The following is a 288,358-nucleotide window of genomic DNA, read 5'->3' on the forward strand; positions in this document are numbered from 1 at the left end:
AAGCTGCACACCTAGAGGGGGAAGATATACCCTACATTACTCTATTGTGTTTTTCTATGATATCCATAGCTACCTGTGACTCTTTCAAGTCATTTGTGGTTGTGATTCATCTTCTTCCTCCATCTTCTCTCCATCCCTGCTCTCCTCTCCCTGTCTCTCTCTCCCTCTCCCTCCCCTGCCTTCTGTCCACACTGTGGTGATCCGATAGGATGCATGGGATTATTTCAATCTACTTGTACCAGTTGAGGACAGTTTTGTGATCAATTATATGGTCAGTTTTGGAGAAAGTGCCATAAGGTGCTAAGAAGAAGGTATATTCTTTTGGTTTTGGAGGAAATGTTCTATAAATATTTGCTAAGTCCATTTGGTTTATAACTTCTCTTAGTTTCATTGTGTCTCTATTTAGTTTCTGTTTCCATGATCTGTTCATTGATGAGAGTGAGGTGTTGAAGTCTCCCACTATTATTGTGTGAGGTGCAATGTGTGCTTTGAGCTTTAGTAAAGTTTCTTTTATGAATGTGGGTGCCCTTGCATTTGGAGCATAGATGTTCAGAACTGAGATTTCATCTTGGTTGATTTTTCATTTGATGAGTATGAAGTGTACATCCTTATCTTTCTTGATAACTTATGGTTGAAAGTTAATTTTATTCGATATTAGAATGGCTCCTCCAGCTTGTTTCTTGGGACCATTTGCTTGGAAAATTGTTTTCCAGCCTTTTATTCTGAGGTAGTGTCCATCTTTGTCACTGAGGTGCATTTTCTGTATTCAGCAAAATGTTGGGTCCTGTTTACATATCCAGTCCAATAGTCTATGTCTTTTTATTGGGGAATTGAGTCTATTGATGTTAAGAGATATTAAGGAAAAGTGATTGTTGCTTCCTGTTATTTTTGTTATTAGAAGTGGAGTTATGTTTATGTGGCTATCTTCTTTTGGGTTTGTTGGAAGATTACTTTTTTGCTTTCTCTAGGGGGTAGCTTCCCTCCTTGTGTTGGAGTTTTCTATCTGTTATCTTTCATAGGGCTGGATTTGTGGAAGGATAATGTGTTAATTTGGTTTTGTCGTGGAATATCTTGGTTTCTTCATCTATGGTAATTAAAGGTTTTGCTGGGTATAGTAGCCTGGGCTGCCATTTGTGTTCTATTAGGGTCTGTATGACATCTGCTCAGGATCTTCTGGCTTTCATAGTCTCTGGTGAGAAGTCTGGTGTAATTCTGATAGGACTGCCTTTATATGTTACTTGACCTTTTTCCGTTACAGCTTTTTATATTCTTTCTTTGTATTGTGCATTTGGTGTTTTGACTACTGTGGGACGGGAGGAATTTCTTTTCCAGTCCAGTCTATTTGGAGCTCTGTAGGCTTTTTGTAAGTTCATGGGCATCTCTTTCTTTAGGTTAGGGAAGTTTTCTATAATTTTATTGAAGTATAATATTTACTGGCCCTTTTAGTTGAGAATCTTCACTTTCATCTATATCTATTATTCTTGGGTTTGGTCCTCTCATTGTGTCCTCGATTTCTTGGATGTTTTGGGTTATGAGCTTTGTGCATGTTGTATTTTCTTTGACTCTTGTGTCAATGTTTTCTATCGTATCTTCTGCACCTAAGATTCTCTCTTCTATCTTTTGTATTCTGTTGGTGATGTTTGCATCTATGACTCCAGATCTCTTTCCTAGGTTTTCTATTTCCAGAGTTGTCTCCCTTTGTGATTTCTTTATTGATTCTATTACCATTTTTATGTCCTAGATGGTTTTGTTCAATTCCTTCATCTGTTTGGTTGTGTTTTCCTGCAATTCTTTAAGGGATTTTTGTGTTTCCTCTTTAAGGGCTTCTACCTATTTACCTGTGTTCCCCTGAATTTCTTTAAGGAAGTTATTTATGTCCTTCTTAAAGTCCTCTATCATCATCATGAGATTTGACTTTAAATCAGATTCTTGCTTTTCTGGTGTGTTGGGGTATCCAGGGCTCACTATGGTGGGAGAACTGCGTTCTGATGATGCCGAGTAGCTTTGGTTTCTGTTGCTTATGTTCTTGCCCTTGCCTCTCGCCATCAGGATATCTCTGGTGTTAGCTGGTCTTGCTGTCTCTGACTGTGAATTGTCTTTCCCATAAGCTTGTGTGCTAGTACTCCTGGGAGACCAGCTCTCTTCAGGCAGTATTTGAGTATGGAGCTCTGTGGCACAGGATTAGCTCCGGGCTTAGACTGCATGGACTGCATGGGATTATCTCAATCTTCTTGTATCTGTTGAGGCTTGTTTTATGTCTAATTCTATGGTCAATTTTGGAGAAGATTCCTTGAGGTGCTGAGAAAGTATATTCTTGTTTGAGGATGAAACATTCTGTAGATATTTGTTAAATCCATTTGATTCATAACTTCTGTTAGTTTCACTGTGTCTCTGTTTAGTTTCTGTTTCAATGACATGTTCACTGGTAAGAGTGGAATATTGAAGTCTCCCACTGTTATTGTGTGTTATTGTGTGAGGTTAAATATATGTTTTGAACTTTGATAAAGTTTCTTTTATGAATGTGGGTGCCCTTGTATTTGGGGCATAGATGTTCAGGATTGAGACTTTCTCTTGGTGGATTTTTCCTTTGATAAGTGTGAAGTGTCCCTCCCTTTCTTGCTTGATAACTTTTCCTTGAAAGTTTATTTTGTTGGATATTAGAATGGCTACTCCAGCTTGTTTCTTGGGACCATTTGCTCAGAAAACTTTTTCCAGCCTTTCACTCTGAGGTAGTGTCTGTCTTTGTCTCTGAGGTGTGTTTCTTGTAAGCAGCAAAGTGCTGGATTCTGTATAAGTATCCAGTCTGTTAGCCTATGTCTTTTTATTGGGGAATTGAGTTCATTAATGTTGAGAGATATTAAAGACAGATGATTGGTAGTTCCTCTTATTTTTGTTGCTGGACGTGGTATTATGTGTGGCATACCTGTGCTTCTAGGTGTGCCAGCACTCCTGGGAGACCAGCTCTCTCCTGGCAATATTTGGGTATGGAGCACTAGAGCACAAGATCAGCTCTGGGCTCAGACTGCATGGGATTATCTCAGTCTTCTTGTATCTGTTGAGGCTTGTTTTTATGTCTGATATGGTCAATTTTGGAGACGATCCCATGAGGTGCTGAGAAAGTATATTCTTGTTTGGGGGTGAAATGTTCTATAGATATCTGTTAAATCCATTTGGTTTGAGTTCATACTCAAACTCTTTTGAGTTTGTTGTGAACTATTTAGTCTCTTGTGTTTTCTTGGGTGTAGTTACCTCCTTGTGTTGGAGATTACATTCCAGCATCCTCTGTGGGGCTGGATTAGTAAAATGATATGGTATAAATTTGATTTTGTCATAGAATATATTGTTTTCTCTCTATCTATGATGATTGAGAGTTTTGCTGAGTATAGTATCCTGGGCTGGCATTTGTGTTTTCTTAGGATCTAAATGACATCTGTTCAGGATCTTCTGGCTTTTCGAGTCTCTGTTGAGAAATCTGGTGCAATACTGATAGGTCTGCCTTTATATGTTACTTGGCCTTTTCCCCTTACAGCTTTTAATACTTTCTTTGTTTTATGCATTTAGTGTTTTGATTATTATGTGATAAGGGGATTTTCTTTTCCGGTTCAATCTATTTGGCGTTCTCTAGGCTTCTTGTACATTTATGGTCACCTCTTTCTTTAGGTTAGGGAAGTTTTCTTTTATGATTTTGTTGAAGATGTTTTCTGGCCCTTTGAGCTGGGATTCTTCATTCTCTTCTATTCCTAGGCTTCATCTTTTCATTGTGTCCTGAATTTTCTGGATATGTTGGTTTGGGAGCTTTTTCAATTTTGTATTTTCTTTGACTGACATGTTAATATTTTCTATGGTGTCTTCTATGCCTGAGATTCTCTCTTCTATCTCTTGTATTCTGTTGGTGATACTTGCATCTGTAGCTTCTGAACTCTTTTCTAAGTTGTCCATCTCTAGGGTCATTTCCCTCTGTGTTGTTTCTTTATTATTTCTATTTCCATTCTTAGTTTTTGGACCATTTTGTTCTATTCTTTCACCTGCTTGACTGTATTTTCCTGTATTTCTTTGAGCAATTTATTTGTTTCTTCTTTAAGGGCTTCTACATGTTTGCCTGTGTTTTCTTGTATTTCATTAAGGGAGTTCTTTATATCTTCCTTAAAAGTCTCTGTCATCTTCATGAGATGGGATTTTAGGTTATTATCTTGCTTTTCATGCATGTTAGTATAGCCAGGGCTTGCTGCGGTGGGAGAACTGAGTTCTGCTGGTGCCAAATTGCCTTGGATTCTGTCTCTTATGATCTTGTCCTTGCCTCTGGCCATTTGTTTCTCTCTGGTGTCTCTGGCTAAAACTGGGCTTATTGGAAGCAGGTAGAGCTCTGTAACCTGAGTTAGAGCTGGTCTCCTTGGAGGCAGGCAGTGTTGTCTTTGGTTAGTGTGGGCCTCTTGTGTCTCTAGTTAGAAAAGGGCTCCTGTGTCCCTGGTTACTGCAGACCTCCTGGGATGCTAGCAGGCTGTAGAGTTTAGACAGGTATCAGGCTTCTGCTCTGACCCTGGGTGGGTAAGTGGGAAGGAAGGGAGGTAGAGCTCAGGAGGAGTGGAGTGTGAGAGGTTGGTCCTGCATCTGCTGGGCTGTGTGGGTATCCCAGGTGGTGTGGGTATTTAGGTGAAATTCTCTCTTGTGTCCTTGGTCACTGAGGACCTCCTGGGAAGCATGCTGGCTGCAGCGTTTGGGTAAGTATCAGTCAGACCACTAATCTGGCTCAGGTGGAGAAGTGGTTGGAAGCCCAATGCAATTCTTATAAAAGGATTTGGGTATTGCTTACAGTTTCAGATATAAAGCCCAAAGTCCACCATCAGTGACACATTTCCTCCAGCCAGGCCAAATGTACTCCAACAAGACTACACCTCATAATCCTCTAAATATTCCATCAACTGGAGACTAAGCATGCAAACATACAAGCCTATGGGTTTAGACAGAATCTCTTGTGCCCTATGTGGAAGCATCACTGTCAATAAAAAGTCTACGGCCAATGAGCTGAGGCAGGATTAGAAGGTGGGACATCCTAAGGAGAGAGAGATGATTCTGGGAAATAGTCACACACAGGGGATTTGCCCCCAAACTCTGAGAAGACAGTCACATAAAACTGAGAAGAGATAATCAGCCACCTGGAGGGACTTAGAATAAAATAAACAGGATAAGGAGTTATGAGCTAGCTATAAGCCAAAGCTTTTGGCCTAGAAATTTCTTCATAAATAATTCACTCTGAGTGGTTATTTCAGGAACTTGGGCACAGGTGGACACATATGGGTGACAGTCTCTTTCAAACATCACAGGACAGTTTGTTCACTTTCAGCAGAGGGGTGCATTATGAAGTGATGCTGTGTGTGTGACTATGATTCAGGTGTTTGTGTGTGTGAATAAAACTACAAAAACCATCTTTTTACTTTTTATACAGCCTTATTCAGATATAATTCAGAAATACCAATTTTTAACATAGTCACAAGTTTACAAATATATGAAATAATTGTCACTTGTCAATGTTAGAAAACTGTTACCAATTCAAAAAATGATAAAAAAAAAAAAAAAAAAAGCCATAACCTTTGGCTCTTCCTCCCTATCCATCCTAAATTATCACTAATAAACTTTTGTCTCTAAAAGTGTTTCCTTTTCTGGTCCTTAAAATGGATGGAATAATATCATCTGTGACCTATAATAACTGACTTCTTCCACTTTGAAAGCTCTCAAATTCTTCTAAGTTACATTGTGTACTTTGGTACTTTGTGGCCAAACAAATTTTTATTGTGTGTATATTATTCTTTTGTTTGCTGATAGACAGTTGAATTGCTTTTATCTTTTATTTTGAAGTTATAAACACATGTGTAAGCTTCTACACAGACATGTTTTCGTATGTCTATAGGACAGATCCAGTGATGGAACTGCTCTATATTTAATAGTTTGAGAAGTGCCAGACTATTTTATCAAATGGCTGCATTATTTTCCTTCCCACTGGCAGCTGGGGGCTGGGAGGGGGAGTTCTGACTTCTTCACATTCTCTGGATGGATTGGCCTTTGCATGATATCATCGTGCTAAGAATGGCAGACTAGAGAAGGATAACACTGATGCCTTAGTGAAGACTACTTCAAAGCTAGACTGTTGTGGTGATTAGTCTTTGTTGGCGATTTAACTGCACCCAGAATCTCCAGGAAGGCATGCCTCTGGGTGTACCCTGAATGTGGTGATGTAATCCATCCCATTAGCTGCAGTCCCAAAGGGGAAAAAACCAGAAGGAATACATGAGTTAAGCACCAGCATTCATCTCTCTGTGAGAGAATTTAAGGACACAGAAGATAGTCATAAGTTTTGTCAGATTATAGTATAAGTGGCCTCTATTTCCGTTCCCACTAGAGTCCTGTTCTATTTTAAAAGCTGACAATATGATAAGCCAACTCATATTGCTGCTACTATGCTCCATCATATAATAAGAAAAATAACTAATACAGGAAAGTGGTGCTAAGGGTTTGGGTCTTATGTCACTGACCTGACCATGTGGTTAGATGCCTTTGGAGCTGGTTTGCAGACAAATGTGAGTTTGGAGCTGCAGGCCAGAGAAGCCCAAGGTCTGTAAACAGAGGCTAAAGGCAATGGGAAATGCGGACAGCGGAAGCCCGGTACCAAGAACTTTCAAAAATGCAACAGGACTTTACCAGGAACTGAGATAGAGGCCACGAATTGCATAGCATGGCAAAGATTATAACTACCTTCTGCATCCTGAAATCTTGAGTGAGGCTGAAATCAAAAGTAATGGACTCAGATGTTTGGCAGAGGAAGTTTCAAGACAACATGGTATCCAGACTGTGTTTCGGATAGCGCTCACTATTCTTAGCTCTAAAGTGAGAGAGCAGAGAAATAAGAAATATTGGCTCTTTGGCCAGGAAAGGAGTGTAAGGGAATTTAAAGATGTCAACAAAGTGGGTTCAAGCAACTAAAGAGACTGGTGTCATTGAAGAGAAACTTCAGCCTCCTCGCTGGGAGAGTAGGGTAGAACCCAACCTACAGAAAGCTGTAACTTCTAAACTGCAAATTCATTTGAAAGGGGAGAGGTGAACTAAGAGTACCACTGAACAGGTTCTGTTAACAAAACACTAGAGAACTAGCCGCAGGCTCAGCCACCAGAGCACACAGAGACCTCTAACATCTTCGGAAAAGGGCAAAGTACAAGTTGTATGAATCCTGAGCTGTCAGTGGGTCTTAGGATTGCCAACCACATGGTGCTAGTTTTGCAAGTATAAATAACATGAGTTATGAAGTCATGGAAGCTTATATGAAGGTTCCAAGAAGTCTTTGAGACCAGGCAATATGGTGCAGCACTGGAGTCATTACAGGGGGCCTTTGAGAGACCACTGTGTGCATCTCTGAAAGCAAAGTCTAAGTTGCCATGGAGAACTCATGCTGGATGAGATGCCAGGATTTTGGGGGGTAGGGAGGTATCCACAAAGGAAAGTATAAAGAGCATGGGAGAAGCTACAAGAGCTCCTGGTAGCAGACTGGAAGCGGTGGGGCTTCCCAAGTGTGTTGAGTCCAGGGTGATGCCCCCACAAGCCCATGGAACTGCTCAGCATGTTGGTCTTGTTCCAATACCATCCTTACTATGTCTCCATCTGCTCCTTTCAGAATGGGAATGCTTCTTCTGTGCTCTGGTGTATTGGGAGTGCGTGGGTTGGTTGGTTTTTGTTTGTTTGTTTGTTTGGTTGGTTGGTTTTTTTTTTTTTGTTTTTCTTTTTTTTTGTTTGTTTTTTTTTTTGGTTTTTGGTTTTTGGTTTTTCGAGTTTTCGAGACAGGGTTTCTCTGTGTAGCCCTGGCTGTCCTGGAACTCACTCTGTAGACCAGGCTGGCCTCGAACTCAGAAATCTGCCTGCCTCTGCCTCCCAAGTGCTGGGATTAAAGGCGTGCACCATCACCGCCCGGCGCTTATTTTTTTAATCTTTCCGGAGCTCAGAGTTAAAACGTTTCCCCAAGTCTCAAAAGAAGACTTTGAAACAATGTTGGGATCCTTAAGACTTGGCAACTCTTAAAGATGACTAAATGTATTTTCCATTATGAGATTAACACGAACCTTCAAGGGCCAGGGGTGGAACGTTATTGTTAAAACTGATGTTTGGGCATCAAGTTGAGAGGAGTAGACCTGTGACCAGTAAGTCACCACTCTCTCCTGAGGTTAGGTGAGGTCTCTTGATTCAGACAACCCAAGGTTCAACCCTGGCTCTTCACCACTGAGCCATGCCAATGCTATCAGATCCACCAGTCTTCCGTCGGGAACTCTGAGTACTATCTTCACCCTTAAAATGGGATAATTTTACCCACTGTATCTGGCCACTGATTCAGCATGAAAGATTGATACAGTATCAATCCTTGATCAGGAAACAACACTGTGGATTTCTGGCTTGTTTGCATCATCACTCAGTAATTTTTTTCTTTCCACCTACTGAGCTGTTCCTAGCAGCGGTCATTCGACAAACTTATCTATAGATATCAAAGGAGGGATGAGCCTCGTGTCTCTATCAGTATAGACAGCATTAGGAAGCATTATTTGATATTCCTTTCCTGTGATATGCAAGATACTCCAGAAACTGGGGTTTGGTTTTTTTGTGTGTGTGTGACAAAGGATAAGAAGAGATGAAACGCGGTGTCTAAAAGAAGTATAAGTGATGGATATGGCGTATGGATATGAAAAACAGGTGTGTACATACATATCCAGCTGTTTTCTTAACACAGCCTTTAGTCTTTAAGCCCAAATTTGGATTCCAGATGCAAACCTCTGACTGCTTTGGCCCTGACCTCACGAAATCTCCTGTCCATTCAAGCCACCAAACTCTATAAAAGTAGCACGCACCCTTTACACCATATGAGGAAAGAACTCTGGGGTGTTCTTTGCGTCAGCCACCTGTAGACGGGTCATTGTGACGCGAACGCTATGGACACGTGGAACACCTGCCCGAGAGCAGGGGCGGGGTCATCTCTGGCAGCAGGTCCAAACGCTGGATACCCTAGAGATGAGGGTCACGGGAAGACCCCAGGGAGTAGAGAAAGGGACACTCACTCCTCTCATCCCTGATCCGCCCCAAACAAGGTGAGACCACCGCCCTCCCCCACTGGGATCCCTGGGTCCTTCAGAGAGCGGCTGCTCGTCGCTGTCCCCGCAGGCAGGGAGGCGGCGGGTTTTGGCGGAGGGGAGGGCACCCGCTCGGGGCCGTGGCGCTGCGCTGCGGCGCGCACAGGCTCCGCGCTGCCATTCCGGCTGGCGGCGGCCGCTGCAGGAAGGACCGTTTCCTGCGCTCCCCGCCCCTTCCCTCGCCAGTGCTGACGCTGACGTCGGCGCAGGGAGCTGGAGGGACGCTCGGATCTCCGCCGGGAGGCTCCTGGGGGCCGGGGCTCTGAGGTACCTGCCCTCCGGGGCCGGGGCGGGGGCGAGCCGGGCGGGCTGCAAGCTGCAGCGGGAGACGCCCGGCTGCCGGGGCGGTCGGGGGTGCCAAGCCAAGGCCGCCTCTATTGCCCTTTGCCGGCTGCGGGTTCCAGGCAGGTCACCTCATCCACAACACCCCCCCCCCCCATCCGGGTGCCGAGGAGCATCATCCCCCTTCCCTCCCGCAGATCCTCCCTCGGGCCTGGACGAGGGGAGGATGCGTGCGCCCTAGGAACGTGCGTCAGCCCCCAGGGAGCGGGAGGGAAACCGGAGAGCACCTGCGTCCACACCCAAGCCGCTTCCCGACCGGCGTCTGGCCTCCTTTTTTCCGACCTGGTGCTGGTCTACCCATTCACCCTCTCCCAGGTCCCCTGTGGATTGTAATTTGTGTCTAGAGCTGACTTGTTGACAAGTTCACCTGCAGCGGTATCTGACGTTTTACTTTTGCTGTTCTTCCTATGCTGTTCTTTGGCAGGGACGGCTAAGAGCCGATGGGTACCTTTTTTTTTTTTTTTTTTTTTTTTTGGTATGACTGGTGCCAGCAGGCCTGTGGTTGGCCCCCGCGGGCTAGGAAGAGTCACTGAGCATGCCACGTTCTTGCAAACCCTGGCACGCGGGGTTTCTTTGGGTGCTGCGCTGCTGACTCCGCCTTTCCTGCTCCAGGGTTGATGCAGCTCCTGTTTCCTCTGAAAGTAATATCCTGTTATGCCAGTCTTTCTCCCAAGGGGCTCCCGTTAACCTTCACACTATCTTTTGATCGGTAGAGTCCCCAAACCTCTCAACTTCTCTTTGGGGGCCATTAACGCACCATACCCATAATGTTGGCAAATGGCGTTTGGGGGGTTTCTTTGTGGGGAGGCATTAAGATTAGAAAGGAGACTATATTCTCCATTTTTAGATAGCATTGAATATAGCATAAGGAAGGGTTTATCCATCAACCTGAATAGGCGCTAACTAAACATTCCATGGACCTGGAAAAGACATCACCAGCTGGTTTGAAAATGGTTCTGAATGAAGTCACATGGGGTATTTGCTGACCATGATGGTCCTTTAAGCGATAACTTACTGCATGTGTGAGTGTTTATTTCGGCAGTCTCTCAAATTGGCCTCCATGGTCCTCTAGTTTAAATCTAACATCTTGACCGCTCAGAAGTTAAGGAATAAAATAAGACATGATTACCAAATTCACGCCCCAAAATGTTTCTCACCCTTTATTCAACACACACACACACACACACACACACACACACACACAAATATATACACATGTGTTTGTGCATGATGTGTGAACATACTTGCATGCCCCACATGTGAAGGACAGAGAGTAACTTTGTGGCCTTGGTGTTCTAGGTGTTCAATTCAGGTTGCCAGCCTTGTACCACAAGTGCCTTTGACCGCCCCAGCCATCTCACTGCCAAATCCAAATTGCTTCTGTTTTCCTTTTAGGTCTCGGCTTTTATTTGTATGTATTTGTTTATTTTTAGTAATCATTTTATTCCTTTACATTTCAGAAGATATTCCCCTTCCAGGTTACCCCTCCACAAACTCCCCATCCTCTCCCCGCCCACCTTTGCCTCTGTGAGGGTGCTCCTCCAACCACTCACCCACTCCTGCCTTACTGCTCTAGCATCCCCCTATGCTGGGGCATCAAGCCTCCCTCCTCTCCCATTGATGTCAGATAAGGCCATCCTCTGCTACATATGTATCTGGAGTCCTGACTGTCTCCATGTATACTCTTTGGTTGGTGGTTTAGTTCCTGTAAGCTCTGGGTGATCCATTAGCTGATACTGTTCTTCCTATGGGGTTGCAATCCCCTTCAGCTCCTTCAGTCCTTCCCCTAGCTCTTCCATTGGGGTCCCATGGTTGGCTGTGAATATTTGCATTTATATTGGTCAATTGCTGGTAGAACCTCTCAGGGAACAGCCATAGAGGTTCTATCAGCTTTTATTTATAAAACATCTTTGTAGAGATTACTATAGGGTCAAAGCAAGTCTGTGATCTCTAGTCTCTCAAACATGTTTGGTGTTAGCCCATTCATGTGTTTAGATTGCAGGAGCTGTTATTTTATAATATCATTTCTTATTACTTAGGAAAATGGTTCAATGTTATTAAAAATGAATCTTAAGAAAACATAGCAGTTAAACTACAGAGTTCTGCTACATGTAAGAAGTGGAAGAACCTGAGATTAGATCACTGACCCTTGATCCTCCGCTGAAAGCTAACCACACTGGCTGGGAATTGCCTATGATTTTATAACCTTTCCACCATCTGGTAGACCCAAGTGTCAGTCCAACTGCTGTGGTGCCTAGCATCTTTATTTCTGTGTCTAAACTTATGAAAAGTACATTAAATCTTTTCCCCAGTAGAAAATCTTCAATGTAACCATTTTCAGTGTATCAGATGATACAAGTACATTGTTTTCTTCAGGTAGGAACAGCTTTATCAGTGGAAGGGTATGTGTGACAACTGTTACAAGATCTAGTAGAGTAAACTCACGTTGAATATGAACTCTGTGTTACAGAAACCCACAGGAGAGGGTGGGGAAGCTGATAGATCATCCGAACCAGGGAACATGTCCCCACTGTACTGAGTGACACTGGCAGCCGGAAGCCTAAAAATATGCAGAAACAATAGGGCTGGACAGTGCTCACTGATGTCTCATGATTATCAGGTACAGAGATGTGCAATCAAAGGAAGAAGATAGATTACAGTTTATGAGCCTAATTACCCTGCATGCTCATCTAGAATCTGCCTAATATGACCTCACACCCCACAGCTGATAGAGGCAAAACCTTTTATTTCTAACTTTTCTTGGTTCTTGGACCATTGTGTTTCATTCCATAACCACATCTAGAACTGAGGAAGAGTCCAGAGAACTCACGGGCTTTGAATGTCAGTTCCAGCAGGGTTGGGGCCTGTGAAGAAATCTCTCCCAAAGGCTCACATGCTAAAGACTTGGTCACCAATATAGTGTTCAAAGATGGGGTTTAGGGAACAGATTGGATCATGAGAGCTCTAACCTTATCCATGGATTAGTTGACCAATGGACCCATAATCTGAAGGCAGTAGTGGAAGGATCTGAGTGGAAGAGGTGATCCAGTGGGGGCATACCTTTCAAGATTGCACACGTATCAGGTCCTGCCTCTTTTCTGGTCCCTCACTCTGTCTGCTTCCTGGATACCATGAGGTGAGAAGCCCTGCTCTGCCATGCTCTTTATCCTCTAAGTTGACTTTCTCTAATGAGATATTTGTATTAATTCTTTGAGAAATCAAAATTCATATGATGTATTTTGATCATACTTACTCCCTGTCTAACTCCTATCTCAACTCCTCCCACGTCCTGGCATACTCTAATTTTCTTTTAAGTTATGATGGTATATACACACACATATAATATATGTATAAATATTATATATCTATATATTATATCTATCTATATATCTATATTATATAAATATAATATACATCTAATCTATGTAATCTATATTATATATAGATATATCTAATATATATTATATATATATTAATCTGAAACCATTTAGACTTGCTTGTATGTATTTAGAGATGACCACGTGATACTGGATAACCAACCAGGGGACTGAGAAAAACTAAGTCAGTCTCTCTCTCTCTCTCTCTCTCTCTCTCTCTCTCTCTCTCTCTCTCTCTCTTTCTCATTAATTCCCTGTAACTCTTCATCTAAAGGTAGGGCCATGTGAGATATCCCCTATCCACACTGGCTTGTCACCTGATGTTGTCATTGTTTGGGTCTTGTTTAGGCTTCCACCATATTGTTGAGATTTCATGAATGTGGCTTCCCTGTAATAAATCATAAAAGACATAATTTTGTAGGAGACATCCTGGTCCTCTGGCTTGTAAAACCTTTCCACCCCATCCCCCATGGTGTTTCCTGAACCTCAGGTGTAGGGTGTTGTGTTACAGATTTGTCATTTGGGGCTGAACATCCCAGAGCAAGTTGTTCTCAGCATTTTGGTCAGCTTTAGGTTTCTGTAATGGTCTCCATCTGTGGCAAAAGAAGCTTTCTTGATTAGATTTGAGAGCTACACTTGTCTGTAGGAATAAGGATAAGTATTTAGCATGCAGTTAGGAATTATACTGGCTTAGAAAAGTGCTGGTTGTGGGCTCTTCTCTAGGTTTCATGACCACGAAGTGGGAGGGAATCTTTTCCAGCTATTCATTTAATAGAGGATTAATATCCAGAATATATAAAGAATTCAAAATAGTCAAAAGAAGCAATTCATATATAATATAATATATAGAGTTCTCAAAAGAAGAACTAAAAAAAAAAAAAAAAAAGAAAGCCTGAGAAAGATCTCAAAAGAATGTACATTCTTGGGGACACACATCTTAAAACTACTTTGATATTCTGTCTTACCTCCATTAGAATGGCTAAGATCAGGAACACCATTGACAGTAAATGCCGACTAGGATGTGGGGAAAAGAAGACCCTCATTCACTGTTGGTGGATCGTAAACTGGTGCAGGCACTTAGAAAATCAGTGAGAAGAATTCTCAGAAGTCTAAAAATAAATGTACTGTATGGCCCAGATTTACTATTCCTTGGCACATGCCCAGAGAACTGGGCATCCTACTGAAGAGACATGTGCTCAGATATGCCCACAGCTGCTCTAGTCACAGCAGCTAGAAAATGGAACCAACCTACATTTCCTTCAGCTGATGAATAGATCATGAAAACGTGGTCCATGTACACCGTTGGATTTTATTGAGCTGTACAGGAAAATGAAATCATGAAGGTTTTAGGTAAGCGGATGGCAGTAGAAAATGGTATACTGAATGAGGTAACTCAGACCAGAAAGAGAAGTGCTGCCTGTTCTCATGTTTGCGGCCCCTGGCTCTGAATCTCTTGTGAGTACCTAACTTGGAGTAGCCATGGAAACTTGGAAAGGAAGATAATGTGTGAGCCGGGAAGATTAAATGTGCTTATCAGTGTAAACTCACAATCAGTCTCAGTTATGTGCGTAGTTGTGAAAGCGTTGGAGGTATCAGTGGGGAATAGAAGTTGGGTATTTAAAAGGCGCTAGAAATAAAGGGCCTTGCAGGTGTCGATTTTAGGATGTAATTAGCCAAAATACATGAAATTACCAACAGAGGGATTGAAAGTAAAAACCTCAACAACTAAATGCAGTAGAGTGCTGTGGAGTGGAAACCAAAGAATAACTGACCATACAAATAATACTAACTGTTATGACCGTGTCTATTGAAGAGCAGAAAGGTCCAAGAGTTCTGGAAGGTGAGCATAGCAGGAGAAGCCATCCAGCAGCATGCACATTAAACATTCATATCACTGCTTACTCTCTTCACTGTTGCTGCCTTTCACTTCTCTGTTCCCAGATTAGAACATGCTTAATAGTGCTTGAAACGTAATAGTGTTCGGACTCGATGTGAGAAGAAATCTAGCCGTCTATGTGGATGTTTTCGGGGTGGGCATCCTTAGCCAGAGAGCAGTCTGCCAGTCCTGAGAAGCGGTGCCCGTTTTCCCTTATTGGTAGAAGTCCTAATAGTGAGTGAGTGAGTTCGGCATCATTTGAAAGTATTGTTTGTATTGTTGCACTGTAGTGGCCGCAGACCAACAGCACCTGAACCAGTGGTTATCTCAGACTGTGTTTTAGCCTCGTGAGCCAACCTCATTTCAACCTAGCCTAATGTGGAGTCATTAAAAACAGGAAATCAGAAGTCCAAACCTGGCTTGAGCTTACCAGTTATTGGCCAAAGAGGAAATTACTTTCTAATTATTTGTAAAATTTGTTTGATTTCTTTGCTTGCAAAATGGGAATGGAATGGCCTCTCCTTGATCATATCCTGAAGATGAAACCATTGTATTAGATGCTCCTCACGCATAACACGCTCAGTTAGTGACTGCCTACAACATAAACCTTTTGTCCAGTGCTTCCTGGTGCTGTGCTTGGTGATAGAGAAACAAAGGTGAAGTTGAAGGTTCCGGCTCTCAAGGGACCAGCAGGAGACACAAATGGAACCAGCTCATGCAGAAGAACAATGAAGTACAGGGGTATTCCTACCATGAGTCAGTTAAATGGAAGTACAAGGATGGGGAGATCCCTAAGGAAATGGAGTGGAAGGCATGTGTTGGGTTGAGGGAAATTCTTTGAGGAGGTGGCATTTGAGGAGATTCTAGGACTGTAAGTTGTAAGTTAGTCAGCTGTCCTAAAGGTAGGATTTTGCAGCTCTCAGGGTATATTCCAGGAAGCTCTGGCTGTCCTAAATGGCCAGGAGCAGCAAGTCTTAGTGACGTGCAGCACAAGCTGAGGAAAAGGAGTCTTGTGGTTTTGCCAAGAGGTTCAGAGTTTCACTAGTGTCAAGAGACAGTGATGAATGCGTTTTGAGTTGAAGAACAAGCAGCAGATCGAATGTGCATCTTACAGAAATCATGCAGAAAATAGTGTAAGAGAATGGAGCGGGCAGACACGGATGAATAGTGCTGCCTCCCAGGTTCTAGACTGAGGCCTGTCTGTGTGGAGAGAAAGGGAAAAGACATGCCACATGCCGGAGGAGAAGAAATGGACACAACATGGAGGCTAAAACGAGAGAGATGGCGGCTTCTCAAGTTAGGCCACCTGGTGGAGGTAGTGCTGGTGGCCAGTTTAGAGACTGGGTGGAGATGGAAAGAGGGAAGATTGGGTTTTAGATTTACTGAGTTAGAACAGCTTATGGGACTTCTGTATGAAGTCTCAGAGAGGAAGGATGCAGCTCAGTAGTAAAGCTCACTTTAAGGGAGGTAGAAGCGGGGAGACAGAGATGGAGATGATGATGTGGCCCTCATATGCTGGAGAAATGCTTAATTGTGAAAGTCATTGGCATATAGCTGGTGATAAAAAGCGGAAATATAGGAAATCATCTCAATAGAACAAGGAAAGAATGTTGTAAGACAGCTAAGGCGGGGCTTTGCGTAGACATAGTGATATTTGAGATGTGGGCACAGAGGAAGATGGCTACCAGGATGGTTTAGCAAGGGGCGGGGGGTTGTTTTCTTGAGGAGTCCTTCAGTGGTTCTCCAAGAAATGGATAGAAGGAAGGGAATGATATTGTGGTTGGAGGGAATTGAATATGAACAGAGAGCTGAAAGCAAGGCATTGTGAACTAATTTGAAATGGAAAGAACACTAGGTGGCCAAAGTCAGAGAGGCTGGGGCTCACTGTGCCTCTTAGTGAGCAGATAGAGAAGCACAGTCATTAAGACCACATGGTGCTGCATGGTTTTATAGAAGTGAGCAGTACACACAGAGAGCAGACACTGTAACAGAAGCTATCCAGTGCAAGTTCCCTGTGTACAGGAGCGGAGACCACCTCTCATTCCCCTGGGGAGCTTTTTTCCACTTGCTGTTCCCTGAGGCCAGGAGTCTTCTCATCCAGTGCTCTCTCTCGGCCTTGCCCTGAGCAGCATCACAGTAAAACATATGTGTTGGTGCCAGACTATCCCTCCTTCCTGTTTCCTGCTTCTCTCCTCTGTCCTGCTGACCTGAAGGCTTCATGCAACTTCCTTGTTATTATAACTGGGCTAGCCCTACCAAGTATACACACACTGACCTGTCCTTCCAGATTCCTGTTCAAGCAGCCAGCATGAGCCTTGGGCTTCCATATTACTTAATCTCAGGAGTGTATTCACTGAGAAAGTAGAAAGAAACAGGGATAGATATCAAGCATTGGTTCTCAAATAGCATTAACCAGATGGCCCAGTTAATAGGGATACCCCCAAATACTGTTTTCTCTTTCTCTGTTGCTGACTCTCAAGATTTTCATTCCTTGCTCATAAGCCACCCTAACCTCAAACAAGGTTTTGTTGCCACAATTTAACCAAGGAAAGTCCTGGAATATGTGCTGTTTCCAGAGAGAGGAGCTGTGGTGGCTTGTTTACAGGGCCCTCTGCACAGCATTGACATCTTATAAACCGCATCCTGGTGTGTGTTTACTTCAGCTGTCTATGTCTAATGAAAGACGCTTACTCTGTGCCTTGGGAAATTTCCTTCAGCCATGAGCCTCAGTTCCCTTATCTGTGGAAACAGGAGGCTAGGCTAAATGATCTATCCAGCCTCTGTAGTTCTCAGCTTCAAGAGCCTACAGTCAGAGACATCCTAACCACTTTCAAAGGCTTTTATATCATTGTGGTCCCTGTAGCCACAGTCTTGTTCTTTCTACTATGTTAACCACTCCGTTTTCCTCATGGAATATATCTCTGTGTATTTTCATCTGTAAACCTGTATCTATTTTATATTCGTATTTGTAGGTATGTAAAGAGAGAGAATCAGGTATAGAAAGGTATGCCTCTTATACTTTTTAAAAACACAGATTGAACCTTAGAGCCTCTCATATGCTGGGCAAGCACTTTACCGTGACACTACATCTCCCAGCCCACTTTTGTGGTTTTTAATTTGGAGATAGAGTCTCACACAGTAGCACAGACTGATCTTGAACTACCTATCTTCCTGCCTTGGCCTCCCAAATATCTTTTCACTTTTGATGGTCTTTTAGTAGCCCTGTCTGCTCTATAACTTGTACAGATCTTATGTGAACCAGAAAGTTTGATTGATTGATTGATTGATTGATTGATTGACAGACAGATAGACAGCAGACAGACTGGGCCTTTCAGGAGAAGTTAGGAAAATGGGGTGGATGATAATTTTGTAGGTTAAGTCATTTAAGATTGGCATATATGAGTATATATTTTTAAATGTTATCTGTGATCAACTAAAATCTCCAATTTTAGGAAGAAAATGGATTAAAGGAAGGTATCATGTATTTAACATGGAATATTAGTGGCCTAATCTCTTTGCTGATTTGCCTAATGCCTTAGACCAAGGCTGTCCAATAGAAATACTATGGTAGACATACAGATAGGATTTGAAGCAGTCTAGTTGTTATAAAGTATTCTTAATTTAAAACACTAAAAAAGCAGATGAAATGAGCTTTTATTTTATATTACTCAATACATAAAAATATTTCAGCATGATATATAAAAATATATAACACATACATAGACTACAATTAAATATAAATTATCCATATATTTAAATATGTATGGTATATTCCATTTAATATTTGTTTTATTTATTGTATAAAGGCAATGGCAGTATAAAATACAATTTTATAAAATTTAAATACATATAGATATGTAAGTGAACTACAAATGATTTGTATAAACATAAAAAGAGATTCATTAAGGAGATACTTTGCAGTGTTTGGCTCTTTTTGTTTTGTTTTGTTTTCTTAAGTCTTTGAAACAACCTGTGAGTTTTACACAGACTGCACATCTGAATTCTGACTAGCTGTATTTTCAATGTTTATTTGCCAGTGGCTGCAACATTGAACAGTCTTACATGATAAAATTAGCTTATCATAGATTATTTTTTCATTAAAAAATTTAGACTTGGTTTTCATGTTTTACAGTAACATGCAAGAGCCTTCCAAATTTTATATTTGACTCTCAATTGAAATGCAACCTAAGAATATCATCTGGCTCAGGCATTTAGCGATTCCTCTTGCTGACATTTGAAAGGTGTGTTTCTGTACAGAAGTTTATTTGGACATGTGTGTTTCTTGCTAGAGTGTTCTTTATTTGTCACCTTGACATTTCACCTTCTCAGGTTACTGTTTTGGACAAAACACCACCATAAGTACAGATTAAAATCTGTATGTCATGCTTGAATTAGCATTTGAAAGTCATATAAACTGATAAAGTCAAAGGCAGATATAATTTATACTGCAAATCCTCTCCCTCTCTGCTTCAGCAATTACATTTTTATCAGCAAAGGCCAACTCCTTGCTCTTTCCCTGTTTCTAGTGTCACAGTTGACTGATATGCCATCTTACATGGTTCACACTTACAGATTTCCTTCATGGTTATTGTCTGCAAATGTCAGCCCCCTGATATGGCTGCTATGCTTTCTGTAATAAAGAATTTACTTAGGGCCAGCCATTGAAAGCAGGGCTGCAGCAGGGAAGAGGAGTGAGGCCTGTAGAGAGCAACTTGAATTTTCTGGTTTATTTTTACCATTTTCCAGTGTTCCTTCTTGTAAATCTGACCTTGAACATCAACTTAGATGAGTTACCTCATCTCAAAACAGAAGATGTGCTGTTTCCTATCTCTAGACTTCTGTGAAAGAGGGAATCCTTGTGTCAGGTTGCCTGGTTACTTTTTACCCATGGTGGGTAAAGCCACATAGGTAAAGAGATTTGGAGAGGCACACATTTTTGGTGTCGTCATGGATGTTCCAGCTTTTACTGATAGCATTTTAGGAAGCATTAAAATATATTTTTGGGGGGGAGGGTGGTTTTAATGTTTTGTGGAATCATTAATGTTAATTATGCCCTGTATACTAATGCTTGAGTTAATTTAATATGTGAAGAAAAGGATTATTTTTAAATATACTAAGACCCTCATTAACATGAAATACAACTTTAGGAGTGACTTGCATCTGTAAAGGTTAATAGAAACTCAGCCATCTCTTAGCTGCTTCGAATAAGGTCAGAAGTCTGTTTTCCTCATGGAAGATTTTCTGACTCACAAAATTAAGGCATGATCCTGCCTCACATTTACTTGTGAATTTATGAAATGTCAAAACAACATTTCAGGGAACATAAACCCAGAAATAGAAGCTACTGAAGTGTTCAAGTAGTTGTAACCTTATGGAAATCTGAAGGGTAGCCCTGTGATTTGAGGGGAGAGAAAAACACTCACTAAATCTAGTCAAAACCGTCATTGTTAGTTTAGCCTGTGCAAAGATGGCAGGTTAATTCAGCTTCCCATCCTCCATAGCTCACTCCCCCTCCCAATCATGTGAAGACACCATCTGATGAGCCAAGATTTTAAAAACAGAAATGCAATTAATTATGCTTGAAGAAACTGTTACATATTTTTCACCGTTCTTAATATCTAGTTTAATATTTATACTTCAAACACACTTCTAGCTACAAGAATTTATAAAATTCATTATTGACATACAGGCTAATGACAAGAGATACATGTGTAGGATAAACGAATTGAAAACATACTCTACCAAAGGAATTGCAGACACTCAGTTCTATTTTACTTTGATACCTAGACCGCCTGATATTTTTCTAATGCTTACAAGCCCAGGGACCAGCATTGCATACCCAGGCTGGTTAATTTTCTCTGGCTTTAGTTTTTTTCTGGTTCATGTGTCCTCAGTTCAAAAAGGGGGGAAGAGCCTTCATTCCATAATGTCTGTATTATGACTGACATTCATTCAAAGTTACACACCAGAGAAGTAGACTCAAAGTAGGCTTAACTCAGATCATTTGAAAGCAACTAGTGGTTCTAACTAACTCAAGAAGTTAGGTACGGTTGAGTTTTATAAAGTGATTGCTGAACATGTAGTAAGTTTGGGCTTAGGAAAGAAACAAAATTTTAAAACGGCACAGCTGCTTATGGCTGGTTACATACACCACTATATAATTCTATTGCAGAAAATTTTGTTTATGTCTTTCCCTTCATACACATGCACTATTTGCCAGACCATAACCACTAATTCTTCGGGTCTTGGCTAAGTAGCCATATAGCTCACTAGCTCAGCTCCTCTCTTCCATGTCTCTTGGGCAGTGAGGCAAACATACTGCAACCCTGTAAAGGTGCATCTCAGAAAATCCAAGGGGGTTGGGTCAGTTGTCTTAGCAGCATCCATGTGGCAGGTGCTAACCTCTGAGCAGAAAGGCATCCCTCACTTTTACCTCCGTTCTAGAGCAAGAACCAACTGCCTAGGATATCATTACTACCTTTCTAGGATTGTTTTACTATAGTTAAAACTTACACTTCATTATTAACTCTTAGAGCATTTGAATAAGATCTCTCCTCCTCCTCCTCCTCCTCCTCCTCCTCCTCCTCCTCCTCCTCCTCCTCCTCCTCCTCCTCCTCCTCCTCTTCCTCCCCTCCTTCTTCTTCTTCTTCTTCTTCTTCTTCTTCTTCTTCTTCTTCTTCTTCTTCTTCTTCTTCTTCTTCTTCTTCTTCTTCTTCTTCTTCCTCACCACCACCATCACCATCATCACCACCATCATTGGTGAACTGCTTTGCCTTCCTTGAGAGAAAAACACAGATATTCTTTATGGCAAGGTATGCCAGTTGAGATACTGGTGCCTTGTCTTCATGACACCTAAAGTCTGTGATCAACTTGATGCTGTTGACAACTGTATGCAGCTTTTTGGTCCTATCCTATGAGCCTGTTCAAATTCAAATATCTTCTGATTCTCCGAAGTATGTTTTTACATCTGTCTTTACTATTAATTGTACACTCTCTAATACTGTGCTCCCTAATCCCAGGAGGCTGTTGAGTATTTAATGTGGCCAGCCTCAATTGAAATTTAATGTGTGGGTAAAATATACAGCATATCTTGGACTTAGTGCAAAATATGAATATGAACTATATCCTGAAATTTTTTATATTGATTACTTTTTCCAATTGTATTTTTAGAGATGTTAGGTTAAATAACAAATTTAAGTTTCACTATTACTTTTGACTTCTTTAACTATGGCTATCAGATCACTTTAAACTACATTGTAGCTAAGAGTGATTTTCTTTTTTATTGGGCAGAGCAAATGTAGATGTCAAATCATTTCATGTCAAAGGCAATGCCTCTTTTGTGGTTATTACTGTTTCATAGTAATGTTTGCTTAGCTAAACTATTGAGCAGAAATGAAAGGGTGAAACGTTACGATGGTTTTAATGTTATTTTGTCTATTATTATTATTGGTGTGGGTATATGAGAGAGCAGGACACAGGCATGGGTGTGTATAGAGGCCAGTTGACAACTTTGTAAAGTTGATTCTTTGTGTCAGTTCTGGGGATCAGACTCGGGATGTCAGGCAAGCATTTATACTTCTTGAGACATATCATCAGCCCCACAATGATTTTTTTTAACTAATGAAAATGGTACTGTTAGTTTAGAAAATGGTATGGCAAGATGGGATAGGTTAGGGCTAGAAATCCTAAGACACTCATTAGTTGTCTTGGGTGTGTGGTGTCTGAACATGTGTAGAAAGAGATGCAGACTCGGACTGTAGCTGCTTTAGCATGAGATATTTAGATATACCTGCATGGTTTACCTATTTGTTTACCCATGGTTTTATTGCTCCCTGCCACATTGGTTCAAGAAAGACCCACTTCCTGAATGGTTGTCCTTGCATTTAGCCATGGTTCTTAGACTTCAGTATGTTTAGAAATCACATTAATATGTAAACTTTGTTGTAACTATGAGCCTCCAGACCCTCTCTCAGAAACTCTAGTTCAGCAGGGAGGAGCCTCAGAATCTAGAGTTCACTCTAGAGCAGCTCAGTGCAGTGGCTTGGCAACCCTACTGGGGAACACTGCCATGTGATGTGTAATCTGGAAACATCCAGAGAGTCTGTATAGAAGAGGCAGTTCACTCAATGATATTTGTTGTTGTTATAAAGAACTAAAGTGGATAGATAGTTTACTATCAAAATCAATCAAAAATGTCACAGCAAAGCAATCAATCAACAGAAGCAGAATTAAAGACCATCTATGGAATAGGAAAAAAAAACAAAAAACAAACAAACAAACAAAACAAAAAAAAACAAAAACAAAAACAAAAAAACGCTTGCAAACTGTAGAGCTGTAATGTTCAAAGAACTCGATAAAAAGTGTTCGATTCTGAAATGGAGAAAGGTTTGAATGGACCTTCTAACAAAAAGAAACAAATTGTCAGCAAAGCTACAGAAAGATGCTCATCATCACTGATAATCAGGGGAATGCAAATTAAAACCATAGGAGCTGTCAGCTAGTGCTTAATAGTGTGGCCTCTGGAGAAAGTGGTCCTGGGATGTGGAAAACTTGGGGCAGATGTGCTGCTGGAGTAGTTTTCTGTGCAGACACTGGACCTGTAGAAACTACTGTAAAAGATTCAAAAAGAGACAAAACAAAAAAACACCATATGAGTTAGCTATCCCACTTATGATTGTAAATCATATTTATACGATAGAAGAGTCTTGAGGAGAGGTATGATATATATGTTGATTGCATCAGTATTTATAGTAGCTAAGTGGGGGAGCAACCTGTCAGCAGTGCATGCAATGGACTGTTACTCCATTTTGAAGGGGAGGGAAGATTGGACTCTATCACGCTACAGGACATTGTGTAAAGTGAAAGAAGCCAATCACGAAACACAAATACTGCACTGTCACCCTTATAACCAGGTATCTAAAGTTATCAAATTCACAATCAGAAAGTTTAATAGTAATTGCCAGGGGCAGACAGGGGCTGATGATGAGTTGCCAGTTTGGTGGGGATGAGGTTTCAGTCATGCAAGATAAAATATTTTAGAGATTTGTTATGTAGCAATGTCCTACAATATACTGTCATGTACATGTAAAAAAAATGGAAATGTTATCTCAGCCCACAAGGATGTAAGTTTGATCCCAGGACCCACATAAAATGTCAGAAATGGAGGCATATGTTTGTAATCCCAGCTCTGGAGAGATAAAGACTAGGGGTTCTCTTGTGATCCTCAGGTCTCAGTGAGAAATACTGATTCATACAACCAGGTGGACATCTCCTGACAAATGATGTTCACACATACATGCATACGCATTAATGCACACACACCTGCAAATACACACCACAAAAATGAGATGAAAAATGTTTTACTCTAATAACAAAAAATAATCAAAAAAGTACTAATTCCCTTAACAGTGCATGGTAAACCAAACTCAGTGAAAGAATATAATAATTTCATTTTTTGTAGCATTTTATAGTAATTTTTGTTGAGAGTATTAAGTGAATATACCCTTGGAGGGAGTGAGCATGTGTGTGTGTGTGTGCCTGTGTATGTGTGTGTGTGTTTAGATAAGAGAGTTTGAATGTGTAGCTATTCTGTGAATACACAGAATGACCACAAAGTGCACGTACCTTAAGTGTTCTTCCTGAGGCAACTTGTCTCAATAGCTGGATGCCCTCCATGAGGAAGAGGAAAGAGGTATCAATGGGTTGCTGTCATTTCAGATACTAGGAAAAGTCTGTTCTTCCTTCTTATTCCAATACCTGATACCAAGAATTTACATACTCAATCCCATACTCTTAAAACATTTCTAAAGGGGGAAAAAAAAGTAACAACAACTCAAAATAAACAAAAACCCCCTATGATTTTAAGGGTGCTGGCCACCACCCCAGCCTAATTATAGTATCAGTTGATCTGAAGGGCATCTAGAGTGTTGGCACCCATACTAAATGCATACTTGGCAGCCAGAGGTCTTCTGTTGGGCCAGAGGCCCTTTCTTTCTCAGGAACTCCCAGGGAAGTTGAACTACTGTTGAGCATCCAGAGAGGTTTGCCTCTGGGCCCCACCTAAAAAGAGCCATGAGGTCATCAAGTAAAGTGGGACAAAGACATAGGCAACTGCCATGTTCTAAAGAATTGAAAATACATTGCTGGCTTTATATATATATCACCCACCCCCACCCTCTTAGAATCCAGTTCTATCCCACTGAGTCTTTGGGGGGTGGTTTTTAATTTTTGTCTGTTTTTGGTTTTGCAGCGCTAATTGATCTCTTTAAGAACTCGAGTATGAAATGACTCATGTGTAATAAAGAGGCATAAGATGGTAGCACTCACCATGCACCTTAAGCAATAAGGATGGTCCACGTACAACTGAAAGCACTCTGCATCCCTCTCAAACCATATCCCGCACCCTCCCTATACAACAGCATGTGCACTCCATTAGAAAGTATAATTTTTATGTTTCATGTATCAGTTTAAGTAATGTTAGCTTAAAATTAATTAAAAGAGGACAATAAGACTGGACCACTAAGAAAGCTTGGCAGGTTATGGTTCTTGCTACCCATCTAACAACCTGAGTTAGATCTACAGAACCCAGATGGTACAAGTAGAAAATTTATCCTCAATGTCCTCTGTTTTGTGTGTGTGTGTGTGTATGTATGTATTTAAGAATTTTGATTTTGATTTTAACATTTTAACATGCACTGTTGGTGCAAGTCCATATTCCAAATTCTGGCCTCATGACAGCTGGACCCATTTATTTGGTGGTGGTTGTTCTTTTTCAAACAACGCTATGTTTTATTTAAAAAAAAAAAAAAAGATGAGTACTAAAGATTTTGAAGCATACCTTTAAAAATATACGATATTGGCATATGTCAATGATACGTGGTATTATCTCATTATTTTAAGCTTTGTACAAATGACAACACATTTGATATAGTCTTATGAAACCTGCTCTTAAAACCATCATCCTGCCTATGCATTTCCTAAGCTTCATTCGTTCACAGGATATTTACTTTAGTGTTGCTCAGCTGAGCCATTTTTGACACCAATACTTGACATTACTGTAGAATAGTATTTGGTCCCTATCATTGCAACTGGATCTGAGATACACTGGAAATAGTTTCTCAAATTAACGTACAGTTGCAATGTAGTTTATAACTGTTCAATATGTTTCTTTTATTTCAGGTTTAATATAACATATCCTGTCATGCTTTCTCTCTGCCCCTTCTCAAATCATTAGCAGTAGAAAAGAGAAGAAAAGATGTCAGGACACAAATGGTAAGGGATTTGTTGCCTTTTTCTACCTTGGATGATGCCAAATGCAAACTGTATCGTTTGTGCTCAGTAAATGAGGATGGAATGGAACAATCAAGTGACTTTAGCTGTAAATAACCAGCTGCTCACTACCCAGTGTTAATATAGCTTGTTTCAATATCCCTGCTAAATGTGGAATAAAAACCAAGTAACAAAAGTATTATAGTCATGTCATTTGTATTTTCTAAGAAACCCATTTGGATATAAACCTTCTCTTAGGAATCTAAGAATAATATTTTTTTACTATCATTTCATATAACCTAATGGCTTGATGCATTTTTTGCTACTATCTTGTTTAATGACTTCCACTGTTGGAGGCAGAGTACAGTGTTATGTAGGGTGGCTAAAGAATAGTTACACAGTCGCGCACTATTCAGTTTCATTAAATTGTAGACACTGCTTCAGCACTTGTGAACATTCAGAAGTCAATCACAGTTGGACGTGGTATTCATGCTAGCTCTCGAGTACATGCCTGTAAGACATCTAAGCAGCATGTAAGCCTCTTAGAAGTCCTTTAATTGTTATGTCTTAACATGGTGAATCTGTGACTCACCAAACAACTTGAATGCTGTCAAATTTCACTCTCTTTAATTTGTGTCATGAAAAAAACAATAGTTTTATTTTTATATGTTAAAATAGCTTTATAAAATATGTTTTTCAATTCTTCTCTTCTTACCAAGAAAAATACCAGGCTCAAAGTCCTCTATACTATCATACTTAAAACTTCTAAAGACTTTTTTATCTTAAAACATAGTAAGTTTTTAAAAAAAAAATAATTAAAAAGTGGCTATGGTATTTTATGCCCTTGAGCCTTCTCATTGGACATTCATCCAGTGGTTGCCAGATAGTTTTATTATAGTCCTTGCATCTTGCTGCGTTATGTCCACTCACTGGGCTCCATCCATCACGCTTACAGTGACTGCCATGTCCTGGCACACTCAAGTCGTTAGCCATTTGGAAGCTGGAATGTCCCAAGATGTAGGTAAGCCCTTTCAGTGCTCAGCCTTGGGGCTTGTTGAAGATTCATTGCGAGAGCTTGTTTTTTTCATTCTAGGTGACTTTGAGTAAGATCCTTAGCGTTTTGAAACCTGAGGTTCCCATTTGTTAAATGATGGGTGTTTACTAGATTTCTACAGCACCCTCATCTTGTCTGCTCCAAATGGAGCTTTTTTTCCCCTGTTGATCTATGATCATTGAGCAAAAAGAAAAAGAAAGAAAGAAAGATCCAATATGAAGTCCATCCAATACCTCATTTTTTAGGATCTCATTTCCCTGAAATAATCTCCTACTTGAGCTAGATCCTTCCAGTCTTTTAATTGTGCATATCATGTAGAAATGTCACCCTTTTCATGCTGGTATAAATGTTTCATCTTATTTTCTCTAATATGAAATCGAAATAAATCTCTGAGCTGACGAAGAAAGATAAGAAGTAAACCATACCACACTCACGTAATCCTACCTCTCTCACTGAAGATGAGTTTCCTTCGGGACATTATCAGACAGGTTTTTTTTTTCTGACTTTTTAAATCCAAACATGTGAACTGACATTATAAGGAAACATGACGAACGTACAAATAATGAATATAAATCAAGTCTGAGATACAGGCACTTTGCTACAATGTTATAAAGCAACTCCTGCTTTGAAACATCAGCCTGACACGCCTAATGTGGGGGGATGGGCCAGAGTGGGAGGAGGAAGGGTTTTTAGGGATCCTGTGTGGACCTTTGTAGTTGGACGTGAACCCAGTGGGATGCAGACAGCAAAGAGAAGCGGTGCAGCGGAAACAACAAACCTCCTCAGTATCCGGGCACGCTGATCACTTTAATAGAATCCAGTGTCATTCTCAATTGTGATTCTCATTCTCCTTTACATATTTTTATTTGCTTTTTATTACAGTCTTTCTAAGGAATGGCTTCCTATCTATATTTTCAACATTTATGCTGAAGAATTTAGTTTTTAACACTCAGAGATCTGTAACAGATTGCAGAATTTAATTTTTTTTTTTTTGCCTCTATTGTTCCAAGAACAGTTAATAGTACGTCTACACTCTTAAGAAAGTTTTGAAGTGCACAATCGGTATTGTTAACTACAAGTCCAGGGGTAGCAGATCTCCAGAACTTACTCATTCAGCATAACTGAAACCGCCTGACTTGATTAGCCATTCTCCACGTTTCCCTTTCCCCGACCCAGCCACCATTCTTCTCCCCGACTTGGAGTCTGACAGTTTCAGATGCTTCTGTAGCAGATTTTAGACATGCTATTTTTCAGCCCCTTATCTGCTCTTCCGCTGTCACCCCACTGCAGCATAATGGAGGTGTGGAGAGATGTGCTGCTGTCTGCCCTTATCTTTGACTAACTGGGCTGCCTGAGCTAGTTAGCTGGCTTCTTAGACATCACTCTTTGTACCCCCAGAAGGAGTATGTCCAAACTAAGATGTACATATACATTCTTGTTGATATACAATGTCTTGATTTTCTTAAACATTCATTTTTGGGGTTTATTTTTTGTAGAATAATTTTTAGTAACAGAATTAATTTTTTTAATAATTTATTTTTTATTCATTTTATATCTGGATCACAGCCCTCTCCTTCCTCTCCTCTTAGTTCCATCCTTATAAATCCTTCCCCCTATTGCCCCTTCCTCTTTCCCTCAGGGAAGGGAGAGACACCCTTGAATACCACTCCACCCTGGGGCATCTAGTCCCAGGCACATCCTCTCCCAACGAGGCCCAAGCAGGCAGTCTAGGTAGGGGGAAGGAGATCTAATGACAAGGAACAGAGACCAAGACAGTCCCTGCTTCACATGAAGACCAAGCTGCACATCTGCTACAAATGTGTAGGGGCCTAGGTCTAGCTCCTGCATGCTTCCTAGTTGGTGGCTCAGTCTCTGTGAGCCCCTGTGGGCCCAGGTTAGTTGACACTGTAGGTCTTCTTGTGGTGTCCTTGATGCCTCTTCCTCAGTTCTGTCCCACACTCTTCCACAAGACACCTAAGCTCAGCCTGATGTTTTGCTGTGGAGTTCTGAATCTATCTCCATATGCTGCTGGATGAAGCCTCTCATGAGACAGTTATGCTAGGCTCCTGTCTACAAGCATACAGAGTATCTGCATAGTGTCTGGGATTGGCTCTCTCACATGGGATGGGACTCATGTTGGGACAGTCACTGGTTGGCTGTTCCCTCAGCTTCTACTCCAAATTTAATATTCAGTAAAATTCTTTAAAAGATTCAGAATTTTCTCACTCTAACTTTTAAAATTGTGGAGTAAGTTACAATTCATTGTTTTTTCATGGCATAATAACCCCATAAAGAGCATTTATATGTTTATCAATAATGTAAATGTACATTAGAACATTATATCTAGCTAAAATACTTTGTAGTATAATATCTCAATCCTTGAAAGTCATGAGTAAGATATCTCTGTACTGTTCTTAACAGTTATTCCTGGGAGTTACAGGACCGGTTTGCTCAAGATAAGTCAGTTGTCAATAAGATGCAACAAAAATATTGGGAAACGAAGCAGGCCTTTATCAAAGCCACAGGGAAGAAGGAAGATGAACATGTTGTTGCTTCTGATGCAGACCTGGATGCCAAGCTAGAGGTAAGTTCTTCAGAGCTCTTAGGCTCAGCAAAGGCACCTTCAAAGAGGCAAGACCTTCCTGAGAAACACCTAGAATCAGGTCAGTTGAACACTAGCATATTTTTTAATCTACAAATTCTCCCTGCATGCCTCTCTTAATGTGTTGTGTTTTCAGGCACTAGATTGAAATGCATGACATATGGTAAGTTCAAGTAAGCGTTTGTTGAAATTCTAAGCACAATCAAAGATCTACTCATTACATCTCAGAAACCACAGTTGAACACTAAAGCCAGGCAAACGTTTGGTTAACAACAAACAAAATGACCTGCAAAGTAGATTCTGGGAATACTGGTACTAACCCATGGAAAATTCCAGAATGAATTAACTAAGCAATTATGTAGTTAATCTATGTAGCAAAGGTATTAATATCCAGTTGATTACTGGGTTAGTATAATGAACAGAAGGCCTGCTGCATCATTGTCTTGCTGAACATTTTTGGTTTTAGTTTTCATTCCATGTTAAAAGCAAACATCAGTTCTGTGAGTGACTGGGCCCGAGTAGGATAGTGTGTTCCACGGATGATAGTCTATAGGATCTCAAAGTTTACTACAGCAGATAAAGTTAATGAACTAAACATTAATGAGGCTACAATTAAAGGTTCAAGATTTCCAAGCCTTTTCAAGAGTCTTCAAACATTATCAAAGGGCTAAGGGCACATACAGGGTAGCTGTCAGTTATACAGGATGGTCTTTTGTGTGAAAGAATATGACTCATTCTGTGAATCTGAGGGCAGAGGCAGATCTAGGCAGAGCTTTCTAAGGTTTGTTATGAGAGATGGGCTGGCCTTGAGACCATAGATGCCCTGCCCTGCACAGTGAGATCTGAGCTACTGTTGCTTCTGTAACAAGAATTCTTTCTTGTTCCAGCTACTGTGGGGGTTAGATTAGATATGATTCCAGTAATGGATAGTATTGACTGAGTGCTTGTCATATCTTGGCAGTCTACTTCCTGAAAGCTCCTGACATACCTGCCTCCTTCCCCTGGGTTTCTCTTCTCTTCTCTTCTCTTCTCTTCTCTTCTCTTCTCTTCTCTTCTCTTCTCTTCTCTTCTCTTCTCTTCCCTCTTCCTCCCTCTTCCCTCTTCTCTTTTCTCTTTTCTCCCATTCTTACACTACTCACACCACGTTCCAGACACTAAGGTCTTTTCTCAGATCTCTCAGTATAACCAGCTAGTTCAGGCTTACCAAAGCTATTTCCATGGTCTGCCTGGACACTTTTTCCTATATCTTTCTTTGACTGACTTGATCTCATAGTTCTCACCGCCTAAAAGTGAAGTCCCTGGCTGTCTACCCACAGACCAGCTACTTGCTGCCACGTGGCCTTTACTTCTGCAGCAAAAATCCCTCTGGTGGGTAATGCACTATGAGGCAGGCTAAATCCTCTGATGTGCAGCCCATGGAAAAAACCTCAGGTGTAAGTTTGTTTGCCTGCCTCCTCGCCACTAAGAGGTCAAATTCCATGTTAGCCCTTAATCACCACCGTGTCCCCAGCCTGTCCCAGGCACAGTTTCAAACTGAACGACTATGTAAATAGTTGCTATATATTACTACAAACAGTCTCAGTTCTCAGCCCATTCTCTTCTACCTCTGGAAATTGTGAACTAGAAGCCGATGGGGAGCTGCTTCAGAAGAGGTTCGCCATGGAACAGGGTAGAAAGAGGAAATGTCTTTCTGATAATATTTGTATTGTAAATGCAGTTTAAGCCATTCTAAGCTGAGTCTGCTTTTTATATCTCAGAGCTGGTTTTTTTTTTTTTTTTTTTTAAATCTAGTAAATACAAACATTTATCCAAAAAGTAATTTAAGCTTGGCATAATGATAGTCTTGTAATCCCAGGAGGTTGAAGCAGGAGGATTGTGCCTGATTGGGCTTCACAGCAAGAACCTATCTCAATGATATAGTAACTTAATATTTAATTTAACTTACTACTATCTTAAACATATTTACCTGGAGGTCCTTGCAGCAGCATTTTTATGGATGTACCTATGTGTCCATCTAAGAAGCCACCATCATAGTCTATGCATCCAGCATATCTGGACTTAGTGTTTTGTCCACCCAAGGGATTTCTGTTGCAAAAATGTTAATATAGGTACAGATGTTCATAGAGAGAATAGGTCGATCAGTAGAACATGAGAATTGTAGGCAAACTATTATGGAGTGCTCTTATACTGTATGACCGACTAATTTACTCTGCTGGCCCAGAAAATAAGTCCCCATACCAAGCTTGATTAATAATTAGATTTGGGGCTGTGGAAATGTTTGGTGCACAAACATGTGGGATCTAAGTTTATACCTTCAGCACTCATGTAAATCAAGACATGGCAGAGTGTGTGTGTGTGTGTACATGCATGTGCACATGTGCGTGCGCACAAACACACATGTAAATATGCATGTGCAACAATTAAGTCACATGGACTGGCTGGCCTGGCTAGTCAGTGAGAGGGCACATTGTCTCATATGATAAAGGTGTGAGCCATTGTGATGGTTCAGTGAGTAGAAGTGCTTACTGTACAAGCCTGACAACTGAAGTGTGATCCCCAGAACCCATTGCACAAGGGAAGAGCTGACTCCTAAAGTTGTCTTCTGATCTCTACCTACACACCACACACACACACATCACACACACATGCACACACACGCACACACACCCCATACACGCACACACCATATATACACACACACACACATACAAACACACCACACACACACACACACACACACACGCATACAAACACACACCACACACTTTTTTTTTCTAAACAGGTTAAGGATGTAATTAAATAAGTAAATTTGTTTCTTCATTAATTTGGTCATATGTATTATGAAAAGTTCATCTGTTTTTACTCAAAGATCGAAGTGCTTTATGATACCAAGACATATTTTCACGTTAGCACAGCCAGTAAACCACAGGAAGAGGAAAGGCCTTGGCTTGCCTCATTGAGTGGCTCCACAGAGACAAGATGTTTGTCAGCTTTTGTAATTGATACCTGCCTTGGTCTCTGAGTTCATGGACAGGGGTTTGAGAAAATATGAAGTCTATCAAATTAGTTGGCTTTCTGTTACTGCAGAAAGCTATTGTAGAGTTACAGGGAGAAGCCAGTTTATTTTTGGTTCAGGGTCACTCAGTCCCATTGCTTTTAGTGGTATGATGAGGTAGCTTATCGTGACAAAAGTGCCTGGCAGAAGAAACTTCTTTACTGTATAACAGCTCTTCAAGGCCATGTCCTCTGTGAGTGCACTTCCTCCCACTAGGCTCTGCTCCTTAAAGGTCCTGCCACTTCCTACAGGCAGACCACCAGCCTTTAGCATGGAGCTTTAGGGAGACATTTGCTCTCCAAACTAAAGCATCTCTTCTATTTTTCAAGAATGAGCTCAGTTTCTGAGGGAAAGAACAGGCTTACTCTATCAGTTGGGCTTCCCTAAAGGGAACAGAACTAACAGAATGAGTGTATATTTAAAAGGGGGGTTTATTAGAGTGGTTTGCAATTATTTACCTAGTTGTGGTCTGGCTAGTTCTACAATGGCTTCTCTAAGGGGAAAGATCAACAATCCAGTAGTTGTTCAGCCCACTAGGCCGTCTGTCTCGGCTGGTCTTCAGTCTACATTAGAATCATGAAGAAATGGGTTTGACACCAGCAAAGGAGTGTAGTTTAGATGAAATTACTCATGAATGTGAGGGCAAACAGGGAAAAGCAAAAATTTTCTTCACCCATGTCCTTTTATGTTGCCAGAAAGTATGGCACCAGGTTTAGGGTGCTCAACTCAGATGATCTAGTCAAGAATGTTCCTCAGGTGTGGCCAGCAGCTTGGGGTTTAGTTGATCCCAGATGTAGTCAGGTTGACAACCAAGATTAACCATCACAATGACCATGAGCTCAGGTTTAGTTAGATTCTTTTCAGTGTAGTTCTCCTGCTTTCTCCCTGGTTTTCTTCATCATGCCCATAGTCTAGCATGAGATTGTCTCCCTGTGTATTTTATAATATTGTTAGGAAATAGGTGGTGATGTTTGTTCTTAGGCTTACACCATTTCAACAGATGTCTTCTAAATAGATAACATCCAGCTGGTTGATTTGTGTTTGCTTTATCCAGTTGCTTACATATGTGGTAAAAGATACTGGGTTCATAAAGTAAGTTAATGTCATCACTTAAATATGACACTTAGCCTGCACTGGGTTAGAATGAATATTGGATCTCTGGTATGCCAGGCCCTCTAGTTGGGCCCTTCCCTGAAGTTTAGTTTTTCATTTGTTACTTCAAGAGTCTGGGGGAAGTAACTATTCTGTAGAACTTATCAGAGATCATAGAGATGAACAGATTCAGTGAGTCCAGATTTAAGGGCATTGATTCAGTACGTATGGCACCAAATACACTTAGACATGTGTGTCTCCCGCAGGAAAAGGGAGTATTGTGCTGTTGTTCTCCCGTGCACCTTTATACTCACTGGCCCATATATCTTCCTTGCACTGTTGTCTGTCTCACAGCGTTGTCTTGTGTTTCCTTGCAGCTGTTCCACTCAATTCAGAGAACCTGTTTGGACCTGTCTAAAGCAATTGTGCTTTATCAAAAGAGAATATGTTGTAAGTATGGTTTATGTATACTATTGAGCCAATAGTGGGAAACAGCAGGATATTTCCCCTTAGCATATCACTTAATAAGTTCAGGAACTACTTAGGGGTGTGTCTTTATTATGTCAGATGGGGAGAAGGTCTCTCCTAGTTTTACCATTCGTTGATTTATTTAGGCTCTTTTCAAAGCAAGTATCAGATTAGGAGGATTTTTTTTTTTTTTTAACTGAATCATCCATGAATGCAGACATGCTTTTCATTTGCTCAATTATAAACATTCTTTGAACCTTATATCTTGGGATTTTTGATTAGGGGTTAATTTTTACTTGATTTCCTTGGTTATTTTATGTCCTTGTTTGTTTGTTTGTTTTTGTTTTGGGTAGGGGGTTGTTTGTTTATTTTGGTTTTGGTTTTTGCTTTTTATAATGTCAAGAAGGGACAGGAGGCACAATTAGCTATTTCACTGAATATATTTTGTCACCAGAACTTTCTCATGTGCATTTCTTATGTTATCATATAATGAATGGGGTTAAAATTATGTCCCAACCATGGGGCTGGAGAGATGACTCAGCAGTGAAGACCATGTGTTGTTCTTCCAGGGCCTCTGACCTGAGTTTGGTTCACAGCTCACACGCTGGGCAGCCTATAGACACATGTGACTCCAGCTACAGCAGATACATGTGCAGATACAGTGCCCTTTTTGGCACTTTTCTTTCAGGCACCATGCATTGGTCTTCAGAATGTGGCAGCAGGGGCTGGCTGTTGGTTTTCGGGTAGGCCATGCCATCACAGTTGGGAAGGGGAGGAAGAGTTCTCTGCTGCTTAGACTGATCAAGAACCCAACTTTGATGGAGAACTAAAAACAAAAAAGAATCATCAATGTGCAGGTGGTGCTATGAGGCTGCCATAGAAAGAAGTGTAGTCAATCTCTATGAACAGACATGGGTTGATTTTAAATGTAATGTTCTAAATGAACGAAAACAAGCAAAACTGCATATAACATGCCACCTTTTGTGCAGAAAAATAGGATTGATAAAATATAAATAAGTGAAAAGAAGGACACATAAAACTGTACAAACAGTATGTACATTGTGCTGAAGAAAGCCAAGAAAGATAAACTACAAGTGAAAAGAATTAGATCCCAGTTGAACAGTGGTGGAGAGTGATTGAGAAAGACAGAGGCGGAGGAACAGGGGACTGCTGAAGTTGGGGGTGTAGCTTTATCTCAAAAGGTGCACAGTAAGTCTGACTCTTAAAGCTATAGTGTATTTTTCACACTCACAAAGTGCCTAAACCAGAGTACACAGGGGTGGGGGCGGGCGGATAGAGTGGAATACAGACAGTCACTGTTGGGCTGAATTGTATTGCAAAGAACATCTGAGCTGGTGCAGATGAGAGAGAAGAGAACTAACTTCAGTAAAGCAAAACAGAGTATTTTTAAGAGGACAGTAAGGCTAAACACAAAAACTGGAGCAGATAATACATTTATTGATTCTAAGTAAATGGATGAGCATTCTAAAGCTACTTTATATAAGGTTAAACAACTAAATGTGGTGTAGTTGAGAGTCTGCTTTAAAAGAGGCTTCAGGTCAGGGAAGAAGACACAAACACAGGGATTGTATTAGAACCTGGTCAAAAGAATGATCCATGATGACCAATGCCCTGGGGAACTGTGAGAGGCTCCAGGAAAAAAAGGCCTTTTACCTCAGGTGCTTTTTGTTCTTTGGATTGTTCTTGGATATGACTTTGTACCCCTGTGACAAATATTTACATTCAATTTATAAGCCATGTTTATTCTTGTTGGATGGAATAGCTATAGAACCCAATCTGGTTAGTGTACCCTAAACCTGGATATGGCCTTCTATCTTGCTTTCATGCTTTCCCAGATATAATCTATAGCACATGCCAGGCAATTGTGTTTTAGTTGGTCTGTCCTGAGAAAGTTCGGGGAAAGGGCTGCTCTGTTAACATTAAATATGTGCTGCCTAGAATTTATTTACATGTTTTTCTGATCATGATTTTCTGATTATGTTTTTCTGATCTTAAACAACCTTCCTTGGATCATTGTTTTCTTTGTTACATTCATGTATAAAAGTACAGTGAAATGGATGCAAGATTATCTACAGCATTGGACTCTAGTCCATCCCATTCTTTCAGGTCCTCAGATCCCAGATCTAGTAGACAAGATCAGTACAGGACGGCAGGGTCTGATTAAGGCATTGCTATTAACCTGTGCAGATAAATACACACAGAAAGGAACTCAAATGAGCCTGTGTGCCCTGGTTGTTACATTGTCATTTTCCTGTTTCAAAACATTTGGAAGTACCCAGAACCCATAGCACTGAGTGTTCCTTCTGCTCTGTTCTTGTTTTCTAAATACCCTTTTCTATTTGGGGAAATGAGTGATTTCAGACCCAGTACAGAGAAATGGAAGACGAGCCTGGAACACCTTGCAAGGCCACAACCTAAGAAGGTTCTTGAGAAAGGATGGGGTCTTAAAGGACCCAGAGGCAAGCTGCCACAATTTGATCAACAAAATAATGATAGTAATAAACTATAAACCATAAGAAAAATAACTTCTGATTGTGTCCATAGGGAGATAGATGCATGGGTAGACAGATGGATGCATACCTGCCGTGGTATAAGCTAAAAGATAAAATAAATCCTTTCCTTCTTGGCTTGGTTTATGTTGCTGTGATAAATAGTATGACCAAAAGCAGCTTGGAGAAGAAAAGTTTATTTCATTTTAAAACCTATAGTCACAAAGGGAAGTCAGGGCATAGGCTTGGAGATAGGAGCTGAAGCGGAGACCATGGGGAAATGTTGGTTACCTTCTTGATCTTTTCTCTGGCTCCTGTTCCTCCAGCTTTCTTATAGAACCCAGGACCACCTGCCCAGGGGTGGTACCACTTCCACATTAATGTGGTATTGACCCTTCCACAGTAATCATTAACCACAGAAATTCTCCACCAGCCAATTCAATGGAGACAACATCTCCAGTGAGGTTCCCTCTTATAACTCAGGGCTTGCTGTTGTGAAATATAGTGTGTATGGGGGAGTACGTCTGGTGGGCCCATGACAAGGTGTCCCCCTGAGAAATTACACCATGCAACAGATCTTGTGTAAGGGGGTTTGGGGGTGGGGGGGGAAGTGGGGGTGTGAGGACCTAGAGAAGGAGTAGAGGCAGACATGTCGACAGGCAGACAGATAGGACAGAGCCATGAGGGCAGAGACAAGGATGGGGCACAGAGGACAGAAATGGCAAGAGAGAGAAGCTGGCAGGGAGCACATGGGAACAGAGAGAGCTGGGGTGGGTGGCAGTCCTTTTAAATGCTCCCCACCAGGGATGACATAAGCCATTGCTAGGTCCCTGGGAGGAGTCTAGTGGGACAGCCTGTAAGCTAACAGCTATCCTTAGAAAGTGTCAAAGTCTTAAAATGCAAGAGCCTGAGGAACTGTCAGAGCTTGAATAAAATGAAAGAGAATGTCTCACTGCTATGTGTGATCCAGGGCTAAATTCTGGAAACAGAAAACAAACAAAACAAAAACAAATAAACGAACAACAATAATGGAAGATCTGGTAAAAAATTCAAGTAAGTAAGGACTGTACTTTAGTTGATGGGCTTGTTTCTATCTGTGTTAACTTTCTAGTTTTGAACCTTGAGCCATAGTAATATATAAAAAAAGAGGAGAAGCCTGCAAGGGTATTTCACAATTCTGAATATTGTCTACATCCTTTAAGTCTACCATAATTTTAAAGGAGAGTTAACAAATCGTAGGTTGGATTGTAAGTGCCACTTGCTGTAGCACACTATATACAAATTTATCACTGTTTGTAAATTAGGAATGGTCTAGCCCCAGCTCATCCCTTGGGCCCATTGGCCTGGCCTCCCAGGCTATAGGAGGTCTTTTGCTGTTTCTACTGCTTGGAATGTTTGTACCCTAATAATACTAAGAATGTCTCCCTCTGTCACTCAGAACAAAGATGCTGCTGGAGCCTGCCTTCCCTGACTGCCCTCTCTAAAGCAGTCTCTGTCCTACTCAATTTGTCCGGCATTTTTCCTTTTGTGTCTTGTGTCTGTGGTTACGTGTGCTTCACTTTCTATCACCTGCCACTTGAATGTGAACTCTGGAGGGGTGGGGACAACCTGTGTCTAGTTCTTCATTACTGGATTAGCTGTAAACCTGGGCAGGGTTGGTTAAGACTGTTTCAAGAAATTGGTTTCCTAGCTCTTCAGTTTTTGTTTTGTTTTGTTTTGTTTGGTTTTGTTTGGTTTGGTTTTTTTTTTGTTTTTTTTTTTATCTTTAAAGGAAACAATCTGAAAATATAATCAGCAAGTAAATGTGAGTGGGTTTTTATGTGAATTTTTAAAGACCCAGTTAATTAGACCTTTTAGAGAGTGGAGACTTTGAATTATCTAATATACATGTTGCATGAGAATGACCATCATCAGCCTTGACTCTGTTGGAGCTCAAGGTCTCTGCAAAGCACTGCCAATTAATCAGAGGCAGCACAGAAAACATGTTTGCCACCATGTTTCATCCTCAAGTGTGTGAAATGACCAAAAATTATTCCAGGATGCTTCAATCTACTTAGATTATTTGGGAAAGACACATGTCACCAAATAATCATGCATTGGTATCATGGATTGGTTTCTTTTGGCCTAAAGTTAAATGTGTTTGTTTGTTTGCGTGTGACTTGCGTCTTTAAGGTTTGGGGGTTTTGTTTTTTTGTTGTTGTTGTTTTGTTTTGTTTTTGTTTTTTTAAGTGATTGTAGCCGGCTGCTTTTAGAAACAAAAAAGTGGGAAATTGCTCTCCATAGAAAGCCAAAGGTTCTTGGTAGAACTGAAAGAATCTCATATTAGTCAATGAAGAGAAATACATACGGCGTTGAAAAAAGAAATCCTCTAGATACTTTTTAAGCTACATAAAATATGGCATGGATATGAAACATTTAAAATGAAATACAGTGTGCAGTGACAAAAAGGCAAAAATTACAGCTAGTGCAGTTTTATAAACAGTGCCATGAATATCTGGCTCTCTGCTAGACTGGATAGAAAGAGAAGACTAAAGAAGGCAGAGTCTCATGGTACAGACAGACACAGGCCCATGCTCACACACTCTGACAGCCAGCCAACCATGCCCAGGGCTAATGCCTGAGCCCAAAGGGCGCTGCTGTCCAGAAAAAAAAAAAAAGGGGGACTGACCATGCCTCAGCCAGAAGAAGCCTTTAACTGGGCTTGGATCTCTGATGGTTCTGTGAACTTTTATTTGCTTATTTTTGTTTGGTGGTGGTGGTGGTTTGTTTGGTTTTTGGCTTTAGCTTTATTTGAGACCAGATCTCTTCTCTGTAGGCTTGGCTGACCTCAGTCTCTCAGCATGCCCCCCACCCCCAGCTTCTACCTCCTGAGCTCTGGGATTATAAGCATGCCCCATGATGGCAGACTTTGGGAACTTGGATCTTGAGAGGGAAGTATGAAGAGAGGCATTATTTATGTCTTTTTTTTTTTTAGAAATAGGTTCCAAAAATTCTTCCTCCTGCCCCAGGACTTTCTGCTGCAACCCAAGAACTGTAGTCACATGTAGGCAATCAGCAGTGAGCTCTTTGGACTCAGGTTTCCCATCCAACCTTGTATAGTTGCTGGAGAGATTGATACTAATAATGGGGTACAGTTTGAAGAGTGGGGAGACCGATGGGTTGGTGAAACAACTCAGCCTTCAGGTCACACTGGAAGACAGTTTTATAGAGTACACTGCATATACATTGTGTGAAGAACTGGCTGCAGAAGACAATAGTTGTGATCAGGGGCTACATCACTTCCCCCCCAGATAAACCCCCTTATCCCATGGTGCAACTTATCTGTTTCGTGGTATAAAACGGACAAGAATTCTAGTGACATTTCAGCTGTGGTTATAGAGACGGATGATATATGTGTGCACATCTGTATCCTCGGCATGTAGGAGGCAGAGGTCGAAGGATGTGGAAGGATTGGGAAGTTGGGGCCATCCTGAGATACATAGCAACATTCTGCCTCAAAATACCAAGGATAGGACTGAAAAGATGGTTCCGTGGATTAAAAAAAAAAAAACAATTGCCTTGCAAGCAAAACATGAAAATAAATTAATAAGAGGACTTCAGTTCAGATTCCAGGACTCAGAAAGCTGGCTGTGGTCCATGTGTACATGTTACCCTAGAGCTGGGGTAGATTGGGAGAGTTGGAAGGTAGGGTTGGGAGGATTTCTGGGGCTCTAGCCTTGCTCCATATGTAGTACGAGACTTGTCTCAAGGGAATAAGGCACAAAGTCGTAGAGCCGGACACCCAACTTCTTCCATTGGCCTCAGTTCCAGCACTAGGGCACATACACCGCACACGTTACCAGTGATGTAGCTCAATGGTAGAGTAGCTTACATTGCGAGCACACGGTCCTGTGTTTGTGGCTCTGACGATGGTGGATGTTTGGGTCCTTTCTGGTGGTTTCCTGGATGCTCAGGTTTTATTGAATCAGTTTCTAGGACATCGAGAGAGTGTCAACATTATAAATAATGGTGCTGATCATTTTTGTGACTCCTTTGTTACCTCCTGGGAGTGTACTCAGTGCTCCTAACGGTCCAAAAGCAATATCAAAAGAAGCATAACAGCTCCGTGACTTTTTCATATTTTCTACCAAATCAGACAGCAGCGGGTGTGTGCCAAATCACTGTCTTACTAAATTGCCCCATCTGTCCTTGGCTCTAAAAATAAAATCAAGTTTAAGTATAAGCAATCCAGGTTTGGTTCCAGCTCTGTATTTTTAAAATTTACCAAATGGTCTACCTGGGGGCCTCACACACCTTCTGTCCCCACTTCTACCTCCAACTTGCTTCCAAGTGGTTGAGGGATTTGAGTTGATTTACAAAGGACAGAATGTAACTCAGGCAGCAGAGATCAGAAGTCAGCAGGAGAGAGTAATAGGAGGCAGCTAGCCCTGCTTTCTAGGCAGCCACAAAAGGTCCCCACTGGCTGCCTTGAAAAACCCAGCTCCTTCATTTCAGCTGGAAGCAGCACATTGTGGCCTCGCTTTTCAGTACAGAGGTCATTTTCTGGTTCTGATTACAGGGCACCAAACTCACTGACAGATGTATCCGAGTGAATTTGATCTCTCCTATTGTAAATGGAAGACCAGCATGGACTTTAAATGGCTGGGTGGGGGAGGGGAAGGGACTTACCTTGCAGCCCGCCACTTGGATTTAATTTCCTCTTTGCATCTTTGCCCCCAGAAGAGAGAGGGCCTTGTGAGTTGTCTCCCTCACTTTCTTTGTCATCAAATGCTCACTGTTCACCGTCTCTTTCCCTGTTTTCTTCACCAGTCTTGTCTCAAGAAGAAAACGAACTGGGAAAATTTCTCCGATCCCAAGGCTTCCAAGACAAAACCCGAGCAGGGAAAATGATGCAAGCCACAGGAAAGGCCCTCTGCTTTTCCTCCCAGCAAAGGTGTGTGTGGCCTCCTTGGAGGCTCTGTTTTAGGGGACGAACAGAGAATCTGGGACCCACTTCACCCTATGGGGAAGTTGCACAGTCTAGAACACTTTAGCCTAAGAGTGAGGGACTATTCTGTACTTTGCTGGTTCCCACTTCCCTCTGAGTTAGAGATTGTGTGGCCTTTGTTTTCTTCCCTGGTATTTAATCTTGTTTCTCTTCTGCTCTGTGGGAGGCAGTATGGATGCCAATCATTGTGAGTGATTACGTTTGACCTTCAAGTTGCTCATAACAATCAGGCCGATCCCCTTTCAGCATTTGATTAAAGCTAGAGTCTAATGAGACCAACTTGAAAGGTTCCCTCTCTGCTCTCTGTGGGCTAATGAATGGCAAAGAGGTAGTGATCTGGACATCCAGGACCACAGTCGGCAGACCCCAGACCCGTGGTCAGCAGCATCACCTGGGAGCCTGTTAGGCCCTGCCCCCACACCTACAAACTCTAACTCTACATTTCAAACAGATCTACAGTTGATTCTGATGTACAGGAAAGGTTGACAGTCTCCAGGACAGAGGAAATTGTGACAGAGCTGTTGCATTTCAAAACACAACCCCAACTAATGTATATGGCCTTAAAGAAAAAAAAACAGTCCTGAGCGTTTGTGCCCCACAGCTGCTTTTTGTGCCAGAGAGAAAAGACTCAGTCTCTCCTTCCTTACCAACAAGCCCAAGAAAATGTCTCCATTAATATCATGCAGAATTATACCTAAAGAAAGTGTTGCAGATAGTTTCCAAGATTATTTAGGCTTCAGAAATTTACTTACTCAAATTGTCCCACCTGTCTTCCCTCTCGTTGACTCTAACTGCTCCCCCCACCCCCCACACACACACCTGTGATCCAAGGGCAGGACATTGATTGGCAACTGACATAAGTGTTCCTATGGAAACCCAAGAAATGTGTAACAAAAAAAAAAAAAAAAAAAAAAAAAAAGCCAAAAGCCGGCTGTATCTACAGACTTTTCAGTGACCCCATTATTCTTGGACATTCTGGTTCTCGCTAATAGTATTTGGACCTTGACTTGTGTGCAGTAGCAGCACATGATTGAATATTGGCATTCCCAACTGTTTTCTGTCACAGGTTACGTTTTTTAAAAGAGACTTTTCTTATAATCTTGAATTGTACCCTTAATGCTTAAAACCAACAAACCAAAAAAGAGGAAAATTCTAAAACAGGTGCATTATAACCCCTTGATAGATAATTCTTTTGTGTACACAGCCTCTTTTAATCTTAAAAGGATAATTGAATCATGGGAAATCAGAAAATAGATTCTCTTAAGATTGTAAGTACCGCCGGGCAGTGGTGGCACACGCCTTTAATCCCAGCACTTGGGAGGCAGAGGCAGGCGGATTTCTGAGTTCGAGGCCAGCCTGGTCTACAGAGTGAGTTCCAGGACAGCCAGGACTACACAGAGAAACCCTGTCTCAAAAAACAAAACAAAAAAGAAACAAAACAAAAACAAAAAAAACAACAACAAAAAATTGTAAGTATCACTGATTTCAGTGAGAAAAAGTTTGTGTGCCTATACACCAAAACTACTAACCTGTTTATGAAAAATAGCGTTAAACTCCTATCACATTGAAGGTTACTATTATCAATCACATTTATTATTCTTTCTTATGACTATTCAGTTCTAGTCTGGATGATTATGTACCAAAATGCTCTCTCAACGTAAGCATATATCTATCAACCTTAAGTTAATGTCAAATGTGTCTCTCTCTGACTCTGTCTCTGTCTCTCTGTCTCTCTCTCTCTCTCTCTCTCTCTCTCTCTCTCTCTCTCTCTCACACACACACACACACACACACACACACACACACACACACACACACACACACCAGTAAAAACAATCAACAATGCAAGTACTTAAAGCATCTACAGTAGACTAGCAGACAGCAGTCTCCACTGACTTAATGAGGTGCGGCCAGCTGGTTGGGAAGGTGGCCTCTTCCACAGTGGATTTGCTTTCACAGCTGCTTGCCAGCCATATGAAGTCACACCTAGTTCTTTTAAATGTGAAGGAGGTGGCAGGAAAATGCCATGAAATCACTCCAAATGTAAATTCTTAGTTGAGTGAACATGATTTAGAGTATTCCAGAATGTTCTTTTTAGATTTACTTTAACTGTATGTGTGTCTGTCTGTATGCCTATGTATGTATGTGTACATACAGGTGACTACAGAAGTCAGGGGAGGGTTCCAGGCCAGGAGGAGCTGGAGTTACAGGCAGTTGTGTGCCAGTGACATGGGGCCAAAGAACTGAACTTGGTCTTCTGTGAGCTGCATTTGCTTTTAACTGTTAAATCACCTTTCCAGACCTACTGAATATGTTTTCAGCATAAACGTAGCAGGTAGTTTTTATATGTTATTGTGTATGATAATAACTTAGCAAATTGATATTTTATTAAATAATGATAATCTTTTAGATTTTCAATGTACAAATATTTGGGGAAAAAAGAAAAATTAAAGAAACAAAAAGCAACCCCACAGGATTCTATTATCTGGGCATGCTCTGATATACTTAGCTCAAGCCTCCTGTTTTGTTCTTTTTTCGTTTTAAGGGTGTTGGTTGTGTCTGTCTGTCTCTGTCTCTGTCTCTGTCTCTGTCTCTGTCTCTCTCTCTCTCTCTCTCTCTCTCTCTCTCTCGTGTGTGTGTGTGTGTGTGTGTGTGTGTGTGTGTGTGTGTGTTACATAGCGGTACCCACAGAAATCAGAAGCCGACATCCAATACCCTATAAGCTGGAGTTACAGGAATCACCCTGGATGCTAAGAATAGAGTCAGGTCTTCTGCAAGCATAGTACTCACTTTTAACACTGTAATTAATGCCCTCTATTATTTAACTTTTCCTACTAAGGATAAATATCTTGGTGCAGTCCTTTAGTTATTTTATTAACTATTCCCACTGGGTAGATTTTTATAAATGAAAAGGTGAGGCAGGCCTGCATTGGAGGATGATATTTTCAGTTAGAAAGAATATCTTCCTCTGGTCTAGACCCTTTTTTTTAATACTCCAGTGACTGGACTTTCACCATTCTGATTTATATGGATCAGCCTATGGAGTGGTGGCACAGAGGAGGATAGGTGCGGTTTTGTATATGCCCTTTTTAATTTTCAAACATCATGTTATTGTAACATTAAGGTATCTGCGTAACGTCCTGCATTCCAAGGGATCGAGACTAGTTTATTCACAGTATTCATCATTAACCAATGTAGGAAAGTATACAAAATCTAAAGGAAGAGAAAATGAGTCAGAAAGTGAATAACACCCTCTGGGAGCCATCTGAGGACTGTATATCTTCAAATAGACGTCCTCTGTGCTATAAACCTTCCCACTGGTGACGCTTTGCATCTGCTATATGTTATGTTGGATATAAAGCACATATGAAATTTAAACCACCAGTATAAAACATAAACTTATTTCCTGGCACAGTGACATGACTTTTTGAGAAGTCTTCCAACATCTAGGTAGGACATCGTGGTCAAGCTGCTATCAAAGATGCAATCTACATTTAAAACAATACATCACAGGTGACAGGAAACCTGGAGAAAAGAGGAAATGAGACGTTTTCTTAAGGTTTGTTGCAACATTTATAATCTGAGAGTACAATAGACATGTAAGGCATTGGGTACACAAATGGAGTGGCCCGAGGCTTCCTTCAGCTTACCAATTCCGTTGTTCCCTTTGACTGAGTTACTTTGCCAATGGGATCTTAAATGTTCATCTTATGTTTAATGTTGTCACCTTTGGTCTGAAACTTTATAGAGAATATGTTTTATGTGATGGGTGTGAGGGTTTAGTATTGTTCCTGCTTACCACCAGGTGGCTCACAACCACTCCAGCTTCAGGGAGTCTGACATTTTTAGCCTCCAAGAGCACCTATATTCACAGACAGACAGACAGACAGACACACACACACACACACTACACCACACCACACCACACCACACCACACCACACCACCATAGATAACTCAAAATAAAAACAAGTGTTTGAAAAAAGAAAGAATATGTTTTCAAAACGTGAGTCATCTGACATTGCTTCATTGATTTCAAATATGGAAGAAGCAGTATTTTGAAACCCAATAAATATTTTACCTAAAGTTACAGGATGCTCTCCTTTTTTATAAATAAATGACAGTTTTTATGGCCAGTAATTTTACACTTGTACAGTCTGCATTCATTTCTGGTGTGATGTTTGTTTATTGGCAATGCTTGAGAAGGAACCCAGGTCTTTGCTAGCACCAGGCAAAAGCTGAACCACTGAGTTGAAGCTCTGACTCTCCCTTTCTCCCTCCCTCTCTTTCTTCATTTTCTCTCTTTTCCTCTCTTTTAAGCCAGGATCTCAGGTAGCCTAGGTCTGCTGAGGATAATCTTGACCGTCTAATTGCCCCTGTCCTCTGCATGGATTAAGCTGTGTGCCACCACACCCGTTTTTTTAATATCTATGGTGATTGAATCATATAGCCTATCTGATGATGAGGCTGACACACCATAGACCCTCAGTAACTGTGCTTTTCTTCCTTCTCAACTTATTTAAGACGCTGACAATCTCTGCCTTAGCCTTGTTTCTATTAGAGCAAATTGTAGGTTTTGATTGAGGAGTAATAAAAGCGGCCAGGTCAAGGATACCCATCCCATCCCATCCCTCCCTCCACACAGGGCCCAAAATTCAGCAACAGAAGAGACAGGGAGTAGCCAGGAATGGAAATAGGAATGGCCTTGCCTTGACTATCCTTCACCGACAGGCTTAGTTTCAACTTCAAATAAATACTGCCCAGGCCTGAGGCCACCCAGCAACACAAATGGAGTGCTTCCCAATGGTCGCATTCACTAAAAACTGAAGGATCAGAATGCGAGCAATCTCTGGATGATTCCCACATTCACACACATTTTGATTAGTATCTGCCTCCTAACAAGGCAACTGCATTCTAGACAGTGGTCTAAGTTCATTCATGGGTTTATGATGCATGCAGGACGTCAGGATTTGGAACTGTTCCCTTCCTTTGTTTTATGATTATAGCTATGCTCTCTTGGACAGGTTGGCCTTGAGAAACCCTTTGTGTCGATTTCACCAAGAAGTAGAGACTTTTAGACACCGAGCCATCTCTGATACCTGGCTGACAGTGAACCGAATGGAGCAGTACCGGACAGAATATAGAGGGGCGTTATTATGGATGAAGGACGTGTCTCAGGAACTTGATCCAGACCTCTACAAGCAAATGGAGAAGTTCAGGAAGGTAAGAAGTTTTCTTCCTGAGGGTTGTCAAAAGGACCACCTGCTAGAAGGCAACCAAGTGTGATTTGAATCCCTCTGGTAAAGAAGACATAACTCAAAAGCACCAAGGATGCAATTAATCATTGCTGACAGTTTTTAAATGTGACAGAACACCAATTAATGTGATATATAATTCTCTAAGGATAAGAGAAGGGACAGCTGGAAATTGCTGGGATTTCGTAGCTGGTTTTAATTGAAGTCAGATTTTCATATAAATTGTGCACTTTTTATAAGGTTGCCACTTGTAAATGCCTCTTCGTGCGTAACTAAAAATCCAGGGTAGATTACATACATCTAGAAAGTGAGACTAGACTGTTTAGCAAGTCTTTTTAATTGATAATTCATGTCAAAACCAGTAAAATAATAACAATTCTTGTATGATAGATTCAGAGGCATTAGGATGTAGCTGTGTGGTTAGCTAGAATGGTATTGACTCTAACTGCTATTGGTCTCGTCAGAAATTTCTCCGAGGAACATAAGAGCCAAAAAAAATGAATATTCAGTTTAATTTTCCTGAGGAATAATCTCCAGTTTCTTTAAAAATAAAATTTAAAAAAAAAAAACAATCACATTGTGTTAATGTAGTCAATTGGAGCCTTTTGTCCACGGGAATACATCCTACCACTGGGTGGCAGCCGAACACTGAGCATTTAGTGAACATGTGGCCTGATTTACACTGGTTGTGTACATACTCTCTTGATAGTTCTTTGTTTGGGCAACTGGGTGTGTTTGAGGGCATGAAAGAAAAAAAAAAAAAAAAAAAAAAAAAAAAAAAAAAAAAAGGCCAAATGTTAGGTCTGACATAATGTTGTGTCAACTCCCTTAGTCATTTCAACCGATCCATTCATAATTAGAAATGTTGTTTAAAAGGCTTAGATTCTTTTTTTAGGGACATCACTTTGGAACTATGAACCTGGAACCCTGGCTGGTATGTAGGAGGTTACGAGTGGGAGTCAAGGGACAAGGAACAGAAAGAGCTTCTCTTGCTCAAGAGAGTAGGTACCGCTTCTTGACCTAGCTATTGGAGCAACAGAAGTTCCTCTCGAAGTTAAGCTTTCTCTTGGTTTGTCGTTCAGACTCCCTCCCTGTAAAGGGAACCAGCCTCATGGTTTTCTCTCCATGCTTTTTGCATGTCAGCATCAGCCTTCTCTGTAAGGCAGGCTGCCCTACCCAGGCAAAGGTGGGGCTGAGAAGTTTATCTCATTGAGGAGGATATGATAGAACTCATTCATCTTTTGAAAGAGGAAAAAAAAAAATCAGACTTCATGGTAGTGAGCAAATCAAATGTTTATGGTTCGGTAACTAGATGCTGGTGAGCCCACGCTGTTTTGCAAGTTTTCTGACTTCGTAATTAGGCCAGTCATTTCTTTTGTCATTAGTATTTTATTTGGGGATTGAGAGGATAATGGGAGTGGAATTGGTGTTAGAAAAAAGAAAGGATGAGAGAAAAATAAAGCTGCCTCCAGGGCACATTGCTGATGTTTTATTTAGAGCCGCCTTAATGTTTGCCATGCTCAACACACATTTTTGTTTTCTTTTGTAGATGAGATTGAGAGCTAAGGTAGGTAGCTAAACCGAGGTCAAACAAGGAAATGGAAGCCAGAATCCCTGAAAATAGATACAGTTTCCCCACCAAGAGACAAAGGAATTCAAACAGTATACCTAGAAGCGGCAAAGGCAGTTTCACACTAACACCTTGTATGGGAGTTCTTCCATTAGTGAAGAGTTTGGGGGTCCCTCTAATGTGCCAGATAGTACAAGAAAACAGAGTTATTCTAGAAGGCTGAAGAATTTCGTGGGGGTTGTGTTTATTTGGTTTTGTTTGGTGGGAGGTGGTTGCTAGCTGTGTAAGACTGAAACAAAAACCAAGTTCTTCGTCATTTGGTTTGAAGGTTGAAACATTTGCCATCGTTTAATGTCATCAATCTCTTGATCCTGGAAAATATGGGTGGTTTGGGTTCCTTTTAATCCTTTACTGCGCAGTAGTAGCTGAAGCTGTGCCTGCTTCCCTAATCCTGTGTGTGCTGGATCCAATTTAATAGCTGGATGTGGTGGACTTGGACTTGGGGAAAGAATATTTTTGAGAGAAGACTGTCTTCAAGAGTGTATTTGATTATTCTTGACTCAAAGAGGAAAGGAGACTACATTGGTTTTCTCCAGAGCCTGAACCCAGAGTCAGTCCAGTGCCCAGCCCTGAGTTAGCACTTTTATGGCAAATGGCAACCTTCCAGGCAGAGGCCGAGGGACCAGAGCCACCACTCCTCACATCACTCAGCATCCTCACTGTATGTAAGTGATCTCCCCGTGCCTTAGAAATTGACATGTGATTTTGGGGGGATGCTCTAAAGTGTAAGTTTTCTGTTCTGCTACAGTGTCTTTGCAGATTAACTCTAAGTAAGCCTTAGGGTCCTTTCAGGTAAGATTTCACCTTAAAGAGGGTCTCTGCTATCTCTCAGGAATGTGTTACCTAAGTCATTTGGTAGAGTGACCCAGACTGCTCAAAGTGCTATCCCCTTTGCTCTGTCTCCTCCTCTACAGTTTAGCTGATAAAGCCAGGACTTTAAGTTTGGCTGAGTTCACATATTGGTGGAGGAGACAAAGCTCTAATTTTTACTTCATGGTTATGGCCCCCTGTTTGGAATTTTCAGAATGTGTCCATTCGTTCACGTGCACATTCAACAAATGATATGGAAGCCGAGTTCCATGCCAGTTAGCACAGAAGGGTGAAGCTTGGCACTAAGTCCTGATCATTTGGGCGTAAGACACATAAACAGGATACAGTGCGTTGAATGGTTTTCTGGGATGAAATGGTACTACAAATAAAAAGTCTAGATGAGGGATCTCAGATGAAGCAGCACCCCTCCCCCAACAAAAAGAAAGAACGAGTAATAGTGTGGTGGTTCATGTTTGTCAACTTGACATCTAGAATCATCCAGGAGCTGGTCTCTGGGCCACGCCTGAAAAGATAGTGTTATCTTAATTACATTTATTTATGTGGGAAGACTCATCTTAATTGTAGGCTGTATCACCTCACGGCTTGGGTCCTGGAGTGAGTGAAAAAGAGGGAGAGTTGAGAGAGCATACAATCCATGTTCTCTTCTGACTGTGAGACTTATGACCAGCTACTCCAAGCTCCTGCTGCCTTGACTTGCTGCCATGGTGGGCTGTACCTTGAACAAACCCTTCCCCCACTCAGCTGCTTTTGTCAACACTAAAGATACCAAGACAAATAGGAAGGACCCAGATGGAGGGGTGGGAAACAGCAGTGTTTAGCTGAAGAGTCAATGTGGACAGAGGCCCGAGGTGGAAGCAACATAACATCTAGAAGCAGCATCAGGCGATGTACGTGTGGAGACAGGCACCTAAGCAACAGGGCCTGAGAGGGCGCAGGACTAGAGAAGGAGATATAGAAACAGACACAGACACAAAACACACACACACACACACATCTGTAAGGAGGGGATGGAAAAGTCTTGAGAAGAGGATGAGTGTTACAAAATTTGTATTCACAACAACTAGATTTCATGTTAGGACAGGCAGTAGAAGAGTAGAAACCACATAAAACATGGCATGCCTGGGTCCTGGTGGGATGGAGACCAGAGAGAAACACACTGTTCTGACCTCTGGCAGACTCAGTAAAGTGTCACTTTGATTACAGAGCTTTTTATTATTTTTAGAAATAAGCAGAATAAACATAAATGAAAGTCAAATTGGAGGTGACTTTTTACCTCCAACCAAGATTAACTCCCCCACCCCACCCCCCACCCCCGGCATTTCCCAACTGTCATGAAACTTTCCCTACAGCACGGTGACAGTGAGCTAGACAGAACCGGTGAATGAAAGTTAAAATAAACAAAGCCAATGATCTGGCACACTCTGAAACCGAGGGGCTGAAGATGGCTCTGCACATCAACATTAGTTGTTACTAAGTGTTCCTGTAGGGAACTAAGGACACAGAGAGGAAAGCTTGCCCCTAGCCTTCTCGAAGAACCCTGCTAGTCAAAATGACTCAGAGGAAAGAGATATCTCTTAGTTGAGGCCGCAGGGAGCCGCTCTCCAGGCTACCATGAGGGTCTATGAGTGGATTTACATAGGTGGGGCTGCTTGTCCCTGTGCTGTTGGAGACTCCTCCTGACATCTTGGTTCACCCTAGTACCACGAGGTATTTTATGAGCGAAGTTAGTGTGTGATATATGTGCCCTTTGAAGGTAGAGTAAAAGGGTATGATTTAAAAATAGAAGTCAGCTTCTTGTAGCAGATTACGTCAGCGGAAGCTGTGAACTCGGCAGAGCCTCTGAAGCCGGTGCCCTTGAGAGCTTCTGTGGTCAATTAAGTGTCTTGTTTTTCTTGAAAGTCAGAAATGGGATGGAAGGTAATTATTCTAAATGGAATAAAAGCTAGGCTAGGTGTAAGAAAATAGTCCTGAAGCCTCTAAAGAGATAATATGGAAACGTATATGCGGGCATTTGTAGGACTCAGCCTTTATAGACAAGGGTACAGGAGCCACTGTCTTAACCTGAGCCATTTACTAAACAGACTAATGAAATCCTGCAGCATTAGCCTAGTGTTTCATTACAGTAATTCAAACGGATGTCTAGAAGGCATTCTAGGAACTGTGAGTGATATGTGGTAGGATTCTTAGGCCTGTCTGTCTCCATTACAAATACCACCAGGTTGTAGAGCCCTGACACTTCACTAGTCGGATCATCAAAGGACATGTTACAATAAGGCTTATTAACAAGCATGGGTAGTTTACAGGTAGGACCTTACTTAGAACCATCAGTCAGTAGTGACCCTGTGTCCCAACGGTGAAGGTTTGAGTCAAAGAGTTTGGTCTCCAACTGATAAACAGCAGTATTGATAATAGACGTTTCTTTTCTTTTTTTTTCCCCTGTGAACAAAGACTGGGGTTAATTAATTTGACACTTTTATTAATTACTGCTGAAATCATTGGTTCTTGTCAGAGGTCAGGCTCTTTTAGCAATTGAGGGCAGGTCCCAGGGGAGTTGAGCCTCTTAAGTATTATGGGATTGTTCCACTCCCCCTTCCCCTTGCCCTGTGATAGGGGCCTTCAGTTTATGCCTTGCATCTCTGCTCTCTGGATAAAACCAGTTTGTGCTTCAATTCCAAGCCAGAGTAGGTCTGAGACCCACCAGCAACCAGGGTTGACTGAATAGGTAATCTTTTGTTTGGTCTGTACAGTGGGCCGATGTTAAGTATCTAAGCAGAACTTTAACCTTCCTGGGCTTTGCTTTGTTCCTATAAAAGGGGGAAGGGGCTGACTCCATTGTCTCTTCTGCCTGTGCTCATTCTAGAATTCTGCATATGGGTTGAGCCCTTTTATGAAGTGAAGTGAAAATTCCTTTTATAAAGTTAATACTCTTTTAAAATGTATCTGTTTCATAGTTTTTAGCGTTCATTGGCCGGTTTTGGTATGTGCCTGTGTTTGTTTTGCTTTAGATGTTCAACTGGGGCACTTGGTATTTGTGGTCCCCCAAGCACAGTGATTCTTGCTGCCAGAATGCCACAGGAAAAGCCTAAATTTTCACATGGCACAACTTGGAAGGGAACTAATAATTATGGGCTGGCTTTCAACTCTGACTCTCATTGGATGAGGCCTTTGGGCCTTTCTGTCTCTTTATTGATTTTTCTTTCTCTCTGAACTTAGTCAATACCAAACCTCTGCTTGAGGGCTGCACTACGACCCTTTAGACAAACACTCTTAGAAGAGATAACCCTGGCAAAGCTGGTGGCTGCTGCTCCTGACTGAGAACAGGAAGGAGGATGGAGCCTGTGTCATGAGTCAAGCTCCACGCTGTTCCCAGCACTGCCTGCACCATCTGGGGACACTTAGGCCTAAGTCTGATTTTGCCTCTACTAAATGCAATCAGGCTTGCTTTTCTCTCTCTCTCTCTCTCTCTCTCTCTCTCTCTCTCTCTCTCTCTCTGTCTCTGTCTCTGTCTCTGTCTCTCTCTCTTTCCCTCCTTTTCTCTCTCCCTTCTCCTACTTCTCTCTCTGTGACATTACTTTTCTCCAGTTGATTAAGCCCTAAAATCTGTAAGCCTGTGAAGATGTGCAGCCACTGGGATGGGCAAGCACTGACTTCTAAAATGTATCTGCCTTCCACCTCAAGGACATTCTGAGTCCACTTACCTCCTTAGATGGCTGGGGGAAAAAAAAAAAAAAAAACTCAGATGGTTTCTTTCATAGTTCTTGGTCAGAGGAGTCTTTGGTGTTTACAAGCTGATAATGCTCATTGCATACAGATCAGATATTATTGCTTTTATTATTATGGTTGAGGTAGAATTTATTGGGGGTGGAAGGGTATTGATACATATCTTTCTCCATGTATTCCTTACTGCCTAGAGGTGATTTCATAATACCATGGCAGAGTGGAGTGACCACAACAGAGGCCGAAGGCCTGCAAAGCCAGTGACACTCACTCTCTGATCCTTTACAGCTTGCCAGCAGATGCTTATAGCCATGCATGCCACGATGAAGAACTTGATGATTTGTTCACTTTTACTTGTGGTATTTTACCTTCTAAACTAGGTCTCTTTGAACATAATTTCTTTGGGCTGATACCTAGGGGTTGCTGGCTCATACAGTAGTGCTAGTTTCAGTTTTCTGGGAGGGCCTCCTGTGCTTGTTGTTGATGGTAAGAAGTTTCGCATTAGGAAGTTGGCTTGTTCTCTGTCTTCTGTTGTGCAATATTCAAATGTCCTGAAGACAATAGTTCATACAAATGCAGAGGTGTGTCTGGTTTTTACATGTGATGGTTTAAAACAGTACAGCCTTTACCCCTTAAATTTCTAATTCCACACATGGCCATTCTGTGTCAGGATGAAAATTAGAACATTAGAGAGAGGACCAGAGAGATGCTGCTAAGTATCATATAACTCCCTTAGTTCAGGCTCCATGCTTTTTCTTTCCATTTTTTGAATAGTATTTTAACTATCACATATTCATTGTATATGATCCTGCGTTTTCTAAGAGCATTTTAATATATAATGTGCTTTGAACATATCCTCCCCAAACCCCTCTCCTCTCCCTCCCATCTGTCCCCTTTGTAACCCTGCAAAATTTCACATCTACATTTGTGTCACGTCATATACATTCACAATATAGCTACAGAAAATGTAGGATCTTAAAATGAGAGAAAACATGACGCATACCTTTCTTATGCTGTCCGGTTCTTTTCTTTCTTTCTTTTTTTTTTTTTTTTTCACTCTGCATATAACCAAACTGATGATTCAGATCCATTTCTGTGTCTGGGGCCTCAAGGACATTAAAGCATGCAGAGAAAGCTGAGATTGTATGGGAAACAACTCATACTTGTCCCTCGCCCAAGAACAATGGAAAGAAAACCACAAAGATACTCAGTTAAAGCCTTCATTTTGCATACCCATGTTTTCCAGTTGCTTACCTCCTTTAGGCCAGTGCTTAGGAATTGTACCTCAGTCACTGACAGTACCAAGAAGCTTTTCTCCACGGACAGATGCAGTGACACCATATATGTCTGTGGAAGTGGAGGCGCAATGCCAAGCCCCACTCTTTCATTTCACCTACTCTTCATGGAACTGCCTGCTGTGTATCCTGACCAATGGATAGTGCCATGAAATGCATAGCAGGAAGAAAACAGAATGAATATCTTGTTGGACCACACTGCACAGAGATGTAGATATGTGAGAATGCAATCTGGGAAGTGATGGTCATGTACATGACTTAGTTCTTTGGCTGAAAAATGCCAAAGCCTTTGTTATTATTAGATGTACAATAGAGTTAATGCAATGTGCTTGGTATTATTATTATTACTATTATTATTATTATTATTATTATTATTATTATTAAACACAGTGAAATCTTTGTGTCTGGCACTATCCCAAGCTATTTGCTGGTATAAACTTACTTAATCCTGTTAATATACAAACCAAGAGAATAGCATTATTGACATTTTGCAAATGAGGAGACAGGCACACACAGAAGGAACCTAGTTAAGGCTATCCAGCTTGCCTCAGAACTCAGGCCCACGGGCTGCACACTGTGCGGCTTACACAGCATCCCTCTCATGGTGCCTCAGATTCCCATGGGTGAGTTCTTCACTTTGGATGTAACCCAAATGTCACCCCATTTTAGAGACATGAAAATGCCCATCCTTGTGGGGTTAAGAACCTGACTGTGGTCCCAAACAGTGTTCAGTCTCTTCATTTACAGAACACAACAACAAATAGAAATCCAGGAGTACCATGGCTCCTTGACCATAAACCTGAAGGCCCATTCTCTCAGGAGAAAATGCTGGGCAAGGTACTGAGCTCACTAGCCACTCTAAGTCCCACTTTGCAGACTGTGGCTCCCCACACAGGATGACAGATTCCTGAGTATGATTTACAGGATGCACTTAGCACACTGCAGTGCAAGTGCTTGGTACACGTTAACTTTTGTGATAGTCACTGTGTTTATTACTGAGTTTCCAAGAGGAAAATTTGACATCCAGTGAAACACATGCTACATAAACCTCCTATCTAGGGGTCTGGCTGGAAGGGGCCACAGACTTGGGTTGTCTCCTCAGAGTGAACTGAAGGAAGGCTGCTTGTTGTTATGGGCTGTCAGATAAGTTGCCAGATAAGAGTTTCTAGGGATGATGTCACCCCTGTGCCTTATTCCATACCGGGCTTCTTCCATCACAAGGTCCACATTATTTTCAAAGCACCTACACCAAAGTTTTCTTCCTCCCTGTCCCCTCACTGCCTGGAGATGCTGGGATTCATGTAAAAGATGTCTTTTGTTGTAGTGTGAACAACAACCCACCTCTCTTTTCTTAGGACCATTTTTTCCTCTTTCCTATAATCTACTTTCAAGGGTAGAGTCTTTAGAAAAAAAAAAATGGCGGTTGGCTCTAAATCTGACTTTATAAATGAATGGCCTAAGAAATTAAACAATAGTGTCTGGGCCTTTTTTCCTTAATACACCTTCATAACTTTTATATTATTTCTGTTTTTAGTTAGATTTCTTGGCATGAAGGATTGAAATTACAGCAAACAAATGTTCATGGTGTGTTTACACCTTTAAAAGTTTGGGGATATTTTTGTACAAATCGAGTAAACATATTTACACACATCCCCAAAATAACAAGAAAGTTAAAATGCATTCCTGTCACATCCTGTTCTGTTTCCCAAGCTGGAGGTTCATTTTTCAGCACCTGGCAGCAATGAGTCACTTGCCACATGCAGGGGGTCTCCAGTTTGTAATTGTTCTATATCTAAAGTATTTGTTGAATTGGTTTTCTCCTCTCACCCATACTGCTGTTTCTTGAGTAGAGGCTTCTGCAGTATGGACTTCTGTAATGGACTCCCATCCTCCACAGTAACAATAACCCTCATTCTGTACCATGAGCTGGCTGCGTTCCTGGATAAACCTTCCTGTGCCTCCCTCTCAGCCACCTTGCAAGTCCAGACTCTACAGTATGCACTAACTTTCCACAATTTTTCATCGTTCCTCTGGAGCGACACCCCCTGCCTGTTACCTGATGCACATGATAGGTACGCATGAAATATTTAGCCTTGCTAGAAGTTGTGCTCTTCTCCATATCCTTGAACAGTCTGCCCAATACTGGAGATCCCCCCTCATTCTTCTGCCATTCCTATAGAATTCTAAGACACCATTTAAAGCCACCACACCTTATCAGCGCGCACAACCCATCAAATGCATGAACTGGTAAATGCTTGGGTTTAAGCTTCCTTGAAAGCAGAAGCAAGAGAGTGTACATCTTGGAATCCCAATTGTAAAATAAACAAATACAGTGTGTGTGTGTGTGTGTGTGTGTGTGTGTGTGTGTGTGTGTGTGTGTTAAGTATCTGCTTTACTGAATGAAGTTTATTCCCACTATTGATAAAAACAAAACTCTAATATACAACCAAAGAGTCATTGATTGCAACAACCTGGAAAGAATCTACACAAAGTAACTCACAAAAATTCTGTTATCTAAATTCAATAAGAACATTTTCATATGGGTTGAGCAACTAGTATTTTATAAAACTGAAAGTGCTAATATATTAGCTTAAAGTAGTTTTTTTTTAAGGCAAACTTTCTTATGGAGAAGCATTGAGTCTATGCATAGAATACTTGTCTAATTGTTTGAGAGAAAACTTTGCTTAACTCTCAAGTTTCAGAAAGGACTCTGAACAGAAGTGAATTATTTAATCCTGTTCTGGTCTGTGAAGAGTTTTCATTTTGCCAAACTGTCTGGCTTTTCTTCCTAAGACCTCTGGGTATTAGGTGGCCTCTGAGGCAAGCACCCCATTTCTAGAGTTTCATAGATGACAGTATGCAAATCTTCAGAGTGTACCAAGTTGGAACCATCAGATTCTAGGTTTAAAAAAAAAAATGCTGTCATTTATCAAGCTTATTTTTTAAAAAGAGCATCTGTCAGTACCTCAGCAGTTAGAAAGTCTTGGAGGAATTCATTATTTCTGTTTCCATCACATTGTGCTGTTGGCTACAACATCAGGGGTATCTGGAGCTCATGATAACTACCCCAGCCCACAGCCCCCAACCACAGTCTGTTCCATTGGCCTGTGCCTCTTTTGGAAGCTCCTAAAGGAAGTGCCATCTTAGATTATAGATCATTGAAAAGTCACTATGTTCCAGTAATATGATTTTCTCCTTCACTGTCTTTGGCCTGCCTAGTTTCTCTCCAAGTCTGTCATAGCTACACATCCCACCACATCACCGTCTTCTTGGTTACCAGCTCAGATGACAGCTAGCACTTTTATTTTCCATGATGAATTAGTTGCAGTTTTTACCATCTTCTAAAATTCAGCATAAATGAAGACAGTTGCTTCCTGATATGTTAACCTAGCATTCTTATTTTTAAAACTGTTATGTTTTAGGGAATCTATCACATACTATTTACTTTTATTTTTTTAATGATAATTTCTTTTGATCCATGAAATAGACTATGGGTTTTATTTAATCTCAAACAGGAACAGTAAATCCACTATGCCTTCAGTCCCAATAGCTTTACAGAAGTGTACGTTGCTTCTATTCGAGTCAAAAAGAATTTTCTCTGAACCCATTATTTTCCACAGAAGTTCCAGTATAGTGGAAACACCAGTGTAATGTATGCAGATTGTCATTCTCATGTCCAACTGGGTTTATAAATGACTACTGAGAGTCACTGTTCTAGAAAGATTACAGCAAAATTGCTGTTTAAAAACAAACCCACTATTTCCTTTGTTAGTTTGTCATAGAGGAATGATAGTTTTAAATGGTACTTTATGAAATGATTGAATTATTATGTTAATTCTCAGAAAGCTTCCCCAGTGAGATTTATGCAAGAAGCACCAGCCCTGATATGGAGTTATGAAGGTTCTGCAGTTCTCTCTGACAGTAACATTCAGAATCCTTGTGTGTCTGAAGTCCTAAGTCTATTCTTTTTTTTTAAATTGTATATTATATTTACATTTCAGATTTTATCCCCTTACCCCATTTCCCCCACCACCCAGGAACCCCTATCCCATCCCCCCTCCTCCTGCTTCTATGAGGATGTGCCCCCACCTATCCCCCCTTCCCCCTCCCCACCCTCGAATTCCCACCCACTCGGCGTTCAGCCTTCATGGGACCAAGGATCTTCTCTCCTGAGTCTATTGTTACACTCTCATTTAATCTGTCAGAAAAACGACTGAATAGAAAACTGATATTTCTCATTCTGAAGATTGGGATTTCTTTTAAAAAAAATGGATGATTTTTAAAAAAAAATCTGGATGATTGCTTGGTTCTTAGGAAATCAATATAATCTCTGTCTAACAGGGAAATGAGAGGGTTGGGGCCCAGACTACTGATTTGTATCCTAATCAATGCCTTTGAGCATAAATAATTTAGAAGTTCCAGGTATAATAAAATTATCACAGCTGTCAAATTCTGCCTCACCTTCAACCTGATCATTAAACAAGATAAGTAGAAGTCATTAATAAGAACCTACAAATTTAAATGGCCAAATGTCATGTGGTATTGAGCAGCCCTAAAAGAAGGCCCTGTGAGCCCCTCATTATAACTTTGAATGAAAATTTCCATGTTCATTAATTGAGCTATGTTGTTCTCGTCCTGTGAAATATGACTTTAGGAATTGGTAACACTTCACAGTTGATTGGCTCTGTCTATTCAACCACCGTTCTGTCTCTCCATCCATCTTTTCAAATTCTCACCCCAGCTGTGATTGTGAGACAACCATTGTCATCTAGACACTGGCTCCTGACTGGTGTCTGCTGACATTGAAATTAGGGATATTTCTCGAGACAGATGAATTACATAAAGAGATTTAAAGATATGGGTTTCTAATGCTTTGGTCTTTCTTTTCTATTTTACTGAAAATATTTTTAATACAGTATGTTCTGATCATGGTCTTCCCTCCCTCACCTTCTCCCAGATTCGCCTCTCCCAACTCTCCACCCACCCAAATCCACACACCCCCTCTTTCCTTCTCACTAGGATAAAAACAGACATCTAAATAATAATAATTAGATGAAATAAAAACAAACCAGAATAGGACCAAACAAACAGAACTAAAGAAAAAGCCCAAGAAACACATGGTGGAGATGCACCTCATTCCCACACATAGAAATCCCATTTTAAAAATGCAAAACCAGAAAGCATAATAGATTCACAAAAGACTTGTGAGACAAAGAACCTCCAAAAATGCTTTTGAGGTTTTTTGTGTTGGCCATCCACTGCTGGGCATGGGGCCTGGCCTTAAGAGTGGTTTGGTTATGCAGGTCGACTTCCTTGGAGGAAACCAATTATTCATTTGTGAGAAGCTATCAAGTGGAGATAGCCCTGGGTTAGAGATGTGGGCCCATGCCCCCTTTGCCTCTCAGTGCTGGGACCCCATTGAGCCCAGACCTGTGAAAGCCATGTGACTGCTGCCATAGTCTCTGTCATATGTACATTCGTTATGCTGTGGTCAGGTGGCCTTGATGCCTTGCAGTCCTCAATCCTCTCTGACTCTTAAAAATCTGTGTCATTTTTCGAAAGGTTCACTGAGCCTTGATGGGAGAGAATTGATGGAGACATCCCATTTAGTACTGAGTATTCCAAGTTGTGTCACTCTCTGCATACTGTCCAGTTGTAGGTCTCTGTAATAGTTCCCATCTGCTGCAGGAAGAAGCAGTGATGGCCAAGTGAGACACTGATTTATGGAAATGGCAGAGTATCAGTAGGAGTCATTTTATTGCTGTGTTCCTTTAGCAGAACAGTAGTAGTCTGCTTTGGGTTTCCCCTAGGTTCCTGGCTTATTTAGTGTCAAGTTCTTGGCTATCTAAGGAGTATGAGAGATGTCTCTATCTCATACAGTAGGCCTTAAATCCAGCTAGATACTGGTTGGTTGCTCCCACAAGCTCTGTGCCGGTGTTGCACCAGCACTTCCGGTTTCCAGGTCACCATTGTAGATCAAAGCATCTGCAATTGGGTTGATGTTTAGCTTTCTCCTCTGGTAAAATGCAGAGCACCTTGAGTATTGTGAACACTATGTTCCACACAGACACCACCTCGACTTTTCCGTGTTCATTGAGTTGTATAGGCATTGTCTTCACAGTAGAGGCTTACCATCAATTTGTGGAGAGCAATAACTCAGGCTATAGTCTTGACAATAGCCTGAGTTATTAGGGGGTCCTCATGGGGTCCCTTTGGCTAACAAATTGATTAGAGGTAACCTGTTCCCAGAATGGGAGGCTTTGTTTCAATGGATCCCCCTAGGAAAAGGAGAGAGAAGAGATATGGATGGATGGAGGGGGAGAACTAGAGTGAGAAGATGAAGGGGGGAAGGAAAGGGTTCAGGGAAAGCATATGAGGAAGAATAGCTAAAATGAAGGGCCGTTGTGATGGATCGTATGATCAGATTGATCGTATCTGTGCAGTAGAAGCTTCTACAAAAGCAGGAGCTTCTTAGAACATAAGCATATATGAAGGTAATCTAAATGGGATTGCTAAATAATGGAGGACATGGAGTTCCAGCTGGACGTCTGTAGTCACCCAGCACTTTGTTCACTTTGTCTTCGACTCTAAGGATAGAACCCTGTCACACTTAACAGCTGGAGTAGTTTGTGAGCATTTATTTCTTCTTTGAGAAGATCCAGGGCAAAGGTCTTGGAAAACAATATTTCATATACAAGCAGGAAGAAACATAGGTGACAGACCTAGAGACTGAGTGTGAAATAATGCAGACAATTCTCAGACAGGGAAACTGAAGAGAAGCTAGTACAGGAGAATATATTTTACTCGGATATTTAAGTACTGGGTATTTGTATTCCAAGTCTTGTCCTATTTAATTTTCCCCATTTTAAATGCAAGAGGGACAGATACAGGAATAGCTCCTAGGCCAGATGCTTGCAGGCCTGGAATCAGGTTGGGGATGATATGAGAGGAGCAGATATAAAAACAAGCCTAAGCTGAGGGCTCACAATGTGCCTTCTAACTTTTGTGCCATGTGTTAGCCATTAAAGCAATTTATATGAAAAATAATGAGAATTAATGAGATTAGAGTAAAGAACAGATAAGATTTAGTGAAAGAGAAAATAACAGAATCTGTCTTTAGTGGCATAAAATTGGGAATTGTTTATTTTGTTTTGTTATTAATAACAATAAGGGAAGAGAGAAGTCAGGCTGTGGGGGCAGACAGAGAATCTGAGTCGCATGGTGATGTCATGTGGACAGCTGGATGAAGGAGGTGGGGGATGAGGTCATTTTTGAAAGCCATCAGCAGGGAGAGCCATGTGAGGAGGGTAAGTCACTTGGAAATGAAAGGATCAAAAAGGCAGCCAGCGCCCACGGGGAACTCTGTGAAACTGGCGAAGATGGTGGGAACCAATCTTATGAAAGCGTTCTCTGTTCTAGGAGGACCTCGATAATCAGACTGAAACGGGGGAAAGGTGAGAAAGTAAAGAGAGGATGTTCCCCATATCACCCCAGTTTTATCCTAGAATAAACATGCTCTGTGTTTCATACCACTGAAAACACAGAGACAGCCTTACCCAGGAAAGAACTCGAGTCAGAAGTGGGCAACTGTGCAGCGTGAGATCCTCCATCTTCCCAGCAGCTTTGGACAGTCTTTCCTACAGGATCTCTCTCTCTCTCTCATCTTGTGTGTGTGTGTGTGTTTTCACATGTTTGTGTACACATACCTGTGCATGCATACAGAGGCTCATAGTTAATGTTGTTTGTGTTTCTCCATTATTCTCCGACTTACTGATTGAAGCAAAGTCTGGCCATACAGATTGAAGCAAAGTCTTTCTCTGGATGTCAAGCTCACGTTTGGCTAGTCTGCTTGGCCAGCTTGCTCTGGGGAGTCCGTCTCTGCCTCCTCCCATAACTTCTATGCCTGGGATTAGCAGTAGGCCACCACAACCACCCAGCTTTTCCGTGGGTTCTGAGTATCTGAGCTCCAGTCTCTTGAGCTTGCACGCTATATCCGCTGGATCATCTAACCAGCCTCTACTCTATTTTCTACCTTTCATAGTTTTCTCTCTCCTTTTTCATTTGGAGTCTTCCAGATCTTATTCTAAACCCAGAGTATTTGTACACTTGTGAATCCTAATTTTGACACTAAATTTTTTTTTGAAATTATCAACTGCCACGAATCCAGCCACCTGTATTTGGCTTCACAATATTCATTTATTCCTAGGCTAAACTTTAAGATTCTTATCCATTTCTCTTCATGCTCAAGTTCTAAACCAGGCATCTTTCTGTATGTGTGTCATAGACGTGACTCCATCTGACGACATGTGCATATCAGCATAAGGCCCAAGAGAAGGCATAAAGACATGCCACCCACCATCAGGGTTTTCTAAGACTACAGAGAAAACTTAGATTTCACTAGGATTTTATCCTGGCCACTGCAAATTTTTTCAGAGGAAGATGCTGAGAGCATCTCTAAGTTTAAAGATTTCTGTATCTTCTTTGTCCATGTTGCACGTAGCTGCATCCTGAACCTCCTCCCTAAATCCTGCCAGGAAAAGCCAATGGTTAGTGCATTGAAGCTATGTCAGCTGAAGCTTTTATTGGTGCTTATTATCCAGACCTCCGTCTGCTTTTAATTCTCTGTACAAAGAACTGTCTTTGCTCTTTTTCCTCTTTCTTTTTAAAAAACAAATCTTCTCTTCAAAAATTAAAGAGATAGCTAACAGTTGTGATGTGAAGCCAGACGAAGGGTAGGCTTCCTAGGCTCGACTCCCTCTTCTTTGTCCTTGGTGTATTATTAGCTTTCAGGTTTGACATCTTGGATTGTTTAAGGACTTCTCCCTTGTGTCTCCCTCTTTGCCCCTGTTCTTTAATTTCAGATAGTAAATCATGTAAGTAAAGCAGACATGAAGAAATTGATGTGAGGCCAGTGTTTTAAGAATAAAGTGAAGATTTGGTACACTTTTTACATCCTTCAATCTAGAAAATAAGAATAACACAGTAAGATGGTGTTAAACATAGATTGTTCATTTTTTTAAATCTAAAGATGCATCTTTTTCATAGCACAAAAGCACAGCCAATATTTAAACTCCACAATGAATAATATGATAGGTTTATGTAAGATAATTAACATACTTGAGTTTTTTCCCAGCCTGGGGTTTTTCTTTAGCATTCTGTCTTATAGATAGAGATAACAGCCATTTAAATATGTACATAGTACAGCATATTTCTAGTTAAATATTTGTAAAATGCTCTCAAGTTTAGCATGCTGTTTCATATTCATTACTTCATCAGGGCTGCATGGAAGCTCAGTGAGGATGTGGTTTTTCTGTTTCACAGGCAAGACCACTAGGGCCATAGGAGTCTGACTTGTCCATAGCCACAGGGCCTCACTACACTTCCAGCCCAGGTATTAAACTCCAAAGCCAATAATCTTTCTACCGTTTCTCCCTCAGTTTCTTCATGATCCATATAATGTGTCTGTGTGTATAGTAGTAGTTCTCTGTGAAAGACAATGTCCCTGAGATAAAGGGACCCTTCTTTGTATTAGAGTAGTAGCCATGCCTTCCCATGTATTGTGTTCTCTGACCTCCGTATCACAGACCCCATGAGCTGATTTTACTAGCACCCTTAAGGAATGTTTGGATAGTTTTCCCATGAAGGCATTTATCAGTCTCAGTGTCTTCTGAACATCCACACGTGTCTGTTTTGAGCATTTAGCACCTCTCTTCTGCCTTGTCTCACAACTTCCCTTTTGAGGTTAAACTTCTTTTAGAGCATGGATTCCTTAGAGTCATTCCTTCCAGAGTAGGCTTTATGCTTGAGGCCAAAACCTGGAAGAAGGTCAGAGACTTACAGATAGAAAAGTCGACATCACCAAAGCATGCTACTAAGCCTCAGATCCTATGCACACTGGCTGTAACAGACCCAAGGCCAAACTAATGGCTGATCAAACAAACAAACAAACAAACAAACAAAAAGGTAATAGTCTGCTTAAAAGACCCAAAGTATCTCTCTTACAATTTATTTTTAAGTAAATATGACTTACATGCAAAAAAAAAGGCCAATGAAATGACTTCCTAAAAATAGAAATCTATCACCAGTGTTCTCTTTAGTATCTACCATTGCATTAGCCCCAGAACCTGGAAAGTTACATACCATACTCACTCAAATACTGCATGTTAATAGTATTAACTAAGTTAAATGAAGCTTTCTTGTTTTAACTGTTTTCCCCCAACCTAGTGTTTACCACATTGGCTCAGAAAACTGCAAGATCTAGAACAAAGCTGTGGGCCAGGTAATATCTAGAATCCTCAATAGCAGACAACTCCAGGAGTTAATTCAGCTACAAATTGGGCATTTCCCAGGATCAATGAGGTATGAAAATGTCCTGATGTACCCGTTGGAACTGCCCGCTGGGTCGTAGTATGGGTCTCCTCAGCTTCCTTCTACATTAATGAGGTTTGTTGGCCAAAGTTGGCGAGTCCTCTGAGGACTAGATCTACTGAGACACAGCAGACTTCACCACCAAGTCTGAAGATATTTCTGTTGTCTGCTGCAAGCCAGCATGATTCATAAAGAATATCATCCTAGCTCTGAGGCGATGCCTGTACCAATTTGAGGAACAAGATGTCTACTTATCTGAGAGAGAGTATGTGATGGTCTAAAAAGGGAGTCTTCATTTATTCCCGGCATGGCATTTGCATGCCTTTGGGACTGCATGAGAACCTCTAAAATCAGAAATGAAGGAACTTGGGAATATAGTTCTTTGATTATTCTGAATGCTCAAACATTCTTACAATAGGGCAAAGAAAACTTTATTGTTGAATGTAACCGTAGAAATGCTAACAAAATTAGCAAACACATAATTAAAGTTTTATTTCATGCCAGCTACAGTTCTAAGCATTTTATATGAACAGTTCACTAACATTTCCTAAGGGGTGTGTGTGTGTGTGTGTGTGTGTCTGTGTGTCTGTGTGTCTGTGTGTCTGTGTGTCTGTGTCTGTGTCTGTGTGTCTGTGTCTGTGTCTGTGTGTCTCTGTGTATGTATTGTTGGGGGAGGGGTGTTGACAACTATTTCTCCTTCACAGAGAAGGTGCCGAGGCTTAGGGAGGCTTAACTTTCTCAATGTGACACTGTTTGGATGTGTGTGGGCAAGGTGGGAATGGCTCTAACTTTACAAAGAGCGCGTGGTCACACACATTGTGTTCTCTGGAACAAAAGCAGTTTGTCTATAAGCATGCTGAGTCTTTCTAGACCTGCTGATTTACTCAGGTTCAGTAGCCTCTAGTTTCAGTTCAAACGTTGAATCTACTCAACATTTTACTTTGTATGAGTAATACTGGGTTCAGTGGGATCTTTGGGGTTGCTCTTTCAGAAATCTAGCATGCTGTCCTCCTAGGAGGGCAGTGCTATCACCATGTCTTAGAAGTATGCAAGGAACATGGTGTCCTTGTGGCCACTTTGTCCTCCAGGCCCTTTGCTTATTTCACTCAGGCATAACTAGTCTGCACCTGGATGGTGTTTCCTGAAGCCCATGGGCTAAGGTAATACTAAGTCTTTCTTCAACTCGAGGAATGTTCTAGACACCTCAGCCACTTTTCTTGATAAATCTCCTTTGGCTTACATGGACTTACATGGACTTCCCTTTGGCTACCAGATCAGGGTGCTGACTCCCTGGCTAACACCCTTAGCCTCCTTTATTTTCTCCATAGAACATCTGAGATCCTTTGGATTTATTGGTCTCTATTCTCCCAAAATTCAAGGAGCTAATAGGAAGCTAGGTTTTATTTTTTTCTCACCCACTGAATGGTTGGCTGGCTTCAATACAGTTGATCCTTTTGGAGCAAAAACAGACCTGTGCAGTAAAGAGTCATGAATTCCCAAGCAGACAGTGGGTAGACCAGACCATTTGGGGCTTTTATTTTTCACTCAGAACTTTTCTTACATGGCACAAAGTTGGGCTTTGTGTCTCTGTGCTCAATTCTCTGATGTCCCTAGTCCTAGGCAGAGGGGAACAGACTTTTCCATTTCCTTTATTTTATTAACCCATCATCACCACCATTAGAACACAGCTGTTTCCCAAGCTAGCCTTGAACTAACATCATAGTAGCCTTGAACTTGTAACGATCCTGTATATACTTCCTATCTGGGGCTCTAGGTCTAGATCATCAGGCCTGGCTTATTTATTTATTTATTGGTTTATTTGTTTATTGGTTTATTTTTGAGCAGTTGCTCTATACCAAGGATATCCTGAGCACAAGGCATGTGAATGGTCAGTACATAGTTGTCATTATTAACACTTTCTACTGCTCACTATGGTCAGATTCTGGGTGAAAAAAAATTTTACATGCTTTTTTTTTTTTTAATCTCCTTGTCTTCCGGGTGATCCTGTGAACTAAATAGTATTCTAACCCCTGTCTTACTCTTTTGGGTCAAGACATATCTTAACAGCATAGCGGTATATTTTTATGTGCTTCCTTTTAAAACATAACGTCAAGAAGGAAACAGAGTTCTTCATCTTTTCATCTGAATAGCAGAGGGCAGAGTGTGAAGACTTATCAAGGAGGAAGGACAAGGGAAATGGAGTGACTGGAAAGGAAGACTGGTAAAGCTGAAGCAATAGCCTCTTATTGTACACTTCTATTGCCAGGAAATTGAACACTCTGGAATGAGCCATGTTACCACATGGACAGCCATCTTTTTTCCTTCACCCTTGGCATTCGGTCTCTTGTCACGTAGGCTTTCCCTGAGAAGATGTTCCAGACAGACATGAGCCATCCAGACACATACTTTTCCCCTCTTCTCTTTCTCAAGCTGACTGGCCAGAAATTCTTCAAAAGCTTCTTGGTCAATCATTGTCCAGTTCTCTGATCTTCATCCTCACAGTCTATAAGCCACTTAATGGACTCTCAAAGCACACTTTTGGCGCTGACCATCAGATTTCTTCCTTTTCAGAGGAGTCTCACTAAAAGGGGTTTGAGAACTCCTCAAGGTCTCCTCCTTATATGTAGCTCCAAGTCTGGATAATCTTAGACAATTTAGTTGTTGTTTGTAATTTAAGTAGCTTTACTGATGACTCACTTGGCTACCAGATATGCATGCCATGCATATCTTACCTACAACTTTACGTAGTCATCTTTCCTCTCCTACTGGACTTTTTTCATTGTACATCAATTCCTTCATTGGGGATTCAATGAAAAACCCATAGTAGGCAATTTTTCTCTTCTTGACCCTTTCACTTTTTTATACCCATTCCCCATTCTCTTCTTTCTCTTACTCTTCCCCACCTCCTTCTGTCCCTAATCTCTTCTCCTTTCTCAAACACATTAACCCTCAATTTAATATAATTTTGCTGTACTGTGTCTCCTCCAAAAGATAGGTCTGTGAGTCCTCCCAACAAAGTCACCACTCTGTAGCCTTGACAACGTTTCCCATCAGATGCTACCCACAGTCTCCCAGCAACAGTGAAACTGCTCAATTCTGTAATCAGGTAGTTCCAGCACGGTTTAGCCATAGCAATCTTGAAGAAATTAACCATCAGTGTGGAAAGAGTCTGGGGCAGCCAGAGGAATCCTGTCATTCTGTTGCATCTATAGTTTTTAAAGTAAGTTGAGATAGAAGTTTGTTTGGACGTTTTATATATGGACACTGATGCCTGATTCTGTGTCCTGTTTCCTTTATATGTGTCTGCCTCTGTCCACATGGTAGTTGCTTTTCTACTAAAAGATCTCAAAGGCCATTAATTAAGCCAAAGGTATCTAACTAACCTGAAGCATACTTCAGTAATGAAATGTGAGTGTTGGCTCTAAGGCTAGGGTCTAGTACACTCTGTGAGGAATTTGAACTAAACGGACTGTGCCTTGTGACTTCACTGTTTTAATTTTTTTTTTTCCCCATTCTCTATTTCAGTCAGAAATGTGGTCCTTTTTCATTTATTCTGTCAAGTATTTTTACATGGCTTATTTGTACAATAGTTGAAAAAGCCTTGTCATTTAGAGAATACCCATCTTTAAAAGCATTTTCGCCATTATCATCATCCACTGACCCAGGTCAGCAAGGCCTGCTCTGCTCATTTGCACATCTTTTGCTATTCCTACTCAAGGTGGGATTTTTCCTTGAAATCCTGGTGAGAACTGAGTTCCACTTAGTCTCCTAAACAAAATTCCCAGAGGGTTAGACTGCCCCTTTGCTGAGTAGGAGCTGAAGTTCCAGCAGTAGTGAAGGGATTGTTGACCTAAGAAAGGATCAGGACTTTATAAGAACTCATCAAAGCATGAAGGGAATACATATGCCCCTTCTCCAGGACAATCTTTGTGACTTTAGCCATTTTGATTTGATTCTGGAGCAAAAAGTTATATATTCTGCAGAGAATATTCACCTCAAGAATAAATTGACTGTGTCATCAGCAACTCAAGGGTTCTAGTCCTTGATCTTTTTCTGGTGACTTGCCTGGATTATCTCTTGGACCAACCTCTCAATGATGGATGCTGTAAGAATACAAGGCAGTGCCCTCTTTGGTTATCTGGTTTAGTTTGGAAAATAAGATATAAGAGAGGAAAGAGGAGAATGGAGAAAGAGATGAGAAGGGGGAGAAAAGGGAGATAGGAGAGAAAGAGAGAGAGAGAGATTGATTCTTAGAGAAGACATATATAATTCCAAGAAAAGTTGGGAAATTTTGGTACATTATTATAAACTAAGCATATTTCTATAAAAAAAAAAAAAAGTACAATTCTCAAGCGAGATAAATGAAAGAAGAGTCCCTAGTCATTCGTCTTTTATTCTTAAAAGTGTAATCCTTAGTGCCATGAGAAATGTAAACAAAAGACAGAGGCCCACTAGGGAGTTTGAAAGTCACTGGCAAAGCTCTGGTTGCAATGGCTGACTCCAGATGCCATGCCCCTTTCAACTTGTGAATGACTCATAGGTGGTTCTGCCATCACTCATACCAGCCAGGTTGGGAAATGGAAGAGAAAAACTTGAACAGCAAGACTCTGTTTATTTTTAGGGAAGATAACAGGAAAAACAAGTATGTTTATTAACTTAAACAGGAAACCTGGCATTATAGCCAAGCTTGGAGCAAGGGGTTATATGTGCCTCTGTGTGTGTGTGTGTGTGTGTGTGTGTGTGTGTGTGTGAGAGAGAGAGAGAGAGAGAGAGTTGTGGGGGTGGGGGTGGTAAAGAACATGTATGTATACTCATACAAACACACACAATTGTGTGCTCAGAACCAGTAGTTTAGCTGCATTTAGCATTCTTGCCTGTCTGCCAAGGTCTCCACAGCTGGGTTCTGGAAGGCTGACTGGTAGCAAGGAGAGATTAAGAAAGACAGACACAAGTAATTAATATAAAGGTGGGATCATGTGTATGCTCTGAGCAGCCCAGATACTCAGGGCACCTATTATATATTGTGTGATGGAGGAAGTAGATTACCTAAACTCAGTAAGGCAGCTGTCTGGGTGGGAACAGGATCACAGGTCATTCAGAATGAGGGAGCCGTGCTGGACACTGTTTGCATGTACTGTTTTTAGCTAAAAGTCAACCATTCCTCAATATCTGTACTCTGACCAGGAAGCAAAGAGTCTGGGGCACTGGTGTCTCTGACATGGTCATACTCACGTCAGCAACACACACACCCTTGGGATTTGATCTACTCTCCAAGCCTGGCTGTAGGATTAACCCTCAGCTGGGAGCCAGGAACCATGCAGCGCTGTATTTCCACAGGACTCTTGTCTAGCAGCTTTCCTCCTAGGAATATACGTCTGTGTATCTCCATTCTTCCAGATGCTCCTTGTGTTTCTTGTGTCCTCAACATATCTGTTCACATAACTCATTCTCCAAATGTGCCAAATTTCTCCTATTGAACACATATGATATTAGGCAAGAGTTGGATTACTAACGTTGAGGAGCACCCCACTGAATACACTTAGCAATCACCATGACCGAATGAATCATAGATTATTGCAAAGTGAAGCATTCCTTCAGCTTTCCCCACAGATGTCTTGCATCTCACCACCTGGCACTATTCCTGTTATCTTAGTCTCAACAGGCTTCTTTACAAATGATTTTGGGTCCCTTGTAATAATAATGTCTGGGAGAGAACATTGCTTCAGCTCACTGGTGCTTTTAGAGCTTAACATTCATTCACTCAGTGTTTTGAGACCCTGTTGTGTACTCAGCCTTGGGACACAGCACTGAACAAAATAGATACGATCTCTGCCCCATGGACCTAGAAGCTTATAGATACATGATAAAAGATTCACAAGAGAATATGTAGAGGTAACTTGCGTTACCATGGTGTACTATGAGTATATGTGATAGGGGCTCTGGAAGGCCATCTATTAAGCAGGCTTCTGTTGGGAGATATCACTATTGTAAAATATGAGAGACAGCTTGGCCATAGCCAGGAATTGCAGTGTGAGGGCAAATATCATGTAGACATACAGCAGCTTTGTATCCTCACTTAAACCACGCCCTAAGAAGCACCGTAGTTCCTTGCTTTCTCATTCTTTCTTCATCTCAGAAACCACTAGATTTGCAGATTTTGACCTTCTGAATATTTTCTAGATCAGTGTTTTCTGTAAGTGCCCTAATGGACCTGAAGACTTGCCTGGAGCACAAGTCTCTACCTTGATTTCCTACTTTTAAGTAGGAGAAGGGAGGAGGGGATGGGAGGGGTAGAGGAGAGGGGAAAGGAGGGGAAGGGAAGATGGAAGAGGAAAAGAAGAAAGGAGAGGGGAGGAGAAGGGAAGGGAGAGGGCAGGAGAGGAGAGGACAGAAAAGGAGAGGAGAGGGGAGAGGAGAGGAAAGAAGATTGTGATTGTACCAATCTTGTCTGCTCTTGTGATAAGGAACCTGGTCCCACACTAACAGTCATCTATGCATCTATGGAGCTAAGTCCGTATTATTCAGGAAGGCTCTTAAAGGTTCCCAGTCATGGTCCCTTTACATTTGTGATTACATTTCCAATATGAGCTTTGGTAAATACATTTGAACTATAACACTCTCAGCTCTACAATGCCCAGAAAATCAGCCTTGCAGATTGAGGGAAATGGAAGGATCCTGGGACTCCACCTAGATAGACCTTTGTCTAGTCTAATCCAATTATTCCATTATACCATTAATTCTTAAAACTTAAGAATACATTAAGACTACATTAATGTAGTCTTAAGACTACATTAGCCTGATAGTTTCTGGTCCCCTCCCCATGGCCAGATTATTGCTTGGCTTCATGGGTCTGTAAATTACATTTCCATGCTTCCCTTTTGCTCTTCATTTGCATGTGTTTAATTTTTGTGAGTTTCCGTGATAAATAGAGCTGAATGGCTCCAAGCCTTTGCCCTTAAGTGGAATACATCATTGCTTTACTTTTCTATCTTTAGTTTGTCTTAGCAAGTGGTATCTTTCATGTTATCTTTTACGAATTTGAAATATGTCCTTTTCTTATTATCTCTGTTTTTCAACCCTTCTGTAGATTTATATCTTTTAGTTACTTCTTATAAATATATCTTGTACATATTAAATAATGGAGGATATTTTTTATGCACCTTTAAGTTCATAGAAAAATTGATAGGTAAGAGAATTAATTCCCCTCTGCACACCCTCCCTCCCTCTGCACACCCTCCCTAAGGCATCCCCTCACGTGGACACACACAGTCTTCTCCCATGAGCACCCCCAACCAAGGCAGAGTGTTTCAGTTACTGAGCTGCTCAATGGCACATTTCATCAAGCTAAGTCTAGTTTATAATAGGGTACAGAAGTAGTATTTGGGTTTGACATCCTCTAGTGTTTGACTAATGTATGGTGATATAAATAAATCACTATGGTGGCATCCAGCACAGTTTCGCTTTCCTAAAAGTCTCCTGTCCTCTGAGGCTGCACACAGAGCTGAGGCGCTATTGGCAGCTGATGGTTGTTGGGGGAAGGACACTCAGTTTTCTTCAGGGTCATGGCTCCTGGCAAACTTCTGGATGCAGTGAATGCCCCCCCCCACACCTATGCATATGGGTAACATAAATTAGACTCAGTGAGCTATAAAAATATAAGAAAGAGAGGGCATCATGTTGAGGGAGAAAGGAGTCCAGGGGAAATAAAGGCAGGAGTAGGGGTTAGATATTATCAAATATATAGTGTGTATATGAAATTTTCCAAGACTAAGTAATTGTTTTAAAGACAAAAGAAAAGGGATATAGGACCCATGTTCTCTTTTCTCTTTTTACTTTTCACCCATGAGCAGTTTCTTTATATAGCACACCTCGGCATCTTACGCTGATTCCTTATAAGCCCCAAACAACCAGCCCAACTTACCTTAAAAACCTCTCAAACAGTAAGACGAAATGAAGCTTTTCTTTTTACAAGTTGATAATCTTGGGTATTTTGTATAGTAATAGAAGCTGACACAGCACTGAGTAAAAGTCCATTGCCTGGACTCACCGCAGCTCTTCACCTACTGAAGAAAATCTTGGTAGCTTCCATGTTTTGACAATTACAAGAAAACTGCTATAAAACATTGAAGATTTATGTTTTTAATTATTGGGGTAAATATCAAAGAATACAGTTGCTAGGTTATAGGGTAAGGACTTATTCTTTTTTTTATTATTTTGCACATTTGGGTATTCTGTCTGCATGTGTGTCTGTGCACCACATCATGTGTGCCCTCAGAGTCCAAAAGATGATGTCATATGTCCCAGAAATTGGAGTTACAGATGGTTGTGAGCTACCACATGGCTTCCGGAGACAGAACCTCGGTCCCCTGACATTATACAGTTCTCTAAGGCACAACACCATTGCTTCAGGTCCTAGAACTTTAGTTTTATGAAAGTCCATGACACTGTCTTCCAGAGTGACCATTCTACTTTTTCTTACCAGTGGCAAGCATTCCTGTGCATCCTTTCTAGCACGTGATGTTAACTGGTGTTTTATGCTTCATCCATTTCCAGTCAGTGTGTGGTGCACCTTACTTTGTTTTGAATCTCCAGTGATGTCTGATACTGGCCTCTTTTTGTATGCTTGCTCACTAATTGTAGATCATCTTTTGGTGAAGGGTCTGAGTTTGCCTACTTTTAAAATAAAATTGTTTATTTTAAGTTTACTGAAGGATGGCCCTTTATAAGATTTGTCTTTTGAGAATATTTTCTCCCAGACTATGTCCAGTATTGAGAGATCAGCCAAGAGTATGACCAAATCCCAAAATTAAGGGTGTCCATTTGTCATACACATTTGCTGTTCCAAATGAATTAATCTGCAAACCAATGGTGATTGTTCAACATTTCATTTTTTGAAACTCCACTTTCTGTTGTTCATATTCAAGAACCATTTGTGAATAAAATGCCTGAGGTTTTTTGTACAAAAAAAAAAAAAACCCTCAGAAAATCCTTAATTTATAAAGATATTTTCTCTAAGAAAATAACTTGTTGAATAGGCAGCAATGTTTTTAAAGCTCCTGATGGCTAGGTTTTAAGTCAGACTCTAAAATTAAACCAGAGATGGTGGAGATTTAAAGAAGATAGCCTCTTTCCACTAATAATTTTATTTCATAGGTAAAAAACATTAACTTTATAGAAAAGGGCAAATGCTAGTTTAGAGCTAGTTTTATAAGTCATCTTTACTGATACTGATATTGAATGCTTTTGATCTTGAGAGCTGAGCTAAACAAAGTCAAAACATCTTAAAGGTGTTCTAAGTCTATAAAGTATTTTAAAATCAGCTAGAAATCTTAACCATAACCCCTCCATCAGATACAGATTTGGGGAACCAAGATGTAAGGTAGGCATATAAGTATGTACGTGTGTGAATGTGTGTGTGAGAGAGAGTGTGTGTGTATATATGTATGTATGTGTGTATGTATGTATGTGTGCATGTATGATGATGTGTGTGTGTTTGAATAGACAGGATTTCAGAGCAAGACACAGCCTAGAGAAATAGTTTTGTATACAAAATCACTAATAAGAGTCCCTTCAAGGCTGGCTCTGGATCACTTTGATATGTTCCCATTATTCTTTAAGTCATCAAGCCTGACACCATTTTAAGAAGCAAATGTGTTAAGAAAATATATAAACGTAACTGTGTAAACAGAGGTGAAACATGGAGAAAGAGTATCATGGTTATGGTGGAGGTTATTGAGCCACCTTGTCTATAGCTAGGGACAGACAAACACGGACACCCACTTTATAGACTCTTGGCTCCTTCATGAATGCTTTGTAAAAATCCACCTGCCAAATGAACTTCTCTCCATGTTGGGTTCCTCTCTCTCCTTTTTGTGTTTAAATATGTTGTTATTCTCAGGTTCCACATTAAATCAAGTAAAGTGTAATTCAATGATTGAAGAATAAGCATTCTTTGTGGGATCTCCCGATGAGTTTTTAGAAAAGTATGGTATTGCTGATTTTCTAAGATATCTCCCTGAGGCAATGGATGCATCCACTCCTTAAGCCAATGTCATGCCTACTCCCTTGGCCCCTTTAACTAGTTAATAGCCTCTTCCTACAGAAGACAGGTCAATGATCCTGACAGTATTCTATACATTCTTGAATGTGTGTTGGAAGAAGGGAGCTACAACCACAATAAAAGGGAGAGATAAGTGCACATCCTAGCCATTAGACATGCACAGGGATTCATCTAGATACATGTATGTACATATTTAAATAGACATAGATGTATATGACTATGATACATATAATACATATACATCATGTGTTTCTGTGTGTGAGTATATAGTTACATGGTTGATTTGTATGTGTGAGCATCTTCCCAGATGTCCTCTGAAATCTCCTTGAAACACTTTGACTCTGATAATAACTAGCATACCTACACCAGAGGGCTTTGCCTCTACATACCAGATCCTCCACTAAAAGAACTAGGGATCTTGGCAAAATGGCTGTGCTCAACGTTGGACCAACAGATAATGAACAGGATAGGGCTGAAACACTGTTATGTGAGAAACACAGGAAATACTTAAGGAACAATAGGGTACATCAAAATAACACAGGGCCAGTCTGAAGGATATTACTGGCTAAATATAGGATAATTTAAGGACTAATTATTAGGTGAAATAATGATTGCAAGTGCAAAACCACAAGCAATCACAAACTGCTCTAATACAGAGAAGACAGAAATGTTTCTGAAGAAAATGCTGAAAGGAATGCTGGAGTTAGGGACATCAGGGATGTTTTAGTCCCGTGTTCTATTAATTTGAAAAAAAAATCCATGACCATTTTTATAAAAGAAACCATTTAACTGAAGCTTGCTTTCGATTTCAGAGATTTAGTCCATTATTATCATGGTGGGGAACATGGCAGCACGTAGACAGCAGGAAGAAAGATGGGGGCTGGGGAGGAGAGGGAGTGCCCACTGAGCCTATCTTGAGCTTGTGAAACCATAAAACCCACTCCCATTCACACACTTGCTCCAATAAGGCCATACCTCCTAGTCCTTTCAAACAGTACCACTCCCAGGATGACCAAGCATTCAAGTCTACCATTGCTAGTCAAAACACCATGGAAAATCATCTTTCACAAGCCATTATAAAAGCAATTGATTTAGACAAAACTCATAGATACATGTTTAATAAACTGTAGCCATATAATGGGTTAAAGTATATGCTTATGTGCCCAGCAAGGTGGCCCAGTATATAAGGTGCCTGCCAACCTGAGTTTGATTTCTGGAATCCCACAGTAGAAGAGAATCAGTTCCTGCTGGGTATACTGTGACATTCATGTGTGACAGAGCAGACACACACACACACACACACACACACACAAACACTACATGGAGTGGGGGGGGGAAGAGATGTAAGAAGGAAGGAGGAGGAGAAGAAAGAAGAGTAGTATCATATCTTGTCTGTACAAAGACAAAATCAGGATATGTTGTATATTACAGTCTGAAAAGTGATAACTGAATGTAGTGTGTGAGTTCAGATTTTTATTTGCTGTGAAAAGTGTTGTTAAGACAGTTTGTAAATCACAATAAAGTGGATAGATTAGGTAAATTTTCATTGTTAATTTACTGATTTAATAAGTGTGCAATTTAATTATTGTTTATATAAAGGAATTTCTTATTTTTAGGAAATACACAATGAAATATTTAGAAATAAAGGAACATACAAATTTGAATTTCTGAAATACCTTAGGTAATGCACAAAATAGTGTATCCCGTGGTAATTCCGTTGTACTTTGCTCATATACTTCTTACACCCATTATCCTTTCTTGTCTTCCTCCTCTCCCAAATAGTCTTTGCTCTGCTTTCATGCTGTCTCAGTTACTTTTCCATTGCTGTGAAGAGACATCATGACCAAGGCAACTTGTAAAAGAAAACATTTAATTTGGAGACCCATGGTTCCAAAGAAAACATTTAATTGGGAGACTCATGGTTCTGGAGAACTAGAGTCCATGACCACCATGGCAGGTTGTCTTGCAGCAAGCAGGCAGGCAGGCATGGTGCTGAAGCACTAGCTTAGAACTTACATGCTGAGACAACAACCGTAAGACAGAGAGAAAGAGAGAAGGGGAGAGTAAGGGGGTAAGAGAGGATAGGAGAGAAGAGAAGGGGAGGAAAGGGAGAGAGAGGGAAGGGGAAAGAAAAGAAAGGAGGAGAATGGGGAAGGGAGAGAAGGGAGGAAAGGTGAAGGGAGAGGACCATCTGGGAATGGCATAACCTTATGAATCCTGAAGCCCCACCTCGAGTGACAACCCTCATCAAATAAGGCCATACCTCCTAATTCTATCCAAACAGTTTCACCCACTGGGAAACAAGCATTTAAACATATGATCCTAAGGGGACCATTCTCAATCACACTATGACATATACTTTACAGCTTACATGCTGAGACAACAACCATAAAACAGAGAGAAAGAGAGAAGGGGAGAGTAAGGGGGTAAGAGAGGATAGGAGAGAAGAGAAGGGGAGGAAAGGGAGAGAGAGGGAAGTCAAGATCCCACATTTGGGAAGAAACATCCAGTATGTCTTTCTTTCCCTCCATAATTCATTCATTCATTCATCTACAATTGATTGGATGATTGGGGGGGCGGGATTAGTACTTAATCACTGATTCTTTATGGATTCTAAATATCAAACCCCTACAGGTGTATAGTGAGCAGAGATTCTTCCCATTCTGTGGGCTCTGTCTTCATCGGCCATTGTAATTCTTGCTTTTGTTCTCTGAGTTATTGGGGTTGTTTAGGAAGTCTTTGCTTTTCCTATACCTTGAAGTGTGTCTCCTTTTCTTCTCCAGCAGTTTCAAAGTTTTGGGTTTTCCCTTAAGTTTTTGAATTTATTTTTGCATAGAGTTCGAGAGCAGGGATCTAGTTTAATTCTTTTATGTATGGATATTCACGTCTCTCCAGCACTGTTTGGTGTTGTTCAGGGCCCCTTTGTTGAAATTCAGATGACTGTAGCCAGGTGGGTTTATTTCTGTTGTACTCACTGGCTCTTCTTGTGTGAAACCTCACAGAAGCACTGTCGTTAGTCTGTATTTCTCGAGGCATTTTTGAAACACCACTACCAGAATGGCCCATTAAGCTCTGCTCACAGTGCTCAAAAGCTTACCTAACTTACATTTCCAAAATTTTCCACATTCTGAACCAGTTCCAAAGGTCACAGAAAGGGTGCCAATCTTGGTATGTTCTGTATCCCTTCTTTTCTACATAATTTTACTACATAATTGGTGGAAGCAACCTGAAGAGAGTTTTATTTTGGGCCACAGGTCATACATAGAGTAGGGTATACTCCATCATGACAGAGAGTGACAAGCTGCTAGGGTTGCTCATTCTGAGTGGCACAAACCTGCAGGTGCTGCTTCTCTGGCTTGGCTGATGAAGAAGCAGAAAGCTTAGCCTGGAGCCGGAAGTGGTCATCACCCTTCTAGTCTTGCCTCAGCAAGTCTTTTCTCCTAACTAGCACATAGCCTCAAAGGTTCTACAACTGTCCAAATAGCTAGGAGGCAAGTATTCAAATACACGAGCCTATGAGAGGAATGTACATCCAAACTGTAAAAGTTGATGTGTCTGGCTTGTGGCGGTGCCGTGCTAATTTTGTTACTGTGGCTCTGTGGTATAATTTGAAATGAGGTATTTCAGTAATTCTGGCATTGCTTTCTACTTATGGATTTAGCTTTTATGGGATATTGTGTCCTCATATGAATGTCAGGATTATTTTTTATTTTCAATTTGCTCGGTTTTTTTTTTTTAATAATTGACTTTTCATACTTATAAAGAATGCCATTGAACTTTTGGTACGGATTACATTAAATCTGTAGATCTCTTTTGTTAATGAAGCTAACTTTACAAAATTAGTTGTACCAATTCATAAGCATGGAAAGTCTTTTGATCTTCTACTGTCTTCTTCAATTTGTTCTTTGATGGCTTTAAACTTTTCATTGTAGAAGGCTTTCTTTTTTCTGTTTTGATTTACTCCTAGATGTTTTATTTAACTTTATTTTTTAACCCATTGTGGAAATGATCATTTTTTTTTCTCCTTTCTTTCTCATCATGTTGATTACTGTTACATAGAAAAACTACCAATTTTTTAAATGGTGATTTGGTATCTTGCTACAAGAATTTTCTGACTAAGTCTTTTAGGGTTATTTAAATATAAAGTCCGATCATCTACAGGGATAATGTGACTTCTTCCTGTTTGTATACCTTGTGTTTTTATCTTTCCTTAATTTGCTAAGATCTTAAGAACTACACTGAATAAAAATGCTACCACATGTCTTATCCCTGACATTAGAGGTAATTATTTGAGTTCTTGAAACTTTTAAATTATTCAGAATTCCAACTCTTCTCAATCTTCTCAATCTTATCCTTTAGATAAGGAAAGGACCAATATACTGAATGTACCCATTTTAGAAAGCTGGGAGTAAGGTACCCAAGGACACAAAGAATTCTTTCATCCCCTCTGGAAGACATGTTTGGTGACCTCATGGGGTAAATTTGAAAATATTCCTTTCAATATTTAAATTCAGAAAATAAGCATTTAATATACAAAGAGTATAAAAGCAGTTGATATTAAGGTTGTTAGAAGATAATATATCAATACAGAACTGGGCAGTATTATAACATTGTATTCATAATGTAAGCATCACGATACAGTTTTACTGGTGTGTTGACATAATTCTTTGCAAGTTTGGTGAATTTTGGCACATGTCTTTTAGGCCCAGTGCTAAGGGTGGATGGTATCAGTCTTATTATGCACCCATGGAATGGTCTTGCAGGGTAGGCTAGGGTGAAGGGCAGATGGCAGCTATAATCCTGAATGCATAGTGGAGTCGCACAATGGTTCCTCACATCTGTGGGCTGTTCTGTGACTGTGGAATAAACAACGCTGACGGCCATTTAGTCATCGGCATACTGGAGTCATGTCCCTGAGGATTCCCAGAGCAGTAAAAATTTAGAAGCTAAATGTTTAACTTTCCAGAATGTTTAACTTTTCCTGCACTAGACAAAGCAAGACTCGCAGAAGCAAACTTCCTTGTTCACTAAACACTCGGCCCAGAAATTGAGAGATCACACATGCAACTGTGAACTTTGCACCGTTGGATGTATAAACTTCACGAGCCAAAAATAGGCTCTGCTCCTGATCCAAGAGCCTCCATTTCTAACGGCAAACGCATGGTGGTTAAGACCATTTGAGTGTTAGGGTTTGTGCCTTTGTCTCTCTGCCTGTGACTGAGCCAGCCGGGTTAAGTCTCTTTTGAACCAGGAAGAAGAAACACATTGCCTGCCTCTTTAGGGTTTTCAGAGACATCCAAAGAAAGGTACTAAATAACCAGTCCTGTTAGGTTTCAGAATCCTCCAGGGGGCACCAAAACATTCCAGTGTAGTTGACCATATTTCATTAAATCCAGAAAGGCTGTGTTGCTTTATTTTAATCGGTTCCCTATGGTAACTTTTCCAGTTCTGTTGACATTTCTTCTGTGTTCGCTTATGCACCATTTGTGAGTCTATGGAATATTTCTGCTTCTCTGACGAGGAGGAGGAAGGAAAAGTTCATCCCTTGGACGAGCTCTAAGGAACTGGAGCCATTTCTCCTCTGGGCAGATGCAAAGGCTTTCAGCCCACTCTGAGGGAAGGATTTTCCAAATGTTCCTAATCTTGCTGGGGAGAAAAAGTTGAGGAAACTGAGAATTCCATTCACATCCTCAGCCTAATACAGCACATAAGCTACCCTGTTATTATCATTATTAATAATAAACACGAAAAAGTCAGACAGGCATTCACAGGAGATTTTTTTTATATGAATTTTGTGCAAAAGTAAAGGGTTGCCAGGCTACTGCATAATATTACTCAGTTCTGGTCCAGGAGTACAGAATTCCAGCAAGCCTGTCCCTCCAATTAGTGGCTACTTCATTACGAATAAAGAACCCTCATTACTGTGGGCCTTCAAGTGAAATAGGATCCCGTACCTCTTGAAATCCGTCTTTCTAAGTACAGACAGTTCCCAACTTACAAACAATCCACTTAAGAACCACCAAGGCATTCAGAGGCTGCTGGAGCCTCCTGCAGCTGCTGCCCGGGCCCCCTGCCCAGCCCCCCTACCCAGCCCCCGCCTGCTCTCCTGGTCTGCTCAAGGCAGATCCGCCCACCCCCCTGTAGAGCCAGCTGCCCACCTGCCCTTCGGACTGCAGCTCTAGCTGGGGACTCAGGGAGGCCTCTGAGCTACCGCTGGTTTTATAGTTGAGCTCAGCTTTGGGGTAAATAAGCTTTTGTGGCCTGGCCTGGGAACCGAACCACCATTTAAAAAAAAAAAAGGAGAGAAAGACAGGGAGGGGGGTGAGGGAGGGTGAGGGATTGCATCCATGGGAAAATGTATTTTGCATTCCCAACAAGCAGCTGACAAATGACTGTGAGAAGGACTGTGGGAGCTGTCTTCTGGCTCCTCACAGCAGGAGGAGAAGGAGGACCCTGCTGTCCTGGGTTCTGGGTCCAGCTCTAGCAGTACGCTCACTGTTGGGCCTCAACAAACCCGTTAATCCCTGTGGATCTCGCTTAAATAGGGTTGGTGTAAATAAGTCACAAGCCTCTGTCTGGTATAATGACTTCAGTTACTCGGGCTCTGCTCTCATCTCTTTCTTCCTTTCATTCCTTCCTTCGTCCATCCATTCAGAGACATTTTACTCAAAGCCCTTGCATTGTGGCGGATTCAGGGCTTAGTGTTGAGGATACAGTGAGACAAGGCTGATGGCAGCCCTCAATGGACCCAGTGTTCAGTGGGAGAGACACATGTCTAAGCCAGTGCTTATGAACCGAGTGCTGTGATTGAGATGAGCGCCGGCTACTGTGGCTCATTCACTCTGGTTTTTTATTTTAATCATCTCCTCTCGGACTTAGGAACACAGATTCACTGAGAAACCAGGCTTCTGCATCTGTCCTTATGGTTGTTTGGTGTAGGCCTTTGGCCTTCCTCCCTGCATCACTGAGAAAGCAAATACAGGAGACCTTTCCAACAAATTACCAGTACTCCATTTCCTTCCCTGCCCTGGGAAAGCATAGAGGACCATGCATCTTCCTCTCCCAGGGCCCTTTCTTTCCCTAAGGAACTCAGGATTGTCTTTGGATCGACAGAAACTCTAGTGTCTAGTATTTTTTAGATCTTAAAGTATACTGACCCGGATGTGGTGTTTTATATCTGTAATCCCAACACTTTAATGGTAACACAAGAAGATTAAAGTGAGGTAGAGGCTAGCTTGGGGCTACAATTTTAGGGCAACCTGGGCTCCAGAGTGAGACCCTATCTTAGACAATAGTAACAAATTTCTGTGTCCCCAAAATGCTTCTAGATATGTACACATCTCCTGTTGCCTATATTAATCTCTCTCTATTCTACCAAAAATGCCAGTTTTCTACACCTACCCCTCATTATGAAAAATAATACACCTGTGGATGATTCTCACAGGTCTGTCTGTCATTGGGAGGTGACATAGCACAGTGGATCAGCATTGAATTCTGCCTCTGTGCCTTGATGCCTGTTGACATTACATCATTATAAAAGTTCCTGAGCAAGGAAGTGACCATGGGGGAGTGGCTTGGGGGAAGGTTGCTTTGGTAGCCCCATGTATGGTGCTTTAAGACTGAAGAAGAGAGTTGCATAAGAGACACGTTGCTGGTAGAGATAATGAAAATATAGAGCTCAATGAAATATGCCATTATTGCCACAAAATGGTCTAGCTTCCATGCCCATCAGTACAAGCAGTTTGATGATTAGGACAGAAGTAATACTTCAGTGAGCGGTTGAACAAGTAGGTAGGTGGATGGGTAGATGAATGGATGGGTGGGTAGCGAGATGGAGATGGATAAATTTAACCAGACCATTTGCTTTAAAGTTCTATTTTAGTGTGTTCTGTGCTTTAATTAAATGTATCGGTGTGTGTGGGTTTGTACACAAGAGTGCAGGCCTCTTAGAGGCCAGAAGAGGATGTTGAATCCCCTGGTGTCAGAGTCACTGCCAACTGTGAGCCACTTGATATTGGTGCTTGGTGAACTCAGATCCTCTGTAAGAGCAAGAAGTGTGCTTAACTGCTGCTCCCATCTCTCCAGCCCATCTGTTCAAGTCTTCAATTTTTTTTTTTTTTAAAACTCAAACAGAATTTTTAAAATATCCTTTTTCTTGTTTGTTTCCTTTTTGCATCTTAAAGATATTTAGTCCAAAATAATGTTAAAGTAAGCGCGCAGGTTTCTTTCTTCTCCCTTCACTGTGCCTGAACTCCTAGGCACCCAAGGTTTTAATCCACAGTAGGTCATTAGATCTTATTTCAAGTGTGAATTATTCTTGCAGTGCTAAATCTATTCTAGAGGGATTATTTATAAGTGGCCTGGGAAGTGAGAAAGCTATCTTGTGACTTTAAACTGTAATGTATTTCCCTGAGGAGTTTGGTTAAAGCAACCCCCATTTCCACCCGTTTCTGTTGTAGTTCTTAACAAAACGACTAGTTGCATGAATTCAGCTGTTATTTTGAAATCAATAGCAGAGCCCTTTATCTGTAGAATACACTGTCTTATTGATATAGGGTTCAGCTGGAGCAGACAGCGGTATGTTTGCCTTCTCCCTAGTCCTCCTGGAGCCTGAAAATATATACATCTGTAACCTAAGGCCCAACACTGCTCTACAGAAATAGGATGAGGCATGCATTTTTGTAGGAAAGTAAACATTCAAAGTGCACCTGAGGGTCTTCCAATTTAGGTCCTGCTTGTACCAACAGAAAGTATGGTGATTCTGACCTTGGATGTAGAGGTTAAAAGCCTATGGATTTCTAGATGCAGAGAATGCTAGAAAATTAGCTAGCTCTTCTTCTTTTATTAGTAAGAAGAATATCTCAATAAATACTCATGAAAAACTTTGTTAGTGATACTATAGTAGATAATGAAAAATGAAGTTTTATAAATCTCATAATTATTACCTTCCGAAGATACTTTTTTAGTGGATCTTTGTGTTTTTTACACTCCTGTCTCTAATGTTCTCATCAGTTTGAAATTTCCTTGGGAACAAGGACCCGTGCCTGATGCCATAGCTTTTAGTTGTTTTTGACCTTTGTAGCTACCTGTACAGATAGGTGTGGCTGCCTGTTTTGGTGGTAAGTACAAGCCCTTGAGAATAAACCCACATTATTAACACCAAATATGCCTTTGTAAGGAGGCTTCTTGAATAGGTTTGTCTCTTATTTATCTTATGTTGATGGTGGAGATTCAGAAAAGTTAATTTGCCAAAGGCTGCAAAGCAAGGGAGCCTCTTATCGAGGCATAGAACCCAGATCTTTTAGCCCTCAAGTTGCCCTATGTAGCCCAACTGGGGTTAATAACTATTGAATGGATGTTTAAAATTGTATCAATGTAATTATGCCAAAGCCTCTTCTAACATAGTCTGCAGAGAAGATTACTTATTATAGTTTCAAGGCAGAATTGACAGTGGAGCATAAAAGATTCCTCTGGAGTGGTGCAAATGTTCTACGCGTTTCCGAGAGGTAGACGCGGGCACGTGATGTGTGCGTGTGTGTGTGTGTGTGTGTGTGTGTGTGTGTGTGTGTGTGTTCACACGCACACAAGTATCTAAGAGTTCTTAGAACTGTAAATTTAGTTTGTTTTTGCTTAGAGTTACACCTCAGTAAGATCAGTTTAAAAATAGCTGAAGATTTGAAAGAAACAGTAGAATAAATTGAGTTTTAAAAGCTGGATTATTTAGAAGCTCTTGGAAAAGGACCCTGTATCCAGTGGTGTCTTTGGTGTTTCTTTAAGCAACATTTTTATTTCTCTGCCATTTTACATGTATAACTTTGAGACCTAAATATTTAAAGACTTTGTCTCCATACAGTGTAGAAAACGCACCCCGGCTTTCCAAGGAATATATATGTAACATTTGGAAGCTAGTTTGTGCTGCCAGAATAATACACTGAGCATCAGAAATTCACTAGGGAGACATCTAAGACTTCTCGGTCATAAGATTGTGATTAAAGAGAACAAAAAACTTTCTAACATTTCACTGATTTTGGTTCCATCCTGACACAGTCTCCCCAGTAGTTGTACAACATTTCTAACTTTCAGTAGCATTAAAATGAGTGAGGAGAGATGTTGAACATTTTGTAGGACCATGAAGGACAGCCTGGTTTCTGGTCCAACACTGGCTGGAAATCGCCAGAGACCCTGCAGGTTCCCTGCAAGGGACAGCAGGCATTTCTCCACACTCCCAGACTCCAGCTCCTGACTTAAGGCCACAGATCTCCCTAGACTTGGGTCTTTCAGTCACATAGGACAAAGCCCCCTATCCCCTCCACAGGTAGAGGATGTGACTACAGGCCAGGGAGCCTCAAGTCAGGTCTCCATATTAATGAGGTACCTAAAAGCCAGAGGGCATAGTCAATTAAGCATTCCTTCCCAGACCCTCCTCCTTGCAAAAGGTATTTAACTTCAGGCCTGCCCTGAGAAACAGGGGTATGGTTTTCCTCTACTTTCCACCATGACAATAAACATCTTAAGACAATAGACTGTTTCTCTTCTTTGGGACCCACCATGGGGAACAGTGGAGCAAGTCTCCATCTACACAGCCGCTGCCTAATCTCCCACAGAAGAACTCTCTGTGTTCCCAGCCAAGGAGACCACCAACACAAGCAAACAAGCCAAGCCAGCCATGACCCAGCCAAGCTAGACTCCCTTCCCCTCGAATGCAACCGGAGCTCATCTCTCCTCCTCTCCCCGTCAGCTGTGGGATATCTAGCCCATATGCCTCCCACTTCATTCTCGGCCCTTCTGCAGCCTGCCAGCCGTGTCTGGGGGGCCCAAGAGCCTGAGAACCAGCCAGTTCCCGTCTGTTTTTTTGGCCCAGGGACCCCTAAACCAAGAGCTCCGGCTCCATGCAGGACCCCTGAGCGGGGTACCTTGGCTTCCTATGCCCACCAGGCGCCAGTGTGGAGTGAGCACAGTCAACCTCCCATGCCTCCATCTCCACCAGTGGCCCTAGCCCCTTGATGAGACAGATGCAACCCATACACTAACCCAACAACAGATTCCGCACACACACCATAACCCAACAGATTTTGATATTTCATTAATCACCCAATACTACTGATAACATTGTTATTATTGTTATTATTGATAATATTATTATTGTTGCTCACACAAGGGGTAAACAGAATAAATCTTTAGATAGTTGTTCATTTTTTTATGGTTCATTCATTGAACTCTAGCCCACTTCCAATGTTATGTCTAGAATCTTAAGTCACTTGATTGCCCTATCCCTGCGTTGTTAGGATACAGTAAGCTTGATTATGGTACAAAGAGATACCCAAAATAGTCTAAGAATGGGGTCTAGGTTAGAAGGGTATCTTTCCATCAAAAAGTCAAGGTACCCAGGCAAGCAATAGCTTTGTAGTCCTGGACACTCACCTTCTGTTGTTGGCTAGATGTGACATCCCAATCTTTAGGAAAGGGAAAGCACACAAATCTTACAGGCCCCACCTAGAAATGATAGTTGCCATCACTGCCTCTTCCATTGGAGAGACTTTGTCTGGTAGATACACTTATTTTTGAGAGAGTCTAAGAAGATACAGAAGAGCGATTGGGTTTCAGAGAGCAGTTAAGTAACTCAGCCACAGGAGAACTTTCTTATCCAAGTGAGAGGCTCGTGTTGTCAGGCCTGTGCTGTCAAAGGAGTGATTGCTGGTCAAAACATTATGGACTGAGTGTGTACAAATGATATAACCCAACTGTGCCACGGCTGCTGATCTAAAATAAACTGGACGATAGCGATTTCCAGCAGCCTCTCTTCTCTATTCCTAAAAGGAGACAGTCCATAGAGAATAAAGCTCCCCCAGGCAGAAGCATGTTCTGCAGAGCAGCACACCATCATGTGTTGGATGACTTGTCTTTGAGAGTGGCAGTTACCAACAGTAATGGGCCATCTGCAAGCACAGGAACAGAACACCATAATGTAAAGTGCAGACAGGTTCAGTGTGTGCAGCCAAGAAGTAGGAGCAAATTATTTAACTTTTCACAGAACACAAATTTGAATAAATGATGGAAACAAAGTAGCAAAAAAAAAAAAAAAAAGAAAAAAAAAGAAAGAATGACATAATTGTAAAACTCTAGTAAAGGGCCTGTGACATGGCTCAGCAGGTAAAGGTGCGTTCCATGGAAGCCTGGAGATGTGAGTTCCATTCCTGGAACCCTCACAAAGGTAGAAGAAGAGAATAGAGTCTACAGACCTGTCCTCTGACGTCTACATGTGCATTACACACACACACACACACACCAGTCACTCACACTAATTGTTAAAAATCTGTTAAAATTTGCAGTGGAATGATAGGATGAAAAGGAAGTATTGGCCTCTGCCATCTTCTGATTTGTATGCTGCTTGGATTAGAGAGAAATTTATAAAGCTGATATTCTGCCTTCAGCCTTGTGGCCTGAGGTAATACTTCCACCAATGACTTGAAATAGGAAGTGAATCCATTCAGTTATGTTTTCTGATGACAGAATTGGTTTTTTAACTTAAAAACTGAAAATTGGGGGGGGGGATCACCAGCCCAGTAAACATTAAGCACATTAGGATGTGAGAACTAGCGTCATCACTCAGAAATGGAGCCGCATAGTCTGAGCTACAGGGGTTGGGATAATTGAGTTGCCTACGGTTCAGCCAGTTACCTCTGGTTCTGATCCTGTATCTGAGGATGTAATTCCACTGTGAGTGACAGTTGGGGTTCTCACACAAGAAGCCAGATTCATAAACTTTGAAAGCATTAGAATGTTAACATAGTCAATTAACAAAACGACAAGGGAAAGCTGTCCCCAAATCCCTACCACCATCATTTGAGATCTGAGATTTGGCAAAATTAAGCGGTTTCGGTGATGTAGTGATTTAGATTTTAGAAGGTTGAATACACTTGGGCACCTTGCCTAATTCATTTAAAGCCCAGTCTCCTCCTTCTTGACTGAAATAGTAACAAAACCATGTTACAGGGGTGTTCTGCAATACCGCTAGGAGTCTGTGGAGCAGTGATGGCAAAAAGTGACATCTTCAGAGAAAACCATGCATGCAGTACTCTGCAGTGGGAAAGCATGGGTGGAGGGGGACCTGGTCACTGGTTCCAGGAACCTCCCTTTGTCCATCTGTGTCTCGAATGCCTGCAACTGCAGGGCATATCACTTTCCCTTTATAAAATTAGAGAGTGTAACCTCCACTCCCTTGAAGCTTACAATGTGGACGTGCACTGGGCACACACAGGAGGAACATTTATGTAGGTAGTTCTTCGTTAGACAAGGGAAGGCTGTTGTTGGTTTCACTGAGGAGCACTTCAGGGAAGGGTTTTCAAGGGAGCAGAACACAGAGACAGGAACGTGGGAAGGCATTTCAGGAAGAGGAAGTATGAAAAAACAGAGGCAGATCTAGGCCTACCTTAGCTGCAGGTAGTAACGTAACACACACAGAGCCCACAACATGGCGCTGAGGTGAAGTGGGAAGGAGACCACGATGTCCCACTCAGCCTGGGTCCAGCATGGAGTTTGTGTTTACAGGAGCTGGGACAGATTCTGATGGGGGTCAGTCTTCTCTCTGCTCTAGGCTTATTTTAGGCAAATAATTTTCTGTTTTTTTATCTCGTTTCTACTGTGAGGAAAGTACAATATGAAACAGTTATAAAATGGTACGCTCCAAGATGACTTTTCAGCTTACAATCTCCATTTGACCTTTGGTGTGTAACCAAAACACCCCCAGAACCCTGGACCCTGGACTTTGGAGAGCAGAGTAGGGAAGAACTTGGGTGGGTTTTTTTTTCCGCTTGTGATTTTTCTTTTTCCATGTATATTAGAGAATGTGTCTGAGTGTAAGTCACATGATACACTTTACAAATACCTGGGTGAACTGAGTCTCTGGGGCTTTCTGATAGTCCAGGTGGACACAAATCATTTGTCTAGTGTGAAGAGTGTTCATGTGTGGAGATCCTGGCTAGAGGGTTCTACTTATTGTCCTATAAATTTGACACACAGCTGGAAACCTGCCCTTGTCACGACACAACACATTCATTATTGCTGAGTCGTTAGAGGTCCTACATGGCTAGGCAGAAGTGAAATCGGTAACAATCACATCCTTGTGTGTGAAGTATCGATAACCGTCAGAGCTGCAGCATGAAATATGGACAGGCTCCCTTTTCTTCTCTTCACTTCTTTATTGACTTCAGCTTTTCCTCTCTCTCAGATCTACCTGTTTACCAAGCTGCCCCAGTTAAATCAAAAGTCAGCTTGGCCAGTACACTCTGTCCAGCGTCTCATGGAAAACTGCCTGCCCCTCCATGCCTGTCCCCCACATACTGTAACACCTCTGATGTTCTCTTTAACTAAGGCTTTGACATGACAGGCCCAGGCACTGAGATTTATTTCCATGCAGATTCCAGACTTTTAAGGCTCCAAAACCAGAGTTACCCACTCCCCCAAAGCCTCCCCCTCTTAGCATACATGAAATATACATCTCTCAATGTTCTTGTTCTAAAACCTCTAATTAATTTTTTACATGCATTTATTTCTCAGAGTGGGATGCACATACATGTAGCGGTCAGAGCACAAACAACTTGCAGAAGTTTGCACTCTCCTTCTACTGTATGGGTTTGGGGGGATTGAATTCTGTCATCAGGCTTATGAAAAGTCCTGTTACCATCTGAGCCATATTGCCAGCTTCTAAAATGTCTTATTCTTCAGAATATTTCCCTGGAATTTCCTATACAAGTGTGAGGACCTGAGTTCAAATCCCTATAACCTATGTAAAACCAGCATAATAACACATGTCTGTAATCTCAGTGAGCCTATAAAAGACTACAGGTGGAGACAGGACAGTCCCCAGCTACTGGCAGAGCAACCCATCTGGAGTATGCAATGGCAAGACCCTGTCTCAATGGACCAGGAACAGCACCCAACCTTATCTTTCCTTTCACACATACTCTGTGGACAGGTGTGCTTCCTGCACACACACACACACACACACACACACACTCATACACACATGCACACACACCCACACACCACGTCCGTTTTAGATACATATTACAACTATTCATATCTATCATTTTCATAATAAACCTTTTCAAACTCATCCATTGATTTTAAGAAGTTTTTTTTTTGTTTGTTTGTAGACAAACCTACACATTAATAAGGGATGTAGAAAGATTGGGGATGCAGGATACACAGAACAACAGGGAATAACCAATTCCTAAATAAATCAAACATAGTTCATCCCTCAGCCTTCACACTCAATTCTCTCTGCTTAGAGCGCTCTGCCTGCACTGCCTTCACTTCATCACTCTTGTCATGTTCCCTCCGTTCACACGGTAGAGTGTACTCAGTGCAGACGATTGGATTTACCCATTACATATCCAGACACCGGGAACTTGTAAATGTTCAGTCACACTTTTTGGGAAGAAGAGAAGAAGGAAGGGAATTAAATAAACGTGAAGCTAGGAAAGCTAATGATTAAACTAGGCCGAAGTTCAAAAGCGGGGACGCAGCAAAGCCATTGTGAGCGTGAAGTGGACCCTCCGGGAAGTCAGCCCCACTACTGGAAATCGGTAACTTCATTATGTCTCATCTTCCCGCTTTGTGTGAGCATTTGGATGACTCAGGAATGAGTAGCTTCCCTCGTATCTCAGCACCTGTAGACAGTTTGACAGTAAAGGCTAAACAAACAATTCTTTTTTTTTTTTTTTCCCTTTTTTCCAGAGTCTCGAACTGGTTTAGGTATTCTCTACAAATTACCAGTGAGGTTGTTTGGCTTCATATTTGTTCATAGATCTTGTTATGATCTCATAGACAAGTATATAGGTGTCTTTTCATCTTTACCTTCATTAGCTTCATCAGCTAATTGTACCCCATCAGCTAATCCCATTGTACCCTGGTCCCAAATTCATGACTGCTTTTTCTTTCGGATTAGCTCGTCTTTGGGTCCTGGGATACTCTTCAGCTGACTCCTGAGCCTGCTGACTCCAGTCATGGCCATCCTGTTTTCTAGTACAGCGTATTTCTTGATCATCTTATGTCTCTCTGATCGTGGCCATGGAATCAGTTATTAGGGCAAGGAGCCTTGCTTACTCAAGTGGAAAGGAGTATAACAGTTCACTACTGCCATGTTAGCCGTTCTTCTTAGACCTGCAGTGCACAGAGCCAGAAGAATACATTTCAGATGATTTCACTTTCACACAAAAGCCAAGAAAGCAGAAAGAACCACTAGGCCCCTGTTTTACTTTTATGGCCATTAAGGAAAAAAGTATTTAAGCTGCATAGAGAGGAAAGAGCCTTATAGAAACACTGAAGCGCAGTGTGTGAAGGAGCGCATGCGCACAGTGTGTGTGTGTGAAGGAGTGCATGCGCACGAGTTATAGTCAAACACATTTAGTCACCAGATGTGTGTGAGCTGTGCCTCAGAACTCGTGTCTGCAAGGACTGAAACGCTGCCAGTGAGCCTCGAGAGCAAGCTCAGAGATGCCAGAAATAGCACAACAAGCAAATACTGTCCTATTTTTACAACCTCAAGTTCGATACGGTAAATCATCCCGTGATGTTTAACCAAGCCTGAAACGGATTACTGCATAGAATAAGGACCGTATTGCAGCAACCATGTGCAACTTAGAAAGAAGTAGCGCGCTAGGACTCTGCATCAATCTAAGCAGATCTTCTCACTGTATTTCCTATGTCCCATAGTCTCCTCTATCCACAAAATGGAATAAAATGTAGAAGAGTGTGCTGGAAACTGCATCTTTTCTTGTTGAATGTTAACTTTTGGAGAACATTATACATGAGTACTGCTGGCTCCTGCTTCTTCTCCTACTTCTCCCATTGTACCCTGTTCCCAAATTCATGACTGCTTTTTCTTTAAGCCATTACATATATACATATATAATATACACATATATACATATATAATATACACATATACACATACACACCACACACACATATATACATATATATATATGGCTGTTACATATATAATATACACATATATAATATATACATATATAATATACACATATACACACATATAATATACACATATACACATACACACCACACACACACACACATATATATATATATACATATATACACATATATATGTGTATATATGTATATATATGGCTGTATGTGTATGTGTGTATATATTATGTACATGTCTTATTTGGGTAACCATAGTGTTAGAATTCATGGGTGAATTTTCCCGTCATGTCTTGGGGAGGAGACTGGCCCATGTAAAAATGTAGGTTTAGCTCTATGCTACCCATAAGAACCACTTTAAATCATGCATGCTAGACAAGTATTCTATCACTGAGCCTTGCAGCTACCTCCCAAATAAATTCCCAAAAATTGAAATCACAAAGAACGTTACCTAAGACTACAACAGAACTGAGCTGTAAATCAGTTGTAAGTATTTAACTCTGTTATCTCTCAAATAAGTAGCAATAGAACAACATCCATCCAACTAGCCCATTGGTCCAAAGAACACATTGTATGGAAAACCAGAATGTATTTTGAATCAAAGGAAGGGAAAGCACAGCGTATCAAGCCAAGTGAGATACAGGTAAAGTAGTGTTTGAGGGAAGCTTGTACCATTAAGTATTAAGGTTAGAAAATAAGGATGATCGTGAGCTGTAACCTAAACTTCCTTCTCAAAAATTACGTAAAATAAATAAACACATAAACAAATCATCTGCCAAAAGAAAAATGATAAAAAGCATTAGACAAAATTATAAACCAAAAAAAAAAAAAAAAAAAAGTTAGAATCATCAGCTACCTGAAAAAAAAAAAATGGCTACCCGACTCAGCTTTGTTAGGAAGAGAAAAGGGAAGACATGGGCTACCAGGAAGAAGACAGCAAGATCATACAGATGCGTGCAGGATAGTCATGCAGGCAGCTTCCGGTTCTGTGTGTCTGTTTACTCATATTTCTCATTTGCAGCTAAAAGACTTTCCACCAACACACCTCCAGCCATTGTATGGGAGACATGACAAGGAAATGGCTAAACACTATTTTCTGGGGTTTTGTTTTGTTTTGTTTGGTTTGGAGATAGACTCATACTATGTCACAGGCTAGTCTACAATTTCTCTCTCTGTCTCTCTCTGTCTCTCTCTCTCTCTTTCTTTTGCCTACAATTTCTGATTCTCCATTAAAACAAACAAAGAAAAACCAGAAAAGGCTACTTGAAGAACAATATATAGAAATGTATCTTATAAATATAGACAATATGTTGATTATTAAAAGATTTAGGTCCCAGCACTCAAGAGGCTGAGGCAGGAAGATTGGAAGTTTGAGGGCAGCCTGAGTTAGACAAAGAAATCTTGTCTTTTGAAAAGGAAAGAAAAAGAAGTGGGCATGGGGTTTCTGGGGGCAGCTTTAATGAAATGTTCTGCAATTGACTGAGAGACACATATTTCAAGTCTGGGAAAATAGTGAAAGTCACTGAATTTTACACTTTAAATGGTGACCTATATGCATGTGCATTATTTCTCAATAAAGCTACAAAAATAAAACAAAATAAAAAAAACCAACTACCAATGAGTAAATCTCAATAGCATATAAAATAAAAGTAATATAAACAGCTTGACTGTGGTTTCTAAGGAGTGAGGTCGGTTTAAAGTCAATCAATTTAATCAGCTCTCTGAGGAGACCAAAAGCAGCAAATCAAATAGTTGGTACAACAGAGACAGGAAAATCACTTGATACAATCCAGGTCTGTTCCTGGCAAAACTACTCAGCAAGCAAAGGACAGAGAAATGTATGCTCGGTATGATAATGGTAATGTTAGTTACAACTAACATGCTTGGCTACCAAAGACTGCTTGCTCGTATATCTCATGACTGAGATTATGTGTTTGCTCTGTCAGCTTCCACTCAGTATTACCATATCAATATGAAAATGTGTTACCATAGCCCTCGGCCCCCCACAAACGAGCCTTGGGGATAGGGGGTAAGAAGACACAGAATCAAAGACTCACTTTGGGAGTGAGAAGCAGATGCAGACTTGTTTATTATAACAGTGAGGAGTGCCTTTGTACCCTCTACCCTTGTCCCCTTGTTTCGTAACCGCCTCTCCTGTGCAGCTGGCACCGGCCATTTGGCTGCCCGGGTCACATGTTCTGTTTTTGTCTCGGGTTGTCAGGTAGGTGCCAGGATTAGGGGACGCAGGAGCACTGACTGCGCATGCGTGGGCCATCGATGGGTGCTATTCAGAACATGCTGACTCACACCTACAAAAATAGTAAAAAACTAAGTAATAGTCATAAATTTGAAAGATTAACTTTATCTGTCTTTATTTTCAAGCAATGTGTACAGATGGGGTTGCTGTGGAGATAGTTATAGTCAATTGAAAGGAATCGTAATAAACTTTTTTAAAACGAGTAGTTGAACTTAACAGTATCACAAGAAATAAGATAACAGTATAGCCGGGCGGTGGTGGTGCACGCCTTTAATCCCAGCACTTGGGAGGCAGAGGCAGGCGGATTTCTGAGTTTGAGGCCAGCCTGGTCTACAGAGTGAGTAGATAGATACTCAGAGAAACCCTGTCTCGAAAAGCCAAAAAAAAAAAAAAAAAAAGATAACATAAACTCGAATATGTTTATAGTTATAATTGACCATGAAAGCTTTAGAAATTGTGATACCATCAAAAAAGAGAATTAAATATCTGGAAAGATGGCTTAATGATTAATAGAACTTGGGTACAATGCCCAGCACTCACGCAATGACTAACATCCATTTGTACCCCCAGTTCTGTTGAATCTGGTACCCTCTTCTGGCCTCACCATGGATCCCTGGATCCCTGGCTGGCCTGGAACTCACTGTGTAGACCAGGCTGCCTTCAAATTTACAGAGATCCATCTGCTTTCTCTCTGGAATGCTGAGATTACAGGAATATGCTGTCACCCCAGGCTTTAACAGTTTCTTAAAGAGTAATTGTGTGTAGGAGCACAGTGTTTGTGTGGGTCTGGATACCATGGCACATGGGTGGAGGTCAAGGTCAACCTCAGGAAGTCCGTTCTTTCCTTCCACCTCTATGTGGCTTCCAAGGAATGATCCGAGATCACAAAATTGTACACCAAGTACCTTTATCCGCTCAAAAGATTTACTTTAGAAATTGGCAAGGTTTGTATAGAAGGCCCAGAAATAGCCAAAATAATTGTGAAAAGACAAAAGTCAGGTCTGGCATGTACCTCAACAGTAGAGCATATGGCTAGCATGTCAAGCCATAGATTCAGTCCACAGCACATACAACCCAGAACAAAACAGTAGGACTTAGATATCTTTAACTGTAACACTTAATAGAACTGATAGTAATCACGACGGTGTGGTGTTGGTAGAAGGGCGTCCATACCCATAAGTAAAAGAAATGAAGTGGAAACCCCAGGCATGAACCTGCCTGTATATAACTTACTGATTTTGCTGTAGATACCAGGTACAGTGGATGCTTGGATCTCGTTTTAAAAACAAAAGATGCTGTAACAGTATGTCCACATAGAAAATAGACCTGCACCTTGATCTCATACCATATATAACAAATGAACTTGAAATGGCTATGAATATAAATATGATTTTTAAAGAAACATTAAATTTCTGGAAGGCAAAGGATAGGAAAAATGTCTGTTGCCTTGAGCTAAGGAAGGGATTGTTAAGGCACAAAAAAACACAAACCACAAACGAAAACTTGGTAAATTGGACCTCATCAAAAGTGAAACCTTTTCTTTTCAAAAGACACTATTAAGAAAATGAAAGGCAATTTCAGACTTGAAAATGTTTCCAAAGTTATATCTGATAATGATTCGTATTCAGAACATATGAGGAACTCTTACTACTTATTAATCTGACGACAAGCCGGATTTTTAAAACTAGGCAAAAGCTCTGAATAGACACGTTACTAAAATTATGTAAGACGAGTAAAAATGAAAAGTTCAGCATCATTAGTCATCAGAGAAATGCAAATTAAAGTCACATTGACTGTGACTACCTCCCCATTACAAAAAAAAATTCAGAGATTATAATAATCAAAAATAGAAAGGGATATTTATCATGAAGCTTGTTGGAGTCTCTCATGAGAATTTACAGAAAGCAGCTGTGATCAACCAAGGGTTAGTGCCAGCTGCATCCAGGTAACAGAGAGCCATCTTGAATTCATTAAGGCAAAGGAAGGAGCTGATCAGAAAACTCTTCCTTATCTTCTCCCTGCTTCCCCTGTCTTCTTTTGGTCTCTAAAAAAATTGTGTGTGTGTGCATGTTTGTGTGTGTCTCAGGCACATGCAAGGCGCACGTGCATATAGCGTTAAGTGTTGCATATGGGTAGCATATACAGTAATGTGGAAGCCAAAAAAGTCAGGTGTCTTCCTCTATTTCCGAGACCTTGTTGCCTGGAGACTAAGCATCTATCACTGAACTTGAAGCTTTGGCTATGCTGACCGCCTTGCCGTGCACACTAATGTATCCCAGGATACAAGCACACACACACGTAACCGTGGTTTGTGTGCTAGGGACTGACACTCAGATCCTCATGATTGCAAAGCAAGCATTCTCACCTACTAAGCCATTTCCTTGCTGCCTCCTTTTTTTGTTTTTTTTTTTTTTGTTTTTCTTTGCGGACCAATTCTCCGCATACATATAACCAAAATCTCAAACGTCAGGACTCCCTGCCTTTAGAGGTTTTGCTGTTAAAAGACAAATTGAGACTAATTTTTCTCTTGTTTTAAGTTCAGAAATCCTAAGAAAGGGATCTGGTTCCTCAAGCTACAATCACCACGATATATTATGATGGATTTAACTGACTTTAAAATGCTATGATGGTCAGTGTTAACTATCAGCTGGACAGGATATAGAATCAACAGAGTTGGGTCAGTGGGCATGCCTGTGATGGGTGATCTTAGTTACGTTAATTGATATGGGAAGATCTGTCTTTAGTTATGGATTGAACCATTCCTTGACCTGGGATCCTCCATTTTATAAAATGGAGAAGGCAAGCTGCGCACCAGTGGGCATCCATCTTGTTTCCTGATTACGGATGTGCTGCTACTAGCTACATCAAGCACCTGCTGCCGTAAGCATCTGCCTCCTTGACCTCTCTGGCTTAGACTGTATCTTGAACAGGAAGTAAAAAAAGACCCTTTTTCTTTCTTAATGGCTTTTGTTTGAATATTTTATAACAGCAACAGGAAAAGAAACTAAGACAGAAATTGCAACTGAGAAGTGGGGCCTTGCTATGTTTAACCTGACCTTGGGGTTCTTAGACCTGGAAGTGTTTTATGGCTGGAATATAAAAGAGTTTGCAACTTCAGTAAACAGAGCTCAATAGGCCATTCTGGTGGGAGCTTAAAAGACAAGAATGTGAGAGAACCGCGAATCTTAGAGGGGTTTGGAGGGGAACAGGGACTTTATCAGGAATTGGGATGGGGACCCTTTGTATGACATTTTGGGCAGGAATTTTGGATTCATTCTGCCTGTGTTGAGAATCTGAGTGAAGTTGAATTTAAGACAATGGATTAATTTGTTTGGAGGATGTGTGAAGAGCACTGGCTGCAAGGCAGCTGTAATTGTGATGAGATCAACTCTATCAAAGAGAAACTTGGCCTTCTATACTAGACAGTGAAAAGAGACTTTTGATGACAAGCTACCCCACCCCCTGATCAAAGGACCCAACCTGCAAAGATGTTCATTTGTACGAAAAGAGAAGGACTGAACTGAGAATGGAATAGTAGTGGGGGAAGAAGTCTTATCTCCTTTAAATCAACTACCTAGGATAGTCTTTTAAAGAACTGCCTATGTTCCCCTCACACATACATGTTGATAATAGCTGGGGAAAGGAGTGTATCCCAAGGCAACTGCAGAACTTAGAACCATTATATGCCACTGGCTTTAAAGGTATAAAATATGAGAGATTGCAGGTATCGGTAGAGCCGCTAAGGCCAGGCAATGCGTGGCAGGGTCAGAGTCCCTGCAAGGATGCCCTGAGAGGCTATTGTGTGAAGATGTGAAGGGGTAGCATATGTTGAAATGAAGACTCTAGGATATCACAGATGCTGGGGCCATGGGGCATCTACAGAAGATAGCTGTAGGTGCAGACTGGAGCTGGAAGGCTGTGGTTTCTTCACACATGGGCTCTCTCCTTAAGGCTTCTTTTGTCTCCTGAATATCTCTTAGGTCACCACATTGTTTCCTGTATCCAGAGCATCAATACTAATCTAAAACCACTGCCATCATTCCTTTGACTTTCAATCTGCTCATAGCCAGTATCCACCTTCAATTCCTCCTATCTGCACACTGCAGCAAATGATTTTTCCGAACCGAAAGGAAGAGTCTGTTTCTTTCTTGCTTAAAACCCAGCCCCCAAGGTTTTTTCTACTGTGTCTAGGTCAAAACTAAAATAAAAGTCTGTCCTCCAGGATATAATCTGACCTTCTACTTCATCTCATAGCACCTTTCTACTTGTTCTCTGCAGCCCAGCTGTGCTAGCCCACTATCCAGTCTAGGACCTGCCCTATTGTCTCTTTCTTATCGCCTTAACTCCTCTCTAGCAGCTGGACTATTTTTTACAGGTAGCCATACTCAGTTTCTTTAGTGGAGCTTGACCACTGTTGACTTCCTCCAAGTCAAATGCTTTGATAAGTCATTGCTGTAGGATAATTTGGACTTTCTTCTGAACCTGTCCCCTAATTTGTCAGTAGGCATTTGCTAATAATAATAATAAAAAATCCCCATTCAACTTCACTTTGTGCCTACCTCTACCAACACCTGATACGGTACTCAATATGTGCCTAAGGAATGGGTGTGTGTGGGTGTGGGTGTGTGTAGGTGTGTGTGTGTGTGTGTGTGTGTGTGACCTACTGAAAAAAATCTAAAAGTCAGAGTGGAATTTTTTGTTGTTGTTCTTAAAGGAAATAAAACACTTAGAAAACAACAAAGGTTGGCTCCGATTACCAGGTTGTGGAGTAACCTGAAGACCTTCTCCCACTGGGTAGCAGGGCCAGTGTGCACTGAGGATGAATCCCTTTGCCTTTACCCTGGCTAGTTCAAGTTGGGGGCTAAGAGGTAGAATTTCACAGTAGAAGGAATGAGCACAGAGCCATGCCTTGTAGCTTTGGCAGTGCAGAGGTGGTTGCTTTCTTGGGTAAATTGAATTTCTGTGGAAGACAAGACCCAGACTAAAGAGGGTCTAATATGCATGATCACTTCCCTAAAGTTTGGGAAAGAACAGGAGAAAGGTGGAGCAAGGGAAACAAAAGGGAGACATAAACAAAGGGCACATTTATTTGAGTAAAATAATTTTAAAGAGCTTTGAAAACCGCAGGGCCGCCTCAAGATGTTTATGTAATTGAATTTAATTTATATGGGATGGAGAGGAATAATAATCAAAACGTTTTCACTCAAGTGCATCTGGAAGCATGTGAAATTACCATCGCAATGGTGGTCTGTGCTCTGCTGTGTCCCTTCGAGTTTTGTCCTTGGCTGGGCTAAAAGTGTGTCGTAAAGAGCAGACCTGGGACACAAACTATTAAACACATTGCTCCGGATTCCAAATGCCTGACAATGTAACCTCCTCCTTGCTTGGCATGGAAAGGGCACAGCTTGTGGAAGCTCAGCGGCGAGTTAAGTGTTTTAATCATCATCATCAACACACCAAGCATATGGCCTCGCAGAACTCACTGGGCCCGCACCATTTCTAAAATTACCCTTCAGAATCCCAACAAAATCATCTAAGGAGTGTCTCGAACTGTATGCAGTCCTAAGGTTCATGTTCTGCGCAAAGGACGCAAGCCCACACTTCCTGGAGTACCTATGAGTAAATGAGCTTATAAAGGAAAATAATCACAATGTGTATGCAAGGAAAAAAAAATCTTATTCGCATCTTGTTAGAAAAATCTAGAATTTCCATCTAAGTAAGGCAGTCTTTTACATACCTTAGATTTGCAATGGCATTGCCTCTTCCCAGGAGCCCTCATTGTCTGTTTTCTGACTGTTTATCTCTGTGGTTATAATCAGGCCATGAAACAAAACCATGATAGCATTCAAGGGCTTACAATAATAAGCATCTTTTTATTGCTTACCAGTCTATGGTTAACAAGGTGTTTCTGGTGTGGTAGCTACTTACACAATGGTTGGTAGTCACTACAAGGCAGGGCAGGTTCTGTTAATAATGGCGGAACTCTCCTCTGTAAGTCTCATCATGTCACGTGGCTCACACACTCCGGCTGGCCAATCTAAGTGTGTTCTCATAGCCATCCCAAAGGAGGCAGAGAGGAGGAAGGTGGATACAGGCAGGCTGGCATTCCCTTTTTCAGGTTTCCAGTTGTCTGACATCTGTTAGCTTCTTATTGGGCAACACCAAGTCACATGGTCAAGCCTGATTTCAGAGATAGGGGAGACTACAAAGTCACAGGGTAAAGTATAAGAGCATGCAGAAAGAACAATCCTTGGGACTACAGTGACCCCCAACACCCAGTGGCAATAATGCCATCACTTTACAGTGACCCTCTAGCCCAGTGGTGTTCATCATCCCTTGTCTGTGTGCCATCACTACTCTTACTCTCTTCTCATTGTGATGCAATTGCCATTTTCTCTCAACTTCTTAGAAGCATTGCATGCTCCTAACAACGTACATGCTTTCATAAAGGTTTAGTGACTGTGTGTTAGATGTGTTAGTACTTTACAGATAACCTCTGCTGTACATAACATAGGATCGGACTCATATGTGCTCTAGAAACTTGTACTGAATGAGTGCATGCACAAAAGCGCATGCCCCAGATATGTTCTTTCTCCTTTCCAAGGAAAAGGCTGAGGGCAGATAGTTTTCCGGGCCCTAATTGCAAAGACCCTTCTGGGCAAGTATGCTGACCCTTGGTGATCTATAAGAAAAATGTCAACTGCTAAAATTCTGTCCATCTGGTTTTCCTCTTCTTTCCAGCCTGCAGAGGCGCATGGTCTCTTTCCCACCTTCTTCTCAGAAGGCAGAACAGTAATGATATCTCACTCACTTTAAACTTCTTATAGTTAGAGCTCCCGGGGGGTAAATTTTAGCCTTCAATAATGCAATAATGAATAATCAGTCTCCAGAGTATTTGAGCTCACACTGTGGTCAGGCTGAGAGGAGCTAATAGCTACTGTCCACTGGTCTCCCCAGCACTGTAGATAGGGAATTGGGAAGAATTCCTAGAAAATGTTGTGTATGTTATACACATTACTCTTATATCCTCTATTCTCACAGGTCATAATTCTATTGATGTGTTAAATGTTTAACCTCATCATTTTCCAGTCACCTACAATCCCGTAATGAAGCTTGTATTTCTATATAGAATCCAGGTTTGAGCTTCTTGATTTTTTCAGGCAGTAGGGGAGGGTATTTTAAGGAGCATAGTAGCATGCTTATTAAGTCAGAGAGGCAGCCCAACCCTAAGTCAGCCCATGCCTTGTGAGGGCTTCAGTCATCACCATCCAGGAAAAGTCATTATAACAGCTAAAGTAGCATATTACTAGGTAGTAATTAAATTAAATCAGTCATTATATTTACACTCATTATTATTATTCCTGTTATTGTATAATTCCATATGAATTAAAAAGCTGTGAACGTGTAAGCTCTTATTATTGATAGTGAATTAATTGAATTTATACCAAATAATGCATTTACCTTCATGAAAAATGAAAATCACTACGTTTTTTTAAAAAGTAGAACTTGCACAACCCTTGTGTGAAGGTTAGAGAGACAAGCTGTGCAAGTCGGTTCTCTTCTTCCACAATGTGGGGTCTAGGATTTGAACTCATGTCATCAGGCTTGGTAGCATCTGCCCTTACTCACTGAGCCATTCCCCGACCAGCCCCCACAATCACTACTTATAAAGCTATTTTAAAGGCTTTTGATTATGGACATTTTGAAGTAGCATGGGAAGCAAGTATGTATTTAGTACATGCCTTGTACCAGGCTGCCAGGTGACATAGCGGTAGACAAAGGAGACATTATCTACCTTGCCTGGTATGCAATAATGAAAAAGCATATAATACCTCAGCATCACTTGTCATACTCAACTGCCTTGTTTCTATGACTCAAGAGATTCTTAAAATAATATTTGAAATTATCAAGTAGAACACATTAAATATGTATAGATTTTATACATCAAAAAAAAAACCCTCAATAAAATGTTGTTTTGTTTTTGTTTTTTAAGTGTCTGGCTTTCCCCATCCAAAATATAATGTAGTGGCACCTTGGATTAGAAGAAGCAGAAATTTTGACTTCACTTTTAATATGTGTGTGTGTGTGTGTGTGCAAATGGTGTGTGTGTGTGTGTGTGTGTGTGTGTGTGTGTGTGTGTGTGTGTGTGTTTAGATAGCATCTCATGTAACTGAGGCCAGCCTCAATCTTGCTGTGTAGCCAACGGTGATCTGAAACTTCTGGTCCTCTTGCCTTCACCTCCGGATTATTGGAATTACAGGAGTGAACTACTACAGCCGGCTTACGGAGTGAGCACTGGGAATGGGATTCCAGGCCCTCGCAAATGCTACTCCAGCACATTGCTGACTCAGCTATGTCCCTAGCCCTCTAAATTTGAAAACGCTACTCTTTTTATAACATGAGCTATGGAGTTAACGTGTGCAGAACTTTCCTGGCCATCAATCCTTCCCTGAATTATAGTGTGGTTCATGGGTGGTTGGAGTTTCTCTGGTATTCATCACTCAGTAATAAAAATTGAAAATTTATCAGTAGGAATGGTTTAGGCCTTGGGAAAAAAATCTTTGATATAAAGCCTCAATCGGTTCCTGAAACAGTAGAATTATGTTAGTAGAGAGAAAAGAAAAACCTCAAAAAATATAGAAATCAGTAAATAGGATTGTGTCACTGATAGTTTTGCCATTTTAGCAAATGTTACACAAGATGTTAATGTTGGGAAAAGTCAAGTGAAGACCTTGTGGGAACTCCACTCCAGAGACTGGAAGACTCTGGAACAAAGCATCTTTTTCAGAATGTGTGTGTCTCCAACCTTCACCGTGACCAGCTTGTAATTGCCCGGAGGAGACAGAGTTATTAATCTCATTCTGCAAAACATAGAATTTATATAGTAAGTCTGTTACAAAAGTATAATCATCACAGTTCTTGTCTAGGTCTTTTGGAAGGAAAGAATGAATGTCAGATCTGCTTATTCATCTGGAACATGTAATGATGTTTTCTTATGGAAGACAGAGAAACCCTTCACTGGTCTTTCCTCACCTGCAAATTTTAACATCATGGAGGTTTAAGTGTCTCAGAGATTTGCCTTCATTTTTATAGGTACAGACACAAGTCCGCCTTGCGAAAAAAAACTTTGACAAGTTGAAGATGGATGTGTGTCAAAAGGTGGATCTTCTTGGAGCAAGCAGATGTAACCTCTTATCGCACATGTTAGCAACATACCAGGTAACAAAGTACTATTTGTCTTGATGAACAAAGACTTGACTGAGTCTTAGACAATGGGAAATTTTGTGTTTGAATGGAAAGTATGCCCTGGGCATCATGGATTGTGAATGCATCCTCATTTCTGCTTTGTAAGGCCCTGCAGTTTAACCAATAATACACTCACAACTATGTGCCGTATACATGGTGAAGTTTTCTATTTTCCTGCATTTGTTTTGTAGGTCCTTTCTGTCCTAAATGCCATTCTTTGTCCATGTCTTTCCAGATCCTGATCTAGACCCTATTAGCACAATACCCTCCATGTCTCAGAATGGGATGTTTATGCAGGACACTTGGTTTTGTCTCTCTTAATACTGCCGTCCTTCAGGGTAGCCCTGTGTCTATCCTCAGTGCTGTTGACGCCAACTGAGTGTGAAATACCAGATGCTAGGAATTGTTGGGAATATGAAAATTACTACAGCCCAGGTTCTTGAACTCAGAGAATTCAAAGTTTAAGAAGAAAACTGGAGGCAGGAAATTTTTACTATATTTCCCAAACCTCTAGTAGGTGTTCTACCTAAGAGTGCCAGTGAGGGGACCATGGTGGTGCAGACCTTTAATCCTAGTACTCAGGAGGCAGAGAGAGGTGGATCTCTCTGAGTTCAAGACCAGTCTGGTCTACAAAGCAAGTTCCAGGTCATCCATGGCCACAGCATGAGACTGTGTCACCACCACTACCACCCTCAAAAAAATATTGCCAATGAAATTTTGGAGAAATCAAATCATTTGAAAATGAGATGAATGAGCCCTGGGTTTTGAAGAATGGACTGAATGGGGCAAAGAAGATAGTGAGGTGAGGGGTTGAGGTGGTGGGTGTAGCCTAAGCCTTAGGGGAAGTTTAGTTGGATGATGTGACAAGGTCTAAGTGAACCATGGGAAGAAAGGGAGGTCCAGAGATGAGAACAAGTCAGAGTTGAGATGACCTGGAAAGCTATAGATCACTTCTCTGGGGACCTGGGTCAGAAGTGGGCATTCAAGACATTGACTTTACCATCTTTCTTTACAGACCACTCTGCTCCACTTTTGGGAGAAGACTTCTCACACTATGGCAGCCATTCATGAGAGCTTCAAAGGCTATCAACCATATAAATTCACAATGTTAAAGGTATGAAAGCCAGAGACTCACTAGGAAATCTTGTGAAAAGCCAGTTTTGTGTATATTATAAACCAAACCCATGGCAGTAACACTACTCCCAGGCCCTTGTCAGAGAGAACTATGTCTCTGACCTGGCCTTTCACTGTACATCAAAATAATCCATATTTATCTGACGTTGTTGAAGACAAGATGACTCAAGAACAGGTAACTAATTACTTCTTGTTTCGTTTTTGTTTTTTTCCATTACCTAGGATGGAATTCAGGGCTTTAAACATGCTAGAGAGTCTACCCCTAAGTTACATCCCTACTTTTTAATTATTAATTCTGAGTATGCTGATCTGAGATTATCTGTTTCTTTCTTCCCTAATTTCTAAAAAAGAAAATATCACTTTATTCTGAAGGTATCTCCAACATAAGATTGGAATTTTCCATAGGGCTATAGTAACATTTTCTAATTGAAAGAGCTACATTCAACTCAAGGATCCTTGACTCAAAGGGGGTTTGTATACAGGATCTGATTCTCAGTATTGAAGCTGATTTGGAACTTGCGTGCCCTGATGGCTACCAGAGATGAATGCACATTAAGATAAGGAAGTGATTGTCTTTCCAGAAGGACTTTAAGAATGATCGGAGAGAACAATGGGTACCTTGTTTTTGGGGTGTGTCTTTGAAGGAAAACTATCAGGGAAGAACTAACAGAAGTAAACCTTGAAATTGGTCGTTTCTAATTTTTAAGGCAATTTATATATAAGTCCACATCACTAGTGAAACATCAAAACAGTACCCACCCCTGGCTGTAAAATGCAGCTCTGATTTTAAGTGTTTATGAGTCATCTACAGATCTACAAAAATATTGAGATCGGAACCTTCAAAGATGTTGCCTGAGGCAAGGTCTCAAGAGCCATCCAGGAGTGTCCACTTGCCCTGAGCTGTACCCAGGCTGACTCCAGGAAGGATGCCTAGCCATAGACTCACAGTCCTTACCTTGCTCAGTTGTTGGTGTTCCCTGACATACTGCATGGTGAATGCACCCTGGGTATGCACTGTTTTGCTCCATCAACTATACACACTTAGGAGGAGAGGCTTTTTATTTCTTATGCCTCTTGTATGTCTGTCATCCAGCCAAATGTCTGCACCGTCAGCAAGCAGCCCCCGTCACAGTGGCAGTGTTACTGTTGGAAGCAGCTGTATTTCTTCTCCGTGATTTACTGATGTTTTCACCAACATAGGAAGTATCCCTCCCAACCAAAGGAAGATTAGTTAAAATTACAGCTCTTACTACCCACAATTCTTACCCTGGCCTGAGCAGATCAACCTTCCCTTCCACGGGGCACTTCTTGGACATCTTAACTGTTCTGTTGTTGGGGTTGTTCTTTCTTTTCATTAAGGATTGAACCTAAGACCTTGTGCAGGCTAGAAAACTACTTTCCTGCCAACCTGCCCACGTGTTTTAAGTTTGCATCCAGTAACCAAAGGTTACCTGTCTTGTGAAACATAAATTGGCCAGGAATCAAATGAAATGTCCTCTTCCTCAAATATAACTTAAGAAAACTCATGTCTGAGTTTATCACATATAAGTGACGTTAAAGTGCCACAGGGGTGGAAGAACACGAGTGTATCCCCAGCCTCCTGAGCTGAGGAAACTATGACTTCGAGATGTGTGCCATGCTCTTCACCCTACAGAAAAGGCTGTGCTGCTTACATTAGAAGACTACTAAGCAAGAATTTAGTAAAAGTTTGACAATTGTGATTTAGGACAAAATGCCACATATTTTGGACAGACAGCACTCTATTACCTTTTATATCCCGTTACCCTCCCTTAAGTTACAGCTTAAATAATAATGCATAGCTTATTTGTAATATAATCTTATAGGATAAATATACCTGTTAAAGTATGATGGCGTTACGGTCAAATTAAGAATAAGTGTCCACAAGCCCATCAAATAAGCTGTTTGTTGTTGTTGTTGTTGTTTGTTTTTTTTTTTTCATTAGCCTCCCGAATGATCTCATCTAGGCTTCCAGGGATGACATATTAGAAATTCAAGCTGATAGATAATTATGTGGACTCCCATTGGACATAATAGGATCCTGTTATACACAGGTCATTATGTTTTTATAGATAGATGCACTTGTGTATCAAATTGTATGCCAGGAAACGTGAAGCTGAAACTCATTAGTTCCCTGTGTGCCCTGTTTAAGTGTGATGATTCTGTGGATATCTAGAACCCATGGACTAATAGCCTTTAGAAACACATGGCCTCTAGTGATACAAATTCTTATTCAGCCAACAAATTCTCAAACCTATAATTTTAAAAGGGCCTTCTCTCTTGATAATGGATATTTTGAAATTTAAATAAATGTTTTCACGATTAATTTGTCCTCCGGGTTTACGTAAGCAAATGGCCCCTTAAGATGCCTTTTGGGATTCTGACTGGAAAGAAAATATTGTCTTAGGAGAGGATTGCTAAGCTCTGCTAATGAAAAGCGGGCCATTTGTTTTCTTTGCTTCAGGGTGTATTCTGAGTGTGTTGGTAATTGTGCCGTTGCAGCTGCATTTCCTGACTGTTAGTTTTATGCTTGATGAAGGATGGTAATTAATGTGTTAAAGCACTTGGCGGTCCTGTTTGATAGGAAGATTCTCTTAGAGCGAGCAGAAGTATGGGGCTGCATGTCATGCCCCTGGAACTTCAAATGAAGCTTTACCTAGGAAATATAAAATAGTTCTTTTGTTAAATAAGTTCACTGTAAAGATGAAGCTCTATCTCATACATCTTTCAAAATATTCAAGTGATGATTTTGACCATTTAATGGAAATGCTTCATGGAGCAGCTAACACGGTTTTCGTCTAGGCCTGATGTGATTATATTGATTCTTCCTTTGGGAGGGAGTGGAATCGTTTCAATTTAAGGATACATTTTAGCATTCAACGTTATGGAAAATTTAGCTTTGAAATGTAATCTTAGAAAAAAATGTAAAACTGACCATTGTAATGCCTCCAACTTAAAACAGAAGCATTCTAAGCGGTTGCCAGAAAAAGGCGAGCTTTCCCTCAGTTCTGTTTTCAAATACAAACACTTACTGATTCATTAAAATGTTAGTAACCATGCATATTTTATATGAATTATCTATTATCAATGTATTAATTGTATGTTTATTATGTAAATCTGGGAAAGTCCTTCACATGGCAGGAATTACCACGTTCTGGCGACAGGCAGAGAATGTTACTTGCTGGATCTGGAAAGCGTTGTCTCTTTTCGGGGAAGCAATTTGGGCTCAGAGCTTAAAGCATTTTAAAGAAACTAAATGGAATTCTGTCTCTTTAGGAGAGAAGTGCCTGCCTATGTTACTAGCCCTTAGATGTGGTTGTTTACTTTATCCTTCCAGGATATCACTTATACATTTCTTCATGGATCCAGGGCAGGCGACAGCCACAGAGGAGTCAAGTGGCTTTTCTCTGGATCATCTACAGTTCCATTTGCATCAATTGCCATTTCTTCTCTATCCGGTGTTCTGGCAGTGGGGGGGAGTTGGGCATTTTTATAGGGATATTAGGGGAGGGCCTGGGTCCTTTACTGAGGGTGGGGCTTGGTCTCTTTACAACTTGGACACATACTTCTGAAGACTGGTTAAGGGCCAGCATGTCCTCCCCTGTTTGCATTACAGGGCTGTCGGAATTGCTGTTCAGTTGTCTGAGACAGAATCTTAAACCACGCTGACTTTAAACTCACAATCCTCCTACTTCAGCCCCCCAAGTGCTAGATTATAGGCGTGTATGATCGATCATGCCGCGTTCGTTTTTTAACTTTTCTCTGAGCCGGTGTTTCACCACGCAGTCCGAGTCGACCTGAAATCCTTTCTCCTCACACTTGCACACTCCTAAATGCTTCTGGGATGCATTTTTGGTTTTGAAGCCATCGAAGTACTTGGGTTTAACAGAGATGGTCGGCTGCAGAGGATAGCCCCCTAACACACTTCAGTGGTTTTGGAAGGAACAGCGGATTTTTTTCCACTTTGCTTTTCACATTCTTGGATGGGATGATAAAGTGAAGTACATAAAAGCACAAGCAGCCAGACCAGCTGTGCCGATGCCTAGCCATGCCAATGGTGGCGGTGAGGGCAGCGACGATGAAGAGGTAGTGAAGGAATTGATGCTGCTGGTGATGGTGGTGGTACAAGTGAGGTGGTAGCAGAGCCTCTGAATGTGAAGACCATGTTGGTGTTGCTGTGGGTGTTGTTGACTAAAACGGTAGTGGAGGGATTGCTGCTGCTGCTGCTGCTGCTGCTGCTGCTGCTGCTGCTGCTGCTATGTGTGTTGGTGATTAAAATAGGAGCCAGGTTGCTGGTGTTGAACTGATGGGAGAAATGATGGGGAGGAAGTTCTGGTGACAGTGGTGCTGGCGGGGAAGGTCGTATCAGCAGTGGTTATGTGGAGGTAGACAGAGAAGTCATAGCTAAGGCCTCGAGCAACACTAATATAGCGATTCTGGAGATGTACGTACTAAGAATGCTACAGTGGATCCGGAAGTCGGCCACAGGCAGAGCATTGGATGAGCACTGCTAGGTCCAGCAACCCAGTTTCAGTTATTTTCTTACCGTTTTCATCCCAGACTGTTGGGTTTCTCAACCAGTCCCACAGGCAAAGGTGTCCAATGGGAAATCTTAGCAGGCCTCAACCCAGAGCTCACATAGCCCACTCCCTCCCTGGTTTCCACTGGACATCTGGCAGTTCCATTTCCAAACCTGTCCTTCAACCCCACAGGTCTTGGTCTGCTCTCAAATAATTCCCACCAGGGACAGAAGAGCCAGAAAGGCGTGAGGGTGTGCCATCTTTTCAGCCAGGCTAACTCTAACCAATACAAATTGGCTTTGCAACTTACTCTTGACCTGGGCCAAGATTCACCTCTAAGGAACCTGAACTTTAAAATTCAACTCCAAGCATGTTCAAAAATAACCACTGGAACTGCCATAGCTGTTCCTTCCTTGACTCTGGGGTGTGGGTCCCAGCACCAGGGCATGGAACATCCTTCTCAGACCAAAATACTCTTTGCTTTCAAAAGACCAAAACATCCTTTCCTGAATTTTGTTTTTCTCAAATTCATATGCCTAGCAGCCTCCTTCCAACCACCTTCACATTTCTCAGCTAATCATCTGAGCATTTACTGACAGGCCACATGGCTCTGTAGTTACTTGCTTTGAAAATAATGCCATAATAGTTTTTATGAAAATTGGGTAAATATCTCTGCAATGCTATTTTAGTTAACAGTCCCAACAAGGCAATTACTCGTGGCGAGCATCCAGAATATCCTTTTAGACTTTCAAGTTTTGCTCTCGGGGTACTTAGCAAGGCTTTTTCCTTTTTTTTTTTTTTTTTTTTTTTTTTTTTTCTCTTTTTTTTCTTTTCCCCCAAACTCTTCTAGGCCAGATCATTGGAAAGAACAGATTTAGAGGTATATCTCAGTTCCTGGGGAAGGGGAAATGGATGAGCTGACCAGGACCACCACTGAAATCCAAGCTGGGCAAGCCAGAGTTTTGTCTGTCGTTTGCTGTCTCTGCCTTATGGTGATTGGCATTATTTCTCCCTGGCAGCTGGTCACCCAGGCCCTCCTCACAACAGCCTGGGTCTTCTCCTGCCCCTGTTCCTTCTTCCCAAACTTCTCTTTGCTGGACAGGAAAAAAAAATAACCCCAGTGTATAATTTTTCTATGCCAGACACTTGCTATGAAATAATGTCTAGGAACGTTTTCATATGATATGTGTGAGTCTTAAATATACCAGGGATGGCATTGTAATCAATAACACTGTTAGGTTCAGCATTAACATGTAGAAAATGTTGGTTTTTATTTGACCCTCAAATTATCTTTGGAACATTTGAGTATGTTCAGTCCTATTCCCATGTTTCAAATGAAACTGGAGCCCAGAGACAGTTAGTAATTTTCCCAAGGCTCTGTGCATGTGTACTGGATCTGGGAACAGAAAAGTTCAGGCTTTTACCACCGCTTCCCACGGGCACTTGAGGCTGTGAAGCAGGTGGGCAGGAGAGAGCAGAAATGCCACCTTTAAAATATACAGCTGTAGCTTCCAATTAACAGCCATACTTTGAAGTTTTTCTCTTGTGAGTGAAAACAGTAATTTATGTGGCAGCCCCTCAAATATCTGGGAACATGGGACTCCTCCTTAAGAATGTGGGATGGAGTCCCCTCTGTGTCCTCAACACTTCTCATTAAAGGGGATGTTGAGTAAATGTCCTGGACTTGGTTGTTCAAGACATTTCCTTAAATTGTGAAATTTTAAAGATAGATTCATATATAACTTCTGTTTGTCTGTGGCTGAATGGCCTGAAGCAAGTTAGTTCACCTCTCCGGGCCTCCACTTCCATGTCAGGAAACAAGCAATGTTTCTGAGGCTACTACTTGAAGCCAGAGAGTGTGAACTTGGAGTATAGAACATGGGACTAAAGTCATCACTTCCCCCCTTTAGACCAGAGTGGTTCATAACCTTCCCAATGCTGAGACCCTTCAGTATAGTTCCTCATGTTATAGTGACCCCCAACCATAAAATTATTTTCAGTGCTATATCATAACTTGTGAATAAATTAATTCACAAATTTATGTAGTTTATAAAGGTTATCAATTGTAATGTAAATGTCTGTGTTTTCCAAAGGTCTTTGGCGACCCCTCTTGAAAGGGTCCGTTGACCCCAGAGGGGTCACGACCTACAGGTTGAGAAACACTGCTGTAGATCCTTTAGGGTCCTGACAAGAATGTGGTTTAGAGTGTTTGGTACTATAGATTCTCTCTGTTTGCCCTTACACTGATCCGTACATTTGCATACTTGACATTATCTCCGTGTTCTGGTGGGTAAACTGAGGCCTGAGAATGGCAAGAACCGTGTTCATGTCAAAGTACTGCTTGGTACAAATCCAAAGACCCTCTCTTCCCAGCACTCTGTGATGCTTCTCATGAGCAAGCCCCCGTGCTACTTTAAAGCATAAGATTATATGTCTTACGATAGTGATTTTTTTCCTCTGGTTTTACTTTGGTCTGTTGTTCTGTTCTGCAGTTCAGTTCATTGTTTCTAGTACTAGATTAATATGGTGTCATTTGTACATGGCGGGGGACATGTGTGGTGGGGAAGAGGAGGACATATGTTCTAAATGTCCATGAATTGCATGGCTGGTATACATCATGTCCTCTGCTTTTTATTTCTCATGTGGTACTAATTATATAAACACAAACATACACACACACCCAGCTGAAGGCAGCATCTTTTGACCATGCAAAACTATTTTAAGTGCTTTTGTTTCCTTTTCCTGACAACTATTTGGCACCTTCGTCTGTGTACAGTGTAATTAATGGAAAGTAGCATAAGAAAATGAAGTGTCTAATTAAGGACTACAGGAAATGTTACCCAGTTGTGCAAGGTGGGCCTCAGTCTGGGTTCTTAGAACTGGCTGCTGGCCCTTTGTCTGAGGAATTTGTTTTGTTGAGAAGTTTTGCCTTCTTTCAGATGAATGCTGCTGCTGCTTTTATTTTCCTAATACAGGAAGTAGTAATTCCTTTTATTATATTAAGCTGTTTCCTTTTTAAGACCTTTTTTTTTTTTTTTTTTCAAGCTGGGCCTGCACATTTCCTTTGTCACGCCGATCTTCTATACTGTGTGCATGCTCCCTGAAGCCGTTTGTGCATTGATGGAAACTATTAGCCTGTTGCTGCAGCCTGACCAGGCACAGGTTACTTAGTCTGCAAGCACCCTTTCATCCACAAAGACGCTTTCAGTCAGAGGAGTGATGCTGTGCACTACTGAGAAGCAGTGATGTCCACAGACAGTTTGAGGGGAGGACCGGGTGGGATGAGGTTTAGAAGCACATGTTTTGGAGTTTTCATTTCTTCTGACCATAGATTCAAATGTGGCTTTCATAGGCCAGCGGCTGGAAATGGTTCTGTCTGATGGCTGTCTCTTCCAGACTTTTCTTGTTCATTTTTTCAGAACACGGATTCATGTCACTCAGAAAATGTTGTCACTTCTGCAGAGGCTATTAGGGTCAAGTGTTTTGTCTGTCATTAACCGAGTTGTGGAACTTCAAAATAATTGGAAAAATTCATTTCCAATATCCTTAACTCTTAGCAACCCAAACCGTCTAACCCCTCCCCACTGACCTTGGTTGAGGCAGGAAATTATTCTCTATTCCACAGAATTGCATGCTTTGGACAGTCACACAATAAACTAAATTTCAGGTGGGATTGGGACATGAACTTTCTGTTAGAGTCTCTCTTCACTGAGTGCCATCGTTCCTCAGAAGCAAGCTTCCTGTGTGGTTCTGCTTTTTTCACCTTTTTGATTTCGCTTTGTTTGATCTCCAAGTCTTATGTTAAACAAGCCCACTGTCAATGTTCAAAAATTGATTGTTCTGCTGAGGATATAACTCTGTGGATCTATGATAAATCTTTTGACTTACAACTTTAGAATGTTCGAATCCTGTGGCATGTGGATTGTATTCAGGTAAGCTGATATGTATTTGAATACAATATTTTCCTTCATTCAGAATTCTCAAAGTGAATAAGCTGATGTGTTTACATTCATTTTCCTTATGATGTTACATGCCTTTTCATAGTTTTCCCCTGAGCCTTCACATTGCTTAGCTAAATAGATGTAATTGTTAATGCTAAGCCTTACATTTATTTTTTTTTAACCAACAAGTACGAATTTTAGCACTTGCTAAGCTCCTGAAGCCAAATTATCATAGGGACAATAATAATGTAGGACGAGAAGAGCATTGTCACAGGAATTATTAATAGTAAATTAAAGTAGCAATTGGAACTGCAGCCATTCTGTTGGGAAAGCACAATAGTGTCTTAAGTGTGACTGTGGTGACAGGGAGCCAACAATTGAGTCCCTGCTAATGGCCCAACAGGGGAAGGGCTTGAAAAGAAGCACTGAGTGGTTTACATTACAAAGGGATTGTCTGAGAGCTGCACCAGCGTGGTCAGGAGGGGAGGTCGGCTGGAGACAGGAGGATGAGAACCATAGAACTGTCAAGGGCATCTTGGGGGTTTAGACAGGGGCTGTGGCAGCTAGACGCAGCCCACTGAAGCAGACATGTCCATGGCCTGCCCAATGTTGATTGACAAAAAGGAAACACAATGAGGAGATAATTGAGCGAACCAGGAGGCCTGGACAAGTGTCACGGGATCTAAAAGTGAGTCCTGGGAGCATTGGCTGAAAATACTCCAGCCTTCACTCTGATCAGAACTGAACCATTCTATAGAGAATACAGCTGCTGAGAGACAGAGAGAGAGAGGTGCTGGGATTGGCAAATATATGGAAAAGAGTATGTCCTTGACATCTGATGAACTCCCACTTATGGTTACACAACTCTAATGAATACACACACACACTCACATGTGACATGCATTACTTTCACTGGATACACACACACACACACACACACACACACACACACAACCGTCTAGAACAGAATCCGGGTCTATCGGCTCATTTGCTCGAACCCTGTCCGTTGTAGCATTTTCCCCTCATGGTCCAGGCTGCAGCACATAATGATCATATACTGTGGGTAGTTGTCATGCATAGAGAGACAGCACAAAGGAGGCAAAATGGCCAATGCCGACAACGAATGCTCTCCCTGGGAGACACGGCTGGCCACATTATGGGGTTCTTCTGAGACTTCCATTCTTGTCAGTAACAGCATAGCCCCAGTGACTTCTTCACACAGGCTGACCTATTCTTACCTTTGGGCCTTCGTATTCAAGCTTCTCATTGGGTTGACCATGGCTGGTTCCTTCTTGTCATTTACCTCTCAGTTGAAGTGTCATCTCTCCAAGAGAACATCCCGTTCACTGAAATAATGATCTGATTGTCTTGTCTTGCCTTTAAATGATCTGCCTGGGCATCTCACTGGCTGATAATTTTTCTTTTGACTGACATCCAAAATATCCCAAAACAGCATCTTACACATGGTAGACACTCCAAAAGTATTTGTTGAATGAAAGTACCAATTTAATGTCCAGAGACAAGGAGTCATGAAAATGACTTTTTGCAGTCTTCATGCAATGAAGTGCTTCAGAACTTAAATCAGAGACGTAGACTCATATCTTACAGGCAAAGGCACTTGTTAGCAAGCTTCACAAGTTGAGTTTGATCTCTGGAACCCATGTGGCGAAAGGAGAGAACTGTTTCTGCAAGTTGTCCTCTGCTCTACACACATGTACCATGACAAGCCTCACATACAAAATAATGTTTAAAACAGAGCTCAAAACCAGGACCCTACATTAGAATATTGAGGAGTTGAATACACATCCATATATTTTAATTTAGTATTAAATGTTTGCGACACGTAAAATGCTCTATAGTTTCAACTCTAAATCTATTGTTATACAGGAATTGTGTTGGTACAGAGTATCTATAAAAAAAACATAACGCTGATCAGACTGTTAACGCGACTTAGCGTCAGAAGGACATTCTTAAATCTGGAGTGCCCAGTGAAGTTGTGTGGAAAGTAGCAGTAATTGATGTGGGCTTTGAAAGGGCTCAGGATTTCTGAAGGCAGGGCGAGCTATGAGCTACAGGGAAGAACAAAGATAGGACCAGAACAATAAGCACACAGGAGACCCTGAGGAGGCGGCTCCAACTGAATAGAAAGCTCCTGCTTTGCAGATAGTGGGAAGCAGCAGAGAGACTGGAGGTAGCCTGGCATTTGGGATGATTTAAAATCAAGCAGAGAGACGGTTTTAGGTTAGGAGTGGTGAGAAATAAGAAATGATCATCAAGTCTTGAGAACAAGGGCAGTATGATGACATTGGTATTTTCGGAAAATTACTCAGTACGGGGAATGAAATGAGGCTGGCAGTTGGGGGTGTAACACCAGTATCCATCTGGTGTCCGTGGCAGACTCTAGAGTCGGCCTCAGCTATGCTTTGCCTGGACATAGCCTTAGAGTGTCTTCACCCAGGCCTCCAGTCAGCCATCACTAATCAATCCGAATTGGCCCTGAAGCCTGCCTGCCTCCCTCTGTGTGTCACTGTGGAGAAAAGAACACAAGAGCCAAGGGTAGAAAGGCAGGGAGGCCCGGAGGATGAGAACCTGGACGTTAGTAGTTCCGAGAAGGCTTAATATCTTGAAATATTCCTTTTGTGCTCATAGGTTTGTATTTTAATTAGGGCCCAAAATAGAAATCTTTTTGTATATGTCATTATTCATTGTTAAAGAAACATTTGCTTTCTCTTTCTAGGTCTCAGCCACTGGTGTGCAGTTTGTAAGGAGATGCTTCTTTATAACAGAAGCAAAAAAAAACTTTCCGTAAATATTTAATAAACCTTTAAAATAGTAACTCTAGCAAGTGATGTGCCAAAAAAAAAAAAAAGACTCTTGACTGTTTTTAATCTACACAGACTTAGAGACACCTGCTCTGTCATTTTGTAGGAATTAAACTTTCAGAATATCTTGATACTATTCTGTGTGTATGTATGTATATATGTATACATATATATATATGTGTGTATATACATACACATACATTTGTTATTGTCTGCTGTTTTTAAAGATGGTTCTTAAATTGCAAAATAGCAAACAAAGTTAAAAATAAGATGCAGTTGTCTCAACTTCGATGGAAGCTTATACTATGTCAGAGTGTGGACTTCAGAAAGAATAGTGTTTATCTTAGCTGCATGCTGACGTTGGAAAGTGAAGTTAACAGTAACCAAAAGGCCTTTTCTGGATAGCTTATCACAAAGCGGGAAACATAAATCCGGGGGCAAACCAACCCTCCCTTATAAGCTGTAATCCTTGGATCTGCCTGAAAACATTACTGCTTCACCACAGAAACCTTTCCCTGCATACTCAACTGGGACAACCTCTTCAAAGCTCCGCATGGAGGGCGGTTATAGGCACTGACAGCATGTGAGCAGTTTCACTGATGATTTGTCTTTAACATTCTTTTCTTTTTTCTTTTTTTTTTTTTTTCTACCTGTGGCTTATGATCAAGAGCTTACAAGACCCTATGAAAAAGCTAGTTGAGAAAGAAGGGAAGAAGAGCTCCCGGAGGGAAAAGCGGGAAAAGCGAGAGGCTGCCCCACAGGAGCCCAGGCAGTAAGTCCCAGGCTCCTCCCTCTTGATACACACTCCCTTCCAACAGGGCAGTATAGTCCTCAGAGCCAAGCCCAGGTGAGGCCAGTGACTGGAGGGGGTCACCCATGTCCTCACTAAAAGGCAGGCATCCCTTTGCTGTGGGCTCCATGTCCTCTCTGGTTTCTGGTTATGACCCCCATTTGTTATCATCAACATTCACAAGATATCCTCCACGGGGAAATCCCCCACCTTTTCTCTTCTACAAGTCTATGGCTTATGAAATTGCTTAGCCATGTGTGTAGTCTGAAAGTGTGTGGGGTTGTGACTCTCTTCCTTCAGTGCTCTGCCTGTATTCTCTCCTCTGAAGCAAAGGATAGCCCAGAGAGTAGGAAGTGGCTCCCCGACCTCTGTTTTTCAGCTCTTACTTAAAAACACCAAGGTGTATTTACAGCATAGTCAGCACATGATCCCTAATGTCACACAGGGAGAAGGAACTTTGAACATGTGGCAGTGTCTATGGAGATGAACAGCAGGCACTCAGAACTGCCTGACCTGGGAAAGCACTGGAAGCATTATTTCCCCCCCCCCCCCCCCCGCATTCTATTCCTCCTCTGTACACCTCCAAAATTTAGACAGCTTTATGGTTAGACAGGCTGACATTTTTATTATAGTTCTAAGAAAGTTTCTGATGTGTTAGATGTGTATTTAATCCCATAGAAATATTTGCTCCAAACATTAGCCCCTTTTTAGTTTTAAAGAAAATACTGGCAATTTTCTCTGGTGCAGAACACAGACAAGTTCGCACTGTTGAACAGACGGTAGGATGTGCTCTGGGTCCACACAGTCGCCTCCTGGTAAGGAGCATCTAGTAACCTCCTGCTCTGTGATGGCACAATGTAGGGACTCTCTGTGGTACCCCTTCTCACACTGACCATCTGAGCATCCATCTACCCATGTCCACATTGTGTGGAGGCCAGAGGGGGCTCGGAAAGGGCAAGGTACTATAATGAACCCCATTAGAAGCCATGCCTAGAGCAAATCCCAAAAGAATCTTACCATTTAAGCTAATGCAGGCCATGCAGTCTAAATAAAGCATCAGCTGTACCAGAAGGGATCTATGCAGTTTTCTTGATGTGTTGACTTTCACCAGTTTCAGATTGCTCAAGTGTCTTAGTACTTTCTTTGAAAGCTCAAAACGTATATACCAGTCATTGTTTTAAATGATAGCGAAAAGTGAACTTTTAGAAGGAATTTTGTTCAGAATTAGCAGATTAAAGTGGGCTGTAGAGCTAGAAAGAACCAAATATATGAATGTCGGGGTGGTGGAGGGTCTGCCTGTGAAGTCACAGGAAGAGCTATTCCGATGTGCCTCTGGGTTTGCGAGTGACCCTGCCTTCTGCCTTCTGTGTAGTTTAGTGTCTCTCTTTTTTTAACCCCAGAAATCAGGGTTGTCTAACAGTCCCTTTCTATGGTTCTTCCCAGTGGTAACCATGTGAATGGATGGCAGTTATCCATAAATGGCCACCAAGATGTTTACAGAGTGTGTGCCTTATGGTGAAGCCATACTCATGCACGAAGGTGCTGTAGAATGTTACAGAGTACAAGCAATGTTGTTTCTTCCTCAGGAAATATATGCCATACAAATGACCTCCCCTCTCCATCTCCCTCTATACTCTCAGCCTCTCTCTCTCTCTCTCTCTCTCTCTCTCTCTCTCTCTCTCTGTGTGTGTGTGTGTGTGTGTGTGTGTGTGTGTGTGTGTGTGTGTTGCTGTAAGTGAAGCCATAGATACTGCACTGAAGATACAGTTATCCCATAAAAATAAATTTGCAGAATGGTGTAAAATCAACTTTCTTTTTATTTTAAGGTTAATTTCTTTGGAGGATGAGAACCAGCACAAAGAATCTTCTCCTTGTAAGAATAAGTTTTAATTTCCATTTAAATTGCTTCACAGACACTGTTTCAATTTGTTTGCTCTTTTTTTTTTTTTTTCAAATTTTTTGCAATTTTTTTTCTGGGTTGCCTTTCTGGCTTTTCTTTCTGTCTTGAGAAAAGACTGTATTAATTTGCTTCCTGTAGTCCCAGATATTAATGATGTCAACCCTTGAGCAGTAAATCATATATTTCAAGATGGCCAGAAAATATCATCATTATGGAACATTTCTGAACTGGTCTGAGTAGTCTTGGTACCGTCTTGACATCACACCCCAGGTGTGGTCATTGCTGATTTCCTGGTGGGTGTTCCTCATTGTTGAAGACAGGAGAGCTCAGATTTTGCCCTACCAGGACCACATTAAGACTTGGTGCCAACTACCTCAAGGTAAACTGAAGCCTACCTCAGGAAGAGGGTTGCACATGAGAGGCGGCACTCTGTTGTGACATTTTACTGTCTCTGGCTCCTCCAGGTTTTCTGTTGGTTCCTTACCATAAAGGTACAGAGAATGGAAAATTATGGTAAAGCCAATGTGTAACAGTGCCGAACCCCTTCACCAGCTGTTAAAATCCTCATAGTTGGAAAGATGGTTTATATTAAATGGGTAGCTAAAGATGCTATGTAGGTTACAAAAGTCACCCAGCCCTCTGACCAGAAAAGCCCTTGTAGGTTCTGTCTTCCCTGCCTTGAGTAGGCTATGGGAAGTCTTCCAGGAAAGGAAGACTGTTCTTTGCTTTTTCTTCTTTCACATTTCTTCTTCACTTCATTCTTCATTCTTCTGGCCTTCCCTTCCTCTTTCTACAACCATCGGCCATGCCTGCAGCCCCCATCTTTACTCCTGCCTCTTGTATTTTCAATCTGCCTTTCAGCAGAAAATAGAAAATAGCAAACAAAGAACAAGAAGTGTGGTCCATGCCTCTGATTGATCCATCTGTGCTCCAAGGAAGGTGGAGGCAAGAGCATTGGAAAGAAATTAAAGGTCATCTTCAGATATATATTTCACACACACACACACACACACACACACACACACACATATATATATATATATATATATATATATATATATATATAGAGAGAGAGAGAGAGAGAGAGAGAGAGAGAGTGTCTTAGGCCACCTAGACTCAATAAGACTTAGTCTTTAAAAACCAAAACCAGCTTGCTAATTTGCTCCCAACACTTGTCCTCACCTGTGTCCACTTGTGCATATGTGCTTCATGGGTCACAGGGCTTGGCTGTGTCTACTTCAGGAGGTGTTTACTAGCAATACTTGTGTTCCCAACACAGCACAGGGCTCCAGCAACAAGCATTACACACCACACATAGCCTGATCTTTTTGGAATGAGGCTCACAGTCAACAGAGGAAGTAGATAGTAGCAACTGCTCCCATCTCCAACTGTAGCACGATTGGTCAGAGCTACCCAGGAGAAGGTCAGCACTCTGAGTGTGTGAGATGCAGAGGCCTCACTTAGTTGAAGCAACTGGGGGACAAGCTAAGGCCATACACTATTGTAAGACTTGCCGAAGGAAAAGGAATCGCCTGGGAGGAATGAGCCAGGAAGGACCAAGCCAAATCAGAAAAACAGCATTCCAGAGTCTGAGGGAAGGTAAGTGGGAGAGAGGCAGGGCCTGATTTTGTAGCCATAAAGGGCTGTCTGTGTTGATTTAGACTTCCTGTCTCAGAGAACCTATGGCATGCGCCATCAATGTTGTATGGCAATCGAGGTCACTGAGTAGAACATATTTAGTTCTTTGGAAAAAATATAAACTCCAGTTTATTATATTCATATAAAAGTTTCAAATCCATATAGCTTATATACATTTTAAATAATGTATGACTAAACAGAATACAATGCAGATTTTCTTTCCTCATATAGTTTAATTGGATGTGATATTTGCATAATATTTTGAGATTGTGAATCTATTATGATGAAGTGGTGTCTGTCTTTTATTCTGAGACCTGTAGAAGGTCTGGTGAGCATACGAACAAACTGAGCTTGAAGCTGGTCTATCATGTGTGCATGCATGCATATATAGCTATGTTTTGTTATTTCTTGTGAGCCACAGCTAGTTCATGGGATAAATAAGTTCAAGGCACAGAGTTTTCCCATGTACCTTCGTCCCCATACATGCAACTTTTCACTATCCACATCTTACACCAGAGTGGAATATGCATATATATGTACATATACATACATATAAATATATATACATGTGTGAAATATATATCTGATCTATATATATAGAGAGATATAGATATAGATCATAAATATATATGAGCCTTAATAGATACATCCTTATCACTCAAAGTTCACAATTTGTATAATATTCACATCTAGTGTTCTATATTTGATAGGTATTATAAATACAAAATGAAATATTTTCCATTAAAGCGTCATATAAAATATGATTACTGCCTTCAAGCCTTCTGTCCACCACCGATTCATCTCCTTACCCACAAAGCATGCCCTTAGTATCCATTGGTCTTTTCCCTGTCTCTGCAGCTTTTCTCAGAATTTGGAAATATTAGGTTTAAAGTCTGAAACAAAATGATCTTTTATTGAGTAGTCTTTCTTTTTATCTTAACCAGGCCCATATGGTTAGAATGTATTAGTGATACCAAGCAACAGTCAATTACTTAAGCCATTCCTTTTTCCATGAATGGAAAATAGAACAGTATGTTAGTATGGTTATCTACTGAACATAACAGAGATTCATGGCCAAATTTCAGTTCATTGAGAGCCAGCAGCTGAAGTAGAAGAGAAACCGAGGACCACTGCTTTGCCTGAGTGAGGTCAGATTGCTTATTCTTTCTGACAGTGTGCATTTATCTCACATGTTATCATATAAACATGTACCATTTCGAGCTGGTCATAACCACTTGCATATGTTCTATTACAGCTGAAGAGGGGAAAAGCATTTTGTCCCCTATAGACAAAAGTTCTGCACATGATGCCTGCTCAGGTAAGCTAAGGACAGACTTCCCAGTTTTAATGATTTACTCAAAATCCAAATATAATGGAATTTAACTCATAATTTATTGTATTTCTCTTCCCTTAAGGACCCATAGATGAACTATTGGACGTGAAACCTGAGGAAGGTAAGATTTACATTTACTTTGGAGTTTATAATTTGCTTAAATTTTTAACTTCTCCCTTTTTCCATGCCAAGAAAATCCAATACTTATCTTTTTAAATAGCTTTACAGTCATAAATAAAAAAAAAATAGGTGACAGCCATTGTAAATGAACTTACCTCTTTGATCAATATTTAATATGCATGTTACTATATTTAATTAGATAGTGTTTTTAAAGCTGAAAATTATGACAAAAGTCCTATGTTCTAACAGAAATACTAATCTTCCAAAGGAGACAGATACCTGTGGATTTTGCATACTGATCCGCCCATCCATGGCCTTAAGCAGTTTGCTTCACATATAATCCCTCTAAGTTTCAGCTGTTTTTTGTTTGTAAAATGGAACTAAACACAACAGCATTGCCAGGTACCTGTCAGGAGTAGACTCAGGTATGAAAAGGATCTGTTGTAGTTTATGATGCAGGGATAAACTCTGGGAATGACAGACGACTTGAGAAGGGAAGAGTATGAATGCTCACTAGATGCTATACAGTGCTGTATTTCCATTGCTCCACCAGGCTAGACCTCTCATGCTGACAGCCAAATAACCCCCTACAAAAGAATGCAGGACCCTGGATTTGGATGAGACGTCTGATACTAAGTGATCTAAAGAAACGGAAGAGTTTTAGTACAACCCTAGCTCTTACTTTTATCCAAGCAAAGGTTTCTTTTTAATGATTTACTAAGAGTCCAAAATGCTCCTGAGATTCTGAGCCAAACACCAGAGTATCATCCCTTGACCTGGAGACTGGCATTCTGCCCCTATTCAAACAGATTTCTTACAGCATAGAAACTGGCCCAAGCTACCCTGTGGACCTCTGTTAACCAGGGTCAGCTCAGTCTGAGTTCGACCTGCTAGACCGTTGTTGTGACAGATGCTTGAGAGATGCAGTTTAAAGAAAGGTTTATCTTGGCTCAGGGTTGCAATCCATGGTCTCCTGGCTTCGCTGCTTTTTAACTTTGTGGCAAGGCAGATACATCGTGGAGGAAGGGCATGGTAGAAGAAAGCTCTTTACCTTGTAGAGGCCAGAAAACCAAGGAACAGGAAACAGCCCGCACAAAGATATTCCTTTCAAAGACACTCCTTGCCAGACACTTCCTCCAACTCAGTAATTCTACAGGTCCACCATATCCCAGTTGTCTACTCAACTTTTGAGTCTATCAATGGGTCAGCTATTGATCTGGGCAAAACCCTCATGGTCTAGCTTTCTCTGAGACACAGATACTCCCAGAGGTATGCTGAATCATCTCCTAAGTGGCTCTCCATCCAGTCAAGCTAAAAATTAAGATAAACCATCAAAGTGTTGACCGAATTCACAGAGTATTAGAGACAAAGTCTCTCAGTGAGTGAAAGGTACCACAGCTTTGCCATGAACTTCCCGGGGCTTGGGAATATAGACCCGGAGGCAGAAGTCTGCTGGCCTTATTAATATCTCACAGAAGGCATCATGCTATGCACTATTTTATCAAAATGACATATGATTAGTAAAACGGAAATCATACTGAGTAATGAGATGCATGAGTAAACACTGTGAGTTACCATTCATGGTCCCCATTTTTAGTAAGGACCTTTCACCTCTGAAAGAATAAAACATTTTAATGGGTTAAATATATTCTTTATAAATTATTTTTTGAACACTAAAATAATTTAATCTTACCAAATTGTTATGAGAATAGTATAACATGCCCTAAGTATCTACTATCCAGTTTTAGCCAGTCTTACCGTTTAGTAAATGTGTTAATAATCGCATGCATGCTCTGTCTTATTTTGATGGGTTGATATTCTTCCTAACCCCAGCATCTTCTTGGTGTATAACTGTACTTAATTTTATTGCTTTAGTAGACTTGATTTCTGGATAGGTAGTATTCAGAAATTTAAAAAATTATTATGTACTAATAATTTTTATTAGTACATAAGATAATAGAATATTACATTTTAAAAACTCACCCCTGTTCCTATGCTTTAGCCCATACCCCATTTTGACAACAAAGTATCCACATACGTACATGCATAGGAGTCCATATGCTTGCTTCTTTCTTTTTTTATAAGGGGTAAAATAATTGTCTTTATACAAAGATTTTTTAAATTTTTGATAGAATACTACAACCTTAGCCTAAAGCTTGCATTTCTTTAAATTCAATCAGAATTAAATCAGAAATGCTACTGCTTGCAATAACCTGCTTGCATTCGTAAGCTTTCTTGTATGGCAGGGTCCATTGGAGGAAGACTGACATCTTATTGAAAGCAAATGTCATGCCCCATTGCTTTTTAGTTCTAAAGAGGGAGCTATATATATGTATATACATATATACAATACACACACACACATACACTAATTCTCGGGCAGAAAGATGGAGTCACAGATCTTCCTGATCAAGTATAGTCTCACATAAGCCACCCTGTTCCTTCATCACTGTTGTCCCACAGAGCCCTGCGGTAGGCCTGAGTGATGCTCTCCACTGTCTGTGCCTCTTCTGTGTGTGTATCCCAGTAGGTGGTATCAGCTCTAAAACCACAGCCACAAGTACAGAGATACTCTCAACACACAGAGAACTTGTGACTGAGGAAAAGAATGCCCACTGATGTGTTCACTTTGAAATGCATGCCCTTTCAAAACTTCCTCATGGCCTAAGTTCTGAATTAAAATGCTGATTACAATATGCAAAACACTTGAAAGAAGAAATAAAAGGCACTTAATCCAAGAATGGGTGATTTACTACGACTCAGGAGTTGTAACTGTAGTTCTGTCTTCTTCTCAATGATAAAGTGATGAAAAACCAATATTGGCCACACTGTATAAAAATATTTTAATAACAAATTAGTGACATTCAGAGATTCTTGAAAGTGGCTCTGAAGTCACCGTATGACTACCTGTGACATGTAACCTTCATTCACTAATTATAACATATATAAATCCTTGTGCTTCTCAAGTTGGACACCCCTAACCCCTGCCAAAATACCATAACACAGAAGAAAAATGTGGTATAAAGCAAGTGAAGTTTTGATAAGTTCAACTTACATACATCTTATCAGCAAGTCTTTATGAAAAACCACAAGGTCTAGGCCAATTAAAAAGCAAAACAAAACTATTATCCATATTTCATAAACATGTTTGTCTTCTTTCTCTGTTCTTGCTCACCATTCTGTCTTCTGGCTGGGTATAATGATAATGGTTCATCCAGCAGCCAGCAGAACTCTAAGAGACAACCTTTAGCCCAGAGCCATCATGTGCTATCATATGGCACCTAGTTTCTCCTGAGTTGCTGAACTGTCACCTGAAGTCACCCTTAGAGTCAAATAAGAGATGTTTGCTTTGCCTCAGGACATACAGTAACCGAGTATTAAATTCTTTATCTGCTCATATAAACTCTTCCTTCAGTATGCTAGGATATGCTGGTGACCTGGGTCACCCAATGAAATAATGATACACTTTTTCTTTACACATGTTAGAGCTCGACCATTGAGCACCCCCTCCCCCTCCCCAGCCCAACAGTAATACACCTTTAAAATAAATTACTGAAAGCAGAAGTGTGTCAGCAAATACCTGTAATCCCAACACTTGGGAGACAAAGGATTAAAGTTCAAGTGTTCAAAGCAAGCATAACAAGTTTGAGCCAGCTCAGGCCACATGAAACTCTGCTTAAAGAAACTAATATTAAAACAAATAGATATTAAAAACAAATGTTCTTTATCATGTAATAGAGTGTTCTGTGTGGGATTATTCCTATAGAGTTTTAAAGATTTGTTCTAGCCCCAAGATTCATGCTTTTTATCAAGAGAGATTAGAGTAGGGTTTTAGCAATCAGGTAGTTTTGTGTATGCCTACTTGGGTCTAGCATTCTTGGAGTGTTCTTTTTTTTTTATTTATTTTTTTTCTAGAGAGCACATACAGATCCTTACACAAACCCCATACCCACCCAGGCCCCTGTCAGTTGGGATTTTTATTTATTCTTATTTTTAAACCCCAAGGGAGTTTTTCAAAGCAGCATTCTTGAATTCCAAACAAGCACACTTTGTTAGCAGACCTGACAAATGTTTTTCTGCTTCGACGTTTTTGTCAGGTGGTTTCCTACCATCTTCCCCCGCTGTCTTTGGGGTGCTAGGAGGATAGTGTTGGTGTTTGGGGTTTCATCTGCTCTGCAGGCCTGTGGCCTTTAAGATTAGTCATTACGTGGGGTGTGGGGAACGGGGAGAAACCCAGAGAAGTGAGCCTTCCTGTTTCACACAGATGAAGGTAAATCAAGTGACATTTATCTGCTTGTTGTCCTGTGCTCTCATTTTCTGTCTATGTGGTTATTTCCATCTTCTGTGTTCCTAATTTATGCTGAGGTCATGAAACTCAATATGATTTCAAAAGTTCTATCTGAATGGACTGTCACCGGGGTTTCCACACTCTGCCTGAACTTGAGTTTCCTCTGCATTTGAGCTTTTATAAGCTAGAACTTCACCGGTTCAGGACCAGTTCTTCTAAGGAATGTTTTCCCAGGGCCCAGGCTTCTTATTTCTGGGCATTGAGCAAGGCAGGCATATGGAGTGGTTTTTTTTTTTTTTTTTTTTTTTTTCTTTTTTCGTCTTGGCTATTCTGCCTGTCTCTGCATGGTACTTAGAAGACTATTCTGGCCTTAGAGAGCCTCAGCCCTTTACAGAGCTTCTTCTAGGAGTTTATGTGTAAGGTCTCAGTTGGTTCTTTATCAGCACACATAAAAATACCTATCTTCATTCTGAAGGAAAGCCAAGCTTCCCCAGAGAGAAAGCACTGACTTATGAGTTAAAGCTCCCAGGCCAGACTCTCTGTAACTAAGACATCACATGACCTTGGACAGGTAATCTGACCTGGGTCTAGTTTTCCTCCTCTGTAAAATAAGTTGAAGCAAACAGTTTGTAAGATCTTTTTTTATTTAAAACAATATAGATGTATTTTTGTTTTTGTTTTTATTTTTCTATTGAGAAAAGAACAGCAAGTCCCCAGACAGGAAAGCAGCATCAAACATGGCACCTTGGCTAAACTCTGCACTTCCCAGAAGGCACCATTGCTAGGTAGCCTCACCCACTTCAGCTCTGGCCCGAGCATGTGGAGATCCTGTATGCCACCATTAGGAAAGCTACTGTGTGAAGCTGCTACTTTACACTTGACTGCAAAGCTGTCTGGAGGAACATTTATAAGGTTTTGAATAAGGAATGATCTCACAACTGGCCTCAGAGAAGGTGCAGGGTAGGCAGTCACCTCCTGGAGCTGTGGCCAGCTTGCACACTACAAAGAATAAGATAAGAATTTGTGGTCGGGAGTTGGAGAACTTGGATTGAAGACAGGCATTTGGAGACTCTAAGCCAAAGAAAGTTGTGCCCCCACCCCCTACCCCTCAACAGGAGCAGCCTTTATTTGTCTGAGTGGGTGGACGCTCTGACAAGGCTTCTCCCTAGGACATTCCCCTATCTCTTATGTTTTCTTTGTCCCACTGGAGTGGCTCTGTTTTCAAAGCAGATAACAAGAGCTCACCCTCCAGAGCCCACTGACAAGCGCTTGTCTCACAAGTCGAGGCTTGTCCGGTAACAGACCTGAACCTGTCCATTTCGACTTGTAATTAAGTTTTCTCTTACAAGTTATGCATAGTAATTTCAGGCATCTTAATTATTGGTGTAATAATTGGGAGGTTTCTGTATTTTATGGGTCAAGTCAGTACCGGTTTCCTTGCTTTTGGCTACCTAAATAAGTTTCCTTTCCAGAGTACAGGTCACCAGGTAGCCTGCTTTAACTACTAAAAAGCCAGGGTGTGATGACTTTTTTTAAAAAAAATATGCAACTTTTAATAATACATTAAAATGAGTGAATAAATAGTCAGAATGTTACATAACAGACCACCCTCAATTGTGAACTTCAATCGAAGCAAAATCTGAGTTTATAACTGACTCCACAGAGTGTTCACTCACTTTTGTGACTAAAACGCTTGCGTTTGATAGGGTCTAGTGTTAGTCAGAATTCTTTGGTCGTAAGGATGGAGCCCATGTTGAAACAGGTTAGGCTGAGAATTTTGCTTAAAATGCACCCGACCATGTAACCAGGGACACAGCAGTACATTGACTCAAGCAGGACTCGCTCAGAAGCTGTCTGGGAGTGCTGTGTAAATTCCATTTCCAGCTATTTAGGTTGTTTTCCTTTGTATGCTGATTTTATTTTCACTGGCAGCCTCAGATTTCTATCTTTGGATCTGAAACTCCAAAAGAAAGGACAGGCCATTTTCTATTCAGTTTTCATATTGCAAATACAGGGAAGCCTTCAGCATGTATCCTCTCCTGAGTCGGCTACTGTGGCCAGAGAGAGAGAGAGAGAGAGAGAGAGAGAGGAGAGAGGGGCAGAGGGAGAGAGGGGAGAGAGAGAGAGAGAGAACTTCGACCAGCCCAACCACATGCAGAGTGAAGGGTGATGAGGTCTCCTAGGGCGCCTGTCACCAGGATCTCAGAGAGAGAGAGAGAGAGAGAGAGAGAGAGAGAGAGAGAGAGAGAGAGAGCTTCTCAAGAGAAAAACAACTGCAGGAAAGGGAAGGCATGCTAAGTTAGCAGAAGCCACGAGTGTCTCAATACTATAGAGTGAAGTCTAGACATAAACAAGAAAGAGAAGTTTTAACATCTGCTTATGTGTCGACGACTCCTTGTCTGTGATCCACGGTTCTGCTGTTCATGGTGATCTTTGCTGGATAGCCATCTCAGTCACCATGGTGACCCCCTCCCCAAGCCTGGCTTTTACAGGCATTGCTAAAAGATGTACTTAAGGTCCTCCGACACTTATTCCAAGTGTCACTTAAGTGGGTTTGGCTTAGTAATCATATGGTTTTCTCTAGGCCAGAAAGAAATCAGGAGGAAGGGGTTGGACACTCCAGTGTTGCCAGAAAATAGTAAGTTCAGAGATTTGAAAGGTAACCACAGCTTCAGAAGGTGATTCTGGGAGAGATTGAAAGGGGAGGGATTCCTATGTAAATGTATGTGTTGGGGGACACATCTGATACATTGAGGGTACCATCCCTCTATGTCTTCCTGTATGGCGGCAGGCAGGCGAGCAGCCTGTATTACACCATCTGCCTGCCTTACCTACCCACCCAGTCTGGGGGCTCCTGCAGCCAGCTGGGGAGCCTGTTCAAAGAACCAACTTGCTGCTTCACCTAGCAGGCCTACAGGCTATGTCTGGCTGAAAATGCCTTTGATAGCGTAAACAATAAAAAGGCTTAAATTAGACAGTTGTCTGATTAAAGTGATGTTTTGCTACTATTTTAAAACCACAGTGATGGGAGCTACTAGACCCCCCTCCCTGATTTATAGCTAGTTTTCCCGAGTTGAACAAAACAAAACGAACCCTTAACCTCTAGATTCTTATGTACCATGTAGGTGAAAACAGACTCAGCAGAAGAACACAGATTTACTTAAACAGCAACATCCTTAACTACTAATCGCCAGATATATGAGTATATTTGAGGAAATCCTCATAATCTTGTTTTATCATGATCTTCGGAATTTCAGCGTTGCTCAGAGCAACATTAGGAACCACGTTGTTTTCCACGGTTCATGGCTTATAATGATGTTTGCAGTCTGCACGTGGCAATTAAATTCCACAAACAAAGCAACATGTAATACTTGCCTCAGCTCTTCATTCTTAAAATAGGCAGGAAAAACTCAATGAAAGAGCTTGGCATAGGATTTATGAGAGCCATGCCCTCTGTTCTCCTCATAGGTAGTATTCAGTGTCTGGTCACTGTTCATATGTGAGAATGGTTCTCTCTTTAAAGTCAGCTGGCCACCTGACTCTGATACAGTATTCCCAGGTTCCTGACATTCCAAGCTGGCCTCTTTCCTACTACAAAACTCAAAGATGACCCATTTGGGTATCAGAGGGCCAAGGTCTGCTGAAGGTGGGTTGGGCCTGAACTCCCCTCTGGACTAGAGTTCATTGCCACCTTCCAGTACTAATGTCTGAGGCCAATGAAGTGAACCCTCTGCATCAGACCTTGGCTTATCAGCTCCTTCCCTGTTGCTCTCTAGGTGCTACTCATAGGCAAGCCAGAGCCATCTTTCCTTTGCTCCTTGCAGCTGTTACTGCAAACATCTGTGTTGGGCGTTGATGCGCCTACTGACATGCTCCCCTGGGCCAGGGCGTGGTGAGGTTTCTCCCCAGCTTGGGTGGCAAGACAGGCTGCCACATGGTATGCTTGCTGCTCCAGCCCAGGCAGTGTGGATGGAGGGCTTGTGTGGGAAGATTGGGGAAGGCTTACAAACAAGAAACTAAGATCTCCAACAGCTTTCAATTCTGGCTTTGTTTCAGACCTGGGAATGTTTTTGTCAGATCCGCTTTTATGTTAAGGAAAAACCCAAACCCTCGACTTTGTGGAAAATATTTCAATGCAGTTCTAGTAAGGCTCAAAAGCTGTATTTGCTTTGGAAGAAAGGTGACAAGGAACATAGAATTTAAAAATGTATTTCTGAAATATGTTACTAAAGGGTGTCATGGGACAGATTTCTGTTCTGGTTAGGTCTCTTAAATCTAGCCATCATTCAGTTTGTCCCAGTCCAGCCCCCGTGACAGCTGTTCCTGAAGTTCAAGCTTTTGGAAGTCATATGCTCTGTGTTCTCTGTGTTCTACCAGCTTGCCTGGGTCCCATGACGGGGACCCCAGAACCTGAAAGTGGGGACAAGGACGACCTCTTGCTGTTGAATGAGATCTTTAGCACTTCCTGCCTGGATGAGGGGGAGTTCAGCAGAGAGTGGGCTGCAGTGTTTGGAGATGACCGGCTAAAGGAGCCAGCCCCTATGGGGGCCCAGGGAGAGCCAGACCCTAAGCCCCAGATTGGCTCTGGATTCCTTCCTTCACAACTTTTAGACCAAAATATGAAAGATCTCCAGGCCTCTCTCCAAGGTAGGTACCACAGTGACTAGAAACACTTTTATTGTTTCCCTCGTTCATTCATCCCCCACCCCTTTAATACAGAAGTATTTTTGTCTGTGTATGCATTCTCTATTTTCACTTTATAGCCAGTATCTTTTAATTTTATTTTTAATATAAGTATTTGTTGTTGTTGTTGTTATTGTTATTATTATTATTACATCCATCGACTTTTTAGCTGAAATCTCCAAATCACACCCCAACTTTAAGACGGAGTGTCAGACTGGAGATGAATTCTTTCTAATGATTTCCTCCCTCTCAGGACTTTCTCAGGGGAGTGAGGGGAGGTTCTGGATCTTATTCTCTCACTTGGATTTAAGGTGTATGCTTCTGACCTCAGCATGCAAAGTAAATCCCCATCACTGCCTCAGAATAAACAGGGTTTTCACCCTGACCAAAGTAGTTGTGTGACATGCATGAGAGGATGAGGCCTTCACAGTTCAAACCCTGTGGTTTTTAAACAGACTGATTGTGCCTGCCATGCATATACCAGCCTGCATACACCCCATCGTTACAGGTACTAAGTGACCTTTTAGCTTTACCTCTGTCATATATTGTACTCACTCTTGCTTCAGTTATACCTTGACCCGTCCGTACCTCATGTATGCCCCAACTCACCAGTTCCTATTTTGACTACAAGCATACAAAGTAAGGCCCCATCACAGCATCAGAACAGAGTTTCCACCCGGACCAAAGTATTCTTCACTCAGAAGGGTTCAGAGTGCACCAGGCCTCAGCCTCAGGCCATAGGCTGGTTGTGCATTGCTGCTGTGCCCACCCCCAACCCCACCCAGTGATTCAAAGTACAAAAACAAGTTCAATGGTGAAGCCTGGACTTTCTCAACTGGTCTTGAGAAGAAAATCGTTTTCTTCTATTGTGATTTTTTTTTCCCTTCCCTCCCATGCTACGTAAACCAAGATAGGAATGACTACTATTAAGACAGGTTCAAATTGCTTTGCTTTGGTTTTTCCAAGAACTTAAGCTATCTCCTTAATAAACACCATGTTTACGTGGCACTTAGAGCGGGGAACAACTGGCAGAGGGGGGACGATTAAATAATTATGAGCTATTACAACCTTAGTTCTTTGGAAATGAGATCGTTTATACGGGACCTTGAAGGAGCAAGATGAAAAAAGCCCCCCCCCCCCACCCACCCACACACATACCTTTTTAAATGAACTACCTTTCCCTTTTAGTTTCTTTGTAAATCCTGTTTTGCACCCGTCTCACATGTTAGCCGTCATGGGATTGGAGATTGCAGGGATAGAGAGAATGCTAGACGTCTGCTTCTGCTCACTGTGTTCTACCTCTGGGTGAAGCCTAGTGAGGGAGCCAGCCAGCTCTCTTCACATTTACCACAACCTTCTTGGAGGAGAGGACCTAATAGTTGTGGGAGCCTCGAGAGGCCAGATCTTCCGCCCACCTCTGTGAGGTTCTGATGTCTCTCCAGCTGAGCTACAGAATGATCCTTACTAGCCCCTCCACCCCCAGCTCTACTGCGCATGCCCATGCCCTGCTGCTACAGGGTGCAGTAGAGGCTGACAGTTACTGCCCGAGTGAGAAAGCAGGGTTCCATAACCTCTTCCTGGATAGACAATGTGTGAAGAGCTCTGGTCAGAGAGAACCCAAAAGCTGTAACAAGACGGTGACTGTGGGCTTTGCACGATCAGCCTTGCACCGTGTCTGAAGAGAAGGCACCAAACCACTGTGGGACAGTGGAGGGAGGTGTTCTTGACAGTAAGAGAGAAATGCAAGGTGTGACCTGGAACTGGAAAGGGGTTGCACAAAGAGAGGCTGTGCCTCACTCAGACAAACCATCTCGTTTGCTATTACCATCCTAATGCTTTAGCAAGGTCTGCAGGAAGAGCACTTCTTGGAGCAGACTGAGCAAGAGTGAGTGGAGTGAAGAAGTGGAGAGTTGCTCCAAGGTCACGAAAGCCAAAGCACGTTATAGGCTGGGCCATGTATACCAAAAGAAGCTAGGCTACATGGGGCTTTCTATATACTGGGCAAATCTCCAGTCTCCTTTCAGCAGTCATGTTGAGCCACCAAACAGCGCAGTCTGCTTTGGTATTTAATATCATTTTGGTTGTTAGTCTCTTCTCTTCTTCTGGGCTTTTAGCAAGACTAATGCTAAGGTTAGTCGGTGATTATGCCTTTGCATGCACATAGCTACCAACAGAATGCCTAGAGGATTTAAAATATCATGGGGGAAAAAATGTCTCCGTGGTTGAAAAATAAAGTCATCCTATTCATTGTCCACCACTCTCAGTGGGAGCAGGTGTCACGTTGTCCAATGCTTCCCTAATTCAGGATAGATGACAGGACGGCCATTGGTAGTGGCTAAACTTCTGTAGTGGCTAAACTTCTGTAGGCTTCTCTCAGGATTCCTCTCACCCCCCAAATAAGAAAGGATGAATGTCAGCCTAAGACTTTTTTTTTTTCACCACGTACATGAGTGACTAGAAAATCCATCTAATATGCATGAACAGTTGTATGTAAATAAGAGTTTAATAATGACTGTTAAGCCCTGGCCACATTGTATTAAAGATGGTTTCCTCTGGTTAACCAGATGGTGTCAAAACCTAAATTCAGTAATGACTGAAATAATTAAGGAACTAACCCAAACATGGGGACGTGAGGCTCGTCGGTATATTGGCTCAGTGGCTCTGTTGAGTGTCAGACCACTCAGAGTTTGATGCTACTCCAGTGAGTATACGGACAATGCAAAACACAGTTTAAAAAATTCCGTTATTGGGGGCATGTGAACAAGAGGGAGTGGGGCAGACCTGGGAGGATTTGGAGGTCAGTGTGATTGGGATACATAATTTAGGATGTGATCAATAGTAAAAAGGAGGGAGTCGAGCCCAGCTTTCTTTTGTAGTTACCCTCTTCTTCCTTACCCTGTGGTGGTGGTGAGTCTCTCTGTAGCTCTCCGAGTTACTGCTTTATACTTAGTAAGTGAGGTATTGGTCTAGGCTTATTATCCCAGTAGAATCTTACCTGTGGCTTGGCTCCCATCTCCGAGAGGCTAAGGTGTAAAATCTAGTAATTCTATGAATCTACCAGCCACAGACTGTAAGATTTCATCAGCCAGCGCTCAAGACAGCACATGCTGGGTACCAAGCACTGTGGTCTCTCTTTTCCTGTGTCAACTTATCCATTGAATCTGCTGCTTCCCAGGCACGCACTATCATTATCTACACTTTAGAGACGAGAAAACCCAAGGAGCAAGCAGTTTGTTAGCTTAAGGTCACACTCTTGGTAAAGGCAGCTTTGAACCTGGCCACTGTGACTAAGGAGCCCATGCCTGCCACCAGGACTTCTGTGACCCTTCAGTGCAGTGTCTGATAGCAAAAGTAGCATTCCACAGGCCCTTCCCTGCTCGGGAAGCAGGGCTTACAGTGATCAGCCTGGCTGTGGGTTTCTTGGTTTCACATAGGAATGAAAACACCAGTGCAGACAACAAGATGAATGATGGTATAGAGAGACAGGGTCCTTGTCTAACAAAATGGAATGATCATATGGAGTAGAATATTTGAAATTGGGTCTTTATAGATAATTCTTGAACAAGAAAACACCATTGTGTGGCTGAGACACCTTTAGGGAAACTACAAAGAAAAAGAAAAGAAAAGAAAAGAAAAGAAAAGAAAAGAAAAGAAAAGAAAAGAAAAGAAAAGAAAAGAAAAGAAAAGAAAAAAGTGTGCCTGCCTGTCTGCCTGCCCTCCTTCCCTCCCTCTCTCCCTCCCTCCCTCCCTCCCTCCCTCCCTCCCTCTCTCCCTCCCTCCCTCTCTCCCTCCCTCCCTTCCTTCCTTGTAAAAGCTATAGGAGCTCACAACAAAAGTTACAGGTCTAATCAAGTCACTTTAAAATTCAGTAGAATTAATGGGATTTCTCAGAGTTTGCAAACTTATTGGCCCAATGGAGGGTTCTCCTAGCTTGGTTTCTGTTGCTGGGAAAAAGACCATAATGAAAAGCCAGTTGTGGATGGAAGGGTTTAGTTCATTTCACACGTCTACCTCACAGTCCATTAGTGAGGAAAGTCATGGCAAGAAGTCAAGCAGGAACCTGGAGGCAGAGCCATGAAGGAATGCTACTCACAGGCTAGCTTCCTATGGCTCACTCAGCTTGCTTTCTTATAACAGCCAGGACCATCTGCCCTGGAGTGGCGCCACCCACAGTGGGCTGGTCCCTCCCACATCAATGGAGAAAATGTCCCCATTGACATCCCCACAAGTCACTCTTACAGTGGCAATTCCTCAGCTATAAGGGCCCTTCTTCCTAGACGACTCTAGTCTGTGTTAACCAAAACTAACCAGCATATATGGCTAGCACTTCCTGTACCCGTGAATGATGAGAAAATTAAGCCTTCCTGGATCTTCTAAATATGAGTAGGTGAGCCAGTCAGTGCCCCACAAGAAAACACTAAGGAGGGCTTGAAGTTTCATAGTCTGTGTCTTTCCCAAAGTTAAAATTTTAATTTAAAAGTAGACTGATACAGGAAAGATTACCAGCTGCTCAAAGTAAGTGCTCAAGAAGATCTTTGCAGCTCAAGATTCTGCAAACAAAAGCCGGAACTCTTGTTACACATTCACAGACTCCTTGTGTTCCTGCAGGGCATTCTTCATTTTGCCCAGTTCTTAGAGGCTCTTGCCATCTGGGTGGGTTTTAGGTTTGGGTTATCTCAAATAAACCCCAGGCTGACCTCATCTCTTTCCACTCCTGGGTTAGCCTGGTGCCAGGTAACTGACATTTCCAGTACTTGATGGCAAAGTGTCAAGGGAAAGAGAGCCCTGTGTATTTATGGTATGAGCACAGGGCGGGCACTTTGCCGGTGCCAGGAGGAACGTTAGCTCCCTCCCTGCAGCAGAGCTTTGGAGGCTTGCTGAGCCACATTTGCAAGGCACAACTTAAGAGCTGCAGGCTTCAAATGCCTCTGGTACACAGAAAGATGCTTCACAACTCCTCTACCCACTCTGTAGATGAGGAAATCCAGGAACCTCAAAAGGTCGTGTGCCTTGCCAAGTTCTCACACTTTCCACCACGGTAGCGAGGGCTATATCCTCAGCTTGGTTTACAAGGTCCTTTAGTACCTAGCCCTAGTTTCATGGCTGCCCACAACGCCCACACCTTTGCTTTGCATGACTCAATGACATAACTGTGCCAACGAATGAGCATCTTTTTCTTTTTAGATGGTTGTGTTGAAATATGAACCAAGCTATCCTGGAACTCACTAGGTAGCCACAGCTAGCCTCAAACACTCAGTCATCCTCCTGCCTCAGCCTCTCAAGGGCTGGGATTATAGACACATATCACTATATGGTTAATCATATTCTCTATTCATCCAGTAAACTCTAGCCATACTAAGCTTTAGTGCACCCAGATCTTTCTACCAACAAGGCTTTGGCACGTTCTGCTTAGAGCATGCTGTCCACACCTACACATGCCTAGTGCTATACTTGGCTGACGTCTTCTGAGTCTCAGTCTTGATGTCAGTCCATCCACACCCCTGCAATCTGCATTAGCTGTTTCTGCTCCACACTTCTATTACGCCCTGTACTTAAATCACCCTCTTACCTCACCTTACGGGAAAACCGATTTCATTTCTGTCTCTTCCTTGGGTTGTCATGGAAACAGGATTCACAATTGTGTTGCTCGCCATATTTTCAGATCATAGCTCAATGCCTAGAATTCAGTGGGTGTTTCAAATGTACTTGTTTGAAGGATGGATGGAAGGGTGGGAGGGGGGATGGATGGCTGATGGCAGGCAAGAGTGGGAGCAGCTGACAAATGGCGTGTCACCAGGTTAAAGGGTGACAAGCCTAAGACATGAACCCTTCAGATAACACTTCTAGGTCGACTCCTAAGGTATGCTGAGGAAAACAGAAAACCTGAGAGCTTTACTGAGAGCCTGCTCTTTAGCTCACCCCCCCCCCAACTTGGTTTTACACACAAGATCCCAGTTCACTTGTACTGAAGCCCAGTGAGAGAGGAATCTTACGAATACCTTGCCAGTGGGCAATGGAGCTGAGGGGTCATGACCACCATTGTTGTGGTGTTCCTCCTTTGTTTTTCATAGCCACCCCTGCCCCCAGGCCCCTAGGCTGAGATAGCAACCCTGCCTGGGCCCTTTGCTGTAAGTGGTGAGACACAGTCACAGCAGAACATTCTCTGGCCCATGTGCTTTGGCTCTGCCTGTTCCTCTTGCTGGGCAATATTAGTTCTGGCTCATTGGTATTTCCCCATGTGTACACAAAGGGAGCAGGGCTTCTCTAGCAAACTTTTATGTGTGTTTTCTGCAAATGGGTAGCACATTGACATGTCAGAGGAGCCCAGAGCTGGCAGTTTCTACTTGAGCTTGGAGTGCCCTCCTGCCTCCATCCTTCGCTGCCCCTCTCTTGAAAGAATTTCTCTTGACATAGGGAGACATCTTTGTAGCCACACCTATGTGTTTAAAATGCCCGCTGCCGGCTACCACTGGCTGGGGAACACTTGATGGCAATTACTGGAATATTAGCAAGGCTCAGTCCTTTCTCAAGAGCAGTTTCTCCTGACAGAAGGCAAGACATTCGAAATCTGGTTGTCATTCCACCCACAATTATCCTCATAGTCCCCTTCCCCTAAATAATTTCCAGAGAGATACGAGGGAGTCTGGGATCGCCATTGAGCTGAGTGATTTGTTCAATAGCTGGTATCTATCACATCAATACCATTTTATCCCCTTGAGGCCACATTCAAGCTGGCAGATGGATGGTAAGAAGTGAATGAATGAGGCTCTACATGCTGCCTGTTAACTGTGCATAGCATGGGGAGGAGGAGTCAGGATGTCGGTACGTCTGTAAAATTACCAAGGAATAGTATCCTACCCTCCTCCCCCACCATCTCAGCTTCCGAAGAAGAGATGGCTTCAAGGTCTTCCTCCTTCATGTATGTCCTCTGAGGTGGGAAAGCCTCCCTTTATGGATTCTCAGTGTTCTTGTGGAGCTTCTGATGGGAGTTAAGTTATACCAAACAGACCCTAGCTACAGAAACATTCAGCTGGATGACAGTCATAGGCTGGGGGTCTGGTTCAGTGATAGACCATTTGCCTAGCATACATAGTACCCTGAGTGTGATTCCCAGAACCCCCCAAAAGAAAATACATTTTTCCTTTATAAAGAAATTTTGCTCCATCATCCCTTTACATGGTATACTTGAAAAATACAATTCAGGGTGCTGAAGAGATAGATTCACCATTAAGAGAGGGGTATTGCTCTTGCAGAGGGCCTAAGCTTGCTTCCCAGCACCCACGCTGAGCGGCTCAAAACCACCTGTGACTCCAGTTCCAAGGGGACCTGATGCCTCTGGCCTCCACGGCGTCTACACAGTCCTTCACACAGTCATACCCATAATGAAAACACATCTTCAAGTAAGGAGACAATGCAGGTTTGACTTCTGGCACTTTTCAAACGTGGTTTGATATACAGATTCATTTGTAAGTTTTCAGGCGGCATGTTACAGAAAAGGATGCAAGCTCCACTTCGGAGTGCTCCCCTCCACTTTGGAGTGCTCCCTGCTGTCTTGAGGAACATACCCCATTCTGCACTCTGAAGAACACACTGAGCTGAATACATGTTTTAATCTAGTGTTCTTGGTTGCTGTGCTTGGAAATGGGTATCATACCTGGTTCTGAAGCAGGGAGCAATTTCGTGTTGAGTTTCTACTACCAAATAGCAGCATTGACTATTCTTCTGGACTCCTCACACAGACTCCCCCTGAGTTGATTCAGGTTCTCTGGAAATAGCATCTCCATGAACTCAGTCAGAGAGCACAGTAAGACCCAAGAGCCTAAAGCTGCACAATTTCTCATGGCTGCCTAGGAAGATGACATCCGGAAGTAGGCCCTTTGCTTTTGAAAGTGTCCCTTTCCTCATTCCAGCCCTGTCAACCTAACAAACATGTTGACCCAGCCAGCCAGCAGGCCATCCAAGACAGTGTTCCCTAAACAAACACTGATCTCAAGGATTCCATTTCAATCAGTCAGTATCTCCAACCGGCTTACCAGATAGTGCTGGTCAACACTTCTAACTGGCTCCCGGCTGATGTGCTTCGGGAGACAGGCTGCTGGGTTGGAGGGAAGGAGGCACAGTGCTGGTAGGCAGGTATGGGGACAAGGAAGGACTCCTTTCAGCTTTTCTTCTGACTGGCACTATTGGACACACACTTGCACCACAGCCTTGACTTTCCACATTCACTGCTTTTTATGTGATTTGGGTCTAAAAGGAAAATGGTTAAGAGCCAATTTTCTAGGAACTCAGGAGGTTTTGTTATTCCTGGATCACACTAAATACTGGTCATTTAAAAGTGTTTTATTGAAGTATAATTTACATGCCATAAAATTCACTCACTGTAAGCAAACAGGTCAAGGATTTCTCATAAATACATACAGTGGAGTTTGAATTCCAGCATCTCAGAAGGCTCTCTTGACATCTGAAGCTTCTGTTGCTTATGAATTGCCCTTTATATATTTAAGTAACATTTCAGTGAACAGCAATGTCATTTAAAATCCGTTCTGTTTTCCATTGTTTTATACCAAAGGAATAGGTCACAGGCCATCTGTTTCATTACTTATTAGTCTTCATTATTAGGTCTGTGTACTGCCCATCTAAAATGAAGTTTGTCTAGCCAGTGAATATTAGAAATTATATGGGCTGTACAATGTTGCCACTGAAGATGATGCACCAAGAATGTGCTTCTTGCTACTTAAAGGCTGGGGTTTAATAGTTTGTCTTAATTCAAGAGTCATATGTCTGGATCCCCACTGTGTGCCAGTCAGTGTCCTAAATGATACAGGAATGAAATAATACATGACCCATGGTTTCAAGGGTTCATGACACCTAAATATAGCAAAAATGCAAACTATTAACAATAGTATAATTCTATAATTGAGTCCACTAGAAAGTGTGGACATTGGAATAGCAGGTTAAACAAAAGGTGTTCAATCATTTAAGTTTTGTAGCATATACAGTGTGACATTCTTCCCCGAGAAACTGTTCCCAGTTCCATCTGAACTCTGCATCCAAACATGGTCTCTCTTTAGGGCTTTACTGGAGACTAAATTAGTCTTTACGAAGACATGCAAAACACTTTAAGCCAGAACATCGCAGTAAAAGGACAGAGTTTTAGGCATAATGATCCCTACAGTGATGGCACTGATGGTCAGCATTTTAGCACGAGGCTCAGCAGTGGGCTCACTCAGCACCAGCTACCTGCTCAGTGTGAAGAAGAACTTGCACACCTTTTTCAGAAGACAGGACTTGATACACAAAGAAGTAAAGCAGAGGTTTAAAGATGTATACGGTAAATTAAGGATGAGCCATGCCAAAATATCCAGCACAAACAGTAAATGTTGTGGGAAATGGAAGAGCTTGCTTCCCTAAAACAAGAGGGCTAAAGACCTCTAGCCATGCTCTTCAGGCAGAGCACAGGGGTATGACAGAATGCTGGGTTACCCAAGTCAAGTGGCATTGTAAAATATGGCATAAAGTTAACATTAACACGGGCTCTTCACTCGTATCTTTTGGGATGGACTGCCATTTACAACTTCCCAACGTACAGGAAAGAGATGCATATGACCATCTTGGTAGAAATGTGTGGTTACTAGTTCTATTGCTGTGCTATTGGTATTCAGTTTTAAGCCTTCCCCCTTTGTGACAGGAAACCATAGATCTTGATTTCTTGATGGGTTTGGGTGTGGTCATGAAGTCACCATACTCCACAAGAAAATGGGTATAAAACATAAAAGGGAAAACAGTCCTTTGATACAGCAGTTTCTTGGTTGCTTTGCAAAATCCATTGTCTTCCTTAGTTGGCCATGTATTTCAGTTAGATATGATCCGATGCTTCTCCTGTTCTGTAAGTTTTTTCCCAGTCTGGGGAAGATAGGAGAAAAAGTCTTGTCCCACCATCCTCTGCTGGAGGCCATCATGGGCAGGAACCATATGTGTACCCAGCAGCTGGTGAGCTTGGATGACAGTTCTTGTTAGATCTCATGTCCTTTGGTCTTGAATATTAGGCTGGGCTTCTTAGGTCTCAAAAAAGGTCCTTTTTAAGCTTATGAGATCTGTTCTGTTTCAGAACCGGCACCTGAAGTGCGCATCTGCTGGGCAGGAGATCTCATGTGTATTCATTCGCAGCTTTATCTCTGTTGCTTTGGTCATCACCCCCTCTCCTCCTGACCACAGGACATGAGAGGAAACGTCTGTCCCATTATCATCAGAAAGTGTTCCTATGATGTTCCCATGATGTTCTTTTAAGTGCTGTGCAAATAATTTGCACCTGGTTTTACTCTTAGTGGAGACCTGGAGGATCTAAGGGTCGGTCTCCTCAAAGTGCAGTCAGCTGGCTTAGCTCTTAACTGCAAGTCTAGGATTACTCCCTGGGGACCCTCTCAGATCTCTGCAAGAGGTTAGGAGGAAGGGGAAGTGTGAAGCATATTTTCACTGTGGGTGTCTTTAAGATATTTCATTCTCTATCAAGAACTGAGATAAACTAATTTATCTCAATCATCTATCAGTCTTATCCCTTTCAGAAGCCTCATATGACGTCCAACATGATGACTTGAGGTTCTCTCTGGTCTCAGTAGATCAAATCGAAACAAGCCAGGGGTTGTGAGTGTTCTCCACGTAGAATTCAATTAAGGTTACATATGGTAATAACCTATTCAGATTACTCTTCAGAGAACTGTTTGGATTACTCAGTCTTGCCATTACTAGCTGTTCCTATGTGTACTAGCTGTATCTCATATATTATGACATAACGTACATTGCCTCTATCATTACAAAGGAATGTACCCATTGGGTATCATGATGAGAAATAGGGAGAGGAACCAAAAGCATGAAGTGCTTGGTTAACTCTCTTAACAGTGCGGTGTCATTTAGAGAAAGGATCAAAGACGATTTAACTCCCACCCCATTCTATCCCTTCACTCGAGCCAGTTTTGAGAGACTTCAGCCAGATGGCAAGCACATTCCTAGCCACTCCCTGATAGAAGGGTACCCTAATAGAGAGACATTTATTCATGCTTCTGACATCTCCACCTGTTGGAAAGGGGGAAAGGCGTGGATTATCAAGCTGGTGAAGTAGATACTCACGTGGAATGATTTATATGAAAGAGTCCCAGCTCCTTTATAAATCACTGGCATGAGGCACTCCTTTGATAATTCTCTCCTCATCTGGAAGACACTTTAGCTGTCCAATCATGTTTTCTGAGGAGTCAGGGAGGGTGAAACAAGTAGAAGGAAGAACTCCAGCAAGGGTGAACGGAGGGATTTCAAGCCCACGAAGGGAAGGGAAGGGAAGGGAAAGGGGAAAGGGAAAAGAGGAAAAAGGGGAAAAGAGGGGAAAGGGGGAGGGAGAAGAGAGAAAAGGAAAGGGAAAAAGGGAAAGGGAAAAGAAGGGAAGAAGGCAAGGCAAGGAAAGGAAAGGAAGGGCCTTTCATGTTTGACAAGAAAAGGTGGGAAAGGCAGTGACCATAATGGCGGAGAGACTGGGCCTCGGTATGACCTCCTGTGGGCCTGCGCCTTTGAAGGTTCAAAAAAGGAAATACCAGATTACTCCTGGCCCAGGGGACTTCAAGGACTCCCCCCAGCAGACACTGGAAGGCACCTTGCTTCCTCAGCCATTCGGTCTGATTTCTGAAATAGCCATGCTGTGTCCTGGTTGAGGGAAGACAGACAGCATGTGGGGGTTTGAGCACCTCTGTGAGCTGCAGCCATTGCTGGAGTTGCACTGCAGATGGAAGTTAGTTAACTAAGCCTCAGGCCACAGTTTGTGTTAGCCAGCCTTTCAGGGGACATGAAATTCCCTAATGGTTAGAGACCAAGGATCATGGGATTTGCCCCTTCTAAGATGTTACTGGACCTGACTGAGCCCAGCATGGCAGAGGAGGTCTCTGAGAAGGTGGGTTTGTTCATGTTTCTTCTTCTTTCCCCAGAGCCTGCCAAGGCTGCTTCTGACCTGACTGCCTGGTTCAGCCTCTTTGCTGACCTCGACCCCTTATCAAATCCTGATGCTGTTGGGAAAACTGATAAAGAACACGAATTGCTCAATGCATGAGTCTTCAACCTTCAACAGGGGAGCCCTCGGGCCACTCGGCAGCACCTCATCCAGGGCCTGCAGAAGTCTAATGTGCTCAGTATGCTGTTTTAATATTTACATGCCATTTTAATAAAATGAGAGGGTCAAGGCCCTGTTTCTATCGCTATAGTTATTTCCTCCTGTTTGGTTTGTGTGTTGCCCGTGTACATTGAACACTAGAGGGGGAGCACTAGCAGACCACTGCTTGCCCTTGCTGACATCCTTCAGGACCATTGCTGTGTCAGTACACCATGGTGAAATCTAAGGTTAAATGACACACCTGAATGTGGACTTACATATCACGTCCTCAGGGGCCCCAGGAGGCTAAAAGTTTTGCGCTTGCTGGTGTCTCCATCCCCCTCAGAAGAGGCTTCAGGAAGAGTTTCTCCTGCCATGCCACCTTCCACCAAGCTCTGGATAAAGATCCAGACAACCAAAGACACTGTCTCCTGCCACACTTGACTGCGGCCATACACCACACTGACAGAGGAACAGGGCTTCTTTCTGCCTCGTGAACCTTTCTATTGAAGGCAGCCAACCTTGTATCTCCTTTTATCTTCTCCAAAGCTGAATTCAAAAGCATGAACTCCAGGAGCCTCATGGAGCACTTAAAAAAAAAAATTAAACATTAATAAGACAACAACGTTTGCTATACAAACTCAAGCCGTGGATTTTGTGTGGGATACCCAGCTGTGCTAAGAAAGCATCATGGAAGGTGCAATAGAAATCGGGGGTGGGAGTGGGGGCACTGGCAGTTCTCCAGCTATTGGCTAGACCTATACATCAGACCTATAAATCCCCAAGTAAGGCAGTCAGAAACAAGGGTTGCCTGGGACTTCTGTAGGACCACGAAATAGTGGTAATAACAGATTCACATGTGGCCACATCAACAGCTCAGATACCCTGTCAGTATCCCAGACCCCAGAGTTGGCACCTTCTCTCCTATGTCACAGGTAACCTGCTAAGTTAGGGCCCCTGCACATGCTCTGACATTCATGTAGACCATGACAATGTATGGAAGGCCCTCTGTTAGAGAGGAATCAGTGGTGGTGGAGAGAAAAAGTTCCCTGTGCTTAGGAAGTAGCCTCTTGTGGGCTCCTGTTGGCTATCTCAGAGAAGGCCTCCTGGGCTACCTTCAGAAACACAGGAATACCTCAGGAAGGACTGACTGCAGTTCTAAAACCACTCCAAGCGCTGGAGACACAGGCTGTTACAGATGTCTGCTTAGTATAGGAAACGTCTGGGAGCCAGCTGGAGGCTGAGCTTGGGTTGCTTTTCCTGGCTCTGCTGTCTTGTGCTGTCAGAGGTATCATTACTAGAATCGTCTCTAGCAGATTTCTCAGCTCCACGTTAATACGCTTTGAGGTTGTCAGGATACAGAATCACATCCCAACTGCACACCCCTCTAAACACAGGCATGCTTGCCACCCCCTTAATGTACCATCCCAGGGGCTTGTTAGATATGTGAGACACCAGGACAACCCCACTCAGTCCTCAAGAGCTTCCTCAGAGACCATCTCCACCAGTAGAATGTGGCGCCTCTACATGCACCTTCCATCCTCCAAGGATGAAGCTCTAATGTCTCTCTGAAAGTTTGGCTCCCACCCTACCTCTCTCCTCCAGCCATGCCAGGATGGTGCCTTCCTAGCCTGATCAGGTATGTGCTTTAGACACATGCCTCTACCATTAGACACTGCCACTCGAGGGGCACCTTGGGAGCCAGGGATTAAAGATTTGCCAGATCAAGTTGCCCATCATGGAATGAGGACTAAGGGTCCTAGGTTCATCCCAGGTCCCATTTGTTTGTAGCCATAAAAACCCCAGAAGTCCCAGTGAGGAGCTGAATCTGGAAGGCCTGTCTGGCTCCATCTAGGCGACAGGAAGGCTGGGAGGTTAAGGGAGGTGGAGTCCTTCTGTCTTGAATAGCGTAAGCAGTAGGAGGCTGCATTTTAAAATTGATCAGTGAGTGGGGGAAAGAGGATCGCAGTGGTTGAATAAGCTTTGCAACAGGAAAAGGAAAGGGTTGTTCATGGAGGCATTTTCTCCCCGAACTTTCTTTATATTTCTCGTGAAAGGGAAAGAAAAGAAAAAGACTCTGTCTCCTTTCCCATCTGCAATCCACTTGGGCAGCCTCTTGATCCCTTTTGAGAGGCATGTTTTGATCCTGCTCACAGAAAGACCCTTGACCACCTCTCTTAAGTAAGGAGAAGCAGCTGCTGTCTGCTTCCCTTGTAAGTGCCCTGTACACCCGCCTGGCCAAGAGGCTTCCTCTGCGACCCACCTTGGGGCCTCCCCAACTGCCCACACAAGTGTTATCTCTGGCATGAGGAAAGACAATGTCTTTACCCTCTTTGCCAACAGTCTCACTTCAACTCCACCTCCCCTCAGGTAGCCAGCTTGAGCCACAGTTACACTGGAACTTCAGACACAGACCCAGGCTCTCCTTGGTTTTCCTGTTGTTTCCGATGGCTTCAGCATGACCCCGAGTTCCCCTCTTTTTTTTCTCAGCTAACAGATAAAAGAACTCTCGAACACACTGTAAGGAGGGACCAGGCGTGATTCTGTTGGTGCCTGCCGTCTTTCCCCAACTGGCACTGGCTCTCCATTCGCTTTACAGATTCATTCCCCTCAGAATGTAATTTTAGAAATGTCAAGTTGATTTTGAGTTCTGGGTGAGTGAAAAAAAAACAATTCGTCAGTCTCAGAATTAGAAAGTACCAATTTAGAAAAACAGCACGTTGTTGTTGTTGTAATTTTTTTTCCCCAAGAAAATATGTTCTGTTTGAAGCCATCACCCTGGGTATGGAGAGGTAAACCCACTGTGCTTTAGCCAATTTTTATAACTGGTGTGAGGCCAGGGCTGAGGGCCTGGAAGGCCCTTTGTGAGGCTGCCCACCTACTAGATGACACCCATCAGGTCCCTCCTGCCTATTGTCCCATCCTGCAACTTCTAGAGTCAGCACTGAGCTTCCATTTTTAGGAGATGCTGCACGAAGACCCCACCCCAGAGTCAGTCTCTGGCAAGGGCTCATGGGTACAACACTAATTGACTTTTCCAGTATATCAGTGCTATACCTGGCTTTGTGATCAACTAGTGTCCTCCACCAAAGCCAGTTAATCCATTGCTTCCTGATTTGATTGGAGGCAGTTTCCAGACCCTCCAACCGGCATTCTCAGTGCAGTGATGTAAGTTGGTCTCTTCAGTTTTGTTGGAACATAGATGCCAACTTGGAGGCAAATACATATGACTGATCATGGCTGCCAAGAAACCTGCATTGGGAAGGTTTCTGGTAAACGGTCCATGTTTATGGTAGATGTGGGGCCAACAACACTACCTCAGACCTTGCCTTTCATAGAGCTTTTAAAATTAACTTTCTTATCAAAGGAAAACAGTATTCTAGAACCTTCAGGAGGGGCATGTGTGAAAAGAACAACAAAGTTCGGAGACTAGTCATTACTAAAATCTATCCAAACTCGGACTGGCCTAACCATCAAACCTGTAAAACTATCATTTAGGAGGTAGAGGCAGAAAGACCATGAATTCAAGGTCACCTTTGGCTATGTAGTCAGTTTGAGATCAGCCTAGACTAAATGAGGCCCTGTCTTAATTAATTAGTTAATTGATTAATTAATATCTTAATATATGACAATAGACTTACTTCTCAGGTGACCTCACGTTTAAAAAACATCAGGCACAGTTGGGTCTAAAGGTTCATATTTGCAACCTCCCCTGCCCCAGCTCTGATTCCTTCATTTCTTCAATCCACCAAGCATTCCTTTTTATTATTATTATTATTGGATATTATATTTATATTTCAGATTTTATCCCCTTACCCATTTCCCTCACCACCCAGGAACCCCCTATCCCATCCCCCCTCCTCCTGCTTCTATAAGGATGTGCCCCACATACCCCCCACTCCCACTTCCCCACCCTCAAATTCCCCCCCACTCCGTGTTCAGCCTTCATGGGACCAAGGATCTCCTCTCCCACCTATGCCCAACAAGGCCATTCTCCCCTACATATATAGCTGGAATCATGGGTCCCTCCCTATGTGCTCCCAGGCTGGTGGTTTAGACCCTGGGGAGCTCTGGTTGGTTAGTATTGTTGCTCTCCTCATGGGGCCACAAACCCTTTCAGCTCCTTCAGTCTTCTCTCTAACTTCCTCCATTGACAACCCCTTGATCAGATCAATGGGTAGTTGTGTGCATCTGCCTCTGAATATGTCAGACTCTGGCAGACCTCTAAGGAGACAGCTATATCAGGCTCCTGTCAGCATGCACTTCCTGACATCCACCCTTGGTAACTGCACATGGGATGGATACCCAGGTGGAATGGTCTCCAGACAGCCCCTCCTTCAGTTTCTGTCCCACACTTTGTCTCCATATTTGCTCCCATGAGTATTTTGTTACTCCTTCTAAGTAGGAGCGAGGCACCCACACTTGGTCTTCCTTCTTCATTAGCTTCATGTGGTCTGTGAGTTGAATCTTCCACCAAGCATTTCTTAACAGGAGACATGGCCACAAGTATCTGTAGCTAAAGTTTTGGAATGTACCCTGCTTGGGTCCTGTGACCAATCTTCATTCACTAGGATCAGTGGGTGGAAACCAGGCCATTTGATGGGCTTCCTCCAGGTAAATGCTGTTTGGGCGCTGTTACTAGAAGACAGAATGGAGACCCAACAGAAGAACACACTACAGAGCTGCCCTGGTTCCTGTCCTGCAATGGCCTCAGAGAGACACTGCCTTCCCAGAGGATGGTGAATGGCAGGCAGCAGGGCAGAAGAGAAGCCAGAAGCCCATGGTGACTTGAGGCTCCTTACCTTTCAGTACTTATAAGAATCTGACATACTTCTATCCAGATAAGGAAACTAGGGACCAAGGAGCCAACAAAATCCCAAGTCTTGAACCTACATGGTCCAACGACAAGCCAGGGCTTCTTCTACATCCAAGTGTTTGCTATAAATAGGAAGCTATAAGGAAGAATGCAAAGATGGACGAAGTTCCCGTAAGAACTAATATTTCTCCATTAACTCACATTTCTTATTTTTCTCTTCAGAAGCCAGTTATTAAACATACCCTTTAAGCAAAGATTTATGAAACTAGTTTAGGATAGTAAACAAGAAGTTACCTCTGTAGCCAGACATATCTTGAATCAAGTCAAGTCTCTACCAGCTGTAGGTTATAGCCTTCTCTGGCTTCAGGTTTTGTTTTTTTGTTTTTTTTGTTTTTTTGTTTTTTCACCCATCAACAGGAAAATAATATACCCTGTCCAGTGGAGTTACTACAGAGAGTAAGGATTTCAGCTCTAAGACCCTTAGGTGATGACCAGCATCAAAACTATAGAAACAGACATCCCTGGGGCTCCCTCAGTTCGTGAAATGGTATTTATTAAAGTAGGGGAAAGAGACTATTCATTCTCAGTGACCTTCCTGTAGACTCACCAGGCTCCATTTTCCTTCCTCCCTGTTTATCAACTCATTCCTAAATATCAAGGGGGTGAGGATGAGCCTAGAAAGTCTAATGAAAAGCTAAAGATGTGGTTCCAGCAGCAGCAGCTCTCGTGCAGCATGCACAAAGCCTTGACTTTGATCTCTAGAACCTCATAAAGTGGGATGGAGTACCTGATGGTAATCCCAAACCAGGAGGTAGAGTCAGAGGGTCAGAAGTTCAAGCTCATCCCCAGCTACATAGCAAGTTCAAGGCCAGCTGGCTACATGAGACTGTCTTTCCCTTCCATACACACACACACACAAACACACACACACACACACACTCACAGAAGCCTCTATGTCAATGTATAGTGTTTTATTCATAATCTCTCAGAACTGGAAACAGCCCAGATGTCTTTCAGCTGGTGAAAGAGAAAAACAAAAAGTCTGCAACATAAGCACAGTGAGTATTATTTATCAATCAACATGAACATGCTACTGATATATAGAACATGAGGCCAACTTGCACCAAAAGCATGTCCCCCTACTATGATGCTATGGGAAGAGTGCCTTATATCTGCAGATGCCCCCATCCCCCACCCAAAGCTCACAACACAGTTTAGAAATGAGAACAGTACCAAACAAAGCCAGCCCAAGAAGAGGCAGTGTATAAAATTCCAGATCGATCACTTTCAATAGCGTCTGCATCTTGAAGAAGGCCACTTTGGAAAGAGGAAAACTGTAAGTGCCAAGGCCACTAAACACCACAAGGAAATGTGGAGCAGAAAAATGGCATTATTGGGAAAACCAGTGAGTCCCAAAGTTGACAGGTTATCAGTACCAATGCAGGTTATTAAAATTTTTAACAATTGTCATAGACTTATGTGAGATGTTAGTAAGAGGGAAGCTAGCCAGGAAGATATGGAAACTTATGTTGAAGCTTTCCTATAAATTTAAAATTAGTCCATAGTAAATGTTGTATTTATTTGTATTTTTTAATCTCAAAGTTTTGGTGCTATATGATTTAAAAATTGGATAAGTCACATCTATAGGAACAGACATTAGGTCTGTGTTTACCAATGGCTGAGGTAGAAGGGGGCGAGTGGGCTGCAAAAGGCCGATAATTTAGGGGGATAGAACTCTGTTGGGATTCAGTTGATGGTTACATGATTGCCTGAATTCATCAAAATCCATAAAGGTAAAAAAAGGATGAATTGTACTAAATGTAAATTATTCCTTAGTGTGATAGAAGGGAAGAGTCTAGATTCTGAACTCTTCATATACCAGTCTTCATGACGTGGGAGAGCCCATGAAAATCTGGACCAGAAGACCCAGCCTACGATGCGGGTGAAGGCATCAGATGTGCCTCCTGATGCCAGGAAGCAGAGCTACTCATAGCCGAATGCCTCATGGATTAGCATCCATCTGTGTGTCAGTGAGGACAGGGCTGGCTGAACTTCAGCAAGCATGATCACACAATAATCTGAGCTTTTCGTACCACAGCAAAGGAGGGTGATCTGGTAGTCAAACATTGAAGGCTTCACCCAAGGAGTAGCAGCCGACTCCCACACATCCCTTACCTAGAAAAGGCCACCTGGCCCAGACCAACTGCAATAGTTGTTAGCAGACAAAATGCTACAGTAATCTTGACAAGAATCATGACCTTCAAGGCTTTGGAAACACTACAACAATGGAGCACATCAACTCTATGGCAAGAAGGAAATATGCATGCATGACTAAATATATACATGAATTACTAAGAAGATGTTTATGCTGTTTTAGAATACAAAAAAATATTGAAGGATGGAGCTCTGTCTTCTTACAGTAGATTGGGAAAAAAATTGAAATGTACCATTCTAGACCACATATTCAAGATACCATCCATACTCACATTCCCCCCTTTAAGCATTCCTGGCTCCTCTTCTGCCTGGAAAGACACAATCTTCAGAGAGTGAGTCATGCTCTGAGCTACAGAGCCACCTGGTCTCATCGGATGAGCTCAAGAAGCCTGGTGGAGCAGCTGTTCATCTGAGGAAGAGTCAGACCTTTTCAGATTTCCCTTCTTTCATTCTGGGCTAGTGATATCATAAATCTGCCTGGAATTAAACCAACAGCCAGAAACAATGTTCATGCAACACAGAGTAGAAGCTGACAGAGCAGAGGTACAGAAAGGTCACGCGTAAGAATGAGCTGATAGTGAGATATTGCTGGAGACACCACACACCTGGATTATAAAATATAAAATAACATAAAACTGAGCTTCAAAACTCCTCCCTGTTTTCTAGCTTCCTTAGTGCTAGAAGGTGCTATCCAAACTATTAGGGGTACAAAGGCTTCACTTGCCAACCTGCCAGGCCAGATGTACCCACCCATGCTATGATGGCACTACTGTTATGGGGGTAACCAGCCACTCTATAGTTGGATTCAAGGCCATCTCCCCAGAGGGAAGGAATCCATGACTTGTATGTAAACCCAGTCAAAAAGGAAGCATCATAGAAAGGGTGTAAGAAAGAATGTAAAAGCCAGAAAATAGAGAAAAGGCTACAAAATGTCTCTTCTGGGCATGCATGGCAGTCATCACCATCAGCAGCTGCCTGTTGGTACCTAAACTAGTTGTATATGTTAACACCCAGTCATAGTATAAAGGGAATGTATGAGGACCTACCCTTTCCTGATTAACTATTGGCTACTAACAGATTCTGGGAGTCGCTGTCATCAGCAGTGTTCCTCCTCTTGAGTCCACCAGGCCTCAATGGATAGCTTCAAACCCAGGGTCACACAGATGACCTCAGTTAAGCAGATCACAACACAAACAGGCATGAATATGAGAAAGGGATTTGTAAGGAAGGAGAGGGGTTGTGCAGGTGGGAGAACAAGGGAGGGGTAATTTGGATGCAGTGTACATGTATATGACATCTTCAAAGACCAAGTTTAAATAATAAAAATAAGATACATTTCAAAAAGTGGGTCACTAAGTCACCTTAAGGACTGGGTGTCATTGATCTCCTGAGGCCCATCCAAGCCTCTCTGATTTTTGCACTCAACTCTGAAACTAGGATCTTTGCTCTTAAGTCAAAATTAGCACCCATGTTTTGACTTCTAACCACTCACTGATAGGAAACTACTGACCCAAGGGTCCTGCTATGTTCAACAATACCCAAAGGCTGGCTCCAGAGTTCTTACACACTTGACTATAGTCACAGAACCCTTTTGTTCAGTCTTCTGGAGACAAGAGTCAAATCAATCACATTTTGGAGCCCCTCCATGCTCTGACTTAAACCTTCTCTATGCTTGACACTTTGGAGTATTTCAGAAGACTATCCAAGCCCAGCAGAATGCCCTTTTTCTCTATAGCAATAGAATAAGCAACTTCCTCATGACTGACTCTTGTAGTTTGAAAGTGAAACATCCCCCACAGGCTCATGTTTCAATACTATGTCCTCAAGTGGTGGCACTATCTGGGAAGGTTGTGGCACATTTAGAAGGTGGAGTCCCACTAGAGAAAGCAGATCACTAGGAAAAGGGATTGAGGTTTGGTTGCACAGCTCCACTGTTCACTCTGTGTTTCCTGACTGTGGATGTGATGTGAACGACAGGCCTCCTGCTCTCGCCACAGTGCCTTCCCCACCAGGCTGGGCTATCACCCCGGAACCATACGCCAAAATAAACCTCCCCTTCATTGACTGGCTTTGGTGGGCGTACCTTGTTGCAACAATTAGGACAGTAAACTACTATGCTCACCATGGTAGAAAGCCGATCAGAAGTGTTCAGGAGTGTAAAGGGCACAAAGTCCTGTGCTCAGATAAACACTAGGGAAATGTGTAACACACAGGGTTGTCTCCTCAACAGAGGAGATTTAGACCTGATTTCTTCCCATAAAGCTGGGCGAGGATGCCGTGAATAACCTGGTGATCGGTGCCATCTGTAGGGCCAGGCCATACCTGAATCCTCCAGACTCTTCCTCCAAAGGTCTTTATCTTGAGCATTGGTTCTCAGTCAACAGAAACTATCCTTCAGGGAGATGTAACATGTACTCTGTAGCTCGGTGACCTTGATGATGACCTAGACCACACCAGATCCTCCCCAAGACCCTTAAGCTGTAGAACTCGTTCTTACAGAAGAGGTCACACCCATTGTACAAAAGAGTTTCAACGTAGTATGCCTTAAGCTTTATTGTGATAGTCACCAGCAAACTTTTTTTTCCAAAATGGTACTATACTTAAAAATCCCTAAAATAAACTTCCTGGTGTCATACTCTGGAAATTTGAACCAACACTTACCAACTGAGGCATGTTGAACTGAATTTCCTTCTTACCCCACATGTGGCTGTGGCATTCCCAGGAACTCTCACAAAGAAGGACTCTGAAGCTAGAGAGGCCTTCGCTTGTTCACCCTCTGCCAACCGGTGAAGATGCCAATCATTTTAGAAACACCTCTTCCAAAGAGGCTGGATTGTGTATCAAAGCTCTTGTGGTCCCTTCTCCAGCTACTATAAAGGGAATTCCTTTATTGATTTTGATCTAACTGTCTCCTTTGATAGATCTGCTTCTTACCTGTGGTGCTCCAAAAATCGGTTTTATGTTCCTAGCACCCTTGCGAGTCTCCCATCCCTAGTACAAGCAAAAGGAGTTCATCAGGCTCTCAACACTCCTGGTTCCGTTGTCCTTTGTAATTTGTCTCAATCTCTGCCAGCTGAATTATAAAAACCTATTCCAGTATGGAGATTTATGGACCTCTTCAGTTTCACCAGTTGGTGAATCCTGAGATCATGTGTAAGGATTTGTAAAAATTAAGTGTATTTTTTACCACAGGAAACAGTCTAGCATTTCTATAAATTCTCAAAGCAGTTGGTGGACAATAAAAGTCAGCAACAGACCAGTGCAGAAGGCACAGGGTACTTGGAACCCCCTCGTGAGCACTGACAACTGTTATCATCTGTTTGCAAATATGATGGAGACGTCCCCAGTAGCCCCCTTACCAGCAGGGAAGCCCCAACCTTCTGTAATTTTTCCTCTTTCCCTGCTCTTAAAGTGAGATAGCCAAACTGTACCTTCATAGGCAAACTGAGGTGTATTTTTATCCTGCCAATAAGATCTGATATCCTATGTGAGCTGTGACTTTGGCTCTTGTTGGAAAGAAGAGAGCAAATCCTCACCACACACAGCCTAAGCTCTGGCTACCTGCAGTTTTCCACCCATCTGTTACCTGCCTTCACAAGCCCTAGTGGAATCCTAGCTTCTTCAATGGTGAGCCAGTGATGAGAAGCCCAGAGCGAAAGTGTTTTGTCTGTGGTTAAAGAAAAAGTACCTCAAAAAGACAAAGGGTGAACTTGGGTTGAAGCCTCAGTCAGCCTACGTTTTTGGCATTGTTTCCTAGAGTTTAGGCAGGATTGGAGGGAACCAGACAGTCAGGACCATAGGTAATATGGGAGAGCAATCATGAGCACCTGGGCAGTGGGGCATTTAACTGCTCTGCCCTCTGAAACCAAGAAAAGGTTCAAAGGACATACTGTAGACAACCTCAGAGGCAGAAGTTCACTGCACATCTCTTGAGTAAATGCCTATTAACTATCAACAGTGTGTGTGTGTGTGTTTACTCTACACTCCTTTTGACCTTACACAGCTGGTGGGGAAAAAAGCAGCTATTGTCCACAAAAGGCTTACTCAAGGCCAGACACTATGTCCATTTCATATTAACTAAGCTTTGGTATGGGATTTTTATATGGATATTGTGGTCATTTGAATAAGAATAGCCCCATAGGCTCATAGATGTGAATGCTTGATCACCAGTAAGTGACAAGTGACACTATTTGAAAGGATTAGGACAGTGGTTCTTAGCCTTTCTAATACTGTTCTTCACGATGTGAGGACCACCAGCCATAAAATTATTTTCATTGCTACTTCATAACTGTAATTTTACTGCCGCTATGAATCATAATGTAAATATCTGATATGTCGGACATATGTAAGATATGCAACTCCTGGGGGTAATTTAACCTCCAAAGGGATTATGACCCTTGACGCTTGAGAACTGCTGGATTAGGCAGTGTGTCCTTGTTGGGGTAAGGGTGGTCTTCTTGAGGGAAAGTATGCTACTGCAGGTAGGCTTTGAGGTTTCAAGAGCTTGAGCCAAGCTGTGCCTCTCTCTCTTCCTTCTGCCTGTGGATCTGGATGTAAAGCTCTCAGCTATTTCTCCAGCACCATGCCTTTCTGTATGCCTCCATGCTCATTGCCACGATGAGAATGGACTTCAAACCTCTGCAACTGTAAGATGGCCCCACTTAAATGTGTTCCGTTATAAGAGTTGCTGTGGTCATGGTGTCTCTTCACAGCAACAGAACACCGACTAAGACACATATATTTTCTTGACGTGTGCCACACATGAAATGTGTCAATGGCTTTTCATATATTAACAGAGTCGTGCAACTACGGCCAGTCGTGCAACTAAGCCCAGAACATTTGTATTGCTTCTAGAAGAAACCCATACTCCCCCTTCTTCAGACCCTAGCAACCATCAGTCTCACTTCTGCCCAAGGACTGTTCTTTATGAACATTCATATCAATGGGATTAGTTTGTACCTAGCCTGCTTGACTTAGCATAATGTTTTTAAGGCTTATCCATATCATCTCATCAGTTTTATTAGCGTCTCATTAAAGAATGTTCTTGCTGAGTAATACTCCACTGTGTGTAGATTACACATGTGATTGACTTATGTGGCCATTTGACTGGTGGACATTGAACTGTTTTGATGTAGGACCTGTTGTAGGTAATAAATTTGTATACAAGCTTTTGTGCAGATATGTATTTTGTTTTCTTCAGGGTATAAGCAAGGAATGGAATTGCTGGGTCAATTGATCATTCTAACCTTTTTGGGAGCTTCCAAACTGATTTTCTACATGAGTGCCTGGAGCAGGCTCTAATTTGGCTGTGTCCTCATCACCTGTACTTGGAATTGTCTGACCTTTTTTATTCTTTTGTGACCCTCCTGTCAGTTGGGAGGTAGATCTAATTTGCACTTCCCGAATTTTTGTTTCGTATTTTGGGTTTTAGTTGTTGTCGTTGTTGTTTTGATGCAGACTCATAGAGCACAGGCTGACCTCCGTCTTCTATGTTGTCCAGGCTGGCCTTCAACTGCTCATTCTCCTGCTCTCCTGGAATTACAGCTGTGCCCCCACCATGTCCAATTTGCATTTCCATGATAGAAGTAGGTATTTGTCATGGACTGATCTGTGTGCTCCTTGAATTTACGTTGAAGCTCTAATCCCTAATGACACCATTTTTGGAAATTTGACGATTAGAAGTTAATTTAAGGAAAATGGCATTAGGCAAGAGAGTTGGTCCAATAAGATGAAACATTAGCGAGCTCGCTCATTGTCTCAGAGGAAAAGCTGTTGGGGGCCGACTTTTAGCAGAAAGCTGCTATCAGCTTTGCAGCCATCTTGAGCCATATACCCTGACATGAGATTTAAATTACAATAGCCTACAACAGCTGAGAACACTCGGATAATCTTGGTTTAGATACCTTGAGATTAAAGGTGTGTGAGATTAAAGGTGTGTGACTTAATAGTATACTTAGAAGTATAGAGATCAGAGTTAGAGACAAGACCTAAGGGCATGATTAAAGGTGTAACTTAGAGGCGTGGCTTAGAAGTGAGACATATAAAAGGCAGAGACAGAACAGATCAGAATTGAGATGATAGAAGACAGAACCAGAGATCAGAGAATATAGACGGAGATCAGAGCCTATAGAGGGATCATCAGAGACGAATCTCAGACATTAGGGAGACACAGCAGAGAGAAGACATTAGGGAGACGAGAGAGAGAGATTCATACACATCAGACATTAGGTAAAATCTGGCCTCACCCTCGCTCTTGCTGAACCCCAGACCTAAAGACCGGAGCGGCAGCTTGGGCCGGGATACAGTGGCCGCCCAAACGTGGGTCGGCCCGGGCCTCAACATTTTGCTCAGGCCGAGACATTTTTTGGCCGCCCCAACGTGGGACTAGTGCGGTCCCCAACATTAAAAAGCCATGTGAGGACAATTCTGTCTCTGCAAACCAGAAAGAGCCCTCACTAGTACCCGGATGTAGGACATGGAGCTTCTAGAACTGCCAATACAGTGTCTAAAGTATCTCATTATGGCACCCAAGCAGAATAAGATAAACTTTTAAATCTCCATTTTATAAATAAAAACTCTCAGTCTAGCAAGCCCTCACCCATATCTGACACCAATATCTGCTCCATTTCCTGTTTGCTTCACAGCTACTGGGTTCCAGAATGGGGAAGGACATGGTTCTACAGAGAGTGACCTGTCAGCTGACAAAAATCACAAGCAACATAGTGGAAAGATCTCTTTTGGCAAATAAGGAGCAGAAACTCACCAAGAGGGAGGAATGAGAAAGTACTGAGCCCCAAATTGTCCCTCTGGTGTAGCTGAGCCATACATTTGAGAGTAAGAGTCATCTAGTCAGTACATGGCTGACTCTCACCCACAGTACCCACAGCAGCCAATGCTCTTCCAACTGAACCAAGTGTCCCTGGCCAGCCCCACAGGTACCCACTGGGCAGTTGCTAGAAAGTTTACTATAAACACAATTTTATTCAAACACAATCACTTCGTCATTTTCTGGATTGGGGTACAGTTTTCTAAATGAGGCAGTTGAAGAAGGAAGCAGGTTTCTGGGCTCCCTGATTACCCATTAAATAAACCCATCTCACCAGAGGAAAAGGCGTGTTAGCACAGGCCACACACCAGGAAACTCTCTCCTCTAGCATTAATATCAGAATATATTTCAAGCCAGCCTTAAATTCACAGAGATCTTATTACCTTAGTCTTATAAGGGCTGGACTTAAAGGCATGTGTCCACTCTCAAGTCCCTTTGATTTGGATTATTTTTAACAAAAATAATCCATTGCTGCTATCTTTTTCTTCCTTTTCATACATTTCTCCCTCCTTTCGTAATTAGAAATCATCATGTTTTGTTTTCTAAATGACAAGGTCAACAGGTAACAATAGTCAAAAATTTCCACAACAGTAAAGCAGATGTTAAAGAATTATCTACTCACATGTAACCCCCACTGATTTTTTTTTGTAATGTCTTTATATGTTTTGCTCACACACATAGTTTTACAAGAAAAAGTGGCCATGTGGGTTTGTGCCCTTAGTGACTCCTGTCATGAATTACTGCACATACACTGCTATTCAAACAAGTCTGTTCTTCTTCCAGAAGATAAGGGTGTCTCTGTTAGTCTGATGACATGGTGACACAATGACTGAGACAAACACCTTGTAAGGAAAGGAAAAGAGATTGACTTTGGATGATGGTTTCAGAAATTTGAGAACGAAATTTCTTGACCTGTCACTCTGGGCTGCTGGTAACACAATGCATCTTGGTGGCTGGACATAGAATAGCTATTCATCTTGTGGTAGCCTGGAAGCAAAAACAGAAACAGAGAGGGGCATGGAACTGGACATCCCTATCAAGAATAGGGTTCAACTAGCCAACACCCTCCTATTAGAACCCATATCCTAAAATTTCTGCTACTTCCCACAGGACAGAGACTGATCCTTCAACACATACTTAAGATACAAACCACACAAGGGGCAGCATCCTCACCTCCCTTGGGCACTGAACTTTTATCCTTTTATTCTTGGCCAACCGAAAGGCAACAGATTGCTTTAATGTACATCACGCTGATTACTAGTGTGCTTAACATTTATTTTCACATTAGTCATTGGCTCCATTTTCTCCTTGCCCTTATGGCAGAACTACGTAAATCTAAGTCATATCTACTCTCTGTCAAAAACTAGACAGATGGATGGGAAGGAGCCGGGTAGGCAGAGGTAGGAGGACTGTCAGTCATGTTGCAAAAGGTCACATTGTTTCTTTGTCTTTTTACTAATCATCACAAAAGGAATACATGCTTCTTGTAAGAAAAGAAAAATCAAATACTTCCAAAGAGCATATGAGCACTTAGCGCACACCTGACATGTATCTACCACCTGCCAGTGGGAATCAGCAGCAGTAACCATTATGGCTCTTTGACCCCCTCCGTTTTCTGTTCCCGGAAACCAGCTACTCTAGCCTTGGATTCCAGGGAGCAATTAGGAGACAAGGTTAGGGATATGAATAGGAATCGCTTCCTACAAAGCTTCCCGGTTCTTGCTCAAGGGTGGTGGACCAGGAAGGAAGCAGGAGAGACCACACCAGTTGTTTGTAATCAGAGGAGCAGGTGAAGGGATGTCAGCTAAGATTACCTGTCTGCCTTGACTCCAGGCCATATGAAAAATGACAGGCTGCTCCTTGCAGCATATGAGTGGTGTCTTTTGTTAACTTCTGTCCCTTGAGTGCAATCCTTTTCCTTTACAAAGTGGAACAGAAAACCTCAGAAGAGGGTTGGCTTTCCAGTATGAACCCTTCTCCCGTTTTGGCAGGTCCTTGTGGAGCCCTGCATCCACCTTTTATCCATCTTGCTTCCAGACAGTGGTTTGAAATAACATCCATTGCCGGCAGGGCTATAGCCAATCCTGGCTAAAGGATTGCCATCAAAGTTATGCTTCAATCAGATGCCAAGGCTTGAGTAAAGCTTATAGTGTGAAAGGGAACCTATTCGGGCTATCATAAAATCTTTTAGAGAAAAATGATCTAATTGTTTAAATTCTTAGTGCTAAGAAACTAGCTATTGTGCTTGAGAGAAATCCTCACCAAAGTGATCTGGGACCTCTGAGGGGAAAAAAAACATATATCTCTCTTTTTGTGAGATGCAAATGCCTATGGAATGGGATAGCCCACTTCAGAGGCAGTGGGTTACCAGGCTCTTGGTAATCAAGGAACAAAACAACAAAATAACACAAGATGTTCAAGCTGGGCACAGTAGTACACACTTTAGCTGCAGCATTTGAGAGGTTGAAGCTGTACAATTATGAGTTTCAGGCTAACCTGAACTACACAACATAATTCTGTCTCAAAAACAAAACAGACAAGAAATGAAGAGTTCAAGGGTAGAAAAATCTTTTTCTAACATTTATCTTCCTCTCTCCTTCATCACACTTTAAAACATGATTCAATCCTTCCAGCATCATTTCCCAAGGAGTTCTCTGTTTCCAGGAGTCTTATACATCCTTGTATTTCACTGGGTTTCTTAGCTGGTCTAATGTTAGGTTAACTTTAGACCCACATAGAAGAGGTGTATCATCATTTGGTTTTCAAATGATGACATTTTCTATGAGAACGTTTTTTCATGGCAAATTTTTATTGTTAACTTGACAGAAAGTAGAATCTTCTACTACAACCCTGGGCATGTCTGAAAGTGTGTTTCCAGAGGAAGACCCACCTTAAACATGGCGGTACCATCCAGCTGGCCTTAGACTGAATAAAAGAAGGAAAAGGCTCCGTGATGCTGTGAAAAAGTTCTACCTCACAATGTTTCTGTTGCCATGGACACCCTCCCCACCATCACACACTCTGAACTCAAGTAATTCCCAGCTTATGTTACATTTTGTAGGTGTTTGGTCACAGTGATGAGAAAACCAACTAATGGAAAATTGGTCCTAAGAAGTGAGGTCATTAATGGAAATCACTACCTTGGGAACTGTTCTGCAGAAGGCATACAGAATAATTTGAAATTTTGGGTGAGAAAAACTCAGAGTATGATACGTACAGCTTAATAAGCCGTTCCAATGGGGGATTTGAAAGACAGCAGTGCCTAAGAGAAAGACAGATTGTGGCGGCCAGCCCAGGAGGTTTCAGAGGCTTTCAATGGGAAGGATTTCAATGGGAACTGGACCACCGACCATTCATGCTACATTGTACATAGCAATGAATCAGTCAACATCCTGCCAATGTCTTGAACATTTGAGTTAGGAGGACTTAACAAGTGATGAACTAAGCTATCTGAAGAGAATATTTCAAAACAGTGTATCATTTAGATGTGGCATGATTGTGTGTCCTGACTGCTTAGGTCTACAGTAAGAGGACACACACAGACACACAGACACACACACACTGTGCAGTTTGGTAAGGAAAGGGTCACAAGTTTAAAGATGCATAATAGGTGAGGTGAAAGCAACTCTCCTTGTTGGATAAGTTAGTGTCATTAAAGAGAAGCATCCTACTCTCTGCATGGGGAAAGGTGCCGGGAAGGGAAGACACGAGCTATTGTATATCCCAAATTCATTTGAAAAAAGTTTGAGTTGAAAATGCTATTGCAAAGATCCACTGTCTCAAAAATTGTCACCCAGGAGAGTATTTCCCCAGTTCCCTCTTATGCACTAAAGCCAATAAGGCAGTGGTAGAAGAGGAACAGACTATCGTAAGTGGGAGACAGAAGCTGGCAGTATAGTCCACTTGGTGATGGTTTTGAAGCCCTACAAAACATGCGATTTACAGAGGCCTGTACCAAAATTCCAGAAAGTCATTGAAGTCAGGCAATGTGGAGTAGGGTTAGATTCCCTGACGCTGAGGATCCATTACATGAAGCTTTGCAGATGAAGCCTAACTCGCAATGGAAAGCCCAGGGTTGGAGATTCCAGGACTATGGGATATCCACCAAGGAAAGATAAAAGCCATGGAGTGAAGCTGGCCCTAGAGAGTAGAACTGGAGAGAAGGGCTACCTCAATCCTTTGGATCTCAGAAATGCTATCAGAAACTCATACGCTGGACATGCAGCTGTGGAATATGGTGTTTGCCCTGCTGGATTTTAATCTTGATCTGGTCCTATTTTTGCTTGCTACATTTTGCCTTTTTAGAAAAGGAGTGGCGTTTTTTTGTTTGTTTGAACCTAGTAAGATTAAAACAAACTACTATTACAGTTTTGTAGGAAATATGCAACTTCTTTGAGGTGATTTCACTAAATTTAAACTCATTCTCTATAAATTCTTAGACATAGGAAAGAAACAGAACAATGTTTTCTCTGTTAGAAATGCTCACAGCTGGAAGCAGCACAAAACTTTGGACTCCAGACTTGTTACCTTGGATGCAAAATGTGCAAATGTCAAGAGGAAACCAAACTGGAGAAATCTGATCCAATTAAGACACCCCACAACTCTAGATCTACAGGTCAGGAACTCAGTGAGCATCAATACTGCCATTACCTAAGGCAGAACTCACCTCCAATGGGTAAGGTGCCAAAAACCAGTGTTTTTAAAATAAAAACACATGTAAACTATTCCAGTTTTACTAATAACTTTATTTAAATAAGACACAGGAACTTCTATACTGAAAAAAATACAAAACAGAAGCCACACATTTCTTGTGTAAAGCCATATTATATAACTTGAATACTGTTCAGCGCAGTGGCTAAAATTAAACAGTACACCTATATACAAAATTTAAACAATTTCTGACAAGTTTCTACAGCTGGATGTAGGATACATTTGAGCTCAACAACTTCTGGGAAATTTACATGGCAAAGCATAAGCTTTAACACATTTGGTTCAAAACTTTAATATATGCTAAAAACAAATGTACAACACAAACAATATTTAGTTTCTCATGAGAAAATAAAAGCACATCACTATAAATATCGTACATAGATTTCATTACGAAAAAAAGTATATTCAGTCCACCTTTCTGAAATTGATAATGATACTATTGCATCTTAGACAAAAGCAGAGCAAACGATCAACACATCATGTAATGCTAACCCAGATATCAGAAGTTAAATGGAGCTCACATTTATCTTACGGAACTAGTAATTTTCTTCCTTTAACCATAATCTACAAAATATAGTATTTTCATCAAGGCCTGAGATTATTAGGGTTAAAGGTGTCTGCTGCTGAAAAGATTGTTTTAAAAGGTTCCCCTGTGAAAATGGCAAAAGTCAACTGAGTCTTTTTCTCCATGACAGTCTCTATAACACTGACTGTGAGCTAGAACGCACCTTCAGGAGAGAGTATTACTGCAAACTTTGGTGGAAAGGAGAGATTGAGGTGACAAAATAACACACAGAATACACACATACACATATCTGGGTGCGCAGGTATGCACACACACGCACAGCATTTTGTAAAAATTAAAATGGTGTCACTCTATCAGCTTATCATGCTCCTTCCTACTCATCGACTCCTTAGAAGAGTCAAAGAAAAACTCAGGAATGATCTAAGGAAACCTCAACACTAACTGTAAGCAACTTGTTCCCCTAATTCTAAAACAAAAACAAACAAAAAATGTGCCACACATTTTAGGTGGAGATGAGAGAACTCTAGGCTCTAACTGAACTGAAAGCAATGTAATACAAATACAAAAGCTTCCCTTTACTTTTGCATAAGCTGTGCTGCAGAAAACAATGTCTGAAGTCAGGCTCTCCAGGTGACACGTCAGGAATCCTACAGCTCTCCTCACACTTTGTGGAGAACTTCTGTCAAGTCTGCAAGTTCAAGGCTATTTACTTGGGGTTCTGCTCCACTCCACACATTCCAAGTCTTAAGAAAGTTATTCATGATAGTGTTATCTGAGGCTTAAATGAGACAGCTTTAAGCTATTGCTCTTGTAAGTCAACAAGAAATCTGCTTGCTTATGCTGCATTGGTTCTGAGACATACACATTCTCTCTACATGAATACAACTCATTTATCAAATACTTGACGAAAACAGGAACCAAAATGTCTCACTTTATAACCAGCAAATTAGAATTTCCTAAAATGAAGCTAAACATAAATATATCTTTAGATAAAAAAAAAAATAGTAGCAATTATGACCCCAATGGCCAATATAAACAAAAATCCTTAATTATTTATTCCTGGAAAACTCCACTTGCTTTGAAATCAAATCCAGCCATTCTTGTATTTAAATTCCATCACACACACTGTAGAATGTTTATGTATAGTCTACTACTGAAGCTTCATTTGCAACATTGTAACAGTCTTTAACTGAGCAACACAACCTTTTTTTTTTTTTTTTTTTTTTTTAAAAAGCCACATTTATACATGTTGAAACAGTGAATGCAACAGTTGTTCTACTGGTAACCACATGACAAAAGTGATGTCACACACCACAGATTTGCTGGTTCTCCTCATGTTCCCCATACCCAGGATTACTATCTCCTAGGGATAAATGCACTTCTTATTCTAATGTGGAATGGAATGATGAAAAGGAAATGCATAAAATAAGGAAAGGCAAAAGAGTGATGTTCCCTCTTTAGCTTTGTAGCTGTGAAATATTTAATATCCCAATATGACATACATTCCAAGTTACCTGAGTTTAGACTTCAACTGAAGTACCTGAAGCTAGGCCATAGGGTGGGCACTGTGCAACTGTTGTGGCCATTTTTTTTTTTTTTTTTTGCATTGTATGTATTATAGAAGTTAGAAACAAATACCTGGATCAATTGTAAACATAATCCTGAAGTACAGTATCTTCCATAGGACAAAACACAGCAAGACATTTTCTACTTAGACAGGCAACTTTTTGAAATAGAGCTTATTCATACTGAAAAATTTGGAACAAAACACAGGACACAGTACTAATCTGTCAGACATACTATGAAATGCATAGTCTCCACTTAAATGCTGAATGACACACACATTTTGCAAGCATTACTGCTTTCCACAAAAACTGCTGAATAGAAGTAGGTCCCTGCCAAGATCAGTGTTAATAGCTATTTTTATGATGCTAAGTATTTTGCTGTTGATGGTGTTCAGAAAGTTTGTCACTCCATGCAGATAGATGTCTGAGATCTCATTCCTGATCCATGGAACACAGGTGGAGGCCAGCTCCCCCTCTGCTTTAGATCATCACATAGTTCTGAGTGGAGATGTGTTCCTCCGCCTGCAAATGCTGCTGCTGAGACGGCTGCTGGACAGAAGGCTCCAGAGAGTCTGCTGTGCTGGTGTCATCAGAAAGAGATGTGAAGGAAACCCGGGAGGAGAGTTGCTCTACCGTTAGTGTTGCCAGAGCAGAGCTCTGGCCAGAATTAGGAGAGTTCTTGAGCATCAGGTCAGAGGCAGGTAAGAGAGGGCCCAGAAGTTTTACAGGACAGAAAGCTGATCCGGTTGGGATGAAATTAACTTTGTTTTTGTCAGGACATGAAAACAGAGGGGCCGAGATAGGCTGACGAGACCTAAAACCATAAAAGAGAATTAGTTTTCAGATCACTATAAAGCACTTTGTGAATAAATTGGAGTTTTCTAAAACAGCTAGAATGTGAATGACAGGGATGAGTTATGTGCACACAAAGGAGAAACATCTTCCATAGCATAGGTCAGCTGGGAGACTATCACATACAGGGCACTGAAATGACATTTAAGGAAAAAAAAACTATTTCCAAAAGGACCAGGCAAATTGTCAGATATCTTCAATTTGCTTCCAATCATTAAGGAATTTAAAGAAATGCTATACTGTATTTGAATATTATACACATTTAGGATGAACTTCACAGATAAGAAGTATAAATAGAGATGTTACTTATCATTTACTTGATTTTAAGCCCTTTAACTTTTTCTGCATCTTTAGATAGACGTCTATCAGTACAGACGGTAAACACTGTTTTCTGAGGTCTCTCAATCAGCCAAAAGAATAGCGTCCGTATCCCCACCAAACCCACTCTCCGAACTAAACCAATAACTAACTCGCAGTCTGTTCCCTCTGGGATGTAAGAGAAGCAGTCTGCATTTGGTACCCACAGAGACAAAAGAATAAATGATTTACACCAAGAGCCATATAACCATCTTCTGAGTGATTCTAGATGCCCAAGATTTACAGCATGAACCTCTTTTTCTAATTTAATGTCTAACCTGTCCATATTGAAAATTTAAAATAGAAAGGTCAGAAAACATGAATTCCTGAATAAACATGCTAGATAAGTCTACAGAGAAGAAAACTACTTTCCCTTTCACTTGTGGAATCACAGACCATCTGTAAGCTACTTGCATGTGGCCACTAGTCTTCCTCCTAAATGTATTTCTGTCAGCTAATCTAACAACTTTTGAAAGAAAAATCTTAAAGATTAAAAATGGAGTTTTTCAAAATAGAAAATAAAAGGAGAGAGAAAAATAGTAAGCAAAAATGCAAAGAGAAAGAAAGGAGAAGGAAAGGAAACAGAGAAAGGAAAGAGAGACAGTCGGGAAGGAGAAAGAAAAGGAAGGGAAGGAGGGGCTAAGGGGAGATCAAGGAAGACAGTTCAGCAACAACGGTGGATTTCTCAGTTTGCAGTACTGGCTAATGCACTGCTAGCAGCCCTCCAATCCTCACCGTAGGACCTTTTGTCTAATCAATTCTCTTTTCCAAATTTGCTTTTGGAATAAGTATCAGCTGGACAGAGGAGTTGATTCATCTGTGATCAACAGCTCATTAAAAAGTTTCAGATCCCAGCTGACAGAGAAGACATTACTTACGCCATTTCCTCAAAGACCTTCACTCGCTCACATCCCTCTGGGGGCTCGCGTTTGAACATGTAGCTGTTGTTTGGTTTGGGAGATGAAGCATACTTGGGTAACGGTGAGCTACTCCCACTGTCTGTAAATTTAAAGCAGTTATATTAACTACGCGTTGAAAGTGCTGTTAAATTAAGCTTGATTTCCAAACAGACCTTTCTGTTTACCACAAAGCCAGGCTCTTGTCATTGCAAGGGTATTTCTAACAGCCTTGTGTAGTACTTTTTTTTTTTTTAAATAAAAACTTAAATTCAACAGTAATCTGCCAGACCACAGAATATAAGAGGATGACATTTTAGCCCAGAAAACTTCATTTCGAGAAAATCACAGTTGTAATCTGAAAAAATGCAAATTAATGCAGTAATATGAATTATAAGATTATAATAAGAAAGGAGTTCTCTACATGATCTCTCATTGTCTAACCAATTTGTGTATTTTTGTATATGAATAATTATTACAAAAGTTACTAATAAATGACACTTTTAAAACACCAGGAATAATAACCACACAGGGTAAAACAAGTTTGCAACATGTCTTCCATTTGTCCATAATAATTTTAAGAAGGGTAAAATTCTTGCCCAGAATTTTGCCTTTAAAATCTATAAAATAGAGATTTCAGCACAGCTTGCATATTCGGCACTAATGACATAAAAAATTCAAAAACATCTCTACCAAACATGTTTTCCTCATATTTTTGACCCAAAACAAAAGGTTTTTTCATAAAAAGCTATAAAACCTATGTGCAACTTCTCCTTTTCCTATCTGGCAAAAGTGTTTGGAAATCTAAGTCCACTAGGGTGTGTTATAACAGATCTGTATAACAGTCCTATTTACGTAAGTTCTGACTTAATTCAAACCAATGCTCACTGCTAAAATACCACATACATGATCTATTGAGATGTATCATTTCCATGAATTTTGAAAAACGGTATTAACAACAAATTACATTACAATTTTGGTGACTCGCTTTAGTTTAGGATACGGAAAACAGCCCAGCATTCAGAAACTGAGTAATATAAACATTTTTATCATCACAAGGTACACAACACCGGCTTAGAAAGTATACACTCTAACGCTTTATTTTGTGCGTATTTAGACTGTTAGTCTTAGAAATGCAGATCTTGCTTATATTTGAAAGTGGTTGTCTCCCTGGCTGGGAAATCACATACTACTAGAAAAGCTACAAGCAAACAGTTTATCACTATTACACATATCCTTACAGAATATGCATAGAACCACCTCCTGGAATGAATTAAATAACAGAATGAGGTTTAGTTTTTTATAGATTTAATGATTCATTATATATCATTTATAATTTTATTTAGATTTAATGACTTTCCTAGACTCAATGTTTACCTGTTTCTTACTTACACACACAGAAGAAAGGAAGAGGATCTCTTGTCTAGGTTGATGCAGTGCAATCAAGAGCCCAAGTTCAGTGCTGTCTCTGAGTAAAGTTATACTATTAGGACTGCTCAACTTCTAAGTCCTTTGAATGAGACCTTGAGTTTCCCTCTCAACCTCAACCTTTTTTTCCTAACAAACAGGTGAATAAGGCATGACTAACCTCATGGAGATTACTGATGAGCACAGCATAGCCCACCAGTAAATGGAATCCACTTAAAGCCATGATTTTGATACCTTTAACAAAGCTTTCATGCTATCAATTGAGATGTGACTACATAGTATCAAGCACCCACCTTATTATCATGCAAGAAATGTCACATTGACCTCAATTCCATAACCAAGCCTATGACACAATTTCTCATTACACTTTTATTATAATTTCAAAGGACTCTCCCAAAATTGAAACTAGTTGTGAGCTAAATAACTTAAAAATGGATACTTTTTTTGCTGCCGGTATTTTAAAATACATTTTTTTTTTTTTGCCTTACAGGTTTTTTCTTATTATTTCAGAGTTAGCAAGTGTGTTTTAACTTTTCCACTTAAAACATTCATGTTCTTTATTTTTGTAGGGCAATGTTAATGTTAAAAACAAACATAAATATGTTAATGTCTTAAATCTTTTTGGTCTTTCAGTAAAAATCATTTGGTTATATGTGAGTATTTACATTAAAAAGACAGTGAGAAATAATAATAAGCAAATATTTGGTAAATCTGACCTATTTCTATCACATTAGCATGTAATTTAATTGCTTATCATTATAGATCATATTATGCATGCAAAATATTAACACAAGACACAAGTAATTTCCTAAATATTTTCGAACAAATTAAAGCTTGGAAAATTTTAAATCATTAAAACTTGGAATTTTATACAGAAAAAGTATTCATTAAACCATGTGTATCTTTATCTTTCCGAAATGACTTTTAGCATCTCATATACTACATTCTATGACTTAGAGTCCCAGTATAAAATTCACATATATGACTATTGAGTCAGGTACATAAAGTCTTTATTATGCGTTCTATTATAGCCCTAAGTTTTTACATATATTTTATTCTTATTAGATTATCAAATAAATGTTAATTTTCAAGCAAATAATAATAACTTATGATGTCTTTGTTTTGTTTTATGAGGTGCTGGGATTTGAATGTAGGCTACACACATGCTAGATAACTGTTCTACCCCTGAGTTACATGCCTAACCCAAGCAGTGATTCATAACCCCTAACCCAAGATGAATTAGCATTTGACATTTCAAAGTTCACATCTCGTCTTTCAAAGGAGCCTGGCTTTTTTATTTTCTCCATTTGAAAAATCTTCTAAGTGTATCTGAAATACAGGCGAATTTGAGAAATCAGAGTTAAGAGAATTAAGAATTCTGGTTTGCAATCAGACTACCTAACTTTTATCTGTGCCTACTTACGCTATTGGTTCATTTCTGGCTTTTGATCCATAAAACAGAAATGATTACTGAGACACAGATGTTTTAAGATATAATATAAAAGGATTAAGAAGTGCCTAAACCACAAAGAGTTTTCAAGAATAACAACAATAACAAATCTCTAATCTGCAAATTTTAAGCAAGTATGCCATTCAAAACTTGACTATTCCACTCCCTCTCCAGCAGATGCTACTAAATTGTTGTTTTAAATAGACTGTCCCACAATGATGCCATCATTACATAGATAATATCCTATTTCTTGAACGAAAGCAAGGTTATTTGTGTATATGTGTGTGTGCCCCTGCACGTATATGCTCATTCATATACAGGTGCATCTGAGTGCACGTGTCAAAAGAAGCCAGAGGGAAATCTGAGGTTATGTGTGGAGTAAGAGTAGCTGGCTAGGCAGTGATGCTCAAGATCTCCATGTGTCTACCTACCCATAGCTGAGATTATAAGCACAAACGACTATGCTAGGTTGTTTTTGACCTGGCTACTGGGGATCAAAGTCAGGTCTCATGTTTGCATGGCAAGCACTTAATAGACTGAATTATCTCCATAGAATACCATGGAATACCAGATTCTCCAGGAATCTGGGCAATGATCTCAGTGTGATAAATCTACAACTGGGCAGTTTTAACATGTTATATAAAGTCCTTTGTAGGAACAGTGTTTTACCATTAAAAGTTTCTCCAAGGAGTCCCAGTGAGGATCTAATACTGATGTTATCACAGAAGGCAGAGATCTTGAGCCAGACCAAAGACTCACTGCAGTGGACATTTGTAAGTGAAGTGTGTAGACAAAGGGATATACTGTGGGACACACTGTAAAACACTACAGACTCCACAATGAGATATTTTCTATGCTTTGTTGTTGTTGCTTGTTTGCTTGTGTTTATTTGTGGGGTGGGGTAGAGGTTGCAAGGGAAAGGGGAGAATATGAAGGAACAGGGAGATGAGTAGGACTGGGATGTATGATGTGCAACTCACACACACACAAAAAAATATCAATAAAAGGTTAAAAAAAAGTTACTCCAAAACCATAAAAAAGTTTTTGATCAATGGATTCATGTTGAAAATGGTGATTTTCAAAATAAGGTAGTTGAAACATATATTCAACATTTGTTTTCATAATATAAATCACAAAAATAAAAAAGTCACAAATCTAAGCTTATGATTAAAGGGTAATATGGCTAAATAAGAAATAGGAAACAGGAATTTTAAAATGTCCAAACAGGCTGTTAGACCCTAAAAAGACAAGCTAATATTTTTATTTGCTCTCTGGGGACCAAGAACTGATTATGCTTAAAACCCAAAGTTTAGTAATACTAATATTTATGAGTCACTCACAGTATGAGTTAAATCGGTTTTTAAGCCCTAGCATAGGAAATTCCATCCACATAGCATATTTCATTCAAGAAAATATAGCTTAAACCACAAGTAATCAATTTATGGATTCTCAGAATATAACTTTTAGTAATTGGCCTGAACAGAATGGTTCCATTTACTTTATAATTATAACAATCAATGTTTCTACAATATCTTGCAAAATTGCAGAACTTTCTAACAACTGCCTAAGTAACTTGTGCCAAAGACCCATGACAAGCAGCAGACTGAAGTCTAGGTTTTATGGTATGCCCAGCACTGGTTTGGCTACCATCAAGGAACATTGGCAGAGCTACTAAAAGAGCTAATATTTTGATGCTGCCATCTGTACTATATATTTTTTCCCTTGCAATTTGGACATGATGATGTAGAAGGGCTTAGGCCAACTCCTGGGATATATTTTTGACAGTGTTAATATAAAAAACGTCAAGATGAGTTCTTCAAATGAGGTTTAGGTATTATTTCTCTATTAGGTTAAAGTTACCCTACTGGCTCAACACATGTGACCAGACTGCTTTAAGTCTTTAGGTTACTAGAAAAATCCTAGGAAAATAACAGAACCCAACTCAAGCAAACAAACAAACAAACTCTCCACCTGAAACAAGTTTCTCCATCAACTGGCCTTTTCTCAAAGAGTTTTTTGTTCTGGCATTGCAACTGATATAGTCAAAGAAAAAAGCCTGCTACTAACAAAGTCTTTAGTTGAAAATTATACATGATTCCTGAGGAACAGATATTATAAGTAGGCAGAGACAACATTAGCAAAGTCAAAAAAAGGATAAATACATAATAGATGAATCTCACCAGCACAACTTTCAGTAGAACATATATATTCACTGCAGCTGATTCTCTTTCTTCCTAGTAAGAATGGCCTAAGCTATTTTACCAAAGAAACGTCCTAGAGCAAGACGAGTCTGAATGTACTCCAAGTGGATCTTAGCTGATTAGAAAAATCACAGTCCTATCTCCACAGTTGATGAAAACCAGCAAAATTAGATAGCTTTCACTTTTTTCTTAGTTGAATATAAAAGAATACAAAGTTTAGCATAAAAACATAAATTATAAGGCAAAATTAATATTAAAAATACAAACCACTCCAAAATTTAGATTTATAAAGAGAAGTCACAGGCCAAAGACTATTCTTTAGTTGATACATAATATACAAGCTCCCCAACCTGATAAACCATTTCCTTTTTTTTTGTTTAGTATTCAAAACATTATTTAAAATATTAAATATTTATGAGAGCATATTATCTATACATTCCTATTAGTAAGATTGCAACTTCCTTAAGAAGGACATTTTATTCATCTCTGTCTACTTTCTAGTATAGAACCTGATGTGCAGCAAATGCTACAAATATTTCTTAAGTAAACCAGAAGAAAAAGGACAGTTCAGAAGGATAGGCCTTTATACCCAACCCTAAAAAACATATGTGATATATATATATATATGCACATATAAATTTAAAATACCATGTTAATGTTCTCTTTATAACAGTATGTGTTTTTACTAAGAACTGTAATTTTACATGTAGGCCAGTTTTCCAAGGAAAAATATTGTCTACTTAATTAGAATCACAAAATAATGTCTCTAAGTTAAATATAGTAAGAATTTTAAGAAACTAATGAGACTTCCTCATAGAAAGTGGTGAAACCACATTAAATGTTTCCCAGATCTTCACTACCCTCCCCTTCTCTCATATCGAGTCTCGCCTGTAGCCAAAGATGCTATGTCCAATTTCACTCCTCAGTTCTTGCCAGCCTTATTATATAATACTGAGCAATCCTCCACTTCAGCCTCTAAAGTACTACGGTTTTAGGCCTGAGCCCCACACTTGCTTCAGTAGCTCCAACTCCGTAATTTGAAACTGATTTTAAGGTGTTTTTTTTTTTTTTTTTTTTTTTTTTTGTATTTAAAAGTTCTTTTATATGATATTCTTTCCCATCCCTCAAATCCTTCTAGATCCTCCCCACCCGCCCAACTTCATGTGCCTCCACAATTGCTCTAGTATAATTTTTTCCTGTTTTGTTGTTTGGTTTTGTGACAGGGTATCACTGTGTAGCCCTACTGGGCCCAGAACTTACTATGTCAACCAAGCTCTGCCTGTCTCTACCTCCCAAGTGTTGGGATTAAAGGTGTGTGCCTACACGACCAGCCCTCTAGCACAGTTTCTTAGTGAAATGTCAAGTTCTTTGGTTTGATGCTCTAAGGAAGAGAAGATGTCTAAAGATATCTTCAACATACTTAATGGAATATGTCCACAAACCCTGGAATAAGGAAAAGAATCAAAGGGAGAACTATTTAAAAAATATAAAATAAGATGACAAAGTCCAAAGTAGCTTTCATTTACCTTTTAAGAAATATGCAGAATAAATCAGACACAAAAGCATATAGAGAATACCAAACTCATTTTATTTCTGTGAAATTCCTTTAACAGGAAAAACATAAATTGTGGTGTAGGATGATAGAATAGTGATTACTTCCAGGGGGAGGATGCTACCTGGGGAGACTGAGAGCACCTTATGAGATACACTTACCACACTTGCTTTGTGTCTGTACCTTGGGCCTCCCTTCATGATGCCTACACACATAAAACTTCCAGCGGCACACTTGGGATCCACATACTTTACATGTAACCACAGCACAAAATAAACCATAGAAAACTAAGTAAGACACTTTAATTTTTTTGTTATTAATGACTTCTATCTAAAAAATAAATTCAGTTTCTTTGAAAGTAGTCAAAGAACACAGAAGGTGAGCAACTGATGTGCTTTCTGCAGCTAGGTCTTAGGGACCAGAATAAGAACCTTGTAAATTGTGGTGTTCAAACACTTAACCAAAAGATAGCAGGAGCACAGAAAAACTATTTGGACCTGACAGTGAGAAATTGCAGTTTTCCAACAGTTAGTAAGAATCTATCTATTAACTTTAAGGTAATGTTCTATAGATACACTCTAAAATTTCTCTAGCTACTTAACAATACAGAGCAGTGTATGTCTAGAACTCTGGAGCTCAAAGGCCAGCTGGCTTAGCTGAGTTGGTGAGCTCCAGGTTTAGTGAGTAATCCTATCTTGAAAAAAAATGTGGTGAAGAGGCTAGGAAGATAAAAATGAAGAAACTGCAGTGGATCAAGTGCTTATTGCATGAGAACCTATGCCTGCTGGGCATATTAGTGTGCATCTGAAACCTGGGGCTGGAAAGAAAGGACAGGCAGATTCTAGGGACTCCCTGAGCATCTAATCTAACCAAAATGATGAATTCCAAGTTCCATGAGAAACCCTGTTTCAAGCAAAAAGATGGAAAGCCTGGAGAGATGACTCAATGGGTAAGAGAACCTGCTATCCAGTTAAGCCTGGGAACCCAAGTTCAAATCTCTATCACCCACATTTTTTTTCTTTTTAAATGTATTCTTCTTTCATATATTACATTCTGACTCTTTCCACCATCCACAGCCGATTCTCTTCTCTGACCTCCCCCTTCCCCTGGATTCTGCCCCCCCCCCACCACCTTCCCTCAGAGCATGTCTTAAAGGGACATAAGCCATAAATGTAACAAGCTACAATAAAACCAGGCACATAACCATAACATCAAGGCTGGATGAGGCAACCCAGTAGCAGGAAAAGGATCCCAAAGGCAGGCAAAAGAGTCAGAGACAGACCCTGCTCCTACTGTTATGAATCCCATATCAAGAACATGAAGCTACACAACCATAGCACATTTGCAGAGGTCAAAACATATGGCCTCTTTGATCTCCCCCTCTTCCATAGGACTCCACCTAATACTTGTTGTGGGTCCTGCATCTGTTCCTATCAGGTGCTGGATAAAGTCTCTCTGATGGCATCTATGCCAGGCTCTGGCCCCCACACATCCCATTACCCACAGCTTAACTGGGCAGGACTGAATGTTTCTATAAGCTCCAGACTGGTAGGCACAGAGGCTGGCAAATCCTGAGAGCTCATTAGCCAGTCATTCTCATTCAAAAAAGCATGCTTTTGGTTTAGTAAGTCTTGAGGCAATGAAAAGTAGAGAAAAACAGAGGAAGGCATCTCATGTCTCAGTTTAGTCTTCACATATGCATACATGCACATGTGCACCTTCACACCACAACACTCATTCTCAAGGCACTCTTAGAAAATATTCCTCCCAAATCACTGAGTATAAACTCTACCTTTAGACAGAAGAAATATAAACTGTATCATAACCATCATCAGCTCTGAAAAAAAAAGGAACAGGAAATACTGACATGTAGTTGTAGCCAATCCACTTTATAGCTTTTGTTAGCTGTTAGAACCAGGCACTGTGCTTATCTGACACATTTATGGAAGATGTTTGAGAGTTACAAAGGAGGAAAGTGAAACCAATGAACAAACAAACCTGTAATAACTCATCTTTTACAATCTCACCATTCCACAAAGGGGAAACGTGGGGTAATGGTCCAAGACACAGACTATAATGAGCAAAAGCAAGCCTTCCGTATAAACAGATGACTTCATTCTCACCTTTATCACGATCATAGAGCAAATCTTCTGTTGAACAAGGACTTCCATCCTGGGATTCCGGAGGACAAAATGGAGACACACAAGGGGAATGGCTGCTACAGCTACTGCTGCGCTCTTGGACAGAAGGTGTCTGGGTATCTATGCTCCGAGTACTACTACTCCTGTAGTGAGCGGGGAGCGGAGCTCTTCGACCATCTGGTATATCCAAAGGCTGCAAGAGGAACACTGGTAAACATGTGGGTGATAGAGAGTACATTCTATTTATCACAAAGCATGAGGCATTCCATCAGAATTTATATTCTACCAGTGTTACGACCATAATTTATTCCTCAGTGAATAAACACAACATTTGTATCTTAGAGTAATTCTGGGCATGTTGCCTTTATTGAAGTTAAAATTTGTTTCAAACTGTTTCCCTTAAAAATTACAGGCTTCCCTGTCTATCCTCCGGGGCAGTTCCAATGATATTCTTTATAAGAGCAGTGTAAGTTTAACAACAAATCTCTCCATAGTCTCATGGGTAGCACATAAACACTGGCGGTAAACTGAACATTCAGAGAAATCATTTTCACATACTAATAGGGTAAAGCAAAAGGCTCATATTGGTGAGTATAAATTTTCACTTTATTAATTCTTTACTAATTAGATCCCAAGAACTTTTGTTTCTTTTGAAACAAAATAAAATTTACTAGTATTTGGTGAAGAATAATGAATCTCAACAATTCTGTTAACCTGGCATATAACTAAGCATGACTATTCACAATTTTGCTTAGTTCTAATGTGGAAAGTAGAAAACAGGACACTACAATCCCAATCACATTCTTTGGCCTAGGGGACTCACTAAAATTTATCACTATATTATTTTGTTTCTATGAATAAAGAATATACAGTTTAGAGTTGATGGTGACAGTGCTAATTAAAACTATTTTAAAATGCAGAAAATACCCAAAATAAAATTTTTTTTAAAAATTCAATGTTTTAAGTTATAAGTTTTTAGATAATTCTAGAATAATTCTGAAATGTGTATCCTTACAAATTAAAATATAATTCATTTTCAAGAAACGTTTTATATGTAATAAAAAGTTTTGCTTTGATGTTCTTAGGAAATAAACTTGTGAGTGATTATCTTCCAAATATAAGATCAAGTTTTTTCTTTTTATTACTATTCTAAAGCAATCATTTTAACAGCAAGAGGTGTCACAATCTCCATTCTAATAAATTCCTTTATAGCATTATATCTATGAAAATAATGTAATATACAATAAAGATTAAAATAGCACAATGTTTTGGGAGGATGTACATATCAAAACTTAAAATATGAAAATGCCTTAACAAAGTAATTTCACCACTAGCAGCCTGTTTGCAGAAGTATACAGTGCTTTATAAAGCACCGACTATGACAAAGATGGAAAACAATCTAAATCTCCAATAGAAAAATGTTAAGTTATAGTAATCATATAGAAACTCATTATATACTAACAAATATAGGTACAGAAGAACCTATGAATATTGCTTCTATCTGCTGATCTATAAGTACTAAGATCTAGAAGATTCAAAATAGATCAAAGACTTATATGTAAGTGTGCTGGCTTGTCTTATGCCAATTGATTGATACACACTCTAGGGTCACTTGAAAGGAGGGAACCTTAATTGAGAAATTGATTGATGTCGGAGGGCCCAGCCAACTATGGGTGATGCCATCCCCCTATGTTGGTGGTCCCGGGTTCTATGGGAGAGGAGGTTGGGCAAGCCAAGAAGATCAAGTTAGGAAGCAGTATCCTCCCTGTCCTCTATCCTGTCTCACGTTCTTGTTTTCTCTTCCTTTGATGATGAACAGTGATATGAAAGTGTAAGAAAAAAATCTTTCCTTCCCAACTTGCTTTTTTGTCATGGTGTTTTGTTGCAGCAATAGAAACCCTAACTAAGACAACAAGAGAGAGCCAGAACTATCAACCTCACTGACAAATAATGTAAGGGCAAGTCATGGGACCATGGGTTAGGAATGTACAAGGAAAACATAGGCTAGACTTCATCAAAAATACTGTTCTTCAAATAAGTCTTCAAGAAAATGGAGAAACAATTCTCATAATGTTTCCACATGAGATATTTGATAGAGAATTTACAAAGAACTTGGCAAAGAACATTTACAGCTCACCAATAAAAGACAGTTGAATTTAAAATGGAAAAGAGATGGAAATAAAAATCTACCTAATAAGGACACACAAATTATCAGTAATTTCTGAAAAGATGTTTAGCATCATTAGCTGTAGGAATGCAAAGCAACGTTTTAATGAAATGCCACTCTGATCCCACGGGAGGTTCACTGTAATAAACCAAGAAAGATTAGTGAGACATTAGAGAAAATGTAGAGAAATCTAACTATCCTTCATTACTGTAGGAATGTAAAATGGTACAAATGCTTTGGAAACCGCCTGACAGTTCCTTCACATCTAAACACACAGCTACAGTACTACTGCCCATTCTAATCCTATGTCCATACACAAAATAAAAAAACATATACATACATAAGAAACTTTATACAGATGTTCATGGAAGCATAGACCAAAGTAGAAAATACTGGTATGTGCTGCAACCTAGATTAATCTTAGACAGGCTATGCTATGTGAAAATAGCCAGTTACCAAAGGCCATACGTTATATGATGCTATTTACTTGAAATGTCTAGAACAGAAATATATGTAGACCCAGAGAATAGATCAATGGTGGCCTATAGCAAAATATATTAGCAAGATAGGAGAGATGACTGACTAACAAAGACAATGACCCGTATGGTATGTAAATTTTATTTCCATAAAGCTGTATCCATGCCCCCAAAGTGCTTTTGAGAAACACTCTAACAGGAAAAAAATTAGATATCTCATGTAATCTTACCTTGGACACTTCTTCCTTCCCATTGTTTTCTTTGATGAATACCTTTTCCAGCTCTGGACTTATTCCTTCTACATTGCAGGGCACACGGGAAACAGATGATTTTGGCACAGATATGCTTGACAGAGGCATAGGAACTGACCTTGATCCAATAGCCTTTGAGGCAGAAGACAGAATGGAGTCAAATTATTTACTGTCAAAAACCAACGAACTGGAGCATGATACATCTTAAAAAGTGAAGAGCGAGGGCTGCAGCTCAGTGGCAGACCTTGTTTAGCATATGCAAGGCTCTTCTGCATGCCCTTGCCATAAAAACAAGATGCAAACAAAAATTCCTTAAAACATAAACTCATTTAAGTTATCTCTGATACCTCAAATATAATATTAAATACATAGACAGAAATTTAAATTATAAAGGAAGTTAAAAATAACATGAAATCAAAACAATCCTTGAAAACCTTTAAGTGCAAAGGTCTAACTATATAATGTATGCACTTAATCCATAGAACAACAGATAAAATTTTCAGCACTTTTTAATGTCTCTTTTTTTGTTTATTGGGAAAGTATAATTAAAATTGAGTAATTTATCATGTGACTCAACTGCAATTCTGGGGATATACCATGATATTTACATGTTAGTACTTTTGTTTTCATTTTGTCAACTGTTTAAGACAATAACTGAATTATTAAGCAATATAAAAACAACACTATGTTAAATTCAACACTCACTTAACAGCTAGCTTTAGGTTGTTTCAAAACTTAGCCACTTCTTACAACTACTATTAAAGTTACCAAAAAATGCTAACGAACATTTTACAACTCGAGGTTATACAATAAGGATATAAGAAAAACAAAGACTAAGATGGCAAAGGATAATAATGGAAAATAATCTCATGTAATGAGCAGCTGGAATTTATACATATAATTTGTAATGTAGCAGTCTAGTGTGTATAATACATATGTTAATGTATGGCTATATTATATTTCCCATGCTTGAACTGCTACTTGTCAATGTGCTTTAAATTTCATTAACAAATGAATGAACATACTGAGTCTCTCGCTCTAGCACACATTTTCCATTTTCTTGTTATCAACAGTACTTAGTTTTATGGTTTTCATAATAAAATATCATATCTATTATGATTTGCTTCTATGTGTAGTGTAAGATAGTTTTAGTATCATATCCACATACTGACTTCACATTTCTTCATAAATTGTCTATTTGATTTCTTTAAGGTAAATCTAATAATCTCCATACAAACCTCATTTTAATGTAATGTTATAGCAATTTTGGTATTTGATAGAAAAAAAATTTTAAAACTTTTTTCCCTTAGTTATGGGTGTATTTGTATGGCCTTTAGAAACAACTACTTAAATAATAAAAGCAGTAAGTTTTCAAATTTTATTTCTGAGCAATGGGTATGTGTGTATTTATAGTTTGATCTTTGAAAAGAACTCTTTTGATAATAAATAATAAAAACGATTGCTTTGAAGTTTCCACTGGAACTCATACACAATTTGTATATTAATTTGGGACAAACAGGTATCTTAAAAATACTTTCTCATCAACTAATGTGTTAAGATGATCAATTTTCTGTTTTTCATTTTATAACCTCAATAAACATGTATAACTTGCATATTTCTTTTCATGTGAATTGGTGGGACTGTGTATTTTTTAAAGTAGCCCAAAATAATACTGTTAAACTTTTGTATGGCTATACTTTTAATCATTTCATTAAATTTCAGTTTTCTTTTTTATCATACAAGAGTCTAATCATAAACATAATTAGAATATGAAAAATACTTGAGTATATATGTACATAAACAAGCTTAAAAATGAAAAAAATTTCCTAATTTATAACTTATTTTATTTAAATAGCTGTTTTTGTTCTTTAAAGCATCTCAAGCTTGAGTCCATATTTCATAACAAATATTATATAGCAGATATAAATAGTTTCTATGAACAACTGGATACCAAAAAGTTAAATGCAAGTTTAATCATGTTAGTCTTTTCTTTAAGTATTTAACTGAGGTAATGGGTTAACATTATAGTTCGTGCTCTCAAAAAAACATGCAATTATTAATTTTACCAGATTAGTAAGAAAAAGGAAAGCAAACATAACTCCCACTTTGAATGTCTAGGGAATCCAGCCTGTTGTATCTCACTGATCAGATATGAACAGATATGATCAATGAGATACAAGTCACTCCATTTTAAATATGAAGTTAGTTGGGCTTTGCTAACATACAGTGCCATCCAGTTAGTATAGTCACATTTAGAGCCCTCATTACTCAGAAAAATATTCTTTAGGGCCTCACTGTATCAGTTCCCACTCCTGATACTTATTTTATGCAATTATACCTTCTTGAGAATTTAATGTAACAGATCATACATTATATAAGATTTTTCCTCATAACTTCCTTCGCCTAGCAAAAGAGTTTTGAAATTCAATTCTTCTGTCAAATCTATTGGCTTCTTTTCTCCATACTGTGGAATAGTACTATACTGTATAGTTATGTAAAATATCTGTCCAGTCACTAGCAAAAGAATATTTGTTTTCATTTAGTTTATTATTATGACTAATGAATGCTTCCCCAAATACCCATGTAGATATGTCTTAATTTGTAGTGTCTACTTGAAAGGGAACAAAGACGGGAGAAGAATCAGTATGTGCTTGACAGAGGTTATATTATTGTGTCCTAACAGCCACTCACATCGTTCTTTTACTTTACATTTTCATTACCACTTGGAATGGTTAGTATTTTCCATATTAATGATCTCATAATTAGTTTTCATAGTGTAGCTATTCATTTTGATTTCCTATATACAGTATAATATACAATTAGGGATGTCTTTCTTATTGCCTTATGTAATATGTCAATAAATGTAGGTCTGGGTGGTGATTTCTATCTTAAAATTAATGCAACTACCAGTACTTTTAGGATAAGATCTTAGTACACTCACAATCACAATCAAAAGTTTTGCTGTTTTCCATTTAATTAAGAACTTTTATAACCACAAATGGATACTATGTTTTATCAAATGTTATAAAACATCAAGAAAACTCGATTTGCTTTTTCTCTGCTTTGACTTTTAGATATAGTGAGTTATATTAATATTTCCTAGTGTTGAATTATCCTCATCTGTATGAACTACCAATATGCTACTTGGTCATGGTATCAGATCTAACTCATTAAGCTTCACTCCAGAGAAGCACTTTTCAGATCAGTTCCATAAGATGCATTAGTTTTTGGGGGAAAATAAAAAGTCTATTTTAAAATTTCTTCAGATGGAAAAAGACACAAAATAAATACCCAAAGCACAAAGCAGATAGTTTAAGGTACCTTCTACTCATAGAATGATTAAACAAAATAGTCCTCAGTTTTTTAGTAAGCATATTACCTGCGATTTCAGCACAGGTAAAAATCATTTTTAGGTCACTATACTATGTTATGTCTGTTACTATAACATTGTTAAAAAATAACAATTTTAAAGCATCTTACAAGAATCTATTGGGGTTGGAGAATGATACTCAGAAGGGGGGCTCCCCTCTTCAAAAGAGAAGTGGAAAGTGGAATGGAGGGAACTTGCAGGGGTTACTGGGAGGAGAAAGTAAGGGCTAATATTGGGTTGTAAAGTGAATGAGTGAATGATTAAATGAATGAATGAATGAATAAAAGAATTTATCTAAGTAAAGTGATTTGGTAAAGGTAAAGCTTTTCCCTTAGTAATACATTAAGAGGAATTACTAAAATCTGAAAGAACTTAACCTACCTGAGTATGACTGATTGTTATGTGGTTACCATGGAGAGGTGAGTGTCGATCTTTCTCTTTACTATGCCGACTACTTTGCTTGCTGCGCTGTAGCTGTTGCCTAAGTTTAGCAATCTGCTTTGGGGAGAGAATAGAGAAAACAAAAGTGAATACCAGTGCTTTATTTTTCATTCAGATTTTTTTTCTCACAAATTTTAATAAAATATAATGTTTTATCACAATGATTTATTCTTCAAGTTGTTATGACTGAGACAACTGAAAATTTAAAAAAATGGAACAAATGCTTCGTTTCTGCAACTTTACTGGTAAGCAGTAGATACATTTTCTTGGACTCTTTCAGATTTTACCTTTATAATGCTACAAGTCTCTTCCTTTAAAAAAGGAAGTTGTGTTGGGTATGAAATATTTCAGATGTTTACTGATTAATCTGTCAAAACTGACATTTACTTTTCCCTCTGGTTTTCGTTTTAGACAGGATTTTACTACACATAGTCTCAAACTCACAGAGATCTGCCTGTCTTCCTTCTGAGTACTAAAATTAGAGACCCACATTTCTATAATCTTAAATAGAGGCTGTATTAATTTTCATATTTCACTTTTATAAACAAAAGAGAACTAGCTTATCTATTAACTAAATGTTCTAAACTATACATAGCAAAGGCAATCAAATATTTAGTACCTTATTAGTCATTGTGCATAATATTGTGTTTCATGAGGACAGTTTTATATATTTAATCTTACAATGTATTATCTTTTACTCACTTAAACATAAATGTACATTTGGATCTACTCTCCCTAGGAGATCACATTTCAAATTTAACTGCAAAGTCTTTACTATAGTAACATCTAGAACCAACTAAACTGCTTACATACTTTAGGTGATATATAATGTATGTTAAAACTTGTGAAACATTTTAAAAGGATATGACTATTGCTCAAAGGTGTGGGTAAAAACACTGGTCACGTGTATCCCTAAATAACTGATGTGTTGTAAATCTGGTCCTAGCATGGGACTGCTAAGTATCTGTAAATATAGGACCTGGAGAGATGGCTCAGCAGTCAACAACACTTGTTGTTCTTGCAGATTACCAGAGTTCTGGTCCCACTACCACATAGTGGCATACAACAATCTGTAATATCAGTTCCAGGGACTCTGACACCCTATTCTGGCTCTATGAGCAACAGGCACACACGGTACACATTTATAGCATGCACATAAAATTTAAATGTCTTTTAAAAAAAGTAATAGTAGAAAGCTTCCATGAAGCAGAGCTTAGGAGGAGTGGGTATGAAACAGTTTTTAAAATGTGGGGGCCATGGAATATGACTGCATCATTAGGGGTTCTAGCCCACCCTTAGAAAATAATGTGACTCTTATGGGACCCTAATTCTCATGAAGACTCCTGCTTCCTTATATGATTTCTCCTTCCTGCACACTCTCTTGCCTGTTATTTAATCTTCCATCATATGACTCACCAAAGGCCAAACAAGATGGGGCTGTCTACTCTTTTAAGATTTATGACCTCCTCACTTTCAGAATGAATCAACTTTTTTATTTTATACCTTACTTACTCTCTAAGGAAGAACAGATTAACAAAAGAATCATTAACAATTTTGAGGATATTAATATTACTTTTGTCACAAAGAAGATGGCAGCATTAATCATTCTTTGAACAACTAGATAAGCTGTTTTCTATTGTCTACTACATAAAATATAGGCACAAAGTGTTAAAATGTATGAATTTTCTCAAGACTATATATAGCAAAACACAATGTACTATGAAACTACATAAATATGCACCATAAGTAACTGAGACATCAGAAAGCACAATAAGACAATTAGTATTAAAACCTATAAATGCTGCAAATTAAATGTTTACCAGTGGTAAACAATGGGGAAATAGTAAAACCACTGAAAGGGGGGATAATAAGTCCTTACTATCAAGATTTTACTTTTTTTTCAGATTTGTGACTTATGGATTTCTCTTACAGTATCTTTGCAAAAAGATATAAACAAGTAAGATTACAATAATATCTCTGTTACTTGCTCTAGTTTTAAATGACTTAATTTTATGCCGGAGTCATTAATTTTCATGAGAAAAACAAATCAAAATTAGTAGGTAATCATTATTAAATCACAACAAATTATTCTCTATGACAGAAGGTAAATAGGATCTCAAACTGTACAAGTTATTTTATTAGAATATAAGTATAAAATTGGGTGTTTTCTGAATACTAATGATGTTTTAGTGGCATTTGAAAACTTAAAGTGCTTATATAAAACAGTTTGGCATGCCTACAAACTAAAGCAATGTGTAATTATCCATTTTATAGATAAATCTTTAAAACGGATTAATCTTAATTAATGTCTTGTGGCCTCTTACACATTAAAATGAACCAGAAACCTTTTCCTTCTATGCAAATTTCAAGAACCCTAGAAAGAAAAGCATAAAAAAAGTTCCTATCCCATAGTTCTGTTTTTTAGAAGGGGATAATGGCAGTTCAAGTTAAAGTTATGCTCTAACAAACCTAAAGGAAAAACTGTTAAATAAAAAGAGCTGTTGACACTACATTAGGAGAGCTGGAGCAGTAGTTTCCAAAAATGAGCTAACAGAAAAAAAGATCTCAGAAGTATACAGCTCCAATATCCTATTTCTGTCACTGATATTTTTACAAGTGACACACTAGAATTTTCTTTGTGCAAACAAACATCCTTATATTGTGAATTTATCACTTGTCAAATGTAGGTGACGAAATTTTAAACATATTACAATTAGCTATACTGAAATGTTCTAATGATGCATATTCTGACTGGTAGCATATACTTTCTAACCATTGTTCAGAGTGACTTGAAGGCTAGTTTGTTTATGACTATGTCAACCACTAATAAAAATTATGATTAATGCTTAATAACTGCTTATTGACAGTAAAGTACTATAGAAGTTATTGTTCCACTTAAGACATTAACTGCTGTGTTTGTTTTTCAAAAAAGAATATGAGATAAGTACTATTATTACCCCTCCCCCATTTAAGAGAAATGAACATAGATTTTTAAACCTGAATACATTTGCATTAAATGTTGCAACTCAAATATGAATCAAATGGAATTCTGGAGTCTGCTCTTTTAATATACTATAGTTACGTTATAGAATCTCTTCCCAGAGGCCTATGTGTTACCAGGCTGGTTCTCAGACTGTGGTGCTACTTGAAGGTTGTGGAAACATTAAGAGGTGAGTCTTATGGAAAAAGGTTAGGTCACTGGGTGTGTGCTGAGATTATACAGGTACCCAAATCCTTCCTGTCTTTTTCTTTACTTCCCAGCCACCATGAATTAACAAAGTCTCCTCTATTACATGCTTCAGTATGATGAGTTGCATCACTACAGCCCAAAGAAAAAGATCCCACTGATTACGAACTGAAAAATTTGAAACCATGTGTCAAAGTAAACCTTTCTTCCTTTTAAACTGATTATCTCACATTGTGGTATAGCAGTAGAAAGCTAAGACAATCACCAAACCATACTGGCTGAAGAATCAAGATAAAAAGTAAAAAGAAGATACATCTTATAAAAGTAAACAAACCAGAATAAAACATTTAGGAAGAGTTGCATTATATCACTTGCTTTTTCTAAAAATCACAAAAGACAATCAAATTTTTCTCAAAATGAAATTGGTCATAAGTCTCAGGCTGTTAGTAATTTTGATATTAAACATGTTATTAAGAAACTTCAATGCTTTTAAATTTAAAGAACAAGTATATCCTTAGAAACATTCTACAGTCTAGCTAAAAGCAAATTGATTCCTATACATCTGTATATCTGTCCATGTACAGTCTCACATAAATGACCCAGGAATAAACAGAGACAGCTCACATACAAAAATCTTAAACACAGCTGCTTTAAGAGAACTTTCATAAACAAAATATTTTAACACAGAAGTATTTATAACTATCAATAAAATATTAACAAATGTAGCAGACTGTGCTGATTAGTTTTTATTGCCAGCTTGGCAAAACCTAGAGTCTCTTGGAATGAGGGAACCTCAATTGAAGAATAACCCAAATCAAACGGTTGGTTCTGTGGCCATGGCTATGAGGAACTGTAGTGACTGATGGCTGACGTGGGAAGGCCTGGTCTACTGTGGGCAGCAGCATTCCTAGGCAAGTGAACTGAGGTTGTATAAAACACTAACTTATTGGGAGTCCTGGAACAAGAAACCAAAGCAAGAAGCAGAAGCAGTGCTCTGCTGTGGTTCATACCTGCATCCCTGTCCTGACTCCCCTCACAATAAACTGTACCCTGAAAGATTAAATAAAATGTTTCTTCCTTTCAGTTGCTTTTGGCTTACTACAACAAAGAAAAGTAACAAGATCACAGACTAACTTTTCAAAAACATTCACAAATCCACTTGATCTCTTAATTATATCCATTTTACAGATGGTAAAACACTTAAAAATAAAGTACCTTTCCCATGTAAGAAACCTAATAAATGGTAAATCTGGTCTTTGACCTTCCATTTCTAACCTCTTTTTAGTACTTCACAATGCTGTGCAAGTAATCCAATATTACTGTTTAACTACAAATAAGTACCAGTCAGGATCTCAGGCACTTCACTAAGCAATTTCCTTAATGTCAGAGATATTATGAGCTATAAAACTAAAAGAACAAAAAAACCTTGACAAAGCAATTAATGATCACTCTCTCTCTCTCCTTTTCCCCCTTTCTTGTCCCCCATGCATACACGTGTGTGTGCGCGTGCATATGTGTGTGTGTTGTGTACATAGGACTGCCTTTTACAATCTTACCTGGGTTTTATTTCCATTGGCATCTTGAATCTCTTTTGCAAGAATACCACTACTTACACTACTCTAATCCCAAGTTTTCATAAATAAAATTGTTCAGTTATTTTCATTATATCCATAGCATTGAAATATTTATTTTGACAGTTTTGTTTGGCTTTGTGGTTTTCCAGGGAGAACAATCAATTCTTCTAATTTCAATACCTCTTAGTAGCATATATCATTCATTACTACAGACATTTAGTCATAACAGCCATGTGAGCTATCAGCAGTATATCTGAAACTATACTGAACTGAGATAAAATGGCAAATTTGATTGCCCCATTATTTATATCCTACAGGTGATCTCCATTTCAGCCTAGACGTATTAAACTAAGCTTCTTTTTATTCTGTTCCTGATAAAGAAATCTACTTTCACTATGTATTTGGGTAAAAAGTAGGCCAGAATTCCAGATTTTCTATATTCACAACATTAAAAAGTGGCTAAAAATGAAATCACAAACAATATCATGTTATTAGACCACTTTGTTTAGACATGTCTGTACATGAGAAACCTGACAACTTAAAGTTTATAGCAAGTGAATACTAGTAGGTTTGATACTACACAGGAAAATCATTTTAGAGAAATGCTGAGATGGAAGAAATGGCTCAGCAGTTATCAGTACTTGCTGTTATTTGGAAGACCCAGGTTCGATTCATAGTAACTCCAGTTCCAGGAGAAACATGGCCCTTTTCTGGCCATTATAAGCACTACAAGCATGTGGTTCACATACAGACAAGCAGGCATACACACATACACATAAATAAAATGTGAGAGAATGTTTATGCTTAATACACAGCAAAACTGGTTTACACCCAAACTTTCAGAAATTTTAAGGCAACAACACTGATGCAAGTGTTAGGAGTCAAAGCTAAGTGATTTCATTCTGAGTTCAAAATATAAAAACTGTGCAGGTTAGCATTTTGTTAGCTTAACACAAGCTACAAATACCTGGGAAGAGGAACCTCAACTGAGAAAGATGTCTCTATCAGATGGACCTGTAGGCAGCCTTACAGGGCATTTTCTAGATTAATGAATGATATGGGAATGTGTAACTCACTATGAGGAGTGGCACTCCTGGAAAGGTGGTCCTGGGATGTGTAAGAGAGGTAACTAAGCAAGCCAGGTGTAACAAGCAAGCTAGCAGCACTTCTCCATGGTCTCTACTTTAGTCCCTGCCTTGGTCCCCACCCCCGAATCTATAACCTGTAATTTATAAACTATAAACTGAGATAAACCCTTTCTTCCCCAAGTTACTTCTGGTTATGGTGTTTTATCATAGTACTAGAAAGGAGATAAAAACATACTTAGTGACCTCAGCTAAAAGTAGTACACAGTTCTCTTAAAAAATGAGTTCTCACTACTGAGAAAAATGTAACAAAGATGAGATAGTCATTTTTGGAAGACGTGCTCACCTAAGAGACCTCTGGACTAGATGATATTTTAACTCTCTAGGTTTCTATAGCTTTGAAAGGACAAATAGGTAAGAATTAAAATGATTTCCATAGATAAAACTAACAGGAAAAATAATATTGTGTGTGTTATTCATAATAAATCACGGAGTAGATCATTTCTACAAGATTTGGCTTCCACTGTACTAATGGGTCCCAGAGGGTCATAATAAGCTACATATCATAGAAGGCTATCAGAAAGCAAAAGCACTGTCTTACCACTGTATAAAGCTATGATCTATGGTTCTACTTGCTGTAACTTTAAAAAAAAAAAAAGCAAGCTAAAGGGGAAATAAAGATAACTAAAACAGATAATATAAAGATTATTATACAAAATCAGAGTTCGTTCCAGAAGTACTACAGTTGATAGGGGTACCTAAATATTTATTGAGAATATGAAAATTACAAACAAGAAAAATTCACTCTTTACCAAAATGTAAGATTCAACTCTGTGTGTGAAAAAGTAGGTTATAATAAACGGAAGCCTCACAATATTGGAAAATAGTAAAAACAACCCATGGAGATCTACACAAGTTTTAGAATGAAATAAAAAAATAACTTACCTCTTTGAGTTGATCAGCACTTCCCCATGATGCAGAGCGCTGATGTGATCGTTTTCCTGCTCCCTCTTCTGCCCAACAACTAGGTGTCTTTAAAACCAACCAGACAAATCAAATGTAAGAAATGGGAATGTTGCTACTACCTAATTTCAAGTAACTAACATACTTTCTTAGCATTTGTAAAAATGTTTAAATGTTAATTAATTAGACCTGATTAATTTCATGAGTCATCTACATTAAAAAAAAAAATCACCGATACTTTCACTTCAGCATTAATAACACAGAAAATTCTAATAAAATCATGAAGATTTATATACTGAGCTTTTTGTTTTATTTTGTTTTGATACGGTTTTAGTTTTCAAGTCAGGGTTTCTCTGTGTAGCCCTGGCTGTCTGGAACTGACTCTGTACACCAGGCTGGCCTTGAACTCAAGAGATTTGCCTACCTCTGCCTCCCAAGTGCTGGGATTAAAAGCATGCATAGCCACTTCCCAGCTTACATACTGAGATTTTATAGAGAACAAACTAAGTGCAAAATAGATATTCTACTGAAAACAGACAGAAGATAAAGAGAACTCTCAGAACCATTTGTAGTATAGATGGCTTACATAACAAACATCTGGCTAGAGGGTCAATTTACAAAGAGAAGAAAATATTAACAGGATTCTCTTTAGGGAAAAGGATTAGTCAACTGCATTTTAAAAATATAGTTAATATAAAACCTAACAAAAAGAATTAAAAACAAATATAAATTAAATGTATTGATTTAAAATGAAAGTAATACAGCTTTTTTTTGAAAAAAACTAAGCTACTACCAAAGTCATTTAAACTAAAATATAATGTTTAATTATTTAAACATTAATTGATATTAACAGTAAACATTCAACTTTAAATATTGCCATAAAGTAAGAAATTTGTTTAAAAAAAAAAACCCGAACATTAAAACACCACCCTTTAACATTTAAGAAAAACCTAGTATAATGTAAATTAGCAAAAGGAAAACCTAGGAGACAAAGGGTAATGATTAGCACAATACATACATGTGGCATTAGAATGCCTTTGTATTGCATGCACTTGAGAATCTCCATAATGTGATGAAGAAGCCATCATTCCAATGTATTCATACAGTTCACATGCTTATGAGCATCTTTAAAATTACTCCCTCTTAAAAGTGTCAACTGTTTAAAACCAAACCAGTGACAACTGAATACCAACAGGATAGAGCGAAGCCAAGCAGCTTGAGGGGTTCACTATTAAAGGGGGCCATTCGTCAACTCAAAGAATATCTTATTCAACTGACAAGAAAAAGGATAACAAACAATACATTTAATAATGTTTGTCAAAAATTATCAAAATTTCCTATATTCAATCCTAGATGGGACAACCTGAAAATAATTTAGCCCTCCAAATAATGTTATCTTTAATAATCTATTACAGAATTTTTCCTCTGCAACCACTTTTGTCAAAATTTTGAGGCTTTGCATAACTTAATACTTTTATATTTCTTCTAAGTAGCACTGTTGCCACAAAAAACAACAACAAAAGATCACAACATTTAGAAACCAAAGTACAGTCACAGAAAAAAATTTAGTCATGGAAATGAATATGCTAGAGAAAAAAAAAGCTAAATAAATTTTAATCCAATTTCTTCAATGCTGAACATTTCATAAATGTTTAAAAATTATAAACAGAAAAATAATTGGACAAAATAAAGTAGTAGCGGTTCTTTCCTTTGCTATCAGTAAGAGCCAAGGTCCAACTCCCATTATTTTGTCTACAATCTGGACTAAAATTTTAGAAAAAGTGCTACTTACAGCTTTGCTTCTAGATATTAGTAAGAATGTTTAATATAATACAAGGGTTCCATGGCCAAATAAGTTTTGGGGAAATCATTCATTCCATCTTTCTATTCCACATACAATATAATTTAGCATTCTAAAAACTCAAAATACATATACACTTAAAAAAATTCTGCTTAACTTTTCCTTACTTACATGATTACTGGACACTTACTTTACAGGTATACTTACTAACAACTGTAGAACATTATTCCACAGATAGTTTGAAAACACAGTCCTCAATAATTTTATTATTGTATATATAATAGAATGTTCTTTGGCCACTATACTTTAGGAGGTTCCTCTTTCTATCCAAACTGCCTCCACTATCAAGGAAGAGAAAAGGAACCTTTTATACATCTAAACAAGTCTAAAAATCTAAGACTACTGATAAAAAGAAATTACTTAATTAAAATCTGCCATGTTGGCCACACTGACCACTCGTGTAATCTTGCTACATTTTAATATGTAATACTTTAAAAATCTCTCATCCCTGACAATGAGTAACTATTAGATACTGCCAAATATTTTTCATACCATTCCAATAAACTCCACTGAAGTCATGAAAACTAACCATGATAATGGCAAATTTAAATAATAGCCAAAGGAGAATTTTTCATAATAGAAACTCAGACTTCCACACTTTAGTTTGCAAATCTAAAGTACTATTTATTTATAAAATTACAAAGAAGACAAACAATACTTGACTGAATTACAATTCTGACCTTATAGTAATTACAGAATTTCAGAGTTGTTTCAGGCTCTGAGCTAATCTATCATCTCCAAGCCATTTCCTGCCAGACAAGACTTACTGTTCATAATTGTAAAATTATACTGTTGGTACTAATAATAATGACATTAATATCATTGTATTTAACCTTAATGACAGTGAATTATTATATTCTATTACAAAGGCAGTTGTAATAGGATAGTATAGTAGATAGCTGAGGGTTGCTTTTGTACAGGACCTTGGTTCAGTTCTCAGAACCAAGATGGTGGCTAACAACCATGGAGGCTAAAGATTTTCTTTAACTTTGGTTCCAGAGGATCCTACGCCCACTTCTGGTCTCTGCAGGTACTGCACACTCACCAGTGCCCCCTCCCCACACATATATAAGCAAAAACACCTGTAAAAATAAAACCTTTTTTAAAAGTAGCTAATATTTATTAGCATCTTCATTTGTAGATAACCATGTTAAAGCTTAATATAGATTATTCTACGTAATCCTCACTATAGTCGGTAAAAGAGTTATCTTGTAAATTCTGGAAGCACAAAAATCTTTTAAAATCGTTTACATTGTTCCTCTCATGTAAAAAACAATCAATGACACAAAATAAGTATTAGCATCTAGAGATACATAATCCTTTCTCATATTATTCCTTCATCTTATTCTAAGCTATAATTTTATAAAGCACATCTGGAGTTGAACAGTCAGTCCACACCAAAGTAGTCATGGTCCTGGTTTGGGTAGAAATTTGTGTTGTTTGTCTAAGGGATATACTTAACTGTGTTAAGAAAAAAACCCATGAGTTTCTTAAGTATATTTACATTCAAGTATATCATATTCACTTCTAAAAATTTCCAAGATCTACTTCCACTTTTATGCCATGCACATATAAATGATTATACATACATTTATCAAGTCTAATATCCTTCTATGTGAGAAAACATGCAGTAGTCTTCATTCTGACTCTGACATTTCATTTAATAAACTTAAGTTCCATCCACTTTCCTTCACACAATATTTTGTTCTTCTTTATGGCTAAATAAAACTCCATGTCTATGAGTACACATATGCATATCACATATTACCTATTCATTTGTTAATGGACACCTAGGCAGATTCCAACCTGGCTATTGTGAATAGTGCTGCAATAAACAAGGATATGCAGGTGTCTCCCTCATCTGCTCTCTTTGATAACTCTTGAGTACATTCCTAGTAGTAGCATAATTATTATATGGTAGTTTTACTTTTAGTATTTTAAGGAAACTATAATTTGATTTCCATTGTGGCCAATTGCCACCATTCCCATCTTCATTGGCATGTCATTTCTTAGTGATAGTGATTCTAACTGGGGCTTTTAAAAAAAAAAAAAAAAAAAAACCAATGTTTTGATTTGATTTAATTTGATTTAGTCCTGATGGCTAAGAATGTTGATCACTTTTTAAATGTTTATTAGTTATTTGTACTCCATCTTTTGAAAACCGTCTGCTTATTTAATTTGCCCATTGAGTGACTGAATTGTTTGGTAATCCACTTCAACAAATGGTGCTCAGAAATTTGGACAGCCACACACAGAAGAAAACTAATACTCTATCTCTTACCCTGTCAAAAACCAACTAAAAGTGGATTGAAGACCTTAATCTTAAGACCTGAAACTCTGCATCCACTAGAAGAAAACATATGGAAATAGTTTAAGACATATGAATAGGCAAAGAGTTTCTGATAAAAATTTTTAATAGTACAGGAAATAATCCAAGAATTGGCAAATTTTGAGGAGATGTGGTAAAGAGATGGTTTAGTCAAGAGCTTGTCACACAACCATGATGACCTGAGTTCAACACCTAGAACCCCTGTTTTAAAAAAAAAAAAAAAAAAACTGGGCATGGTGACATATTTGTAACCCCAGTGCTGGGGAGGAAGAGATCTCCATGGAGTTATTTAGTAAGGTAGCCTAGTCTAATTGGTAAATTCCAGTCCAATGAGACTGCTATCTCCACAAACAAGGTAGACAGCACCTGAGGAACAACACTTGATGTTGACCTCTAACTTCCACACATACACACACCTTTTCATGTTTCCACACCCATACCCAAAAGCATACCCACACACATACATGCACAAACAGAATTAACAAATGAGATTACATAAACTAAAGAAGCCTTTAGAAAGCAAAGGGAATAACAATGTGAAAAAACAGCCCACAAAATGGGAGCACTATGTCTGCTATTAATCTGACTGATTAATATGTAGAACATATAAAGTACTCAAAAAGTTAAATACAAAAAAAAAAAAAAAAAGAATTGCTGCTTTTTCTTAAGAAAGTTTCAACAGAAAGCATGTGAAGCAAGGGTACAGGAAACCCAAATTGTTCTATCAATTGTGATTTAGGGTAAAAATTTCTGGTCTAAATTGAAAGTTCTCTATTTTTATAGTTATTATTAAGGTTTACATCATCACCTATTCCTTTGATTACCTAAACAAGCTATTTTCAGAAAAAAGAAGAGGTTGGACATTTTAGTACTATTTCGAAGAACATATATATTTTAATTCAGAGCTGTGATTGCTGAATGCAGGCTATAGCCAACTCATAAATACGTATTCTGAAAGGCAGACTCCTAGGGAAGGCTATTGGTAGGTCATAGACCATCGTATACAAAAGCTAAATGAGATTAAGAAAAACTTACATAATGTATCTTTTAGTATGCTGATTTTCATAATTTTAACTATAAATCATTTAAAATAGTAATTAAAATAAATAGTTTAAAATAGGAAATAAGAACCTCACCTAGAAAAAGAACACACATATACAAAATTCCATTTGTGATTTTGTTTTGAGTTTTTTTTGTTTATGTTTGGGTTTTGTTTTGTTTTGTTTTTTAGACAGGGTTTCCTCTGTTTATCCCTGGCTATCCTGGAACCACTCTGGAGACTGGGCTGACCATAAACTCATAGAGATCCATCTGCCTGCCTCTGCCTTCTGAGAGCTGGCATTAAAGGCATGCACCACCACCACTGGCATCTTTCAAGATTTAACAACCCACTTTCATCCTTAAAGGATACAAGTTTTAATGGGATTGTTTGACATAGGGTTTTTTTTACCATATCCAAAGGCTATTCTCAGAGTCCAAAGCTCAAGGGACCCTCCTGCAAGTATCTGGCTCATGAAACACATGTACTGAAATTTCTTTCACATACAAACAAAGAACATAAAAAGTCATGGCAAAGAATTGAGGTTTTTTTCCTACAGAACTACAATCTAAAAACATACTACACTAATAAAGTTCATAGACTAAAATTCTTTCAGACTCAAGTCACAATTCAAATAGTATTCACACCATGCTAAAACACAAAGGAAGGAAATCTTGCAAGACCTTTTCACAAAGCAAGTATAACTAACACTAACATATGTATTACATTCATTTAAAAAACTTCAGGCCTTTATGATAAACTTCTGAATATTTAATATCATAAATATTAATAAATAATTCATGTGCTATTGTATATTTATTTCAGGTCTCTAAAAACAAAGTATTTTCCTGAAATTGTTCATTAGAACAACCAAACAATAGTTTACCACTGAAATTCACTACAGCTGAAAAGTGACATAGGTGGAAATTTGTCTCTGATGTTTGAAGTAATGGGTTCAATTCCAAGCATGGAATAAACATTTTTAAGGAAGATTCATATTATAGAATGCTATTTTATGTAACAATAAATTTTTTTACATAAGTAATATTTTTATATAAGTAATCTGTCATAAGCAATTCTTCTTGACAAAAATAAGAAACAAAATTAGTAAAATATATTCTTATTTTAAGTACTGGAAGTACACACAGCAAGAATACTTACCTTATAGCAAAATAATGCCCACTGAATACATTTACCTTAGAGACAAGAAAAGTATTTGCTAACATAATCAGTAGTCTGAATGGTTGAGAGTATTAACACATGCAATTGTAAGAGAATGCTTAACAACAAGGAATAGATAAGAAGACAGAATTATTGTCTGCATGACCATATCTAGAAAGCCAAAGAAAATTATCTGGAAATGTATTAGAAACAAGCACATTCAAGAGATACAGTACAAATAAATTAAAGGTAGTCAAAGACCTTAATTACAACAGCAGAACATAAAACAAAATACTAAGCAATATTTAGATGCTATTATAAAAAAGGTTTTAGTTTTTTTCTAAAAGACAAAAAATAACTAAATAAACATAACCTTTTACTTAGTTAAGATTCAATATTGTAAAGTTAGGAGTTTCACAGCAATATTACAGGAAAAAATAGTCTATGATAAATTTAATAAAACACATCTGAAGTCGGCCATGAAATCAAGTTGGATGCCTAGGATCCATTAAGCAGAAAAAGTACATTAGAGTTACAGTGTAAAATACAATTACATCAGCATGTACATATTTAATATGTTGATCTATAGGCACAGACATTCTCAAAGCATGTGCACTGCCCTCCACGCCATGCACAAAAACTCTGTTAATAATGATTAGTTAAAAAGGGCTCAGGAGTTGGCTGGCAGCCATTACTTATACTCATCTAAATTATAAAAACTATTCTGAGCCTCAAAGGCTTACTTAATAAACAAAATCGATAAGATCCAGAAACATCTAACCTGAAATAGTACTACTTTTTTAGTACAGATGAATTAAAACAATCTGGGACAAGTTGAAAGCTCTGTTAATGCATTCCTGTGAGAAATGAAAGTCTATGGGTTTCAGGAGAAATTTTAACAGCATGGTATTCTTGTCCTATGACAAGTGGTAAGTATGGTGTCAAAAGTGAAAAGGCTAGGTAACTTTTTTCTTTTCCAAGATAAATGTAAAAACTGTTGAATCTATTAATTTGTTAGAATATGTATCTGAGACATTTTACAAAACTGGGCAAGGGGACTTCTACTTTATGTCTTTCATCCATTCCTTTTTGATATTGATTTTGTGTCCATGTTGAAAGTTTTACAAGCTTTTAATTAAAATTAACAACACTATACTCCAAAAGGGCTTATGAAAATTGTTTGAAATAGTTATACACTGTCCATTGGTATACTAGATTATGAGATAGTAACTATTCAATAGTACACATAAATAGCTTAGAACTATGAAGTATTTTCCTGCTCATACCAAAAGAATAAGATCAGTAAGAAGCTTATACTTCTCAGTGTTACTCAGTAGCCTAGATGGATGGAGTAGCAAGAGAGACTGGCACTTTGCCTTGTCCTAACAAATATATATCAGATTTTTAAAGCTATTCACCAAAGTCAGCATCTGCGAACAGCTTCAATCATTTGTATGCCTGGAAAATTATAGAAAAACACCTTTGATTGTTGATATAGACTGTTTTCATTGTCCACTTTACTCATACACACACACACACACACACACACACACACGCTTCACAGTTTCAAACACAGATTTAAAATATGTCAGACAATGAATATACTTTACACTTTGGGGCAAAGGCTGAAAAACTATTCCTAAAGCTTGAAAATAGTAACCTTAATGCCCAAGTTAAAATATTCAGATTTATTTTTATTTTATGTATATAAGTATTTGACTACATATATGTCTGTACTCTATGTTTGTGCCTGGTACAGACAGATGTCAGAAAGTGGTGTGATGTAGGTGCCCTGGCACTGGAGTTACAGATGGTTGTGAGTCACACCGTAAGAGCTAGGAACTGAACTGCACGCTCTGCAAGAACAAGTGCACTTAACTGCTGAGCCATCTTTCCAGCCTCTATGCTAATTTTAAAAGACTATCATTTTTCATTAAAATGCACTATCCATCCAAAGCTAATGAAAAAAAAATAACAAAATTTTACAGAGTTTACAATTTTTAGTTCTTTTTTATACTAAGAGAAACAGATTAAGCTAATAAACTGGCAACAACCTTTTTCTCCAGTAGACTTATCTTTTAATACCCACAGTAAATATGCAATTAGGTTAATCAAATATTACATTTACAGAAAAGGTTATAAATGTGTGAATCATATAGTAGTTAATTCAATGAGCTATGTTTTTTGTTTTTTCTTTTTTCTTTTAGAAAAGTTACCACTCTGCAACCCAGGTTGGTCTCAAATCTGCAGGTTTTCTGTCCCAGTCTTCCAAGTACTAAGATTATATATATATATATATATATATATATATATATATATATATATATATATATATATGTGTGTGTGTGTGTGTGTGTGTGTGTGTGTGTGTGTGTGTGTGTGTGTGTGTATAGAGAGAGACAGACAGACAGACAGACAGACAAAGAAATAAGCGCACTACCCACACTATGCACAGGGGATGACAATTTCTTTCTTCTGAAAAATTTAAGAAATGTTTCAAATAGAAAAGTTAAAAACTGGTGGTGCTCATGTAAAGGGCATCAATTCTCAATAAAGAAAAAGAACTTCATGAAATAAACTTTCATAGGGACTATGGTTAATAACATAATACATATAGTCATGTGCTACATAATGACATTTCAATAAATTTATAAGGACCCATATAACAGGGATCCCATAAAATTATTAATGGGACTGAAAACACTCTTTTAACATGGTCACATAATACATTTCATATTTATAGTGAGAAAAATACTACCTTGTCTACAGGTGTAAAAACATACAGTATATAAAATTATGTTCCACATGTAATAATTGATAATAGGCAATTACTTTCTTATATACTTAAAATACTATGCCTTATCATCAGAGCATATACTTCAACAGTTAAAAAAAAGAAAAGAAAAGAAAAAAAGTCTACTGTGAAATAGCATATTGTTCTGTCAACCTGAGCCTCAGATATCAAGAGATTATGGGCCAGCAATTGGCTAATATCATCTAGGTTTGCAGCCACTCTACACACTTACACAATGGTGAAACTGCATAAGGTTATTTCTTAGAATGTGTCTCTGCTGTTAAATGATGTATGGGTGGCATTAGAAAAATGCAAATACTAAATTGTAAGTGTAGCTGTTATCCAAAGAAGTTATGAGAATGGACACAGTCACTTCACAGTATATACATATACCAACACATGCTACATACAATAAATGTCTACAATTTTAGTTACAAAATATGCTTATTTAAAAAAAAAAGGAAAAAAAACCCCTAACATTTCATTTAATTTAGATGTTCTTGTCTACTGGTCCTTGATTTGAACATAAGGTCAAAGGCACACAACATTTCCACCCTCTCAGTGGGTTTCACCATAGCAGGCATTGATCTAAAAATAAGGTCTATCTCCAAAGTTCATTATCTTTTGACAACCTTAAGCTACTTCCTTTTTAAAGGCCCACACGTATCTTTTTGAATTAAGAATTTCTCTCTAGCCATCAACTGTCAGGTAATTGAAACATAGAAATACGAAAGAAAGAAAGAAAGAAAGAGAGAGAGAGAGAGAGAGAGAGAGAGAGAGAGAGAGAGAAAGTATTACCAATGCCCTTTACAAAGGAAAGACAAATATTTAATATCTGTAACAAGATGAGAATATACTATCTACCCAGTTGACATTCACCAAATTAAGAAAAACTACTCCCCATTAAGAGTTCAAGAGTCAATCCATGAACATGGATATAGTCATAAAACTAATTTTGTATATTCATCTCCTGCATCTTTAATTAAACTTACAGATGCTTTGGAAGCAAGACCACTTCTTGGGCATATGAGTCAAGCACTAGATTAAATGCTATATAAATCAGTAGCTGTTTGAGAAGTAAAGAATTGGAGAAAAACCAGAAGCCTAAGAATCAGCACAATCTGAGCTCTAGTCTCTTCATACCTAACAAGCTATGTAACATGTATACATCAGCTAATTCTTTTAAGCCTTAAATTCATCAGCTCAGTATTAAGTCTTACGTGTTATTTTCAATATCAAATTTTAAATAAATGACCTATATCCAGACACAGGCATGGCAAGCTCTCCTGTTTTTCATGATTTAGAGGAAATTACTCTGACCCTATTCTAGACATATGCAGGGTGAAAGGACCCTCAATGACAAAGCACACGCATACCACAAGCTTAACCCATATGCCGACATATAAGTATATGTATGTGTACGTGTCTATTTAGAACTAAACAATAGGAATCTTGACCTCTATAGTGTGAAAGGACCTACTTCTTAGTTCTTACTTCCTGAGAGAGTATGGATATAATCTAATTGTGAGAATGGGAGTAGAGAAGTATATACTAAACATCTACAAATGTATAAAAGCATTTCCAATTACAGAATATGGTATGAGACAAAAAGAGAATAGTTAAGACTTGGAATGGCCCACATAGACATTTTCTGCCATATAACTCTGAGGAGTCCAAGAATCTGCAGTTCAAACTCGACTCTCTTGTCCTTAAGAAAATCTGTCAAAGTGGGAAGATGAGCCATATTTTATATAACTATATAATTTACACACATGTGCTTCATGGATGCTCATATGTACTAAAGACCCTGCAAAATATTAAAAGTGGCTTTTTCTATAGCTAGTACTAAAATCTGGTGTATATATAGCTTTTGCCACACTTAGGTATCATACTTAATCATGTAACAAAGCATTAGGTTTCAATATCCCAACTGCACAGATAGAGACACATAGGTAACTTAGCCAGAACTGCTTCCTTTACCTCTATACTCCTCTCCACTCCCAAGTACCTTGGCATTGCACTCCACCACAGCATTAATTCTATACTCGCTACAACAGTGTGCACTTAATCCCCAGATCCTTACTCTCTGTGACTTCTCTTTAGCATCAGTCAATAATCTTTCTTAGAAATGTTTCCTCTTTTGGCTTTTATGACTATACTAATCCAGTTCTTCTTCCTGCTTTTTGTTCCTAGGCTCCTGTTTCTCAGAGTTGTTCTGAAAAATAAATAAGATACTGTTTTTGGATACTGTCAGCACAAAACATACGTTTAATAAACATTAAATATTTTTGTCTTAGTTGAGGAAAAAAAAAAAAAACAAACCAGCAACTATTTTCAGCACCGTGCCAGCTATTACACTAGGGAAGCCAGACATAATCTGTGTAAGAAATCTACTTTTACCATGACTCTGTTGTATGGTCATGGGCAAGTCGTTTTGTTTCTCTGAGTTTGTGCTTCCCATGTGAGTTACAGTTCAATGTACTTGTGAAAATTAAACAAGATACAGGTAATAAAACAAACAGTTTATGGTATATAGTTAATAAATGTTTGTTCCCTCTAGTTGCTTCCAAATGAATAAATCTAGTTCTTTCATCCCTGTGTACCTTCTTAACATTATGCTCTGATTCATTTGGCTTGAATTCATTCTTTTATCCTTTAACCTACACTCTTTCACAACTGAGAATCCAACTCTTCTAGAATATGGTTCTTAGTCATCTCCATCTGCGCCTTCCTCTAAATGCTTAAGCCCACATCTATAAGGTGTGCAAATCATTCTGCTGAGAATCCCACTGCTTGCCATATTGAATTTATGCTTTTCCTTGTTAAAACAAGAAAAAGCAAAGGTTATGTCATAGAAAAAAAATTATAAAGTAGAGCTGATAGGATGGACAATAATAAAAGCAACGTGTTTCAGTTTCCAAGCTTGCCTAACATAATGACAACAACCTGATAAAAAGGGTTTTCATAGACCACGTCCAAAACGCTCTATCCTTCATTTCCCTCATTCTTCAAACAAGAAACTCTAATTCTTTTTTAAACTATAAAGCCCAAAATGTTCTTATTCTGAATGCCCTTACATTTACATATTCCCTAATCTAATACCTACTTAGTATCTTCTACCCCCATCTGTCTAACATGTTCTTTATGCCCAATAAAAATCACTTATATTATCAGTAAAATTCATGATTTCTCAAGAAACTTTTGGTGAAGATATAGTCAAAACTCAGATCACAATAAATGAAGATGTTTAGATACTTTTTCCTGATATGAGAGGAAATATTCTTCAAATCAAAAGGCTAGGGAATCTTCTAAATTAGGAGAAGTTAAGAAAATGGCAAATTTCCTATTTCACTGGTGTTAGCCTTGCCTTTGTAACAGGAAAAAAAAAAAAAAAAACTCAACATAATTCATGTTGCTAATATTCTACAAACTATTTTTCAAGACCTGTGCAAACTTTTCTTGAAAAAAAATTTCAAAAATGCTTCCTAATCATTATCTTCATTTTATTATTAAAACAATTCTTAAAAATGACAGCATGTCTCCAAAATCATAATACAGCCTGAATTTACTTATTAAATATTAAGTAACTAAAATCTTCTATAGCCAAATGACAAATTATTATTCTGCTGTATATTTAAAACAAGAGATTCTGCTTTGGTTGGGTTTATTTCATATTCAGGATAATTTAATGATATTCTAGTTTCAAAATCAAAGAACTGGTTTTGATTTTCTCATCTTACCTGAGTCGCTTTATCTTTCATGCATGAAGGGTAGTGAACATGAGGGTCCCGTGGCCACTGTCCTGTGAGGTAAGGTCCTGTTATTGTATCCAAAGAAGAGGTTCGTCTTATTGTACTAGAAGTTCGAATTTGCTGAGATTTTGGCCTGTCCACTAAAAAAAGTGAAAAAAAAAAATTAGATGTTAGAGCGTATTTTTAAATTCATAGACTTCAGAGCTTATAAATGTTACTTTATCACTTTTTCCGGTAACACAGATACACCAAACACTTCTTATATAAGTTGATGAAAGTTACGGACCCCTTTCCAAGAAAATGCATTCATATATATAACAAACACATCTTGAGGCTCTTCACATACCTTTGAAAGCCCAACTATTTTAGGCATCTGTAATGAAATCCACCTATCATCTCATTACAGCTTTAATTAAGATTCTATCATGCCTCACAAACTTCCAGTTTTGTTTGTAAATGCCATCTCTGCATTTATTTCAATTAAATCTTACAGTGGCTCCTCAGTACCACTGCTAAAATTAATTCCATGGTTATAATCTATTTTATGAAGTAAATGATTTCCACAATTTGACTCTCATTTATTTCTTGTTACTCCTCCACATGCCTATTCTAGAGTCGCAGGAATAATTTGTATTTTTCAAAAGTAGAAGGTGCTGTTTCTATCTTTGAACCTTCTATATTGTCAACCTATAATTCTGTCCTTCCAAGTTCATCTGAAAAACTCTTACTGATCTTCAAGGCCAGTTCAGATGTCAGACATCATACAAATGCTGTGAAAGCTTACTCAACATCCTTTTCTCTTTTTTTCTAGTTAAGAAATTCTCAATTACTTCTGCTTTCATGGTACCCTAAGCTTCTTCTCTCCCACAAAAACATAATTTCAGATACTACAGACAGAAAGGAATCTGATGTTTAACAGTTAATAAATTTACTCATGACCATACAAATAACATTCACAAAGAACTTCATATTTTAATTCAATATCTTTAACTGCAGATGACCTCAAGAAGACCTCAAAGCAGTAGACGGAATTCATTGTGTAATAAAATAGAGGAAAAATCAAAGGAAAAATGTCTTTCCCAGTCAGGGTCAACATCAACATCATCACATGAAACACCTAACATACAAAGAAACAAGAAGATTTTTCCATGTATCCAACACAAATAACTCACTGCCAGCGTATATACCTAGAATAAAGTCCAGGGGACTGGGAACCAATACAGTTCCCAAGTCTCAGAGCTTTTCTAGTCCCCTCTTAAGTCAGGCAATGTATATTGCCCATAATACTAAAGATCACAAAAAATATTTTGATTTGTCACTGTCACTTAGCTATCTTCTTGAAGCACTACTAGTTTATCAAAATAGAGAGAAATAATACTATATACTTTGATGTTATATTTTCTATCCACTATCTTAAAAACATAACTTTTGTTTCATCTAAGAATTATTGGAGAAAAATCTGAAAATTACCAAATTACCTCTTTATTTTTATAACTTAATACAACTTTAGTGTGGACTAAAGGCAGAAAATCTAATGTTGTCTATTTCTGTTTAGGATTATTTGTAATTTTCTTTGTGGAAAAAAAAAAGAAAAGAAAACCATGATTAATTGTCCTGAGTAAAGAAGTTACATTTTGGTTTTAGACGATAAGGAAACTTGTCAAGTTAAATAAAAACCTATAATGCAGAGTTAGCCACTTGAATTGTTACTTAGAAATGTACTCTAATATTGTCTAAACTATTAAGTTCTAAAAACTTTGTGAAAAAGTTCATTTATATTTTAGTTCTTTACAATTTGATACATGTACAATTCCTAACATCATCATTACGACTTATACACACTGTAATTAAAATCTGGCTCATTTACAGTTTTTTGCTTTTAAACATCAAGCTGAACATTATGATCCCCTCTGCTTTCTATATATCTTGTATGCTTGTTCTTTAATTTTCAGGATTTACCAATCAAATTTAATATGCATATTTTGTACATATTATCTAATTAACTTTTTATTGTAAAAAGTGAGTTTACCTCACTATTTCACTAGTTACAAAATATTTTTCCTATTTTATAATTCTTCCTACTTGCTTTTGTTTTACTATTTTCCCTGTTTCCCTTTCTTATCGCCTCTTTTAATTTTTTCCAATAGTTTTCCCACTTTATAAAAGCAGTATTTACTAATTTTATGAACTGTGAAAAACAAATTTAATTTTTTCCTTTTAATTTGATTTGTCATGACTTTTTTGGGGGTGTTTGTTTGTTTGTTTGTTTGTTTTTTTGTTTTTGTTTTTATTTTTCGAGACAGGGTTTCTCTGTGTAGCCCTGGCTGTTCTGGAACTCACTCTGTAGACCAGGCTGGCCTTGAACTCAGAAATCTGCCTGCCTCTGCCTCCCAAGTGCTGGGATTAACGGCGTGCGCCACCACTGCCTGGCCTTGTCATGACTTTCTTAAGGTTAAGTTACTTTATACTTTTTTCATCAAAAAGAATGAAAACAATTACTACTTTAATGACAAAGCTAATACTTATAGCAGTTGCCTGCTAATAAAAAGGACACAGAAAATCAAAAGCCATAATTATTAAAAGCTGCGTACCACTACTTAATCTACTCTAAACTATTTGAAAGTTATATGTAGTTTGTATGCTCTTAAAACTCTTTTTTAAGTTGATGATGTAGATCATTTGATCAGTACATGATCCTTGGTTCAGTACCTATCATCACAAAAAACAAAATCCTCTTAACCTTAAGGTAAATAAATACAGATTTTAAAAAATTATTGTGTGTATGTTTATGTATGAATGTGCTCAGATATGTATATACATGTTTGTGTTGTCACACATGTAAAGGTCATAGGTTGTTGTAAAGTGTTTTTCTCAACTAACAATGACAGTATTCTTTTATGAAATGATTAACCTGAATAGCTCCATTTATCAAATATAATTAACTTTAGATTTATCAGAGGATTTATCATCAACAGTAAAACTATTTCAACAAATGCAACTGTTCATATTATCTCAATTGTCAATGAGTTAAGATTTTGACTCCTTCAAAATCTAAGCTGAGATAACCTTAAATTTTACTGATTTGTATATATTTATCACCAATTCCAGTTTTACACTTTAGCACAATAGATCCAATTGCTAATGTAATGCAATAGGATGTCCAACTAATTTGTTCCTAGCATTTGTGTATGTGGTTTTTTTCAGTGGCAATTACGGACTAGTAATTTTGAAAATCTGATATCTTAAGATACTAATCTCCAGTGGAAGGTTAACAAAGTAGAATTTCTACCAAAACCAGTCAAACAACCAAACATAAAACAAAACTAAACTTAACAAAAAACCCCAAAGTTTGAGAATGTTAGAAACTTTACGAAGTTTAGCTATAGGGCGATACAGGCCCTGCAAACTATACTTAAAAAGTAGTGAAAATATCATATTTCTGACCATCATGCATAATATAAAGCATACAATAAAAGTACTCCCATTTTCCATTTTTTAATGGACTTTAACACATTTCAGTCTGGTTACCCTATATATAGCTCCCTCTGTATGTACAAATAAAAATTGTCAATTCTCCATGTTTAGACTTAAGTCAAGTCAAGGTAAGCTGATGCATTTCATTTACAATGACACAAGCAAAACATTAACTTAAATCATTTATACTTAAATCTTTAAGTACAGGTATCACTCCCTGAAGTATAGTATAAACAGCAACTCTATAAAACAGATGTCACAACAGCACTAACAGGAATCAACTACTTTATTCTCACTTCAAGAAGCTCATTATTGTAATTGCAACTGCAACGTATCCTAACTGGAAAAGTACTCAGCAACATGTTACACTACTAAGCACTAACATTATTTCTTCTAATTATTTTGTGTGCAGAAATTATATTAGCATTTTATTACAAATAATGAACTAATAATACCAGCCAATAGAAGCAAGCAATAGTCACCATCTGTCATCCCAGCAACATAGCCTTACAGAGAAATGGAAGCAGAGGAAGGAACATCTTCAGAAACTCTCAGGCCAGCTAGTAGATCATATGCAACAAAGGAGTGACCTTTCTCAAACAAGATGGAAAAGCAAAGTGACACCTGAGTTGTCCTCAGACCTTCACGGACATGCCTTGGTACATACACATACCCAAACACAAAATATGTCTTTATCACCAAGCATGATTTGCCTGTTAATCCTAACACCCGGATGCTGAGGCAGCAGGATCCTGAAGTCAACACTATTCTGGGATGCATAGCAAAATACAGTCAAGGAGAGTTTGTTAGAAGAAATTTGAATTTTTCAAATAAACTTTATAGTACCAGATCACTAAAATTCTACAGAAGCTCAAAAGCCAATGGCTAGAAAACTGGGACTGAATCTTTAGGATCCAGGTGCCTAAACATGCATGTGCACACACAAACACACAACACTTTACTCCACTTAAGGACACCAAAAGCTTGACTTAAGAAAATATCCTTCTACATAAAGGGCAATCAGTTCTTTGAAATCTGCAATGACAAGCTAAGCTTCTAGACTACCTAGTTAATTTTAATAACCAGTCAGATCTTCAAAAAGTCACTTTTCAAACTAAGCACTGGCTATATATAGCAAAATTTCAACTTTAAGTAAAGGCTCAAGTAAATGCTTATGAACACTAGGAAGATAAAAGATAAATGAAGAGTTGGTTAACATTAAGGATGTTTTAAAAGCATATAAAAACATGTCTTATTATCTATTCATAGAAAGAAGTTTAATTGGATTCATGCTACACAAGGGATAATTGTCTTCCAGAAGCTTTATTTTACCAAATGCAAACCTAGTGCCAGGTACAGGTACATCATGTTGCTGTTGGTCACAGTTAAACTAGAGACACCCCTCCAAATAAATAAATAAATAAATAAATAAATAAATAAATAAATAAATAAATGTTATAGATAAGTAGATGATAGATAGATGAATAGACAGACACAGGGTGTTGCCCCTTCTCTTGGATGAGCACCAGAATTTGATAAGAACTACTTCAACTACTGTTGAAGACCCCACATATTTTGCTCACAGGACATGGAGAAATCAAGTGGGTGCTGACCAAGAAACTTCTTTGCTGCCAGCTTTCATAGTACCAGAGGGAGCTAATATAGGTTGCTAAAAGGAAGTTAGCAACAGCTTTACCCAACTGAGTACTTTGTGAACCACAATGACCAGTGTGACAAGATATCCCCATGGGTGCAAGAGTAGCATGAAATGTTACAATGGTAAACAACTGCTTTCTGACTGGATTTAACACCCACCCCACAAAGGAAAAGCATTTCTTACACTGCTAACCCAGTTGAAAACCCATGGTTGATGTGCTCACGGGCCCCAGGGGTGAGCCTATTATTATTTTGTTAAAAGAATACAATCTTAACCTGTCCTTTAAATTCATAGCTATATATCTATAGATTAATGCAGCTATCAATCCTCATTTTAAGTTTCTTTGCAAATGGGTGGTGCTTAATGCAAGAATTCACAACTGATAAATGTGCACAGAATAAGTGTGCATGTGTTCCATCATAAATACATCTTTATCACCCCCTCTCCCCAGGCTTCATGGACAAGGCAGATTTTAGGAACCAGAGGTTAGGGAGAAGCAGAGTGAAACAGTGTCTACTAGACATAACAAGATAATTACACTCATGGACTCACATTAGCTCTGGCTGCCTGCACAAGAGTAAACAAATCAATGCTGTAGTATAGAAGAGGGAGGGGCTCACGTACCCCACTACTCCTGAGGATCAACTGACAATTGATGGCTTCTTGGTAAGGATAAATATAGCCTCTTTAAGGAAACGGCCGCTACTGGGTCAACCATACTCTAGTGGTTGATCCTATACCCACTGAGAATAGTAACTGCACAAATTGGACTCAGTGGGTTATTTAAAAGAAATGGGGAAGGGTGGATCTGGGAGGAGTTATGGAGTGGGAAGAGAGGAAAAAAGTTGGGTAAAGATTTAAGCACTTAAAGCACTTGGAATGTAAATGAAATCTGACTACAATAAAGGTCATTTACTATAAGCAGTCTGAAAAACTGTATTAAATAGACTTTCTTATACAACCAAAATGTCAGGACTTTAATATGTAATAAGCAGAGTGAAATTGATATTTAAGCAGGGTGAAACTTCAACCATAACAACTTAATTTTATTGAAGGATTTAATTCTGAATCTGAAATTACAATACTGTGTATTGATCTTATAAAACAACCTTTACCTTTTAAAGATACTATTTTATAATGTTTAACCTATTTTAATCTTCATAGAAATCAAAATAGCAAATGCATCAAGACTGTAAGGCATTATTAAGCGGCTTTTCCCCAATTTCAAAATATTCAAAACTGATATATGTTTCTGAAACATTTAAAAAATGTTAATCTGAAATATTTGAAAAATAGTGATAAATATATACAGTAGGGAATTCCTATCAATGGTTTATTATAGTTAAAGAAAAAAAATTGACCAAGTTCCATTTATAGATTTAGCTATAGTATACTTGTAATGAGAGCAATTATCTTAGAAAGTAGTTTTAAATATAACTTACTATATTATATAAATAAAATATTTAAATATTATCACTACCAAATTATATTATCTCTTGCCTCATAATTACAACGAATGACTTTCAAAAAATGAAATAAAACTGGATGACTGAGAATAAGAAAAATGCAGGGCTAGGCATAGTGATGCACACCTTTAAACCTAACACTTAGGAAGCAGAGGTAGGAGAATTTCTATTAATTTGAAGCCATCCTGGTGTACTTGAGTCCATGCCAGCCAAGGATATATCATGAGACCCTGACTAAACAAACAGAAGAAGAAAAATGGAGGAATGGGATATTCATCTCTATCCTATCTTTTGTATAGTAATATTGATTATCTAATATAACTACAACTAGTTTAGATTTTGCAAAGTCTACATGTTCCAGGAATTTTAGCAGCACCCTTTATTGGTCTTTCTTGACACTAAATTAATAAAAAATTATATTAACATACAAGCACTGTCATAGTTCACTTTGCTGGAATAACAGAATATTAGAAACGGGATAATTTGTAATGAAAAGAAGTTCATAGTTCATCCAGCTAGGAAATTCAAAGGCATAGTACCGGCATCTGCTTGGTTTCTGATAAGACTTTTACTGTAGCTGGGGCTACCCTGAATGCTCAGCAGAGGCAAAAGGGCAGCTGGGTGTGTGCTAACCTTGCTTTAAGTAACTGATCATCACACTAGCTACCTAAGTGGATCCTACAGAAGCAAGAACTGGCTCCTTCATTCTTGTGATACAGCAAAGCACTTCTTACTCCATCTCTCAACAGTCAAATTGATGTACTAAGCCATTATTTAAAACCTATACCCAACCACAACAGTTATACAAAATAAAAATCACAAATTCAAATGAACTTGGGATAAAAGAAAAAAAGGGCAAACTGATCTGAATAAGCTATTTGAAATAAAACAGAAAGGCAAAACCCAAAGTCCTTTCCTATCAGTAGACACAATTTGGTAAAAATAAATAAATAAATAAATAAATAAATAAATAAATGGTAACATAAGCAAAGAAGGTCCAACCTGTGCTTAACAAGTGTCTCTACAGATCTCTTCTGTTCAAGAGAACAGAATAAAGGAATAACAACTTAACAAGTGCTACTAAAATAAAACTTGAAACTATATATTGAAAGAAAAATAGCTAAACGATCCAGAACAATTAAAATGAAATATATTTTTCTAAAATATATTTCAATAAAATCAAAATGGCCTTTAAAGTACACAGCCATACTTAAAAGTTACAACTGAGGGAGCATTACAGAAGAGGATGCAGAATGGAGAAGAGAGCTGCACAGTGGAGTGCTGTGAAATGCTTTCCTCAGGACATGACTAAGCCATTGCACTCATTAATTCATAGCTGGTGTGGTCATTTTCATAAGACCTGCTCAAGAGCAAGCCAGCCAAAATCCCAGTACAGGCAACAGAGAGGTTCTCCAGGCCCCACCACTTAGTGAGGAGTTATTGGCAACCGATAGTTACCAGGAGAAGGAAAGTCATTTTTCTCTGGAAATGTGGTCACTAATAAGATTCTCCGGCTCCACATGGATATATGAGCAGCCCTCATTGGACTTAACAGGTTATACAAACAACAACAACAACAAAAACCCCTCACACACACCATACACACACACACACACACACAAGGAAGAGTTGGGAGGGGGACAGATTGAAAGGACTACAGGAAGGCAGGAGAAATAGGATGAGTAGTTAAAATATTTCATTATAAAAATGTAAGATATTCTCAAGAATAAAGAAAAATTATAATGAAAACTACATCTGAGTTTTTACTATGTGAATCAGCAAGAATTAAAATAATACTGTTCTTGAATCTATTTTGAAAGAATTTACCACAGATGGAATTGAACCTAAAGTATGCAAAGCAATTAAGGATGATGGGAATGTTTGAACCATTCAGCTAGTGTCTTTGAAAGAGGAGAAAGCATGTTCAAGTAAATCAAATAAATACTGAACTACTAAATGAAATTAGTGTTTTTCTTAACTACTAAATTTAAGACCAAATTCTCAGAATACATGATTGTATGATATTGAATTCTTTCTAAAACCAGACACAGAGAGAATAGCTTTATGTATGTGTATAATCTCACATTCAACTACACTTTCATTGTGTTTGGCTAGGTTTAGAAATATCTGTATTTGTTCATATAAAGACAGAAATTAGTTTCTACTTAATCTAGAGAGGAAACTAACTGAAATCTGAGCACTCACCTACACTCTACTCTACTAATACAATTTTGAGCTATTCTTGTTTTCTAAAGCTGACAATCACAGAATAAACCTAAAGAACATCCATAGAGAAGCCTGTATAAATACTAAGAAGGAATCAAGAAGTAGAAATCTAGGTATTCCTTTAAGGGAAATGGTAGAAGACTCAGAAATTACAGAGGGTGCCATATGACAAAGAGATGATAGAGTGAAGGCCTGAGAAGGACCTTCTCCTTGCCATGGGAGAAGCTAAAAGGAACTCTGAAGGGCCAAAGAGAATAACCAGATTTCCCCCACAACTACCCAAGATCGAATGGACATGTCAATAAGAAACAGCAATCATGGTCTCTTTAAAAATGTTTACATTTCTCTCCTCTCTCTCCTCTCTCTCTCCTCTCTCTCTCTCTTTCTCCCCTCTCTCTCTCTCTTTCTCCTCTCTCTCTCTCTCTCTCTCTCTCTCTCTCTCTCTCTCTCTCTCTCTCTCTGTGTGTGTGTGTGTGTGTGTGTGTGTGTACACAGAGGTCAGAGAAAAGCTTGTAGGACTTGGTTCTCCCTCCCACCATATGGGCTCAGGGGCTGAAGTCAGGTTTCACGCTTGACAGCTTTAGCTACTGAGCCATCTCATCTGTACCCGAACATTCTTTTTTCTTTTTTTTTTTTTTAATTATCAAATCATAATTTTTACTTTTTAACACAAGGGTTATAAACACAAAAATGCAGGATATGGGGAAGGGGATGACACAGGAGCATAGGTGTTCAGGGGGAGTACAGATATCTTTCAGAACAGGGTATCAGCTGGGTGAAGGTTCAGGAACAGGTCACTATGACTCTGCCTATGATTTACTTATCCTTATCTAAGTTGGTACTATCTGCCAAGGCTGCCTATTTACAAGGTCTATGACTACTCAGGCTGGTTGTCAACCCTACTTCCTTCTATCTTGGGACCAATAATTGGGTTATTTTTGCTTATTTCTTTTGGTCCCTGGGCCTTAAATAGGCTGACTAACTTTGTGAAACAACAGATAATCTGAAAACAAAATCTATTTAGATACATTATCATAAGTTAGCTATGGAGGACCACGAGACTCAATATGAGGTTGTTACTCTATCCAGGGTGTTCTCAAATCCCATCTCCACCCAACCTAAAAGAGGGGACTTCCACCCCTAGACCAAGCAGGGAGGGGATACCCAGAACCCCCTCTGACTGGCGATCTGAATTTTTGCTTAGACTGAGAGGCTAAGCACTGCAAGGGAATATAAATAAAAGTTAAAAATATGTTTCTGGGTTCCCTGAGGGACAAGCCTGACTGCATAGGGGTTGATGTCAAATGTATCCCCTCTCCATACTCATGCCTCACTGGACAACGACAGGAGGACAGGAGCCATTACAAGGTCCCCTTTAATTACTGGAGGTCAGGCCTCTATTCCTGCCTTGGCAAGATTAGAATCGCCACGGCCCTTCTATACTTGGAGAAAGGAGGAGATGTTAGGGGTAGCCCTGCTTATACACTGAAGCCCTAAAATCAGCCATAAGCCTAAAATCAGCAATCAGCCTGACTTACATGCCTGCTAACACAAAGTCTTGGGTCTCTGTGGAAAAACACTGAAACAGATGGCTATAAGCTATTGTAAACAGGCAGCTTTTGTGAAAATGTACCTGAACATTCTTAAGGCAAGGAAAAAATTAACTATCTCTATTAATATTATAAAAACTCTACAAAAGAACAATTGAATTGTATTAACTTTACAGTATGAACAGATAAAACATGAAAAATTTAAAAATGAGATATGTACATATATGCATTCCTATAGTTTGACTTCTAAAACAATATAAAAAAAAAGCCACTGTGGAAAAAAAAAAAACATAAGCTTTCTTTCCTATTTGAGCAGCAACAAAATAATTTAATATATTGTTGAAAACATCACTCTGTCTAAACAAGTAAAATTTTTCTTGTTTAATAAATGAAAAGGTTCAATTACTTAAAATACTTTGCTCCTATAATATCAACTACAGGTTAGTAGGCCAATAACAAACAGCCTAATAATTGAGTGGGCAGGTTAAATCCATAGGAAACTATAGATGAGATGAAGCAAGAAAGGTTTAGGAAAAGAATGACTGTTTAAAACCTTATGGATATACGACTGCCCTTTAGATTAACCTACTAATACCAAGATTATAAACAGAAATCTGCACTAACATATGTGCAAATCTATCAATTTTCTCAACATAAAACACCATAGTAAAATAAATCTACTCTACAAGGTGTAGTTCCCACAATAATATCCTTAGGCCCAGCAAAGGGAACATACCGTTGACTGTAAATACACAACCACACTTCTCCAGAGTAAAAAGGTTCAAAAGAATGAAGTCTCCAGAAATAGGGAGGTACTTTCACAAATATTGACACTAAGAACCAAATACGTAACTATGAAACAGTTTATCCAAAACTGAGTCCTTCATTAAAGCTGGAATAGCAAAAACAAAAACAAGAAACAAAACAAACAAGCAAACAAACAAACAAACAAAAACAGAAGAAAACATCCTGAAGAAAAACAAAATGACACCTTCAAGGCCTGGAAGGTTTGCTGTTGTTGTTGTTGTACTAGTAGTTTTGTTGTTTAAAGAACAGATAAAACACTAGTTTGTGTTTGCATACTCAGAACACATTCAATGCCAACAATTCTACCAATATTATACAGAAAAGATTTTCAGGAAGTAATTCCAAGGATTAAAAACAACTTGAAAATAAAATAAATCTGCTGCTAGAAATATTTTAGAATAGCATCATCTTTTATTCTCTAATCATAAAACTGGTCATTTCATCTTAGTCTATGACAATAACTGATTGAACAGTTCTTGAGTCAAAATTGGCAATCCCCAGTAGATAGAAGTGGAGGTTCCAGTTTTATTGACATCTAAGTTTAAAATTTTAGCTTAAATAACGGGATAACCTTATTCAATTCCAGTGTCCCACAACATGAGTGAAATAATCAAGATTTTAGTTTGAGAAACAACTTGTCATTAAAAATAAACATTAGAACTGGGACAATTGGAATACAAACGTGAGCACCACCTCCAGATGTACTTGAGACTCATCTCAATGTGGGAGGAAAATGAAACCACACCAACCTAATTATACAAAAAAGATGACTCAACTGTCTTTTCCCTCTCTCCCCTCTCCTTCTCCACCTGTTTTTCTTAATCCTTTCAATGTAGTGTTGAGATGGGATAAGAACTGAACAAAATGTAAAACCATTCAGCAAACACAGTAAGATCCTTGAGCTTTCCAGGTACTCTGGTAGATTGGTCTTATTTCTGTGAGGCAGCTATTAATATATCTCTACATGTTTTTAAAGATTATGTTTTGGACTGGGGAGATGGCTCAGTGGTTAAGAGCACAGACTGCTCTTCCAGAGGTTCTGAGTTCAATTCCCAGCAACCACATGGTGGTTCACAGCCATCTGTAATGGGATCTGATGCCCTCTTCTGGTGTGTCTGAAGATAGCTACAGTGTACTCACATAAATAATTCTTTAAAAAAAAAAAAAAAGATTATGTTTTAATATTTTAATCAGAGACTAGCTATAGGTGCTTTGTTTGATGATACCTAATTCCAAATAAATATATTTCATCACAGTCACACAATCAACTTGATGGGCTGTCTTAAAGCACTGACACTATATATGCCTATTTAACAAACCAGACAAGAAAGAGTGGGTCTCCCAAGGAATACTATCAAAATAACTTCAAAGACAATTGCTGGTTAACCACCTTTCTTTAAGTTCTAATATTGGTTAATGCCAACTGCTACTATTTGAAAAGCTGAGTGGGTTATCATAGTAACAGCCTAATGTGTATCTTCCTGGCTGACAGGTGGCCCTCAGTATCATCATTCAGTGACTCAGACTTCCTTCATCTTTTAATCACTATTCTTCTAGACCTCCTCAGTCTTCTGCAGGAATGTAATTCTGCTGGCAAAGAAGGGAAGATCAAGAATAAGGGAGATCAAACGAACATTGAACAGAATAAAAGCATCATATGCCATTTAAAATGTTTAGCTGTAAGGAGCAAGGCTACAAAGTATACTCTACAAGTGGACTTATAGGAGGAAATAAAAGAGAATTTAGCAAAAACACATAAATCTTTTCAACAGAAAGGTCTGAATTATCCCTAGGGACAGTTCGAATCAAGTTTCAAAGTCAGTCTCACTGGGCTATCATCATTATCTATCATTGCAAACCAGGATAATCTAAATTAGTCAACACTATGTTCTTAGTTCGTTCGTCTTTCTTTTCTTTTCTTTTCTTTTCTTCTTTCTTTCTTTCTTTCTTTCTTTCTTTCTTTCTTTCTTTCTTTCTTTTGTTATTTCCAAAAGTCTTATTCATCCCTACAAAAAATACCCTTTTCACTGAAAATACTGTATTTAGTTTTAAGTATTTTAGTTCTCCCAAAAAGATTTTTTAAAAAAATGCTCAGATACATTTGTAATTCCTCAATGTGATCTCCTTACACAGGTTTGGAGAACAGTACAGTTACCTAAAAGTTCTACAGGTTTATCAGAGATATGAGATATAAGCAATGTCATTTCAACCAGATCATAACTACAGATGTATACATGTCACATCTAATAGGAAAAAATACTTTGCTAAGCAACATTAAACAAAATATTGAAGCTAAATATCCTGAGTAAGTTTAACAGCAATTTATAAAACATACTTTTAAACTACATTTTAATTTATTGTGCATATGTGCATATTTGTGTCACATGTTGCAGGTTAGAAGACAACTTTCCAGAGTCCATTAACCCCTTCCGCGGGTCCAGGGGACAGAACTCAGATCAGACATCTTTGACTGCTGAGCCACCTCACTGGCCTTACAGAACATCTTTGATTAACCAAAACCTCTTGATAAGCAAGAGGTTCTAGGTTATAAAATTGGGAGACTTCTGAAGACTAGATGTATTTTCAAATATCATCAATGTTACTGAAAGATCAGCACTTTCTTTCCAAAAAGGACTATATTCATCATTCTCTTCTACTTTAAAAAAAAATTCATTCTCTTAGTAGTTTGTTCTTATCTATGTAGCACAAAGGAATAATATAACAAGTCTCAATGTCTTTTCAGAGACTTTTCAGTAACTGTCAACTCAGAAGAATCTTTAGTAAAATTTCAAACAAGTTGATAAAGAAACATTAAAACATCTGAATAGAGGAAGATATTTAGTGGGTAGAGACATCCAAAAGTGACTACTCTAAAGAAACAGACACTCTATGTAAGACTACAAGTGCTTAAATAGCTACAACAAAACAAAAAGATACGTAGTTAGTGCTTCAAAAAATAACAAGAAATAACAATTACCTCCACCTGAAAAAGCTGCTGATATTTGAAGGCTACTTGCAAAGATTTCAGAAGTTTTTGGCAAAAAGGCATGTATGTTAGAGAAAGAGACATTCCTAACAGGGACCATGAATTCAAAGCAAAGAGTGACACAAGAACATTTACTTAATAATCCAAAACAACATTTTCTTAAAAACAGCAAGTTTGATCAAGCAGGAATACAGGAACAAAATGCATGTGTCCATTTTACATCAAGCTAAAATGGTAGATTTTATTTATTAACCTTAACTTAGAAACCAAAAGAAATTTTTTATAAAAATCACGTTTGTTTCTTCTTCTAAAGATAGATTAGCTTAATTGTGGGAAAATAGTAAAATAAAAGCCTAATGGCAGGGAAAGACCTAAGTGGTATCAGTTCTTAAGAGTACTAAGCAGTCTATCATCTAACAGGAGACAGTTAGGACCTGGGGGGAATGTAAAGAAACTGATATATTGTAAGAATTTGGAAACAGAACAATATATGCTCAGAAGGGGGAAATGAGTTTAAAGTCAAGCTTTGTGCTGGCACAGAACAAATCATCATCACCATCATTGTCCAATATTCTAGGTTTACCATGATTGTGTTCCACAGTGGCAGCAAAGAAACCATCTCCACATCTAGTCCTTGACTTTAAACTTGAATCATTCAATATTCTGATCTTGATAACTGTTCTTCTAAATTATATTTCTGTACAAATGAATCATTAAAGTATGACTCAAACTTGAAGCTATACAGTTAAATATTTAGTCAATTATTTTATTCTCTTAGTATCATAAAACAATTCTAGTCCACTTTTTCAAAGCATGTATTCTGAACAATTAATTTCCACACTAGAAGAGTGTAGTGTGCTCTACTCTGTGAAAACATAGGTCCAAGAAAAAAGGTACTAACAAACTTCCCAAAGATAGTTATGTTTAAAAATATTTAGATTTTAAGTTTATAGAATATAGGGAGGTCAGTTTTAATCTTTAGTAAGTTTTATCTGTGAGAGTAATTACTGTACTCCACAGAAATGCCACACTTTTTTTGTGTATAGGTGTGCCCATCTATTTATAGGTGCCTGAGCCCCCAAACCCGGATGCTAGGCATGGAACTCCAATTTACTGCAAGAGCAGCAGGCACTTAACTTCTGAGTTATTTCTCAAACCCCTATACTTCTTTTAAATTCAGACCATCTTTTGCTCAGAATAGCTTTAAGATCACTATTCTCCTGCCTCTATCTCTGGAATTCTAATATTGCAGGCATACACGACCATGCCTAGTTTAGTAGACTTTTCAAAGCTTGTTTCAATTTTGAATGTAGCACTCACAAATTAAGAAGCCTATAAGAGAAAAATAAGATACATTTGCTAAGACTAAGTAGGTTGGAAAGATGGCTCAGTGGTTAAGAACAGCTGAGTTTGACTCCCAGCACCCATAATGTCAACTTACAACTATCTGCTAACTCTAGTCCCAGGGAATGTGACACCCTCATCTGGCCTCCATGGGTTCTAGGCACACATGTGGTGCAGAAATATATATGCAGAACAACACACCCATCCACATTTTAAAAATTAACAAATTGTTTAAAATAATATACTGGATACAACCATGACTTCAAGTTATATTTAATGACTCATAAAAGGTAACACGTTGACACTAAATAATTTTTCTCCAAACCCCAACACAACAAATCTATTCTTATCAAATAATTTTAAAGGAACTAGTTTAGTACACAAGTTCAACAGTTAAAACTATTCTTCCAGGGGAAAAAAAAAAAAAGATAATTGTAATGACATAAGTAGTAAATTATCTCATAATCACAGAACTTCAAAACTGAACCCCCTTGGGTCTCCACTGATTTTATCTTATGTGAGTGGGCAAAATTTGAGTCACTACCATTCATTACACTAAAATTGAAGTACTACAAAAAAATACTACCATGAACCTCTGTAATATGTGGAGAGGGCATCAGGAACTTCTCATCTGGTGACTGAGAAAGGAATGTGCTCTTCAAAGCACCCTGGCACATGTGTGCATTCTCATTCTCCTCTTCCCTTCCTTCCCCTTCCCTCCTCACAACCTGGAAAGCTTCATGTTAAAAGGAAAAACAAACAAAAAACAAAACAACACCCTCTGGGGATATCTAATTATAAACAAAAGATTCCATTCCTACAAATAAATGACTAGTCTAATGATGTTTACTCATTGTTTTGTCTTCTGACAGTAATAAGAATGAATATAGGGGTTTCTAAAAGCTCTTCCCAAGGAAGGAGGACTACTTCCTTCGGCTAATGCATAGGAACGGCACTATTATTATGGAGTAATGCCTCTTTCCTTTTTATTTGTCTGTCTGGTAAGGACACAATTACAGAAGAGACCTTGGAATATTTATCTAAAATAAACACATCTTTTCACAGGACAGCAGGGGAGAGGGAAAATACTTAGTACAGAAATTCATTCCTTTTTAGGAGTTATTTGAATTCCAAATTTCTAAGAACTTTCAAACTCAGACTGGGGAGGTAATGGAAATGATATAGTCATATTCATTTAGATCAGCTTCTTAGGGTACTAGTTAATTTTTCTAAATGTCAGAACATTTATTCAGCAAAGTGAAATTATACTATTCGTTAATATGTTTTAACAACCTCAGATGAGCCTTAACCTTGTATAACTGACTTCCTAAACAGTTTGTGCAAATAACATTTTGGTAAATTAAATCAATTTACTTGTACATTAAGTTAAAGAATCAGTAAAGCAAATAAGCACCTGAAAAGCTGCCTGGCAGTTTAAGTTTTTCATCATAGTAAAACACAAATTAATATATAACTCACGTTCTCCTTACCTAGGTTTCAGAGACAGTACAATTACATTTCTAACTTAAAGAAGCACTGAATTTTGGGCATGATGGTGTTAAATTACTGGAAATATAATAAATTTAGACCCTTATTCCATGGAATCTCATTAGGTCAAAATCCACTTGACAGAATTCCAAATGGCTGCTCAAAGAGGAAGAATTGGTCTTCCCCAGGGATGAGCACCCCAACTGGCTATCCAGTAACAAGCAGTAATACACATACAAGCAATACTAAATGTACTTGGCAGGTTGTATTTATGTAGTTTTATATATAAACAAGTGATATGAGTGTAACACTAATAAAAGGGAAAATAAACCATGAATTTGAGAAGGTGTAGAGGTGAAAAGATATGAAAGGGGTTGAAGGGAAGGAAACAAAAACAAAACAAAAAAAGGATAATTTATACACAGGTTAAAACATTATGAGAAAAATGTTTGTTTACATTTCAGACTTTTGGTTTCTTAGGAAATTGTCTCAAGGTCAAGGTTCACTTACATATTGGTTTGTGTTAGTTTTTTGAATAACTTTGTAAGGAATAATTTTAAAGTCATTTAGTTCATTTCATACTTTATGACTAAAATCATGTTGTGGCTAAACTCTGTATGTTATACAAAAAAGCACTCTATAAAAGACTATGTTATGTCTTTCAAAATATGAATACTTGTGTAAAATTCATTTTTGTCCAAACTATTTCTATAGCAAGAGACTAGTTCCTTCTACACTATACAAAGATATAAATCAATGTTTTCCAAAACTTAACCATATTTGAATGTTAAGCCCAAAACAAAGACAAAAACACATAAGTGACCAAAATTAATTAATATTCTATAAAAGGAGCAGCATAAATATAACCTATCAAATTTAATCACATATTTTTAAGATTTCATGCCTATGATCATCCTTCAGTGATTTCATTCCACAGTATGCATACTTGTCTCTCAGTGTGTGCACATGTATTTATATAGCTCAAACAGAAATCTCTGTAAATCCTATATATGGATTTAATAAATATTTACTGCAGGGCCTTTTGAATACCAGATATCAGATTACATGCTGTAATGCTAAAAAGAAACAGGTGTATTAGGTAAAGCAGACATATCCACCAAAATAACCTTGCATACAAAGTCACAGAAACAGTGAGACACTTTTATGAGAAATGAACCAAACTACAGCTACACTGTCAAGGACTTGCAAACAGCTACATTAATTATGGGTTGGAGAGGGGATTATGATGCTAAAGTCCTGTTCCCCAATTGGTTCTTGTCAGTAAAGAAAGCCCTGGGCCAATTGCTGGGTGGAAGGTACAGGTGGCCTTCCAAGTCCCTGAAGGCAAGTAGGAAAACCAAGAAAGGAGAGACAGAGTTTGCCATGCTTTGAGAGAGAAAACCAGGAGGCCATGGGAGGTCTCAGGAGGAGCAGTGGGGCAGTGGGCTGTGGCTGCTCCTATAGGTGGGTGGTCAGAGATGTTTAGCAGGGACTAGAATGAACTGAACAACTAAAGTTAGGACAGGTAGGAGGAGTAATGATAAGGGCACGGTTTTCAGGCAGGAGATAAGCAATTGTTCCAAGAAGGCAAGTTGAAAATGAACAACTGTGTGTGAGTCTTTTATCTGTGGATCAAGAAAACTTCAAAAAATACAGTATTTTTAATGAATATAATAAAACAACAGTAGTTTACTGCATCATTTTCTATACCATCCTATTTCCCAAATTTCTACTTAAAGTTTCATATGACTTACCACATGGTTATATTCAGGGGCCATACACTTTTCTTCAATATTCTATTTGCAACATTAGAAAAGACTGACACAAACGTATGATTTATCAAGCATCTATTTGTTCTTCCATAGGCTAGGTGTAAATTTTAATCCTTAAACAGTAGTTACTTATATAAATATGTTAATTTTTGAGTGCATGGTTTATACAAAGTGAGAAAAAAAAAAAAACAAAAAACAGCAACCATCCTAAAGACGAACATAAGAGTAACCGTAAGGGCTATAATGCTATAACTTTAAAATAAAAACTACAAGTGAATACAAATAAAAATAGGTAAATTCTGAGTATAAGAAAAACAAGTAAGTCATTGAGCACTCCACAAAAACAGCACATAAAAGCTACTATAGGAATGGTTACTACTTTCCATTCTCATCAGTAATAGCAGGTATTTTAGTGAAAGTCAAGTCAAACTCATTTCAGTGGTCTCAAAAGGCATCACTAAGTATTGCTGGGGCTTCTACAAAACTACACAAGAAACCACATTCAACAACAATTCAGATTTCTACAAGAAAGTATGTGTGTGTGTGTGTGTGTTCTGAATGCACAAAGGCCAGTGACATCACCCTACGTTCTCCTACAGGAGAACATTATGTATATGCAATGAATGCAGTAGATCCAGACATATTACAGAAGCCATGGAATGAAACTATTCTTAGTTTCAAAAATGAAGAGAAAATATATAACAGAGTAATAACTTTAAAATAACTCCCTGGACCACTCCACTGTTCTGACATTTGAAAGAATGCTTTTTAAATGTGCAACTATAGATGGATACTAAAGATTTTTAAGGAAGATCAGACACTGGGTATTATACAGCATGCCTGTAATCCAAGAACTCAGGAGCTTGAGGCAGAAAGATAGCTAGCTTATTCTATCCTAAACTATACCAGGTAACCCTGCCATTAAATATTATCTTAAGAAGTATATTAACTTAATAATGGAAAAGATAAAAATCAGCTAATGAACTCTTCAAAAAGTTTTCCCATAACCATACTGGATAAATAAGAATATTTATTACTATTAGCAGTTTATGGGTACGTTTGACCTTCAGAAATACTAGTCAGCAAGTAGCAATGCTTCTTAGTTTAATATTTAGACATACTGCTAGATGACTGTTGAATTACTTCATTGTAATAACTTGGCAGAAAATCTTAAACACTAACCTTGCCACACTACTATGGGTTTCACTAGCTCCTACTATGGGTTTCACTAACTCATTCTTAATTTTGGCAATAATTAATGTACAACATGGTGGCAATCCATTAAATTATATATGTAGAGTTCAAACTCACACTGCAAGCTTGGCTGTTGGCTTTCACAAAAGCTGACTAAAGCTACTGCCAACTACTGAGACAATTACTTGAGTCTAGTACCTGCTTAGTAATTCTTTAGGCATTAAGTCAAGTCAGTTTACCACCATATATAACTAATTCTTAAGTGTGATGTGATTTAAGAAACAGCTAGTTAGATGTAAATAAGACCAGACACAATGATGTTCATAACCCTGAGCTCCCCCAGCCCAGGAACAAGGTGCAATGTCTATCTCTATGTCCTCCATGTGCATGTATGAGTGCCCCTCTCCCCTGTAAGAAGCAAGAAGAGAAAATGGCCATTCTTTCATATTCCATTTTAATTACATTCAGGTAACTGTCCTAACATTTTTAGACACCCTCAAAGTATCAGACCATGTCCCAGAACAACAGAATAGTGCCGTGAAAACACAAGAGAAAACCCATTTGTCATTCTTTACCTAAATATCTCAGCAATTCATCAAGTGTGGAATCATCACAGAATCTAGAACTAAAAGAACAGAATTCTGCATCTATTTTCTTGCTGAATTTCAAAGTATACATAGCTTGGCAAATAGTCACCCTCAAATGTTTTCTTCCTTTCTATCTATGGCAACTAGACAGAACAATACAAAGGAAGTCACCAAGTATTCATGAACTTGCCTCCTCTTGTTACTTGCCTCAACAACATCAAGATGAAATAAACCACAGTGATGAAAGTATCAGTCATACCTATTTCTATAAAAATGACAATTCTGGATAGGTATTTTTTGACAATTTGTTCATAAGTAATATTCTTAGATTCTTCAGACATTACTAATCTACAAAATTTTACTCTACAGAATAAGCACAAATTTTCCTAAATTATCAGAAAAACTATGTTTTGGTCATTTCTAGAGGTCTAGACAAAGGGTAAGGGACTTTGGCGCTCCAGCCATTCCATCAGTTCCCCAGACTTTACCAGTAAATGAGTAGTAGTCTGTCTCTTCAGCTTAACTTTATCAGACCAGTTAAGAGACCATGTGATATGGTCACATATGGTATGGTCAACTTCTTTTTAAATAAATAATATGTAGGATGTTAAAAAAAAAAAAAAGACTGTCAAAGACTTGATTTCTTAGACATTTTATAGGAGAACAAACAATATATACTGAACACAAATGACAACAGTGAGTGCCAGTGAGTGCCAGGAAGAGATCCAGGACAGGTGCTACAAAGAAGCCAACTTTGGTGGTGTGGGAATTCTAAGCACTGGGAAAAAGACTGAACTAAAGTTAAGACCCAGAGCCATCGGTAATATGCACCTTGACACAGTATTAGCAGCAAATTAAAGTTTGGTAAGACTGGCTTTTAAATTTCTTTTTGAATTTCAGACTTAATTTGAATGTTGTCTTTTATTTACAATTAATTTGTTGCATGGAGCTGAGTTTTATTTCCTTAGTTCAAATATAACCCACATTATCACAAGTAAAAGAATTAAAAGAATGCCATTATCTTTCAATATTTATCAAATGTATACATCATAATTATCCTTTTCAAAATGTAAACCAGAGTAAATGAGTTATCCTTTTGTGAAATGTAAGTTATCCTTTTGTGAAATGTATTCCAACCAAATTTTCAATTCAATAAGCACACATAATACTTTATATACAGTTAAAAATTCATTAATCTACTTTATACACCTTAAGTATTTAATGTTCTATATGTTCATGGCAATAATCTTTGAACATACATTGATAAATTTAGAACATAAATTACTGATTAAGTAACTCTGCTACTCATTCACTGATTTTGAAACCTTATGCACCATAAGGTAACTGACAGAAGGGGGAAAAAAAAATCAGAGCTGTAAATTGACACTATTTAGTTCAACTCTAAGAGACTAAGAACTTTCCCTAAAATCAGAACCCAAAGATTATTGTGGAAGCCTAAAGCTTAATGCATTTTCACTCTATGCAGGAAAGTTTAGATATAAGTTCCCATAATGACTCTAAGAAAAATAAATTTCAAATGGGGAAGAGTAGTACAGAGAACCTCAATCTCTAGAAATGTGGGCCAGATAATAAACTTTCAAAAGGGAAATTGAAGAATATCTCAAAACAGAGAAAAAATAGCAAAATGTTTATATTTCACAACTAAGGACAACAATAAAATGACTCAAAAAGAGGAAATTAATGAAGAGCTTAAAACTTAAAGCAAATGAACAAGTTAAGCACATGTATGCACATTAATACAGTGCCTGCACTTACACAGTCTATGTTGGCTGGCTCTGAATTACCTTTTACAACACGCCTAATTTCTTTACATATGACAAAAGCCTTTCAAGATTCCTGAGGAAAACAAAATATGATCAAATTTCACTCTAGAATGGCCAATTTCTTAGGAGTAGGAGGCCTAAAAAAATCTGGTAGGTTGAATCAAAAATTAACACACTAATTTTCAGAGAAGAAACTAATAACTTACCCAATCTTCAGAAATTTTGTTACTAGATTTGGCAAAAATGTCTCTGTTATAACCTATTCTTTAATTTGGATATTTACAGACATATGGATATCTATTTGTTATCTACTATCTTATTTGTTTAGTGTTTAAATTCATGGGTTTATTCTTGGATTTCAGAAAGCAACTACTTTATTTTTCTTTAGATCATTATTAATGACTTTATCTCAAAGATCATTAATTTTAACTCTAACACTCTGCTTTAGTCTCATTTGAATTCTACTTATCTCAAAGGTAGAGTTTATATATTACCATCACAAAAATAACTATTTGCATAATACTTTATGATTTTACATCTATTACAAACACATCACAGGGAGCCATAAGATGCATTCAGTAGCTTGTCATTCACCACTTCAAAACCCTTCAGAATCAAACAAGGGGAAGGATGACATTTTGTTAATAGCAGAAGTTCAGAGATGAATATAAATAATAACCTTGAAGGTTTGAAATACACAAGAACGAAAAAATACAAAAAGAGAATGATTCAGGAACACCAACAAAACACAACTTTCAATTTGTAAATTTCCATGTCTTTTAAATAAAGCATGATGTTATTAGCAGGTTTATGCATGTTCCATTACGGTAGTCAATTATCTAAAGCTATGGACAAAACTAAAGAGAATTACTATCTTTCTGTTGGATTTTTAAAATATGATAAATTTTAGAAAACTGATTGTTCCTATTTACAGAATTCAGTTTTCTCCCCATTTTCTGACATAAGTATCAATTCTCTATTACTTTAGCTTAACCCCATAAATATGTATGCTGGGAGTGTTTGTGACTGCATTCAAAATTCTGCTTACAATTCTTCGTGATGAAAGAATCAGAAAACCTAGTTTCTATATTTTCTTCCATAATTAGACAAAATATGAATAAAATTCTAAATGCTTCCTTGTCACCCACAAACCAAATACCCATAGCTCTTACTTAAAGCTTTTTGTAAACAATATATATCTCCATGAAATACATATCCCTTGAGTCAATGTCTACCTAAAAATCTTTATGTGTAGTCTCTCAAAGCATACAATAATGTCCATCCCCCAACCTTGAAAGGTGCAAAAAAAGGAAGAAGGAGAGCAGAGGAAGAAATGGTGCTCGTTGTTGTTTTTCATTCATGCAGGAGAGTGATGTCAGTGTCTGCAGCAGCAGCAGCAGCAGCAGCAGCAGGCTCTTTGGTCAGTGGAAACTAAAACCCACTGATGTCAAACCTTAGTGAAGTCAAAAGAAACTAATTGAAATTGTTAAGTCACAGGATAGATTTGAAGTGGCTAAAGAGAAGGAACGTATTACTTGTATGTTGTACTTTCAATATGGGCAGAGGAGAACAAGGCAGAATGTGGACAAGTAACATAGCGGTAATACAATCAAGAAACTAGAAGCACAAGAACATGCTTTCAAAAATCACTTCAGTGCAAGAAACTGACAAAACACCTGATGTTACAAACGGCAGAACTACAGCACAGAATGCTCAATTACCAGCACAAGCTGTGACCCTGCAAATCTGTCTGCTGCACCGACAGACTCAAAACCAAGTGTTTTCTTCATGATTGCATTAAAATTGCATTAAACTCTGGTGTGCCTTTCTACAACAAAGAGTAGAATTTAAGCCTGATCACAAATTTCATTAGAACTACTTCATGATGGGGCATGTAATTCCTAAGCAATTAGGGCTTTTGAAGGATGCAGAGAAACAAGTTGTACTATTATCTGTGCTAAGATGTTACTGTTTATCAACAAAAAGAAAGGAGGTACTAGGTGGCCATTATATTGTTGCAGCAATTGCCAAAACTTCTCAAACTCTGCCCACAAAATCCTCTGCACAAATCTACAATTCTTTATTTTTTTTACATTGTTCCTAAAAGAAAATCCCCAAACTCCCATTAATGAACTGTTAAAGCTAAATCATTCAAAAAATCTGACTGCTGTTGCCTTCTTTTCTTTCCGTTACCTCTCATTTAACACAGCCCCAGAAAATGTGCAAGGGAGTTGCATATGGCATTAATCTGTTAGAAAATGGTGGACTTTTCTATAAAATACAGCCAAAGATGTGTGTTCAGTTGTGGTCATTATTAGGGCGATCACGTTGTTTTCATTCATTCATTCAGGATTTGCTGGAGGATGTCAGTTTCTGCAGCAGCTGGCTTGACCTGGGGGAGGAGTGGGGGAGCAAATTCCTCCTCGTGCATACAGATTACAGGATGTATTTCTTGGTGCTCCAGCACTTATTCCACTGCACTACATTCTACCCAGAGGCTTACCATCAAGGGATCTGAAAGCAAGTGCTTTGGAACATGCTAATTACAGGTCTAAATTAAAACTAAAAATACCTAAACTTTGATCTATCGTATTGCAATCCCTTTCTCTAACTCTAAACACGTTAAGAACGTCCATCTTAAACAAAAATTGCACATACCACATAAACATTGTATGAAGCTTGGTAGTATTTCCCTTCCGAGCAGGTTTTTTTTTGTAGTTTTCTTTCCCTACTCAGAATGATTCCTTCCTTCCGTTACGCAGCAGCAGCAGCAACTGTAATTCTAGGTTGGTATCTAAGAATATTAGGTAGTTGACTCTCCCTTATGGCCTTTACGTCCCTGTTTTGCCTCATTTTCTTTTTCTCCCCCAGGAATCAACTAGTTCATGCACTATGTCCCTAGGCATAAACAAAACCAAACTTAAACAGAAAACATAAAGGGGAGTCCACGGCATCCACCCATTCACCACTACCTTTGACACCTAACAAAAAAGAAACTTGAGATCCCTCCTCGGCTCAGCTGAACTGGTAAGTATACCCAAAGATGGGAGGAAAAAATGAACACACCCCACAAACAGGCTTTAAGAAATTCACCACGAAAATCACCATTGAGCCTAAGCCATTCGTAGTGCAGTAGTGATCTAATGCATGACTATATAAAGTACAGAGAGGGTGGATAAGCCCTATACACTTAAAACTGGCTCCCCTACACATGCAAAGGATATCTTTAACAACCTAAGTACCGCCATCAAGCCTCCAAATCACAAAACGAGCAAAACATACACATACTCCAGACAAGAACTTTGTGGGAAAGCACAAAGGCTGCAGAGATTACCACTACCACCTCATTCACCGCTAGAGAGTTTGTGTGCGTGTTTTAAGGGTTTCGCCCGGCTCCTCCTTCCCCGGCTCCAAACACAGAAAGCTAATAAGCTATCAAACCGAAACACTTTTCTTTTGCAGGCGAGGGATGCAAGGGGTGAAAATCTGAGTGGCGGTGTGAGGGTCAAATAAAAGTTGATTTTCAGGTCGCTCCTCCAAGCCCTGCAGCGACCTCAGGGGGAGGGGGGTGGGTGAGATTCCCAAAGCCACTTTCACACCTTCGGTAATGCACTAGCAAACAGAAGCCCGGAGAGGCTGAAGTTTCCACGCAGGGCACCGTCGGGGAGACGCAGCCCGGGAGGACGGGAGGGTTGGGCTCGCTACCTCTGCACACGGGCGAGCCGGGACTCCGTCTCTCAGGTGAGCTGCTCCTCCGGTGGCTCTCGGGGGACCGTCTCGGGCGGCCCTTGGCGCGAGGCGCCTGCTCGGCTGGGGCAGCGGCCGGCGGTGGAGTCGGGCTGGACGGGCTGGAGCCGCGGGCCCCGCCGGGCCCGGGGAGACTGCCGAGCGCGGCGGCGGTGGCCGGGCGCGTGGGGCTGTGCTGGCTGCCCCGCAGGAGCTGGTAGGGTACCGTGGCGCGGATGGGCTGCAGCAGCCGGCCGGCTCCCGCAGCCGGTGCGCAGCTCCCAGGCGGCCCCGTCCCGCTCCCGGCAGCGGCGGGCGGGGAGCCCGCGGTGCTGCGCCGCATCCTCTGCGGCGCGGGGTGAGGGGTCTGAGAGGAACTGGAGGACGCAGTGGACATGGTGGCTGCGCGGGCGGGCGGGCGGGCGGACAGGCGGGCGGGCGCGCGAGCGTGTGGGAGCCGGCGCGGCGGTGCGTGCGATGTGTACGGGGGAGGGGCGGCGAGGGGCGGAGCCGCGGGGCTCCCCTTCCGACGCGCACCCCGCCGCCGAGGGGGAGGGGACGCCGAGACGGCCAACGTCCAACGGCCTCAACCGCCCCGCGGCGCTCTGCGGGGCGCTCACGGCCGAGCCCGCGTCGAGCCCATGGCCGCCGCCGCCGCCCCGGGCATCGCGCTGACAGGGCACTCGCCGGCTTCCCGCGGCTCCTCCGCCCTCTCGGGGGTCGCCCGCGCGACAGGACCCGGCGGCCACGGGTACCGCCGGGACCCTGGCCTCTGAGGAGAGAAAGGAGCCTCGAAGCGCCTCGCGCTGCGCGTAGCCCGCGCCACCGCAAACGCCGCCGCCGCTGCCGCCGCCGCCGCCACCTCGACCCGCTTCTCACTCGGAATGGCAACTAATCCTGTGTCGGCGCCCCGCCTCCGGCCCCGCCTCTGGGCGGTCCGGACCCGGCTCCTGCGGCTGCGAGCACCCTGATTGGCAGTGCCACCTTACTCCAGGATTGCAAAGATTGGTTGTGCAGTCGGACTGAGAGAAGACTCGGCCAATTGCAGTACCACGTTTCCGCTCTGGGGGCGGAGCATGGAAGTTGATGAGAGAGGAGAGCCTCGGGCTGAGGGGAGGGACAGAAGAGTTGACAGCCTTTGAGGTGAGGGTCAGGCTAGAAAAGTGGGTCTTTACGTGCCCTGCGCGTGCTAAGACGCCCAAAGACACGCGAGCGCTGTGATAAGCAAGTTGCAGGGGCTCCACCCTCCAGTGCGCTCTACAACCTGAGGCTGAGGACGCTGAAGCCAAACTAACTTTGCAAGCACACCTGCATCCGGTGAGATGTTTTAGTTAAAGCTGAATAAAGGATGCCTAAGCCTTTTAATCTTAGAAATGTCTTTAAGTGTCTTAGTCGCCTTGTGAATCACAACTTCAGGAGTAGTGCATGGATGCTAGATTGAGCAAAATGCACCTGCCATTACAGCCTGCCTTAACGTTTGTAGTTACAGGGTGGGGTGGAGAACATCAAATTCTGAGTTGTAGACGTCAACAAGAAAATTGACATCATCGCATCATCAGATTTATTAATGGAGGGCACCTAGTTTACTACCCAGGAGCAGAAGGTCTCTTGGGAGAAATAAATATCAGGCATAATGTAACAATTCATTGTGGTTATTTAGTCTGTGTGGTGGGGGTAGGGGTTATTCTTCTGCAAGGAAAATGAGAAGTGGAAAGATTTTAGATGGACATAAGAAAGTATATAAAACCCTAATCAGGACTAATTAAAGCTCTATATCAGATACCTCCTATTAATTCTCATGAGATTTAAAAAAATGATTTTACAAACTAAAGAAGTGGGATGTCAGTTTAGTGTACAGATCAGTCCTGGTGTCTACCCACACTGACAAGCTTCCTGATTCCAGGCACCAGATGGTCAGTTTCACTCAGAGGAGCCACCTTTCTCTGCTTCCTTGTGTGGCCAGAGCCCCCCACCCCCCCCAAAAAAAAACCCAGTAAATTTTTTTAGAAAAAATATTGATAATGCCTAATCAAAATACAAAAAATAGCATCTAGTACTGTATCCTACTACATCAGTCAGTCATAGTTCCACACTTTATTACGTATGAAAATAATAGCTAATATTTACTAAACATTCACCACGTGCCAGCTACTGTTCTAAGGACATTATTATGTGTTAACTCATTCATTCTTCACATAATCCACAAGGTATGCACTGTTATTATCCTCACTGTTTTCCCATCTGGGGCACAAAGACACTAATTGTCTTGTCTGAGATTACTCAGCTAAGTGGAAGCTGAGAGCTGAGACCAGAGAGACCAAGGCAAAAAGTCTGAAGAGGCCCTGTGCCTCAGTACCTCCAGGCATAAGATGTATGTTCTGGGCAGATACATGATCAAGAGACTTTATAGTAGCTCACAGATATCCAAAAGAGTTTTTATAAGTGAAAAGCACCTCCCTTTTCTTACTTTCTAGAACAACATATATTTTAGTTACATAAAGAACAAAATGACTTTAAAATTTGACATGATTTGTCTATTGTATTAGTTTTTCCATCTAAAGATTAATGGTTTCATATTAAGTTATATAACCTTTTGTGAATAAAAACAATAAATGGCTTCTTTTCGTGGGCTTTTTTTTTGGAATAGCAAGAATAAGATAACAAATGTATACTAAAAATGTATAAAGTTTTTAAACTACTGGCAAATGTCTAAAGTTGGTGATTTGATTACAGCACAGCTTCATTATAGAAATGCCATCTCTGGTCACTTCCATCTGAGTGTGAAACAACCTCAACACATTGGATTTTGATGATTCTAAAGTCATAGTAAGCCACAGTTGGCAATGATCAGTAGCACTTCGTTTGGATCTAAAACAGTATAGCTGGCCATAATTTTAGGTTTCTTGTTCATTCAGATATAACATAATGAATTTAAATTGTATCTAAAATCTAAATGAATGAATTTTTTTGGGTTTTTCAGTGCCATTTTGTTATGCATCTGGTGCTGGAAATTGAACCCAGAGCCTCGCATAGGCCATCCAAAGTGTTGTGCCATTGAATTACATCTCCAGATACTATCTGATCTTACAATATTATTTTCAGTTTCCAGTAAGTCATCATGAGTTATTTGAATTATGATGAGAACATATGAGAACATTTTCTCTTTATTCAAGAAAACATGGTTCCCTCTAACAATTTTATTCTCATGAAATAAGGAGCAGTGGTCATATTACGAATTTAAATGAGCTACAATAAATGCAGCGCCTATCTTCAAATGCCTGTTAGTTACATGTGTGCTGATTTGTTCTTACTGACGAGGGTCACCAAAGCCAAGAGAATAAAGAAGCACTGGGAAAGTCAATGTTAAACCCTGTAGCCTCAGTATGGGTTGCTGGGTTTGAAGTCCACTGTTACACTACTGTAGCATAGACAGGCCCAGTGCAGTTTCCCATTTCTTTGAAGTTGAGTGTAATGACCTCTGAACATTTTACATAAGGCCTAATGTTAGTTATAAACCCATCACTACACTGCTCTGTCTTAAAGGAACAAAAGCACAAGGTGGTTGCTAACTTTAGAAACACTTCTGTTGGCTCAAGGGATAAAATCAATTTGTCAAACCTTACCACATGGATGTGATTCCCCAGGACTCATAGGGATAGAAAGAGAGAGCCAGCTTGCCCAAGTTATCTTCTGATCTACTCGAGTGTGCAAGCACACACACACAGACATACACACACACACACACACACACATGCAAAACACTCCATCCAAACTAAATACATGTAATTAAAATTATAATAATGAACACCTCATTTCTCAGGCCTCATGTTTTGGGTATTTATGGAATAACAATCCCAGGCAGGACCGTCCATAGACTAACTTAAAACAGGAGAAAGCAGAAGTGTCTAGCTACATGCAATTAACAATACTCTGCTCATAGAGAGCGAACAAGATGAAAACTTGTGAAGCCTATAGAGCTACCAGTTCCATCTACTTGGTGCTTCTATCCATGATCTTCAGGCTTAGTATCTTCCACAGTTTGAATATGATTTGTCCCCTAAAAGTCATGCTGAAATTTATCCCCAATGTCGGATATTAAGAATGGGGAAACTCAGAGCTGGGGAGATGGCCTAGCTGTTACCAGCACTTGCTGCTTTTCTAGAGAACCTAGATTCAATTCCCAGCATCCACATGATGGCTCACAACTACCTGTAACCATCACCTGTAATTAGTTTGCCATATGTAAATGTAACTTTTATTCTCCTGGTAAACTGTCATCTCCAAGGCTTAGTGCCCTACTTTGCTAACCTAGGCCTAGCCGTGAAAGCTTCTAGCCTCCATACAATCTAATCTAGGCCTAGAATGTTTTCAGCTTCTGAGACCTGCCGCTGAATGAGCTCATCCCCCTTTCTAGTTCTTTCTGAACTCTTGCTGTTTGGGCTCAAAACTCCTCTCTCCACACTAACCAATTCAAGCTGGCCTCTCTTCTCTCTCTCTCTCTCTCTCTCTCTCTCTCTCTCTCTCTCTCTCTCTCTCTCTCTCTCTCTCTCAAATCTGTTCTAATTTTCTGATTCTTCTCATTCCCTGGCTCCTTCTGCATTTACCTGTGTTTAGCTTGTTCTTTCTTCAACCTGTCTATGTAAAACTCTTCCTGTAAAACTATCTCAGTCTCTCCGCCTCTGCCTCTGCCTCTGTCTCTGCCTCCACTTCCCCACCTCTGTCTCCCCCTCCCCCCATCCTCTGCCTCCCCTCCTTTCCATTGCCCCTTATGTAGCTTTCCTTTTCTATCTCTTCTTGTGAGAGTTGGGCATATCCTATCCTGTCAAATCTTTCTGGTTCATCACTTTGTCTGCTACTCAATTAGACATCACTTCCAAGCATGGGTGCTTTCTTCTACAAACCAACTTTACCTTCATTGTTTGGGACTAAAACTGTTTACTAAGTAATTATTCCAGTCAGAGAAATTAAAGGTGTGTGTTAATGGCTGAGCCACACCATAACACAATCTCAGGGTTCACAGTGCAATCAAATATCCTGCAACAGTCACCCTATTGTGGCCTCTGAGGGCACCAGGCACACTCATCGAGGCACATATACATGCAAGGAAAACATCTATACAAATAAAATAAACAATTTAATAGTTGTTTTGTTATTGTTTCTTTGTTTGGCTGTGTTTTCTGTTCTGAAAGCACATGGAAACTTGAACCAGTGAGATAACTCCACAGATGAGGGAGCTTGGGCATCAAGCCTGAAAGCTAGGGTTCCATCCTAGGAACCCACATGGAGAAAAAGAGAGAACCAACTCCTAAAAACTGTCTTCTGTCCTCCTCATGCACACCATGACACACACAGTAGGTACACACACGCACACAAATAAACAAGAATGTAAGAGTGTGGAAATTGAAACTGACTGTTTGCTTCAGAGGTAAGCACATTAGGGTGGAGCCCTCCAGGATTCAATCTGGTGATCTTATAAGCCTTATAAGAAGAGGAAGAGAGACTAGACATACATACATAAAAGCTTCCTGTCTCTTGCTCTGTGATGCTCTACATCACTGCCAGAGTTGCCAGGGACACTGCTAACAAAAAGACTATTAGCAAGAGACACCCCCACCCCCACTGCCACCATAGATTTTATACATCCCAGAGCCAGCGGAGCCAATTTACCAAATAAGCTGCCTCAGGTACTTTGTTTTGGTAATGGAAAACAGACTGATGTGGCATTGCAGACTAACCCCAATCTGAGTAGCATCCAGGCTGTCCAGATTAACAATGAGGTCATGGCTGGGAGAGAACACTGAACAGATCTGCACTGATATTCACCTTAATCTGATTACATTCTCTTGTAGTGGATTCCTAACAACAGCAACAAAGCCTTGCCTGTTTTTTTTTTTTTTTTTTTTTTTACCCCTGACAGATGCTTAAAGTAACATTCTCCATTGCTTTTGATAGCCTATCATTATATTGGGCATTGCCTTCCTTTTAAATGCTCTTGCTCCACACTCCTCCTGGCTATCAGGGTTTTTTTGTTGTTGTTCAAATATCTTCACCTTCCTGGTTACCTTCTTTAAAACTGGAAGCACCCTCTAGGCTTCTTCTTTGCTGTCGTAATTTCCTAACGTACCTATCACCACCCATTCCATTATACCATATTTTTGTTGTGTCTACAATAAGAGTCTTGAAGATTTATCAGATTTACAGCTGCTAAGTCTCCCCAGTGCTCAGGTCATAAGAGATGACAATGAATCATTGACGATGCTGTTCAATGGTGAGGAGAAAGTGGCAACAGTTAGTCACTATTTGTCTCAAAAACTAAAAATTGTACCTTGCAAGTGGTAGTTAAACTTACAGGAAAAAGAAAAGAGAACAGAATTGACAGAGAAAGGCAGCTGAGGAAGATTAGTTAATTCATGACATCTGCTGACTGGTAGGTGGCCCTATCTCGTTTTTATAATAGCTATTCCCAAGAGTCAGTATAAGGGAACTGAAAAATATTTAACTCTGTAGCACAAACCGTCACCTGTAAGATATAAAAACTTTGTTTTGTTTCTAAAAGAAACTCAGAAGAAATAATAGAAACCAAATGTACTTTGTTTGTAACTGGTAATATGACAAAATTCACAAATATCCAATGATCCCTAAAGGAACCACAGGTTTTTTTTGTTTTGTTTTGTTTTGTTTTTAGCTTTTAAGTTCAATAGCGACTGTGATTGCCAAGTGGGAAGTTAATGCCACACCCCAATTACATGCAGGAAACTAGGCTTTTACCATTAAGCTAGAAGACTATATTATAGAAAACTACACATTAAGATAACCCAAGGTGGGGCAAAAAAGTCAATATTCCCTTCTACCCTGTAACATTGCTTTTGTTTAATCCCCAAACACACAGGGTCTGTAAGATATTAAAGCAATGGTAGTCCTATGAAAGAAATCTATTTTATTATATTTTCAATGAGAGTATATAAAGATTACCATGTGCCTCTAAATTAATTTCTTCATCATAAATTAATTTCACCAAAGTGAGTGAACCTTTGTTAAAATGCACTCAACATCTGGAGGATTGGCTCCTCAGATAAGCACCTATTGCTCTTTCAAAGAATGTAGGTTGGAGTCCAGAACCCATATGACAGGCTCACAACTGACTGGAAATCTAGGCCTATGGGATCCAATGCCATCCTGTCCACTCCAAGGGCACCAGGCATACATGCAGACAAATCATCATATACACAAAATGGTAAAAACAAAAATAAACACTCGTCACTCATCAGCAGTAATGAAGTTTCCTTATTATTTTAGACCTTTGAAGCACGTCTACTCAGCATTCTATTGAAGAGCTCCAGATTGATGTATCTAATAAGTATACAGGAAGTCATAGTGGCAATAACACCACACCAAGCCATAGTAACTCTTCATGAAGTTACTTATTAAATATCTTTGAAGTGTCTGACCTCTATTCTACAAACTGCAGAGTATAGCCATTCTCACACGTTGGTAAATTGTGATCTACTTAGGATCAAAAGGTATGCCCTCCCAGATAAAGAAGATAGAAATAAAGTATCATGGTAACCATGGGAGAGGAAAACTCCCTCTTATGGAAAACTTTTAAGACATGCATAAAAAGGGATGCATGGGACCTGCCTGAAGACTGCAGTGTGCCTTGGCTGATTGACAATGGAAGGTGACATTGCATCAGGGGAGGCTCTAGCTGCGGATGAAGATGTGCACTTTACTAAGTATGCCCTGAGGAACTGTTGGAGATTTTGAACAGGTGCAAAATCATGAGTAAAGCTATACTTCAGAGAGGTGAATGTAAGAATAATTTACATGTGTTGGAGATCGAGGCTAGAAGGCATGCGTAGGAGGTACTCAGGGCGGTCTGTTGTGAGTTCAGTGGGCTACGTAAGGAGAATGGCAGAGGGCATAGAGAAGGGTACAAAGATGCAAATAGTACTTCTTAGAGAAGTACCTTCAGAGAAGATCAGACAATTCTGAGGCTCCAAGTTTAGATGCCTGAGAAGACAGAGATGGCTTTAACAGGAGTATGCAGCCATACTGCATACTGCATTCTCCCCTCCCCTGCCTCCTTCTCCTCCTTCTCCCTCTCTCTCTCCTTCTCCTCCTTCTCCTTCTCTTCTTCCACTGCCATCACCACCACTTTCTCTTCCTTATTGGTACTGAACTTGAAAATGGCAGCTATATGGATTTGGGGATTACCCATGTACACAGTATTGTATTTAAAGCCATCAGTACAACTAAAGTTGGCAAAGCAGAGAAGCATAAACAAGAAAAAGAGAGTCAAGGGAAAAAATTGAAAATTGTACATAGATGGGAAGAAAAGACTAAGGGGGGAGGAAACAGGGGAAATGGCAGAAAGAAGTATTCTTCACAAAGCTGAGAGTTTGTGTTACAAAAAGTAAGTTTAGTATATGTTTTGTAAGGTAGCTAGCAAGTCAATGTCCTCCAAGAATCCTCTCCCAGCACAGAAAGTTTGGGCCTGACTGCTATTTTTGTCCCCATTAATCTTGCCCCTCTGACTACAGTTGATTTGACTAATGTTCAATGAGTGATTAAAGCTGTGGCAATCATATTTTCTCTCCTGGGAATTTGGAACTAAGAAGCAAAAGATACCACTTTAAAGCATACACCCAAAACAACCAGTCACTTTGGTTCGGAGATACCTGCATGGGCATATTTTGGCTGCATTATTCATGACATTTAGGTTATTGAATCAGCTTAAGTGCCTATCAATAGAAGAATGGATAAAGAAAATATGATGAATATACACAATGGGTTTTATTCAGCCATACAGAAGAAAGAAATTATGTCATCTCGAAGAAAATCAATGTAACTGGAGATAATCATGTTAAGTGAAATAAGCCAGACTCGCAGAGACAGGAACAGCATGGTTTTCTCTCATGTGCAATGTGTGCAGGGGGAGGAGAAGCACATGGAAATAAAAGGAAGACTAGATGGGCTGTGGAAGAGGAAGCAGGGGAGGGGCAGATGGCAGGAAAGAGAAGATAGAGGAAAGGGGCGGGAAAGATGACTTGGCTGGTAAGAGAACCAGTTGCTAGGCACCCACCACTGACCTGACCAGGATTGGCTGGTACAATACAGTAGTGAACTGACTACCCCAGCTTTCAGGAAACAGGGCTGTCCTACATATGAATGTTAAAAGCATGGGAACAGCCTAGAAACAAGTAAAAGAGAATCCAATGATACTGTCTCAAGATTGTACTAAACAGAAAGAGGATGGAGAAGAGGAGGAGGAGAGAAGAGAGAGAGAACCTGCAGTTCTTGCAGAAAATCTAGGCCCAGTTTCTAGCACCTACATGGTAGCTTACAACCATACATAACTTCATTTTAAGGGAATCTGAACCCCTCTCCTCTATAGACACCAGGCACACACGGTACACATACATACAGGTAGGTGAAACACTAATACATATAAGAGAAAAATGAATAAATCTAAAGAAGAATCTAAAGAGTAAGAGGGTCGATATGATAAAGTCCTATATGGGGACATTACAGTGAAATCCCTCTGAACAATTAATACGTGCTAATAAAAAGAAGCAAAAGATTATCCTATTAAAGACATAGGTTAGATAAGCACAGAAATTTGTGAGTAGCATGATCACTTTCTGTTATAGGTCCAAGGAAACAAAAGCAGAACTCTAAAAGAATGAAGTGACTCATAGAAAAGGAGAAATGAGGCTGGCTGTTAGGAAAAGGAGGCTCTCAGAGCTCCTGATGACTGTTTGTGTCTTCCCCACTCCCTTCACTTCTGCCAAACCATCAGCATCCTGCCTCCTCCCTGTGGATACAACTCCAGTATCTTTCTGCCATCCAATCTGCTTCTCTGTGTACCTTTCTTTTCTCATATTTTCTTACCTTCTTACAAAGTTCATGTCTTCAGTTATCCTCCCTCTATCTACCACCAACTGCTTGATGACTCCCAATAATATATGCTACCATTACAACAACAACAAAAGGGTTTCCATGCTGTTTCTTTCCATCATTATCCAGAATTGGATGATCCTTTTGCAGCAACACATCTCCAGAGAGATGTCTATTCTTTGCTTCTGGTTTCATACCCAGTCTGTCTTCTACCACTCCATATCACTGACAATCACTAGAGAGTATCAAGAGATTTCAGGGCACAGTTGATACCCATCAGTCCTGTTCTTACTCCAACCATCAGCCATTTTCCACACAATTGGTCAAGCTCAGCTTGTTGGAAGCATTCTCTATTGTTGACATCTAGGACACTGAAGTTGCCTAGTCTGTCCTCTTCTCTAACCACCACTGCTTGGTGCCTTCAGGGGTTCTTTCTCTTCTATGTAGTTGTGGAAATTGAACTGAAGTCTCTGCTTTCTTCTCTATTGCTCATCCCCCTGACAATCTCAGCTTTAAATACTGTAAAACACCGGCACCTCTTAAATCTATTTCTCCAGGCTAGACATTTCCTCCAGTTTCAGTCCAATTACCTCCATGAATGTGAAGTCTTCACGAATGCTTTAACTAAATATGTTCACAATAGAAAATTCGTAACTACTTTCTACTTTCTACTTTCTACTTTCTACTTTCGTCCAACAACCCAACGACATCCTGTCTTCATTTTTCCCTAATTTTCATAAAGAAACACTCTTTTCACTTATTAAAATTAGAAACTCACTTACCATCTCCAGCTCTCAGCTAAGCTTCTTTGTCCCTTATACATAAATATCTAACCCATCTACCTGTCTTCATCTCTTCTGCTGCTACATTAATTCCAAATATTGTCATCTCTTACCTAAGTAATTGTTACAGCTGTACAACTGCACTTCCTTGTTGGCTTCTAGTTATCAATTATCAGTCAAGATAACCTTGAAAGTGTGTTGGAAAATGCCTTCCAATAACTTTGCAATGAAATAAAAATTCTCTAACATAATTTGTAAAAGTACTTTTATTCACCAGATGTAATTATCATCTTGGAGGCGCATTGCTGAATAAGCACATTCTTGCTAGTTCTTTCTGAACTTTGACTGGCTGGTTCAACTCAACTGTTCTGGCTCCAACTCCTTTCCAAGCCGAGTGATTCAATCTGGCTTCTCTCAGCTTCTCACTGAATTGTTCTGCTTGGCTTCAAACTAATTCTGGTAATTTGTTCTAATCTTCTGTCTCCTTCTTATTCTCTGTCTTCAGCTACCTCTGCTGACCTGCACTGAACTGCATGAACTCAAGAACAAACTAAACTCCAGTATACTGCACTCACTACAATGACTCCCAACTGATTGAACTGTCTTCACTCTTTCTGCACTGCTCTCAAGTAGCTTTTATCCTAAGAGTTGGGTATAGCCTATCTCTGACTCATTCTGTCAACTCTTTCTTTGATTTGTCACTTTGTCTGCCTCTCAATTAGTTGGGGATTAAAAGTGTGCTCTACAGGATTCCAGCCAGATGGATTGAAGGTGTATACTAAAAGCCTATTTGCATCTTAACCAGATCATACAGGTCTAGAAGGTCTTTGGATGAGATCAGAGCAGCCATGTTGCTGGATTAAAATTCCTCTACAATAGCTCAAAAAAGCCTGGCCTGTTTCTCCTTGTACCTCCCTCTCTGCCTGATCTTGCTGTGCCTCTTCCTCCCCTGTGGGTTGCAGCCATCATGGCTTCCTGTCACTTCCTATGAAAGGACTTGGCTGAGCCCTTACACAGGTGTATTCTCACTCCACTCAAATCCTGATGGCTTCCCTCACATTTTTTAAGTTTCAAAAGTCAGATATCTAAGATGTCCTTTCTGAGTCCCCATTTGTCACTAATAGTTCATCATTAACTCACTTTGTTTCAAGTACAGTCCTCATTACAAGTTATAAACTTGTAATGTATTTGTATTTCTCTACTTCCCCATGAGATTGTAACATCCCCAGGTGCAGGGATCTTGTTCTTCCTATTCATTAACTGATCACTTAACACTTACACAGTGACAAAAATACAGCAGGTGCCCAGTAATAACAGAAGGTAATTTTCCTGGTTGTTGATAGTTTCTCAGTTCCTTATAGTTATGTCTACAATTTTAATGCACTTTCTGTGTGAGCTGCTCTGTCAAGAGATGACATCCATGAAACTTCTAGGTCTGTGTTGCTCAGCTGGAATACAGACACACTTTTAATCCCAGGAGAAAGAGGTAAGCAGATATCTGACTTCAAGGCCAGCCTGGTATGGAGCAAGTTTCATGTAAAGAAAAGCTTAGGTCCAGGCTTGGTGGTACAACACCTTTAATCCCAGCACTAAGGAGGCAAGGGTGACAGATCTCTGAGTTCTAGTTTGGTTGAGTCAGTGAGTTGAAAGACAGTGCAGTAGAGTGGAGTTCATGGCAGTTCAGTTTTTGGAATTCAGGGGCAGTTTATACAGGGACAGTTTTATAGATACAGGTTGAAGAGAGAAGAAGCTAGACACAGGTGAAAACAGAATGAATCAAAGAAGGAGAAGGAGCCAGAGGATTAGAACAGATTGCTAGAGTTAATTTGAGGCCAAACAGGACAATTCAGTCAGAAGCCAAAAGAAGCCAGATCAATCAGCTTGGAAAGAAGTTTGAGCCAGAACAGCTTGAGTTGAACCAGCTAGCCAGAGTTCAGAAAGAACAAGAATGATTGAAGGTATTCAGCAATAATCATCTGCGACTACAATTATGTCAGACAAATAAAAGTTACATTTACAGGCTCATTATTATAAAGGAAATGGGGTCTATTGTTGTGGCAGGAACCCAGCAGCACAACATGGTAAGCCAGGCATACTTGGCTCATGGCAACCAGGAAGCAAAGAGAAACATGGATGGTCAGGGGACCAGATAAATTTTCTGTATGATTATACACCCTAGAGACTTTCTTCATTAAGCACCACATGATCCCCTTTACTACCTCTTAAAAATGCCATCATATTGTGATTCCTCAAGAAATTAATCCATTCCTTAGCTTAGAGTCATCAGGATCCAGCCATTTCCCAAAAGCTGTAGGTAGCCAAGCCCTCAGCATATGGCCCTTGGTGACAGGTCAGATTCAAATCATAACAGTAGGTTTCTGCTTTTACATCAAAAGACCACGGTTTAACAAAGATTTTAAAAGGGTGAGGTGGTTGGCGGTGTCATATGATGTTGAACAGGCTCTGTGTTGACTTTTACTGGGGAAATATGAGCCTCTGTTCTCCCCCGATAGGGTACCAAGCACAAACCAAAGAAATGATACCACGCAATTCTAGATCAGGGAACCAATAAATTTAATTGAGGTTACTTACAGGAGCATGGCTGAAAGATTATCTCCAGAAGGATGGGCATCTTATAAAAAGCCACCCACCAAAGCAAACTACTACCACAGAGGAGCTGTTGGTGAGTGTTTACTGCTTTGTGAGCCTTCCCTCCTCTGCACAAGGGAATGTCAGAGGTCTCAGTCCTGTAAGGTTCCCATGTGGGCAGTCACAGCTGACCTGATTTTAAGGAGGCAATGCCACAAGTTTTAGCAAGCTCCCTCAGAGATCGTTATGATCAGGCAAATCTGGGAAACACTAGTTTGGAAATAAGTATTTTTCAAAGACCCAAATAGCTTTTCTTTTTTCAGCCAGTTGCAGATAGGCACTAATATATGCCGTTTAGTCATGAAAACTGCCAAAAGAAAGCATCCAAAGTTCTACCTGGCTTACTACAAAATAATAATCTAAGGGGTCTGGCATTTCCCATAAGTGTTATCTAATCATCTGGTTTCAAATAAACTACAGTGATATTCAAAATAGAAATCAGCCATATGAATACCTCATTATATATTTTATTTTATGTGTATGGGTGTTTTGCTTGTGTGTATGTCTGTATCACATGCATGCCTCGGGCTCTCTGAAGACAGCAGGGTATCTGTTCTCCTGGGACTGGAGTTACAAACAGTTGTAAGGCACCACATAGGCACTGGGAATTGAGCAGGGATGTTCTGCAAGAGCAGCCAGTGCTCTTAATTGCTGAGCAATCTCTTCAGCCCCAGAAGGACAGATGTATCTAAGTTACATAGAATTTCTCTGAGGAACAGGTAAATGCGATGGACTCGCTAACAGTTATTATTTGTAATATGATAATGATCCCAATATTTTTAAAGGGTGTTCTACTTCCATGTTGCTTACATGCCAGATTAGTAAACTAAATATAATAAAATCCAGGGCTATCACTGGCCTCAACCATTCCTGAGAGCCTAAAACAAAATCTTTAGCACCCCAGTCGTAGTGGTGCTTAGAGTAGATAAAGTCTGTGAAAACCATTTTTTTTTTTCTCCCTAGAGAAAGAGTGATTTGCCTCAGTGTGTGACCACTGTAGTCCAGTCACTTTCTGGGGTGATAGAGCCACTGATCTTTCCCAGTTTTCTTCCTTTGTAGCTTGTCTCGACCAACAGGTATAAATGAGTGTTAAGTCAATATTAGCTGTTATTTCCCCAGGTGTGGGAAAGTGAGGAAACCTGATCTCATGAGTAAACTCAGCCTTCCTGGCTGCATTTAAAATAAGACTGTTGTTATTATACTATGTGTGGGGGGTGGGGTGGGTAATTCTTTTCTTAATTAATCTTATGCCATTCCAACTTCTGTTAACTATGCTGGAATTAGTCATCAGGATGAATTTCCACTTATAGATTCCCTCCCAGCATTCTCATCTCCTGACCTTCCTATTTCTCCCTAGCCCCAGCTGTGATATGTGCTTCAACCCCCTTTTTCTTTCTGGTACTGCTTACTTATGGCCAGGGTTGAGTGGGGGAGTCAGGATGACTGAGTTTGCACACATACCATCTCTAATTGCTCGCCTTGGGTGGAGCAGTGTCCTAAATAAACTTTAGTTTTGCCACGGCACCATTACTCAACCACGTATTTACAGAAGTGTCACTTAATAATACAAAAAAAAAAAAAAAAATACACAAGGCCCTTAAAGTTATTACTGAATAAAGAGGGTTGAGATGCCTACTTTCCTTCCTCTCAGACCAACCTTACTACACTTGTTCTTAGAAAACTCTTACAGGGGAACTTTGAAGAAAGTCAGAGTGCACAGGAATACAGAGCCAGCTCTAAGTTGCCTAACCCCTTGAAAGGATTAGTCCCTTTGTTATTTTCAAAGGAAGGTATGACTTGTTTCAACACTTCTCAGTCGTAGCTATTCATAGTATAGCCAAGCATTTAGTGTTTCCATAAATATCACACACATATATGTTCAGTACTTAGCCACAGATGGAAACTGAAACTATTCAAACATACAAAGAAGTGACAACTCTCCAGAACTTCCCCTTCAGTCTCCTGGATCTTCTAGGAATCTCCTGGGACTCTTTAAACACTTTCAAATCTATGATGTTTTTATTACAAGTTTTATCACAAGTTAGACCATGAATACTGTCTTTCTAATTCAGATGGGAAACAGACCTACAACCTTGCCTGAGGTCACAGCACATGGGAGAATGACTGCAGCATAGAAACCAGGTCTCCCTGACCTAAACCAGTGACTTTCCTTCTCTTAAACTGCCTATGTAGCAAGATGCAGGGAAGTGATCCTTATGGGGTACGCAGACACGTGTCTTTCCCCCTTGGACTCTGATGACCTATTAGTTAATTACTCATGGATAAGAGGACTTGTACACAGAAAGAAATAAACACAGCACAGAGCAACAGTCATCACTGTCCTGGTGATCTATTGGAGTTAAAAACCAAGTTCTTACTAGAGTCTAGTGGCCACACACTGCAATGTCCAAGATCCAGTGGAATCTCTAACCATGTCTATCACCAGCCATATCAACTGTGATATATTTATCTAACTCGGTATCCCACAATTTTGGAGAGTCTAAATGTTTGAAAAATTATAAAAGCAGACTCTAGAGTCAAATGGATTAGTTCTCAGCTTGGAGAAGCAGTTAAAAATGGACTTAGTTCATAACCTTCAGGTGTATTTAACACCATAGATATTGGTGTCTAAGGGTAGTTCATTACAGAATGATTGCACAGAAACGTTATAGATTTAAGAGAGACAGATAATGGAAGGAAATAGCAAATGTTTAGCACCTCCATGTACGAGGGACATCAAGTACTATCTCACACACACAACAATACCAAAAATCAAACAAATAAAACAAATACCTCTTGCAATATAAAGACTGAGAACAGAGAAGAGGGAAGTAAAGTCAAGGCCAAGGTCCGAGGTCAAAGTCCTTTATCTGGTATTGGTAATAAGGACTGTTTATCTACAAAGCCTATGCTACCACACCTAGTCCCTGTAATACTGCATTGGGCAAGCCTGTGGAATCTTCTTCCCGCACTAAATGCAAAAATAATTTCTAGAGACAAGTACCTTAAGTAGCGACCGAGACCAATCTTGAAACAGAAGAATGACCGGAATTCCTATGAGACTAACTGTCTTACTTAAGTCTTATAATTTTAGATTAAAATTCAAACCAACACAGATGTAGTCCAAGTTTTATTTTATTCAGCACACACTTTACTTATTTTAATCAATAGAGATCTGAGGCCTGTAGCATGGGTGAGATTTAGACATTTCTGCCCAACATTTCCTCCACCTACTTAAATATCTGAAATAAGAATTCAGTCCAATCAATTAGACTGTAAAAAAAAAAAAAAAAAAAACAATGGGTGTCTTCATTATGGCTAGATTTGTGTGGTAGAAATTTTAATGACTTATGCAAATGTTTATAATTTACCAAATGAATTAACATTTGGCCCAGAAAACAAAACCAAACTATTAAGTCTGTACCTATTTACATATGCATGCATGAAAACCACAGGGCAAGATGTAGACCAGAACAGTAACAGTGCTTGCTTATGAGTACTAGAATATCTGGGGACCTTTGTTCTACATTTTTGTAAACTGAACATGTCCTTACATATATTGTTAGAATGCTTTGCGCACTGCACAAGCACACACAGTGTTTCCTGCAGATGTCTTGAAACGTATAAATAGGATAATGATGTATTATGAATACAATTATAAAGGAAAGTTTATTAAATGGCATGGAGCCCATAGTTGGCAGCAAACTTGAACTTTTCCCACATTGCAAATGAAATTGGGTCCCATGTACTTTCTTACTGTGCTAAAACGATCATACAGAACTGTCAGACTTCCTTTAACTTTTGCCTAAATCCCTGTATTCAGAATACACACAGAAAACGCAGAACAACATACAGTGCCTTTTAAGAGAATTGAAATAATCATACCTAGCTCAGCAATTAAAAAAAAAAAAATCAAAAGTAAACCAAGATTCCTAACGCCCTTAGCATAGTGTCCAGACCATCGTAAATGTTCAGCTGGTATTAGCTGTTTGGGGAATTGTGCTGTAACTGTTGAAGAATTCAACAGTAGAGAATGCTTGCTGGCCCAAGAAACTATCAAATAGCCTCCAATTACTAAAGGTGGAGTCCAAAGGAATCTTTGACACATCATAATTACATAGCTCACTTCATCCTCCATACTTAATGAGGAACACAAGCAAGATATTAAGCCAGGGCAAAATTCAGTTTTTCTTCATTTGACTCAGGTTTGTAGGAACAACAACAAAATTGAGATAAAAGACAAATGTTAAGGCTAAGACTTTATCAACAGTTTTGATTTAGATGTATCCTTTAAAATTACTTTTTAAAACATTATCTAAAATTTTTCCATGAAAATATCATCGTCCATCTGAGGACACAGACTTGTTGAATGTGTTTTAATCATATATGTTTAGTTAAAAAAAAAAAAAGAAAGAAAGAAAAATGTTTAGTCCCACATTTTAACATGAGACTATGAACTAAGATAAGTGTGGTTAATACCAATGTCACTTTACAGGATCTAGAATTGCCTAAGAGACAAACCTCTGGGCATATGTGTGATGGAATTTCTAGTCTGGGTTAATTGAGGTAAGAAAATCCATTGTATATGTGTCTCCACTCCATTGCTTGAATACAAATGCGAAAAATGAGCTAAGCGCTAGTATTTCCCCTTTCTACTTCCTGACATAGGATGACATGTGACCAGCTCTTGCCCCCAATCCTTCTTGGTCATGGTGGACTGCATCCTTAAAATGTGAGCCAAAAGAAACGAATGCTTCCTGCCTTTAGCTGCCTTCCTTTTCCTTTCTCTTCTTTTGACACTATCTCATTGTGTAGCCCTGGCTGGACTGTAAGTCACTATGTAGACCAGGTTGTGCTTGAACTTACAGAGATTCACCTGCCTCTGCCTCTCTCTGCCTCTCTGCCCCTCTGCCCCTCTCTCTGCCCCCTCTCTGCCCCTCTCTCTGCCTCTCTCTCTCTGCCTCTCTCTCTCTGCCTCTCTCTCTGCCTCTCTCTGCCTCTCTCTGCCTCTCTGCCTCTCTGCCTCTCTGCCTCTCTGCCTCTCTCTGCCCCCCTCTCTGCCCCTCTCTCTGCCTCTCTCTCTCTGCCTCTCTCTCTCTCTGCCTCTCTGCCTCTCTCTGCCTCTCTCTGCCTCTCTGCCTCTCTGCCTCTCTGCCTCTCTCTGCCTCTCTGCCTTCTCTGCCTCTCTGCCCCTCTGCCCCTCTGCCCCTCTGCCCCTCTGCCCCTCTGCCCCTCTGCCCCTCTCTCTGCCCCTCTCTCTGCCTCTCTCTCTGCCTCTCTCTGCCTCTCTCTGCCTCTCTGCCCGCCTCTCTGCCCCTCTCTCTGCCTCTCTGCCTCTCCTGCCTCTCTCTCTGCCTCTCTCTCTGCCTCTCTGCCTCTCTCTGCCTCTCTCTGCCTCTCTGCCTCTCTCTCTCTCTGCCTCTCCTCTGCCTCTCTGCCTCTCTCTGCCTCTCTGCCTCTCTCTGCCTCTCTGCCTCTCTCTGCCTCTCCTCTCTGCCCCTCTCTGCGCCTCTGCCTCTGCCTCTCTGCCTCTGCCTCTCTGCCTCTGCCTCTCTGCCTCTGCCTCTCTGCCTCTGCCCCTCTGCCTCTGCCCCTCTGCCTCTGCCCCTCTGCCTCTGCCCCTCTGCCTCTGCCACTCTGCCTCTGCCCCTCTGCCTCTGCCCCTCTGCCTCTGCCTCTGCCTCTGCCTCTGCCTCTGCCTCTGCCTCCCAAGTGCTGAGGTTGAAGTTGTCCATCACCATATCTGTCCCTTTAGTGGATTTGGTCATGTGTTACATCACAACAACAATAAAAATAGCTCCTATGATTATCAACACATTTCAAGATTAGGAATAAAAGCCTCACTGCTACTTCCTCAAACTTGGATAATTTCTAACTGTACTGTAAACACTTTATACCCAGAGATAAGTATAGCTCCCATTCCTATCATAGGAGCTTCTTTTGGCAGCTTATAGAAGCTATTACAGTGATCTACAACTGGCCAGAAGCCAAAGAATAAATGATCGGGGGTATGCACCCAATCGGTACATGTACAGCATAACCCCTAGACCTAAGGTTCAGGGAAAATGGGGGAAAGAGAAGAAAGATTGTAAGAGCCAGAGGACCAAAGATGTCTGCTAGGAGACACAATCTTCTAGATGTGGTAGGGAAGCTGCACCCATGAATTCACAACAGCATGGTTGCCCAAATAAGACCAGCATAATGACATTACCAATTGACATGCCAATGTGGACCTGGGAAATGTCACAAGGCCCCACTCCTTGATGAAGAGATACAGGCAATTACAGTGGCTTCTGAGAGAGGGAGAACCAGTTTTCTTCATCACCTGATGGGTTATCCAATCCCAAGTGATCAGCCCTACTACACACACGTAAATGTAATCAGTGCTAAATACATTCAGTAAGATATATATATATATATATATATATATATATAAATGTAAGTCACATATATGTTTGTGTATATATACATATGTCTTCATGTATGTGTAAGTGCATGTAACAACGATAATTAAAGCAGAGGTCATGAATGTGAGAGAGAGTTGGAATGGGAAAAGGGTGGGTAGAACTTCTATAAATACAGTATTCCTCTATGAAATTCTCAAAAAATGAAAAATTTAAAGAAACCAACATACAAAAGAATGAAAACTCCACTTACCTAGCAAAGATGACACAATTATAGTTGATAAAATAGTTCCTCAAAAATGTGGGGTGGTTTTAAACATTTATGTTTATTTTTATTTATGGGTTTCCTCTGATTGTGTGCTGAAGATTTACTTAAAGGGAGGAGAAAACAAACAAACAAACAAACAAAAAGCCAAATGAAACAATGAAATGACTTGATAGGGAGTAGTACTTCAGTTATTTGAAAAATAAGAATGTCCTGCCCAATGGAACCATTTCAAATATGCAATTAGGAGTCCGGCATGGCAGCGCATACTGCAATCCCAGCACACAGAAGACCGAGACAGGGGTCTGGGCTACAGAGTGAGGTTCCAGCTCAAGAATTAGAGGCTATACCTTGTCTGGCATCCCTATCCTTTCCTAGCTCTTCTCACCCTCAGAAACTCTGCATTCACCTCCAGGACCAATGTTAATGAATGTTTTTGGAGGTGAGATCCACCTTTCTGTGGTCCATGAGCCTTCGCCTTTCTCCTGGAGGAAGTCCTGGGTGATGGATGCCAGGCCTTGCCCAGCCTCATCTAGCTCGTTTATTAGCTAACAGGTTGATTTTGTGCCCTAGGAGGCAAGATATTGAGGGAGGAAAAAGGAGAAGACTGGAGGTACCTCAGCATCTCAGCACCATTCAGGATGAAGATGGAGAAACAGATGCAAACAGGTTCCTATATTTCTTGTATGTGCTCAGTATAATAAAAAAAAAAAAAAAAAAAAGACCTTTTTTTTTTCAGATTTTAAATATGCCCCTTTATGTTCCCTTCTTTCCCTATCATGTAATTTGACATGATATTCATGCAACCTTACATGATATCATAAGCAAGAAATTCTAGATGAAATTCAAAGGGGAAAGAATGAGAACCTATGAAAGCTTATTCCCACATACTAGAGCTAATTTATATGATTGTGTGGTGATCTGTGTTTATGTTCCAAGTGCTATAGAACTCGTGTGGATAATGGGCTCTTGCTTCCTCCATCTCTCCCTCTCCTCTTCTTCACGGAAAGCTGTGCGTCTCTACATTTGGAAAGCAGACAGTGGCAGCTAACAGGAGGGAGAATACTTAAAAGAGCATGGATTTCCATTTCAGAAGAGCTGCCAGAGACAGACTTCTCAGGAAACAGAAAGACCGCATTTGGCCCTGTGAGATTAAAGGAGGCTTCAGGAGGCCTGGACTTCCGTGGAGAGACTTTCGCAGGCAGCACAAGAGCCCACCTCAATGATGGGAGACATGGCAGATGCTTGGCCTGATTTTTTTTTTTTTTTTTTTTCCTGTTCATCAGTAAAATCTGATAATTAAACTGGTTTAGCAAAAGACATAATATTCACAATTGGAATGAGTCCACATTTCCTAGGCCTGATGAATTTTTTAGAACTACATTAAGTGACTAACTGAAAACTTGAAGATCAAAGAAAAGGATCAGTCGTGCTTCTTAAGGTAAAAGGGTGTCTGACAGAATCTGCTGTCTCTGAGGACAGCAAAGTAAAGAAACAGGAATCACATGGTACCTTTCTGATTCTACTCTAAGAAAGCAATGAAAGGCATGATAAAACAATCTCTACAGAAACATAAATGTCAAAATGTGCGCATTTTTGCCTTTATCTCGGTCTAAAAATAAATAAATAAAATGTCAAAGAGTCCTGTTTTAAGTTGAACTTCTCTGTACAGAGATGAATATGTACTGAGTACTGAAAAATCTGTTCACGGAATATGACTGAATATTTTCTACCCAATGTGTAGGTGTTAAGCAAATTACCACAGTTCGTTTACTATAAGATACTAGTTCACATTTTAGTGTCTCTGAAAGATGAATAAAGTCTAAATGGACAATATGTTCAATTAACAGCATGGTTTTCTTCTTTCCACTTTAAATGATGAGACAATCTGTAACGGGGTCTTAGATTTGATGAACCATCCTTTCAAATAAACGAAGTGGTTGATGAGCTTTCCCAATGCAGTCTAAACCCCAAACCTCTTTTTAGAGTCCTTGGGATCTTCTAGATGTCTTAACACTGGCGGGTTAACTAAAGAGCCTCCTGGAAAACACTAAGGAATGCTTCCAAGAAGATCTCCTCCTGGGGACACAGGTGGCAAGCTCTGTCAGGGGACATTGGGAGACACAATGGGCTGAAGTATCTTGCTGCACCTTTCAGTCTAGTCTTTCTGATTTGCTCACTCAGCTCCAGAGATCTGGGTCCAGTCAGGATCTGTGGTCCCTTCACACTGGACTAGGGATTTATCCCTATGCTGGAATCCATGGGTGATATCCTTTTTCCCCCCAAAATGTTCAGAATAATCCCAATTTATCCTAGTTTTGGTTGTAAAGAGGTATCTTACACTTTTAAAAAAACTAAAACCTTTAAGACTCATATAAAGGAAATGAATTTTGTAAAACACTTAGTTAACAGCCCAACAACATAAGTTCTTCATTGAGTGAGTTAGAGATCTTCAGGGAACAAAGCAGAGTCTTAGCTGTATGGAATACCAAAAGTACAATTGAAAATTATATTTTCAATTTTTATTTATTTATTTGAAGAAGTGGGAAATGAACTCAGAACTTCTTGCATAATCAGCAAGAACTCTACCACTATGTTATATACCCAGCCCCAATAATATATTGTTTTTCAAATGGTGAACATATATATGCATATATATATTACATATGCATAAAACATTTAGATGCATTGGTGAAGCTTGGAAAGTTTATCATATCTATTACTTTTGCATGAAAACTATTAGAACTTGTTTTTTATTGTCTTTCTAAATGTAGTCACAATAAACATGCACTTACTATATTATATAATTGCATTACATAACTACAAGAAAAGAGCAATAGGGTTTTTCTTTTTAAACAATTAAATAATGAGTATTATAAACTACAGCTGACATCTTTAAGGAGGCCGTTGCTTCATTATTTCTTCCTGAGAAGTTACAGGTACCATCCAGTGAAGCTAGAGTCCAATCACACTTAATCAAGTGTGAGACCACAGGGGTCTACAAGCTGAGGCAGGACAACCTCCACATGTTTCTGTATTGGCAGCAGATGTGGACATATGCAATCTACCTGCTCCAGCCAGGCCACGATTTTGTTTAAAATGCTGGAGCTGAAGACTTTTATTTGAGTGTTGCTTATGCTTATACCTGAAAGCATAAGACCGATTTAGTAAGGCCCTCTTCTTTGTTATAAATGCCTCCTTTGTTCCGAATTTAAAATACTGATAAGCACTGGGTGAATGTAACTGAAACGCCCTTTTTTGTTTGGCCAGCAGCATGACTCTAGAATATCGTGCTTCCCTTACCACATATTGGGTATAAAATTACAGTTCTGCTTTGTATACATAAAAGTAGATATTTTGTATATTATACAAACATGAAAGTAGATAGTTTGTTTCCTCAAATCATGTTATTAGGAATTGTTGAAATACGCCTCTGTGCTTTCTCATCTTAGGTGTATATAATCTCATTAGCTTTGCAGAGAAGGCAGACATCCATAGGGTCTGAACTAGTATTCAAAGAGATATGCTCATTTTTAGTCCTGGCCAATGATATTACATTATTGTTTAGAAAGAGATAGTGGGTTATATCTTATAAATTTAATATACTTTTTTCCTGTCATCAAATAACAGCTAAATTATTCTATTGATAAACACCAGGGCTTATATCAAACTTGGCTTATGTCTAGATTGTTCCATTTTTTTTCCCAGTGAAGAGCCCAGAAAAACATGCCAACCTCTGCATTTCACGGGCATTAGCAACCAATACGCAGTTAGTTGCTCTTCACAAATTGTTCAGAAAACATCTCACTGGGGGAACCAAAAGGACTCAAGGGGGAATTTATTGGCTATTTGTGAAACTGATAACAAAACCTCTCTAAGCCTCCCTGGTAAGTAAAGATAATCCCCCACTTCCATCACGGTATCAACTGTTAAATAGGATGATGCAGTTAGGAAACAGTTTGTAAGCCCCTGCTGGTGTTATCATTATTGTTCAAACATCAACACTGAGCATATTAAAGCAGGCCTCGTTAAATCCAGTGCTTTAGATGTGGAAGAGAGGGCTGCAAAGGAAACAGACTGCATACCACTGACACACTGGTGTTCCAAAACCACTCTGCTTGTGGTGGTACAATTCCTGGTCTTTCAAGGTAACGGGCTTGTTCTGTCTCACAGAACTCCTCCTGCCCTTTAGCTGAGGTACCAGATAAAGCTAATGACTGCCTGTTGGGCCTCCAGGATTAGTAAGAGAAAAGATGTTGGCAATCTTCTGAGGGCGTCCAGAGAGGCTTTTTTTTTTTTCCAACCAGACATTTATGTGGGCAGCAAGCTGATTTAAACAACTACAGAGAGTTATTAATGTGCCAAACTAACGAGAGTTATCAATGTGCCACCAAAACAAAGGCTGGCCTGACGAAATACACATCGAGCACTCCTGTCTCTAAACACACACCGAACTCCCATGGGCTCAGCAAGGAAAGGAGTCAAAGGCAACTGCCCTGAGCACTGATACTCTGCAGGGCTCCTTCTACTACTTCTGTCAACAGAGACAGCAAAGGGATTTTCATGAGCGGTCTGAGTGAAAAAGAAATGAGAAATATTGAGAAACTGATGGACATTCACTGAAAAGCAACAAACATGATTTATAAGGCCGAAGGGACTGCCTTCCAGAGGCAGATGAATGAAGACAGTCTCTCAGCATGACCACCAGGGGCTAACCATCTGGGACTGGCTCATTGGCCTCAGCCAAGAGTACTTGAGAAGCGTAAACAGCATGGATGGAGAGAAGCTATTCAGTGTGGTCCAAGGGGACAGGACAAGGTGATAGAAATGAAAGTCAAAATGCAGATGATTAAGGTGGCAGAGCAGGTCACACGCTGTCATAATGGAGGGGTCTATTATTGACTATGCAGCGCTGTCCCCTGGGGAGAGCGAGAATCCCTTTCTCTGGCACTATTTGCAATTGGAAAAAGCACTAAAAAGTAGCCAGGCATACTGCAGAGGGCGAAACCACCACGTGCCCTCAGAGAATCACTGAGATGGCTTAATAGGTCTTCCTATCTCAAATTACTGTGATGTAGCTAGTGTATACAGGGACCTGAGTTGCCGGAATCATTTTTCCATCACCCGAGAGCTTCTTCTTTGTTATTGTAAAGAGCTGGTGAAGAAATCATCACAGGTAATGGAAACAAAACCTGTGCTACAGAGAGAGGCCTACAGAGTCCTGATGCTTCCATGCAACGATGGGAACTGACTAGGATTAGTCAGCCTAAAGAAACATGTCTACCAACTGAGACCAGGGACAATATGTTCATATCGATCCAGATTTAAGACAAAGGGCAAGAGGCTTTATTGCATTTGGATTTTGGCTCCAAAAATTAAAAAAAAAAAATCAAATAGATGGCTCTCTAATCTAGAATAAAGACTTAAGGTCTATCTTTTCAAAATTGCTTAGCCATGAAAAACAGTGAAGAAGCAATTACTGTGTAGAAACTCCAGCACTAATGTATTGAATGCGTGGATCCGACAGCTCTGTTTACACCTGCAGCTGTAAAGAGCAACTGACACATCCTAAAACCTGTGGTGGCCCAGAAGGGCATAAGTGGGCACAGGCTTGAATGCACCTGGGATGATAGCTGCAACCGAAAGGAATGGGTACAGTGTGGTCAGATGGAACCTAGACCAGGCAGGCAAACACTGGTGTCATTGTGATGGCTACAAGGCACACAGCTGTGACCATGGAGGCCCCCTCTCAACCAGAGAATGATGGAAACAGGGTGGCAAACAAAAAAAAAAAGAAAGAGAGAGAGAGAGAGAGAGAGAGAGAGAGAGAGAGAGAAAGGAAAGGAAAAAGGAAAGGAAAGGAAAAAGGAAAAAGGAAAATGGCAAAAGGAAAAATGAACAAGGAAAAAGGAAAAAGGAAAAAGGAAAAAGGAAAGGAAAGGAAAGGAAAAAAAAAGCAAGAGGCCAACAGGAGGGAGGGGCAGCGAGAGACGAAGCAAGAGAAGTTAGAGCCATGGAAGCCCACAGATGTCAGCACTTCACAGGTGTGGGGTATCTCACTTCCTGATAAAATCATGGTACTGTGGTAGGTACTAAGTGAAACTTGGCGTTCTAGAAGACTGAAGCTTCTACAAACAAATTCAGGGGTTGACCTACAGAGGACAGATATAGGTCAACCCTCATCCTGCTGCTCGCAGCAGCTGTGGCCAAGGCGAGACACAGCTGCCTGGCACATTGAGTTAAGCTGCTGTTGCTGAAATCAACAGAAGCCATTTCCTGCCTCCTTGCCGGCTCCACTAGTCTGGTTAGGACCAGTTTAGGTACAAGCTGAGCTGCTCGCTAGAGTTCCTGGAACACTGTTGCGTGGCTTCTGCTGCTGCTGGCATGCCCGTTTCTATCTCATTCACGTGAAAGATCTATTCCTGTCTATAAAAGGAGGCTTAAGATGCAGCAGTCCCTCATTACCCCACATGCTAGCACGAATTTGTAGAACCAGGGAGATTTTTACTTCAAAATAATGGTTGGGGAAAACGGGGGAGTCTACCCAAAGACCTATTTCCAGAGAGGACATAGCAAAAATTGTTAGGTGGCTGATTCGAGATTACCCAGAAAGCCCATTGTTAAGACAGGAGAATTGAGCGAGTAGGTCTGGAAATCAGGAAATTATGAAATCAGATGCAAAGACAGAACGTCACTGGCCCACACTAGGTTAATTAGCAGTTGGAGATCGTGGCTCAGCAGCACATGTTCCTACAGGCTAGCTGATTACTTGTCTGGCACTCCTCTAACAGGAGATTTGACCTAAGTTGGTACTAAGTTGATTAGATAAGGCTGAGAAGAAATACTTTCCGGTCACTTTCAGGAAAGAAATTCCACTTCTCTGAGGGATGTAGTAAGAAAGTATTCCAGCACCCGTGGCTGCTGGGCGCCATTTGGAATCATGAGAGAGCCCTTCTGGGCTTCTAATTACATAAGGTAATAATTTCCAGGGCAGGAAAAACGGCTCCGGGGATAAAGTGCTTGGTACATAGGCATGAGGATCTGGGTTCAGACCTCCAGCATTCAGTAAAGGGTACATGGCAGCGTCTACCTGTAACTCAGGGTTAGGAGCGTGGGAGGCAAAGAGGCAGAACCTGTGGTCTTGCTGGCCAGACATTCTGGGTTCTAGGTTTAATAATGAACCTTGTCTAAAAACAAAGCAACAGAGGAAACACTGCTTGTTACCTCTACCTGCCCTCCATCCCACATTAGCAGTTCACTTCCTTAGTGACTAGGTCAGCTTGACTGGCTGACTGGTGGCTCTAAATTGTATAAGAATCCATCACACTCTTGTTTCTGGGGATTCTTGTTTTGTTTTTTGCCAGTTCCTATCAAACAATTGTCAATATTTCAATATTTTTACTATTGACATAGGGTTGTTTGTTTTGTCTTATTTTTCTCTTTGTTTTGTGACAGGGTCTTTTTCTAAAACCCAGAGAGTACCAAACTTAAACTCTCTGTAGCGAAGACTGACCTGAAAGGCAGGTAGTAATTCTCCTGCTTCAGACTTCCAAATGCTGGGACTGTAAGTGCAGGTATAAATGACCACTCCCAGCTTAAGAACTCTGACGGTGCTTGTCTTTACATCTCTAGGATACTTGTTCGTATTTTTCTCTTTATTCTTATTCAGAATAGAAAAAGTAATTCTAGTCTAGTCTAACAAAATCTACCTCAATGTTTTATTCTTTGTGATGTATGACAATGCTGTTACCTTTACTCATTCACTAAAGTCTCTCTCTTTCTGTCTCTCTGTCTCTGTCTGTCTCTGTCTGTCTGTCTGTCTGTCTCTCTCTCTCTCTCTCTCTCTCTCTCTCTCTCTCTCTCTCTCTGTGTGTGTGTGTGTGTGTTTATAGCACCTACAAGCCAGACACTAAGAATATTAAGCTTAAAAGAATAGTCTGCCCTCTTGAGTGTGCATCCTACAGAGAAGTGAATGTAGGTCAGTCACTAGCGACAGAGCCACATAAATGGATCTGAGCTGGTGGCTCATACATAGGAAGGTACGTGGTATATGAGACTTTTAATAGAGTGATTAGACTTAACCAGGAAGTTCAGAGAAAGCTGCTGAGAAAGCAGTGTCCAGACTCTGAATGATAAAAAGGAGTTGGGCAGTTAGGAAAGACTGTGGCAGAACGTGAGACTCCTAAGTGCAAAGATGCTGCTAAGAGGCAAACACAGGAAGCATGAAGGCCTGTAGAGAGTGTAAATTCACATCAGATCCCAGAGGGGGAACTGATATAAAGTGAACCTGAAACGGTCTGCTGGGGATGCTGACGACATAGCTACATTACCTTCAACAGCCAATCCAATCCAACTATTATGGATTTTCTTTTCTCCTATAGTTCAATTCCTCCACGCCCTTCCCTTTCTTTATCGATGCCCTCTAGTTCATTTTATTAATATTATCTCCTCTTATCATACAGCTTCTGTGATGATACCTTTGTGTACACCTACTTTTGCCCTACTTCAGTCCATTCCTACATAATTATGAGAATACAGACACAACATCTATAGCATCCAATGACCTAGAATGAGATTCAATCCTAGATGAGATTGCACTGCCCATGAGATATTTGCTACAAGAGTAGATTCTAGCTACTTCTGACACATATGCACAAAATAAGTAGCTATGTTGTCAGGTTGATTCACTTAAGTATAATAATCTCATGATTAATATGTATATCAAAACATACCATAATATATATATATATGCAATGTTTTTTAATTAAAGAAGATAATTTGTGTTGCTAGGAGAAAGGAGTTATGGAAAGTGTGCTTTGGGGGTTTTGTTAGTGTTTTGTTTTTGTTTGTTTTTAAGAGGAAAGCCTACGGAGCAAGTATTTTGAGTTCAATCTTGAGCCTGTTGAGTTTGGGATGTCCTAGAGGAGGAAGAGAGTGGGAAGCAAAGGCTAGGTAGATGTCTTCTGCTGGCTGACTTAGACCCATTATCTCTGCTGCTCTGTCCAGAGACAGCCATGCACAGAACAAATCCCACTCATCTCTAGCAATACATTCCCTTGTCTTTTGACTTCTAGTTAGGTTCAGCCAGTAGGAGATAGAGAAGAAAGAAGGAAAGAGTGAAGCAGAGGTATTGGCCCATGTTCTTACCATCCTCCCGTCTTTCCTGTCCATCCTCTCTTGTTCCCTTCCTCCACCCCCTCTTCATCATACTCTTCCTTTTTCACAGGTCATCCTTCTAATCTCCTCTCCCTCATCGCCACAGTCCTGTCCCCCCCCCCCCAATAACATTTACCTCCAAACTCTTTCATGATTAAGACAAGGATTGTTCCCTGACATACCAGATCCTGTCATCATTTGATGCTTTGTAAATGATCTCAAGTAAAACATGTGGAACGTGCCACTGTTTTCCTGCCTGGAACCTGACTAATACTGATGCTTTAGAAATAGCTGAGTTGGCATTAAATCAGTGAGTCATCTGAAGACAGGTAGTAATTGGAGCTCTGCACAGGTATGAGGATACCTCAGGAGACAATGTAAGGAAGAAATGAAGCCCGAGGAACTCAAACATATGGGTCTTCAGAAGAGGCTGATCCTGCTAGAGGAAGGAGTAGCCCAGGTGTTAGGGGAAATCAGTAAGTAATGAACACAGAAAGAAGCAAAGGGTTAGTAATCCAGAATCATTAGTAAGCCACACCATTTTAAATCTAGTACGTATTTCTTGCGTGCCTTCCTGTTTGTACTGCTTTCTTCCTTTACATTTTTTTTTAAAACATATTTAGAATTTATTTTGGAACACTTAAGGTAAAAAAGACACTTGCCTTTAAACGGCCATCACTACAATGTCATATAGAAAATGATTCATCAAATTTTTCACCGTATTCACTTTACCACACACTTTTAAAATACAATGATCCTACCAGCGCTGAAACCCACAAACCACAATAGCATGGCCATGATAACCATAAGGGTGTAGTAGTGGCACAGATATCTTGGTAGTAACCAGCAGCTCACTAAACTGAAGGCCGCTAAACAAGAGGAAACTCATACCTGGTACTAGAAACCTGGCCAACCATCCAAAGCTAGTGAAGTCATAGATCATTGAGGAAAATCTACAACCAGCACTTTATTAAACTACACTTTACTAAACTAGCATAATTTCATTACTATATTCTAAACATTTGTCTTTATGCCCAGATAAGTGTAGTTCTTATCTACACTTATTCAGCAAGGAAACTTCTCTTTGCAACAGACAGAGACTATTAAAGAAATCCAAAACCCAATGCAAATCGCAGAGTTGTGGAACACAGTCCCAGCCAGTGGATGCATCTACAAAATACTTCCCACACCTAAGGCTTGGGAAACATTGTGGAAGAGGGGGCAGAAAGACTTCGAAAGGCGGAGGGCCAGGGAGTGAGAGTGTGTCTTCTAGTAATGTCAGAAGTTAAAGTCTCACCAACACGACTCCCTAAACATCTGCTAAACAAAGACAAGAACAATAGACATGCAAAAGTGGACAAGGGAAAGCCCAGGAAGCCTCAGCTCTGTTTAAAGAACTATATACAACTAAGTTCTTCATAAAAAATGCTGAGACTGGGACAAAGAGTTTTCACAGGAAAGAGCACACTAATTGTTTATCCCATACCAAATGGTGAGCCTTGAAAGCATACATACAAGTAGCACTATACAGACTAAACAGGCTATATTGAAGAATATACATACATACATACATACATACATGCCTATAACATCAACTAACAAACAAGGAAGACATGAATTTGCAAAAGAGCAAGGAGGAGGTATATGGGAGGGTTTGTAATGAGGAAAGTGGAGGGGAAATGCTATAGTGTGATCTGTAAAACCATAAGGAAATTTAAAATACACAATGAGATGTGACGTTTTCTTCGATGCCTAAGAGCTTCCTCCTTGAGTTACAATGGAAAACGGTTACTGCTTGTCATGTATCTTACTATTAGAAAAAAAATCTAACCTTGTAATTCCTTAATTTTCAGAAATATATTATTAATAGTTGCATTTATTGTTTCCAGTTAGACTTTAGAAATCTTTTATCAATTTATAGAAAAACATCAGTTGGAGTTTAGAGTTATTAAATTATGTTGAAAGGAATTTAACTTCATTAAACTTAAGTCTTTTTAACCAGAACTTATTGCACACTGGTATTCATAAACATCAAAATACACACACACACACACACACACACACACACACACGCACGCACGCACGCACACTCCATTTACTGTTAAATCTTATTTCTGTACCACTCAAAGAATACAGTGATTTTCTTCAAGTAATGTACTAATGATGTTTAGTAAAAGTCACGCCCGTATATTTTATAGTTACATTTATTCTAGTTTTTCTTACCCTTAGTTATTTTTTTTTTCTCCAACTTGTTTTCTGGTATATGAAGAGCACATGTCCATGGTATAAAAATAGGAGAAATAAAGAATAAAAACGTACATATGATCATAATAGACCACACTCTGAGTTCAATATCATTAACTCTTTGGTGTGCCTATTACACAGTTACAGCCTCATCTACATGAATCTATCTTCCTGCACAGAGGAGACGTCAGATGGGAGGGTGCATTGCTCTACAACTGGTTCCTCTCACATTCCCTGTGAGACCTGTCTTCTCACATCAGTACGTGTATCTCTGTATATCACATTTCATTGCTGAGTGGATTCTTTTTATAGAGCTGTAGCTTAATCTACTTGACCAGTCTCAGGACATTTGCCATTTCTGACTTTCTAACATAAAAAAAAAAAAAAATGCTGTGATCTTATTTTATTAAATATTGATTATAGGAGCTGGGGCATAGCCCTATGGTGAAGCAATGTGTAAATGCATTTTCAAAAATATTGACCTTTTAAATTACATTTTTTAGGAATTGTAACATATGCATTTTTCTTCAGTGTCTTTATAATATATCTCATCATCCCACAATGATTCCATGGTTTCTGAAATCCTTATAAAGGATGTATAAATGTTGCTGTCTGCTTTTCTCATATCTGACTGAAGTTGATGAGTGACATTCAGCCACTGTCATTTCTGTTTGGTGTCACTCACAGTGTTCTGGCTCCTTAACTGTGGGCTCATATTTCTATGGGAACTCTTTGAAGCCCACGCTGGAGGGTTCATTTAAAGAGGATTTGCATTTGTTTCTGCCGGATGCCAATGGGTACTACAGGGGGAAGGCCACTCCAAACTGAATTCTCAGCTGGACATTTTTTCAGACCACCCAGAGAGTGAGATTCAGGGAACAAAACACACATAAGTGCTGGCTTGAACTTAGAAACTCCCAGGGAAGTCGTTCCCCTGTTTTTCCCAGTGCCAATTTTTGAGTTTTCCTTGTTGGTTACTGTGGGGGACAATTTTATGTTTGGTGTATTCTTTTGAGTGCTCTATCTTCTCCCTTCTAACCCAAGTGCATGTGTGTGTGTGTGTGTGCATGTGTGTGTATGCGTACAAATGTGCACATGTGTGAATATACATGTGAAGGACAGAAGACAACCTCAGGTGTCATTACTCAGGTGTCATCCATCCACCTATTTAAAGACAGGCTCCCTCACTTACCCTGGAGCCAGCCTAGCTGGTTAGCTGGGGAATCCCAGGGATCTACTACCTGCCTTGACCTCTCAGTGTTTAGAATAACAAACAGTGTCACCAAACCCAGAATTCTTGTTTTAAATAGGAGTTCTGGAGACTGAACTCAGGTCCTTTATTGACTGAGCCAACGTCTACCCTAGGATGCTATTTCAGACTACCATCTTTAGACTGGTTCTGAGCTTTATGATTTATGCCTCTCTGGTGGCTACAAAAACTGGAACTCAAAACCACCTAGATCTGTTGGAAGAACTCAGTGAGGAAAAAACATCAGCGGCTTGATCGTCTCCCTAGAACACTGACTCGAATTCATTTTGACTTGGCTTTGTTGCTAGTCTGTGGATGCATTTGAAAATGTGTTTCGATGGGGCTTGTGACAATGTTCAGAGCTAAAGTTTTTGCCTAGCATATTTGAGACCCTAATTTCTAGCCATACTATAAAATATTCAAATAAAAAAGGACATGCATATTTGGATTAGTCATAATTTAAAATTATTTTCATTGGAAGGGTTGGTATAAGAATCAGCTTTTCATTAAAATTTCTTCCATTCCACTTCAGCTATATACTCCCACATCCTACCCTAAAAGTTTTAATTTCCAATACTTGTTTAACTCCTAACCTCAATTTCAAATGTCTACTCCATAGCTGTCATTTCCTGTCCCGAACACTTCCTATTTAGCGAATTGTTACCTCAGTTGAGACTTCTGTTCCAATTACTCCAAATGTTTACAGGCCACCTTTTAAAATCTATACAGGGTCATCAAGTGGCAAAATCCAGTGTAAATTGTCTTCTGAAGCTGTCCCATGCAATAGGACTAATTGACCAGCATCTTAATGACACCTGATGTGCACCTGGATCACACTGATGCTCGTCTTCTCTACCCTCATCTACTTCTTCTTCTAATCTCGAATCTGACAATTATTGACTGAATTAAAAATCTCTCTAATCTGTACACAGATCTGGACGGAAATAATCACCCAGATGGACTGGTTTCCTCCTAAATTCATGTGGTTTCAGTATGGCCACAGGTCTACTGTTCCTTTCCAACCACTGGTACGCCCTTCAAAGCAAGATATTCACACCTTTCTGTAAATCACCAGCCTTTTCTGACCTTCTTCTGCCCCGATTGATTGGCTCCTTTCCTATTTCATTAAGAAAGTGGAACTTAATATCTGAGACCTTCCTCATGTACTCTCCTCATCCTCACAGACCTGGGAGATTTGTGATCTAATCTCTTGTATGACTTGTGAACTTGGTGTGGATCCCATACCATTTTCCCACACCTATCATTATGAACTATGCTCTACCAGCATGCTCTTCTGTTCTGAACGTATGTGCTTGCTGTCAGATTTCTTTAGACATGACAGGCAATTTTCTCTTGCTGCTTCAACTAAAAGAAATGGGGAAATCCTGGAAATTACATATAAGAAAATAGACAGGTAAAAAGAAGACAGACCAGTTAGGAATACTGGGGAAGCCCCAGTGGCTAAATCTTTGGCTTTTTGTTCATTTTTGTATATGTGCTAGAAGCTGATCAGAATAAGTTAGCAAATTGTAAGCTTAAAATTACAAAGTCAAATGGCCATAACAGAAGCCTGTTCTGTCTTGCCAAAGGACCAGGAAAAGATCAGCCTAGCAAAACAGAAAGTCCATAGACAATCAAGACTCTACTTTGGTGAAAAACCACAGAGAAAAAAAAACAAAAAACAAAAGACATGGCCTCTCTTCCATCCACACCAGCAAAATCATGTTGAGGAAGCGAGACCTGAACTTCCACTATGCTGTAACACACTAAAATATGCTTGCTAAGAAGGTATGAGAGAATGCTTTGTAGATTTCTCATAGGACAGTAAAGACCCATTCTGCTCTCCAATGTGACAGGAAACAACTTGGGGAATCTGAATTTCACACAGTTTCTCCTCCTTCCCTGTTGGGGCGCCATCAAAGGAGACCTGTGTTTTCACTATGGCCCAGGAGTCAGGAGGCCATCTTTGCCTTTGTATGGCAAAAAGAAGTTTCTAGGAAAGAGGATGAACGTTGTCTGTATCTCTGTTCCAATGCCAAAGTGTGGAGAACTGCTTGGGGTCTAGGCCCATGGCCTCACTTAACTCAGTCCTTTTCTGTGTCATTCTCTTTCTTAATTAAAGAAGAAAGAGCAGAACAGTATTCACCCATAGATTGTTGGCTACTAAGTATGTTGATACATATAAAGCCATAGGCCAGTGCCAGACACTTAAATATCAATCTTTGCTGCTGTCATATTTCACTTTTTGATATGTGCCTTACATGTAGCATTAGGTATATCCCATGACTTTGGATTTGTAGTGTTTTCATTAATCTTATTTTCTACAAATTTATAATTGTAACCATATATTGTAACTCTATACCCAAGAGTGTGTAGATGAATATTTTTAAGTTTCTGAGATAACAGGAAATTTATGTTTAAATGTTTGTTCTTAATTTGTAGCTTTATTTTGTGGTCAGAGAATATGTCTTTTTCTTTGTGCCATAAAAGGTTTTATTGACCTGTTCTTTATAATCTAGTACACAAACAATTCTTCTTTAAGTTTCTTCATTTAAAATAATTTCTCTCTTTTATTCATTGTGAAGTCCATTATGCTTGGGATTTAGTCTGTACACATGATTTCCAATAGACCAATCTAGACAGTTAAGTGAAATAAAAGCTTCAATCATGTGGAGTTGAATGCTTTGCTCAATCTGTAGTAAGTATAGCCTGTGTAGTTGCTGACAGGGAGTGCTGTGGAGCAGGCATTTCAGCTTTCAGGGATGATGGGCCATTTCCACTACCTCTCCTCTACTTGTAGAGTTCTTGCAAAGGTTACCTTTATTCAAATGTAGCTGAGTGTAATTTTAGAATGGGAACTCATAGTAACATTATCCCAGATGCTCTCCTAGGATCTTACTAGTTCTATCAAGAGGTCAAGTCTAGAACTGCATCCCATAATCCCAGTACTCAGGAAGCTGAGGCAAGAGGGTTGTAAATTCGAGGGAAGCTTCAGCTACATAATGAGACCCTATTTCCTAAACAGAAAAGTACATTACCTTTTCCCTTGAGTTTGGGAAGGTCTTTATAACCACAGTAAACAAATGGGTAGAAGACACATGTGACTTCCAATGAGTCATGAGTTGCAAAGTGGTCTCGATTTGCTTCTCCGTCTTGTGGTGGTCATTCTTGGAAGCCACTCACCATATTGTGAGGAGGCTCTACAGGGAAAGGCTAATGGTGTGTGTTTGGGCTCCCAGTTGACATCAATTAGTAAACATGTAAGTGAGCCTTCAGTTGATCCCAGCTAAGACACAGAGTAAAGACCAGAGTCAAGCCATCCTCTAAGTGCCATGTGCTATTGTGAGGCACAAACTCAGTGAGCAAAATATATCTTTGAGCAGTGGGCCAATTTATTATTCAGCTTTAGCAATCTATACTATAAATGGAGTATTCCCCACAACTTACCAGAAACTCCATGCAGAATGAGGATTTATAATGAAAAAAACATTGAACATAGATTGTAGGCTTTATTAACTCATAACTGCCTTTGGTCCTTGAACACTTTATGTAGTTTTTCTGAATCTTATCTGTGTCTCTCAAACGTGGTATTTGGACCTTTAAGACCTTCAGTTTCTACCATTGATGGTTCAATATAGAATATATGACCTTTAGACCCTCTTCAACTATCATTAATAGTCAATATAGAAGATATAAGTCTTTATATTAGAAAATTTAACTATATACTTCTGATTAATAATATTTAGATTTTTAGCTAACCCTCGAAGTGTTAAACTTCTTATCTAATATCCAAACTATTGGGAATAATATTCTAAAATGTTGACAGTACAGGATAGGATCATTTTTTTTTTATGGGCTCAGTTGTGGTATAAATGAGTTAGAAAGCTAGTTAAGGATTCACAGTGTCAGCTCACGGTAATGTAATAACTATCAATTTGCTTCCTGATTTTTTTTTGAGACATGTCTCTCATAGACCAGGCCTTAATGTGCTGTATAGCATCAGATGGATTCGAACTTAGAATCCTCTTGCTCTCCTCTCTTGAGTGCAAAGATTATAACTGTATACTACTATTTCCAGTTTATACAGTGCTGAGATTTGAACCCACCACCCTGTCATGCTGGGCAAGCACACTTATCACCTGCACTACATCCCAGCCCCAATTCCTGACTTTTATATTGCTTATTTGGAGAATTCTTCTTCAGTTATGGGGTGAGATGTTGCCAAATATGTTCACTAAGGTATTATTGTCTCTGTCTACAAATTCAGCGGCTTAAGAATTCTGTGTGCATTTTATAAGCCTGAATCTGTTGTGTAAGAAACCAGGCCAGCTTTTCGAAGTTACACCTCTCTGAAAGCTGAGTGTTCCTAGGAGTGATCTATTATGCCATGTGCCACATTCCAAATGAAGCTAACGTAAGTGTTTACTGCATGGTTTCCAACAGCCAGTCCGCCCAGATCCCTAGAGTGGAATGACTTGGGACAGCTGCCTTAAGTCAATATTCAGAGGACCCAGCCCTGCTGCCAGCTTTGTCAGTGACTCAAGGGCACAGCTGGGGCCTGTAAGAGGCTTGCTAGACCCTTGATGACAAGCACTTTCAACCTGAACCCCCTTCCTGAACTTTCCAGAATGACTGACTGTTTTCTCTTCCTATTACAACAGCCCTGAACACAGAGGGAAGCAACAAAGTTGCTGCTCTGATATAAACTGGATGCGCCTGAAAGCCCTTGTTGCGTGTCCCCATCTGTTTATGACAGTTGGACTTTGTGATTAGAATGATGTGAATTTGTTAAATATTATACAAATAGATGAAATATGAAAAAAGCTGTTTCTGTGAGAATCATTTGAAATCTTGGCAAAACATCTTGTCTAAAAGAGATCTCCTGCCTCTTGTCCCAGGCAATTCTCTAGTCCAGTGTCTAGTTCTTTCCTGTCCTTTCCTTAAGCAGTATGTATCAGACACCTGTCACGTGTAAGGCATAGTTCTCATTACAAACTCTGTAGGAGTCAACAAAGTGTGGTTATTCGTATTGTCAGAAACAGAGACACAGTATCCGCTAAGAACAGCAGATATTTGTCTTTATCGCTGATAAAGTGGAAAACTGACATGAGAAAATTCCCATGCTGGTTCTGCCTAAGGAAACGTTTCTCATTGCTTGGGTTGTATATTCATGCATATGTATATCTGTATATATTTACGTACATATATACATGCATGCATGCATGTATGCATTATTTGGTTTCCTGAGAAAATTAAATAGGCTAGTATATGTAACATTTCAGCTTTATCTAGGGGCTGATAAACCTTTTCTATAAGGATCCAGAGAGAAAATATTACTGTTTAGTGAGTCATGGGTTTCTCACAACTACTAAATTATGCTGTCGTACCATGAAATCAATTGTAATACATAGACAAATGGGTAAATAAATACGATATTATTTACAAAGCTAAGAAAGAGTTCCAATTTGCTGGCTCCTAAGCTCTATCAAAATCCCTTACTGGTTGCCCTATTTCTAATTAAAGTTGTACAGATTAGCTTAATAACAACAACAACAACATCCCACATCACTGAAAAACATCCACGAATTCCCTATCTCTTTGCCCTCGCTTCTCACTTACTTTCAGAGCTAGACAGTTTGACCTCCTTGCTCTCCACTCACTAAAATCACTCTTGTCAAGGTCACCCACAATCTCCATGTTGCTACTTCCCTGAGAAATTTCAGTCCCTCTTTCTTAATCTCTCTACAACTTTCAACATAGCCAGCTACTCCCTCCTCCTTCTGGAAAGCTCTCCACTCTTAGCTCCTGTGGGCTCTCACGACTGCTTTTCCTTCTAACAGCGACTCCCTGTTCGCTCATCACGTGTTTCTACCCTTCGCAGACACTGAGTGTTGGCAGGGCTTGGGGCTCCGCCTGGGTTCTGTTGCTTCTCTCCCCACTGTTTCCCTGGGAGACCTCATCTGCTCTGTCACTTTAAATGGCATCTTTATGTTCCCAAGTTTATTTCTTCGGCTCGGTTCTTTTCCCCAGTTCTTTACTCCTATATCAAATGCCACTTGTATGCCAAGTCTCTGGATGTCTTCGGCACAAAATGGTAAGGAAATATTATTGAGTACATAAATTAGTTTACCTCATTGCCCCAACAGAAACCAGAGCCTAGTCACTATGTTCCGTTTTGCTTCTGCTCCCATTGCTAAGATGCAGGCTTTTTCTTTCCTGTTTATCTCCTTAGTTTTTCCCAGGATAGCTGTATTTTTTTTCCCCAAAGGAAAATATTGAAATACTTCTAACACTGGTTACAAAGAGCAGCTGGCCCAAGTCCCCGTCATGACTGCTCCACTTCTGGAGATAGCCTGGCCCTGCAGAGGCCTGCAGATTCTGCTCTGGTGCCCAGTCCAACAGCCATTCTACTGGGTCAGTGCTCAAGCCAAAAGGGTTGTTAAATACTTGACCATACTTCCTCCTTGCCTAATGCTGCCTCCGCCAAGAGATTCCGGCCCTCACACATCAACTCTCACCCAGTCAGGTGGAAAAGCCATCTAACTCTCTCCCTATCTGTTTGTTGTCTTGTTCATTTCCATGCTCTGCATAGCAGCCAGAAAGGTTTGTCTGAAACAGCAAGCTGACTCCATCTCCCCACTGCTTGGAACCTTTAAACTTGGATAAGTCCGAGATAAAAATCGGACCTTCAGGATCCGATGCTGTTCATTCTTCTGGTCTCATCACCTAGACAGGGACTATCCTGACCCTTTTCATGTAGGTCCTTCCTGTTATTATCTTCAAGAACTTTGTCTGTTTTCTCCACTGGGTATTTTAACCTGAACATGGCTGTGTGAATAATAATAATAATAATTATTATTACTATTTAAATCCACTTCTCTTACTAAACTATAAGCTCTTTGAAAGCAGAGAGCATATTATGTTTGGACATTGATTCTTACCAGCTTTAAATTTTTTATTATTGTTTGGCCATTTCTCTGTCTTTTCCTTCCCCCCATCCCCCCATCTCACACATAAACATGCACACACAGAGGCTTCTTTTACCCTCTAATGACCATCTCTCGTCCCCCTCCCCCTTCCCCAACCCTCCTACTTCCTCCAAGTCTCCCTCCTACTATCAGTAATTTTATATTTGTTTTGTTACTCACTGAGTTTAACCAGGGCTGCCAGCAGGGTCATGGTGTGGGGTTAACCACCAGAGCATAGGCAAGTCACAGTGGCTACATCTCGGGGACAAGGACTTCCAGTTCACAAGAAGCCACCAATTGCCAATAACCCATTAGGGAGGGGCTAGGCTTTGAGAGCCCTTTCCAAATCCATGATGGAATGTTGATGTGTTCAGTCTTGTGCCCAACCTGTGCAGGCAACCATAGCCGCTGTGAGTTCCTGAGGACAGCAGCCATATTCGGGCCAGAAGGGAGTGTCTCACAGTCTGTCCTCCCCATTGAGTGGCTCTTACATTCTCTCTGCCCCTTCACCCAGCATGTTCCCTGTGCTTTGAAATGGATCATATGGATAGCTCCTTTCTGAATCCCTAAGTGCCTTCTAGTTTCATCTTTCTATATAGTTTTTCTAGTAATTGATGTTCAAGGAACTAATGTTCACTTAATAATGTGAGTACGGACTGTTCTCATTTCTTAAACATGCACATTCACTAGTACTCTCTGTCTGATATAGTATACTTCACGACCTTTCACCTAGTGAGCTTCCAGAGATCACCTAGTGATACAGTCCAGGTATCCACGCTGTCATTACACCAGGAAGCCCTGACTGCTAGTTACTCCAAGGTAGAACTCTTCAAATTGCTATCTAAATATCAGATTCATTTCTTATTTTTCTTACCAATTATTAAGAAGTAAAAACAACTTCCTCCTCCTCTTCCTCCTCCTCTTCTTCTTCCTTAGATACACTGGAAGCCCCCTGTTCTGCTAAAACTTAGTCACTGAGTTCAGAGGATTCATTGACTTGTCTACATGTTTTGGTGTGTCTTTTCTCTAATAATACAATTTTTCTTACCTAAGTGCTTCAGTGATGGGCAGTGGCTCCACTTGTAAAGTCACTGCTTTGTTATCAGGGCACAAACTGGTTCATAAATCACTCAATTTATTTATAGCCTTAGTGAGAGATGCAAAGTACAGATTAATGAAAAGATCTATCTAAAAAAAGAAAAGAGAAGAAAAGAAAAGAAAAGAAAAGAAAAGAAAAGAAAAGAAAAGAAAAGAAAACTGTTTTGGGGACAGCAAGATGGCTCCATGGGTTAAAGCACTTCGTAGTCAAGCCTGAAGACCTTAGTTCAATACCAAGGACCCACATATGGTGGAAGGAGAGAAACAGCTCCTAGAAGCTCGCACATATGTACACACACACACAAACACACACACAAATAAATAAATACATAACCATCAGTTTTTAAAGTACCAAAAAAGAAACTAGAAGGTATTACAGAAGAATGGAAGACTTTCCTTGCATGGTTTTTGTACATGTTCATCATAAGTTGATGTGATTTAGTAAAAAGCAGAACGCCTTCCTCCTTGTTGTTAATGGCAGTTTTACAGCCTCTTTCTGCCAGGCATATAAATATGTTACAATATAAACAAGCCCGTGGTGTAATGAATCATTTCAATCTCATTGTGTGTATGGTTTTACTACACGTCTTGGGGGGAGAGCTATTTGAGTACTGCATTTTAAAATTATGCTAATACAGTTATTCATTAGGGTCCTGCTTACCCTTTATGATGGCTGCAAGATGTTTAAGACCCCAGTAATGCTCATGATGATCCCGGTGAGTGCTTGAGAGTCAACCAAGGCATTGATGAAGTTCAAAGAACATGTTAAAAAGTTGTTTGTGACAGAAGATTTGATTGCTTAGATAAGATTATATAAACTAATAAGATAAATGTAAATAGAATTACCATATGTTTTTTTTTTATTCTTCCACTAAAGATGTTAGCTGCTTTAAAATGCTTTTTTTTTTTTTTTTTTTTTTTTTTTTTGCCAGACTGGGCAGGTCATTGTTTTTACAGCAAAAACATAATAACAAAGTAAATTGCTATTAATGCTAACAACATGAAGTCACATATGTCCACAGTAGCCTAGTAGTAGGCCAATCTAGGCTTCAGAAATGATTACCTATTCCTGTGTTTTGATGTTGTTTTGTTAAGGGGAATTAAAAAAAAAAAAAAAAAAAACACATGGACAAGTGACTTTTTGACTGACTGGTTATTATGACCCAAAGCCAGATTGCTGCTGCTGGCTTCTTGCACAAACCTCCAACTCAGAGAAAGAAGTGGAGGTCAGGAAGAATAGGGATGTGTCTCTTTAGAATCTTAAAAGAGGGCAATACACTGAAGACTTGGTAAAAATACAAATAATAAAATCAAAACCAATTGCCTTATGATCTCAGGATACTATTCCATTCGCAAAGAACGAGAAGGAAACTCCTTTGTTTTGAGAACTGCACCAAGACAGCTAAGCCCAGGGACAAGTTAGCATGTTGTTGGACTCTACTACACAAAAAGTTTTGTAATAGTTAAAAATTAAGTAAAATTCCAGTGGAATGTTTTCTGATCCCTTGAGTCTCTTCAAGAACACCACGAGGGTATACAGTGTGAACACTCAGTTCTGGCTGGGTTTTTTTGTTTTGTTTTGTTTTGTTTTTTTCCTTTTTTTCTTTGACTAAAGTTTCTCCATTACATGAAGAAGCAGTCAACCACAGATCTGTTGGCCTCCTTTGTCCCATATTGTCAAGCTATGACATAGATGATGTTCCCATTTTGCAGTGTTCTCTATGTCGGTGGGATCAACGTGTCTCAACTTGGAGTTCCCTCGATCACCCTTAACAGACGTTTCATCACACCTCCGACACACCATCTCTATCTTTACCTCTGTTCTCTATCGCTTCCTCAATGCCCCCCACCCCCCACCTAACTCAGAGCATCCGCTTCCCCTCACAGCAAGAACTTCTCTTCTGAAACACACTCTTGGCTTTGCCAAACTCTTAGTTCAAAGCAGGCAACACTCTTCCACTTACCTGGATGAGGTCAAACCCCTAGGCTCTTACTCTTCCCTGTCAGACCCTGCCATTCTCTAACCTCATCTGCTGGTGTCCCTGACCCATGTGCTCCCAGATGACGTCATGCTACATGCAGCTAAGATTTTGATTATTGCTTTGTTGTCATTGTTGTTGTTGTTTTGACTAAGAAACTTTCTCTTTCCTTCAGACTGGGCTCAACTAATAACTCTGTTCAAACCTTTCTTGATTTCTCCTTCTCTTCGCCTTCCCTTGTGTGGCATATCCTTTTAGCTTCAGCTTCCAATTTTACTGTGGTCATTGACTAAGGCATCTTTCTTTGCTCTAAGATATTGTAAACTCCCAGAGAGCAAGCATCACATGGCACTGATCCTTTTAACTGGAAGCATGTACCACCGTGCTTGATGTGTTTCTGAAACACGGGATAATGTAGTGCAAACTTTTAAATTCCTTATGTCAGCATTTTCGGTGGGATCTGTTCCTGACTCCTAGTTAGACACAGACAGAAGCCACGGTGGCAGGTGGCATCCCATAGACCTCCTGTTACAATGAGGACGCAGGTAACTGTCAGCTTTTCATCTTTCCTCAGTTTCTTCAGGCCTTTGAACTTCTTCAGCCTACATCTCCCTCGAAGTTCATTAACATACATTGAACAACTGAGTTTAGAAACATCTCTTTTTGTGAACTTTCGTTTCCTAAACATCTCCCCCCCTTAAAGATCTACCAGACCAATGAGTCAAGTGAGTATTACCGTTCATTTGTTTGTTTGCATTTTTGAGACAGGGTCTGTCTAGCCTTGGGATGGCCTAATACTCACTGACCAGTCTGGCCTTGAACTCAGAGAGATCTGCCTGCCTCTGTCTGAGTCCTCTTTCCAAAACTTCTTTATCCTGCCAGCTCCTAGGTTCTGTATTTCCTGGTGTTGGTATCTCAACCAGAACTCACTCTCCTTGGTTTCCATGTAGATTTTTGGCAATGTTTCTAATCCTGCTTTAAAACAGTGACTCTTTTATATTTGCCTCCTGCTTCTGATCTTAGCTATAATCATAACCAAGAGAGCTTCTCTCAAGCAACTCGAAAATGGTAGGCCTCTGACCCCACAAGCCGGAAAGTTTCTAAAGCAACGTTGACCATGTGTGTGTGTGTGTGTGTGTGTGTGTGTGTGTGTGTGTTTAATGGATTAATGTGTGTGTCTGTTATTGCTGTATTGTTTTCCTTTCAATTTTTAGATTCAGTAAAAGTCCCTGATCTTCCTTCTCCCTGATCACACAGATATTTTATAGACCTTCTCAGCTTTCATTTGCCTCGTGATTTTTCTTGAAGAGAACAGGAATAACACTTAGAAGCATGGTTTCCCTTGCTCATCCACTCAACCACTCCCACTTTTTTTTTTCTCTAGCCGGAACACTTCTTATTTCCAATCCTTCCTGGGTTGGAATTAAAAAAAAAAAAAAAAGCTTGGCAATGGTTCACTAAGAATTGTAATTTAATCCTTTGGAGTAACAGGCTTTTCATCTCGGCTCCCTGCAATGATCCGCCAGATCCCCACACAATCAGTTCCTTAGAAAAGAACAATCAACCCCAAAGAAAAGAAAAGTGCTAGCAACATCAGAAAGAATAGGGGGCCTTTTATAAAACGTGTAAATCGAAATTAACCTTGAGAGTAAATGGCACCATAATATGAATTCTTGCTCCTTTAAAAAAAAAAAAAAACCCAGACATTTTTGGCAAGCAAATGCAAATGAGGCCGACTGTCTGTGCGTTTGATCCTGACTGTGTAAACACAGGCTTATAACTAGGTAGTCTCATGTTTATGTTGGTGGAGTCTCTAAAGTCATGCTTACAGACCTGGGAACAATGCAACATTGAACAAAGAGCAAACACAACCTTAAATTTTCCCTCCCAAGGCCCTTGACCTTAGGAGTGTTTGTCAAGTCCTTTGGTGTCCCTGTATTTTATGAAGCAGGTTATTGTAAAACAGGGGGGAAAAATCCAGATACAGTCCTTGTATGTCTATAATGCTGTACATTATAGTGTATAATGTCTATTTATACGGGGCTTGTCTGTTCTGAAAGGTCCTTCTTTTGAGACAATTAGAAGCTGTCAACAATCTGCGTTGTGGTTTTCCACCTCCTCTTCAGTCATTATCACTGTTCATCGCTGTGCCTTTAACATCACAGGGGGTTCACCAGGATTCCGTAGGTGTTTTAAGATTCATTATCATCACCATTATCGCTACAAATTGCACCATTAACTTAGCACCAACAATCTGCTGAAGAAAGCATGTTGGCGCCATTTTAAGTGGGTAAGAAATAGAACTCGCACATAAAAGGAATGAGCTGCAGACAAGGGCGGGTGCGGGAAGGTGACTTACTGAGGCGATTGCTTAGGACCCGTAGAGGAGTGACTTCCAGAACGAACACTTCGAAAGCATCCTTTTCTTTCTCACCCCGATCTGATCCATAGAAAGAGAAACTACTAATTTTGTTTGTTTGCAAAGTCTCTTGAAATTGGAAGTCTCTCAAGTTTGTCTGAGTCATCCAAGACGGTGTATGAATTCTTAGAATCTCCACTCTACCCACTCAGTCCCAGCTGGCAGAATGGACCATCCAGTTCCCTGAGGTGGGTAGTGAAGGGTTAACAGCCTGACACCAGCCAGCCAGATATGACAATACAAGCATGCATTGCTTTCTGATCAAACTATTACTGCCAAGGATTAAAAGTCGGGCCTTCAATTTACTCAGGACACTAACCTTAATCCTTTCTTCCCCCCCTCCCCTTGCTGTAAAATATAAACTTCCTCTTCCTATTTACTCATATACAAAGACAGTCTCATGTAGCCCAGGCTGGCCTTGAACTCCCTATACAATCAAACATGATCTTAAACTTTCTGATCCTTCCACCACCACTTCCTAAATTCTGGGGTTACAGGGTATACTTCATGTGTGCTTTGATTACAGCTGGCAATCAAATGTAGGGCTCCATGCACGAACTCTGTGAATCACGCTGCCTCGGAGCCCCGCGGTGTAAAGGTAGAGGCTGAATGTCCATATATGAGAGCATACATTTAAATTAGCAGCTTTTATTTTCATGCTGAAAAAGGTTTTCTTTCTTTTTTTTTTTTTTTTTTTTCACAGACTTGGCCATATCTTTAAGCAAAGCTTTATAAGAGCAGTAATTTAGAGGTGATATTCATGTTTCTTCTTAGTACTTCATCTCGTAGTTCTGAACATTTTTTGAGTAGGGAAACAATTCCTATCCTCAATTCGTTAGACTGAATTTTACATCGTTTTAGAAACCGTCTTGCATTTGGTGAGTGAAATCTGAAATCTGAATGACATTCTTAGCTTCCATGAAAATCTCACAGTTCTCTCTCTCTCTCTCTCTCTTTCTCTCTCTCTCTCTTTCTCTCTCTCTCTCTTTCTCTCTCTCTCTCTTTCTCTTTTTGGTTTTTTGAGACAGGGTTTCTCTGTGTAGCCCTGGCTGTCCTCGAACTCACTCTGTAGACCTTGAACTCAGAAATCTGCCTGCTTCTGCCTTCCAAGTGCTGGGATTAAAGGTGTACTCCACCACTGCCGGGCCACAGTTCTCGTTCTATACCAAGTAATAAGAAGACTGTTGCTTTGAAAGATCTGGAGATAAATACCTGTTATCACTGGAGCCTGATTTAAACAAAAAAGCAAATATTTGATCTTTTCCAAACCCTTTGGACTTCTGCTTACAATACTGAGTTATGTCCAGAGACACTCCATATTTTAACAAGCCCAGGTTACCTATGACAGCATGTTTTTGGCTCAGACACCTTTATTTTCTTCAAGGTTGCATAGACATGCCATTGCTGGAGGAAGGACAACTTTGTTTCTGTCGAAATTCCAGGTGGTCAGGGAGCAAGGATATTTTACAGAAAAGGCTGCAGGGGAAACAGAAGGGTGTTTGAAAAGATAATAGAGTCAAGAATTTTTAAGATTCTGGAAAATATTTAGAAGTAAATATAAAAAAAGAGTTGTTGGGCTTTTCAGGGAGCAAAGTAAGCCAATATATGTCATTATTCATTTATAGTTTTGGAATTTTTTTCCCCCCTGTAAACCTACAGGGGCTAGAAAAATAATTGCCAAGAATCACAGTGACTGGTACCATGTGTGAGGTTGTCTGGTTGTGACTGGCAGCGAGAAGAGCTTCAGTGGACTGTGTTGGGGGGGGGGGTGGGGGAGTTGTAAAGTACAAATATGGTGGGTTTTTTTTTTTATTGTCTTTATGAAAAAATAATATTTTTCAGGTCTTGGACCTAGGAGGCAATTTGACCTGGCCGATTATGGGAGTTCTGACAGAATGACTGCACACCTGCATTTGGTGAAACAGAAAGAAAAACTTCCCTTGTTCAGTAAGGTATCATATGCAAATTCGGGGATCAGAATCAGAAGAGCGGCAGAACAGCTGGCCATAAAGGAGTTTTTAGCATTCCTTCTTTATCATTATTGTTATTTTATTTATTTACATTTTAAATGTTATCCCCCTTTCTGGTTCCCCCCTTCCCGAATCTCCCATCCACCCCCCTCCCCCTGCTTTTATGAGGGTGCTCCCCCACCCACCCACCAACTCCCACCTCCCTGCCCTGGTATTCCCCTACTTGGGGCATCGATCCTCCACAGAACCAAGAGCCTCCCCTCCCATGATGCCAGATAAGGCCACCCTCTGCTACATATGCAGCTGGAGCCATGGGGTCCCTCCATGTGTACTTTTTGATTGGTGGTTTAGTCCCTGGGAGCTCTGCGGGGTCTGGTTGGTTGATACTGTTGTTCTTCCTATGGGGTTGCAAACCACTTCAGTTCCTTCAGTCCTTTCCCAAACTCTTCCATTGGGGACTCCATTGGCGACCCCGTGCTCAGTCCCATGGTTGGCTGCAAGCACCTGCCTCTGTATTGGTCAGGCTCTGGCAGAGCCTCTCAGGGTACATCTATACCGGGCTCCTGTCATTCTGAGGGAGCAGTTTCCTGGAAGCATTGGGGATCACACCAAGCTGGTAGAGTGAATGGAGCAGCTTCAAGAACCGTAGCTCACATGAGAAAATGGCTTTTGGAAAAATATAGAAATGGCGTGGCCCAAGTCCAGAACTCATTGACATTGAGAACCGGGAGTTGAGCAAAGTTAAAGGAGCCACTAACAAGTTCATTAGGCACGGCACGAGGTGTGTTCTGACATACAGCTGACCAGGTATGATCTGTGCTCTTCCTAACATACTTCAGTCTTTAATGTCAGATAATAAAGGATCTTTGCTTAAATTTCATAAAGACATGTCAGTAAGCATACTTCTTATATTTTTAGGACACATCTTTAGCTAACATTGTACTATATGGAGGCTCTGCCCTTATTTGAACAAAGAGGTGATTTTTCATCAGAAAGGGCCTGCACCAGTCTATAGAGGCAGTGCTACCCATAGAAAGAACTCCTCTGGACTGCTTGTAGCTCCTACTTGCTCATCTGTGAAGTGGGGTGAATAAGACCTGCCCTGCTCTCCTCACATATCCGGGTGAGCATTAAACCCAGTCACGTGACATGTAAGATGATATGTAAATATCAAGGATTATTTTTAAGGAATCAATTCACTGATGGCGCTTGTTTATTCATAGACCTTACTGAAGTCTAGAGAGTTAAATGCAATTACATATAATTTGCTGACCCTTCTATAATCACATGTATCTCTTATTTAGACAAGAAAGCTGGATTGCCTTTTCAGGCTGCCCTTTTCTCCTCGTTCAAGCTTGTGGTGGTGTGTGTTCCTTCAACAGGGAGGTCCAGTGTTTATTAAAATTGCTTTCACTAGTGCTTATGTCCTAAATCTAATCACAATGACAAGAGAAAACAAAACAAAAAGATGTTCATGCAATTTCAGAGACCGGATCCTCCTTAATTCTTGGTCTGTTGACAAAACCCAAACCAAATCAAAAGAAACCAAAACAAAACAATCCCCCTCACCACCACCAGAAAAATCTACCATTTTAGGCAAAAGTCACACTAAACATTGTTTTGTTTTTGTTTTTTGTATTAGTTTTAAATTTCAGCACATTCATAATATACGTCAAAGTTTAATCGTGCTCACAGAGCATAACTGACTATTGCAGATTTTTCTATTTCTAGAAAAAAGTAAACTTTGTGCAGTTCTTGGAAACTCTTAAGCGGCACTGCAGCCGTGAGGATGAGGGGCTTTGCCTCTTGCTTCATGTGCTTGCTATTTGGCTATGCACTTTTCTTCCTTTTCTCCCCACACATCTCCTCTTCCTAAGGGTGGAGACGTAGTAACTGAATATATGATTTGCAAAATAGCCATGACCTTTGGTTATAATAAGCTTGTATTAGAACCATCTCCATGTGGGATGCAATTTTTTTTTTTTTTCCTTTCTTTGCATGTGGCCTGGGAAGCCTGGGTTGGCATCAGGTGAGTGGGTTTTTCAGTTTTTATAAGCCCAGGGCAAAAAGCCTGGTGGAGATTTGAAGCCAGTTATTTGTTTTTGTTTTTCATTTGCAAAACAAGTACTCTTGGATTGTGGCTCCCCAGTCTCCATTTGGCTCTTAGAAACTTGTTCCTCTCTGAGCAATACCTCCAAAGATGACCTACTTTATTCAGTGTGTAAGCCTGGTAAACATACTTCCAGACTTGATGCATTCCTGGCATCTATTGTGAAGATTTCCTGCCTCCTTTTTAAAAGATTTATTCTTATTATTTTTAATTATGTGTATGGAGGGGTGTGGGATTTAAGTGTAGGGGCCTGTGAAGGCCATGGGCAGTAGGGGGCCGTGGGTTTCAGGAGGCCATCAGATCCTCCTGGAGCTAGAATGGCTGGCGATTGTGAATCACTTGGGCCTGCTGGGACCTGAACTCAGGTCTGCTTCGAGATACACGCTCTTTACCACTGAGGCATTTCTACAGCCCTCCTCTCTCCTTTGTCCATTTGAGTTTTCACTTATGTTTACAACTAATAGCCATCAAACAGCAACAAAAATTCTCAACTAAAACCGTGTTCTGCAGAAGACCACTCAAATCAGTCTCTTCTCAACCACGTGTAGCTCATAGCTACAAAGGATCACATTCTGGATCACAAGCATTTACTGAGATGATAGTTGGAATTGCTAATTATTAGCCAGCCAGCCTAGCAGGCTAATATCTAATCTAAGCTTTGTTATTAACTTGTCAAATAACCTAGAATAAGTTTTCCATTTCCTTGTCTGTAAAGTGGGAATTAGGCCAATGATCTAGTAGTTTAAAAGCACCTATAATCTCAGAGGGCAAATGTCACCAGGCAGATAACCATGGGGACCATCCAAGACTGTGTGGGTGAGGGTGCATTCGCTCCTTGGGGCCATTAGAAAAACCATTTAGTACTAGAGCATTGGTTTAGTAATGTGGCCCCAAATGGCCCCGAAGAGTTAATGCATTTTCAATATACCTCTTATCTTCTCCATGTAAATCAACTTACTAGATGGTGCTTTTGAGAAATCAATTTGCTTGACATAGGTGGACATTTTACTCCCAGAGTACTTGCCTCTTGGTTCATAAAAGCATCAAGGGCCAAACCCCCATAGGTCTGCACATAATAATGAGTACCACAGAGTACCTGGGATAATTTACAAAACAGTAGCACTGTTAACTGCCCCAGCGGGGTTTCCTCTACCACCTAATCTTGAAAGCTAAGCCGATTTGGTGGTGCTGGAATTGCTTGACAAAGGCTTAGTTTTAACCTTTCATTAATAGTAGCTATTTGATGTGAACATCTGTCTACTACTCTTCCTTTTCAGGTACTCAACTACGCAATGTGGAATTTTAATGTTTGTTATAATATGGGGTAGGATCCAGAAACCAGCCTGTTCAAGATCTACTCGTATTAGATGACACTGATCAGATGACCTAATTGTCACATAGAGTAGGCCATTTTCGTTTCTTATTAAAAATGAAGCAGAACTCGATACTACTGGCCATGTCCAGCCTTTTCCTTGCTCTTCTCTCTTATTTCTACAACGTCATGGTCTCCCCTTTTATCAGTTTCATTAACAACTCTAATTTGCTCAGTCTCTTCTGGGTTCTAACCCTGGAATTCCTTCTGGTTATTTCTATGTCTTCATTCATGCTTAGGCTATTTTTATTGATTGGTTCTAGAGACAGTTTCATGTAGCTCAAACTGACCTCAAATGGTCTAGATAGCTAAGGATGGTCTTGAATTTCCTAATCTGCCTGGCTCCACCTCTTAATTTCTGGGATTTCTGGTGTACACCACTATGAACCGATTCCATGTTTACATACATTCTGATATGTATCGGTGTACATTCTGGAACCTCACCTTCATTTGTTTTCATCTTTGGTCCTAAAGTCTGATGTTCGACTCATGAGTAAATGACATGTGATCTTTTTCAATAGCTCAATCAACAGACAGAGATACAGCCACTCTTCTACTAGACGGGATTCCTTGCATCTCAGATCTGGTCGGTACTCTGTCACCATCAACCATCAACCTCATAGCACTCCTGTTACTCTGCAGTTCTCATCACCTGTGACACCCCATTTTAGTTATTGTTCAATGTCTGTTTTCCCCAGTCATGAGCGTGGCTAATATTTCCTGAGCACTTCTTTGTGCTAGACAGATTTACATACAGTATCTCATTTTAATCTTCACAACCACTATTAGTTTCTATCATCGTCCCAGTTTTGCAGATGAAACTAAACTAAACTAAACCACCGAGAAACTGAAGGACACACAACTAATTGGGGTAAATTATTACCAGAACTCAGAGAGCCCGAATTCAGAGACTGCCATATCTGTGATCATTCCTGTGTCAATGGAACAGTAAGCCCCAGTAAGTGCAGAGGCCAAGGTGTGTATCTCTGGAGCCCAACAAGAAATTGGCACATAGTAATTAGCAAAGGACTGGCACATGGGAGTGCTCAAATATTTAATACATTTCAATACATGGAGTGGCACATGGCTCACTCTATAATCTTACCTTGACCCGCCGGTCTCGTTCTTCAGCAGGCCCAGTTGTCCAGCTGTGAGCAGGTCAGAATGGTTCACAATTTTGCCCTTTGTTAATTACCTTCCGATTACTCACACACCCACTCCTTCACACACTTGTCCTCATTCATTAATGAATTACTCAAAAGTAGGGCAGAGAAAGTCACCATGATAAACACATGCTAAAGGAACACAGACAGAGGGGTCAAGAGATTCTCCCAAGAAAAATCGCTGTCATCTGAACATCAGAAAGGGGATTAGTATCTAGTGTACATAAAGAGCTGAAAACCTCAAATTCCAGACATTTCTCAAAATGTAAAATAGAAATGCTCAAATATGTATGCAAAAGTGTTCATTATTTTTAGCCATGAAAAAAGAAAATTTTATATATACATATATATAACATATATACATACACACACACACACACACACACACACACACATATATATATATATATATATATATATATATATATATATATATATATATATGTAGTTAATGGGGGAAACCTAACCCCTAAACCTAACAATGTTAGGATGGATTAGGGATGAAAGGAACCCTTATATATTGCTATAGGAGTGTACATTTGTCCAGTCACTTTGAAAATCCATATATATGTTCTTCAAGATGCTAAAAAGAACCACATCATGATTTATATATACCACCTCTGAGAATATATCCAAAGGAATATAAGTCAGTATAATACAGAGACACCTGCACATTCATGTTTATTATAGCACTATTCCCAATAGCCAAGTTGGGGGATCAGCCCAGGATAAAGAGATATAGTACATATACATAATGGGGGATTTAGTCTGCCATAAAAAAAAAAAAAAAGAAGAAGGAAATTAAACCACAGGCAGGAAAATGGATGGAGTGTGTACATCTACATGGCAAGTCCCTGTTCTCTTTACCTTCAGTGCCTATCCACCCCATGTCCAGCCCTGCCAACCTGTACTGCATGATGTCTTTATGTGATGACCCCCAGCAGACTGAGACCTGCTTTCTGCTTAGTATATCAGTTGTTTCTTTTATACACAGTTGTTTCTTGGCAGAGAGGAGGCAACCAGTAAAGAAAGCCAAATAATGGCCTATCTTAAGAAAGTACTTGAATTCACTGTACAATGCTATACATGAAACAGCAGAATTTAGGTTCCTGTTTACAACATACATATATTTCCCTTTATGCATAAATAAGGGAGACCAAGGGTCAGCTACCACTATTACACAATTTTATTTTAAACATGAATAGAAAAATATGTTTTAAAAATGTATATAAACTTACAGACTCATGCTCACACATGCTTTTGACAGTTTCGTGATTTTAGCTTGAGAACATCAGAATCTATGCCACCAATTGTGATGTTTTTGTAAGTGCTGCACATCAGAAAATATGGCCCGATGTAATGTTAGTATATTTTCAGAAAGAAAAAAAAATCATCCATTTCTTCTTTCATCCATGGACTTAGTATAGAAACAACTCCCAGTCTTGGACTACTGGCATCCTTCATAGGTGTGTGGAAAATATGTCATCTATACATTTTGGACTAACATCAAAGCAAACTTTTGTTTTATTACTTACTCAAGGGTGCCTGTGCCATTTGAAAGGGATCTTTGAAAACTGTAATGAGATGCAAGGTTACACCAATGTTCTTCTCTAAAGTTCTGATGCTTTGGTTAGGGCACGAGTTAGTAAAGGCTAGGCCTTCTGGAGCTGCCTCTATTAGAATGTGTATATTTGAGATGCCTTGTATCCTCTGGACAGATTTCTCATTTAAGTGAATAGGTTAGACTGGGCCAATTTATTTTTTTTATTTTTATTTTTTTGTCAATAGTGAGTAATGTTTTTGGCTTTAGACCACATGGTTGGCCTGGCATGGATGACACCAGCCAGACAATATGTAAACAAACAGGCATTGCTATTTTCCAATAAAATTTTATTTCTAAAAATAAGCACTGGGCCAAATTTGGACAAAGGGTCATAGCTAGAATCAACAGCTAGTAGAATTTTAGAATGCTTGTTAGTTTTTCTCTACTATGCTATTTGTTTCTTGATTGCATGTAGGCTTAGGATTTGGGGGAGCAGGGGAGAGGGCAGCAGGAAGAAGACAGGAGCATGCTTTAAAGATTCACTGGTGGATGAGATTACTATATTTGACTTATCTTCTCACTTGGAATCTTTTAACTTTTCAGATAATGCCCCCATTATATTTAGCAATTAGAGTGCCATCACAAGTACAATGTAAAACTATTATTCCCTGAAGAGAGAAAAGGCTTGTGGTATGAACTGATGCCTGCAAGGCGTGTGGGTGATAATTTACTCATGTAATCATTTCTATTTCAGTTCTATGGCAAGTATTTCTGGAGGTGGCTCACACGGCAAGGGGATCTTCAAGATGTACATACCATAATTAACCTTTTTACATACCCTGGTGGAATTAACCAATAGCTTTCCCTTCTTTCGAAGTTTTAACTTGTGTTCTGTGAAAATTATTTCAGTGGAGGAAAATAATTATAAGGGAAAAAAAAACTCTTTTACCTTGAATTTTAAACAAGATACCCATATTCTTTCTGATATTTTTGTTTTGTGGCTAAGTTCTGGAAATTTACAGATGGTAACTTTTTTTCTCTCCTGCACAGGGGAGGAAACAACTACTTCATGCTTTTGTGCTGTATAGGTTAGTGAATCAGGGTGTGGTCTTTGGACCAGCACATCAGCATCAGTGCCAGTATCACCTGGATGTTTGCTTACATCCATATGTACTGACTTGAATTTGTTCCATATGTACATGTGAGAGACATAGATCCTAGGACTCCCATTTTCTTAACAAGTGACCCTGATGCCTAGTGAAGTTTGAGAACTACTCCTATGCATTATCATCACTTAAAAAACAACCACACAAGTGAAGGGGGAAACAGTCACTGTGTACCATGCAAACACAAGAATGGGCCTACAGCTGACACATTAAGAAGATGCATAAGAAAAGCAGTCAGCCTCTAACTGTATTACTAGAAAAAGCCCGAGCAAGAAAACCAACAGAGAAGAAAAGGAAACAGGACTAGGAAGAACTTGAAAACCACAGCATCTTCTTAAGTGCAGCAGTTAAGTTCACAGCCATGCTTCCAGTCAAGACAAGCACTCAACAATCAACCCCAAGTAGAAGGATAAGAACCCCTCCAGCTGATAAGAGCACCGTGAAGAAGATGGTACTTTTCCCAGATGCAAAGTGCTCATGGTTTTGGAGAAAAAAATAAAGAGAAAAGAAATGGCTTTCTCAACAGTTTATAAAGTAGTCAAAAAGCCAGGAGGCAGAATAAAAAGAATAAATGAAAGCAAGAACTTTTGAATCCCTCTAGCCATCACATGCCAAGCTCAGCTTTGAATTAGAGGCACAGTTCTCTACTCCTCTGTCCCAATTACTGCAACTACTCAGAGCCACAGAACTACAGCCAAAAGCCTTCCTTTAAACCCTTCCATGCTTATAACTGTCAAAGCTCCCAGCAGGCAGTGTTATAGACTGAATGTTTGTGACCCCACCCATTCATATGCTGAAATCCTACCCACCCTCAAGGTAGGTTGGTTGCAGTGGGACCTTGAGAAAGTAATTTGGAAATGAAGATGGTGCTTTTGTGAATGGAATTACTGCTCAAATACTTCTAGTACAAGAGACTTTAGAGAACTCCCTTGTTCTTCTGCCATGAGGACACAGAGATGCGATTATCTATGAAAAAAAAATGGCACCTATGGGGTATTGAATCTACTTATTCCCTGGACATGAACTTCTTTGCCTCTAGAATCATGAGATAAATTTCTAGTGCTTATAAGACATCTAGTTGTGGTATAAGTTATAATAATTTAAAATTAAGTTATAGTAACTTGAATGGACCAAGACAGACAGGATCAACATATTCCTAATACTACAACTGGGTTATTTTTCTAGTTCTCTGACATGGTGTTAGTCTTAGAATCTCATCTGAAAATGCTCTGAACCCATAAGGAAACCCAAAAGGGGATGACATTTTATTACAAACTAACAGCAAATAGAACTGGAGTTTGAGAGCCTTTGGGGTCACTTTGTCAATGAGTCTCAAATGTTTTTTAAAAAGGGACTTCCACAGTTTAGTAAAATAATACAATATTCATTTTTAAAAGTCAAGCAATACAAAATGCTACAGAAAAGAAAATGATTTCCCAAAGAAAAGATGGCTAAGATTTTGTGAACATTAGCCATATAATTGAAAATGGACTTAAAGGGATCATATGGTATGTGCTCCTTTTTAAAACATGATTTATGTTTTGGAGTAAGTTTGGGTTTAGAGAAATGTTGCAAACATAGCAGTATTCTAAATATGTTCCATTCAAGCTTCCTCTACTATTAACATTTCATAATAATAAATAATAAAATAAAATTGTACAACAAAGATATTTGTTAACAGATACATATGAAAATACATAAAAAGATTTGTAACAAAGAATTGGCTCACAGGATTAAGCCAATTTAAAACTCTCAAGGGCTGTAGCCAACAGGCTGTAGACCCAGGGAAGCTAATGTTTTGATCAAAACATCACAGTTTAAGGCAGCCAGGCAGATAAAAACCCCTTGTATTTAACCTTTTTGCTTTACTCATGTCTTCAATTGGCTGGGTGAGGTCCATCCATAATAGGGAAGCCAGTCTGTTATACTGAGTCTACTCAATCGAGTATAGATTGCATTAAGAAGTATCCTGAGAGACACACGGGATAATGTTCAATTAAATGTGTAGGCACCTTGTGGCCTCATCAAGTTGTCACATAAAATTAATCACCTCAGATATACATGCTACTTTTAATCTATTAGTTTAATATAATATTCAGCTTGCCAGATCACATTGTCGACAACAGCCTTCACTTGGAATGCTCACACCAAGGAGACAGTTCTCCAGATGTCCCCCACTTCCATCTCCGTCAGTTTAGCTAGGTAGCTGGACACTTGCCACAAATCAACTGTGCTTGAACTCAGATACTTTTGAATTGTATAACATAGCTACATGTCATAAAAATGGATACAATACAAACACAGGAAAGGGAATTTCGACTGAATATAAAATAGGATGAATATGTTAAAAGTACTAGTGAAGTATAAGGCAATTCAAAATCACTTCCAGGTAGGACATGACAATGACAGAACACAAGGCTCTGGAGTGTCTGTCCCTTGCCAAGTACCTTTCAGCTCTTTCATTTCAAAGAGAATCGAAACTGGAAACCCTAGCAAGTGCATCACGGCTGTGGTCTGTGAAAAACTGATGGCCTAGGGAACCCAAGTGTCCACTCTATTACAAAAGGATATAAACCCCAAACTGAAAAATTGGAAAAGGCCGAAGAGCAACACACATAGCTTACACTGAGATATAACTGTTAGAGAATATGAGAATGTTTTGGAGGGCTGTACAATCATGTGGATGGCATGTACAGTACACAGATCTACATGCCTAAAATGGTTAAAAAATATTGCTACATGCATGTTATCATAATTAATGACACAGTAATAACCAGGTATATTTTTTGGCTTCCTTACTTTAACAAATAAGTTATTAATATGTTATGGCTATATCAGATAAGGCTTATTTTATACTAAACTTACTGCCGTTTGTTTTAATAACAGAAGACTACAACTTGAAAACTGATGGTTTTAGGTAAATTTCTTCCTTCTGAGACTTTTAAACCATAGGATTTTAATTCTCTCACATTTTCCTAAATTTAAGAGAAAAACATGCAGTTAGAGCAGAGGCTCTTACCCAGAGCTGTGCCAGTCCCCTAGGTACAGTAGGAAATTGACATGCGCATGTCTGTCATGGTACACAGATCTTCTAGTGATGCAGAGTTGCCAACTCTCCTATAAAAAGCAAGCCTACACACCGACAGACACATAGACAGACACATGGTTAAAATTACAAACTAAAGCCTTAAAAATTAATTCATATCAAATGTGGGTTTTACATAAATTCATTTTTCTCTTGTCTTGCTGTGTTGCTAAAGTTGTAGCAGAAGATATGGTGGGTTTGGTGAAAGAATTCACCCTCTAGTTTGAAGTAGAAAGAAAGCCAGTTTATCTAGTATACTGTAAAGAAAGCAGAAGGCATTGAAATAGCAGGATCACTTGGGTATGGCGGTGAGTGGGGCAAGGTTTGGTTGGGTTCTCTTCCATTTGCATAAGCCGCTTTGTGTACAATTTCCAGGCACACACCTTCCATTATGCTAAGAAAGGCAGCTCTGTGGTTAGGCTGCATTTGACTTGATTCCCTGTACCATGGTGCTATTCCACTGCTCTGCTGTTTGGTGGAACTGAGCCATGCTTTGTCTGTTGTAGTAGAAGCCTGGGAGTTGGGGGTGTGAGTTGCTCTCTGAATCAATCCATTCCATTTGCCGGTCTCTCAAGGATAGCATCTCTTCACAGAAGCAGACATTCAGCATATGTTTGAAGTTCTGTTTCTAGCACAAGGAAGGCTAGGAATTTAATCCTCAGTACACACACAGAACAGTTTTAATTTTGTACAATATCGATTTCTTCAACCAATGTGAAAAGACATAATTTCATTTTCTTCAACTTCTGCATTCAAGTCTGTGTAGTTAGAATAAAAATGGCCCCCATAGGCTCACATATGCTTAGTCATCAGGGACTATTTGAAAGGATTGGAAAGATTAGAAGGAGTGGCCTTGTTGGAGGAATCGTGTCACTGGGGGTGGCTTTGAGGTTTCAAAAGCCCATGCCAAGCCCAGAGTCTGTCTGTCTGTCTGTCTGTCTGTCTGTATGTCTTTGTGCCTATAGATCAGAGTGGAGAACCTTCAGCTACTTCTCTAGCATTATGTCTCCCTGTGTGCCACCATGCTCCCTGTCATGATGACAATGGACTAACCTCTGAAACTGTAAGCCAGCCCCCAGTTAAATACTTCCTTTCATATGAGTTGCTTTGGCCATGATGTCTCATCACAACAATAGAAATGTGACTAAGACAGGCTCCATTTTGTTGTTGTTGCTGTTGTTGTTGTTGTTGTTGCTGTTGTTGTTAGCTGGTCTCTATATATGGGAGTTTCAAACATTGACATGTAGCCACAACTTTGCTTCTGACACCATAGTTCAAATATTTGTTTATTCTCTATTCTATTTTAGTAATTCAACATTACCCAGCAGACATTTCCCAACCCTGGTTTCTCCACTGCCACACTACTTGGCAGTCTATTTTGTCATTCATGAGCTCTTAATTATTTTTCTTCCTAGAAGAGTTTATAGAAGTCATTTTCTTTCATATTTAGTATCCCCTGTTGCTTTCATTTATCCTAAAAGGATGGTTGTGAGGGCTCCAAAGTCCAAGTCAGCTTTCTGGTTGGTCCTTTTTCACCCTCAGAAGAACTGCAATACAACTTCTTTTCTCTCATAATACTTTTAGTATTTTTGATTTGGGGAGTATTTCTTTTTCTATTTACAACATAAATCTGCATGTAAGTGAAGGTGTGTGTGTATGTGTGTCCAGGGACACTTACACGTGCATATGTATATATGGAGACCAGAGGACAAACTCTTAGGTATTGTTCCATAGACACTGTCTGTGTGGCCAGTGAGTCCCAGGGAACTTCACATCTCTATCTCCCAATGGGATTACAAATACGCCAGGACCAGGCGTTTTGTTTTGTTTTGTTTTTTGTTTGTTTTTTTCTCTTTTTTGTTCATTCTTTGTGTGTTTGGTGGGTTATTATTATTGTTGTTGTTGTTGTTGCTAGTATTTATGTAGATTCTGGGGTAAGCATTCCACTGGCTGAGCTATTTCCTCAGCCCTACAACATATATCATTAGACAATTGAAACTAGCTGTGAAAATTCCATCTACAAAATTAAATGGGCCAGTTCTTGTTAGATTGTAAGTTCAAATGCTTTAGGAATAGGTGAGTTTTTAAAAATTCTTAAATTGCTTTTGGTAAGTTATATTTTCCTAGGAATTCTTTTGTCTAGGTTTTGAAATGTACTGGAATAAAGCTGCCCACAGCATTCTGTTTTCAATTGCTGCTGTAGCGCGCCTACACGTTTTAAACACTTACACCTTTTCTACTCTCCCGCCTTCAGCCAGCCTTGCTAAAGAACAGTCTATTTTACTAGTGCTTTCAAAAGAGAATTCCTTTTATTGGTCTTCCCATTTCTAGACCTGGCTCTTCTCATTTTATCTCTGCTTTTATTTTGGTGTCTATTTTCTTGTTCTGAAAATATTTAGGATGGGCGTTCGGTTCAGTTTTAAAGCTTTATGAATGATAAAGTTCCATGAAAATACTGCTTTTGACATGTAGTTTTGTAAACTTGGCATAACTTGGAATTATCTATATCAGGTGGCCTGTGGTCATGTCTGCAGAGGACTGATCACCTTACTAGGAGACTGGTTTGATACGGCCTGGTTTTTATAAATACTAAGTGTTCATTTCTCTGTGCTCTTGACTGTGATGTGACGAGCTTCTTCAAGCTCCTGTCTTTACTTCTTCACAATAATGGTCTATAACCTTGCATTGAGAGCTAAAATAAACAATTTAGTTTTTCAGAGGATTTTTATCTTCTTAGCAAAAAAAAATGAAAGTAGTATAACATGGTATGTCTTTTACCACAACCATCCATATATATATATATATATGTTATGATCTATATCTGGCTGTTCTGGAAGTCTCTCAAGCTGGCCTCAAAGTGAGGGGTCTGCCTGTCTATGTTTCCCTAGTGCTGGAATTAAAGCCATGCACCACCACTCCCATTTTAATTATTTAAAAATACTTTGATTTGTTTTATGAGTGTTCTGCCTGGAGATATATATATATATATATATATATATATATATATATATATATATGTCACATGCATGCTTGGTGCCACTGATCCCCTGGATCTGGAGTTACAGATTGTTGTGAGCAGTCATGAGGGTGCTGGGAATTGAACCTGGGACCTCTAGAGGAACAGCTAGTGCTCCTAATGACTGAGCCATATCTCCAGCTCCCCGCCCACTCCGATTTCTTAATCAATACCCTAAAGAAAAAAAATATCTTTTCCAAACACATGAGAATTTCTCAAGCACTTTTTTTTTGTTTTTGGATTTTTCCTTTTTTTTCTTTTTTGGTTTGTTTTTGCCATTGGCTTCTTTTTTCTTAAATTGCCAACAAACAGCTCATGGTTCTAAGTCTCACTTAGGTTTAAGGCAAGCGCTTTGATGAACTCATCTTGTTATTTCACTCAAAATGCCTTTCTCTACGTTCATGCTTGATAGGCCACAGTTATTCGCTCTCCAGTCTTAAATATAGTATCCTGTTGCCTTCCATTCTCTGGTATCACTACTGAGCAGTCTGCAGCCCATGAAGTGATCATTTCTTTGTGTGTGATCTTTCTCCTTTGTGACCATTTTAACAACTGCCTCTATTTTTCCACAGAAACTCCTCTTTAATAGATAGGTACCAGTTTTCCTTTTATTTATCATTCTTGGACATAGTACGCTTTGGGAAACAAGAGACTCAGAAGTTAAGCCTTTGGGGGAGAAGCCTGGCTATCCTCACTTTCTTACGAACTTTAATCCCTCTGTTGCCTTTGATCTGATGTATGTCAGAACTTCTCATTTTCTCTCAATATGTTAAACTACTCCAATATTTTTGAGACACCCTTCCACCTTTTAAATCAGACTATATTCTGGTGAATTTATTCAGAGCTGCATTTCACTGTCTCCGGATACTCACATATTTGCTGTTAGGGCAGCCTGCTTAGTGGTCTTTAACCTGTAACTACCTGGTTATTGCTGATAGTCTTCTATTGCTTGCTCTTTATCTTGACTTTAAACACTTCTCTAAGTACTTCACGAGCAGCTCTTACTTTCTCACATGCTTATTGGCCTTTCTTGTGACCTGTGGTTTGCCTAATTATGTGTGTAGAAT

At 39.9% G+C, this 288,358-nt stretch overlaps 2 protein-coding genes and 2 long non-coding RNA genes across 12 annotated transcripts; 2 read left to right on the forward strand and 2 right to left on the reverse strand.

The window, feature by feature from the left end:
- Positions 1-8,960: 8,960 nt before the first annotated feature.
- On the forward strand, positions 8,961-142,822 carry Ica1 (islet cell autoantigen 1). 4 transcript variants are annotated; one of them, XM_076913697.1, is made up of 15 exons: positions 8,961-9,116; positions 25,932-26,024; positions 29,497-29,659; positions 34,202-34,274; positions 41,612-41,735; positions 46,813-47,011; positions 103,245-103,370; positions 104,413-104,511; positions 116,501-116,604; positions 118,449-118,495; positions 121,416-121,478; positions 121,576-121,614; positions 128,486-128,539; positions 130,279-130,548; positions 142,551-142,822. In XM_076913697.1, the coding sequence occupies exons 2-15, from the start codon at positions 26,008-26,010 to the stop codon at positions 142,670-142,672; spliced, it is 1,500 nt and encodes a 499-aa protein (XP_076769812.1). In that variant the 5' UTR covers positions 8,961-9,116; positions 25,932-26,007; the 3' UTR covers positions 142,673-142,822. The 4 variants fall into 4 exon arrangements, with proteins under 4 accessions (XP_076769812.1, XP_076769813.1, XP_034375026.1 ...); XM_034519135.2 differs by lacking the exon at positions 8,961-9,116 and adding an exon at positions 9,288-9,425; XM_076913698.1 differs by lacking the exon at positions 128,486-128,539 and having other exon boundaries at positions 8,963-9,116.
- LOC143434570 (uncharacterized) lies at positions 93,960-100,217 on the reverse strand. Its single transcript, XR_013104179.1, has 2 exons — positions 100,080-100,217; positions 93,960-94,203 (listed from the first exon to the last, which is right to left on the reverse strand). It is a non-coding gene; the product is annotated as an uncharacterized LOC143434570 (long non-coding RNA).
- Positions 142,823-161,291: 18,469 nt separating the features above from the next.
- Positions 161,292-227,291, reverse strand: Glcci1 (glucocorticoid induced 1). 4 transcript variants are annotated; one of them, XM_034518896.2, is made up of 8 exons: positions 226,736-227,291; positions 200,684-200,835; positions 187,742-187,828; positions 180,891-181,004; positions 177,119-177,271; positions 174,228-174,438; positions 165,456-165,576; positions 161,292-164,182 (listed from the first exon to the last, which is right to left on the reverse strand). In XM_034518896.2, exons 1-8 carry the CDS (start codon positions 227,151-227,153, stop codon positions 163,849-163,851), a joined length of 1,590 nt encoding a protein of 529 aa, XP_034374787.1. In that variant the 5' UTR covers positions 227,154-227,291; the 3' UTR covers positions 161,292-163,848. The 4 variants fall into 4 exon arrangements, with proteins under 4 accessions (XP_034374787.1, XP_034374786.1, XP_076769816.1 ...); XM_034518895.2 differs by having other exon boundaries at positions 180,891-181,007; XM_076913701.1 differs by lacking the exon at positions 226,736-227,291 and adding an exon at positions 225,689-225,964 and having other exon boundaries at positions 180,891-181,007.
- Positions 225,947-248,745, forward strand: LOC143434571 (uncharacterized). 3 transcript variants are annotated; one of them, XR_013104181.1, is made up of 3 exons: positions 225,947-226,057; positions 247,327-247,437; positions 247,764-248,745. It is a non-coding gene; the product is annotated as an uncharacterized LOC143434571 (long non-coding RNA). The 3 variants fall into 3 exon arrangements; XR_013104180.1 differs by lacking the exon at positions 225,947-226,057 and adding an exon at positions 238,737-238,921; XR_013104182.1 differs by lacking the exon at positions 225,947-226,057 and adding an exon at positions 238,737-238,921 and having other exon boundaries at positions 247,327-247,422; positions 247,764-248,744.
- Positions 248,746-288,358: the final 39,613 nt, after the last annotated feature.

The sequence above is a fragment of the Arvicanthis niloticus genome, chromosome 15 (assembly GCF_011762505.2).
Source record: "Arvicanthis niloticus isolate mArvNil1 chromosome 15, mArvNil1.pat.X, whole genome shotgun sequence".
In the NCBI taxonomy this organism is placed as follows: domain Eukaryota; kingdom Metazoa; phylum Chordata; class Mammalia; order Rodentia; family Muridae; genus Arvicanthis; species Arvicanthis niloticus.

Coding starts and splice junctions, on each gene's coding strand:
- Ica1 (XM_076913697.1), top strand. Junction 104,512..116,500: donor ATAAATTCACAATGTTAAAG/GTATGAAAGCCA, acceptor CTTATGATCAAG/AGCTTACAAGACCCTATGAA. Junction 130,549..142,550: donor TCTCCAGGCCTCTCTCCAAG/GTAGGTACCACA, acceptor TTCTTTCCCCAG/AGCCTGCCAAGGCTGCTTCT.
- Glcci1 (XM_034518895.2), bottom strand. CDS start 227,153: ATGTCCACTGCGTCCTCCAGTTCCTCTCAGACCCCTCACCCCGCGCCG. Junction 200,836..226,735: donor CGGCTCGCCCGTGTGCAGAG/GTAGCGAGCCCA, acceptor CACTTTTTTTAG/TGGACAGGCCAAAATCTCAG. Junction 174,439..177,118: donor GGAAGGAAGAAGTGTCCAAG/GTAAGATTACAT, acceptor TTCCTCTTGCAG/CCTTTGGATATACCAGATGG.